The 288,358-nt window shown below is 36.9% G+C and overlaps 2 protein-coding genes across 9 annotated transcripts; one reads left to right on the forward strand and one right to left on the reverse strand.

Annotated features, from left to right (window-relative positions):
* Positions 1-38,180: 38,180 nt before the first annotated feature.
* CNOT6L (CCR4-NOT transcription complex subunit 6 like) lies at positions 38,181-158,466 on the reverse strand. 5 transcript variants are annotated; one of them, XM_082837602.1, is made up of 13 exons: positions 158,369-158,466; positions 110,502-110,623; positions 107,892-108,078; positions 106,477-106,562; positions 82,722-82,811; positions 71,897-71,965; positions 69,071-69,228; positions 67,358-67,512; positions 57,614-57,727; positions 56,854-57,005; positions 53,813-54,040; positions 51,415-51,617; positions 39,397-46,666 (listed from the first exon to the last, which is right to left on the reverse strand). In XM_082837602.1, exons 1-13 carry the CDS (start codon positions 158,371-158,373, stop codon positions 46,454-46,456), a joined length of 1,782 nt encoding a protein of 593 aa, XP_082693728.1. In that variant the 5' UTR covers positions 158,374-158,466; the 3' UTR covers positions 39,397-46,453. The 5 variants fall into 5 exon arrangements, with proteins under 5 accessions (XP_082693727.1, XP_082693728.1, XP_082693724.1 ...); XM_082837601.1 differs by lacking the exons at positions 39,397-46,666; positions 57,614-57,727 and adding an exon at positions 38,181-38,285; XM_082837598.1 differs by lacking the exon at positions 57,614-57,727.
* Positions 158,467-191,216: 32,750 nt separating this feature from the next.
* MRPL1 (mitochondrial ribosomal protein L1) lies at positions 191,217-260,412 on the forward strand. Of its 4 annotated transcripts, none has more exons than XM_082837802.1 (12): positions 192,992-193,410; positions 201,951-202,062; positions 208,894-209,152; positions 211,546-211,629; positions 212,985-213,056; positions 216,413-216,524; positions 222,543-222,649; positions 245,795-245,876; positions 247,285-247,329; positions 249,205-249,258; positions 252,411-252,453; positions 260,114-260,412. In XM_082837802.1, the coding sequence occupies exons 1-10, from the start codon at positions 193,371-193,373 to the stop codon at positions 249,255-249,257; spliced, it is 966 nt and encodes a 321-aa protein (XP_082693928.1). In that variant the 5' UTR covers positions 192,992-193,370; the 3' UTR covers position 249,258; positions 252,411-252,453; positions 260,114-260,412. The 4 variants fall into 4 exon arrangements, with proteins under 4 accessions (XP_082693926.1, XP_082693928.1, XP_082693927.1 ...); XM_082837801.1 differs by lacking the exon at positions 260,114-260,412 and adding an exon at positions 256,002-256,417; XM_082837800.1 differs by lacking the exons at positions 192,992-193,410; positions 249,205-249,258; positions 252,411-252,453; positions 260,114-260,412 and adding an exon at positions 191,217-191,317 and having other exon boundaries at positions 247,285-247,466.
* Positions 260,413-288,358: the final 27,946 nt, after the last annotated feature.

Below are 288,358 nucleotides of genomic sequence, written 5' to 3' on the forward strand. Positions count from 1 at the left end.
TCCATATAGTATTTCTCTTTCTCTGTCTGACTTATTTCACTAAGCATAATATTCTGTAGGTCCATCCATGTTGTTGCAAATGGTGAAATTTCATTCTTTTCTATGGCTAATATTCCATTGTATGTATGTGTGTGTGTATATGTGTGTGTGTATTTATATGTTGAATATTAACCCCTTGTTGGTCACACCATTTGAAAATACTTTCTCCCATTCCATAGGTTGTCTTTTTGTTTTGTCGATGGTTTCCTTTGGTGTGCAAAAGTTTTTAAGTTTACATAGGCCCTCAACCACGACTTTTGATCTCTGTTTTGCATTGATGGTAGAGACCACCTTTATGAACTCTCATCCTCCGATTTAAAAGTGCTCTGTATCTTAATCTATACCTGCATGTGTACCAATATGGTGGCCACAAGCTACTTGTGGTTACCGAGTACTTGAAAAATGTCTAGCTTAACTGAGGAGCTAAATTTTTAATTTTTATTTACTTTTAATTCATTTAAATGTAAAAACTAAAGCAGTGTAAGATATTTTCTGCTAAACACATGTATTTGTTTTAGTTGGACTGTTTCACTTTAACCACTGAAAATGTAGCATCTGAATTAAGATGTGCTGTAAGTGTAAAATACAGTTAATCCTTGAAGAACACGGGGCTAGGGGCGCCAGTTCTCCACACAGTCAAAAATCTGGATATAACTTATAATGGGCCCTCTGCATATGTAAGTTTCCTCCCTATGCACAGTTTGGCAACTGCAGATTCAACCAACCGTGATCATGCAGCACTATGGTATTTACTACTGAAAAAAAAATCCACGTATAAGTGACCCACACAGTTCAAACCCATGTTGTTCAAGGGTCAACTTACACTGAATTTCAAAGACTTAGAAAAAAACAATGTAAAATAATTCATTAACAGTTTTATATTGATTACCTTTTGAAATGATCATTTTTTGGATATTATTTCTATTGGACAGTGCTATGCTATACTCTTCTCAGTTCTTCCTGTATCAGAAGAATAAGTCACTTCATTTTTTTCCTTCAGGGCTATCCCCCACAAAATTTATGAATCCTGAATCCATTTGTCCTATAGAATGTCACATAGAATTCCTTTTCTCAATTATCATCAACTATTTGCTCTCTATTAGTTCATTTTTATCAACAAAATATCAAAATATCAAAAAATATCAAAAAAGAGGAAGGATGTCTCTCATTCTGCTGAGACTTCCAGGAGGCATGAAGAGACTTGGAATCAACTCAAAGAGCCCAAAGCTAAGGGCTGAAAGTCCAAATCAAATTTCTTTCCTTACCCAAGTGATTAGATATCAAAAACTGAAGGGCCCATTCCCAAAGACAAAATTGAAGAGACCCTCAGTACATGTGCACTACTACTGCATCTAGTTATACTGAGCTAAGTAATAAGGAGCTTGAATCAGAACTTAATCCAGAGTAGATTCTTAAAAGTGGACTAATATTGTCTGCTAATTGGAATTTGGGAAAGGTGGCTACAAAAGGACATAACTACCTCCATTTCAGTGAAGGCCAACAACTATTAGTGTTTTGGGGCAATTTTTCACTGCTATTTCTGTTTTAATTTAATTTATTTTTAAAATCTTTATTAGAGTATAATTGCATTACAATGGTGTGTCAATTTCTGCTTTACAACAAAGTGAATCAGTTATACATATATATATGTCCCCATATCTCTTCCCTCTTGCAACTCCCGCCATCCCACCCTCCCTATCCCACAGCTCAAGGTGGTCACAAAGCACCAAGCTGATCTCCCTGTGCTATGCTGCTGCTTCCCACTAGCTATCGATTTTACGTTTGGTAGTGTAGATATGTCCATGCCACTCTCTCACTTTGTTCCAGCTTACCCTTCCCCCTCCCCGTATCCTCAAGTCCATTCTCTAGTAGATCTGCATCTTTATTCCCGTCTTGCCCCTAAGTTCTTCTGACCATTTTTATTTTTATTTTAGATTCCATATATATGTGTCAGCAAATGGTATTTGTTTTCTCTTTCTGACTTACTTCACTCTGTATGACAGTCTCTAGATCCATCCACCTCACTACAAATAACTCAGTTTTGTTCCTTTGTATGGCTGAGTAATATTCCATTGTATATATGTGCCACATCTTCTTTATCCATTCATCTGTTGATGTACACTTAGGTTGCTTCCATGTCCTGGCTATTGTAAATAGAGCTACAATGAACATTTTGCTACATGACTCTTTTTGAATTATGGTTTTCTCAGGGTATATGCCCAGTAGTGGGATTGCTGGGTCATACGGTAGTTCTATTTTTAGTTTTTTAAGGAACCGCCATACTGTTCTCCTTAGTGGATGTATCAATTTACATTCCCACCAACAGTGCAAGAGGGTTCCCTTTTCTCCACACACTCTCCAGCATTTATTGTTTGTAGAATTTTTGATGATGGCCATTCTGACCAGTGTGAGATGATATCACAATGTAGTTTTGATTTGCATTCTCGAATGATTAATGATATTGAGCATTCTTTCATGTGTTTGTTGGCAATCTGTATATCTTCTTTGGGGAAAGGTCTATTTAGGTCTTCTGCCCATTTATGGATTGAGTTGTTTGTTTTTTTGATATTGAGCTGCATGTGTTGCTTGTATGCTTTGGAGATTAATCCTTTGTCAGTTGCTTCATTTGCAAATATTTTCTCCCATTCTGAGAGTTGTCTTTTCGTCTTGTTTATGGTTTCCTTTGCTGTGCAAAAGCTTTTAAGTTTCATTAGGTCCCATTTGTTTTTTTTTTGTTTTTATTTCCATTTCTCTTGGAGGTGGGTCAAAAAGGATCTTGCTGTGATTTATGTCACAGAACGTTCTGCCTATGTTTTCCTCTAAGAGTTTGAATGGTGTCTGGCCTTATATTTAGGTCTGTAATCCATTTTGAGTTTATTTTTGTGTATGGTATTAGGGAGTGTTTAATTTCATTCTTTTACATGTAGCTGTCCAGTTTTCCCAGCACCACGTATTGAAGAGGCTGTCTTTTCTCCCCTGTATATTCTTGCCTACTTTCTCAAAGATAAGGTGACCATATGTGCATGGGTTTATCTCTGGGCTTTCTATCCTGTTCCATTCATCTATATTTCTGCTTTTGTGCCAGTACCATACTGTCTTGATTAATGTAGCTTTGTAGTATAGTCTGAAGTCAGGGAGCCTCATTAGTCCAGCTCCATTTTTCTTTCTCAAGATTGCTTTGGCTATTCGGGGTCTTTTGTGTTTCCATACAAATTGTGAAATTTTTTTGTTCTAGTTCTGTGAAAAATGCCATTGGTAGTTTGATAGGGATTGCAATGAATCTGTAGATTGCTTTGCGTAGTAGAGTCATTTTCACAATGTTGATTCTTCCAATCCAAGAACATGGTATATCTTTCAATCTGTTTGTATCATCTTAATTTCTTTCATCAGTGTCTTATAATTTTCTGCATACAGGTCTTTTGTGTCCTTAGGTAGTTTTATTCCTAGATATTTTATTCTTTTTGTTGCAATGGTAAATGGGAGTGTTTCCTTAATTTCCCTTTCAGATTTTTCATCATTAGTGTATAGGAATGCAAGAGATTTCTGTGCATTAATTTTGTATCCTGCTACTTTACCAAATTAATTGATTAGCTCTAGTAGTTTTCTGGTAGCATCTTTAGGATTCTCTATGTATAGTATCATGTCATCTGCAAACAGTGACAGCTTTACTTCTTCTTTTCCAATTTCGATTCCTTTTATTTCTTTCTCTTCTCTGATTGCTGTGGCTAAAACTTCCAAATCTATGTTGAATGAGAGTGGTGAGATTGGCAACCTTGCCTTGTTCCTGATCTTAGTGGAAATGATTTCAGCTTTTCACCATTGAGGACGATGTTGGCTGTGGGTTTGTCATATATGGCCTTTATTATGTTGAGGAAAGTTCCCTCTATGCCTACTTTCTGGAGGGTTTCTATCATAAATGGGTGTTGAATTTTGTTGAAAGCTTTCTCTGCATCTATTGAGATGATCATATGATTTTTCTCCTTCAATTTGTTAATATGGTGTATCATGTTGATTGATTTGCGTATACTGAAGAATCGTTGCGTTCCTGGGATAAACCCCACTTGATCATAGTGTATGATCCTTTTAATGTGCTACTGGATTCTGTTTGCTATTATTTTGTTGAGGATTTTTGCATCTATGTTCACCAGTGGTATTGGTCTGTAGTTTTCTATTTTCATGACATCTTTGTCTGGTTTTGGTATCAGAATGATGGTGGCCTCGTAAAATGAGTTGGGGAGTGTTCCTCCTTCTGCTATAATTTGGAAGAGTTTGAGAAGGATAGGTGTTAGCTCGTCTCTAAATGTTTGATAGAATTTGCCTGTGAAGCCATCTGGTTGTGGGCTTTTATTTATTGGAAGATTTTTAATGACAGTTTCAATTTCTGTGCTTGGAATTGGTCTGTTCATATTTTCAATTTCTTCCTGGTTCAGTCTCAGAAGGTTGTGCTCTTCTAAGAATTTGTCCATTTCTTCCAGGTTGTCCATTTTATTGGAATATAGTTGCTTGTAGTAATCTCTCATGATCCTTGGTATTTCTGCAGTGTCAGTTTTTACTTCTCCCTATTCATTTCTGCTTCTATTGATTTGAGTCTTCCCCCTTTTTTTCCTGATGAGTCTGGCTAATGGTTTATCAATTTTGTTTATCTTCTCAAAGAACCAGCTTTTAGTTTTATTGATCTTTGCTATCATTTCCTTCATTTCTTTTTCATTTATTTCTGATCTGATCTTTATGATTTCTTTCCTTCTGCTAACTTTGGGGTTTTTTTGTTCTTCTTTCTCTAATTACTTTAGGTGTAAGGTTAGGTTGTTTATTTAAGATATTTCTTGTTTCTTAAGGTAGGCTTGTATAGCTATAAACTTCCCTCTTAGAACTGCTTTTGCTGCATCCCATAGGTTTTGGGTCGTTGTGTTTTCATTGTCATTTGTTTGTAGGTATTTTTTGATTTCCTCTTTGATTTCTTCAGTGATCTCTTGGTTATTAAGTAGTGTGTTGTTTAGCCTCCATGTGTTTGTATTTCTTACAGATTTTTTTTCCTGTAATTAATATCTAGTCTCATAGTATTGTGGTCGGAAAAGATACTTGATACAATTTCAATTTTCTTAAATTTACCAAGGCTTGATTTGTGACCCAAGATATGATCTATCCTGGAGAATGTTCCATATGCACTTGAGAGGAATGTGTATTCTGTTGTTTTTGGGTGGAATGTTCTATAAATATCAATTAAGTCCATCTTGTTTAATGTGTCATTTAAAGCTTGTGTTTCCTTATTTATTTTCATTTTGGATGATCTGTCCATTGGTGAAAGTGGGGTGTTAATGTCCCCTACTGTGATTGTGTTACTGTCGATTTCCTCTTTTAGAGCTGTTACAGTTGCCTTATGTATTGAGGTGCTCCTATGTTGGGTGCATAAATAGCTACAATTGTTATATCTTCTTGGATCAATCCCTTGATCATTATGTAGTGTTCTTCTTTGTCTCTTCTAATAGTCTTTGTTTTAAAGTCCATTTTGTCTGATATGAGAATTGCTACTCCAGCTTTCTTTTGATTTCCATTTGCATGGAATATCTTTTTCCATCCCCTCACTTTCAGTCCGTATGTGTCCCTAGGTCTGAAGTGGGTCTCTGGTAGACAGCATATATACAGGTCTTGTTTTTATACCCATTCTGCTAGTCTATGTCTTTTGGTTGGAGCATTTAATTCATTTACATTTAAGGTAATTATCGATATGTATGCTCCTATTACCATTTTCTTAATTGTTTTGCGTTTATTTTGCAGGTCTTTTCCTTCTCTTGTGTTTCCTGCCTAGAGAAGTTCCTTTAGCATTTGTTGTAAAGCTGGTTTGGTGGTGCTGAATTCTCTTAGCTCTTGCTTGTCTGTAATGTTTTTAATTTCTCCATAAAATCTGAATGAGATCCTTGCTGGGTAGAGTAATCTTGGTTGCAGGTTTTTCTCTTTCATCACTTTAAATATGTCCTGCCACTCTCTTCTGGCTTGCAGAGTTTCTGCTGAAAGATCAGCTGTTAACCTTATGGGGATTCCCTTGTGTGTTATTTGTTGTTTTTCCCTTGCTGCTTTTAATATTTGTTCTTTGTATTTAATTTTTGAGAGTTTTATTAATATGTGTCCCGGCCTGTTTCTCCTTGGATTTACCCTGTATAGGACTCTCTGTGCTTCCTGGACTTGATTAACTATTTCCTTTCCCATATTAGGGAAGTTTTCAACTATAATCTCTTCAAATATTTTCTCAGTCCCTTTTATTTTCTCTTCTTCTTCTGGGACCACTATACTTCAAATGTTAGTGTGTTTAATGTTGTCCCACAGGTCTCTGAGACTGTCCTCAATTCTTTTCATTCTTTTTTCTTTATTCTGCTCTGCAGTAGTTATTTCCATTATTTTATCTTCCAGGTCACTTATCCGTTCTTCTGCCTCAGTTATTCTGCTATTGATCCCTTCTAGAGAATTTTTAGTTTCATCTATTGTGTTGTTCATCTCTGTTCTTTGCTCTTTAGTTCTTCTAGGTCCTTGTTAAACATTTCTTGTATTTTCTCCATTCTATTTCCAAGATTTTGGATCATCTTTACTGTCATTATTCTAAATTCTTTTTCAGGTAGACTGCCTATTTCCTCTTCATTTGTTAGGTCTGGTGGATTTTTGACTTGCTTCTTCATCTGCTGTGTATTTCTCTGTCTTCTCATTTTGCTCAACTTACTGTGTTTGGGGTCTCCTTTTCGCAGGCTGCACGTTCGTAGTTTCCGTTGTTTTTGGTGTCTGTCCCCAGTGGCTAAGGTTGCTTCAGTGGGTTGTATAGGCTTCCTGATGGAGGGGATTAGTGCCTGTGTTCTGGTGGATGAGGGTGGATCTTGTCTTTCTGATGGGCAGGTCCATGTCTGGTGGTGTGTTTTGGGGTTTCTGTGGACTTATTATGATTTTAGGTAGCCTCTGTGCTAATGGATGGGGTTGTGTTCCTGTCCTGCTAGTTATTTTGCATAGGGTGTCCTCACTGTAGTTTGCTGGTCATTGAGTGAAGCTGGGTCTTGGTGTTGAGATGGAGATCTCTGGGAGATTTTTGCCATTTGATATTACGTGGAGCTGGGAGGTCTCTTGTGGATCAGTGTCCGGAAGTTGGCTCTCCCACCTCAATGGCACAGCCTTGATGTCTGGCTGGAGCACCAAGAGCCTGTCCTCCACATGGCTCAGAATAAAAGGGAGAAAAAAAAGAAAGAAAGAAGATGATAAAATAAAGTAAAATAAAATAAAGTTATTAAAATAAAAAATAATTATTGAGAAAAAAATTTTTAAGTAAAAAAACAAAACAGAAAGAAAAAAAGCCAGACAGACAGAACCCTAGGAAAAATGGTAAAAACAAAGCTCTACAGACAAAATCACACACAGAAGCATACACATACACACTCACAAGAAGAGAAAAAGGGGAAAAAAACATATATATCATTGCTCCCAAAGTCCACCTCAATTTGGGATGATTTGTTGTCTATTCATATATTCCACAGATGCAGGGTACATAAAGTTGATTGTGGAGATTTAATCCGCTGCTCCTGAGGCTGCTGGGAGAGATTTCCCTTTCTCTTCTTTGTTCGCACAGCTCCCGGGGCTCAGCTTTGGATTTGGACCCGCCTCTGCGTGTAGGTCGCCTGAAGGCATCTGTTCTTCCCTCAGACAGGACGGGGTTAAAGGAGCAGCTGATTCAGGGGCTCTGGCTCACTCAGGCTGGGGGGAGGGAGGGGAATGGATGCGGGGTGAGCCTGCAGCAGCAGAGGTCGACATGACGTTGCACCAGCCTGAGGCTCGCCATTCGTTCTCCCGGGGCAGTTGTCCCTGGATCACAGGACCCTGGCAGTGGCGGGCTGCACAGGCTCCCGGGAGGGTGTATGTGGATAGTGACCTGTGCTCGCACACAGGCTTCTTGGTGGCTGCAGTAGCAGCCTTAGCGTCTCATGCCAGTCTCTGGGGTCCACGCTGATAGCCGCGGCTCGCGCCCGTCTCTGGAGCTCCTTTAAACAACACTCTGAATCCCCCCCTCCTCGTGCACCAGGAAACAAAGAGGCAAGAAGCAGTCTCTTGCCTCTTCGGCAGTTCCAGACCTTTTCCCAGACTCCCTCCCGGCCAGCCGTGGCGCACCAGCCCCCTTCAGGCTGTGTTCAGTCCTCTCCCTGCGATCGACCGAAGCCCGAACCTCAGCTCGCAGCCCCGCCCGCCCCGGCGGGTGAGCAGACAAGCCTCTCGGGCTGGTGAGTGCCGGTCGGCACTGATCTTTTGTGCGGGAATCTCTCTGCTTTGCCCCCCGCACCCCTGTTGCTGTGCTCTCCTCCGTGGCTTCGAAGCTCCCCCCCTTCGCCACCATCAGTCTCCGCCAGCGAAAGGGCTTCCTAGTGTGTGGAAACCGTTCCTCCTTCACAGCTCCCTCCCACTGGTGCAGGTCCCGTCCCTATCCTTTTGTCTCTGTTTATTCTTTTTTCTTTTGCCCTACCCAGGTACGTGGGGACTTTCTTGCCTTTTGGGAGGTCTGAGGTCTTCTGCCAGCGTTCAGTAGGTATTCTGTAGGAGTTGTTCCACATGTAGATGTATTTGTGATGTATTTGTGGGGAGGAAGGTGATCTCCATGTCTTACTCCTCCGCCATCTTGAAGCTCCTCCCCCCACTGCTATTTCTTATTGTTAATACTATTATTTTTTATCCTCCTTTGAGGATGTACGATGGGAGGAAATTATTGATATATTTCTCTCCCCCTGAGACTGACTGGGAGCTTAACCCAGCTTCCAAATGGAAGTAGAGGCCAACAGGTCAAATACCTGGGGCTACCATAAAAAAGGAACTGCTAATCTTTACAGAGATCCAAGCTGAGCTCTTGCAGGTCCCTGATTCCTGTACAAAAAGGAGTACTGGATCCATATTTTGCTATCATCTTATCGAAAGTCTATCAAAAAAAGGGCTAATAAAAATTAAAAAATAAAGGGCTAGCAGATTGTTTCATCTCTGAGTTTCATCTTTGACTGTACCTGAATTTTAAACAATTTCTTTTCAAATCTATGGTTTCAATCTATAGTCCCTGATAAACTTCTGGTATAGAGAAAAGGTCTTGTTGTTGGCAGCCTGGATTTTGAATTTTGAGACCTCTTTGTGTAGACCTTTTTGGATTTCTTTATGTAGAAATAAGGGAGGAGGAGGGAATTTGTGTATTTACACATGTGCCTTCATGCATACCTATGTATGACACAGTACAGAAACTAATGCCAGAATAAAATTAAAATAGAACTGGCATTTCAGAGAAATTTGAGCTGCTCTCAAAAGTAGTTCATCTGACTTCCTTCCAAAGAGAACAGTATGGAAAGGGGGAGAAGGAGTGTCTTTACAGTAAAGAAACATGATAAACACTATCACCAAGCAGGTAGTCCAGTCAACATCAACAGTGATAAGCCATGTTGATAATATGTACCCTTGATATGATGTAATGAGAATGGCCCTTTATCTCTGGGGCCTTCTTCCCCAAAACACATAACTCCAGTCTAGCCATGATTAAAAAAAAAAAATCAGAAAAATCCCAAATGGGGGACATTCTGCAAAGTATCTGATGAATACTCCTCAGAAGTGTCAAGGTCATCAAAAACAAGGAGAGTTTGAGAAACTGTCACAGCCAAGAGAAGCCTAAGTAGAATGACAACTATATGTAATGTGGTGTCCTGAATGTCATCTTGGAAAAGAAAAAGGATATTAGGTAAAGAACTAAGGAAATCTGAGTCAATTACAGATTTAAGCTAGTAATAATGCATCAATATTGATTCATTCATTATAGCAAATGTACCATACTAATACAAGATATTAACAACAGGGAAACTGAGTGCGGGGTATATGGGAACTCTCTATACCCATATTGTTCTAAAATAAAGTTTATTAAAAATTAAAAAAGAGAAATGCTGCTTGTTTGTTCCAGTGTAAATGCTGCTTGTTTGTTCCAGCTGCTTGTTTGTTCCAGTGTAATTTTTTTTTAAAAATTAAAAAAGAGAATGCTGCTTGTTTGTTTCAGTGCAATGCTGCTTGTTTGTTCCAGTGTAAATTATTAAAAATTATTTAATAAATTATTTATTAATATTTATTAAATAAAATATTATTTATTTAATAATCCCTAGTAGATTATTAAATAAAATGAATATAAATGACTTGTTATGAACCTTGCTGTAATAATGTCCTTGAGTTCATGCCATAGAACTACCTTATAAATATGATCATTGTAGGACAAGCTTCTGTTAGTGCCTTAGTAATTAAAAGTCCCAAATAGTATTAGTCACCCCCAAGAAAAAGTGATGGATCCCTGGGTCACACAGGACTTAAACAGATAATAGCATCACCCTGGCCCATTGTATTGCCTATTCTGCCGCTGGCTGAAACCTACTGTTATTCATGACATTAATAATTGGATTTTCTTGGAAAAAATATTTCTCAGTGTAATAAAAATACCATGAAATTCAACTCTGTGTAGTAACTCTTAATAACCCAATCTGCTCTCCATTGCAAAGTGAGCAAATTTGGAAAGAAGCTTGTAGACATACAGAATAAAGTATTTGTTTAATTTGCTAACCACAATTTTCTGTTCAGTTTTTCTCAATTTAGCTAATAAATTAAAGTTGCAGATTGACTAATACTACTTTCCAACTAAAAAGCAGAATCTCTATAATTTTAACCATTTCTTTTTTTTTTTTTTTTTTTGCGGTATGCGGGCCTCTCACTGTTGTGGCCTCTCCCGTTGCGGAGCACAGGCTCCGGACGCGCAGGCTCAGCGGCCATGGCTCACGGACCCGGCCGCTCCGCGGCATGTGGGGTCTTCCCGGACCGGGGCACGAACCCGTGTCCCCTGCATCGGCAGGCAGACTCTCAACCACTGCGCCACCAGGGAAGCCCCTTAACCACTTCTTTGATTTTAGAAAACAAAGCTAGATTTTTTTCAAAAGATGTTGCAAATTGAATAATTTGGTATTATGCTTTCATGGAAGATTGCTTTCAGAAAGAGTTTAATTATCATTAGGAGTGTGTGCAGTTTTTTTTATTTAGAGCGCAAAAATATGGTAATGAGAAAAACAGATCATTCATGCTGCTTATTCAGCAAATACTGAAACAATATCTGCTATGTCCCAGGCCCTGTGCTGAGCACATGAACACAACGGGGGCCAAAACAGATGCAGGCCATGCCTCTTGGTGCAGGATGACATTAACCAAGTAATTTATGTCAGACTATGTAACTAATTTGACTGAGCAGTCTCAACAACTTGGGTATAAACACAGAACTGTTTTATTTTTCCAGTAAATGTTTTCAATTCTGCTCTGTTAATCCTCCTTTTTACTGGGTAGCAGGACCCCTAATATCATCCCAGTTCTGTCCCTTTCAGTTGTTAAAACAGGATGTCTTTGGTTATTAGGACTCAGTTCTCTTTCTTTTTAAATTTCAATCACGTTTGATAGAGGCTCCCCTTTCCTACCTTGCAAGCTGACTTACAGCTTAGGTGGGTAGAGGTGGAATGTGACTGGATCTTTCACACCACACCCCTCCTTCCTTGAAGTTTCCCTCCTTCCAAGCCCAGAGTGTTAAAAGAAAAAGACATCTGCTTATGGGACAGACCAGGTGATGCTGATGTTCCCTTTCTCCCGGTCATCTGTACTGATCATGCTTGCTGCCCATAGACATGGTATTGACAACCAGTGCCCAACAAGTTCACTGATGAGGAATTTATCCCGAGTAACCTGCCTAGGTTTAGTGGTCCCTTGGGAGATTCAGCCATATCTTCCAGCTGGTGGCCTCAAACTGTACTCCTCTGATGTGCATGCCCCTGGAACAGCAAGCCTGCCACTCCAACTCTGATCCATGGTCCCAATTCTGGAGTGTATAGGAATGGGCAAAATTCATTTTCTGTACCTATCTGGAAACACAAATTTTCTACCTGGCTTGACATTACCAAACCTTATTTCCTCTCAGACCTCTTTCCTGATCTTTACCCTTCTTGGGCAAGAACAGGTCAACAAGTCTAGTAGCGAGAGTACATCCAACTAGGAAAGGAAATGTCAGTCTCCAGATGCCCTTTTAATTACCAGCAATTCTCTTGCCCACCACTCCCCACTTCCTGAGTTTCAGTGGAAACTAATCAAGCTTACCCCTTCCCTACAGAGAGATGAAAGAAAGGAAATATTCCACACTGAGGCTTTCAATGGTCACTTAGTATATCAGCTAATTATGCAGTGGCCCATGCCCAGCCTGTGAGATGCCTGAAGCTTCTGGGCCTCCAGAGAGGAAATGTGGGAAATTACAGATGAAACGTATGTGAAATGTGCGCAGGAAACAGAGCCTGAGCAATCCAGATGCAAAGCATCTGTTTTTCAGTATCTATTAGAGCTGAACACATGCCCACCATATGACACAGTGATTTTACTCCTAGGTGTATACTCAACAAAAATGAGTACATAAGCACCCCAAAGGCACAACAGTGTTCATAAAAGCATTCTTCATAATAGCCAACACTGAAAATAAATAGTAGAAATTTATTAGAAAGGCTAAACAAATTGTGGCATTCTTTGAAGCAAAGAAAAGAGACAAACTCCTGCTATATGCAACATGGATAAATTTCACAAATTATAATACGGAGAGAAAGAAACCAGAAGCAAAAGAAAAATACATAATGTATGACACCATTTATATGAAGTTCAAAAGTAGACAACACTAAATGATAGTGCTAGGTGTCAGGATAATGATTACCCCTGGGGAGGAAAAGTGTATTAAAGTAGAAGAAAGGGTGCTTCAAATGCTCTATTTCTTTTTTTTTTTTCTTGTGGTACGTGGGCCTCTCACTGTCGTGGCCTCTGCCGTTGCGGAGCACAGGGTCTGGACGCGCAGGCTCAGTGACCATGGCTCACGGGCCCAGCTGCTCCACGTCATGTGGGATCCTCCCAGACCAGGGTACGAACCCGTGTCCCCTGCATCGGCAGGCGGACTCTCAACCACTGCGCCACCAGGGAAGCCCCAAATGTTCTATTTCTTGATCTAAAGTGTTCACTGAACTCTACACTTATAATCTGTGCAGGCTCTTGTGAAGTACATGAATTACACTTCAACAGAATGATTGTTAAAAAAAAAAAGACAATTTAATTCCTTCTCAAAAAAGTTAGTAGCTGCTATATAAAAACTGTGCCCAAAAAAGCTGATTTAACACAAACAGCCTCAGAAGTTAGTATTGATACTTATATATCTTCAGGTGAAGCATGACTTTTCATTTCATTTCATTTATGAGCAAACTCATAAATTATCTTGTTCTTTTTCAATTCTAAGTGTTCTTTGCATGTACCAAAGTGAAGTGAGAATGTGTTGACTCCAACAGGAGAAAAAGTGTTCAATTATGTCAGTTTTATATCAAAGACTCCAGATGCTTCAGAGAGAAAGTCAGTTAGGATAAGTCCAAGAATAGTTCATTGTTTTCCTCCACTGCAGGGGATCAAGGCTGGAAGTTCATTACAATAAGAGTGAAATGGCTCTCACAATTGTGAATGCTATTGTAAATTCAGTTTAAAATTTCAACATTGAAGATAAATTTACTTGGTTTCTACAGTTACAATATTTTGGTTTAATGCACATATATTTTTATTGTAAGTATTTTAAAGTAGGACAATTTTATAGGCCGATCAATATAACAAAACCAATATGTTACATGGTTAATAAATTCAAAAAAATTATATAATTTTAATGATTTTAACCATCCCCTCTCAATAGTGTACCAGTTATCTTATATGTTATATATAAAGTTCACTTTCAAAAGTGTCCCAAGGGCTTCCCTGGTGGCGCAGTGGTTGAGAGTCCACCTGCCGATGCAGGGGTCACGGGTTCATGCCCCAGTCCGGGAAGATCCCACATGCCGTGGAGTGGCTGGGCCCGTGAGCCATGGCCGCTGAGCCTGCGCATCTGGAGCCTGTGCTCCGCAACGGGAGAGGCCACAGCAGTGAGAGGCCTGCCTACAGCCAAAAAAAAAAAAAGTGTCCCAAATAAGGAGTGACATGAGCAAGATAACAGAATAAGAAGCCCCAAACCTCATTCCCCCACAGAGACAATTAACAACAACGTATGGTACAAAGGCTTTTTGAGAACTCCAGAAAATTGTTAAGAAGTAACAATACCCCAGGCAAGTGCAAAGCAAGAACAGCTGTATTGAAATGAGTGAAAAAAGCCATTGCTTTTCACCTAAGATAACCTTTCCTCCAAGCTAGCACACCTCAGTCTGATCAGGAGAAACTGCTCAGCTCATGGCTTCTCCCTCAGGAGGGAAAGACTAGTACATTCATCCAACATTCCAGCTTTTCAGGGGCTACCAAGGACTATTATCTGTCTAGCCTGATTTGGAACGCTGATGAAGAACTGACATACTTTGGGTGCCTGAGGGCCACTGAAAATGAAAGAGAGCTCAGTGGCTTGGTGCTGCACCAGAGAGCCTGAGGTCCAGAGAGACATCAGAGGGAGCAAGAGATTATGAGTGCCAGAAAAAGAAACAGGCGAACCTCTCTACCTGGGAAATTACATGTACAAGGCCAGAGAAGACATATCCTCAGAAAGTTTGAGAGGGCTCCAGAATCTCTACCCAGGCTGATTGGTGAAAGTCTTCCCCTGTACAAAGGCAGTCTGTAAAGAATGGGAGAGGTGGCTGTTCTTTCAAATACCCAAATCCCAGCAAAATATAACAAGGCATATGAAGCAACAGAGAAACATGACACAGTCAATGGAACCAAATAAATCTCCAGAAATTGACCCTAAGAAATGGAAATCAGTTAATTACGTGGTAAAGAATTTAAGATAACCATCTTAAAGAAGCTCAGTGGGCTACAAGATAACACAGACAACTAAAAAAAAAAAAAAAAGAAAAAATCAGGAAATGATATACGACCCAAAATCAGAATATCAACAAAGAGACAGAAACTATTAAAAAGAACCGAAGAGAAAGTCTGGAGCTGAAGAATACAATAATTGAATTGAACGATTCAGTAGAGGGTTTCAAAAGCAGACTTGATCAAGCAGAAGAAAGTATCAGTGAACTCAAAGAATCTATAGGAAAGGAAAAATTCCACTAGCAAAGGCAAACACATAATAAAAACTGTGGATTAACCACTTAAATAAGCTAGTACAAAGATTAAAAGACAAAAAAATTGTAAAATCAACTATAACTACAATAAATAGTGAAGGGATAAACATGAAGATGTAAAATATGACCTCAGAAACACAAAAGCGGGGACATCCCTGGTGGTCCAGTGGTTAAAACTTTGCCTTCCACTGCAGGGCGTGTGGGTTCGATCCCAGGTCGGGGAGCTAAGATCCCATATGCCTCATGGCCAATAAACCAAAACATAAAGCAGAAGCAATACTGTAACAAATTCAATAAAAGACTAAAACTGGTCCACATCAAAAAAAAGAAAAAGCTTAAAAAAACCCCACAAAAGTGGGGGAGGTGAGTAAAAAAATGTAAATCTTTTAGAATGTACTTGAACTTAAAGGACTACCAGTTTAAAACAAATAGATATAGTTATAGGTCAACACACATGAACCCCGTGGTAACCAAAAACCAAAAACCTACCATAGATACACAAAAACAAGACATAAAGGAACACAAGTATATCACTAAGGGATCCATCAAACCACAAGGGAAGAAACTAAGAGAAGAAGAAATGAACAGAAAAGAACTAAAAAAACACCCAGAAAATAAGTAACAAAATGGCAATAAGAACATACCTATCAATAATCACTTTAAATGTCAGTGGACTAAATGCTCCAATCAAAAGACATAGGGTGACTGACTGGATTAACAAACAAGACCCATCTATATGCTGCTTACAAGAGACTCCCTTCAGAGCTAAAACACAGACTGAAAGTGAGGGAATGGAAAAAGATACTTCATGCATATGGAAATGACAAGAAAGTTGGGGTAGCAGTTCTCTCATATCAGACAAAATTGACTTTAAAACAAAGTCTATAACAGAAGACAAAGAAGGGCATTATATAATGACAAAAGGATTAATACAAGAAGAGGATATAATGCTTGTTAACATATATGCACCTAATACAGGAGTACCTAAATATATAAAGCAAATACTAACAGACATAAAAGGAGGAATTGACAGTAATAAAGTAATAGTAGGGGACTTTACCACTCCACTTACCTCAATGAATAGTTCTTCCAGATAGAATCCAGACAAAAATCAATAAGGAAACAGTGAACATAAATGACACATTAGACCAGTTGGACTTAATAGATATGTACAGGACAGTCCATCCCAAAACAGCAGAATACACATTCTTTCAAATGAACATGGCATGATCTCTAGGGTAGATCACAAAAGAAGTCTCAACAAATTTAAGAGGATAGAAACTATATCAAGCATTTCTTCTGACCACAACAGCATAAAACTAGAAATCAATTACAGGAAGAAAAATGAGAAAAACACAAACACATGGAAACTAAAAAACATACTACTAAAAAAACCCACAATGGGTCAATGAAGAAATCAAAGAGGAAATCAGAAAATACCCTGGGATAAATAAAAATGAAAACCAAACTTTTCAGATCTATGGGATGCAACAAAAATAGTTCTAAGAAGGAAGAACATAGCAATACAGGCCTACCTGAAGAAACAAGAAAAATCTCAGATGAACAACCTAACCCACCAACTAAAGGAATTAGAAAAAAAAAAGAACAAACAAAGCCCAAAGTCAGCAGAAGGCAGGAAATAAAAAAGATCACAGAGGAAATAAATAAAATAGAGACCAATAAAACAATAGAAAAGGTCAATGAAACCAAGATCTAGTTTCTTGAAAAGATAAACAAAATTGGTAAGTCTCTAGCCAGGCTCATCAAGAAAAAAAGAGAGAGGATCCAAATAAAGAAAATAAAAAATGAAAGAGGAGACATAACAATCGATATTACAGAGATTCAAAAAATCATTAAAGAATACTACAAACAGTTACATGACAACAAACTGGACAACCTAGAAGAAATGGACAAATTTCTACAAACACACAACCTTCCAAAACTGAATCATGAAGAAATAGACAAACTGAAAAGACCGCTCACTAGCAGTAAAATTGAATTTTTAATAAAAAAAAAAAAAACCTCCCAGCACACAGAAGTACAGGACCAACAGCTTCACAGAGGAATTCTACCAAAAATATAAAGAAGAGGTAATACCTGCCCTTCTCAAACTATTCCAAAAAAAATTAAAGAGGACAGAACATTCCCAAATTCATTATATAAGACCTCCATTACCCTGATACCAAAAGCAGACAAAGATACTTTTAAAAAAAGAAAGAGGGTTTCCCTGGTGGTGCAGTGGTTGAGAGTCCGCCTGCCGATGCAGGGGACGCAGGTTCGTGCCCCGGTCCAGGAAGATCCCACATGCCGTGGAGCAGCTGGGCCCGTGAGCCATGGCCGCTGAGCCTGCACGTCTGGAGCCTGTTGCTCCACAACAGTGAAAGGCCCGTGTACCGCAAAAAAAAAAAAAAAAAAAAAAAAAAAAAAAATAGAAAAAGAAAAGAAAATTACAGGCCAATATCTCTGATGAGTAAAGATGCAAAATCCTCAACAAATTATTAGCAAACCAAATTCAACAATATATAAAAAGGGTCACACACCATAATCAAGTGGGATTTGTTTCAGAGATGTGACATTGGTTCAATATTCTCAAATCAATCAATGTGATACATCATAATAACAAAGGAAGGATAAAAATCACATGATCAACTCAGTAGATGCCAAAAAAGCATTTGACAAAATTCAACATCCATTCATTATAAAAACTCTCATCAATGTTTGTATAGAGGGAACATATTTCAACATAACAAAGGCCATTTATGACAAACCCACAGCTAACATCATACTCAAAAGTAAAAAAAGCTGAAAGCTTTTCCTCTAAAATCAGGAACAAGATAGGGATGCTCACTCTCACCACTTCTATTTAACATAGTATTGGCATTCCTAGCCACAGCAATCAGATAAGAAAAAGAAACAAAAGGCATCTAAATTGAAAGGGAAGTTAACTGTCACTATTTGCAGGTGACATGATTATATATATATATATATATATATATATATATATATAGAAAACCCTATAGTCTCACACACACAAAAAACTATTATAACTAATAAATTCAGTAAAGTTGCAGGATACAAGATTAATATACAGAATCTGTTGCTTTTCTATACAGTAATAATGAACCATCAGAAAGAGAATTCAAGAAAACAATCCCATGTATAATTGCATCAAAGAAAATAATATACCTAGGAATAAACTTAACCAAGGAGGTGAAAGACTTATACTCTGAAAACTATGAGACTGATAAATGGAACTGAAAATGGCAGAAATAAATGTAAAGATATGCCATGTTCATGGATTGGAAGGATTAATATTGTTAAAATGTCCATACTACCCAAATGCAAACCCACATAAAAATACCCATGATATTTTTCACAGAACTAGAACAAATAACCCTAAAATTTATATGGAACCACAAAAGACCCCAAATTGCCAAAGCAATCTTGAGAAAAAAGGACAAAGCTGAAGGTATCACACTCCCTGACTTCAGACTATACTCCAAAGCTCCAGTTATCAAAGCAATATGGTACTGGCACAAAAAACAGACGTAGAGATCAATGGAACAGGATAGAAAGCCCAGCAATAAACCTACACACCTACGCTCAACTAACCTACAACAAAGGAGGCAAGGATATACAATGGAGAAAAGACAGTCTCTTCAATAAGTGGTGCTGGGAAAACTGGACAGCTACATGTAAAAGAATGAAATTAGAACCTTTGCTCACACCATATACAAAAATAAAATCAAAATGGTTTAAAGACCAAGTGTAAGACCAGAAACTGCAAAACTCCTAGAAGAAAATATAGGCAGAACACTCTTTGATGTAAATCATAGCAATATTTTTTGCACCTGTTTCTTAAGGCAAAGGAAACAAAAGCAAAAATAAACAAATGGGACCTAACTAAATGTAAATGCTTTTGCACAGGAAAGGAAACCATCAACAAAACAAAAAGTCAAGCTACTCAATGAGAGGAAAAAGTTTGCAAATGATATGATTAATAAGGGTTTAATATCCAAAATATATAAACAGTTCATATAACTCAACATCAAAAACACAAACAATCTGATTTTTTTTAATGGGCAGAAGACCTGAATAGACATTTTTTCCAAAGAAGACACACAGCTGGCCAATAGGCACATGAAAAGATGTTCAACATCACTAATCATCAGAGAAATGCAAATCAAAGCCACAGTGAGATTATCACCTCACACTTGTCAGAACGGCTATCATCAAAAAGTCTACAAATAACAAATGTTGGTGAGGGTGTGGAGAAAAGGGAACACTTGTACACTGCTGGTGGGAATGTGAATTGGTACAGTCACCATGGAAAACAGCATGGGGTTTCCTCAAAATAATGAAAATAGAACTACCATATAACCCAGCAACTCCACCCCTGGGTATATATTCAAAGAAAACAACAACACTAATTCGAAAAGATACATGCACCCCGATGTTCATAGCAGTGTTATTTACAATAGCCAAGGTATGGTAGCAACATAAGTGCCCATCACCAGGTGAATGAATAAAGAAGACGTGGTATATATATACAATGAAATATTACTCAGTCTTAAAAAATAATGAAATTCTGCCATTTGCAACAATGTGGATGGACCTAGAGGGTATTTTGCTTTGTGAAATAAGTCAGAGAAGACAAATACTGTGTGTTATCTTATATGTGGAATCTAAAAAATAACACGAATGAATATAACAAAAGAGAAACAGACTCACAGATACAGAGAACAAACTTGTGGTTACCAGTAGGGAGAGGAAAGGGGGAAGGGGCTAGATAGTGGTAAGGGATTTAGAGGTACAAACTACTATGTACAGAATAAATAAGTTACAAGAACATATTGTACATTACAGGGAATATAGTATTTTAATTTTAAATATAATGTATAAAAATTTTGAATCACTATGTTGTACACCTGAAACTAATATAATATTATAAATCAACTATATTTCAATTTAAAAAATAGATTGTTATACTATAAAATGTTTCAGATAATCTCCATGGTAGGAAAATACCTAGAGAATGAGAACAGAATCACAGTCTGCACTGTAAAAAACCAACCAAACACAAAGGAAGACACTGAGAGAGAAATAAGACATAAAGAAAAAATTGACAAAATGGCAATAGTAAGTCCTTCCCTATCAGTACTTTACATATAAATGGATTAAACGTCCCAAATCAAAAGACATCAAATGACTAAAATGGATTTTAAAAAAAGATCCAACTATATGCTGTCTACAAGAGACTCACTTTAGATGTAAGGACACACATAGGCTGAAAGTGAAAGAAGAGAAAAAGATAGTCCATGCAAATGGTAACCAGAAGAGAGCCGGGGTGGTAATAATTATGTCAGCAGAGACTTTAAGTCAAAACCTGTCACAAGAGATAAAGAAGGACATTATGTAATTATAAAAGGTCAATTCATGAGGAAGATTTAATAATTATAAATATATATGCACTAACATCAGAGCACTCCAATATGTGAAGCAAACATTGACAGAAACGAAGGAAGAAATAGGCAGTAACACAATAATAATAGTAGATTCCACACCCCACTTTCAATAATGGATAGACCAACCAGACAGAAGATCAGTAAGGGGAAACAGAGGACTTACACAATACTAGAGACCAACTGGATCTAACAGATATACACAAAATTCTGTTCAATAGCAGAACACAAATTCTTCTCAAGGATACATGGAACATTCTACAGGATAGAGCACATGTTAGGCCACAAAAAAGTCTTAACAAATTTAAGAAGATTGAAATCATACTAAGTATCTTTTCCTTTCACAATGGAATAATATTAGAATTCAATAGCAAAATAAAAACTAGAAAATTCGCAAATATTTGGTAATTAAACAACACACTCTTGAACAACAAATGGGTTAAAGAAGAAGTCTCGAGGGAAATTAGAAAATATCATGTGATGACTGGAAATGATAATACAACATATCAAAACTTCCAGGATGCAGCAATAGCAGCACTAAGTTTATCGTTAGTAAATGCCTACATTAAAGAAGAAAGATCTCCACTCAATAACCTTACTTTATATTTCAAGGAAATAGAAAAAGTAGAACAAACTAAGCCCACACTTAGCAAAAGGAAGGAAATAATAAAGATTAGAGCCAAAATAAATGAAATAAAGAATAGAAAAAAGTCAATAAAACTAAGAGCTGGTTTTTGAAAATATAAACAAAATTGACAGACTCTTAGCTAGATTAAGAAAAAAGAGAGAAGGCAACACAATAAGAAATGGGAGAGGAGATGTTTCAACTGATGTCACAAAAATAAAAAGGATTATAAAAGACTACTATGAACAATTATATGTCAGCAAATTGAATAATCTAGGAAAAATGAATAAATTCCTAGAAACATACAACCTACTGAGACTGAATCAGGAAGAAATAAAAAATCTGAACAAACTTATAACTAGTAGGGAGACTGAATCATTAATCAAAAACCTCCCAACAAAGAAAAGCCCTGGACTTGACAGCTTTACTGGAGAAGTCTACCAAACATTTAAAGAGGAATTAAACTAATCCTTCTCAAATTCTTCTAAATATTAAAAAGAAGGGAGCACTTCTAAACACATCTTATGAGGCCAAGATACCAAGGCCAGACAAAGATACTATAAGAAAAGACAAATTCAGACCAATACCCCTGATGAATATTGATGTGAAAATCCTCAACAAAATACTAGCAAACTGAACTCAACAGCACATTAAAAGGATTATACACTACAACAGAATGAGATTTATTACGATCCTGGAATGAGATGAGATTTATTACTACAGTCCTGGAATGCAAGGATGTTTCAATATACAAAAGTCAATCAATGTAATATACTACATTAATAGAATGAAGAGGGAAAGGCCACATGATCATCTCAATTGAAGCAAAAAAGCACTTACAAAATGTAACACCCTTTCATGATAAAAACACTCAAAAAGTAGAAGGAAACTACCTCAACAGAATAAAAGCCATATATGAAAAACCCACAGGAAACCTCTTATTTTTCTTATTTTGTGAAATAAGCCAGTCATATGAAGACAGATATTACATAATTCCCTACGAGGTATGTAAAATAGTTGAACTTTTAGAAACAAAACAATAGAATTGTGGTTGTCAGGGACTAGGGGGAGGAAGAAAAGGGGAGTTTCTGTTCAGTGAGTACAGAGTTTTTGGTTTTGCATACAGTTTATACTATTGTACCGTACACTTAAAAATGGTTAAGAGAGTAAATTTTGTTATATTTTTTTTACCACAATTAAAAAAAAAAAGTGTCCCAGTTAAGTTATATGTTATACATCGGTTAAGTTATGTTATGTTATATGGTCTCCCTACCAATGACACGTAGCTGAGTCATTCAAGTAATCTGAAGCAAGCCATCTCCAACACTCCTCCCCAACTTACTCTAGAGAATGAATCACTCAGATCTGTGTTTTATGATAAATCTGCCTGAGGTGGGGGAAATATTCAAACTTCCATGACTTTCCGTGCTCTTTGCGTGTGCTCTTCCCCAGTTTGAAAAGGGCATGGCTTATCTGGGGAACTAGTCCATCTGCTGTGGCAGGGAAATAAGGGCTGAAGGGGTAGGAAGAAGGTGAGGTTGGAAAGGTCCAACGTTGTGCAAGTCCTTTCAAAATCTGACCCCATCCAAAAAGTGGGAAGTTTATCCTCTAGTCAATGGAAAAATCTCTAAAAAGTTTCCACAGCAGTGAGTGACAAGATCCCATTTGTGTTTTTAGAAAAATAATTCTGACAACTGCAAAGGATGGATTGGCAAGGGCAGAGTTGGTATGACTCAGCTGGTGTCATCTATACTTTTGCAAAAACTTCTTAAAGAAATTGTGGAAGGGATGAATTTACGAGATGTGTTTGAGGTAGGATTAAGAGGATATGGTGACTGACAGTAATGGAATGAACTGAAAAGCATTTGAAGGAATAAATGTAATTCACCTGGCATAGGGCCTGACACATAGTAGCAACTAATACATATTAATTTCCCCATTACTTAGAAGTACATATGCTTTACAAGTAGCATAATTGTTCTGTTACTTGGTTGCTGGAATAACTAGGATTCTTCTTTTAAAAATAAATACATGCATACCACATTTTATTGCATTTTGCTTTATTGTACTTGGCAGATATTGCATTTTTTAGAAATGGAAGGTTTGTGGCAACTTTGTGTTGTCAGATGACGGTCAGCATTTTTTATCAATAAACTATTTTTTAATTAAGGTATGTACATTGTTTCTTTTTTTTTAGATACAATGCTATTGCACACTTAATAGACTATAGTATAGTGTAAATATCACTTTTTATATGCACTGGTAAACCAAAAGACTTGGGTGCCTTGCATTATTGCGATATTTGTGGTATGGAATCAAACCTGAATTACCGCCGAGGTATGCCTGTAATATATTTTCATCTGGGAAAAAAATTTTAATACAATGGAAATAGAAACAACCAGTCAGGAAAACCTTTTGTAATCTTTGGCAAAATTGAGTCAAATTGAATATACTCATATCCTAAGACCATGCAACTCCACTTCTGTTTATAATCCCTGCAGAAAGTCTCATGTATGTGAAAACTGAGAACCAAGAACCAACCAAAATGTCCATAAAGAGGAAAATGGGTAATGAATTGTAGACTATTCAAATAATGGTATGCTATATAGTACTTATGAGCATGGATAAATCCCAAAAGTGTATTAGGCAAAACAAAAAAGTTGCAACGAGATATGTATGATACCACTTAAGGTTTAAAACCTGTTAAATAATACTATGTAATAAATAAGAGAAGAGGCTTGTATAAAGGAGGAGTGCATAGAAGGTCTTAATTACAATTATGACATTTAACGTCTTTGAAAGAAGGGCTTGCACGGATAGAGCATAATGTTAAGATTTGATAGAGGTACATACACTGGTGTTCATTACCAGATTCTCTATACTTTTTTTTTTAACATCTTTATTGGAGTATAATTGCTTTACAATGTTGTGTTAGCTTCTGCTGTATAACAAAGTGAATCAGCTTCACTGATGTATACATGTATCCCTATATCCCCTCCCTCTTGCATCTCCCTCCCATCCTGCCTATTTCACCCCTCTAGGTGATCAGAAAGCACCGAGCTGATCTGCCCGTGCAATGCAGCTGCTTCCCACTAGCTATCTATTTTACATTTGGTAGTGTATATATGTCAATGCTACTCTCTCACTTCGTCCCAGCTTACCCTTCCTCCTCCCCGTGTCCTCAAGTCCATTCTCTACATCTGCGTCTTTATTCCTGTCCTGCCCTTAGGTTCATCAGAACCATTTCTTTTTTTTTTTAATTCTATATATATATGTGTTAGCATACGGTATTTGTTTTTCTCTGACTTACTTCACTCTGTGTGACAGACTCTAGGTCCATCCACCTCACTACAAATAACTCAATTTCATTTCTTTATATGACTGAGTAATATTCCATTGTATATATGTGCCACATCTTCTTTATCCATTCATCTGTCAATGGACACTTAGGTTGCTTCCATGTCCTGGCTATTATAAATAGAGCTGCAATGAACATGGTGGTACATGACTCTTTTTGAATTATGGTTTTCTCAGGGTATATGCCCAGAAGTGGGATTGCTGGGTCGTATGGTAGTTCTATTTTTAGTTTTTTATGGAACCTCCATACTGTTCTCCATAGTGGCTGTATCAATTTACATTCCCACCAACAGTGCAAGAGGGTTCCCTTTTCTCCACACTCTCTCCAGCATTTACTGTTTGTGGATTTTTTGATGATGGCCATTCTGACCAGTGTGAGGTGATACCTCATTGTAGTTCTGATTTGCATTTCTCTAATGATTAGTGATATTGAGCATTCTTTCATGTGTTTGTTGGCAATCTATATATCTTCTTTGGAGAAATGTCTATTTAGGTCTTCTGCCCATTTTTGGATTGGGTTGTTTGTTTTTTTGATGTTGAGCTGCATGAGCTGCTTGTAAATTTTGGAGATTAATCCTTTGTCAGTTGCAAATATTTTCTCCCATTCTGAGGTTTGTCTTTTCGTCTTGTTTATGTTTTCCTTTGCTGTACAAAAGCTTTTAAGTTTTGTTAGGTCCCATTTGTTTATTTTTGTTTTTATTTCTATTTCTCTAAGAGGTGGGTCAAAAAGGATCTCGCTGTGATTTATGTCAAAGAGTGTTCTTCCTATGTTTTCCTCTACGAGTGTTTTATAGTGTCTGGCCTTATATTTAGGTCTTTAATCCATTCTGAGTTTATTTTTGTGTATGGTGTTGGGAAGTGTTCTAATTTCATTCTTTTACATGTAGCTGTCCAGTTTTCCCAGCACCACTTATTGAAGAGGCTGTCTTTTCTCCCCTGTATATTCTTGCTTCCTTTATCAAATATAAGGTGACCATATGTGCGTGGGTTTATCTCTGGGCTTTCTATCCTGTTCCATTCATCTATCTTTCTGTTTTTGTGCCAGTACCATACTGTCTTGATTACTGTAGCTTTGTAGTATAGTCTGAAGTCAGGGAGCCTCCAGCTCCGTTTTTCTTTCTCAAGATTGCTTTGGCTTTCGGGGTCTTTTGTGTTTCCATACACATTGTGAAATTTTTTGTTCTAGTTCTGTGAAAAATGCCATTGGTAGTTTGATAGGGATTGCACTGAATCTGTAGATTGCTTTGGGTAGTATAGTCATTTTCACAATGTTGATTCTTCCAATCCAAGAACATGGTATATCTGTGTTTGGATCATCTTTCTTTCATCAGTGTCTTACAGTTTTCTGCATACAGGTCTTTTGTCTCTCTAGGTAGGTTTTTTCCTAGGTAGTTCATTCTTTTTGTTGCAATGGTAAATGGAAGTGTTACCTTAATTTCTCTTTCAGATTTTTCATCATTAGTGTATAGGAATGCAAGAGATTTCTGTGCCTTAATTTTGTATCCTGCTACTTACCAAATTCATTGATTAGCTCTAGTAGTTTTCTGGTAGCATCTTTAGGATTCTGTATGTATAGTATCATATAGTGACAACTTAATGTCTTTTCTGATTTCTATTCATTTTATTTCTTTTTCTTCTCTGATTGCTGTGGCTAAAACTTCCAAAACTATGTTGAATAATAGTGGTGAGAGTGGGCATCTTTGTCTTGTTTCTGATTTTAGAGGAAATGGTTTCAGTTTTTCACCATTGAGAATGATGTTGGCTGTGGGTTTGTCATATATGGCCTTTATTATGTTGAGGTAAGTTCCCTCAATGCCTACTTTCTGGAGAGTTTTTATAGATTCTCTATTCTTATTCATATGTTTGAGACATTTGCAGTAAAAATTTTAAAATGAAGTACAGTAGTCAAATGTCTACTGTCCTCTAAGCTGCAGAATAATATTGTGTCCAGTATTTGCTAAAGCTGTAGGACAGAAACTAGGTCACATTTTTAACCTTGAATGGTCTCTGTAGAAACAGCAACCACCTTGGTGCACCGGACATGGAGTTCTGAGAAACTAGTGCTCATCTGGCTCTGATCTTGGGCAACTCAATAATTCTCTTGTGACCTTGAGCAATTCATTTAACTCTGGTCATCAATTTCCTCCTCTTCTTCAACCAGTACAGCTTAAATCCCCTTGAATTCAGAAGAGAGCCTGAATGTTACAGTGAATCTTAAAAATAATAACAAGGATAGCTTACCATTATTGCTACATGCCAGAGATTCTGGTAAGCACTTTAATTAGGAGGATTAAAAGGTACAATGCATTTGTGTCCTGTTATTATCTCTAATCTATACATCAGAAAACTGAGGCTTAGAAAGGTTAAATAACTTGCCAGTGACACACAGACAAAGCAGGAATTTTAACCCAGATATATCTGTCACTTTCTCACTCTAATGCCCATGCATGGCCTTAACCAGACCCGAGCATCTTTGCTTGGTCAGACCCACACTATTAGTAAGTACCCCTCCTAATATTCGGAGTAGGGTGGCCACGTAACTTATTTGCCAAAGTGCGACACTGAGAGTAAAGGGGGCACTATTAATAATTATGCCAGGCATAAACCAGGACTGTCCCAAGCAAACTAGAACACATGGTCAACACAGTTCTTACTCTCCAGCAAACAAGTTCCAGCAGGCTTTTTAGAGATTCCATACAAGCACAGTGGTTTTCTAGTAGCAATCAAACAGGTCATTTAGATGCCCAGTCTAAGCGTCTGCTGCTCTAGTAGCACCAGAAGTCCTCCCAACCCAGCTGACAGAAATAGATGCTGGAATGGTGCCTTCTGATGATGTCTTCATACACAGGTGTTGCCCACAGAGGGACCCAGCAGCTGTCCTTCCACAGTTTCTCTCTTACTGCCCTATTCATATTCTAGAACACAGTTTCTGCTTCCTCATTTGCTGAGGCATTTAGAAAAATCCTGTCTGCTGAGAAGGCTCTCACTCCTGGAAGCCTTGGATGGGATAATGTCGCCCTCTAGTGCAATCAAGGAGGCAGGGAGCACAGACCTGGTCAGGAGGAGGGTGCCTTACAGAAGTGAAGGCGAGGAAAGCAGTTCTTTTCAAGCAAATATATTAACAAGTATTCCTATTTAATTCTTACAACAACTTTGCAAAGTCCATTCTTATGTTATCCATTTTTAGAGATAATAGCAGTGCTCAGAGAGACTGAGTAACTTATTCCAGCTCACACTACTAGAAAATGGATAGAAATTTAAACTCCAGTCTCTCTAGTATTAAAGCCCATGGTCTTTCCTTGTAACATTCTGTAGGCCATATAAAAACTGGGCCTTCAAATATTCAAAATATATTTTGGAACACTATTTAATGTCAGAAATTGAAGTTGAGAATAGATTTATTTATTCCATAAAGAGACCTCAGAGTACTTTAAGATGAAGTATGTGTACCCATCCGTGTGTGTGTGTGGGGAGGACCGGGGTGGGGGAGGAAGTGGAAACAGTCCCTAGGTGCCTTTCTTTATGTGATTCTTTCACTTATAATGGCCTTCTACATCTTTGTTAATATTTTCCTCTATCATTCATAAAAATTCAGCGTTCCTTGCCAATCCTTGTCTCTCACTTCTGAAGCACCTACCACTTTCTCTGTACCAGTTTTCTTAGTGAACTCAGTATTACAATCATCATCACATCGAATTCCTCCATCCACCATCCCTGTATTACTTAGTAGACTACCTGAGAGCCGAGACTGTCTTACTTCTTTTCCACTTCAAACCCTTAAACTTCTATCACAGTGCTCCACAAAGAACAGACCCTCAAGGCATTTGCAGAATTTGGACTGCAATAGATGTCAGTCACTGTCCTTGATGAGATTTTAAGTCCAAGACATTAATAGCTTCTTTCAACTTGATAACATCCCACTGTGTCCTCTTACAGAGCAAATTAGCCAAGTTAAATGTCTAACAGCCTGGCAAGATCAAAACTCTGCTAACTCACATCCACATACTGGTGAAAATATAGGTCAATGAAACTTGGAGTTGGGAAATGGGCTGGAGCATGGAGGATGTGGGCCAGTGTTCCGCCATGCCTGTCTCGGTCTTCTTTCATTTCCTCGTCCTCCTCCCTCGGTATATGGTGATTCTGTTCTACCCTAGCACCATCTACCCTCTCATTCAATTGCTCCCTTAAATAGAACCCCTCTGCTTTTTCCTTTCCCTAAATTGCTTTCACTGATACTGACTGGTGTGTCCTCTATGTTTAGGGAAATGTGACTAACCTCCCGACCTCTAATTCTGCCACAGACCAGCTGTCTTCCATGTATTAACCCTGTTTAAGCAAGTATTTAAATTCCTGGGATGCTCAGTCAGCAGCATCAACATCAGCAGCACCATCTGCTGGGAGTTTTAACCCCTGGCTCCCTGGGTTGTAATGGTGGAGGTGGATTAGATACCGAAGTTTCACATGGGGCTAGGTCTGAGCCACATAATATCTTAATGCTCCTCTGCAATTCCAATCATTCTAAATGTTGGCAAAGTAAGTTTTGATATTGAAAATGTAAAATTTTAGTACATTTATGTTAGTCTCAGCGATATATATTAGCAAAATATTAGAAGCAATTTATATGTTCATTAAATATAAAATTCAACCCTATGAAAGCACAACCAAAACATTTTGAATGGCTTTATAATATTCTGTGGTATTGAAGTTATATTTATTAACCTGGAGAAATGCTTAAGTTATAATGTTAAGTGGAAAAGAAGTAGGATATAAAAATGAATTAAAATCTAGTAACCATTTTGATGTATTTTCATCCATTTTTTCCTGCATCAATATTCTTAAAAATATAAAAAGAGAACTTCTGTTAGTTTAAAAAGCACTTTTACATATTCATAGTAATAAATCAATGCAATATGATAGCTCTGCTATAGGTATAGCATGTTAACCAGCATAAACCCACAGCTAACAGGTGAGCTAAACCATTTTTATTGTTTCCTCCAGTTCCTAGAACTCTTTTTTCTACTACCAATTTTTCAACACTACCACCATAAAAAAAAAAAAAAAATCAACCCTTTCAATTCTCTTCTTTCTTCTTTTTCTTCCCAAAGTCATCCCAGGCCCTCTTTTTTGCACCTGAGTCTCAGATAAGGGGAATAGAAAAGCGGATCACAGCAAACATTTCTCCCATTTCATCTTTTCACCAAGACGCTCCTCCTTGCATCCCTGAAAATACACAGGGCACTGTCACTAGAGAAAAACTGGTGGCCCATGAGTTCACAATTCCACTAGAGATGACAGTCCCACCACTGCAGTTTCAGACAAGATCAGAATTTTGTATAGTAATTGTGTAATTGCCTAATTCTGGCAAAAAGACAAATATTATACATGCTTTTAACAACTGTACTATAATAAGGCACTCTCAGACCTTTGGCATGTATGCTGAAAGGATTTCTTATTCCTTTCTCCTGTGTTTGTTTTCAGGATAGGAAGAGACACTGAGAGCTCATATGACATAACACTTGTCCCTCCAGACAGCTGAGTATTTTCCACAGATAGACAACGACATTTACTTGGAGAAGCTTCTTTAATATGCATTTAGACAGCAGATGTTTAAAACACAGTTCAGCCCTGTCAAACAAAGAGCCATTTCCAGTTGTTTCACTTGTATTCAGAATGTAATCAGGTCAGAGGAATACCCCTAGATAACATTAGAGTAAAAAAGACGTTCCATATAGGCCAGTAACAAAGCCCACCCAATGTGGCTTGGATTTGAGGAGGAAGTATGCAGAGAAGAGGGACAAGGAGGTATAGATGTAATCAATTCTTTGATAAGTTTTCCATTTTTATGAAACCCCACACTTGATTATTTTTTCATTGCTCATAATCTATTACAGCACGCACACATATACACCACCTCCCAACTGTGGAGATTAAGTTCCCAAATATCTACAAAATGGGAGCAGTTGAATTTGAGAAACTTAAAAGCCTAAAGCACTAAGAGTTGGCAGACCAAGTTTAGTATTGAACTTTTAGAAGTCCTTTACAAATAAAACTATAAAACAGCACAGTAAAAAAAGACTATCAATGACTTTTTGTACAATTTAAATTAGTAATAATAGATTTGTACTTAATAAAATAGAGAAGAGAAAGATAGTACTTATCAAGTCCTACTGGTCTTACATCTGTAATGTTTCTGACTGACCTCTTGCTTTCCATGGCTCCCCAAACCTTGGCCTACTCCTGACTGGAATCGTTTACTCACCCTACCTAAGAAACCAAGAGGAGGAACAGGACAAGTGATGGAAAGATTCATTTAATTTGGAATATAGTGAAATTCGTGTGCCCAAGAATTTCACAGAGGCAGTCAGAAATAGAGGACTAAAAATAAAGAAAGAGGGCTTCCCTGGTGGCGCAGTGGTTGGGAGTCTGCCTGCCGATGCAGGGGACACAGGTTCGTGCCCCGGTCTGGGAGGATCCCACATGCCGTGTAACAGCTGGGCCCGTGAGCCATGGCTGCTGGGTCTGCGCGTCCGGAGCCTGTGCTCCGCAACGGGAGAGGCCACAGCAGTGAGAGGCCCGCGTACCGCAAAAAAAAAAAAAAAAACAAAAAAAAAACAAAAAACAAAAAGAAAAAGAAAGAAGAGATTGGGGTAGAGTTAGACGTTAGGGAGTCATCTATGGATGGAATAATGAAAAGGAAAGGAAGCACTAGGGCTGATGCTTGGAATAAGTCGAAGGTAGTGGAGAGAGAAAGAAAAGGAACAAACAGGGAAGAAATAATTTTTCCTGAGTCTTTTTCAACTCTTCTGAAGGTTCACAAAGGCCAAGAGAATGGAATTTTTAAGAAGTAATGGATGCTTATCATGAGTGAATGTGACACAAAGGTTGAGGGAAATAAGGACCAGGGTCATTGATTTGATGTCTGGGAGTTGGCCGACCACCTCTGGGTTTCTGGACCCACTACTCCACTAAGCTGCTTCTCTCCAGGTCCAGAGGGTCTAAAGAGTGAGTGAGAGAGGAGGGAAACAACAAGAATTTTCCTTTCCTTCACTGTCAAATTTGTTATTTCCCTTTCTTTTGTCTTCTCTTTCAAGATGAGAAGGTAATGGAATCAAATGAACATTCTACAGAATGAAAGAGGCTTAATTACGTCCAGTTAAGAGTTGAACTACTTATTCAATTACTCATATACATAAATAAATTGGCCATTACATTTCCTTCAGTCCCAGTTATATTTTAATTCTTTGCATACTTCAAAGACATTTTTATTAATGACTATGAACATAACTATCTGAATGATAATGAAAATTGAAGATTCTATGAGTCTAAATGCCAGAGTTGGGAGGCCAATTAGTGGTCATCTAGACTTACTGTCTACAGAAACCATATTTTCTTCTATGGTGTTTTCAGAAGTAGTAGCAAGGAAATCTCTATGTGGTCTGTTTTTAAATACTTCTAATAATTTTAAAACACCCCCATTTATTGTTCTGTGTGTCTTTAAAGGGAGGAAAACTAAGAACAGAGGGTGGCTATTAAAGAGAGGCTCAATAATTCCTCTCCCATATGATAACAGTTTTCAAACATTTGAAGGGCTGTCATATTTCTAAGTCTTCTTGAATGAATTCATTCAATAAACATTTTATTGAGGGCACTGTGCAAAGATGATAAAAGCTGCTCCACCCTTTAAAAATGGGAAGTTGCAAAAGGAACCTAATTTTTTGTATCCTCTCACATCCCTCACTTAGCCTACACATTTCCTAATGGCTCCATGCCTTTTTTTTTTTTTTTTACCCCAGAAGTATGCCTACAAGCTGGCCTGCATCAGGACAGGAGAGGAAACATTTGTCTTTTGCCATCTTCACATTGAATCCAGTATTCAGTGTCATGTAGTTTGTACACGGTGAGTTTGTCAAGTCAGATGTTTGTGGTGATGGCCAAAGATATCCCCTTGATTCTAATGGAAGGCATTACTATATACAACTGAAAACCTGGTCATGTGGAGAGCATCCAAGACTGTTCAGAAACAACTGCTTGGCCAGTTGTGTTGAGGAGAAACCCAATCTGGAGGGTTAAAAGAAGTAGCACATTCTCATGCTGTCAGCCTCTCTAGCAAATCTTTCCTCCCTCCTATGGGGGAAAAAAATGGAAGCTGTTACATGGATCATTGGGTCAATGCCTGAATCTAACTTCCTGATCACAGCGTAGAGAATTCACATAGTCAAAACATAAAGTCTTTCTTTTTTAAACCTGGTATAGAATGTAAACTTTCCAAACTTATCTGATTTTTGGTAGATACAGTGGACAAACCATCAAGGGTATAAGCAAAAAGTTTGGCAAGAGTATTTTTGGCTTAGAATAAGACTCTTAAAACAAAAGAGTTCCCCTTTTTCCCCTCATAGAATATTTCATAGATGTGGAAATAATAAAGATTAAAGTTTCCACAGAAATAAATATCTCACAGCAGGATTCTCCATACTATTACCTCTCCATATGTTTAGTACCTCATTTTGACACATCATTTGTGGTCTACTAAATTTAGACAAATCACCTTGGCTATGTAGTTGCAAATTACTAAAGAAAGCCAAGCTCATGGAAGGGAAGGTGTGTGTTGTTCTTTGGGTTTTCTTAATTTTCTCTATTAACAGGTAAAATATTGAATAAAGTTGTCAAAATAAGGAAAGTACTTAGAATCATATTTAAAAGCTTGCTACTTCAAGTAATTTCATGCCTCTCATAAGATGCTATTTATGGTGATTTCTTCTATATATAAAAAATATGTAGGTAGCCCTACCAGAAAATTAATGCTAGGATGACATAAGATTCATCTGGCATTCATGCTGTTACTACTAATGACATACAAATATAGCCATATGTTTGCAAGCTTTTCTGAAGCAAAGTCTGTACTGTATCCTCTCTATGACTCCACCTACAGCACCAAGCGTGTACATAATTACAAAAAAGGGATATACTTCTTGTGTTGGTCATTTGCCTGCTTGCTCTCAGATTCATTCCCATTCTTCCTTAGTTCTGCCTGCATCTCAGGATCTACATTTCCCAGAGTCCCTTCACAAGTGGTTTCTCAGTAGGTTTGGCAAATGGGAAGCCTTGCTGGATTACTCAGGGGTAGGAGAGAGAAGTAGTCAGGGTATTTTACCCTCTCCTTCTCTGCTTTGGTGGCATCTCTGGCATTGGCTATGTTCCCTCCATAACACCAGTTCTCATGGGATAATCATTCCAATATATTTCAGATCTCACAAGATAGCCACTGAGAGGTTCCGGCTCTCAGCAGATGGCTCAGCTTCTGAGCCCTGGTAGCACTCTGTCCTCCCTACATTCCATCCACCCGAGTGGTGGTAGCAGTATCCTGCTTCTCCAAATTTTTTAGGATTGTCTCAATACCTTCTTATTTGGCTTCCCAGTTCTTCCATTTCCTGTAACCAGTCCCCTGCACGAAATTTCTTCTGTTTGCAAGGCCCAAAGTGGTTTCTGTTTTTCTGAATGGCTCCTTACTGATACAGCTCTTGGTATCAGGAATGGTTGCAGGAAACTGATATTCAACACGGAACCCTGAGATTGGGCTGTTATCTGTTTGACCAGGAATACAGTGAAGACCTCTTTATAGGCAATAAATGAACACCAGTAAGTTGTGGCGTGCAGTAGCATCATGATTACTTAATAAGCTGTGGTTTCTTGAGACTAGTACAGGGTTAAGACAACGCTTTGGCCAAGTAACTGATGCACTTGACCATTATGATAATAATCATGATTAACAAGAATTATTAGATGGTCTGGATGCTTCTGATTGCTCTGAAGAATATACACAAAGAAAAAGATAAACCTAACACCTTAAAGTTTTAACATAAAACCTTAGGCTTCGTAGCCACATTCCATTGCTCTGGAGTCACAGGGCAGACATGGCTGATAATATAGATTGAAAAAGTTGTAACATTACTTAAATGTATAGTCCTATTAGTTATTTTATGCTAAGATAAGGGCTCTGGATGCAAAGGAGCATTTCACTGAGACTTTGGATGGTAACATTTGCACAGAGATGAGGCTGCAAACTCTGAACTTTCCAACTTCCTGAATCTTCCTAGCTAGCAGAAATAGTTCTCCCCTTGTCAATTTGTCAACTTAACATCCCACCAAGGCAACCAACCTTCACTTGCATTAAACCTTTGCATGACTTCACTTGTGGCATTTGCCAGAGAAGAGGTTGCTTATTCCCCACAGAACCCATTCTAACCACCCGTCATTGTCTCTAGCCTCATAACAAAAGTTCTATCCCAACATAGCCCAGATGGAAAAGCTGGTACAGGACCTGCTCCAGTGAAAGACAGCAAATACACCAAAGGAGTTGCAGAATTTTGTCAGTTTGTATTGAAAGAAGTCTTGAAAACATGTATAGGAATATGTCTTAATCCATTCAGGCTGGTATAACAAAATACCACAGACTGGCAGCTTATAAACTACAGAAATTTCTGACAGTTCTGGAGACTGGAAATCCAACATCAAGGCACCAGGGACTTTCCCTGGTCGTCCAGTGGTTGGGCCTCCGTGCTTCCACTGCAGGAAACACGAGTTCGACCCCTGGTCAGGGAACTAACATCCTGCAAGCCACGTGGCGTGGCCTAAAAAGACAAACAAAACCAAGATCAAGGCGCCAGCGTGGTCACCCTCTGGTGAGGGCCCTCTTCCTAGTTCACAGATGGCACCTTCTTGCTGTGTTGTCACATGGTGAAGAGACAAAGGATCTCTCTGGAGCCTCTTTTATAACCCACTAATCCCATTCATGAGGCATCCAACCTCATGGCTTAAGCCCCTTCCAAAGGCGCCACCTCCTAATATCACGAACCTTGCGGGTTAAGATTCAAACGTATGAGTTCTAGGTGACACGATCATTCAGACCACAGCAGGATATATTCTAAGACTATTCAGAAGAATGAAATTCAGAAGACTGAATCAGTGTGAACGTATATGACATGGGTACACCTGCCTGGGATTCAGGATTAGATGTGTTGATTGAAGCACCAGGGGGTGGGACTAACCCTGTTAGGTTAGTAAAATAATGCCAAAAACATGTGAGGCAAAGATGGCAGAACGTGTTTGGCACATTGAAGAACTATCAGACAGAAATATGAGCCACATATGTAATTCCTAGCTTTCTAGGATCCATATTTTAATCTAATATATTTTTTAAACTATCATTTCAAGTGCTCAACAACCACATGAGGCTACCTCAGTGGGTAGCACAGGCACAGGCAAAGGCATCTGGAGAATCCTAGAGATGAGACTCTGGAACGGGTTCAAAATGTACAAACTGCTTAGCCGCTCCCAACCATACCCTCACCTTGAAGGGCCCAGAAGACATTCTTTTGCCAAAATATTAAGAAATACATCTGTGACAGGAGCATATTCGTGTAAAGGACACTGGCGTCCTGTTACATAGCAGCATTAGGTTGTGGTTGTATTGACACTAAAAATGGTTAGACATGAAGGAGGGTTCTAGGAAGATGGCAGAGTAGAAAGCACCAGGAATCTGCCTCCCCACCTAGACAACAATTACACTGGCACAATCTATCTGAGAACTCTGGAGTCTACTGAAGACTTGAAACTTCCAGGGGAAGGCTTGGAAGGTAAATCGGGGTTAATTTTGGTCAGTGTCAGCTCTTAGCATAGTAGCAGCTACCCCACCCCCAGCCTCATGGCAGGCAGCTGTGCACCTGTTCCTGGAGCAGCCAGCACACAGCTTGCAGGAGGCAGGGTGAGCAAACAGAACCCAGTTCTCCAAATATTGGGGCTCTGTGCTCTGAATGCCAACTGCTGCCTCTGAGCACAAAGGTGCAAACACAGGGAGATCAGCTGGGTGCTTTGTGACCACCTAGAAGGGTGGGATAGGGAGGGTGGGAGGGAGACGCAAAAGGGAGGAGACATGGGGATATGTGTACACATATAGCTGATTCACTTTGTTATACAGCAGAAACACAACACTGTAAAGCAATTACACTCCAATAAAGATGTTAAAAAAAAAAAAAAAACAAAGGTGCAAACAAAGTAAGAGGCAGCCAGTGCTGTTGCACCTCCCCTCATTGTTGCAAGCCCCTCCCCCTCGGGCTGAAGTGACTTCCAGAAAATGTAAAGGGTTGGTGCCCTTCCCCCTGGAAACATCACAGCACAGCCTGTGCAGAGGAATACACCAGAAGAAAACCACTTTCCCAATGAATTATAAGACCTGGGCTAACATTATGACCAGGAACTGGAGAAACATGTGGAAGTGGATTTTGAAAGCGCTGGGCCAGAGAGACCTCAGTAAGAGTACATAAGAAACAATTTATTGACACAGTGGCACTCTCTAATGATTCAAAATTTAAAGTCTTAGCAGGGAGTCCTGGAGGCAGTCCTAATATGCTTCTGGAATGATTCCTTAAAACTTAGTGTGGCAGGTCCTGTCCCTTGGGACGCATACTCTGAGACGGAGATTAGTGTTCAGGAAACTTATTACTTTAGAAAGTGCTCTCAGAATCACACCCCGTGAAAGGAATTAGAACTGGACCAAGGGAGAAGTTGGGTTACAGTGAAGTCTCAACAGAGGCACCATGGGGAACTCTGAACATCTGGTGGGTTGGCCCTTCAGAGTTGCTGAGGTGTGGACTGAGACCAGGCCCTCATGCCCACACTGCCCAGGCACTGGATGTAGGTTGCCCCCAGGAAGGGGCCATGTGGGGCTCACCATGCCAGTGTTAAACTGCCATGAGAAAATACGGGTGCTACTACTACAAAATGGGAGGCAGGAAGAAGCATGTCTGGAATCCACGGGATTCACTGGGCAGCTCTTGGTAATTTCATGCCCAGGTATGGGTTAGCAGACTGTTTACCAATGGCCCAACAAGCAAAATACATCTTGTTGGGATGAAGGTCTGGGTCACCCAACGTTAGGGAAGCAACCTAGACTACTGATGTGGTGGTGCAAAGCTAGATGTGGAAGGCGTGATGGAAGAGGGAGGATGACATTAATCATATATTAATTGTAACCTCAGCTCCACCAAATGTTTCTCGCTTTCTGCACCATCTCCCACCCCATTTCTCTACTATTATTGTATGGGATACCTGCAAGAACCTGCTTAGCGGATTTGATAGATGTACAAACATGGATAGGAAAAGGAATGAACACCCATGGAGCAACCCTTGCCTCATGGGAGATGAGACTCCAAAACACATCCTCTCCTCTCCTACCCCTCATGAGGACAATTTTGAGGTGCATTCCATTCAGCTCTTCAGAAGGTCAGTGGCAGGTTTACGCCCCAGTTGCCCAGAGGATTAGCTCAACAGTGCATCCTTGACTTGGCTTTCCCTCCTTCCCTGTTTCATTCTTCCTAGTGCCCTACTCTGTTTTCTTGGGATCCCTTCTTCAAATAGAAACCCTGCCTGCAAGCCCTCGTCTTGGTGTCTGCTTTTTGAGAGAACCATTTCATGGGATTTAGTTTCTTATATTCATTTTACCAATGAGGATGTGTTTTGCCCAAGATCACATGGTGGAATGCAAGGTCACCTGGTGAATGTCTTGATTGCCCTGTATGTCTTCTTAGTAAGGCAGTATCCTGAAACCTGGTCCCTTCAAGATCCACTTCAGAGGTGAGTGATTCTACTTTTGGAGGACTTCCAAAATGCTGGCCAACATCAAGGCCTCTGTAAAGAGATGGTCCTCAGGGTCAGTGACAGGCTCACAATGGGTCCTTAGTAGAAAAGACAAATCAGTAGGCACTGAGCTTTCAGCCTAGAGATTTGATGTTCTTAGCAATCTGTTCCAAAATAATCTGTCAGGATCTTCCCTAAACACTTGTTAAACTGGGCAGTTCAGTTTTTTATTATGTTTCACTCAATAATAATATTGAATTATTCATTTAAAAATAATCTGGTCCCAATCACACCATGTGTTAATATCATTTTTCTACTGAATATCCTTAAACATAGTTTTCAGAATTCCTAATTATTTCACTGTGTGCCTTTCCCGCTCCTCTTCCAAGATTCTAAGATTTAAGATACCTTTAACAAAAACACTTCATTATTTTCTCCTTAATCGTAAATAGAAGAGGATTTGGAAAGTGAATTCTTGGAGGATGGGGAACCTGTCCATCTTGTTCACAGCAGATACTTAAATGTCTGTTGAATGAATTTACTCTAAGTCTTGGCAGGTTCACCTGCTGAGATTGGTCAATACTGGTAACTCGGCAGATCTGTCTGATAGTTGTCTATCAGTCAGGACCGGCTAGATTATGCTGTAATAACAAACGTTTATTGAATTAAGACACTGAGATTTGGCGGTTGTTTTTCACTCACACTACATGTCCTATGTAGTTCAGCAGGGGAGCTCTGTTCATCATTACTCAAGGATCTAGGATGAGAGGTTTGATCTCAACATAGGTTTCTATGATCATCAAGGCAAGAAAAGGGAATATGACAAATTGCACACTGGCTCTTAGAGCCCCACTCAGAAGTGACACATGGCCCTCTGCTCAGACTTCTTCAGCCAAAGCAAGTCTCATAACTACGACTATCTTCCAAATCTATTCTAAACAAAGTGTCACTTAAGTAGTAATGTAGTTTTCACCAGGAAAAAAAAAATGTAGTATGAATTTGAAATTTTTGCCTGACCTTGACTCCCAACTTCACTTTAGAAGAGATATGCTGACCTTAAAGCAGACCCTTAAACTGCACACATAAAGAGTAAAAAACCAAGACAAAGGTATGCAGTTGCAAAATGGCCATTTATTGCCTACAGGGGAAGGAACGGGAGGGAGAGAAGGGGAAGTACACAGGTGCGAGGAAACAAGCATATATTTAGCCCTATACATCATGTGTGAGCAGTACCCAATCTCCAAAATGGAAAAAAGTATTTTGTCATCTGACATAGTAGTTAAGGTTCTTAAGCACCTCCCTCCTGAGCTGCCACAAGATTTAAAAGGCAGGACTGCTTTGTTTAGTCAATGTTCACATTAATGAAAAAATACTACCACCCAACTGTGTCCTTTTGCACGCATATTTTGTACAGTGTCTATTGTGAAAAACATCTCAGCTGAGCAGTTTGGTCAAGATACAGACCTCATCAACTGTTTAACCGTAATAAATAGAAAAATAAAGCAGCTGGTGATTTTGTCAGAGAGAATGTGTTCCGTAAGAATAGAACCACTTTCTCCGGGGATGACAGAGTGTTAAATGATTAGGACACCACAGAACCAGGCTATCAAACATTAAACACTAGTAACCCACGATTACATGGCACTTCATTAAATCTTCTGATTAAAAGAGAAGGAAGAAAATCTCAGATTTTAAATTGATTATTAGAACACGTTAACAAATTGATTTAGGGCTTGGCTTTTTCTTAGGACAAAAGCAAAGTAAATACACAACCTAAAACAGTAGAATCTGTCTTGGAATAGCATCAATAGAAACTACCAAGTGTGCAAGGAAACTTACCAAAACTTCTTGCTCAGTTTTACACTCATGTGCTTTGCTTTCCAACCATGAAATTAGTTACAAAAACACTTTAGAGGCCACAGAATGACTCAAATGTATGCAAAACAATGGAGATTCATTTAATGCCAAGAAATTAAAATAAATGAGCCCTTCCCTATTCAAATGGTAAACTGAGTGGAAGAGTCAGTCATCTCACGGACAATTAGTTGGCACTTGTTTTATGGTTGAAAGAAATCACAATAGAAAAAAATATATAAATTAATCCACGGTGAATTTGACCAACACCCTGGCCCTTTCAGAGAGAAAAGGTACATACACACTCTCCAAAAAACCCCAAACAAAACCCACCTCCCTCCATGCCGCCCCACTCCACTCAGACAACAAAACCCAAAGGTGAAACATTCATCCCTCTCAAAATATACTAAGTACTCCAACGAATCCTACCCTTCAGCTTCTCCTAGATGAAAGAATTGCTTGCATGTGGACAACTGTACGAATGCCCATAGTGCACTTCTCAGTGCTGCTGGTGTTTAAGAAATTTGCCACTCACAACACTGAACAATTCCACACCCAGTGTGCAGCAACACAGCCATCCAAGCCACACCCCCAAAACCTGGCAGAGCACCGCTCAAGAATTTCAAAGGTAAGGAAATATATTTTAAGCAAATTAAGCACAGAGAAAGGACAGTACAGTTTCTGAATAAATACACACCCAGACTACCGCATCACTTACTGCGCCAAGATTTAAACAAGTAGCGGGAAACTAAGCCTGTTCGGTGAGAAGCAAAGCCATTGTTTGACACATCAACGCTGAGCCAATTGTGTGAGTTAACGAATTAAACAAATGTGGTACATATAACCATTGATAACTTGAAAGGAAACAGTCATATATCAGTAATTAGGAATTAACACAAAACTGAAATGAGCAAGAAAGAACCACTTCTGAGAGGGCTACCATGATTCTTATGCTTTCGAGTTAAAAGTGACAGACATACAAATAGGGAAATTATCTAAATTTGGGGAGACTGTTGTAACAAAAACAACAACTAGTAGGCGCCAAACTATGCCTTCTGAAGGTTTCTGGAAGCTGAATACACCCAATGCTACTGTGCCAAAAGACTCATATCACTTGGCATTTGCAAACACTCTTCATAATGTGATTTATTTCTGATGACACAATTTCTCGTGTCAGTACAATGCTACTAAATTTTATACCACTGCCATAGAAAATTAACATTTAATATGCAGAAATGTCCTTATTTCACATGCTTTGAAAGTGAAAATTATTTTACTTAAAATTCCATTACTTCGATGTCATAATGTTTGTTGAATAAAACCTCAACATGCTTGTTTTCCTTTGGTTCCAAGAATAACCAAGTCTAACCAAACAAACTTATGCCAAAAGAAATTACTAACTAGGCTAATAAAGCTTGCTTTTCCTGGTATTTCCCTATTTCTTATAGAACTTGTGATTTAACAGAGAAACTTACACAAGGCATCTGGTTAAAAACAAGAAACATGCACGTTCTCCCTTACCACCTTCCTGAAAAGAACTACCTTTTTCTTTCTGTGGATCTTGTTCAGAACACCCTGCAGTATAGGTATAAGAACTTTCTTTTTCCTTTTAAGCTTTAAGGTGACACACAATGAAGATGTATCATGTTGTAAAACACAAGATGTTCTTGGCATCCTGTTCTTAAACAGATTACAACTTTGGTAAGTAAACCAGGTTAAGATGAACTAATTTACTTAGGTTTGAATTCAAATTTAGTAATCATGATGCTGTTAAAAAATTACAATCACTCAAAGCAACCGTAAGTATAAAAGTTCTCATCTGTCTACAAATTCAAAACTTTAAAGCTCCTAGCTTAGAAAAATATTCTAATTTCCCTAGTTAATTTGTGTACCAATAATTCACAGAGTTCTACAAACAGGATACAGTTCAGAAGGAAAAGGTTAAACAAATCTACACATTAGAAAGGTGTTTTTTTTTTTTTTAAGGGGGAGGACAGGTAGAAGAGAAAGACTACCTTACAAGTGTGAGAACTCACATTTCTGTTGAGTGCTATTTTGAAAATGTGCACTAAAGTCTTTGCTTGCTAGGAAACCATTATTCTCAGGGCCTGCCAAATTTATCAGAAACTGCTGACGTTTTCTGTGACTGAAGCAAATGATCAGTCAGTGCATTTTACAAAGCTATTAAAATCCCTCAGAAACTTAGAATACAAGACCTTAGAAACAAAGAAGTAAGTACTGGGGACACAGTCCATTTTTATTGCTAGAAAATCTAGCCTTGGATTGGGAATGAAGAACCATATGCCTCTGGTTCCATCGAAGAACACATTTAACCTTTTTTTTTTCTTGTGCTTTCTCTATTCTTTGCTATTTGATTTGAAATTATACATGGCACTAGCGATTTTTAGAAACTCTTGGAAATGCAAATCCAAACTTAATCTTTCACCCATTTAATGGTATATACTTAGGAGATACAATTTTAAAATGGAACACCATATGATTGCCCGTGTTCCAGTTTTAATGTGTCACATCCTCAATTCTAATACAACCCACCGTAGAATCAAGTGATATGAGCCTTCAGGATCTTTCAACTTTCTCCCTTGCTTCTCTGTGATTTAATAAGTAACTTTAAAACACCAAATAGGGACAGATAAGAAATGAAGCTTTATATTTCTGCAAACTACAACACTAAAACACAGTGGCTTCTGTAATACATTCACACAGGATGCTTATTAGTAAAATTAAATATTTGCCTATGAATAGCAGAAAAGTAATTTGAAAAGAAAGAGCTTGGAACAAGGCAAATGGGAGGGAGGAAAAGCTGGTCTCAGAACCCATTGTGCCATACCTGACTTTAACATGTGATATTCAAACGAACGTTCACACGCCTTACATCAAAGAAATGAAACAAAAATATTCAGCTACGTTGTACAAAAATTTTTTTACATAAAACATCATAAATCTTGAACAGATTTACTATATTTGAATTCTAAAAAGTTGCCTATAGAATGGTGCTGGGATTCTGTTCTCTGCTTGCTTTTAGGCAGTGCTGTTGCTTAAAAGTTGACACCAGGCACAATATTTTAAAACAAAGTCAACAAGCAAGGAGCAGTACGTGGATTTGAGCCTTTCCCAGATGTCAGTCCTGAGGATGCTGCAAGACTCCCCATCAAAATGTGTAAAGCTATGAGGCGGATACTGATGCCTGAGAGAGTGAGTGACGACATGCACTGTATGACTGCTGTAATGCCAAACAGTGCAGTTTTCCCCTCCTCAAACAGCACGGTTTCAATAAATTTAAAGAACACTCCAGTTCTTAGAAAAATATCAGAAATCATATTTAACAGTTAAAAAAAACATTATCACAATCTAAAAATGCCCAAATTTTCTCTTATCTTCAGATAAAATATGCAGCAGCCCCATGGCATAAAGCTTATTAACTTATTCTGAGAACCAGAAAGTATATGAGCATAAATATTTTACTTTCACTGAATATATACCATATGTCATTCACCTCTTCCTTTTGGCTTTTCATGCCAAAGGTCCAAATGGCATGTGTTTTTAACAAGACAATACTGAGGAGAGCAGCATTTCTGATCATCTGAATTGGCAGCTCAAAACAGATACCACTCCTTTTACAAAGGGAACAAAGGGTGAAGGGTGTGTGAAATTTGGGCAGTGGGCTGAAGGGAAACCGTGCACATGAAATTTGGGTTACCATGCCCCAAGTGTGTTTGCCACCCAAAACAGAACACAATTACCTACTTTAACAGAGCTACTACCAACATTTACTAAAACCACATTAAAAATACACAGGATAATGAATGGTTTGAAAGAGTGCATTTGGAAGCAGAGAGAACCCAATTACACACCTTCCTGCAACAGAGTGCCTCAATCATACACAAAATAAACTTAAGCTGTTTACAATGTTTCCCAATTTTTTTTATTTTTCCCTCTACATTTAACTATTAAAAAAGTTTTTTTTATTAATAAATGGGCTCCTCTGTGGTTCATATACAATCATAAGTGAACTTTAAATTCCATTTTATACAAACATCTCAAAAAATATTGGGAGTGAAGTATGGTAAGAAATATTGCTCACATTGCTAATTAACATGCGTAGATGAAAGGAGGAAAATGTTTTGTTAGTGCATATACCTCCAGAGCAGAAAACCCACCCAAAACAAAAGATTTAAAATAAAACATACAGTAGCTGATTACAAAAAAAGGTAATGTCCACAAAATTAAGTTTTTCATGCTATTCTACTTTCCAGTACTATGTAATCAATTTGCATGGCTAGATGTTGAATGCTTGAGGTATATAAGAAGGGATACCTGCACATTGAGGAAAATCTGTCATCTTAAGGGTTGTTTCTTTGTTTATTTTGGTTATTCTGATATCTTGACATTTTTAAAAGAATATTTTATTTACATCAAACTTCACTCAACTACAATGACATTCCAATTATAATAGATGACAAACAACGCCTCTATCACTAGGCACTTTTAAAAGGGAGTTTAGGCTTTACAGAACCCTTCTGATGCAATCCCATATATGACATTACATCAACCCACCTCCCTCGTCGCACTAAAATTACCCTTCAGGGGAAATATCATATTATGTAGCCTGATTAATTTACTATGGAAGAAATTAGTATAAAATGACCACAGGAAATGCATCATTTAAGACTAATAAAACAGCCTAAGATGTCAGGTTTGAAAGAGGAGACAAATTGTATATATTTAAAACTAATTAAATAATTTAAATTTGACCTGTACTTTATATATTAGTGAAACACAAATATAGGTCTATTTTCTTTTAAAATTTCATTCACATAATGGAAAGTTTCTTGTTTATTAAAAATATCACATTTTGAGACTAGAAACAGTAAAGTGCATGAAAAGTTTAAAATATAAATTTCAGAAAACTCTTATAGCAGCAAAAAAGCAGAATAAAGAAAAACTTAAAAACACAGACACAACCTTTTCCTGTTACTGTGCCATAATTAACATCAAGTAGCCAACCAATTTTTCCCCCATTAAATGGTATTTCAACCACTGCCTCTTGAGTCACAGATTTTCAACTGGCCCCTCCTGGGCGAAAAAAGGATTCTAACATATCTAAAGAGCATCAACAGTTGGGAATAAACCAGTAGCTTCTTAATTCAACCCTGACAGACAACGGAAACAAAGATTAAAAGCATATAATGGCCATTTGGCAACTAGAGTCAGGAAAAATGATCCAAGGTTTTCAACTACTCCCTGTTCTCTCTCCCAAATCCTTTCCACTGTCACCTCAAAAAGCCAAAACCAACAGCCACTTGACCTACTCTGGGAAACACATGGAATATTTGTAGCTTTCTTCTTCTAAAACTTTGATCAGGGCCTTTTCATTCGGTAGTTATTTTTTAAACATTTGACCATAACAGCAAAAATGATACAGATCATGTAATATCTGTTTTTTCCAGCACAACCAGGCAGAAAAGGGGCGGATGGAAACAATAAAAAATACTGGACACTAATTTTGTGGGCATCCTAAATAGACCAAATTCTATTTTCAAGATGTGTGGCAGTAGAAATTACCCGTTGTTTTCCTATAAAGAAACTGAACAGACAGGCTTAGAATTAACACTTCTAGTAAGGTTATAACTAATAGGGGAACAAAATACAGAACGATTCCTCAAAAAACAAAACTAACAAATAAAAAAAACCAACCAGCACTTCCCCAACAAATTGTTGTGTGCTGTTAAATGCTTGATTTTGAAACCATATTGTGCAATCACCTTTCATTTCTCAGTTTTTCTCATTATGGCTAGTTTATGTACAGATCTAGCAAATTTAAGTGCTTTGTTAATGTGCAAATGACTGGGAAGCCAAAAATCAGTTTTTTATCATGGAAAACAGAAATTCAAGGCAGTTTCCTGCAAGGCATGCCATCATTCAGTTTAAAATCTTTTATTTATAGTTTTTAAAAACTGCCTTTCACAAAAATGAAAAATGGTTGGCTCACTTGAAACCATTCAAAAGAAAGTATTTGTTCTGGAAAAACAAATACCCTGTTGTTGGGCCTTGGATTGGTGATTTATCAATTATGAATGCTGACTCCTAATATAATATGAAGAAGGTCCAACTTAAAAACATGTTAAATTAAAAATTTGGAAAGAGAGTGATAATACTTTGGTTCCAGCCCTAGTGCCAAATGATACCAATATGCACAAAATTGTACAAAATCTTATAGCAAACACATAATGAAAGGAACCTGAAGAAGCAGCTTAAGGATGGCCATACTTCACTCCTACATACTTTGATTTACAACTGTACAGGTCCATAGTAACAGATCCCCGTCTTTGCGGGGCAGTACTCCACTACCTCCGATTAGGCAAGTGAACACCATTGACAAGAGGCAGGAGTGGAGGGTGGAGTTCAAGTTGTGTTAACAGTGAGAAGTGGTCTGAAGGGATGTGAGGGTGTGGACACCCAGTGATGTTGTTCTCAACCAGCCATTGAGGATCTAAAGGCCCCAGGACACCAAGCACGTTCATATGAGTCTTGGAATAGAAAATGTAGTCAATCACGCCCTGAAAAGAGATTGGGAGTTGGGAAAAAAAGAAAAATATATGCTTAGATAAAAGAAAAACTTAAGATATATAAAAGAACAATTCATAATTTGTAAAAGCCAAATACCTGAGTAACCTGTATTTCTGGTACACCTGCTTCTTCACAATGGGTCAAATAGAGCTCAAATCTTGAATGGGTATTACATGAAATAAAGGTGGCTGGACAGGGAAACACAGTACCCTAGTGGAATCATAAAGCCTTGCACATGTGCATAAGTGGTAAGCAAACTGAGAAGCTAAGCACACCAAATCATGTCTAGGCATCTTTAGAACTGGCTTGCTTGGGTCAGTGAAATCTAATTTATCAGTATAAACAATATGGAAACTGCACTGACTCTGTTACAATAAACAGAAAATCAGAATATTTATACAAACATATACAAAGTTAATGAAAAGTTCTGACAAGAATAATTCTTGTAATGATAACTGGTATGATATTCAGTTATTTGTACATCAATCAAACACATCTGAATGAAGCCACTGTAAAGCATGTTTTCAGATTTGCTAATCCTAGTTCAGCTTTCCCAAATTTTATACATATATACAAAATACTGCACACATTTAATCATTCTAATCTGTTCTTAAGTTTAGAATATTCATTTTCACAAATCCTGGTGTACTATAAATTCTGGATTCCTTGCTGCACAACAGTACCTCAGCAAAAAACATTCAGTAAAGACCTATCTATGTATTCAGTTGTATCTCTCAGAGCTAGATGATTCGGTTTATCTGATCAGTAAGTTTCAAAACTAGTGTGCTTTTTTTTGCCCCAGGCTATGTATGCAAGAGTGTGAAGTCAGATTTCTTCCTTCCCACATCAAGAGAGCCTGAGCCCAAGTATGAAGAAAGAGTTCCACACCTGGAAATACCTATTCATAAATACTATACACAGGGAGTTCTAGCTAATATTTTTAAATGGTATCACAGTGAAATGGGCTACTTTATTAAAAGAAAAAAAAAAAGAATTCAATGAAAAAAATTATACTGTGAAATTTCGGAAACAATTACCTTAGTTTGCTGATTTTGACATGACCAAGACCAAAACAACAAAACAGTTCTTTTGAGGGAGAGGGCCTTATTCAACATTAGATACTTTAACCTTACTTTACCACAGATTAAGGAACCTACGTGAATCCAGGGGAGTACTTTCTGCCATTAATGCTCCAAATCCAAATAGTCAAGAAATATTAGCGCAATGTATTTTTATCCCTTCATTTTGGCTAATGCCTAGTTTTGCAGTGACATTTTAGGAAAAGGTTTGACAAGAGTTTCAGTGGTTTTACTTTCTTTTATGAGACCACCCTTTGCTTCAGCAAACACATTTAAAACATTTGTGTTTTAAACAAAACACAAACAAAACATTTTCAGTTAGTTGTGTTGAATAAAACCTCTTATATCTTATCACTTTATTATAAAGTAGCATTATGCACATTAGCTACTAGAGTTAGAGAATCCTTTGCAAACACAGGCCCCAATAAAGATGTTAAACATTCCAGAAAGTAAGAACTGGAGATATCACTTGTAACTGTTTTCTTGGTTTGAAACATCCAGAGTAAAAGCTCTTATCCAAATCCTTAGCAAGTTCATGTCTGAACTCGCCCCAGTATTTATACAAATATACACCTTGTACACTGTATCATATTCACAAAGAAGGTTATAGACTAACGATTCTTAACCTTTTCTGATTCAAACTGTTTCTTTTTTTAAAAGATCATAAAAAGGTGGGAAAAGTCTTTATATTAGTAAAGTCTATAGGTAAGTCTATAGAAGTGTATATGAGAAAAAAGTAAAAACAATGAAAATAGTTTGAGGTAACATTATGCTAAGTTTTGTTTTGTAAAAGAATGCGAGAAAATTATACACTATAAATTTCACAATGTGTAACAGAAAGATTTACTACTTGACATAATAGGAAAACTGTCCTTCCTCTTTTCATTAAATGGTTCAGACACACCCTTAGATTGGCGCGGGGCAGGAGGGGGGGCAGGTGATGGTGAAAGCAGCGGCAAGTTTGAATTAGGCTGTTTATTCAACTTATCTGATGTTACGAACTGAATGTCTGTGTTCCCCCCAAATTTCTATGTTGAAATCCTAACCCCTAACCTGATGGTATAAGACGGTGGGGCTTTTGGAAGGTGATTAGGTCATAAAGATGGAACCCTCATGAATGGGATTAGTGCTCTATAAAAAGAGACCCCAGAGAGCTCTCACTCCGCCATGTGAGGATGCAATGAGAAAACAGCTGTCTGCAACCCAGAAGAGGACCCTCATTAGAACGTGACCATGCTGGCACCTGATCTTACACTTCAAGCCTCCAGAACTGTGAGAAATAAATTTCTGTTGTTTTATAAGCCACACAGTTTATGGTATTCTGTTATGGCAACCTAAACTCACTAAGATACCTTGTGTACAAGTAATTCTCCTAATTGCTTACCCTTCAAGTCATTCCAAATCAGTTCTAGATTAAATGACTCTGAGTTCTAAATACCACGTTTCTACATTTCTAATTTATTTGAGAACCAAGTAAGTAAAAAATGCTACGCCAAGTAAACAAAGTTTAACAGTACTCCATTGATGCAATGGCAGAATACTATACTTCGATCTGTATTTAATGCTAATCACATGACATTTTTACATTTGATGTTATCTATCCTTTTTTACCAACTGCCTTCAATATTGGCACAGCACTAATTACATAAAATGCTTTGTAAGCAATTGAAAAGTTTATTGTCTGCTACTTGGACCAAAAGCTTAATTCTCTCTAGTCAGGTATGCCCTTAGTTTGTTCTCTGATCATCCTTCTTTTCCATCCTATTCCACCCTCCCATCCATCTACCCAGCCAGCCAGCGTTATTTATCCTCCCCATTCATGCCTCTCTAGCACGGATTTATAGTTCTGCCATTTCTCATCCTATCCTACATATGCTAACATCAATCACTCTCTGAACCATGCACTTTTGGTTCTTTAACTGTACTTCTTTAGACAACATAAATGTTTCAATAAGATTCTTTTATTCACTTATTAATACATGTAAGTTCTTTTGAAGAAACATCAACAAAAGATTTGAAAACAACTCAGATGATCGAGGAAGATGGCTTAGATTAATATTCTAAACATTATTTCCCTAATTTTTACTTTGTGGATAAGGTAAAAGTAACCTTTATAAAAGCCTAGTTAAGGTAGAAATGATTTGGTCTTTTTACCTATACACAAACCAAAAGAACAATAAGAGTTGTAGAATTACTGAACACTTATTTTAAGGAACTTTATTTTAGGTTTTCTGGGTTGTGCTGTGCTGGCAGAGCTGTATTATATACCACTGTATAGGATTTAACCTACAGTAATCTGTGTATCATTAAGTCCCGAGGTTTTCCTTTAAGCTTACACAAGAAGCCGTGGTGTGATAGAGTCAGCTAGTACTTGCTTTCTTAGCACTTCATCCCAACTCTGTGTTCAATGGTATGACGTTGGGAGCTTGAAATCTACTACAATGGGAGTGCATGTACCGCAGAAATCAGCAAACACTACAAATTCGGGCTTCTTTTTTTCCTCAGAAAACTGATTATTAAATATTTACCAGCACATTACTGCATATGAGTGATCTGAACAAAATCAATTACTTCTGAATAGTATTTTCTACTCTAACAGCAAAAATACTAAAATTAGATTCAACTTCTAAACAATTCTTTTCCACTTCTTGATTACAAAAACTGACCAATAACATTAGCACACAAATTTCCTTTCTTCCTACTATCTGTTTCTTGGAAAGGGGCTAACAAGCACTGAAAATGGAAAAAGGTTATCGGAGATGTGTAAGAGCCCAATTCATAAATTTCCTTTGGTATTTTATTAAATTCCCCATCTAGGGTTCTTACTCCTAACCACTTCCTAACATCTACATTTTTTCAGGATAGTATAAGACTTTAGGATAGATGCCTGAAATGCCAGAACACAGGTACAATAGAAGAGCTACAGGCAGAGTGATTAGAAAACTGGCAAAGGGAAAGGGACTGACTACAGAAAATCACTACCAATCAATGTTTCAAAAGAACAACTGGTTTTGTACAACTGGCCCTCTAATCTTTTTTTTCTTATTTTGCAAAAAAAAAAAAAAAAATCTTTCTTGTCCTTTTACTAAGCTGGAATGGTCTACTGCCTGGGCATTGATTAGTATGACAACATGGATATAAAACAGACCCTAAGCACAACTTTCTCTAACCCATCTCACCAAGAAACCTGGAAAATTTAAAGATAAATAAGATATCAATGGAAAGTACTAAGAAAATTTTGAGGGAATATTCCACAAATTCATTCAAGATGAATGTAGCTATATCAGGTTGCTTATTATTTGGATCCTTACTGAAAGTTAGGGATGGTATGGACAAGTGAAGATTAACTATATTAATAAATATAAAGTGCTTTTGAACAGTGCCTGGCATACACAAAGTAAAGTATTTCGGAATTTTTTTCTATTATCATGGTTATTTGAAATTCGAACAAATAAGGGTTCAAAGAGAATTCTCAAGTCAACAATAACCACCACAAAACCTAAGAAACCTCCTTACATTACGTGCACATGTAGCCAAGACATTTTGAGAACATAAAAAATCCTGAAGATTACACTGTTAAGCATAAATAACACGTATCTTTCTTGTCACATGTTTGCATTTGACATAATTTCTATGCCAACCCAGAGGCTGTCACTTACTTTGAAATCAAAGGTGTAATTGGTGTAAGGCATCAAGTTATTTTCATAGGCGCTCTTCAGTTGGAAGCCATGTGTGATTCTCCCTTCTGAGCTTCCATTCTTTCCATTGCAGCTGAAGTTCATAAGACACTCATTGTACCTTAGTTCCTTGAAGTCTTTATGGTTGTCAGCTACCCCTCCATTGCTTAAATATTCCACGACACCTAGTAGAATAAAGAAGGAAGAAACACTACCATTTAGCACTTAGACCTTACAGAAGACTTCATGGCCAAAATCTGTTGCCAGGTGCATGCACCAAGTTCAGAGTGGCTTTATTATACTGAATATTTACTTTTACATATGAAACTGCCTTTTTGTGGTTGATGCTAAAAAAATCAAATACCAACAATTTCATATGGTTCCATCAAACTGAGGTGTATTTGCCTACTCCAGAGCAAATTATCCTGATCACCCAGAAATATCTTCAGTTCTCTTAATGGTTCTTCAAGCTGAAGATGATTCCCAGGGTCTAGGATGGCATTCACCAGGAGGGTCTTGACCCTAAATATTTTTAGAATGTTATTGCAAAGCACTATCTCTTTAGCATTTCAACATTCTATGCAGTCCATCAACAACTTCTGGAATATGTAAAATATAGCATACGTAATAAAAAATTTTAAATCATTGACAATAAAAATAGATTTTGCATCTTCAACACTGCAATGTCTAGCTTCAGCTAGGCCACATCATTCTTTGTTTTGAGCTGCAGTGACACTAAACAGTACATTATACGCTGGAGGTATACCACTCGGTCAAAAATATTAGATGTGTCTAAAAAGCTGAAGAGAGCAGAGGCATTCAGAAAAAGCTCACCACTTCCACTGAATAAGTAAACATGAAAAAAGTACCACAACCCTTCTTATGACGATGATGATTACTAAAGTCTGTCAGTCATCGCTTTCTATTTGTGATCAGGAATGACAGCAACATATATAATGAATAAACGATGAGCACAACATCAGTATTGTGAAGAGCTGAAAAGGAGCTATCATTTATCTAGCAGTTACTACATGCCAGGCACTGTTGTAAGAGCCTTACACACTTAAACCTTACAAACAACTCTATGAAGTGGACAAAATGATTATCCCTTTATTTAAAAATGAGGAACTTAGCTATAGATTGCATAGCTCCTAAGTGGCAGAACCAGGATCCAGCCCTGACAGTCTGGCTTGAGTCAACTCGGCATGCTGTGATGCCAAATGATAGCTCATTGGCTTAACCAAATCAAATGAGATGGGGGAAACCTGTGCTTGAGAGTAATTTACTCAAAAAAAGAAAAGGATTAAAAAAGGAGGACATAGTTAAGGTGTCAATGAGCCTAGGGGCTGAATACAAACATTTGTGAAAGGATGATTTCGACATTTATTTGCTAAGGAGAAAAAGCAAAGGTGTTTTCTAGATTTGAGACTTTTATTAATATTACAGTTGTAGGCATTTGGGTTATGTTATATTTATTCTTGAGTGGTTATTTTAAACAATTTAAAGTAGCTTATTGAAAATATACAAAATTTAGAATATGCCTCAGTAATAGCAAAACTAGGATACTATAGTGTTTTACATTTGAATTTTAATATCTAAGTGCAGAACTGATTTTTTACAAAGATCTAAAATAATTTAAGTTAGGACATGAAGTAGTTAAGTGGAGCTCAAGAAGTAATGTGAAATCCTAAGATAATTTTGATTACTCTTCTGCACCTAATATCAGAATTCAAGCATCATTTAATGAATTCACTTAAAGGTTGCCAACATTATTAAACTAGATAGCTACCTGTGCTGAATATTTTCTGGTTGCTTCTTCAGGTCACCCTTCTCCACTGCATTCTGTGCGGCAGGAGGCTGACCTTTACTTGCATCAACTGCAAACCCCTCCCCGCTCTAGCTTCTAGTTGGATTTGGGCAATGGACAGCAGTGGCGAGAGATCAGAGGACAGTAGCAGAGTGAGGCAGGGATATATATTCCCCTGGCTTGTCGGTTTGCAAGGGATTGATCGCATCCCAATTCAAATCCATCACTCCCATTACATGGCCCTCTCCTCGTAACTATTTTTTCCAAGTTCTGATAACAACTCCCACCACTTTTCCCCCTTAGGTGTACAGGTGGTGAAGGGTCCCTATCTCCCCTAGTAACAGGGTACTGCATCACTCATTGTTTTGTGTCCCTAACCCTGCACACATCTTTGGAAATAGCTTAACTAAATAAACTCTCCTCAATTACTCCATGTCCCATTCCTGGGATTCTTACTGATACACTCTCTAATTTAGAAGAGAAAGTCTCTACTCAAAAGTTAAGAGCTAACTGACCTTTCAACTAGAAGTAAAAACAAAACTGAAAGCGAAGAGGAAATGATGTTATAAATACCTGAATCTGGCAATGAGTTAAGATCTGCACATAGCACCAGCGGGATGGAATTAGGATCTGCAGTTGGGCTGCCAGGCCTACTTGAGGCTTTCTCCAGAATGTTTTTAACCTCTGAGACAAACATCATGGTCTGAATGAGTTTCACATCAGAATACTCTGGGTCCCAATGCATGTGGGCATTTGCCACTATAAGCAGCTGTTTGTCTGCAGCATGAATAGGCTTCATACCTAAATTTAAGCATTAGGGAAACAAAAGTTAAGAGTATACTTTATGTATCAAAAAAGCAGTATCTTAAGGTTTTCTCCCCCAAACCCATAACCACTTCTTTATTCTTTTCCATTCATTTATATTTTCCCCTTTATCTCATAAAGTAGTTCTTAGAAGCTAAAGTGCTGAGATTCTGGTAATCCCAACATGGGGGTCGACAAACTGCAGCCCATGGGCTAAGTCTGGCCAACCACCTGTTTTTGTACAACCTGCATGAGCTAAGGCTGGTTTTACATTTTTAAAGATTCTACCAAACAGTTTTTAGAAGATTGTGATAGAGGCCATATGTGGCCCTCAGAGCCTAAACTATTAACAACCTGGCCCTTTACAGAAAAAGTTTGCCAACTCCTGCTCTCTACCCAAGTTAGGAACTATACTGTGATGTAACCAACAATTAGAGTACCTTGATTTGCTGAGCTTAGTGTGAACAAGCAGCTTAAATATCTCTGTCATTTAAACATCACAATAACCTAGTGACGTAGGTTTTCAGTTACTTGAATCACCTAAACCTTAATTTAAGTTCTTCCTACTGCCCAGTACGTATTCACCTTGCATTTCCTGAGCACACCAGTGACAGGGTCAGCAGTAAGAGGCAGTAACATTATATTAACCTATACAAAATAAAGTAAGGCAGTGAATTTGCTATGAATCTGCTACCAAAACAAATTCATACCACACACCCAAAAGAAGTAATTTAAAAATTGAGAATTAGGGAGTAGTGTGCTCTCAAAGTCTGGACATGGGTTTCAGACTTGGCTTTATTACTAATTACTAACCTTTATTTCTAATCACTTAGCCATTCTGGTGTTCAGCTGAATACCTCATTTGGACAATGAGGTATTCAACTATAAAATCTCTAAGGTTATTTTTTCCCCTAAAATACTGTTTTATAATTCTGTCAAAATAAATATTAACATGGTGGATGAGGATAACACATTAAAAAACTTGCCCTTTCAAAGAGGCCATAAGCACCTCTGAAGGGGCAAACTGTGAAAACTGTGTACTGACAGAGAAAAAAAATGTCCATAAAGTTTTTAAGGCTCAAAACTCAATATGCATGGTACAATGCCATTTAAATAAAACTATACACATATACGTTAGTAATGTGTAAAGAATGAATAAGAGTTACGCCGAGAGGGTATGAATAAGATGAAGGGACTCTCACGTTTTACTCTATATACTTTTGTACTGCTGGAATATTAGATACATACAAAATTATTTTTTCTATAGAATTTCTATAAGTATCTCTTAACATTTTCTATTAAAAATATAAACTCTGCAGAAAGACCTGATTTTCTTAGCCTACTATTTTGGTAAAGTTTCCGTCTTACCAAGCTATAATTATCTTTAATGTTGAGTAAACAAATAACTGAAGTATCTTTCATATGTGACAGAAATGGTCATTTTTAAAGCAATCTGATCGTTCTCTAAGCTCTCCTCTTTCCCTAGGAGTTTTACAGTGTCACTTTTGGCTGTAGATTAAATGTTCACTATACTAAATATTAAAAACTTGCCCCTTCAAAAAGGCCATAAGCACCTTCTATAATATTAAATTACTCTTCCAGGAGTATAAGAGAGAGGTATTTCAGAATGTGAAAGTTTTAACTATATAATTTGTAATTACTCTTCTGCAAATTAAAAGGAGAGTAAAACTAAAAGAAATTCAATGTTCGCATTACCAGAAAAAAAGGTACCAAACTTTTGAGAAGAATGAGACTGGAAAGGACATAAAAGTCAGTAAAAATGGAGAGGCTACAAAAGAAGAAGGAATTTAAAATCTCACATCAAAGACTGATTGTCTTTGATGATGGATAAACTGAAGAACAGTGAGAAAAGGAGGTTGGACAGATATACATGGTCTGAATAATTCAATCAGTACTTAAGGCAAAAATCTTTTCTTCTACAGGTAGGAAAAAAACCATGGACATATATACACTACCAAATGTAAGGTAGATAGCTAGTGGGAAGCAGCTGCATAGCACAGGGAGATCAGCTCCGTGCTTTGTGATGACCTGGAGGGGTGGGTTAGGGAGGGTGGGAGGGAGGGAGACGCAAGAGGGAAGAGATATGGGAACATATGTATATGTATAACTGATTCACTTTGTTATAAAGCAGAAACTAACACACCATTGTAAAGCAATTATACTCTAATAAAGATGTTAAAAAAAAAAAAAAAAGCCCTGATGTGGTCTTGACACCTTCTCCTTGCTCTTACCTAAAATATAGTTAAGTAAACAATGAAATACTGAAAGGCAGGCAGTAGAGAGGAGGAAAAAAAGGTCTGGATATGCACAGTACATAATGAGTTTCTTACTTTGAAGGAAGCTATAAATATCTAAAGTGGAAAACAAAAGTACCAGGTAGATAAAAGATGCCGCTCTTACCCTGACAATGACTGAGATATAACAAAGAAATTAGAGAAAATGTGCCAAGTACTTAACCTTAAAGACAAAAGATTTCAGTCAAGAAGCTAAAAATATGGCTGAAAGGAGAACCAAATCATCATAATTTCCAAATTCAGCTTAAAACTATTCTTATTTCGAATAACCTTTTGGAATTAATGGCATAGTAAAGACTTTTCTTTTTACAGATTACCTGGCAAGTAATATTCCAAGATATAGATGACGTTTTACACAATTAGTGCTATTTTCCAGCCTGTTTCCCTTAACTTTCCTCAAAAGACAAGAAAATAACTACGCAATAAATATCAACAAGACTCACTGCACTTCAGATGGTGTTTATTTTTTGTAAGAATATTTTAAACTGCACTCACCTGCTCCAAATAGTTCTTTGTGGACCTCTAATACCACAGCGACACCAATATTATCTTTTGTCATCACTCTGTTCAGCATAGCTTCGGATCCATCTGAATTAGCCATTGCCACTTGGTTAAATTCCACTGTATGCTTCTGCACCAATGTAAATCTAAAAGGTACAATGCGTTAGTATTATGTTATTAGATAACTGGACTATCATGCTAAAAGCCATTAAATGAAGGGAGCACAAGCTATAGATGCTACTCATTGTCTCCCTAGTCACTTTCTAGCTGCAAGAGGCCTTGTGATATAGTTCTGGCCAATGAGAGGAAAAAGGTCTGATTACTGTAGAAACCTTCTTGGAAGTGCCACCTAGCAAAGATGGTGTGTGTGCATGTATGTGTATGTGTGTATTCCTTTACCCTTTTATATCTCTGCCCCTGTGGTGAGAAACAGGAGGGTAAAAGACAGCCCAACTCTGAATGGAGGAGCAGCTGAACCAGTTCTGGACTGCCATTTTTGGATTTCTTGTGTGAGAAAATTACTCTCCTCCTACTTCTTTAAGCTACTGCTGGGATTTTCTGGTATTCGAAGGTGAACACAACCTTAACTAAGCCAGCAGATTAATAAGAAAGAACAGCAAGAGGGAGGGGATATGGGGATATATGCATACGTGTAGCTGATTCACTTTGTTATACAGAAGAAACTAACACAACATTGTAAAGCAATTATACTTCAATAAAGATGTTAAAAAAAATAAGAATAAAATCTACCTACCCTGTTTGCAGTTTTATTCTCACCACATCAAGAAATCTGTCAAGAAAATGCAGGGACACACCCTTATCTCGGCTAAGTCGAAGCCGATTTTTCCATCTGGCTTTTACTAGAAAGCTGGAATTAGGTGAATGTAAGTGAACAGAAAGAAAGATTCTATAAGATGAGGAATGGCTCTCGCTGTGATTACAGCTTCTGCATCTGCACTAATATTTCCTTTCCTTAGTGCCAAAGTAGGTATTGTAGGATTTAATAGAATTGAGTCTAGCACTGTCATTTAATAGCAGTATGACATTGGTCAAGCCATTTAACCTCTGTCAGCCTAGTTTTATTAAGTTTGTGAAGTATTTATAAACAACCAAAACCTACTAAATATACTGTCTACGTTTCACTAGGTTTTAAGTGGAGAAAAGACATCTTTGCTCTTATAAAAGGTCCCCACCCCATCTTCCTCCTAGCTTTGAAAGAGAAGCCTGCACACATTCCTTCAAAAATACTAACATCTTACTATGTTGCAGGGCACTGCTAGACGAAATAATACTCCTCTCCTTGCTCCAATTCTGAATGTCTCAGATGCGCTGAGAAGAATAAAAGGTCGGGTCAGGTGCCTACTCCTAAGCCAGAGTGATTAAAGGGAGTGTAGTTTGCACCCTCTACCTTAAAGAGGGGATATTTAAACTGAAACATGAAGGATGAGGAACTACCAAGGTGAAGAATGGAATCAAGAGCATTCCAGACAGAGAAAGAAGTGAGAGGTCCTGGGTCAGCAAACAACTTTGTATGTTTATAGGTTAGAAAGGAATGGAAGGGTAGAAATGGTGTTGGAGATTAGGAGGAAGAAGACTGACTGAACAGGTTCTAAGCAGGGAAATGTTATTATTTGATTTATATTTTTTAAGATCACTGCAGCTGCATTGTAGAGAATGAATTACAGGAGCCAAAGTTCAGGAATTATGAGAACAATTAGAAAGTTTCTGAGGTTGTTTGGATGACAGATGATGGTGGCTTAGGCTAAGGCAAGAGAAATAAAGAGAAGTAGGCAGATTCAAACTAAGTTCTACAGACAGAATTGATCATCCTCCATATCAGACTTTTAAAAATGTCTTTAAGCAGTGGAATACCTTTTTCAAACAATTTCTGGTAAGATTCTTATATATAAAACAGATAAAGGCAGTATTAGGTTTAAATAAATCAATCACTGAAAATGATGAATCTGTTTTGATGATTATAAAAATTTGAAATCAGAGGGTATAGATGATAATTATAGTCATATCAGTCTCAGTACCCAGTTTATTTCTCTATTCTGTTTTGGTTACACAGCATTAATAATAAACATCCTGATTGATTCACACAGACACACAGATACAAGTGGTAAATAACTGACTTTGAACTCAGAAAAAGAAAGCAGGCAAAAACTCAATTCAGAGGTCTGCAACAAGTCAACTAAGCAGCATATCAGGAACATGTTATCAATTTCCAAAGTGTTAAAATCTGATATTTGAAACATCTGAGTGAACATGTTATTTTTAAATTAGTTTAATTATTTGTATTTAATTTTTGAAATATCTTGTAAATATTAACTCTTAAGGCTTATTTATAGGAACCTAGGGTTCTGCAGGAAAGTTTGAAAATCCTATTTAATAGTTATATTTTTAATATTGGAATATTTTTCTTCTACCAAAGTCAGGCTATTATTTGGTAGGGGTTCTAATAATTAGATATTCTCCCCCCCACATCTAATATCTAATTACTAGAACTAATATATCTAATTATTAGAATTGTCTAATTATTAGAACTGTCTTCCCTCACTAAAATTTGTTTCCCTGTATCTTTCTTCCATCAAAACTAGATCTATATCATTTCTTTACAGGAATATGGAATTTCTTTTCCATTTGACACTACTTTAAATATCATCCCCAAGTCTTCTCAAGAAAAGAAATCATCAATTCTTTATATGATATATGGTGTAAAACAGTTGTTCATTTGAAAAACTCAAGTTCACCCAAAGGTGCAGTACCTAGAGCTGGGCAAAAATGAACTACTGCCTTCCTCATTTTGGACTGTATTTTTGTATTAACAAAAATATAAACAAAGACTGAAATTGCACTTGGGGACAGCCATGCTATTTATAAGCCAAATAAGTACTAATATATATCTAAAACTTTCTGGTTCTTTTAGCTCTTAAACCAGGTCTCTTCAGTTCTGCATTTATAGATGCTTAAAAACAAACAAGTGAAAAAATGATTTTAGTAAGTTACATGTTTATTATAGAGATTTGGGGATGAGTTAAAAATATAAAGAAAATTTCAAGTCACTTGCAATCTAACACCCCCATCAACAAGTCAATATATTTCCCCAGACTTTTCTCCATGCACGTGCACACAAACATTTTTTATACAATTAGAATAATACTCTAGGTCTATATTAATGAACATTCTACCATGGATGTTTCCCTATAAAATACTATATGTTTCAAAAATCAATTTTTATGATTGCATTATAGTCCACTATACAGATTCACCATAATTGAACTATTCTGTGTTGGACATTTACTTCTGATATGAGCTATTATAACTAATGCCGTTAGTTATAGTAATTAACATTTAGTTTAGTAATGAACTTTTTTGCATATAAATATTCTTCTGTGCTCTCAAATAATTTTACCTCTTCCTCTTTCCTTTCCTTTAATAATCTAAGAGTAGCAGAATTTATTTCTGTTGAGTATCATTTCATGAGCTTCTGCCCATTAGTTCACCCATTCAGATATTAAGGGTACTTGGAAACTACATTCTGTTTTTCCAAAAGATTAAATATCCCTGCCAGCTTTTCAGTTTTTATAAATCTTATATGTATATATATGTCTTCTCTTAAATAATCAAAGTTCTCAATAGGACACTACAAATAATAATAATAAAAAAAATAAGGGGTCCGTTACTGAGGATCCACTTTGTATCAAGACCTGTGATAGGTACTTCATACATATTAGTCCTAAAATTTGTTAAAACTTTGCAAAGGGGTGGACATGAAGAGATGCTGCCCAGATTCCTCATCAATCCTTCAGGAATTGCTCCAGTTGCAGAGAGCTGCCTCACCAAGGTCAAGTACTTCTGGGAGTGGCACGTATCCAATTACAGATCAAAAGCAAAAGATAAAGGTCTGGGGATTTTGGTCCCTCCTGGGTTAACTCTCACAGGCCATTTCAGCTCTAAAGCTACAGGGTGGGGTCAGCTGAGGCTGTCCCAGGTCTGCAACACAGCTCTACTCTCTATGCTAATTTCTGCTTTTTCCCCTTCCTTTCCACAGCTGTTGATCCTTAATAAACTCCTAAACACCAAAGTAACTTGGAGTCTTCTTTCTGGAGAACTCAAATTGCAATAGACAGTATTACTATTACCATTACGAAGATGAGGAAAACTGAGGCTCACCAATTTTTTGAAAAATGAAGTGGTTTACTTGTCCTCAATATATTAGGACTTTTCCTATACACCAATATTTATGCCATCTATTGGGTTGGCCACAAAGTCCGTTCGAGTTTTTCTGTAACATTTTATGGAAAAAACCCGAACGAACTTTGTGGCCAACACAATACTCCTCTAATCATACTTTGGCAAGATATTTTAATACTATGGGGACATGGGATATAATTATATTGATATGGAAACCTAACTAGTTAAGGCACTTTAGTGACTCTCTTGGCTTACCAATCTCTTCTTGGTTTGCCAATCTCCTCCTTACCTGGTCTTAGTCTTTCCACTTTGAAAATAATTCTCCTCAACAGAGACCATGAAAGCAAAATAGAAGTTGCACACCTCTGGTTTTTTCTTGATCGTCAATTAGTGATGGCACAAGCCACATAGGTATACGCCTTTACAGTGCACATGTTATTTAAAATATCCTCCTCGTTGCCTTAACACTTTCACCCAATTTTCCCTTTTTCTTAATTTTCATGGCAAAGAACATAGGTTCATAAACTCTTTTTTTTCAACACATACTTGGTTATTGACTTTTTTAATCAAAAACAACAACAACAAAAAACCCAAAACAAAAAACACTCCTTTTAAAACGAATCCTGAACAATTACCCGGTTCATTAGATGCCTCCAACTACCCTCAACTTTCTTCCTCATTGTTAGTATAATTTATAATTGTATTGCCCTAGTTTTGACTTTTGAAACTTCCCAATCTTCTTGAGGTATCTGCTTTATAATGTCTTTGGTTTCAAAAAGTTCAGAAAAATAAAACCAGTTTTCCTAAATAGAGCACATGTCATTATAACTTACACCTCCCTCCTTGGGGCTTAGAGATTCTAAAAGGGTCAGAGTTATACGCTCAATTTTATTATTTCAGCTTCACCAGTAGTTGAAGAACCAAAGAGATAGTTGAGAACTAAGGAAAAGAAAATTCCTTCTTTCCAGTGAGAATTAAATAAGAGCATAGATACACTCCTTGAACCATAAGAACTTTTCAGGGACTCTGCCTTTAGAAAATGAGATTTCTAGCACCAGTATAGGGAGTTATAATCTCCTATAACTTATCTTGTGTTTGTGTTTATTTTATTCTATATTTATAATACATTTATAAAACAGTAAGAAATAGTTATCCATATTCTATCCATACTACTTTAGAACAATACTACTTCTTACTTTCTCCCCTCCTACCTACAACCAAATAACCTTCACTCTGCTTCTACTTTCTGTTAACTACGGCCCCTTCTGATCACGTTAAACTCACTCTTAAACCTAAACCAAATAGAAGTTTTTATTGTATATTCAGCATAAGATGCTATAAAATGTGTTCTTAGGTCCTTTCAAGTAATCATGGGAGTGCCAGAAAACAATTTGCTAGAAAAGGTAAGCTTAGAGAGTGAGATAAATAGGGAAGAAAAGAGGATATTCACCATCCTACCTATATTTGTACAACTCTTTTAACCACTAAAAGCATTTTCACATTCTTGATCATTTTAGCCCCATAAGAAACCTCTGAAGTTAGGCAGAACAGTTATTATTATCCATACTGGAAAGGTAAAGGAAACTGGCATAAAGCAATAATTTTATGTTTCAGATTAAATTAATGGGAAAGCTAACACTGGAAACCAGAAACCACAATCTCAGATTTTAAAATTCGAAACACAACCACCACCTATGACAGAAAAAATTAGTAACTGAGAAACTAGTAAGACAGGATTATCACAATAGGTCATTTTGGGACAACACTATAACCTCTGAATGACCTCTTCTCAACCACAAAACCACCTGTCATAATATAGAAGGAGAAACAAGGACTTGGCCTTACCTGGTACCTCTGAGACAGACAGCAGAGGCAATACAGTAAGGACTAAGCACCATGACAACCTAGTTCCCAGTCCTATTGGAAGAGACTGCCTCTTCACAGTGTAATGGTCACACTGTTCTAAAACTGCTGTTTTCATCTTTCCCTTTCTCACTGATTTGAAACAAAGCATGATCAGATCAGAAATGCTAACCTCAGGAAAAGCAAGTAAGTCTAGATCTGGTTTCAGCTCCATTTTTCAACATTTTGGATTTCTTCAAATTGCGTATCGGGCTCCAAGACTCCATTTCTACTAACTGTTTAGTCTATAGGATAAAACATGGGAAAGAGAAACTTTCTGACTCTAAAAAACTTATCTATAATAACAGTCTCTTCTTATACACACACACAAAATACAGACCTATATGTATATGTCTCTTTTATAAAATATTTTGCACTGAAGAAAACACTTATTAAGATAAAGGACAAAGAAAAGGTGATTTCTGGCATCTTATCAACCCAAATTTCTATTTTCTGGTATCTTTATGCACCTAATTACCCAAAAAATGATGTTCATAATGACCAAAAGGTGCTACCAAATCTTGAAGTGCCTTCTGAATCCCCAAAGATTAAACTAGAATGTATATAATATAAAGTATAATGTATACAATATAAAATATAGGGGTTGGGCTTCCCTGGTGGCGCAGTGGTTGAGAGTCCACCTGCCGATGCAGGGGACATGGGTTCGTGCCCCGGTCCGGGAAGATCCCACATGCCGCGGAGCGGCTGGGCCCGTGAGCCATGGCCGCTGAGCCTGCGTGTCTGGAGCCTGTGCTCCGCAACGGGAGAGGCCACAACAGTGAGAGGCCCGCATACAGCAAAAACAAAAACAAAAAAACAATATAAAATATAATGTATCCTAATTCTCTGAATAATGGTCTGTGTCCCAGCCATTACTAAGCAATATACTATCCTTCCATCATGATGGATAAGAGATTTTTATTATAATATTTTGCTAAAAATAGTGATTATTATAGTTTCCATTTATTGTTACCCATTCTGTACCACTGTTTTCCATGAAGGGAAAAAAATTTCATCAATGAAGATGAGAAGTTATCTGATACTCTGGTTTTAGAAGATTAAGACCTTGAGAATGAGTACAGAGAATTGAAGCACTCTTCTACAGCTATCTTTTAACTGTTAGTCTTGTAAATCATATAAATTCTCTTACAAGGTAATACACAAATATGTACAAATGAGAAAATAAGCCCAGAAAGGGTAAGTGACTCATTCAAGATTATACAGCTACATAAGCAGGAAAACCACCTGGCTTCCAAACAGTCTTTTCTTTGCACTGCATCATTTCTCCAGTCTGAAGAAGGAGTAGAAGAAATGCAGCATAGTATACTTTGTGTTAAATTCCAAATAGTTTGGCATTGGACATATAACATGACATCAGCAAGTTATTTGGCACTGTTCAAAACAGGTGGAATTTAACAACATATCACACTCAAGGTCTTCATCTGTTGCTGGATCCATGTTACTATTTAGGCAAAAAGTTGAATAAGGAAAGAAATGCAAATGATGCATCGAAGTATTTCCTATGTATTTATCTCTTAAATAATTTACAGCATTTTTAATAATTCAAGCATCAGTTTTCAAATACTTGGTTGTTTAAAGTTTCCTAGACAATTGTTAGTTCAAAATCTTAATTACCTCTAGTAAATTATCAAGGCATTTTAGATTTTCCTCTCAAAACTGTAAAGGGAATGAAAAAAATTTTATGTATTATCATCTTTCAGAAAGAAACAATGGCAAATGGAAAAACAGATTGATGTTACATGTCTCAATGTTATCAGTAATTCTTTTTTTAATTGTTTCAAGGAAATTTGTGCGTGAATACTGGTAACAAATATCAAATTCAAGGCAGTATTTCCCAAATGAGGTAACCTTTTAATAGGTACAAGTGATATCGGAAGCTGAAACAGTAAGTCTAAAGATAAACAACAAGGACATACTATATAGCACAGGGAGCTATACTCAATATTTTGTAATAACCTATATAAGAATCTGGAAAAATATATATATATGTAAAACGGAATCACTTTGCTGCACACCTGAAACTAACACAACATTGTAAATCAACTATACTTCAATTAAAAAAAGTAATAAATATTAAAAAAAAAAGAAATCTAAAGATGCAGTTTAGTACAGTGGTTAAAAGCATTGACTGTGAAGCCAGATAATCTCTATGTCTTGGTTTCCTCATCTATAAAAATGAGGAAATAGCTCTATTCCTACCTCTGAGGATTGCTTTAAAAATTAAATAAGATAATCAGTATAAATAAAAGAAAGTGGCGGACATGTAAACACTATGAAAGTAATAGCTATTGTTATTCTAAAATTTGTTAAAAAAAAAAATCAGCAACCCACTAGAAGAATTTAGCATATCCTGACCTCAAATACTTCAGGGCCCTGTACTAATTATTAAACAAATGAAAAATCTCTATTAAAAAGTCACAGAAAAGATATGAAAGTAGGTACAAATAAGTGAGAAGAAGGGGCTCAAATATCTTTCAAATTCACTTAATTCATTTACTTAAAATAATATGCCATGCTGTTAATAAATAGGCTTGTATCAATAAAAACATTGAAATGATTTGTTGTAATAGGCACCAAACAGGAAAATATAGGAAAATAGTCACAGGCGTTTGGTAGATGATTCCCTTTCTAATGTATCAAACCTAAGTTATTAACTACAGGATACAATCTCTATGAGAATCCATGTATTTCAGTCTTCTATTGGAGGTTCCTTCAAATTTTCCACTGTAAAACTGGCAGCCTTTATGAGGCAAAAACATACTTCTCTCTTTTCCTCAGGATGATAACCAAAGGAATCTGCCTCTAACCATCTAGTCACTCAGCCAGCGTTCAAGAGATAGCCTTCTATGAAATAATGCCATTTGCAGCAACATGGATGGACTTAAAGGTTATCATACTAAGTGAAGTAAGTCAAAAAGAGAAAGACAAATACCATATGATATCACTTATATGTGGAATCTAAAATATGACACAAATGAACCTATCTATGAACAGAAATAGACTTACAGACATAGAGAACAGACTTGTGGTTGCCCAGGGGGAACGGAAAGGGGGAGGGGCAGTGGGGGAGAGATGGATTTGGAGTTTGGGGTTAGTAGATGCAAACTGTTATATATATAGAATGGATAAACAAGGTCCTACTGTACAGCACAGAGAACTATATTCAATATCCTGTGATAAACCATAATGAAAAAGAATATAAAAAAGAATGTATGTATGTATAACTGACTCACTTTATTTTAACTCAACTATACTTCAATAAAAATAAATAAAAATAAATAGATAAATAAAAGAATGAAATAAACAGTCACAAAATAAACTCTTCACAACTCCAAACCAAAAAAAAAAAAAAAAGGGGAGAGATAGCCTTCTAAGTGTGTTACGGCTCTGCACCCTCAAGTAGGAAATGCAGTTCCTAAATCCAATGCGCACAATATCATAAACCCAGTAAGAGAGAAATACTAATATTGCAAAGGATTACGGAAACAGAGAAATATGACAATAATATAAATATTTCCAGGACACTTAATGATTTATGAAGTACCTATCCATTCATTATCTTCTTTAATTCTTGTCGCTAACTCTGAACAGATAATCTTTTCCATTTTAAACTCAAGAATACTAAAAGCACAGAGGTCTCTACAAGATTGTTCATGTATTTTAATAAGCAGTCATCATCTTATCTTTGACTGTATTTTCATCAACTATATTACAGCCCTGAAAAAACAAAGGTCATGTTTTCTGTTTTCCATTTCAGGTCATGACCGCTTTCCATTGTCCTGTCTCAGTCAATCCTTTAACTCCCTACCTCCATAAGCTCTGTGCGTGTCCTCCCTTATCTATCCTTGCATATCTCCACCTCATATATACCATATTAGATTGTGATTTTCCTACTAGAGCTCTGAGTGGGATAGAAACTGTATGTCTTTGAGACTATTGTGACTAGCACAGCATTTGTCACAAAGCAAATGCTCAGTAAACATTTAGTGAATGAATGACTAAATAAACATATAGAATGTTAATTTAAAAAGATGAAAAGTTCATAAAATGAATGATTCTGAAAAAGGTCAACTAGCAAAAAAATATCTACTTTCTTTTTTACACAAAAACTAATATTTTACTTCATGAAAATATATAAATACAGTATCATATTCAAGTATATACTCTTTAATATTTTTAATGTAATTTGGCAAAAGAAGCATAAAGAATAATACAGTAAACATTCTTATTTTCAATACACAGCCTAAGAAATAAAACATTACCAGTAGTTTTAAACTTTTATATTACCTGTCTATTTCAGGGTCAAACCAAAGACAATTTCAAATGTGTGGGAATTAAAGAAATAAGTACACTATTATGCTTCATTTCCTTAACTCACTTTTCTGTTTTGAAGAATATTGCACAACCATCCACATGCTTTCTCTCCTGCTCAGACATGATTTTGGCACGTGACTTTGGAGAAAAAAATCCATCATATCCACGCTCCTTCAATGCTGGCAGAAAGAGAGTGAAGTATTGCTCTGTTTCCACTTCCTGAGATGACAAAGAAACATTATCATTGACATGACAGAGGAAAACTAAGATATAAAAACGTGCAGCATTGTGAGTAAGGTGTGACTAAGTTAAAATACTTCACTTAAAAAATATTATCTAAGTACCTTACCTTATTGATAGCAGCCACCATTTGACAATGGCAGCTTTTTAAAACCTAAGAGAACCAGAAAATAACGTGATTTTCTCATGCTCACACAGGTAGTTGTTCCCAAGTCTCTTGACTCCCAATTTAGAATTCATTCCACTATACTTCACTTCCTCAACTGGTAAATGAACAATTGAAAGTTGGTCATATTATAGATTAGGTGGTATGGAATAGCAAATTTTATATTATAAAGAGGTAATTTTAAAAATTATTTCAAATTTCTCAACTGTGGTAGAAAGAAATGATACTCAAGAGTGAAAAGCTTAAGATCTACCAACAAAAAATTCTACTTAAGGAATTTTTAGGTACCTGAATACCAATAATCCAATGGTCTGTGTTAAAGTAGTAATTATTAAGTTAGACCCATAACATATTTTTTTTTTTTGCGGTACGCGGGCCTCTCACTGTTATGGCATGTCCCGTTGCGGAGCACAGGCTCCAGATGCACAGGCTCAGCAGCCATGGCTCACGGGCCCAGCCGCTCCGCGGCATGTGGGATCCTCCTGGACTGGGGCATGAACCCGTGTCCTCTGCATCGGCAGGCGGACTCTCAACCACTGCGCCACCAGGGAAGTCCCCCATAACATATTTTTAACAAATCTTTCCAAATGAAATAATCAAGTGTGAAGATAATGATTTATGTATGCTAATGCTCATAACAACATGATTTTGTAACAGTCAAAACATAAACAGCCTGAATGTCCAACAGTAGGGAAAATGCTAAATCAATTAACATATATTCATATAATTGGCTTTGAGGAATTTTAGTAACATGGGAAGTGTATTAAGTGCAATAAACAAGGTACAAAATACATCAATGGTGTGATCTCTATTTTGAAAACATATCTGTACATATCTGTAAATAAATAGGCAAGTGAATTTTTTTTAAAGTGTACAAGAAATACTTCAGAACTTTTAACCCAGCAACTATATTTGGGATATGGGATTAGGTGTTTTCCTCCATTATTCTTTTTTTTTTTTTTGCGGTACGCGGGCCTCTCACTGTTGTGGCCTCTCCCGTTGCGGACCACAGGCTCCGGACGCGCAGGCTCACTGGCCATGGCTCATGGACCCAGCCGCTCGGCGGCATGTGGGATCTCCCGGACCGGGGCACGAACCCGTGGTCCCCTGCATCAGCAGGCAGACTCTCAACCACTGCGCCACCAGGGAAGCCCCCTCCATTATTCTTTATATTTTTTCAAAATTTCCAACTTCTCTAGAAGTTGTAGAAATATCTGAGGTGCTTATTAAAATTGTCCTTTTTTTTTAAGAGGAGAGAAAATAATTGCTTTGGGTTTTCCTTCGAACACAGGAACTCTCCCAAAAGTAAGATCTTCTATAATTTTTAGGTTCACCTTTAAGTTAAAGACAATTTAATTTCTATAGTGTTACCTGAAGACTAATGATATCTGCGTCACAGTTAACAATTTCTTCCATAATTCCCTTTTTCCTGTATTCCCAGTTTAATGCCCAGGATGGGCAATAGCCATATAGCTGCCGGGTGGCGTATTTATCACATAACACATTGTAACACATAACCGTGAATGATGCTAAGAAGTGGGAGAAAAAAACAACAGACAAAAGGGAGAAAATTAGACAATGTTTTCTAAAGCAATATCACATATACACCTACACAAGCACACATGCCACACAAACATACCCCAAATATCATCATCGTGAAATGCCTTGGGCAAGATTCCATTAAACTACACCTATAAAACTTCACTGGAATCCATCACATCAAAGTCCTTTTACCAGAATTAGACTAATACTTCATATTTGTGATTTTTTAGAATATTTTAATAAAAGTTCAACTTTTAAATCAGAATGCCATTTTTTTGCACATAATTTACTGAGCAAAACTTTTCTCTATAAATGGAATAAAAGTAAATTTTAATTTTTCTCGTTAAAAGGCTCTAATTTCATTAACTTGTATTAACAAAATATCCATACTTAATACTTTTTTGGGTCTCTTAATGCTCTCACTGCTCTAAGCCAGAAGAATATGGACTAACAAAGTTCAGTCATAAGAGAATCCTTTTTTACCAAATCAAATGTTCATTTTTAAAACTAAATTCTCATTTTAAAATGCCTATAAAAGGACTACAAGCAAACTAATAGGAAAACGCAGCTTGTATCCCTGCTACTCAAAAATGTGCTCTAAGTACCAGCAGCATCAGTTATCACCTAGGAACTCAGTACTGAAGAATTTCTGCCTTCACAAAGACTTAATGAATTGGAACCTGCAATTTAACAAACTCCCCAGGTGATTCATATGCACATGCACACCAGTTTGAAAAGCCCTGATTTTTATCATTAATTCTCTATCCTGGCTGTCCATTAGAATCAGTTTGTAGAACTTTTTTAAAAAAATGCTGATACTCAGCACCCTACTCCAGACTAATTAAGTTAGTATATTAGGATTTGGGTATTAATATTTTTAAACAGCTTCCCAGGTGATTATAATGGGCAGACACAGTTGAGAATCAAGTACTTAATAAAAGGTGAGGAATCCAAGAACGAAGTAACACTTGACTGAAGTTGATTCAAAGTCAGATGATGGGAAAGGTATTAAGAGAAACTTAGTTCAACGGTCCCCTGGAAATCTGACTGGTGGCCATTTTGTATACTGGTACCTCTTTTCACTATCTGGGATTAATTCTTACATAGTTTAATTACCATTATAGTTTTGTGGCTATAAATCACCCTTAACCATTGTTAGTTATTATACACATCTCCCTATGCATCAGAAGTAAAAGGCATTTTTAATATCTTTTTTTTTGTTTTTTGTAGCACTGATTCTACTCACGGAAGTCAGACAACCCAAGAAAAATCCATAGTGGTTTTTCAAAAAGGAAAACCCAAGAACACATTACTTGAGAATTCAACAACTAATGAAAACTTGTTTCTGTTGTTCCTCTTCTTAATGGAAATGAAGGTATGTGATATTAGGAAAGATCTTCTTCAAGATTATGTTAACTCGTGCTCAGAAAGGGATTACTTTGAAGAACTAGAAAATGGTGTTTTTAATATCATTTTAATACCAGAAAGGGAACAATTAATTACACATTAAGGAAGGCTAAACACAAAATAAATCTGCCTAACTTAAGGCTTTGTAGAAAAACTGAGGTATTCGTTTTACTCAGACCATCAATGTGAATCCTGATAACAGAAGTGTTATTCTTGATAACACTGATACAGTACCTCTTAGAACAGGCTGATACTATGGCTCGAGTGTGGTGGTTTTAAAATTATTACCTCTAGAAGATACAGAAATGTACTAATATGATAATATTTCTCAGTGTTATTAAAATATAAATACAACCATGAACACATTACACTTCGCACATCTCCCGATACCTAAGCAAATGATTTTTTCTGAATCCTTCCACTTCTTAGCTTAAATTAAAAAAAAAAAAAAAAAAAGACGGGCTTTATATTGTTGTAAAAGTACATAATAAATTCTGTGGTTTACTCTTTAAAATTAAGTATCAGTATTCAGTGATTGGTTTGCCTTCATATTAAAACAGTAAAATTTTCATTTTTAAAACAAAATTAGGTATCATGAAAACTATCACTTGTGATTAAGAAGAATATTAATTCATAACAACTTATTTTAAGCAGAATTCCCAATCATAAAATGTCTAATGAGCAGTAAGAAGCCCTATAAATGTCAAATCATCATTGGTCTGCACCAGAAGATAAAGGTTTCTATTTCCTACATGACTGCAGTTCTAGAAATGCTAAATCATATAATTAAACTGCTCAAATCTTCACCCTATATCATTTCTATACCCTTGGCCTGGTATCGTATTTTGTTTCCAATACAGTAAATTGAACTCAGTCTAAATTATCCTTCTACAAAGCATTATCAGCCTACCCACTCAAGAAAGATAAAGTATCTAAGTAGTTTAAAATTTTTCAGAAGAAAATTCATTACTACTCATTTTTCTTAAATCACCAAACCCTATGTGAAGATGCCACTTGGAAAGCTCTATTACAAGAACTAATTTTAAAACCAAGAGCTGCATCATTGTGAAAGGTATGAGATCCCTGTACATAGGCCTTAGGGTAGACTTTTAAGTCTATTGATCAGTATTTTAAAACACATCTACTCAGGGGAGGTAAAATGAAGGCCTGTCAATTTTATCACAAAGCCCAAATGGCATTTCAAGTATATCTGAAAAAAGTCAAGGAAGAATAAGAAAAACTATTTACCTGATGGCAGAATTTGGTCTCGTTCTTTTAATGTAATCCATGGCCTCGGAGGAAGCTGCTCTGGATGAACTGGAAAAAATGTATATTCTTTTAAACATATGTTCATGTCTTTCTAAAATCAGTATCATTTGCTTTGTAAGGTCAAATCAGCTTCTGTTTTCTCTTCAGCTATAATGCCTCACAAACTGACTTAAAAATATAGTACTGAAATATAACGAAGATTTAGAAGCTGAAGGAAGTTGACAAAGAGTTCTGCATAAAACACGTAACTAATATCCAAAAAGAACATGAGGAAATTCAGTAGTGGCATTTATACTTACACAGTATTTATAAAAAAGTACCTATTTAAAACCTTAAGTAAGGTTGCTTCCATGTCCTGACTATTGTAAATAGTGCACAGTGAACATTTTGGTACATGACTCTTTGAATTATGGTTTTCTCAGGGTATATGCCCAGTAGTGGGATTGCTGGGATTCTGTTTTTAGTTTTTTAAGGAACCTCCATACTGTTCTCCATAGCGGCTGTATCAATTTACATCCACCAACAGTGCAAGAGGGTTCCCTTTTCTCCACACCCTCTCCAGCATTGATTGATTGTAGATTTTCTGATGACGGCCATTCTGACTGGTGTGAGGTGATACCTCATTGTAGTTTTGATTTGCATTTCTCTAATGACTAGTGATGTTGAGCATCCTTTCATGTGTTCGTTGGCAATCTGTGTATCTTCTTTGGAGAAATGTCTATTTAGGTCTTCTGCCCATTTTTGGATTGGGTTGTTCGTTTTTCTGATATTGAGCTGCATGAGCTACTTGTATATTTTGGAGATTAATCCTTTGTCAGTTGCTTGTTTGCAAATATTTTCTCCCATTCTGAGGGTTTTCTTTTGGTCTTGTTTATGGCTTCCTTTGCTACGCAAAAGCTTTTAAGTTTCATTAGGTCCCATTTGTTTATTTTTATTTTTATTTCCATTTCCCCAGGAGGTGGGTCAAAAAGGATCTTGCTGTGATTTATGTCACAGAGTGTTCTGCCTATGTTTTCCTCTAAGAGTTTTATAGTGTCTAAAGGCAGGACAGGAATAAAGACGCAGACACAGAGAATGCAGTTGAGGACACGGGGAGGGGGAAGGGTAAACTGGGACGAAATGAGAGAGTAGCACTGACATGTATACACTACCAAATGTAAAACAGATAGCTAGTGGGAAGCAGCTGCATCGCACAGGGAGATCAGCTGGGTGCTTTGTGACCACCTAGAGGGGTGGGATAAAGAGGGTGGGAGGGAGACGCAAAAGGGAGGGGACGTGGGGATATATGTACACATATAGCTGATTCACTTTGTTATACAGCAGAAACTAACACAACATTGTAAAGCAATTATACTCCAATAAAGATGTTAAAAAAACAAAAACAAAAACATAAGTAAGGTGTTATGTCTTAATTACACATATAAATTGTGTTGACCCAGCTTTGTTCCCAGCTGGTAAATCAAAGCTATGTGAAGTTTCAACACACTGACGAACAAAATATTCAAATATTTTTAAAATAAAAAAAAAAAATATGCATGCATAATAAAAATTACTGAATTTTCTAACAGGGCTTTCATTTCCTAATTTTACTCTTTCTTTCATAATGTCAATGCAAAGCAAGAGATTAGAGCTACATTATACAGAAAAAAGGAAGGCACTGGTTAAACATTAACTGCTCAGATATGATTGTCAGTACTATGGAACTAAATGTTACCAAACTATCAGATGAAAGAAAATTCCTAAATTAAGATTTAACTTCCTCTTTTTCTTCTCCCTTTTAAACACATTTGCAGTTACAGAACAATTTGATTAGAGTTTACAGATTTACCCAGGGAATCAGTGGATAAGAAATGTATTCCTTTAAAACAAAAACACTCCATCATCATCCAGCCATAGAAATTTTGACCACGGTATCCAAGACCTTTAAAAAAGTTTCACTTTACTAATCATTTTGATGTTCTGAAGTCTACCTAAAGGATGCCTGTTTTAGCAGCCATGCTTTTCACAAAGTGAAATGAACGTTATTTTGCACAGTCCATATGAAGGTCATCATAAGATGACAAACAAACCATCCAGCTGGTTCAACACACTGAATCCTGGAAAATAATCATGCCTGCTAGGAGTGCCATGCCAGAATCTTGGCAACTATCTCAAAAAATGGAAAGCTCATTATGTAAATATAATGAAGAGTAAACAAGGAACTTTTTAGCTGCTGGGATCCTTATTAGCAAATAGTTAAACATTCAGAAAGCACAAAAGATATCAAAATAAGACAAGTAAGGTGATGTCAACATTCTGACGCTTCCCATATCTTAACTGATACAGCACAATATATCAGTGTAAGTAAAACGTATAATATTCCTCAACAACAACCAAAGAACAAAAACATAGGAAAAAATACTCTATCTCACCAGTAACCAGGAAACATTAAAAAATGAGATAGCATGTCTTTATCTAAATTGACAAAAAAAAATTTTAAGTTTACTAACATCAGGGTTGGTGGAGGGCATAAGAAACAGATACTTGCATGTACAACTGGTGGGAAGTGTACAAATTGGTACAGCTCTCTGGGAGGACAAACTGGCATCATCTTTTAAAATTTAAAACATTCATGTCCCTGTGACCCAGCAATTCTATTTCTTGGTATCAGCCCTATCTGCTTAAAGCAGCATTCAAATAGATATTCATTATGCCACTGTTTGTAACAGCAAAAGCAATGGCAAATGGTTATTATCCATTTCACAGAAGTCTATGCTACAGTTTAAAAGAAAAAAGATACATGTGTGCTAAAGTGGAAAGGTATATAAGAAATACTGTTGAGTGAGAAAAAAGTAGAAAAATATATATGATACATTTTAATTAAATAATAAGATACATTATAATAATAGGATATATTTTATTAGAAAAAAATTTAAAACACACATGCAAAGTAATACCATAAAACTTCTACTGGTATAATTTTTATATGTAATGTCTATAGACATGCCTACAAGGATACACACCCAACTTACAAGTGTGTTTACTTACACGGAGGGGACGGGAATTAAAGGTAGTGGTCAAAGGAAAATCTAGTCTTAACCGGAATTTAAGTATTTCTTACAAGGAGAATAATATATTCATGTATGGCACATACTTAAAATTGACTTTTTTCAAAGATAAAATTGCATAGCCGATGATATGACAAAGGAGAGGAATACAGAGTTATATGGGCCAACTATCAAATCAGATAAAGACTGTTTAATAGATAAATCTATATGGTCCTAGACATAGCACAAGGATTCGGATCAAAATTGAAGATAAGTCTATTCTCATTATGAAGAGAACAACAGCAGGTGACATCTTAATACGTCTTTCAGCATCATACCTATAATGTGATAAAAACAATTCTCCCATTTTTATCTCCCACACATGCCACACTAAGTGCGAGACAGCCCTGAAGTCACCAGGAATAGACCCAGGGTGGCGAGGCATGCAAGGAAAGTTCTGATTTCCCACACCTCCCAGTGGCTGGCAGCACTGGGCCTGGTCTCCCCACAGAGAGGGTGCCAGCTGAGCCTGGGAGGACCAACAGAACCCACATGCTAAACCTAAATTGGCTGCCTGCTATTGAGGTTTTTAAAAGGTCATGAATCCCCTAACAGAATATTCAAACTATCCAGGGCACAACTGAAAATCACTGGTCATACCAAAGAACAGGAAAATCACAACTTAAGTGAGAAAAGACTACCAACAGACAACAACACAGAGATGATTCAGATGTTGAAATTATCTGACAGAAATTTTAGAGCAGCTATCATAGAGCTGCTATGAAGAGTAATTACAAATTCTCTTGAAAACTGAAAAAACAGAAAACCCAAGGAAAGAAGTAGAAGGGCACAATAATAATGATAACCAAAGATAAAATGATTGAATTTGAGAACACATCAAGAGAATTTACTCAATAGGAACAATAAAAAGAAAACTGAAAAAAAAAATGAACAGAGCTTGAGAAACCTGTGGGACTATAACAGAAGATCTAAGATTCATATCATCAGAGTTCAGAAAGAGAATGCAGACTTAAAAGTATTCTAAGAGATAATGACTAAAAACTCTCAAATTTAATAAAAACATAAATCTACAAGTTTAAGAAGATGTGCAAACTTCAAACAATAAAACCAAAGTAAGCCACACCAAACTACATCATAATGAAACTGCTAAAAATTAAAGACAAAAACCTCAGAGAAATGACACATTACCTAAAGGGGAACAATAAGTTTCTTTTCTAAAACCATGGTGCCAGAGGAAGTGATAATGTGCTAAAAGAAAAGAACTGTCAACCTCAAATTCTGTATCCAGCAGAACTTTCCTTCATAAATCAAGGAAAAATAAAGATGTTATCAAAGGAAAACTACAAGACTTTTTTGCTAGCAGACCAGCCCTTATAGAATGACTAGAGGAAGCTCTCTAAACAGAAAGAACGTAACAGAAGAAATGGAACATCAAAATGGAAGGAACAGAGAATGACTAATATTAAGGATAAATATAACAGATTAACCTTCTCCGCATAAGCTTCTTAAATCGTATCTGACGGCTGAAACAAAAATTGTAACGCCTGTGTGGTACCTAGTACAGGTAGAGGAAATACTAGGGACAATAATATTTTTAAAGTGGGGAGGGTGGGGGGCTTCCCTGGTGGCGCAGTGGTTGACAATATGCCTGCCAATGCAGGGGACACGGGTTCGAGCCCTGGTCTGGGAGGATCCCACATGCTGCGGAGCAACTGGGCCCGTGAGCCACAATTACTGAGCCTGTGTGTCTGGAGCCTGTGCTCCGCAACAACAGAGGCCGCGATAGTGAGAGGCCCGCACACTGCAATGAAGAGTGGACCCCGCTTGCCACAACTAGAGAAAGCCCATGCACAGAAACGAAGACCCAACACAGCCATAAATAAATAAATAAATAAAAATTAAAAAAATAAAAAAGTGGGGAGGGTGAAGGGACACAAATGGAAGTAGGGCATCAATAATTCACTTAAAGTGATAAGACACCATTATCAATAGACTGTGCTACGTATGTATATTGTGATATCTAAAGTTACGACTAAGAAAACTATACGAGACAATATACTCTAAAACAGCATAAATAAAATAATATGGAATCCTAAAAAAATGTTTAAGTAACCCACAAGAAACCAAGAAAAGATAAATGAAGGAGAAACAAAGGAAACAAACAGAATACAAGTATCAAAATGGCTGATTCAAGTTCTACATATCAATAATTATTTTAAATGTACATGGTCTAATAAATACACAAATTAAATGAGTGGAATCTTGGCAGAGTAGATAAAAATCATGACATATAAGTCAACTGTACACTAATACAAGAAATTCACTTCACATACACATAGTGAAGCTGAATCTAAGAGTACGTAAACATTAAACAAACCAAAAAAAAGCAGAGTGGTTATGTTAACATCAGATAAAGTAGACTTAAGAGCAAAAAAGATACTAGGAACAAGGGAGGTTATTACACAATGATAAAAAGATCAATTCATCAAGAAGATGTAGCAATCCTCAATATGTATACATAAACAACACCACTTCAAAATACATGAAGCAAAGACTGACTAAGCTGAAAGGAGAAACAGACAAATCCACAACTATGGTTGGCAATTTTAGCACTATAACATCTGGTAAGACTACTAGACAGAAAGTTACAAAAAATATAGAGGAATTAAATACCACCAGCCACCGGCATGATCTAATTTGCATGTGAAGAATACTCCACCCAACCAACCACAAAATATATACTTTTTTCAAGCACTCAGGGAACATTCACCAAGATAGACAATAAAACAAACCTCAAGAAATTTAAAAGAATTGAAATAACACAGAAGGTTTCCCAACTGGTCCCAAACTGGAATCAAACAAAAAGTTAGTAACAGACAACAGGAAATTAAGTAACATATTTCTAAATAATCCATGAGTCAAAGAGGAAGACTCAGAGGAAATTTTTTTTTAAATACACTGGACAGAATGAAAATGAAAATACAACATATCAAAATGTATGGAATACAGCTAAAGTAGTTCTGAGAGGGAAATTATAGTGTATAGTGCTACATTCTTACATTGAAAATGAGAAAAGATTTCAAATCGACAATCTAAGTTGTTACTTCAAACAAGAAAAAGAACAAAATAAACCCGAAGTAAGAAGACAGAAGAAACTACTAAGATATAGGGATACAAAAAAGTTTAACATAGAAAAAACAGAAAAAAGATATACAGTGCAAATTCTAACCAAAGTAGAACTCACGCAGCTATATTTTTTCATGTAGCTATATTAATATGAAAGTAATAAGAATAGCATAATGATAAAAGCTTCAAATAACCAGAAAGATGAAACACATGAAAATATATCCTCAATATATATAATTAAAAGTTGCAAGAACTACAAGAAGAAATAAATCTGTAATCAAAGTGGGATATTTTAACATAGCTCTATTAGTAATGAATAAAAACAAAGTAATCACTAAGTATATATAACACATTCAAATTAGCAAACTTTAATATACATACGATGCTGTACCAAACAACTACAGAATTCACATTCTTTTAAAGTACATATTTAACATTTATAAAAAGTAATTAAGCATGAGCTGGCTAATATATAACACATTTTTAGAATTTAAATCAGAGTACGTTCCTTGACCACAATGGAATTAAGCTAGGAATCAATGACAAAGAAAACTAGAAAAACTCCCCTAAAAATAAAAAAATAAACTTCTAAATGACTCATCAGTCAAAGAAGAAATGAGTGCTTGGAGAAATATGCTGAACTGAATGATAATGAAAATTATACAAATTAAAACTTGAAGGATACAGCTAAAAGTCATGTTTAGAGGGAGATTTAATAATGAATACATCAGAGGAAAAAAATGTCTAAAAGTGAAAGATTTAAGTGTTATAAGAAGTTAGAAAGAAAACAGCAAATGAAACCCAAAGAAAGCAGAAAGAAAAAATAAAGATAAGAAATTACTGATAGTGGGAAAAAAAGTATGATAGAGATGACCAAAAAAGCTAAAAATTGGTTCTTTTCTTCAAAGAAAATATTGATAAATCCCTGGACAAGACTATTCAAGAAATAAATAGAGGCAACACAAACAACTAGTATCTGGAATGGAAAAGAGACATCACAATACATTAAATGGACATTAAAACCTCATAAAAAGATATTCTGAACAACTGTATGCCAATAAATTTGAAAAATTAGATAAAATATTCAAATTACCAAAAAAAACTTTCAGAAACTGATAAAAAGAGAAATGGAAAATCAGACAAGTATTATAGTTATTAAAGAAATTAAATCAGTAATTGAAACTGCCTACAAAGGAACCCCAGGCTCAGATGTATTCTACCAAATATTTATGAAAGAAAGAATACCAGTCTTAAATAAACTCTGCTAAATAACAGAAAATGATAAAATAATCCCCCAAAACTTTAATGAGGCCAACATAACCTTTATATTAAAACTTGACAAGAAAAATGACTGGCCAGTCTCGCTCAAACACACATGCAAAAAAATCCTAAGTAAAAGATCAGCAAATAGAAACAGGGATATATAAAAAGAATAATAATATATTACAAGTTACTTGGGCTTATTCCAGGAATACAAAGGTGGTAATATGAAAAACCATCGATGCAATTACCAAATTAACAGAATAAAGGACAAAAATTTTATACTCATCTTAATAGAAAAAAAGCATCTGATAAAACTCAACATTTATTCATATTAAAAAATAACAGGGCTTCCCTGGTGGCGCAGTGGTTGAGAGTCCGCCTGCCGATGCAGGGGACACGGGTTTGTGCCCCGGTCCAGGAAGATCCCACATGCCGTGGAGCGGCTGGGCCCGTGAGCCATGGCCGCTGAGCCTGTGCGTCTGGAGCCTGTGCTCCACAACGGGAGAGGCCACAGCAGTGAGAGGCCCGCGTACCGCAAAAAAATAAAAAAACAATAGACTCTCTTAGCAAACTAGGAATAGAAGAAAATCCTTAATCTGATTAAACTATCAATATAAAAACTACAGTGAATGGGCTTCCTTGGTGGCGCAGTGGTTGAGAGTCTGCCTGCCGTTGCAGGGGACACGGGTTTGTGCGCCGTTCTGCAAGGATCCCACATGCCGTGGAGCGGCTGGGCCCATGAGCCATGGCCGCTCAGCCTGCATGTCCGGAGCCTGTGCTCCGCAACGGGAGAAGCCACAACAGTGAGAGGCCCGTGTACCGCAAAAAAAAAGAAACAAAAACTACAGTGAACGTCCTACTTAATCATAAATTATTAAAAGCTAATAAATTATGAAATTAAATGATACCCATTATGACCACTTTTAGTTAGCAGTTTACTGGTAGTCTTAGCAAGTGCAATAAAGAAAAAGAATAAAGGATATAAGAATTAGAAAAATAATATTAAAAGTAGAATTTACAGATGATATGCTTGCGTAAATTGACATTAAAATGCATCAGGATTAAAATGAATTGAGCAAAGTGGTTGAATACATATTTAGCAAGTGTTCAGCAAGGTGGGAATACCACGAAGTATACAAAACTCAATTGCACTCCACAAATCAGCAATATCCATTAAGATACTATTTATTTTCAAAAAGACTATAAAAGCATCAAAAAAAGTCAATACCTAGAATAAATGTAATAAAAACGCACAAGACCAATACACAGAAACCTAAAACTAAATAATGAGATAAATTAGAGAAGGCACAATAAATAAAAGAATATTCTACACTGTTAGATTAGAAAACCCAGTGTTGCAAACATGTCAATTCTTTCCAAAGCAATCTACAGTTGACCCTTGAACAATACAGGGGTTAGGGGCCCTGACTCCTGTACAGTCAAAAATTTGCATATAACCTTACAGTCAGCCCTTCATATCCACGGTTCCACATCCACAGATTCAACCAAACGTGGATCCTATAGATCCTATTATTGAAAAAAAAATCTGCATATAAGTGGACCCGTGCAGTTCAAACCTGTGTTGTTCAAGAGTCAACTGTATCCCCAATCAAAATCCCTACACTTGGGTGAGGGGAGAAATTTGAAAAGCTGTTTCTAGCAATTTTAATAAAAATACAAGGCAAAAGAAGCATGGGGCCAAAACTAGCCAAGACTTTATAATCAAATCAAGAGGGAAGACTTACTCTACTGTATCTCAAAACATTTTACAAAACTGCCATAATTAAGAACAATGTTATACTGCCATAAAGACTAGAGGAAGAGAACAAAAAATAGAGAATCTAGAAATATCATAAAAACACTGATGATTCATGACAAAGATGGCACAAAAAAACAGTAATGAAAGGACAGTCTTTTCAATAAATGGCTAAGGTTTAATACACACATGGAAAAACTGACTCCTGTGTTACACAAACTCAATTCTGGGAAGACTATAGCTCTAAGTGTTGCAAGTAAAAAATGGAGTTTTTAGATACTAGCATAGGAGAATACATTCATGAGCTTGAGGTAGAGAAAAATTCTTAAAGAGAACACAAAAGCAGTACCACACTAGAAAGATCAATAAAGAGAGTATGTTAAATTTTTTCTGTTCATCAAGAGACAAATTAAGAGAGTGGAAAATCAACAAGAGCACCAGAAAAGGTATTTGCGACATATGTTATCAACAAACAGCTTATATCTAAAACACATGAAAAACTCCTTAAAAATTACACACACACACCACACATGCCATATGGCTGGGTCAACAGGCTATATCCATAGAGACAAGAGATACTTAATTTTTAAACAAGAAGGAAATAACATACACATGCTTTGTATACAACTTAACAGCCACATATTCTTACTTTCTTACTAAAAGGACTTCTCTAATAAGTTTGTTATCTCTCTCTCATCAATCAACCAAAAAACTTTTAAATTACATTAATTTGATTTCACCTTATTGTAAATCTTACGATTTTTTTAAATTTTGTATGTAGGTGGGTGTCTTCTATAATACAATTAAAAAGAGTACAGCCAAAATATTGTGATGATGGCCTCTATTGGGATCTAGATTTCTCTAGCTCTGTTTTAAGATTCTGTATTTCAGAAAGGTATTATTCCAAGAAAAATATCTGAATTTAGTAGCATCTCCATTCTTTTAAATATATTTTGAGTGTTTAAACAAACAAGTTTTAAGTCAAATACTTAATAGCTTTCTTACATTAAAAATTTTTCATTTGGAATACCACTATTTTGATCAGATAAATCTGGTGCTCTTAATTAAAATCTTGCTTTCAAAATTTCCACAGATGTGTAGTGAATCCAACAAGTCATTTCATTCTTGAAAAATGTGCACAATATGTGGGTTCCAAACATTCTGCATCAAATTCAAACAATTGATAACTATGCATCTTTGTGATTAAGAGCAAGACAATCTTGAGTTCACAGCTCTGGCATTAATCAGCTGTGTACTTAGGTAAATTACTTTATTCTCCGAATCTCAGAATTTGCATCTGTATAATGCCAGTAAAAATTCCTACCTCCTAGATTCCTAAAAAGATTCAATAAGATAATGTAACTAACGATCCTAACATAAAGCACTCAGTACGTGAAAAGAAGAATGTCCCACTACCATGGAATATACTAATGCCAGGAACTTCAATCCTACAAGCAGTTATAAAACAATGGTCAGATGCCTCCAATAAAAAAATTTTAAAAATAATAATAACAACAACTAAAATAAAATGGTCAGAAGCTCTTAAGCAACATGTGATCTATTAGCTAACGGTAATATCTGTAGAGTTTACTGCTTTGTCATTAATATTTACCTGCAAGATTGTCAAGCATGAAGTTCAGTAGCTTTCGGGTTCCATCTGGGTCCTGGTATAAATTGAGAATATCCTGTGATAAAGGATTGCCTAAAGACAAAGAGAAAAATAAAATCTGTAAGAGTTACAATTGGAAGACAAAACAAATATACACTATAAAACAAAATACTAATTTTCTAAAGTGAATTTTACTGTACTTAATCTGTTACATAAATTTAAAGAAATCATAGGAACTAAATACTCTGTTGAGCAAGTCATAAAGAAAAACTTCAGAAGAAATATTTCTCTCCAGATTTCAGTTTATACTGTACACCTGTAATTTGGGTGTGTCAAATCACATATATACATACATACATACATACACACACACATACACATATTAATCTTGGTCAGTTCTGAAGTAATATCAAAACTTGGCACCCTTAAGTAACCCATAGTTTCTACATTTATCTTTGAAGATAATACTCTAACTGAAAGAAAAACAGCCTTGTATGAGAAAGAACAAGTGATATAAACGAGGGTCTTCCTAGTTAGAATATTTATACTACACATGGAGAAAAGGAAGGTATTTCAAGTGAAAAGAAAACCTATCATTACCAAGATGAGTTAATGAAATGTAGAGGGAAATAAGAATTTTTTTTATGACAGTGATCGGGGTATCTGAATACTGAGAATACAGATTTATCAAATTTCAAAAAACAAACTACTGTTAACAGTCTATATATTCTCTTAAGAAATAAAGGCGGTATTTATTAAGACAAGCATGCAAAAATAGTCTAGCAAACAGATTTGAAAAAACAAAAATTGAAGACCTTTCAGAAATGAAGTTTATAACTATTAAAAAAAATCTTCGGAGGAAGACGGGAAGATGGCGGAAGAGTAAGACCTGGAGATCACCTTCCTCCCCACAGATACACCAGAAATACATCTACACGTGGAACAACTCCTACAGAACACCTACTGAACGCTGGCAGAAGTCCTCAGACCTCCCAAAAGGCAAGAAACCCCCCCACATACCTGGGTAGGGCAAAAGAAAAAAGAATAAACAGAGACAAAAGGATAGGGACGGGACCTGCACCAGTGGGAGGGAGCCATGAAGGAGGAAAGGTTTCCACACAGAAGGCCCTTCGCGGGCGGAGACTGCAGGTGGCGGAGGGGGGAAGCACAAAAAAAGAGGTGCAGAGGGCAAAGCAGACAGATTCCCGCACAGAGTATCGGTGCCGACCGGAACTCACCAGCCCAGAGAGGCTTGTCTGCTCACCCGCCGTGGCGGGCGGAGATGCGAGCTGAGGCTCAGGCTTCGGTCGGAGCGCAGGGACAGGACTAGGGTTGGCGGCGTGAACATAGTCAGAAGGGGGTTAGTACGCAACAGCTGGCCGGGAAGGAGTGTGGGAAAAGTCTGGACCTGCCAAAGAGGCAAGAGACTTTCTCTTCCCTCTCTGTTTCCTGGTGCACGAGGAGAGGGGATTAAGAGCACTGCTTAAAGGAGCTCCAGAGATGGGCGCAAGCCGCGGCTAACAGCGCGGACCCCAGAGACGGGCATGAGATGCTAAGGCTGCTGCTGCTGCCACCAAGAAGCCTGTGTGCGAGCACAGGTCACTGTCCACACCCCCCTTCCCGGAAGCCTGTGCAGCCCGCCACTGCCAGGGTCCCGTGATCCAGGGACAACTTCCCGGGGAGAATGCACAGCGCGCCTCAGGCTGGTGCAACGTCATGCTGGCTTCTGCCGCCGCAGGCTCGCACCGCACTAAGTGCCCCTCCCTCCACCCCCACCTCTGGCCTGAGTGAGCCAGAACCCCCGAAGCAGCTGCTCCTTTAACCCCGTCCTGTCTGAGCGAAGAACAGACGCCCTCTGGCAACCTACATGTAGAGGCGGGTCCAAATCCAAAGCTGAGACCCTGGGAGCTGTGAGAACAAAGAAGAGAAAGGGAAATCTCTCCCAGCAACCTCAGAAGCAGCGGATTAAAGCTCCACAATCAACTTGATGTACCCTGCATCTGTGGAATGCGTGAATAGACAACAAATCATCCCAAATTGAGGAGGTGGACTTTGAGAGCAAGATTTATGATTTTTTCCCCTTTTCCTCTTTTTGTGAGTGTGTATGTGTATGCTTCTGCGTGAGATTTTGTCTCTATAGCTTTGCTCCCACCATTTGTCATAGGGTTCTATCCATCCGTTTTTTCTTTTTTAATTTTTTTCTTAATAATTATTTTTTATTTTACTAACTTTATTATATTTTATCTTACTTTATTTTATTTTACTTTATCTTTTCTTTCTTTCTTTTCTTTTCTTTCTTTCTTCTACTAATTCTATCTTTCTACTTTTTCTCCCTTTTATTCTGAGCCGTGTGGATGAAAGGCTCTTGGTGCTACAGCCAGGAGTCAGTGCTGTGCCTCTGAGGTGAGGTGGGAGAGCCAACTTCAGGACACTGCTCCACAAGAGACCTCCCTGATTCACATAATATGAAACGACAAAAATCTCCCAGAGATCTCCATCTCAACACCAGCACCCAGCTTCACTCAACGACCAGCAAGCTACAGTGCTGAACACCCTATGCCAAACAACTAGCAAGACAGGAACACAACCCCACCCATTAGCAGAGAGGCTGCCTAAAATCATAATAAGGCCACAGACACCCCAAAACACACTACCAGACGTGGACCTGCCCACCAGAAAGACAAGATCCAGCCTCACCCACCAGAACACAGGCACTAGTCCCCTACACCAGGAAGCCTACACAACCCACTGAACCAACTTTAACCACTGGGGACAGACACCAAAAACACCGGGAACTACGAACCTGCAGCCTGCAAAATGGAGACCCCAAACACAGTAAGATAGGCAAAATGAGAAGACAGAAAAACACTCAGCAGATAAAGGAGCAAGGTAAAAACCCACCAGACCTAACAAATGAAGAGGAAATAGGCAGTCTACCTGAAAAAGAATTCAGAATAATGATAGTAAAGATGATCCAAGATCTTGGAAATAGAATAGAGAAAATGCAAGAAACATTCACCAAGGAACTAGAAGAACTAAACATGAAACAAGCAATGATGAACAATACAATAAATGAAATGAAAAATACTCTAGATGGGATCAATAGCAGAATAACTGAGGCAGAAGAACGGATAAGTGACCTGGAAGATAAAATAGTGGAAATAACTACTGCAGAGCAGAATAAAGAAAAAAGAATGAAAAGAACTGAGGACAGTCTCAGAGACCTGTGGGACAACATTAAACGCACCAACATTCGAATTATAGGGCGTCCAGAAGAAAAAGAGAAAAAGAAAGTGACTGAGAAAATATTTGAAGAGATTATAGTTGAAAACTTCCCTAATATGGGAAAGGAAATAGTTCATCAAGTCCAGGAAGCACAGAGAGTTCCATACAGGATAAATCCAAGGAGAAATACGCCAAGACACATATTAATCAAACTGTCAAAAATTAAATACAAAGAAAACATATTAAAAGCAGCAAGGGGAAAACAACAAATAACACATAAGGGAATCCCCATAAGGTTAACAGCTGAACTTTCAGCAGAAACTATGCAAGGCAGAAGGGACTGGAAGGACATATTTAAAGTGATGAAGGAGAAAAACCTGCAATCAAGATTACTCTACCCAGCAAGGATCTCATTCAGATTTGATGGAGACATTAAAACCTTTACAGACAAGCAAAAGGTGAGAGAGTTCAGCACCACCAAACCAGCTTTACAACAAATGCTACAGGAACTTCTCTAGGCAAGAAACACAAGAGAAGGAAAAGACCTACAATAACGAACCCAAAACAATTAAGAAAATGGGAATAGGAACATACATATCGATAATTACCTTAAATGTAAATGGACTAAACGCTCCCACCAAAAGACACAGATTGGCTGAATGGATACAAAAACAAGACCCATATATATGCTGTCTAAAAGAGACCAACTTCAGACCTAGAGACACATACAGACTGAAAGTAAGGGGATGGAAAAAGATATTCCATGCAAATGGAAACCAAAAGAAAGCTGGAGTAGCAATTCTCATATCAGACAAATAGACTTTAAAATAAAGACTATTAGAAGAGACAAAGAAGGACACTACATAATGATCAAGGGATCGATCCAAGAAGAAGATATAACAATTGTAAATATTTATGCATCCAACATAGGAGCACCTCAATACATAAGGCAAATACTAACAGCCATAAAAGGAGAAATCGACAGTAACACATTCATAGTAGGGGACTGTAAAATCCCACTTTCACCAATGGACAGATCATCCAAATGAAAATAAATAAGGAAACACAAGCTTTACATGATACATTAAACAAGATGGACTTAATTGATATTTATAGGACATTCCATCCAAAAACAACAGAATACACTTTTTTCTCAGGTGCTCATGGAACATTCTCCAGGATACATCATATCTTGGGTCACAAATCAAGCCTTGGGAAATTTAAGAACATTGAAATTGTATCAAGTATCTTTTCTGACCACAACGCTATGAGACTAGATATCAATTACAGGAAAATATCTGTAAAAAATACAAACACATGGAGGCTAAACAATACACTACTTAATAACGAAGTGATCACTGAAGAAATCAAAGAGGAAATCAAAAAATACCTAGAAACAAATGACAATGCAGACACGACAACCCAAAATCTATGGGATGCAGCAAAAGCAGTTCTAAGAGGGAAGTTTATGGCAATACAATCCTACCTTAAGAAACAGGAAACATCTCGAAAAAACAACCTAACCTTGCACCTAAAGCAACTAGAGAAAGAAGAACAAAAAACCCCAAAGTTAGCAGAAGGAAAGAAATCATAAAAATCAGATCAGAAATAAATGAAAAAGAAATGAAGGAAACGATAGCAAAGATCAAAAAAACTAAAAGCTGGTTCTTTGAGAAGATAAACAAAATTGATAAACCATTAGCCAGACTCATCATGAAAAAAAGGGAGAAGACTCAAATCAATAGAATTAGAAATGAAAAAGGAGAAGTAACAACTGACACTATAGAAATACAAAAGATCATGAGAGATTACTACAAGCAACTCTTTGAAAATAAAATGGACAACCTGGAAGAAATGGACAAATTCTTAGAAATGCACAACCTGCCAACACTGAATCAGGAAGAAATAGAAAATATGAACAGACCAATCACAAGCACTGAAATTGAAACTATGATTAAAAATCTTCCAACAAACAAAAGCCCAGGACCAGATGGCTTCACAGGCGAATTGCATCAAACATTTAGAGAAGAGCTAACACCTATCCTTCTCAAACTCTTCCAAAATATAGCAGAGGGAGGAACACTCCCAAATTCATTCTACGAAGCCACCATCACCTTGATTCCAAAACCAGGCAAGGATGTCACAAAGAAAGAAAACTACAGGCCAATATCACTGATGAACATAGATGCAAAAATCCTCAACAAAATACTAGCAAACAGAATCCAACATCACATTAAAAGTTTCATACACCATGATCAAGTGGGGTTTATTCCAGGAATGCAAGGATTCTTCAATATACGCAAATCAGTCAACGAGATACACCATATTAACAAATTGAAGGAGAAAAACCATATGATCATCTCAATAGATGCAGAGAAAGCTTTCAACAAAATTCAACACCCATTTATGATAAAAACCCTGCAGAAAATAGGCATAGAGGGAACTTTCCTCAACATAATAAAGGCCATATATGACAAACCCACAGCCAACATCATCCTCAATGGTGAAAAACTGAAACCATCTCCACTAAGATCAGGAACAAGACAAGGTTGCCCACTCTCACCACTATTATTCAACATAGTTTTGGAAGTTTTAGCCACAGCAATCACAGAAGAAAAGGAAATAAAAGGAATCCAAATCAGAAAAGAAGAAGTAAAGCTGTCACTGTTTGCAGATGACATGATACTATACATAGAGAATCCTAAAGATGCTATCAGAAAACTACTAGAGCTAATCAATGAATTTGGTAAAGTTGCAGGATACAAAATTAATGCACAGAAATCTCCTGCCTTCCTATACACTAATGATGAAAAATCTGACAGTGAAATTAAGGAAACACTCCCATTTACTATTGCAACAAAAAGAATAAAATACCTACAAATAAACCTACCTAGAGAGGCAAAAGACGTGTGTGTATGCAGAAAACTATAAGACAGTGATGAAAGAAATTAAAGGTGATAACGAACAGTTGGAGAGATATACCATGTTCTTGGATTGGAACCATCAACATTGTGAAAACGACTATACTACCCAAAGCAATCTACAGATTCAGTGCAATCCCTGTCAAACTACCAATGGCATTTTTCACAGAACTAGAACAAAAAATTTCACAATTTGTATGGAAACACAAAAGATCCCGAATAGCCAAAGCAATCTTGAGAAAGAAAAACGGAGTTGGAGGAATCAGGCTCCTGGCTTCAGACTATACTACAAAGCTACAGTAATCAGGACAGTATGGTACTGGCACAAAAACAGAAACATAGATCAATGGAAAAGGATAGAAAGCCCAGAGATAAACCCATGCACATATGGTCACCTTATTTTTGATAAAGGAGGCAAGAATATACAATGGAAAAAAGACAGCCTCTTCCGTATGTGGTGCTGGGAAAACTGGACAGCTACATGTAAAAGAATGAAATTAGAACACTCCCTAACACCATATACAAAAATAAACTCAAAATGGATTAAAGACCTAAATGTAAGGCCAGATACTATAGAACTCTTAGTGGAAAACATAGGCAGAATACTCTATGACATAAGTCACAGCAAGATCCTTTTTGACCCACCTCCTAGAGAGATGGAAATAAAAACAAAACTAAACAAATGGGACCTAATGAAACTTAAAAGCTTTTGCACAGCAAAGGAAACCATAAACAAGACCAAAAGTAAACCGTCAGAATGGGAGAAAATACTTGTAAATGAAGCAACTGAGAAAGGATTAATTTCCAAAATTTACAAGCAGCTCATGCAGCTCAGTAACAAAAAAACAAACAACGCAATCCAAAAATGGGCAGAAGACCTAAATAGACATTTCTCCAAAGAAGATATACAGACTGCCAACAAACACATGAAAGAATGCTCAACATCATTAATCATTAGAGAAATGCAGATCAAAACTACAATGAGATATCATCTCACACCAGTCAGAATGGCCATCATCAAAAAATCTAGAAACAATAAATGCTGGAGAGGGTGTGGAGAAAAGGGATCACTCTTGCACTGCTGGTGGGAATGTGAATTAGTACAGCCACTATGGAGAACACTATGGAGGTTCCTTAAAAAACTACAAGTAGAACTACCATACGACCCAGCAATCCCACTACTGGGCATATACCCTGAGAAAACCATAATTCAAAAAGAGTCATGTACCAAAATGTTCACTGCAGCTCTATTTACAATAGCCCGGAGATGGAAACAACCTAAGAGCCCATCATCAGATGAATGGATAAAGAAGATGTGGCACATATATACAATGGACTATTACTCAGCCATAAAAAGAAACGAAATTGAGCTATTTGTAATGAGGTGGATAGACCTAGAGTCTGTCATACAGAGTGAAGTAAGTCAGAAAGAGAAAGACAAATACCGTATACTAACACATATATATGGAATTTAAGAAAAAAATGTCATGAAGAACCTAGGGGTAAGACAGGAATAAAGACACAGACCTACTAGAGAATGGACTTGAGGATATGGGGAGGGGGAAGGGTAATCTGTGACAAAGTGAGAGAGAGGCATGGATATATATACACTACCAAACGTAAGGTAGATAGCTAGTGGGAAGCAGCCGCATAGCACAGGGAGATCAGCTCGGTGCTTTGTGACCGCCTGGACGGTTGGGAAAGGGAGGGTGGGAGGGAGGGAGACGCAAGAGGGAAGAGATAATGGGGACATATGTATATGTATAACTGATTCACTTTGTTATAAAGCAGAAACTAACACACCATTGTAAAGCAACTGTACTCCAATAGATGTGAAAAAAAAGCTTTAATGCAACACACACCAATCAGAATAGCTAAAATTAAAATGCAATGACCAACGAAGTGGTTAGAAAGAATGTGAAGTACCTGGAACTCTCAGAAGTTGCTGATGAAAGTGTAAAATAGTACAACTATGGTGAAAATCTGGTTAGTAGCTTCCAACTGACTTGAAAGTGGGAAAAAGAAACTTCCTGGGTTGATGGAAATATTCTACATCTTGAGTTAGGCAGTTACTTTTGTCAAAATTAGTCAAGCAGCATACTTAAGTATTTGGGTTTTTTACTGTATGTAATTATAATTCAATAAAGTACTAGGGGAAAAAAACATGAGTGAGTTAGGCAGTAGATGACGTACAGCTGAAAATAAAATAAGTGAACAGGAAAACTATATTCAAAGAAATTACCCAGAATGCATCACTGAGCATCAAGAAAATGTAAAATATGAGACAATAAAAATATGGGAGTTAGAACAAGAAATCTTAATATACATTGAATTGGAGCTCTAGAAAGAGAGAACAGTACTTTGGTTTCTGGTCTGACGTGTAAAGAGACTGGAAGTTGTCACTCCCACCTCCACAACTGAGGTCACAGGGCAAACTGCTGTCCTGAACACAAGCAGGGCCCCACACTTCGGTGCGTTTTACTCCCCAGGGTCCTACTGGGTTCTCACTATAAATACTGGAGAAAAATCCCCCTGTGCTTCTGTTAGGGGAGAGGGAAAGTAATGTTCTCCTTAACCAATTCTGCCCACAAGGGAAACCATTTTACCAGAGTACAACCAAGTGGGGTTTTACCAAAGCCTAACCAACCCAATATTTCTCTTATCCCACTCCAGCCCCCTCTAGTGTGTGGGGAGGGAGGATACCCAACTCAGACTCACCAAAAGACTGAGACCTAATCATAGGACTAGAGGACTCTTCTTCTCCTTCACACTTCATCACATCAATAGAGCTCCTATATAACAAAGGGTTAGAGGTCAAGAACTGCAAGCCTCAGACCCTAGCTAAAGAGTCTCTGGGAAAACCCAAGGATAACAGAGGCGACAAAAACAAGGATATGAAAGGAAATTTTAGACTCTGACACACAGATGGAATAAACAGTAAACACATTCCGACTCCTAGCCAGAAGGAGATTAGAGAGAGAGAAGAAATGAGAGAGGCAATATTCAAAAAGAAAAAGGCTGCAAACTTTCAAAAGCTAACTTTTTAAAAATTGAATAAACTGATACAAGAAGCACAACATATACAAAGAAGTTTACGAAAACTTTCATTTTACATTGTACTGCAAACTAGCGAATGCTAATGGCAAATACAAGACTTTAAAACCAGACAGGGAAAAAGGATCAATTACTTCTAAAGAAAAAAATATGAGAATGCCAACAAAATTCATTAACAACAGAATACAGTACAGTAACAATACAGTAGAATAATATCTCTAAAGAGTTGCAAGATGGTATTTGAGACTTTAATACTCCTCTACCAGGCACCAATATAAAAAGTAGACAGAAAATCAACAAAGATCAAGAAGACCCTGACAACACTGTTAAACAACTAACTGATATCTACATAATACTCTACTGAAAAACAGGAAGATATACATTCTTTTCAAATACACATGAATATTCACCAAGAGAGACCATACTTTGGGCCAGGAAACAAACTATAGCATATTTAAATGAAATGAAATCACACAAAGCATCCTATCTGACCATAACAAAACTAGAAATTGACAACAGACAGACGTCTGGAAAATCCCCAAGTACTTTGATACAACTAAATCAGTGTTTAGAGGAAAATTTATAGTATCAAACGCTTATATTAGAAAAATCTAAAATCAGTGACCTAACCTCCATATTAAGAATCTAAAAAATAGAAGAGCAAATACACCCCCAAAGAAACCAAAAGGAAGGAACTAATAAAGAGCCCAAATCTATAAAATCTAAAATAGGAAAACAACAGATTACTACTGAACCCAAAAGATGGTACTTTGAAAGAGGCAATAAAATTGACAAACCTCTCTTTGACCAGGACAAAAAGACACAAACTATAAACATAAAAAACGAAAGATGGAACAGCCCTTGATACATTAAAAGGATAGAGAATATTAAAAAATATTTATGTGCATAAATTCAACAACTTAGAAGAAATGAATAAGTTCCTTCTAAGACAGAAACTACCACACCTCAAAAAGAAATGGAGAACAGCAAAAATGGCAGAGAAGAACTCCAAAATTTTGCCCCTCCACAAAAGCAGTAACAAAACCCAAAAAAGCTAGCAAAAATTGCAGACTCAACTATGTCAGAACTCTGGAAATTAACTAAATGATTACGGCAACCCAGGGGGTATTTATTCAAGAAAAAAAGGACAGTGATTTGTGGAGTTTTAAACCTTCTCCTGGTCCCTCATTGCCAGGGCAGCTTGGCAACCACTGGAGCAACCAAAACTGAGCTGGAGCACTCTCAAAGCCTCATTCACAAACACTAGTCATTATCTGACCTGTGTGGTGGTTCCTCTACTCTTGCATAGCGTTAAAAGACTTCTTCCTGGAGGGGAAGGAGGAAACTATTACTGGAAAATGTTTTAAATTTGTAGGTGTCCAAGGTCATGGAAACAGCTGGGGCAAACAACTGACTAACCAAAAAGCTTAAAAGGAAAAACTTGGGAATGAGATGTCAGTACGTGGTCCAAAAAGCTCTGACATACTCCTGGGACTCTAGAAGGTCATATGGACATGGAGGCCTATGCACATGCTTAGGAAAGACCTAAAAATAGCCTAAGCTCTCACCTCTGTCTGACCTTGAGGCTTTGCAATGAAGGAAGTGAAGGACAAGGCGGAGTTATAAACTTCTTGACTGAGTAATGAAGGTGAGCCCCAAAACACACACCAAGCCACTTGGCCAGGAGTGGGAGACTTACTGGTTACAGGCAGTTAAGGAAATCTCTGTCCAACCATTAGCTGACCATAAACTGAATAAAAAGGCTTCAATGGCCACACATGACAAAGCATACAAAATTTACAGAATTAGTTCTGAAAAGTCACTAAAGCAACAAGCAACAAATAAAACAAGCAGCAACAACAGACAACCCTGGGAAGGGGAGAGAGTCTAATTCCAAAGTTGCTGCATTATTTTAAATGTCCAGTTCTTAACAAAAAAAACCCTATGAAACATACAAAGAAACAAGAGAGTATGTCCCATACAAACGGAGAAGAGCCATCAATAAAAACTGTCCCTAAGAACAATAAAAATTGTACCCAAGGACTTAATAGAAAACACTTTGAAAATCCAGTATTTTAATATGCTTAAAGAGCTGAAGAAAACCATGTCTAAAGAATTAAAATGAAGTATGAGAATGATATCTCACCAAACAGAGAATATCAAAAAAGAAACCGAAATTATAAAAAGGAGCCAAATAGAAATTATAAAACAAAACGAAACAAAATCACTAGAAGGGCTCAAGAGCAGTATTGAACAGGTAGAAGAAAAGATCTGTGACCCTGAAGAGAGGTTAGTTGAAGTTACACAGCCTGAAGAAAAGAAAAAAGAATGAAGAAAAATTAACAGAGCTCAGAGATCTATCAGACAACAAGTGTACCAACATATGCAAAATGGGAGTCCCAGAAGAGGAGAGAAAAAAGAACAAGAAAAAAATGTAAAGAAAAAATGGTCAAAAGAGCCCAAATTTAATGGAAAGCATTAATAGAAGAAGCTCAATAAACTCCAAGTAAAATAAAATGTAAGTGAGATCCACTCTTGGACAAATTATAATAAAACTGTGCAAAGTCAAAGACAGAAAGAGAATCTTGAAAGCTCTAAGACAGAAGTGACTCATGGTATACAGACTCTCAAAATAAGATTAACAGCTGGTTTCTCATCAGAAACCATGGAGGCCAAAAGGCAGTAGAATAACATATTCAAAGTACTGAAAGGGGAAAAAGAAACAAAAAACAAAAACTATCAATCAAGAATTCTATATCCAGCAAAAATATCCTTCCAAAATAAAGGGGATACTAAGACATTACCAAATAAACAAACAGAGTTTCTCACTAGCAGACCAACCCTGCAGGAAATACTAAAGAGATTCCTCTAGCTGAAATGAAAGGACACAGAACAGTAACTTGAATCCATATGAAAAATCAAGAGTACCAGTAAAGGTACTCTACATAGCACATATAAAAGACAGTATAAATGTAATTTTTGTTTTTAATTTTTTTCTCCTGATATGAGATAACTGCACACAGCAATAATTATAAATCTATGTCGATGGGCACACAATGTAAAAAGATGATATTTGTAAAGATAACAGCATAAAAGAGAAGTGAATGGAGTTACAGGTGCAAAGTTCTTTTATATTATTGAAACTAAATTGCCATTGATCCAAATTAGATTGCTGTAAACTAAGATGTTGATTATAATCCTCAGGGTAACCACTAAGAAAATAACTCAAAATAACATAGTAAAAGAAACAAGGGAATTAAACTGTACACTGGAAAATATCCATTTAGCACAAGAGAAGGCATTAATTGAGGAACAGTGGAACAAAAAGGACATAACACATACAGAAAACAAATAGCAAAATGACTGACGTGAATCCTACTTTATCAGCAAATACATTAAATGTAAGTGGATTAAACTCTGATTAAAAAAGCAGAGATTAGCAGAATGAATAATTAAACATGATTCATTATATGCTATCCAGAAGAGAGACACTATAGATCAAAGACATAAATAGATAGAAAGTAAAAGCACAGAAAAAGGTATGACATGCAAACAGTAACCAAAAGAGAGTTGAAGTAGCTACACTAAGACAGGGATAACCTCAATGTCTTATATCAATGAAAGAAACTGAATTAGTAGTTAAAAACTTTCAACAAAGAAAATTTCAGGCCCATATAGTTTTACTGGAAAATACTACCAATAATATAAGAAAGAAATAATACAAATGGAAATGCTTCAAGAAAATAGAACTGTTAGTAACACTTTCCAACTCATTTTACGAAGTCAGTAGTATCCTTATCAAGCTAGACAAAAACACTGTAAAAAAATACTACAGAATGCCTTACAATCATAAATGTATAAATCCTCAACAAAATACTAGCAAATCCAGTAATATATTAAAAACAAAATACATTATGGCTAAGTGGTATTTAAAATGGGAATAGAAGGTGAGTTCTACCTCTTGATAGAAGTCTGATTATTAATGAAAAACCACCAATGTAAATCAGCATATAAACAAAGTAAAGAAGAAAAGTTATCATTTCAACAGTTGCAGAGAAAGTATCTGACCAAATTCAACTTGCATCAATGACAAAAATCCTCAGCAAAAGTGAAGAAATAGAAGGAAAATTTATTTAACCTGAAAAAGCACCAAAAAACTTGCAGTTGATATAATTCATGGTGAAAGACTGAACACTTTCTCCCTAAAGTTAAGAACAGGGCAAGGACATGCACTGTCATCACTTCTATTTAATATTGTCCTTGCCAGTGTGATAAGGCAAAAAATAAGGAAAGGAAGAAATGAAAAGGTCTCTATTCACAGATTAAAAGGTTGTAAAAGTTCCTAGAAGTAATAAGTTTACAAATGTTGCAAGGGACAAGGTCAATATACTTTTAAATGAATTGTGTTTTAGTTCTATAAAATATCAATGAATAACTGGAAATTTTAAAAGTAGTATCATTTACAATAGCATCAAATATCAAATAAGTAGCAAATCCAGCAACAATATATAAATCTAGCAAAATATTTGCAAGATCTGCATGCTGAAAACTACAAAACATCAAAAAAAATAAAGAAGACCTGCATAAATAGAGAGGTACACTGTATTCACAGATTGGAAGACTCAGTATTAAGTCTCAAGATTAACAAACTGATTCTTCCTCCAAACTGATCTACATATTCAATACAATTCAAATAAAAAATCTAGCAGGATATTTTGCAAAAATCATAATCTGATTCTAAAACTTATATGGAAATGCAAAGCATTTAGAGGTGTCAACACAATTTTGAAAAATAACTACAGAGTTGGAGAACACATACTATATAATCTCAGGGCTTACCACAAAACTGCAACAATCAAACATTTTGGTATTGGCATAGATCAGCGGACAGTTTATGTATCTAGCAGTAGACCCACCCACGTAAATTTGGGTCTAATGAATTTTGACAAAGTTGCAAGAAAATCCACGTGGAAAGCATCATCTTTTCAACAAATAGTGCTTGGAATGACTGGATGTACATATGCAAAAGAACTAACTTTGTACCATATTTACAAAAATTAACTTAAAACAGACCACAGACCTATATGAAAAACCTAATTATAAAATTTCTAGAAGAAAACCTTCATGTACTTGGGTGAGGTAGATATATCTTAGATGTACTTGGGTGAGGTAAATACATCTTCGGTGTATTTGGTAAATACACCAAAGACATAATCCACAGATGAAAACAAGTGATAAATGGGACCGCATCAAAATGGAAAATTGCTCTTTAAAAGGCCCTGTAAAGAAAATAAACATACAAGCCACAGACTGGGAGAAAATATCTGCAAAACATACTTTAAAAAGGACTTGAGGGCTTCCCTGGTGGCACAGTGGTTGAGAGCCCGCCTGCCGATGCAGGAGACACGGGTTCGTGCCCCGGTCCGGGAAGATCCCACATGCCGTGGAACGGCTGGGCCCATGAGCCATGGCCGCTGAGCCTGCGCGTCTGGAGCCTGTGCTCCGCAACGGGAGAGGCCACAACAGTGAGAGGCCCGCGTACCGCAAAAAAAAAAAAAAAAAAAAAAAGGACTTGAATCCAAAACATATAATAAACTCTCAAAATCTCAGTAATTAGAAAAAAAGCAACTCAATAATAAAACTAGGCAAAAGATGTGAATAAATACTTCCTTCACCAACGAAGACATACAGATGGCAAATAAACACATGAAAAGTATAATTACTCATTAGAGAAATGACAAGCTAAACCACAATGATATTACATCCTACTAGAATGAAAAATTTTTTAAAAAAAATTGATAATACCAAGAAGTACTGACAAGGATGCAGAGCCAACTAAAACTCTCTCATATTTTTGGCAGGAATACAAAATGATAAATCCACTATGTTGGATTATTAGACAAACAGTCTGGCAGTTTCTTATGAAGTCCAACATACACTTACCATACCACCTGGCAGTTCCAGTCCTAGGCATTTACCCAAGTAAAATAAAACTTACTTCACACAGAAATCTATACAAATGTTTACAGTGCCTTTATTCTTAATCACTCATAACTGGAAACAACCCAAATGTCCTTCAACTTGTGAATAGATAAAAATCGGTGGTATATCCACACAATCGGATACTACTCGGCAACAGAAATGACCTACTGAAATACACAAGATGGATGAACCTCAAATACATTATGTTAAATGAAAGAATCCAGACTCAAAAGGCTACATACTATGTTTCTATATATGACATTCTGGAAAAGTAGTTGCCAAGGGCTAAGAGTGGGACAAGGTGTTGACTTCAATGAACACAAATGAATTCTGGAGGGTGACAGAACAGTTCTATTTCTCAATTGTAGTGGTGGTTATGCAACTGCATGCATCTGTCAACATTCACCAAATGTGAATGTCCTGTCAACAAAGAGGTCAATTTTACTACATACATATAGTTCAGTAAAAAAGTTGCTAAAAATTTAATTTTTCAAAAATATATTCAAAGTATAATTTCAAGAGTGACCACTGAGAGTCCAGAAATAGAATGTACAAATCCCACACCAACAGAAGTATAGAGATCAAGAAACAAACAAGGGGGGGGAAATCTGTTTTTAGAAAGGCAAAAAGAAAACAAAAAATCACACAAAGAATGGAATCAAAAAGTAGGATGGCAACCAGACAAAAATATCAATAATTGCAATAGAGGTAAGGCAATTGGTCTGAACCCACACATTAAAATAAAGTCAGACTGGATTAAAAACAAAGACCAGTTATATACTTTTTGTAAGAGACACACCTAAGCATAAGTACACAGAAAGGTTGAAAGTAAACAAAGGAGAAAAGATGTATTATACAAACATTAACCAAAAGAAAACTTGCATAGCTATATGAGACAAAAAAGATCGTAAGATGAAAACCCTAACAGGAGGCTCATGACCTAATATCAGGTTCAATTTACCAGAAGGTATAGCAATATATAGGCATAGTTGGTATACCTAATAAAATAAACTCAAAGGCTATAAGCAAAAGCTGACTGAACTACATGGGGAAATGAACAAATTCAGCATTTAAATGGAAATTTTAGCATATATACCTTAATTATTAAAAGAGCAAACAGTCAAAATTTATAAAGATACAGAAAATATGAGGAACACAGCTAACAAATTTGATCTAATGGAGAAACATATAGATCTGTACCTAACAATTAGAGAAACAATACTCTTTTCAGATGCAGTAAAACATTTATAAAAATTGATCACATACCAGCCCATAAAGCAGGAATCAACAAATGTAAAAGAACTTGTTCATACAGGTTACCCTAACAGCCTATAATGCAATTAAGTTTAAATTTAACAATAAAGAAAGGTAAATTTAAAATCACACGTGCATGGAAATTTTAAATAACTGATGAGTCAAAGAAGATATGATAACCTATATTAATAATACTTAGGCAAAAATGATGAGAATATTTCATATCAAAATCATGGGATGCCAAATAAATTTATAGTCTTGCCAAAAAAATTTATGGCCTTAACTGCTTATATTTATTTAAAAATAAGGAAATCTAAATATGAATAAGCCATATATCCAACTTAAAAAGAGAAAAAAGGAAAAAAACTATAATAAATCCAAACAAAACAGAATAAAGAAAAACAGAAACAAACCAGTTTTTTAAAAATAAAAGCCAATACTGACTCACTGAAAAGAACATAACTGACAAATCTCTGGGGAGACTAAATCAGAAAAAAAGATAGAAAGCACAAATAATCTTACTAATGAAGAAGGGGGTAATATAAACAAGAGTCTAAAAATATATCAAGAGAATATTATGAACATTTTTATGCAAATTTGAAAACTTTAAAAAGCTGAAAAATTCCAATATTACAGATACAGTCCAAAAAAACTGACTCATCAGCAATTAGAAAGACTCAATGATTCTTATAACTACAAATACATTGAGGTGATAGTTCCACCAGGCAATGGTAGTTTTATAGTCTTGTTCCACCAAAATTTCAAGGAACAGATTAATTCAATATTGTACAAACTCTTTGAGAAAACTGAGTAAGAACAGTAAGAACACATGTCTATCTTATTCATGAACATACATGAAAAATTCCTTTAAGAAGTTATTGTGAAAGGCAGTCCATCAGGGTCCCTGTGCTTCCACCCTTCATTCTTTGTGAGTGCAACAGATTCTGAGACTTATCTGTCTCTTGATACTGAGCAGTTTCTATAGCTAGTTAAATAGGGAACTAAACAGGTCAAGGCAACCAGAGCAATACTTCCATATAACTCTTTGTACCCCTGGAGAATCAGGATTAGTTGTTTTGTTTTGTTTTTTTTGCAGCTAGCTACAATATTTGCTGCTTGCTTGAAAAGTGCTGCACCTTTGGACTTAGATTACTCAATTGCAATGCAAATTCTTTGTGTATACAGCATGTGTCTGGGTCCACCTTGTTGCTTGAGTGATAACGTTCTTTGTCTCTGACCCAAGAGTCTCATGTCTTCTACCATTATCCATGAAGCAATAATTGGCTAACTTATTAGCTTGTAATAGGGTAAAATCTCAGAGCCTTAACAGTTCTTGACAAACACTATCAAAATAAATCCAGCAGTGTATAAAAGCACCAAGTTGGGTTTACCTCAGGAATACAAGTGTGGTTTAAAGGGGCAGGTTGGGGGGACGCTTACATATAATTTACCACTTCAATATATGAAATGAGAAAATAATGTAATCATCTCAATAGATGAAGAAAAGCATTTAATAAAATTCAGCACCCAAATAAGGATTAGCAAGGTAGAAATAGAAGGAAACTTCTAGAACCTAAAAACTTTTTACCAAAAATATAGAGCAAATATTCTTAATGGAAAAATATTGGAAACATTTCCTTTAAAATTGTGATTAGAAGCATGCCCAGTATTAATGCTTCTATTCAATATTGTATTAAACATGCCAGTACATTACAATAAGGAAAAGAAATTATAAGAATTTGAAAGGAACAAAGTCTTTATCAGCAGATGAAATCATTATCTGCATACAATACCTAAAGAATTTGTAAACAAACTTTTAGGAAGAATGAGAATTTAGCCAAGAAGGCTTACTATAAGATCTTTTTTCTGGGCTTCCCTGGTGGCGCAGTGGTTGAGAGTCCGCCTGCCGATGCAGGGGACACGGGTTCGTGCCCCGGTCCAGGAGGATCCCACATGCTGCGGAGCGGCTGGGCCCGTGAGCCATGGCCACTGAGCCTGCGCGTCTGGAGCCTGTGCTCCGCAACGGGAGAGGCCACAACAGTGAGAGGCCCGCGTACCGCAAAAAAAAAAAAAGGATCTTTTTTCTTTTTAATGGTAATTCGTATACCCCAACAGCAAACAGGCAGAAAAAGCAACTTAAAAAAGACATGGTTTATAAGAGGAACAAAAAAACTTATAAAGTATCTAGAAACAAATCTACAAAAGATATGCCTGAACAGTGTGCAGAAAGTTATAAAATTTTATTCAAAGACATTAAATAAGATCTAAACAAATGGGGAGAATGCACAAATTCATGGATAGGAAGACTCAATGTAATTAACATGTCAATTTTTCTTAAATTGATCCAGACATTCAATGCAGTTCCAAAGTCCCAACAGCATTTTTTGTGAAACTTAACAAGCTGTTTCTTATGTATGAGGAAGATTCAAGGCACCCAAACTGCCAAAACATTGCAAAAGTAAAATATAAAGGGACTTCCCAAAAGAGATATCAAATCTTAATATAAAGCCATAGTAACAATTATGACAATGTAGTAATCAGTGCAAGGTGAGACAAACTGACTGCTGGGTATAGGGAATGGAGATCCCAAAACAAGCCTACTACACACTGCTGATATATGAGAGAGGTGACTTTGCTGATCAGTGGGAAAAGGGAAAACTAGTCATTAAATGATGTTGAGACAACTGGTTATTCACAAGGAAAAGACAAAATGAGATCCCTCCCAAAATCAGACCTCTCATACCATATTAAAAAATCAACTCCAAATGAATGAAAGAATTAACTATGAAAAGCAAAACTTTACAACAACTTTTAAGAGATAATATAGAAAAACTATTTATGACTGGGGTAGGGCAGGATTTCTTTAATAAAACATAAGATGCACTAGTCACAAAAGAAAAGAATTTTAAATTCAACTACAATAAAAAAAAATCAAGGGCTTCCCTGGTGGCGCAGTTGTTGAGAGTCCACCTGCCATTGCAGGGGACACGGGTTCGTGCCCCGGTCCGGGAAGATCCCACATGCCGTGGAGCAGCTGGGCCCATAAGCCACGGCTGCTAAGCCTGCGCGTCCGGAGCCTGTGCTCCGCAACGGGAGAGGCCACAACAGTGAGAGGCCCGCGTACCGCAAAAAAAAAATAAATAAAATCTATTCATTAAACAATACCAACAAAGAAAACAGAAAGAAAAGCCAGAGTGGAAGAAGACATTTACAATACAAAATAGACAAAAGTTAAAAATTCCAAGTGAAAATAAGCAAAAGATATCAATAGCAATTTCAGAGAATAAACATGGCCAATACATATATGAAAAGATTCTCAGTTTTATTATCAATTAGGAAAATGTAAATTAAGAGTAGGACTAGAAACTGTTTCACACTTAATAACTGGCAAAACTTTAAAAATCTGACAATACTAAGTAAGTGTTGGGAAGAAGACAGAAAAATGGCACCTGTATTACTTTCGGGAGTATATTTTAGAACAGCTACTTTGTAAAATATTATGGCATTACCTAATAAACCTAAGAATGTATAAGCTTCTTTCTATAACCCAACAATTCCATTCCTAGGAACTCTATCAGGAGACATGTACAAGAATGTTCATGGCTACATTGCTTATAGTAGTCAAAAAAAGGTGGAAACAATCTAAATATCTATAGTAGAATGAATTACAGCATATTCATATAACAGAATACAACACAGCAATGAAACAGATTAACTACAATTACACGAATGCATAAATGTATGAATCGTAAATACATAAAGTCAAATAAAACCAAGTCACAGAAAATTACATTCAGTAGGATTCCATTTATATAAAGGTTAAAACACCCTTAACAGATACATATATAAGCTCAGTATCTGGCACATAGTATGTGCTCATCAATACCTGTTGGATGACCGAAAGAAAACTAACAGAATTTAGGACAGTAATAACCTCTGGGAGAAGTGATGAAGATGTAATCAAGAAAAGGCACACAGGAAACTTAAAAGATACAGGGGATCTACACCAACAAGGTTTGATTGTGCCTATTTCCCAATAATCTCACCAACAGTTAGTTTATCAAATTTTTGGAATTCATCCAATCTGATAGGTAAAAATTGAGTATAGTCTCAATTTGCATTGTTATTATTATATAATGTTGATCAACTTTCTAATTTTACAGCCATTTGTAAATCCTCTTATATGAATTATTAATATGCTCTCTAATAGACTGTCTTTTATTTACTGATTTCCAGAAACTCATTATATAATACAGAAGAAAGTACTTTGCCTCCTATATGAGTGGCAATCGGATTTTTAAATGCATTTTTTAAAAAGGTACTGAGAACGTTAGATAATGGGTGTGTAGTTACTTATTGTATTATTTTCTTTAAAATGTTACTCTTTGTATATTATGATATATTTCATGAATTAAAAAGTTTACATAGTAAAAGAATCTTCAACTGCCATGGTCCATTTTATTTTAAGGGAGATAAGTAATTCTTAGAAGGAAGCTAGAAATCTTCACAATTACTGAAGTTCTAAAGTTTTTATTATTTGGGGACATCAATGTTTAATGCCTGAGGACAACTGTTTGGCCCATATGTCAGAGAAAGTATTGCTTTATACCTTAGGACATGAATTCTAAACTATTTAAAAATAACTATATGAGAATTGCTTTCACTTACACCTTTTCTTCCATAAAACTAATACAGTTTGGATTTTTCTTTTAAGTGACTTAAAAGAACATTTCCAACTTCCTGGACTGGCCATGTTTGTAGTTTTTAAATTGGCCTTCTTATTCTAACTCTTCAAATACCCTACCCAACACACATATTCCTCAAGTCTCAAAATAGCATTTCTAAAAATTAACTTGTTGAGCCAGGATGATCAAATTCATTATCAAAATTTCAGTATCTATGTTTCAGAGGAAGACAGGAAATGGAAGAAAGGCACTCCTTTTTCTGGTTTCAAGACAAAATGGAATCTTAGAGGCAATCCATTTTCATTGTTTCTTTTAAATATATCACAGTGCTATTTTAAGTGCTCCACTCTACTCCCTCCCCCTTTTTTTGGGCACAAAGTACCACTATGTGGTTATTAAAACTGATTAAGAAATTATTTCAAGTTTTACCTTCCTAAGAATATAAAGCAACCATTCATTAGGATCATTTTATTCCTTCAACTCCTTCATAAAATCAATCCTGTTTTTACCACCTTAAAGTTTTGAAAGATGGCAGGGAGGGCTCTGGCTTTCTTTCATTTCTAAAAGGTCTCTGCTCTTCTGTACTGATCACCTGAACATAAAATAGCACTGCCAGAAAAACAAATTCTCACAGAAGAGGAAAGCCTGCAGATAGGTATTTATATTGAATTTAAATTGAAGTTTAATGAAAAGGAATTTATCCATAGGCATGGACAAAGCTAAGTTACAGCTGGTAAAGCAGAGCTGGTGCCTGATTTGAAAGTCTAAAGTGAGATTTTAACAAATGTGAATCATCAGTAGACAAGGGACACTAGAATCAATGTCCAACCAAAGACAGTAGTTTGGAAGGCTAACATTTTAACTAGTAAAACAAAATGAAGAACCCAGGAGATAAAGGATATTCAGAAAGATTCATTCAGTTGATACTAAGCTAAATTTTCTGAGAACATGTCTCTTTTTTCTATTTTTTTTTTTGCGGTATGCAGGCCTCTCACTGTTGTGGCCTCTCCCATTGCGGAGCACAGGCTCCGGACGTGCAGGCTCAGCGGCCATGGCTCATGGGCCCAGCCGCTCCGTGGCATGTGGGATCTTCCTGGACCAGGGCACGAACCTGTGTCCCCTGCATCGGCAAGCGGACTCTCAACCACTGCACCACCAGGGAAGCCCAGAGAACATGTCTCTATATGAGATAACATGGAATAGAGTTATCAAACAGTAAGATATATAATATTTGCTTTTCCAGGAATGTTATGTGGTATGAAGGGTAAGTCCAACTGGGTTCAATACCAAGGTATTCATTTGTCATTGACATGCTCTCCATCAAGATTAGGAGGAGGAAAACAGCTGTTCTGATTGATGTTGAAAGTAAGAAACAATGGTTATCCTTGGAGACAAAAAATATACAATTTATTATAATCAGTATGAAAAGTGTGAATTCTGAAATCTAAGATTATAAAAATGACAACCATTCCATACTTTTTAATAGGCATGAACAGACCTGCCCCCATTCCAACTCTAGCTGGATGGCTGTTTCAGCTACATTTACAAGAATAAGATTTAGCACACAGAGAAAAAGGCGAAATGTCCCAACAGTTAAATTTCAAATGCCGTGGGTTAATCCTCAAGAAAATACTTTAGATAAAAAGTATTCCCCATATGTCTAATTCATACATGATAAAAAGCATCAGTAAATTCCTACAAAGAACCTAAAATCACAAGAGTTAGACCATTCATGTAATTATCCAACTTACGAAGGGTTAACTGTATAAGGAAGCCTAACACCACTTTTGTCATTTCAACAAATAATGTCAGCAATCTTACCACTCTTATTCAAGCTTCTTTCTTAATGCGCCACTATATGATTTAAGCAAACGCAAACAACACGTTCATGAGACTCAGTAGTCTTTGAAGAAGGAAAATAAAACATATGAAAGTGTATACTTTATAAGGCTTTAATGTTCCCTCCTCATTAGCACGGAAAATGTTTAACCAATAGAGTAAATCTGTATTTAGTCCTCTGCATTCAAAATAAACCCTTCTTCTTATGCTATGCTATAAGAGAAAAATATACAAATCTCAGTATTTATGTGATTTGAGTATGACTTTCATTCCAAACTGAGATGATATCATCAGAGGAACATGCATTTTGGATTAATACACTATTTACAATAACTACACTTATTAGACATAGCTCATTTTTACTGTAATGTTTTCCCTCTTATAAACCTAATATGCCAATGCTATCTACTCTATCAAAACCAGACATTCTGGCTGAGGTTAAAATTCATTATGTTACATCACTGTTTTCAATTTTTTTAAAAAATGGGAAAAAAAACTACAGTGCTAAATGTTAATTTAAACTATCTCCTCTAAGAAATTTCAGTAAAATATAAAAACAAAACAAAACAAAAAATTCCGAAATTTCCCCCATACAAGTTTGTTAAAATGATGGCAGCTTGTTGAAATCGTGAAGTTCAATTTGATAGAGAAGAACCACTTTTCTTTCAAGAGTAATGTATAGTTACATTCTCGAAATTATACTAAAACCTGGCCTAATTGTAACCAAAATGGTCTTTAAAAGGCTAAGAAAACCTCAATGCTGAGTGCTAATGCTATCATTTTTAAAAAATCACTCACCTTTCAAACCTAGAGTTTGTAGCTGGAAGAGCCGACCAAGTTCATAAGGCAAAACCCGTAACAGATTGTTATTTAAAAGCAATTCCCTGTTTTTTTAAAAAAAAAAAACACAAAAACTGTTTTAGTTTAATATATCAAACTTTATTAATATCTACAGTCGTTGTTCTTAACCTGCCTTCTAACATAACATGAGTGATGTCTACATTCAGGGTATATTTCTCTACATTCATCCAAAAATGTTGTAACTGCCACAATTATTAACAGTGTTTCTATGATTTACTCATTCTCTAGCACAGATTAAAGTTAAAGGTATAGGAACTGTATGTCATTCTCAGACTAAATATGCTCCCTTTTCTCTCTCACCCAAAATGCCTCTCAGATGCAAATCAGAGTGACACATATTTTATGTACCCAAAGACAGCAGATATCCTTGAACCTAGTCTCATTCATAGAAAAAAGTAATCTTTTTAAAATAAACTTCAGGATTTAACTATAGTAGCCAATTCCCTGTATCAATTTTTATAACAATACAACTATTATCACTTCAAGATACAACAATCATTGACACAGAATATAAACATTAAAAATAAAGCATAGGATAGTATAAATAGGATAGCACAGGTAAGATCTGATTTATGATTGTGAAATTTTGGGCAGACTACAGAAAAAATAAACAGCCCTTGTAATTAATTAATGACCAAAATGTATAAAATAAATGACTAAAAAGTATAAAAAACACACAGTAAGGGGATGGCAAAGGACAAGATTTTTAAATGATATTAAATATTTAATTTTAAACATGTGATGGCAATTTTTTAACATTACTATTCAGCAGATAAGGTAGAAAAGCGATCCTTGTTTTCATTGGGAACATTTATACAAGGTCTCAAGATTCCTATACAATTTTCTCCTATGAAGAAATTTCTTAAAGAATCCTGAAAGACTAGAAATAAATCCATTTATTATCAGGTTTTAAGATTTCCTTAAGGAGTTGTAATATATAAGCATAACTTGCCTTATAAAATAGATGTTTCTAAAACCTTTACTTATAAACAAATCATTTTCCCAATTATTTCTCATTAGTCTAGACTAGTCTAGCCCCAATTAATTCTGATGAGATTTGTCACTTGAGTGTAAAGCGAGACTTAGGTATTTTATAGCCCTATCCCACCTCAAGTCTGTCAAAAGAAATTGGTCATACAAGCACATTTCTAGCCAGAAACCTCCAAATTTAAAGGAAGAAAGGAAAAGAAGAGTTCAATGGAGCCCAACTCAAGCACTCTGCTTAGACAATTTATATCATTTAACTTTCACATACATATGGAAATCCTACTGTAAGATGAGTAACCTTCCATAATATTCTTATTTGGTAAATTTAGAATTTTATACAGTGAGCCACATTTATATTTCCTCACCTGAGAGACACCATGTTTCCTAGTTCTGCTGGTAAACTTCTGAGTTTATTGGATGACAGATCCAGGTAAACCAGATTATGAAGCTTGGCAATATCAGGTGGAATGCGACTAAGGTAATTGTCATTTAGGTGCAGTGCTGTCAAGTGTGTCAATGACCAAAGTGATGTACTTAAGCTCCGCACTCTACCTAAAAGGCAAAATATTGATGCATTAAACTTCTAGGCCCAAGACAAAGACTGAACTACAAGGACTAAAAAGTGGGAGAAGAGCCCACAAATACATACAGATATTGTGACTCTGGCATTTTAATTTTATATTTAATGCTACTTGATTGCTTCCAAACACACCTGGTCCTTCTTTAATTTCATGCCACTTTTTTCCGACAACTATTCTTTCTCATGAATCTTCCATGTATTAAATAAGATGTGGCATAATGAGGAGACCCTTGGAGTCAGGGTGATCACATGGTCTCAAGGAGAAAGCATGGGGCTGAATTGAGCTTTTGTAGTAGAACAGTCCTGAATTTTTTTTCTCTAAGTTATGATCCTCACAAAAGCACTTCTCACATACTTCGTGAAAATTAATAGTGCAAGGTTTATCTATATCTAGGGCCTGAATTAGTCCACAAACTTTAAATAGACAGGAGTAATTGCTATGATTTAGAACCAACCTTAGATTAGCCGCCGGGAAAACCATTTTACTCCCAAAGGAGACATCTTCCCCAGCCTTCTCATATTTCAATTATACATTAATAACTCTGGTTTAAGATTTTGCATTTAAGTGCAACACACTCAAGGAAATAGTCACTCATTAAGCTTTACCTATCAGTCAGCATCTGACAGCTATGTTAGAACATGTACTGGAAAAAGAAGACTTGATTCACAGTCCTGATTTTTACCATTTGTTAGCCATATAAGCCTAAACAAATCACATAGCTTCAGCTTCTGTAAAATGTGATGTTATCTTAACAATAAACTTAAATGAAGAGACTTCGAAAACTTTACCAAAGTAAAATGCTAACAGATATTGATTAAAAGAGCAGTGGAAGGTAGAGACGGCAAAAAGTCTCAATAGGGAAATGTTATTTTTCATATGGCTATCAAGCAGTAGACTCGAACTTAGATCTTCTGTTCAGGGTTCACAGGTTCCTTCATGCTGTCTATAATCAGGCTTTAAGTGCCAATTAGGATTTTGCATTTTAATAGGAAACAAAGGTTTCAAGTGAAAAGAGGCTCTAGTAAAAAAGAAACTTATTTTAGTTTTACCCAGGGTTTAACCGAATGGTTCTCAACCAGGGGCAATACTGCTCCCCAAGGGACTTTAGCAATCTGGAGACATTTTTGGTTGTCAAAACTAGAGGGGTGCTACTGGCATCTAGTGGGTAGTGGCCAGGAATGCTGCTAAACATCCGACATGCACACAACCACTCCCAACCACAAAGAACTGTCCAGCCCTAAGTGTCAATAGTGCCAAGTTGAGAATCCCTGGGTTAACCTAATAGGATTTGCTCATATTCATTTTTTTTAAATTATCAATCACCTAACCACCACCTTTTAGCTAAAGATACAGGTATTTCTTGCTATTGACACCATAATATGCGTTTAACTCTTCCAAACGAAAGCTTACTGGGGAAAAAATTACATTCTAAATATAATCTGTATTGTATCAATTCATAAAAGAAAAACTGTACTTATATTTTATTTTTAATAAACTTTTAAGTTTGTGATAATTTTAGATCTACAGAAAAGCTACCAAGATAATACAGTTCCTATATCCCCCTCGTCCAGTTGCCCCTAGTACCAGCATCTTATATTACCATGGTACATTTGTCAAAACTAGGAAACCAAGATTGGTACGTAGTGTCAATATTAACTAATTTATAGACTTTATTTGATTTCACCAGTTTTTACACCCTTTTGTTCGAAGATAACTAATTTATAGACTTTATTTGAATTTCACCAGTTTTTACACCTTTTTGTTCGAGGATCTGGAAGATCATATTTTTTGCATTTAGTCATCATGTCTCCTTAGTCTTCTCTCATCTGTGACAGTTTCACAGTCTTTCCTTGTTTTTCATGACCTTGACAATTTTGAGGATTACTAGCTAGGAATTTTGTGGAATGTCCTTCAGTTTGTCTGATGTTTTGCTCACTATTAGACTGGTTATGAGTGTTTAGGAATCAGATTCTGTTTTAACAACTCCTAAACATGTAATTTATAGAATAAACAGCTTCTAGGTTTCCCATTCTACCAACAATGGGATGATAGGAGGACGACAAAGATATCAATTTGCAAAAATGATTACTCTGCAATAGCCAAAACAAAATCTATTATATCAAAGAACCTAGTTTTACTTAGAAACTGAACTCCCAATGCCTTCAATTTTAGATGCCAACTGTGGCCCACAGTATTAATCTCAAAAGAAAGAATGGGAACAAAGATATTTAGTCACAGATAAATCAATAAGTTAAACACTAGTGCCTCAGCATCTTGTATTTTCTCAATTAATTCATCTAATTAAAAATGTACAGCAAAGAAATAAGTATAACACTCAACTCTTGTTCATCATTGCTATTATAGCCCAGATTAAATATTTCAGATTCCACTCACCCGAGATTTCTAATTCTGCCCAGTGAGATTTTTTCCCATTGGCTACCTCCTCTGCTGACATGATGGTATAAATTCTGCGAGGATCTGGAGGGTCATATTTTTCCTTTGGCATCCCTATTAGTCTGCAAGGGAAAAAAAATCAACAATTATAATCTAATAGAAAAAAAAGAGAGAAAGAAAAATGAGATGGTAAATTTTCTTCTTCTCCCCCCTTGCCAGGCTACTACTAAATTCTCACTAGAAGGAAAACACATCTGAAGTATGCTAGGCTATTGCAGGTACTCAGTAAGAGATGTCTCAGGAAAAATGCAAAGAAGCAGGGACACTGGACTTCACAGAAAACATGGTGATTGCTTCCCAAACATCCATTGCACCCCTTCCCCTTCATTTAGCTGCCTTGCTTCCCAAGACAGACTGACCCTATGCAAGTTTCCTGAATGGACTCTGACTGGTCTAAGAGAATCAGAGTAATCCTATCCTCCTCGTCTCAGTGATATTCAGATATTCCATATCTAAGACAATTAGCACATGACATTCCCCTTGTCACAGAGATTAGTTCAGAAATATTTAATAATCACTAGGCTTAAGACTCATTTTATGTTTATGGGAGGAGCAGGCTTCTCTCTCCTGCTGGTCATAAATGAAAAAGAATACAGCCCCAGCTATTGTTGGCAAGCATCCAACTATAAGGAAAGCCAGCCGTAGCAGTCAAAGATGAGAAAATAGAGAAACAAAGCCAGAGTCCTCACCAAACCACGCCTGTAGCACTCTCAAATACTGGGCTTTTTGGATATACAAGTCAATCTATTTTACTTATTGTTTAAACTACTAGTTTATGTTTTGTTGCTTGCAATCAAAAGCATCTAATTAAGATTATCATGTATCTTGGTTTGCAAGGACCAGTCTTGGTTTATATCTGTTATTCTTAGGTAATTATTGATAACACTTCTTCACTCCCAAAAGTGTCCAATTTGGATCATGAGTTACATGGCCACCCTAATTGAAACTAATATTAAACAGTTTTCTTCAGTTAACTGCCAAAATAATCACTGAACAATCATCAGTGATGACCAGCTAGACATAAACTCCTCAAGAATGCAATGTATGAATCAGATGACAAATGGCCATAAAAGTAATCATTCAAGAGGTCTAATACAAGAGTTACTGCTCGGTAATTGGCAGAAAATGAAATCCCGTTCAGATCTAACAAGAATAGCAAATTACAAAATCCTGAACCTAATTAAACTCCTGCATGCTATCAGTAAATACCCTCATAGTATTTATAGTTGGTTCTTTGCTCATATTTTAACACAGAGACATACAGACACACACGAAAACCAACTGCCTAAAACTGGGAGTGTTTCTAAGTAGTTTAGAAGTTCTATCTCAATGTAAGAGTTACTTTCAGATGGTCTGAAATTTGTTACATAAAGAGAACAAAGAAAAATAGGAAGTATTCTATCATGTATCAAGGAATCAAAGCTAGAAAAGAATACAATCAAAATTTCCCATACCATAATTTGTCCTCATATTGCGGAAGGGAAAACAGTCATTCCTTCCTATTTACTAAAAGGGGCAAAGAGAAAGTTTTCCAGATTTTTTCATCTGTTAACAGTAATTAGCTTCCAAATTTCCAGGTTAAGCTCTTCTGCTCTAACCTTATCACACAACTGGGTGATACTGAAACATATTTTATTTTCCATAAATGTCCCGGATCTTCACACAGCACAAAGAGTATGATCATTTTCCTCAGGAAAAGCTTGATTTTTACCACTTTTGGCCTATGTAAATTATTTCTGAATATAAAATTTTTAGGTAACAAGGTTTTCAGAATTTCTACTATGCACCATAAGGTACACGTGTCTCTGTGGGTACTCCTGCACACTAATATAAGATTCTACAAAAACACAAGTTAAAGCAAAACCAAATGAAACAGATTCAGATCCAAAGACATGCTACAAATCCATCATCTACAATGAGAATGAATAAAAAACTAAGACTGTGACATTTGCAAAAACTATGTTTCATTAATTTTAAATCACTCTTATAAAATATAGTGCACAGGTCAACTTAATTTGACAGTTTTAATCATGGCTCCCACTAGATGGTGTGTTATTTAAGGGGACAATAAGTTGTTTCTGTGTGGAGGTATATCCTTTTTATAACTCTATACAGTTCCTACCACATAGTAGGCACTGAATATGTATTTGTGGAATGATCATATATGCTTTATAATCCTAAAAACTACCATCTTCCTCTCACCTTTCCCAATTAACAGTCAATGCTCTTCTAAAAATTAATCTCATGAAATGGTCATTAATCCACATGTTCAATTTCCCTAAATATTTACAAAATCTAGATAGGAGATTAATCATCATCATCTCTTCTGGCCCACTAATGCTAATCTCTAAAACAGCTACTATATAAGAACTATATTTCTTTTTCTTTAATTTTTCATAAGTCTCCATCTTTGTAGGTCCAATAAAATTTATAAAATCTGTTCCTGCAAAACATATCCATAAAATGTTTACCAGTGTCTATAATATGTAAAAACCAAAGTAATACTAATACTGCTATATTAGGGGTCAAAGGTCTCCTTTGGATTTGATTAGGAAGTCAATAAAAATACAAGTCACTTAATCCTTCAAAATGAAACTAAATTTGGATAGTCTAACTGAAGTTAAAACACTTTTCATTTGCATTAACTAAGTAATTTAGTAGAGTCTATAGATCTGGTGATCACTACTGTCCCAAACATCAGGTTTTCAAGCATGCTACTAAAAACTTAGCTCAAATTTAGGAAACTGGTATTATTGAATACTCCTATTCAGCTTTATCTTCCCTCTCAGTTCCTCAGCATCAACCTTCCATCCTGGAGACATACCATAAAAACCTAATTTAAAATAAATATATAAAATAATAATTCAAACGTAATTTACACTGTTAATGTGCTTTCTCAACAGTCTAAGATATAGGTCAGTCCAAGGCTTAAATACTGGATTGACACTTTTCATCCAAGAAAGAGAAATGTTTTATTTTGTAAAGCCTAGCAGCTAATTTCCTTTTCCTATCTTCTTTATCAAATTGATGAAGAGGGAGGTTTTTTAATTGTTTTTTCCAAGAGTTTCTAATTTCTGCAATATCTTACATCAGTTCCTGCTATACACCAAAGATCCTCCCATTATATCAACCTAATTTATATTGGGGATCCTGATCACATAACAAAGTAAACTAAAAGCCCCTTCACAACACAGCCTTTTTAACTTCCAGTCTTCAAACCCCATTTTGACACTATGAAAAATACTCCACATAGCTCCCCAAATACTGACTACATAAGCTTCTTTGAACCTACCATCCTCTCCACTCCATTCCTTGAATCTCATTTTATCACCAACGCAGCCCCCTCAGATTCTAGGGCAAAATTTCTGAGAGCAACCGTCAGTCCTGGAAAAACAACCTGATTATCTCCTACTTCTTAGTTTCTATGAACTATCCTGAAAGTAAACAAGTCTTAATCTCTGTAACTGAAGGATGATTAATTACTACTTACAGTGAAGATTTTCGTTAATTTAGTTCTCAGTCTTCTGTATAATTAAGCAAAAACTTCACGTAAACCTGTAAAATACTGACTTCATGGAAAATGTATTCCAATCTTTTTTTAGCTGCAAAGCAACACTGTATGTAACACTAGGGCTACTTTGCCTTAAAAAATTTACCTTGGAGTTTCCAAAACTGTAAATAAAATACAAGATACCTACATAGCATCGTGTTCAGTGAATAGCATGTTACAATATATATATATGAGTTACGCCCAAATACACTATTGCCAAGGATTCCCAAATATCAGGTTTTATATCTGGGGCTAGGAAAATAATGTAAAATAACTCCTCCCTGCCCCATCCCCGAATAATAATAATCTGAGCCAAATCAGAGCAAACTGTTAAAGGCCAGAACTAAACTTCTGCTAATTTTGGTCATCTGAAGCATCTTATTAAAAAAAACAGCGGGCTCTATAGTACATATAAAGATGTTAAGTCCTTATGGTGTTAAACCACAGCTTTCCTCCCACCACCTTCTCTAAATTTAAGATCATTTTCTCTCAGTCTATAGTTCAACACAATTAATACTATTTCATTTAGAACTCAGAATAAGAAAGAGAATGCTACAACCACCAAATAGTGCTTCATAACGAACCAGACTTCTAACTCAATGAATCCAAACCTAAAGTACAAGCCAGTAGATATGCACTTATATCCATAGAAATATTAAGTGATCGTCTCAACAGTAGTTTGCAAAGCAATCTTAGGCAGAGATGCAGAGTTCCCAAAGTTGAAAGAAGACAAAATTAAGCCTACATTAGATATTTCTGCTTCCATTTTGGAGCAAGATGTAATGACTTATTACACTTTACATATTCTCAGATAAATCTGTCTTCTATCAGCATTTATTTCCAAAGGTTATGAACACATTGTTTGTTATTTATTGAATACCCACCTTGACTAACATCCATCCTTCCCAACTGCTCTTAAACATTAAGACCATTTTCCCTTCTGAGAAAATATGTCTAAGTTTACCTTTTTTAATAAAGCAAACTAACCCTTGCACTACAGCATTTCTGAAGTTTCTATTTCCTCATCAACATCTATTTTTAGCTATACACAAGTATTAATCATTACAACTGTCATACAAAATCTATACCTTCCCTAAATGAGCTCAAGAGCTGATACTAAAAAACAGCACCTAGCAAATCACACTGCATATAGTAGAATCATACTGATAAAGATTAATGGCAATCACAAGAGCTGAGAAGACATCCTGAGATAAATAACAATTTCATCCACATTTCCACTCCTCTTCTATACCAAGGGCCTCTGGATGGCATTTGTCTTCAATGACATATTCAACTCAAGTCCGTAGATGATGACAATGCAAACGTTCAGAAAGAATCCATTCAAAGTTTTCATGATATCTCCCAATCTGTCACCATTCTAAACAAAAACAAAGCAAAATAAAATCCGTGTTTTACAATGGTAAAGCCACCCATCATTATGGAAAAAATAACCTTCAGACTTCTGGAATTCCATGTTTCTGATCAGTTTAACATTTATTCAAACATTTACTGCAGGAGTACTGATTATAATGTATTATACCATGCACTAAGACTCCGACAGTGAACAAGCTGAACAGCATCATTGCCCTCAGGTAGCTTACATCATTTTAATGGCACTACTTGAAAAATAAAGTAATAAAATATTCTACTTTCAAATACTTCTACGAAGAATTTGGCATTTCTTCTTGTTACTACTCTTTTTCCCTTTATCAGGTAATTGCCACTGCATAGACATATATAACAATAAATCCCCTGAATGAAAATGAGATAACTGTAATGATTGTTATACTCCTTTATAAAGGTAATCTGAAGAAAACTTTAGAGTAATCCAGAAAGATAACTTCTGACTCTGTAAAAGGGGAACTGTTAGGGTTAGTCTAACTTGTCAGTTAAAGTACTATCATGAGGAAGAAAAAAGGCAGAAAGAATAAGAATGTAACTCCTTTTCTGCATATCTAGAAATTTTTTTCCCATATGTGGGATACCAGAAAACAAGAGCAGCAGCAACATAAAACATAAATAAATACTAAAAGGAAAAATGAAGACCTGGAATTACAAATCTACCAAGCACTTCAAAGTTCCAAAATAATGCTATTATTGGACAAGTTTCATCTTATTTCACTAGCAATCAATTTAGACAACCAAAGCTTATGATTCTATCATAATGTCCTACCATTCCAAATTAGGTCTTAGTCTCTATCTAACAACGACGATGCTTTAATGTTTCTTGTATTTAATGCCTCCCACTTACCTAAAAACAGTGAATACAATGTATCTATCTTACAGAAAACAGGAGGTAATTAGACTAGATTAAAAATTTCAACATCAATTTTCTCAGGACTATGACTTCTTCCCCAAATCTCTATCTTTCCATTTTTTTCGTGTAGCCTGTGTTTTCTACTTCCTCTGGTATACACATTCTCATCTGTTTCAATGATGTCAAATTCCTATCCATCCTTCATGGTTTAAGTCATCTTCCATCTCTTTTTTAGAATATTTCCCAACCTAAAAATCAACAAGCTGATTCTAAAATTTATGTGGAAGGACCTAGAAGAGCCAAAACACTTTTGAGAAAGAAATATAAACTTGGATGTGCCCACTATCTGATGTCAAGCCTTACTAGAAAGCAATGATAATCCAGACAGTTTGGTACTAATGAAAAGACAGACACATATAGTTGAAAAAAATATAACTGAGAAACTAGAAATAGACCCACGTATATACAGTCAATAGACTTTCCATGAAGGTACAAAGGTAATTCAATAGAGAAAGGATAGATTTTTCAACAAATGGTGCTGGAACAACTGGACATCCATATGCAAAAATAAAGAAATAAGCATCAATCCACACCTTGCAACATACACAAAATTAACTTGCAAGGATCATAAGTTTATATGCAAAAGCAAAACCTATAAAACTTATAAAAGAAAACATAAGAGAAAAATCTTTGTGACTGTGGATTAGGCAAATATTTCTTCAATAAAACACAAAAGCATGATCCATAAAAGAAAAATACTGATAAACTAGATTTCTTGAAAATTTAAAACATCTACTCTTGAAACGTGAATGAAAAGACATGCCCAGAGATTGAGAATAAATACATGCAAAACACTTATATGAAAAAGCACTCTGGAATATACAAAGAATTCTCAAAACAAAATCATAACAAAGTCTAATTTTTAAAAAGTGGCAAAAGATTTTTAACAGATACTTCACCAAAGATACACAGATAGAAAATAAGCACATGAAAAGATGGTCAACATTAGGCATTAGGGAAATGCAACTTAAAATCACAATGAGATACCACTACACAGCTATTAGAATGATTACACTGAAAACTTACAATAGGACTGACAAGGAAAACACACGCGCACGCGCACACACACACCCCATATCCTTGTGTGTACGCTTACAAATATATACATATTTGTACATAAATACACACACACTCACAACCTCATATTTTACCAATGGGAAAGTACAATGGTACTGTCACTTCAGAAAACAGTTTTGTAATTCCTCATAAAATTAAACATACACTTATAGAACCCAGCAATCCCATTCCTAGGTATTTACCTAAGCAAAATTAAAACTTATGTTCATACAAAAGCCCATACATAACTGTTTTCAGCAAGTTTATTTATAGTCACCCCAAACTGGAAACAATACAAATATCCTTCAACTGATGAATAAACTGTGGAATAGCCATACACTGAAATACTACTCAGCAATAAAAATGATTGAATTACTGACACACACAACATGGATGAATGTCAAATGCATTATGCTAAATTAAAGACGCCATACTTAAAATGCTATATACAGTAAACTTCAACATAATAAAGGCCACGTATGACAAGCTCACAACAGACACCCATACTCAAAGGTGAAAACCTGAAAGCTTTTCCACTGAGATCAGGAACAAGGCAAGGATGCCCACTCTTGCCACTTTCATTCAACATGGTACTGGAAGTCCTAGCCAGAGCAATTAGGTAAGAAAATGAAATAAAAAGGGATCCAAATCAGAAAGGAAGTAAAACTGTTTGCAGATGACATATTATATGTAGAAAACCCAAAAGACATTAGAATAAATGAATTCAGTAAAGTTACTGGATACGAAATCAATACATAAAAATCTGTTGTGTTTCTATACACTAATAACAAGCTATCAGGGAAATCAGGGAAACAATCCCATTAACATTTGCATCAAAAACAATAAAATACTTAGAAATTTAACCATGATAAAAGACCTGTACCCTGCAAACTGTAAGACACTGATGAAAGAAAATAAAGACACAAAAAGACAGAAAGACATCCCATCCTCATGGACTAGAAGAATTCAATGCAATCCCTATCAAAATTCCAATGCCATTTTTCACAGAAATAGAACAAATAATCCTAAAATGTACATGGAACCACAAAAGATCAGAAGAGCCAAAGAAATCTGGAGAAAGAACAAAGCTGGAGGCATCTCTGTGAAATCACTTCCTGATTTCACAGTATATTACAAAGCTACAGTAGTCAATATAGCATGTTTTGGGCATAAAAACAGACACATAGATTAACGGAACCAAGTAGAAGGCCCCAACATAAACCCAAAAATGTATGATCAGTTAATTTATAACAAAGGAGCCAAGAATATACAATGAGAAAGGACAGTCTCTTCAATAAACAGTGTTGAGAAAACTGAACAGCCACATGCAAAAAAAGCAAATGGACCCCTATCTTACACAATTAACAAAAACCAACTCAAAATTAATTAAAGATTTGAATGTAGACCTGAAACCATAAAACTAGAAGAAAACATAGGGGGTCAGCTCCTTGACATTGGTCTCAGTAATGATTTTTTGGATTTGACACAAAAGTAAAGACTACAAAAGCAAAAATAAACATATTGGACTATATCAAACTAAAACACTTCTGCTCGGTAAAGGAAACCATCAACAAAATGAAAAGGCAACCTACAGAATGGGAGAAAATATTTGCAAATCATGTATCTAATTAGGGGTTAATATCCAAAATAAAAAAGAACTCACACAACTCAATAGCAAAAAAAAAAAATCCATAATGGGCAAAGCATCTGAACAGACATTTTCCCAAAGAGATATATAGATGGCCAACAGATACATTAAAAGGGGCTCAACATCACTAACCATCAGGGAAATGCAAATCAAACTAACAATGGGATATCAACTCACACCTGTTAAAACAGCCATTATCAAAACGATAAGAGATAAATGGTGAGGATGTGGAGAAAAGGGAACCCTTGTGTACTGTCAGTAGGAGTGTAAATTGGTGCAGCCACTATGGAAAACAGTAAGGAGGTTCCTCAAAAAATTAAAAACGTAACTACCATACGATCTAGCAACTCCACTTCTGGGTATTTATCCAAAAAAAAACCAAAATCACTACCTAGAAAAGATATCTGCACCCATGTTCACTACAGCATTATTTACAATAGCCAAGACACAGCAACAACTTATGTACCCATCAATAGATAAATGAATAAAGAATATGTGATACACACACACACAAAACACACAATGAAATATTATTCAGCCATAAAAAAATAAGGAAATCCTATCATTTGCAAATGGACCTTGAAGACATTATGCTAAGTCAGTCAGACAGAGAAAGACAAATACTGTATGCTCTCACCTGCATGTGGAATCCAAAATAAAGAAAAATAGTCATAGATACGGAGAACAGATTGGTGGCTGCCAGAAGTGGGGGTGGGGGCGTAGGCAAAATGGGTGGAGTCAAAAGTTAGAAACTCCCAGTTACAAAACAAGTAAGTCCTGAGGATGTAATGTATAACATAGTAACTACAGTTAACAATACTGTATATTTGAAAGTTGCTAAGAGAAATCTTAAAAGTTCTCATCACACACACAAAAAAATGTAACTGCATGGTGATGGATGTTAACTACACCTTTCTCAGTGCAATCATGTCACAATATACACATATAACAAATCGTTAACGTTGTACACCTAAAACTAATACAATGCTATGTGTCAATTATGTCATTTTTTTATAAAAAGCTATGTAGCATACAAATCCATTTATATGACATTCCACAATAATCAAAACTATGGGAACAGAAAACTGGTTAAGTGGTTGCCAGGGGTTAGGGGTGGAGGGAGGGATAGACTATAATAAGCATAAGGGAATTTTTTTTTGTGATGATGTGAACTACATATACTGGTTAATCTATAATTACTCACAATATCATCATCAGAAAGACTCTTAGGAAACAAAATAATTTAATCATTCATGTCTCTTGGTAAAGCAAAACAACTTGAGGAAAATTGCTTTCCCATCTGAAACACCACTTAAGTGAATAAAAAAGGAAAATAAACAGAATATGATTCCATATCTCTAGCTTTACCACAAGGCATTTATAAATGTTAGCCTAAAAAGAGCATAAATTGACTTTAGCAAATCAAATCACAAAAGTTAAATCCATAGCATTTTGCAAGCTCTTAGTAACAATGCCAAAGAGTTGTAATAAGCCAACTTTATCATTGAGTAATAAATGCTAACAGAGTTTATATGACCCAGGCCATCTGAAGAGAAGATCCCTCCCCCAGTACTCACCCACCCAATCCTCACACACACACACACACACACACACACACACACACACACATGCGTGTGCTTGCAGGACAAGGGGATTACAAGCAGTTCAGGGTTGCTAAAAATATCACTGGAGGCATGGAGAGATGGTGCTGTATAGGTGGACAGAGAAAAGATCATGGAAAGTTCAAAAATCTGTTTATGCTTTCCTACAGAACATTTTCCTAACATGAAAAACTGCCAGCCATAGAGACTCTAATAATAAACATGATACTATAATCCTGGTTGCCTCCTTCATTCATTTCCTTTTACTTTCTTGCTCAACAGCATTTCTTCTAGTCACACTTCCAAGAGGTCCTATATCCTCTACTGATTCAGCTGTCACATTCTTAAATTACAAATTTATTAAAAAATAAAAATGAATAATAAAAATGCATAAATCATCTGAAAAAATTATAAATGCATTTAAAACCCTGTACTTATATGAAATATAAAATATTCTTATCACTTCCCATCATAAAAGCAAGACTATATAGCACGGTATTTGACTGTTATCACATTTAACCCAAGTTTTTCAGCATGCACAATTATAATGACTAGTGTAGTAAATAGATCCAGTTAGCCTAAGACCCAATTCTAAAATATGTACTCATACTCTTCTTTGAAATTGAGAGAATACACTTAGAGCAGACTAGCTCTAAATTCAGGATTCTTTAGAGTCAGCAACTAGCCTATATTCTAGTTCTAAAATACTGTAAATCCTTTCTTTCAGGTTTTGAAAACAAATGTAAGGTAGAAATCCAGATTTAGATTATTCCATCTAAAATCATGATTTTACGCCACAGAAGAAATGAAACAAAACCTCAAGCTTATGTCCCCAAGGTTTAATTTAAAATTCCCACTTAGTGACAGTTGGCTGTAATTTTAGAAAGTTTCATTTATTAGGCTATCCCAGCAAATTTCTCTTCAGAAATTTCTGAATTAACACATATTTAATGAAAAACACTATTATTTAATGACTACATTAAAAATATCATAAAATTTCTAAACTAATATTTAATGAAAGACACCGTAATTTAATTTTTATACGTAGATACATCAAATACAGGACTAAAAAGAGCTACAGCAATCCAAGTCCATAAAACTGAACTAGACAAATAAATTGTTTCGGGGGAAAGTTTCTTCTACAGTTCAGTTTCCTCATGATTCTCTTTGAACAGGGAAAGTTATAATATACCAAATAATAAACTTCCTTGTTCTCAGGAATCAATTCCAAAGTGAATAAATGAAAAGGAACTCTCCCTTTGATGGTTAGGAAGTGATGCTAGTCATTCCAAAATGGTGACCAAAGATATGTATAATAGTAACTAAAAGATCATATATTCTATACAGTCTTAGTAAAATTAACTTTAATCAACATACATTGTTGTTTGTTATCTGTGCTTTTAGGAAGTAGCCTCCAATAAAACTAGTAGCTCTTTTACACTGATAACAGCCTAATATAAGTTTCCTTTAATAACTACCTTAAAATCCCATGATTTACTTTAAAAAACACACGGTATTCAAATAATGACAGTTTTTCAAAGATGCACAAAATATAAATACTACGGAAATTGGTTTAGCCAGAATTCTATTATTTGATCCTCTCTAATACCCAACATTTGTGCCAGTCTACAATTCTACAATAAATAATCCTCAAGAATAATATTTATAATCAGTATAGAGTGGATGTTTATTTTTTTGTAGCCCAACCTGAAAGATGGTAATCTATATTTAGCAAAAAGCACCTTTAAAAATCAGAACAGTCCATTCTCCAATTGTGAAAGGGCACTAACTCATATTTTTTTACTTTTTTGAAGATTTAAATCTGTGGGAAAGTATTCAAGATGTACTGCTAACTAAAAACAAAAACTGATTTAATATATAATAATCCCATCTTTGTAACAAAACAATGTGTATATGAAATCTGTACCAATGTGCATGAAAAAGTCTAAAAGAATAATAGGATTATGAGTAATTTTTATTTTTCTTATTTAGTTATATTCTCTAACTTTTCAATATTGACAATATATTGTTCTTGTAATATGACAATAGAACTTTTTTATTATTAATAAACTTTAATTTTAGGGCAATTTTAGGTTCACAGTAAAACTGAGCAGAAAGCACTGAGCTCCCGTTTACTTCCTGTTTCCACACAGCACAACCACCCCCACCAGTTATTATAATCAAAGAACCTACACTGACACGTTATCAACCGAAGTTCATAGCTTACAACAGGGTTCACTCTTGCTGTTTTACATTGTTACATTCTGGCTATTTGACATGTGTATGATGACAATTAACTACCCATGTAGCACGGTAGAGAATACTTTCACTGCCATAAAAATCCTCTGTGCCCTGCTTATTTATCCCTCCCTCTCCTCTAACCCCTGGCAACCAATGATCTTTTTACTGTCTCCACGGTGTTGCCTTTTCCAGAATGTCTATAGTTGGAACCATATAGTATGCAGCCTTTTCAGACTTGCTTCTTTCACTCATTAATATGCATCTAAGGTTCCTTCATATCTTTTCATGGCTTGATAGCTCAGCACTTTTTAGCACTGAATAATATTTCCATTGTCTGGATGTGCTACAGTTTATTTATCCACTCACCTACTGAAGGACATCTTGGTTGCTTTCGAGTTCTGGCGATCATGAATAAAGGCTACTATAAACATCCATGTACGAGTTTTTAGGTAGACGTAAGTTTTCAATTCATTTGGGTAAATACCAAAGAGCATGACTGCTGACTGGATCATATGATAAGAATATATTTAGTTTTATAAGAAACTACCAAATAGCCTTCCTTCCAAAACGGCTGTACCAATTTGCATTCCCAACAGCAATGAAGAGTTCCTGTTGCTCCAAATCCTCGCCAACATTTGGTGTTGTCAATGTTTTGGATTTTGGCCACTCTTACAGGTGGTGTAGCATTCACCATTATTTTACAAAGGGTTTTTTTAATTAAAAATTTCAAAGGCACCTGACATATATTTGAAGATATATGCAAAACTTTCACATTTTAAAAAATAATTTCTTTCATAATTCAGATAATAACCTAGCACATTATCAATGCTGATAAAGTTATATCCTACAGACATCTGCGAAAATATTAAGATAAATAACAAGCTCATACTGTAAAATACAAAGACTAATAAAACAAAAAACAAAATTCTGCCAAATAAGAGAGATAATTTAAGAATACCTAGATTCACATAATTAATGAGTCTTGTAAAGAGATCATTGCCCATTTAAACATCCATATTTTCTTTGATGAACAGCAGTAAATTCAAGCATTTTTATGCTTAATTGTTTAGTTATTATAAGCCTAACACTATAGAAGTATACCATGTCATATAATTTATCTAAGGTTTATTCATCTGTTGCACCAATACTTTCCTAAATTTTTTTCCATATTCTGGTTAAGGAAATTAACCTGTTTTGCTTAGTATTATTTAAACTATAAATATAGGATATTTTTAAAATCATTTGGTATTATGAAAAATATTCTGATAAGGCAAACCACAACTAAAAGAAACAACACTAGCTGGGGACTTCCCTGGTGGCGCAGTGGTTAAGACTCCACCTGCCAATGCAGGGGACACAGGTTTGAGCCCTGGTCCAGAAAGATCCCACATGTGCGGAGCAACTAAGCCCACTGCCACAACTACTGAGCCTGCGAGACACAACTACTGAGCCCGCGTGCCACAGCTACTGAAGCCTGCGTGCCTAGAGCCCGTGGCTCTGCAACAAGAGAAGCCACCACAATGAGAAGCCCACGACCCACAACAAAGAGTAGCCCCCGTTCGCCGCAACTAGAGGAAGTCCGCGCACAGCAACAGACCCAATGCAGCCAAAAACAAAATTAAAATAAATTTAAAAAAAACACAAGCTGTTTTTAATTTATAGATTCAAAACCACATTCTTCCCAGAAAATGTACATAAACACACACATATCTGAAGCATAAAGATCATATTCAAAAGCATGTTTAAAAACTTACTGCCAATAACACTTTTCACTGTATTTACTCTTAAGTTGTTCAGTAATTTTAATTCGAACAGAATACCTTGCATTATTATTTCTTTTTCTTTTTCTTTTTAAGATCCTGTTTAAAGGTCACTTATGAATGCCTAAGGACAATAGACTACCTCCAAGCAAAAGTTTCCTTTTTGGGGGTAGGATATACTTGTTTTCCCAGCCACCTCTGAACACAGCATAAGAAGTGGAATCATAAGACAGGTGACTTCCTATCTCTTTTTTTGAAAACAAAATGCAATAACATACAAAAAAGTTTAGACCTGGGTGCTGTTATCCATTGAAAAATTCCCTAGATGCCTAAATCCATTGCACCTTCATGGGCAAGAAAAGATTTTTTCAAGCCATCAGTTTGAGCAGTCACCAAAAAAAGAGAGATACCCTACTGACCAATCCCAGTAGCAGCAACTAATCAAGCAGCTACGCTAAAGTGAAAATATGAGAAAGATCTATTGAATAAAATTAGTGGCAATCTTGAAAAATAAATACTGATTAATAAAACCGTCATGGCTCTCTCCAAGAAATACTAAAACAAATCACAGTCTCATATCACAGCACACACCTGAAGTCCCCTCTAAAAAAGTAGTTCTCAACCAGGTGTGATTTTGCCCCTCGGGAGACATTTGGCGATGTATAGACTTATCTTTGGTTGTCACGACTTGGGGGGTATGCTGCTAATGAGTAGAGGTCATGGATACTGCTAAACATCCTACTCAGGACAGGCCCTCACACAAGAAATATCTGACTCAAAAGGTCAATAGTGCCAAGATTGAGAATCCTGCACAAAAACTGAGTCCAGAGTATAGTGTATGTTAAACAAGTGTTTAGAGAAATCAAGTACTACTGCAAAAAAATCTCATGATAGAAAGGAAAAAGTCGAAGGTTATGAGTTAAATTATGAGTTACATTTATTCCTAAATTCTTGGCTAAGGACATCCTAGCCAATTAAAGTTGTCTCCAGGTGCTAAGACAAGCAGATAGTTATTGCACCAAAGGCTGAGCATCTCAGCAATTTCCACGTAGAGACAAATATCAGGCTATAGCTACTACTCAATGAGCACCAACCATCTGAAAACATTATCCACAGTGTTTTACATATATTAATTCACTTAGTAATCACAAATACTCTAAGTTGTAGGTGCTTTAATTATTTCTATTTTGGAGAGGCAAGACAAACTTGCCTCTGGTTACATGGCTAGTGGGCAGCAGAGCTGGGATTTAACCCAGGCAGTCTGGTCCTACAGTCTCAGTCTTATCCAACACACCATTACTGCTTCATATGCTGGACCTGGGAAAGTCTGAGAACAGAGCAAGAGGGCAAAGAGAAACTTCACAATAACTAGAGTCTTCTCTTGAGTATTAAAGAGTAGCCATCAATTGCTGAGTGTTGGACAGGGAAGCTGAGAAAGACACAGCCAATATAACTAACTACAGGAATTGCTCCACTTCAGATGACAGATAAGCTCTCTTGGTGGGGAAGAGTGTGTGGTGTGAGGATGTGTATGTGGGGGGGGGTGTGTGCAATTTGTTATGAATTTCACTAAATTAAAATGTGCCACAAAATTAACAAATAATCAAAAAATATACAATACTCATTATTGTAAATTTCATGTAACCAATTGACTCACACAATGTTTCAGTTCATTTGTTACTGAATTCTTGTTTCTGTAACTAACATATGGTAGCAAATGACAAATGAATGCAGTTCCAACATGAATTATGGTTAACAATTTCATTTACATTAAAAAGATAAACAATAAATATCAGAACTTTACTTATTTGTCAATAACATAAAAAATTTCTTTGCTGATAATGGTTGTCTAATACTGCAAAAATATTTCCTTAATTTTTTTGTGCTACTCACAACAGACTCAGAACATTAAAGTTTAATCTGGATTAATAATATTTGCTCCATCATTTCCTAACAGTACACAATTAACAAATTGAGCTCTATTTGTAGCATTTGCTTATCTGTAAATCTCCCATATGAATAGCAAATTTCAAGTTATCAATAGGATACCCAGTAAACACAGCATTAGGTTGTATTTCAGAAGTAAATAATCTCAAGAGTATAGATACAATAGCAAAATAATTAGTAATTGATGAGTTTTGAGTATTATCTTTGTTTCTAATATGATTTAATTGTTACATAATTTAATTTTCAATAGGTTGTATTTAATAACTGGCTTGCAAAATACCTTAAAAATGAACAACTGGCCATCTCAAACAAGCACAAGCCAACTCCAGCACAGCACTGCAGCACACCACTGCCTTTCCCTCTCTTACAGATCCTCTGTTCCTTGGACTCAATTCTGCTTCACTGAAAAATCCAAATCAAATCCAAATCCAAATCCAAATTAGTTTTCCTGTACCTAGCAAAACTAATTTACTTCTCCCACTCCACCTCCAAAGAACTTCATTCATTAAATAATAAAACACAGGAACTGCTCTTTATTTATAAGAATGTATGCATCCTATTATATGAAAAGAACAAAAATAAATTTTAGCAATAGAAGGAAACAGAGATCATATGTAGTCCAGTACTTCTCAACCACAGTTAGTCTTTAAGGAAGAAACAATACAAATTCTACCCAAACTCTTCCACAAAGTTGAGATGAACATTACCCTAGTACCAAAACCAGACAGTACATGAAATGTTTTTAAAATTTTTAGCAAACTGAATCCAGTAATATATCAAAAGGATGATATATCATAGCAAGTGGTGATTATCCCAGAAATGCAAGGTTGTTTAACAGTAAAAAAAAAAAAAATCTATATAATCCACCTATATCCAGACTAGTATATACAACACACACACACACACACACACACAAAATCCTCAACAAAGGCACAAAATGCATTTTAAAAAATCTAACAACCATTCCTATTTGAAAAGAAAAAAACTCTCATTTCAAAAATAAAAAGAAACATACTCAGCCTGATAAATGGCATCTATGAAAAACATACTTAATAGTGAAACTCTGAATGCTTTCCTGCTAAGATCAGGAACAAGGCAATGTTTCACTTCTTTTCAACTTTGTACGGATGGTCCTAGCCCATGCAATCAGGCAAGAAAAAGACATAAAAGGCATTGTGACTAGAAGGAGGAGTAAAAACCCATCTTTATTCTCAGACAACACAATTGTTTATATGTAGACAATCTCACAGATTCTACAAAAAAAGCTACTAGACCTAATAAGTTTAGCAAGGTGGCAGGATATGATACAAATATATCCCCCCTCCAAAACTGCATTTTTAAAATACCATTTATAGTAGCACCAAAAATTATACAATACTTAGAGATTAATATGAAAAAAGAGATGTGCAAAACCTGTAAACTGAAAACAACAACACTGCTGAGAAAACTTAGAGCTAAAGTAAATGAAGATATACAGCATGTTCATAGAACATAAGACTCAACACTGTTGCGATGTTAATTCTCCTCATATTCACCTACAGATTTACTATAATCCCAATCAAATCCCAGCAGGTAGTTTTTATAAAAATTGACAAGCTTATGCTAAAATTTATATAGAAATCTTAAGGACCTGGAACAGCCAAAATAACTTAGAAAAGGAAAAATAAAATAGAAGACTTATACTATCTGATTTCAAGAGTTATTATAAAGGTACAGTAATCATGGTGACGCGGTATTAGCATAAAGATAAACAAATAGATGAAGAGAACTGAATAGAGAGTCCAGAAGTAAATTCACATATATATGGTCAATTAATTTAAAACACAAACGCCAAGGCAATTCAATAGGGAAAGGATAATATTTAACAAGTAGTGCTGGAGCAATTAGATTGCCATACTCAAACTAATGAATCTCAAACTTTACTTCACACCATATACAAGAATTAACTCAAATTCGCTAACAAGTATTAATTTACATGTATTATTAATTCACTTAGTAATCACAACTACTCCAAGTTGTAGGTGTTTTCATTATCTCTATTTTAGATAGGCACAGAGAACTATAAACATAAAAGCTATGGGCTTCCCTGGTGGCGCAGTGGTTGAGAGTCTGCCTGCCGATGCAGGGGACATGGGTTCGTGCCCTGGTCTGGGAAGATCCCACATGCCGCAGAGCGGCTAGGCCTGTGAGCCATGGCCACTGACCCTGCGCGTCCAGAGCCTGTGCTCCGCAACGGGAGAGGCCACAACAGTGAGAGGCCTGCATATCACAAAAAAAAAAAAAAAGCTAAAATTACAAAATATCTAGAAGAAAACACAGGAGAAAATTCATAATCATGAGTTTAGCAAAGATTCTTAAGCAAAAGAATAAGAACATGATCCATCAAGCAAAAAACTGGTAAGTTGACCTTGATAAAAATCAAGAACTTTCATTCTTTGAAAATCATTAGTAGGAAACTGAGAAATCAATCCACAGACTGGGGAAAATATTTGCAAATCATATGTGTAATAAAAAAATGTACTATCCAGCATAAACAAAGCATTCTCAAAAATCAATAATAAGAAAATTTTCTTAACGGACAAATCATCTTAATATATACTTCACCAAAGAAGATATGTGGATAGCAAACAAGCACATGATAAATACTCAATGTCATTAGAGAAATTAAAATTAAACCACAATGAGATACCATCTACTAGAATGGCTAAAATTTAAAGACTGACCAGGTGAGAATGTGGAGCAATGAGAACTGTCAAACAATGCAGGTAAAATGAAAAATAGTACCACATTGGAAAACAGTTTCACAGTTTCTTAAAAAGTTACATGTTAAATACATACCTATCAAATGACACAAACATTTCACTGCTAGATATTTACTCAAGAAAAATTAAAACACATGTACTCTCAAAGACTTAACTGAAACCAAATGTTCTTGACAGTTTTATCTGTAATAGCCAAAAACTGGAAATAACCTAAATGTCTATCAACAGCCTAATAAATAGAATGTGGTAAACACAAAAAATGAAGTACTACTCAGCAATAAAAAAGGAATGACCTATACTATTAATACATAATGATCAAAGGATCAATCCAAGAAGAACACATAACAATTGTAAATATATATGCACCCAACAGAGGAGCACCTCAATATATAAGGCAAATATAAACAGACATAAAAGGAGAAAATGACCATAACACAATACTAGTGGATGACTTTAACAACCCACTCACATCAATGGATAGATTAGCCAGACAGAAAATCAACAAGGAAACACAGGCCTTAAATGACACGTAAGACCAGATAGACTTAACTGATACTTATAGAGCATTCCATCCAAAACCAACAGAATACATTTAGTGCACATGGAACATTCTCAGGATAGATCACAGGCTCGGCAACAAAGCAAGCCTTGGTAAATTTAAGAAAACTGAAATCATATCAAGCATCTTTTCCAACCACAATGCTATGAGGCTAGAAATCAACTACACACACACATAAACACAACCTGCAAAAAACACAAACAAGTGGAGGCTAAACAATATGCTACTAAACAACCACAAATCACTGAAAACATCAAAGACAAAATAAGAAAATACCTAAAGACAAATGAAAACAAAAACATGACGATCCAAAACCTATGGGACACAGCAAAAGCAGTTTTAACGGGAAGTTTATAGTTATACAAGCTTACCACAGGAAACAAGAAAAACCTCAAAAAAACAACCTAACCTTGTATCTAAAGCAACTAGAGAAAGAAGAAAGGAAACCCAAAGTTAGTAGAAGGAAAGATATCATAAAAATTAGTGCAGAAATAAATGAAATTGAGACTAAAACAACAATAGGAAAACACCAATGAAACTAAAAGCTGGTTCTTTGAAAAGATAAACAAAACTGATAAACCTTTAGCCAGACTCATCTAGAAAAAAGGGAGAGGGGCCAAATCAGTAAAATAAGAAATGAAAAAGGAGAAGTTACAACCGACACCACAGAAATACAAAGAATCATAAGAGACTACTATGAGCAACTACTATGCTAATAAAATGGACAACCTAGAAGAAATGGACAAATTCTTAGAAAGGTACAGGCTCCCAAGAATGAACCAAGAAGAAATAGAAAATACAAACAGAACAATTGCCAGTACTGAGATTGAATCAGTAATTTTAAAACTCTCAACAAACAGAAGTTCAGGACCATATGGCTTCAGGAGAATTCTATAAAACATTTATACAAGATTTAACACCTATTCTTCTGAAACTATCTCAAAATTCCAGAAGAAGGTTCTATGAGGCCACTATCACCCTGATACCAAAACCAGAAAGCTATCACACACACACACACACACACACACACACACACACACACATCACAGGCCAATATCACTGATGAACATAAATGCAAAAATCCTCACCTAGCAGTCTTCCCTGGTGGCGCAGTGGTTGGGAGTCCGCCTGCCGATGCAGGGGACACGGGTTTGTGCCCCGGTCCGGGAGGATCCCATATGCCGCTGAGTGGCTGGGCCAGTGAGCCATGGTCGCTGGGCCTGCGCGTCCGGAGCCTGTGCTCCACAACGGGAGAGGCCACAACAGTGAGAGGCCCGTGTACCGCAAAAAAAAAAAAAAAAAAAGAAAAAAAAATCCTCACCTAGCAAGCTAAATCCAACAATACATTAAAAGGATCATACACCATAATCAAGTGGGATTTATTCCAGGGATGCAAGGATTTTCAATATGTGCAAACCAATCAGCGTGATACACCATATTAACAAAGAACAAAAAAAATATGATCAACAATATATGCAGAAAAAGTTTTTGATGAAATTCAACATCAATTTATGATAAACACTCTCAGAAAGTGGGCATAGAGGGAACATACCTCAACATAATAAAGGCCATATATGACAAACCCACAGCTAACATCATACTCGAGTGAAAAGCTTAAAGCATTTCCTCTAAGATTAGGAAGAAAACAACGATGGACACACTCACCACTTTTATTCAACATAGGTTTGGAAGTCCTAGCCACAGCAATCAGACAAGACAAAGAAATAAAAGGAACCCAAGCTGGAAAAGAAAAAGTAAAACTGTCACTGTTTGCAGATGACACAACGCTATACATAGAAAATCCTAAAGATGCTACCAGAAAACTACTACAGCTCATCAATGACTTTGGTAACGCTGATGAATAGAAAAATAATACACAGAAATCTGCTGCACTTCTATACACAAACAACAAAATACCAGAGAGAAACTAACGAAACAATCCCATTTACCACTGCATCAAAAAGAATAAAATACCTAGGAATAAACCTACCTAAGAAGGCAAAAGACCTGTACTCCAAAACCTATAAGACACTGATGAAAGAAATTAGAGGACACAATAGATGGAAAGACACATCATGTTCTTGGATTGGAAGAATCAATATTGTTAAAATGACCATACTATCCAAGGCAATCTACAGGTTCAATGCAATCCTTATCAAATTACCAAGTGCATTTTTTATGGAACTAGAAAAAAATTAAATTTGTATGGAAACACAAAAGACTCTGAATAGCCAAAACAATAGTGAGAAAGAAAAACAGAGCTGAAGGAATCACACTTTCTGACTTCAAACTATATTACAAAGCTACAGTAATGGCATGGTCCTGGCACAAAAACAGAAATATAGATCAATGGAACAGGACAGAAAGCACAGAAGTAAAGCAAAGCATCTATGGTCAACTAATCTACGATAAAGAATGCAAGAATATACAATGGAGAAAAGACAATCTCTTCAATAAGTGGTACATGTGAAAGAATGAAATTAGAACACTCTCTAACACCGTACACAAAAATAAACTCAAAATGGATTAAAGACCTAAATGTAAGACCAATACTACAAAACTCCTAGAGGAAAACATAGGTAGAACACTCTGACATAAATCACAGCAATATTTTTTTGGATCCACCTCTTAGAATAATGAAAATAAAAACAAAAATAAAGAAATGAAACCTAATTAAACTTAAAAAGATTTTGCAAAGCAATGGAAACCATAAACAAAATAAAAGGACAACCTATGGACTGTGAGAAAATATGTACAAACACTGCAACCGACAAGGGCTTAGTTTCCAAAATATGCAAACAGCTCATACAGCTTAATATTAAAAAAACAACCCAAGCAAAAAATTGGCAGAAGACCTAGACATTTTGGCAAAGAAGACATATAGATGGCAAGCAGGCACGTGAAACGATGCTCAACATTGCTAATTATTAGAGAAAGGAAAATCAAAATTACAATTAGGTTATCACCTCACAGCAGTCAGAATGGCCATCACCAAAAAGTCTATGAATAATAAATGCTGGAGAGGGTGTGGAGAAAAAGGAACCCTCCTATGCTGGTGGTAGGAATGTAAATTGGTACAACCACTATGTAGAACACTATGGATGTTCCTTAAAAAACTAAACATAGACTACCATATGACCCAGCAATCCCACTCCTGGACATATATCCAGAGACAACTCTAATGTGAAACTCTAGTGTGCACATCAGGACCCAGAGGAAGGAGCAGTGACCCCATAGGAGACTGAACCAGACCTACCTGATAGTGCTGGAGGGTCTCCTGCAGAGGTGGGGGGTGGCTGTAGTGAGGCTCACTGTGAGGACAAGGACACTGGAAGCAGAAGTTCTGGGAAGTACTCTTTGGCGTGAGCCCTCCCAGAGTCTGCCATTTGCCCCACCAAAGCGCAGGGTAGGCTCCAGTGTTCCCTCACCTCAGGCCAAACAACCAACAGGGAGGGAACCCAGGCCCACCCATCAGCAGACAAACGGATTAAAGTTTTATTGAGCTCTGCCCACCACAGCAACACCAAGCTCTACCCACCACCAGTCCTTCCCATCAGGAAGCTTGCACAATCCTCTTAGATAGCCTCATCCACCAGAGGGCAGACAGCAGAAGCAAAAAGAACTACAATCCTGCCTGTGGAACAAAAACCACTTTCACAGAAAGACAAACAAGATGAAAAGGCAGAGGGCTATGTACCAGATGAAGGAACAAGATAAAACCCCAGAAAAAAAACTAAGTGAAGTGGAAACAGGCAACCTTCCAGAAAAAGAATTCAGAATAATAAGAGTGACAATGATACAGGACCTCGGGGAAAAAAATGGAGGCAAAGATCAAGAAGATGCAAGAAATGTTTAACAAAGACCTAAAAATTTTAAAAAACAGAGATGGACAATACAATAACTGAAAAGAAAACTACACTAGAAGGAATAAATAGCAGAATAACTGAGGCAGAAGAACAGATAAGTGACCTGGAAGACAGAATGGTGGAATTCACTACCACAGAACAAAATAAAAAAAAGAGAATGAAAAGAAATAAAGACAGCCTACAACAACTCTGGGACAACATTAAATGCAACGTTCGCATTATAGGGGTCCCAGAAAGAGAAGACAGAGAGAAAGGACCTGAGAAAATATTTGAAGAGATTATAATTGAAAAGTTCCCTAACATGGGAAAGGAAAGAGCCACCCAAGTCCAGGAAGCACAGAGAGTCCCAGGCAGGACAAATCCAAGGAGAAACAGGTCGAGACACATAATAACCAAACTGAAAAAAATTAAAGAGAAACAAAAATTATTGAAAGCAACAAGGGAAAAATGACAAATAACATACAAGGGAACTCCCATAAGATTAACAGCTGATTTCTCAGCAGAAACTCTACAAGCCAGAAAGGAGTGGCATGATATATTTAAAGTGATGAAAGGGAAACACCTACAACCAAGATTACTCTACCCAGCAAGGATCTCATTCAGATTCAATGGAGAAATCAAAAGCTTTATAGACAAGAAAAACAAAGAGAATTCAGCACCACCAAACCAGCTCTACAGCAAATGCTAAAGGAACTTCTCTAAGTGGAAAACACAAGAGAAGAAAAGGACCTGCAAAAACAAACCCAATAACAATTAAGAAAATGGTAACAGTAACATACATATCAATAATTACCTTAGGGCTTCCCTGGTGGAGCAGTGGTTGAGAGTGCACCTGCCAATGCAGGGGACACGGGTTCCTGCCCCGGTCTGGGAAGATCCCACATGCTGCAGAGTGGCTGGGCCTGTGAGCCATGGCCACTGAGCCTACGCATCTGGAGCCTGTGCTCCACAACGGGAGAGGCCACAACAGTGAGAGGCCCGAGTATCACAAAAAAAAATAAAAATAAAAAAATAATTACCTTAAACATGAATGGATTAAATGCTCCAACTAAAAGACATAGGCTCGCTAAATGGGTTCAAAAACCCATTATGCTGTCTACAACAGACCCACTTCAGACCTAGGGACACATACACACTGAAAGTGAGGGGATGGAAAAAGATATTCCATGCAAATGGAAATCCAAAGAAAGCTGGAATAGCAGTACTCATATCAGATAAAACAGTATTTAAAATAAAGAACATTACAACAGACAAGGAAGGACACTACATAATGATCAAGGGATCAATCCAAGAAGATATAACAAATATAGATATATATGCACCCAACATAGGAGCATCTCAATACATAAGGCAACTGCTAACATCTATAAGAGAGGAAATCGACAGTAACACAGTAATACTGGGGGACTTTAACACCTCACTTACACCAATGGACAGATCACCCAAACAGAAAATTAATAAGAAAGACAAGCTTTAAATGACACAATAGACCAGATAGATTTAATTGATATTTATAGGATGTTCCATCCAAAAAAAGCGGATTACCCTTTCTTTTCAAGTGCGCACAGAACATTCTCCAGGATAGATCACATCTTGGGTCACAAATCAAGCCTCAGTAAAGTTAAGACAATTGAAATTATATCAAGCATCTTTTCTGACCACAACGCTATGAGATTAGAAAACAATTACAGGGAAAAAAACATAAAAAACACAAACATTGGAGGCTAAACAATACATTACTAAATAACCAAGAGATCACTGAAGAAATCAAAGAGGAAAGCAAAAAATACCTAGAGACAAATGACAATGAAAACACGACGATCCAAAACCTATAGGATGCAGCAAATGCAGTTCTAAAAGGAAAGTTTATAGCAATACAAGCCTACCTCAAGAAACATCTCAAATAACAATCTAACCTGACACCACAAGGAACTAGAGAAAGAAGAACAAACAAAACCCAAAGTTAGTAGAAGGAAAGAAATCATAAAGATCAGAGTGGAAATAAATGAAATAAAAACAAAGAAAACCATAGCAAAGATCAATAAAACAAAAAGCAGGTTCTTTGAGAAGATAAACAAAATTGTTACACCATCAGCCAGACTCATCAAGAAAAAGAGGGAGAGGACTCAAATCAATAAAATAAGAAATGAAAAAGGAGAAGTTACAACAGACACTGCAGAAATACAAAGCATCCTAAGAGACTACTAAAAGAAATTCTATGCCAATAAAATGGACAACCTAGAAGAAATGGACAAATTCTTAGAAAGGTATAAACTTCTGAGACTGAACCAAGAAGAAATAGAAAATATGAACAAACCAATCACAAGTAATGAAATTGAAGCTGCGATTAAAAATCTTCCAACAAACAAAAGTCGAAGACCAGATGGCTTCATAGGTGAATTCTACCAAACATTTAGAGAAGAGCTAACACCTATCCATCTCAAGCCCTTCCAAAACTTGCAGAGGAAGGAACACTCCCAAACTCATTCTATGAGGTCACCATCACCCTGATACCAAAACCAGACAAAGATACTACAAAAAAAGAAAATTACAGACCAATATCACTGATGAACACTGATGCAAAAATCCTCAACAAAATACTAGCAAACAGAATCCAACAACACATTAAAAGGATCATACACCATGATCAAGTGGGATTTATCCCAGGGAAGCAAGGATTCTTCAATATAGGGAAATCAATGCGATACACCATTTTAACTAACTGAATAAAAACCATATGAGCATCCCAATAGATGCAGAAAAAGCTTTTGACAAAATTCAACACCCATTTACGATAAAAACTCCAGACAGTGGGCATAGAGGGAACCTACCTCAACATAATAAAATCCATATATGACAAACCCACAGCAAACATCTTCTCAATGGTGAAAACCTGAAAGCATTTCCTCTAAGTTCAGGAAAAAGATAAGGATGTCCACTCTCGCCACTATTATTCAACATAGTTTTCGAAGTCCTAGCCACAGCAATCAGAGAAGTAAAGAAATAAAAGGAATACAAACTGGAAAAGAAGAAGTAAAACTGTCCCTGTTTGCAGATGACATGATACTATAAAAAGAGAATCCTAAACATGCCACCAGAGAACTACTAGAGTGAATCAACGAATTTGGTAAAGTTGCAGGATACAAAATTAATGCACAGAAATGTCTTGCATTCCTATATATTAATGACAAAAAATCTGAACAGAAATTAAGGAAACACTCCCATTTACCATTGCAACAAAAAGAATAAAATACCTAGGAATAAATCTACCTAGAGAGACAAGACCTGTATGCAGAAAACTGTAAGACACTGATGAAAGAAATTTAAGATGATACAAACAGATGGAGAGAGATACCATATTCTTGGATTGGAAGAATCAATATTGTGAAAATGACTATACTACCCAAACAATCTACAGATTCAGTGCAATCCCTGTCAAATTACCAATGGCATTTTTTACAGAACTAGAACAAAAAATCTTAAAATTTGTATGGAGACACAAAAGACCCCGAAGAGCCAAAGCAGTCTTGAGAAAAAAAAAAAACGGAGCTGGAGGAAACAGGCTCCCTGACCTCAGACTATACTACAAAGCTACAGTAATCAAGACAGTATGGTACTGGCACCAAAACAGAAATATAGATTAATGGAACAGGATAGAAAGCCCAGAGATAAACCCACACACATATGGTCACCTTATCTTTTATAAAAAAGGCAAGAATACACAATGGAGAAAAGACAACCTCTTCAATAAGTGGTGCTGGGAAAACTGGATAGCTACATGTAAAAGAATGAAATTAGAACACTCCCTAACACCATACACAAAAATAAACTCAAAATGGATTAAAGACCTAAATGTAAGGGCAGACACTATAAAACTCTTAGAGGAAAACACAGGAAGAACATTCCATGACATAAATCACAGCAAGATCCTTTTTGACCCACCTCCTAGAGAAATGTAAATAAAAACAAAAATAAACAAATGGGACCTAATGAAACTTAAAAGTTTTGCACAGCAAAGGAAACCATAAACAAGACCAAAAGACAACCCTCAGAATGGGAGAAAATATTTGCAACTGACAAAGGATTAATCTCTAAAATTTACAAGCACCTCATGCAGCTCAATATCAAAAAAACTAACAACCCAATCCAAAAATGGAGAGAGGACCTAAATAGACATTTCTCCAAAGAAGATATACAAATGTCCAAGAGGCACATGAACAGCTGCTCAACATCACTAACTATTAGAGAAATGTAAATCAAAACTACAATGACGTATCACCTCACACCACTTAGAATGGGCACCATCAGAAAATATACAAACAACAAATGCTGGAGAGGGTGTGGAGAAAAGGGAACCCTCTTGCACTGTTGGTGAGTAAATTGATACAGCCATTATAGAGAACAGCATGGAGGTTCCGTAAAAAACTAAAAATAGAACTACCATATGACCCAGCAAACCCACTACTGGGCATATACCCAGAGAAAACCATAACTCAAAAAGACACATGCACCCCAATGTTCACTGCAGCACTATTTATAATAGTCAGGTCATGGAAGCAACCTAAATGCCCATCTAAAGATGAATGGATAAAGAAAATGTGACACAGATATACAATGGAATATTACTCAGCCATAAAAAGGAATGAAATTGGGTCATTTGTAGAGATGTGGATGGATCTAGAGACTGTCATCCAGAGTGAAGTAAGTCAGAAAGAGAAAAACAAATATTGTATATTAACACATATATGTGGAACCTAGAAAAATTGTACAGATGAACCGGTTTGCAGGGCAGAAATAGAGACAAAGACGTAGAGAACAAACGTATGGACACCAAGGGGGGAAGTGTCGGGGGTGGTGGTGTGATGAATTGGGGGATTGGGATTGACATGTATACACTAATATGTATAAAATGGATAACTAATAAGAACCTGCTGTATAAAAAAATAAATAAAATTCAAAAATTAAAAAAAAGGAAGATATGGTACATATATACAATGGAATATTACTCAGCCATAAGAAAGCATGAAATAAATGGGAAGGAAATCTGAAAAAGAGTGGATATATGTTTACGTATAACTGATTCACTTTGCTGTAGAGAAGAAACTAACACAACACTGTAAAGCAACTATAATCCAATAAAAAAAATAAAGAATGAAATAATGTCATTTGCAGCAACATGGATGGACCTAGAAATTATCATATTAAGTGAAGTTAAGTCAGACAGAGAAAGACAAGTATCATATGATATCACTTATATGTGGAATCTAAAAAAATGATACAAATGAACTTATTTACAAAACAGAAATATACTCACAAACATAGAAAACAAAGGGGATAAAAAAGGGAGCAGGGAGATAAATTAGGAGTTTGGGATCAACATATACACACCACTATATATAAAACAAATAACAACAAAGACCCCCTATATATATAGCACAGGGAACTATATTCAGTATCGCGTAATAACCTATAATGAAAAAGAATTTATATATATAAATCACTTTGCTGTATATAAATCACTTTGCTGTACACCTGAAACATATACAACACTGGAAATTAACTATACTTCAAATTTTTTTTGAAAAAAAGGTTAAAAGAATAAAAACTAAAATAAAAGAACTTTATGGAATATGAAAAAAAGACAGACCTATTGATACACATGGCAACATAAATTTCAAAATAATTTTGCTGAGTGAAAGAAATTAATTTTTCTAATCTCAGCAAACTCATTCTTAGGCAAATTGATTTTCAAAAAGTTGATCTAGAAACAGAAGAGATGAGGAGTAGGAGGTCCACACAGGCCTTAATTTTAAACCAGCCCAGCACAAGGCCTATATATTAATGAATTGCTAATTCAATTCCCATTTTTCTTCATATATACAGTCCCCGCAGAAACCCCAAGGACAGAGGAATGGATAAAGCAGATGTCCCCAAGGACAGAACAATGGATAACGATTTATGGTTGGAATATTACTCAGCCATAAAAAAGAATGAAATAATGCCATTTGCAGCAACATGGATGGACCTAGAGATTACCATACTAACTGAAGTAAGTCATATCTGGAATCTAATTTAAAAATAAAGGTACAAATGAACTTATTTACAAAACAGAAACAGACTTACAGATATATAGAGAACTTATGGTTACCAAAGGGGAAACGTGGGGGGGTTGGTAGAAATCAGGAGCTTGGGTTGAATACACACACACTACTATGTATAAGATAACCAAGAAGGACCTACTGTATAGCACAGGGAGCTCTACTCAATATTCTGTGATAACCTATATGAGAAAAGAATCTAAAAAAGAATGAATATATGTATACGTATACCTAAATCACTTTGCAGTACACCTGAAACTAACACAACATTGTAAAATCAACTCTACCCAGGAATACCCAAATCCTATTACAATCGTAACCCTAACATGCTGAATCCAAGTAACCTGAATGGAGTACATACTGACTCAGAAACAGTTCAATTTTCTGATACAGGCACAACAAATGTAACATCCATTACAGTGCGGCTTACTATTCAATAAACTTTGAGATAACACAGGGAAACAATGTTCCCATTTGTCTAATGAATTCTCACACTAGCAGTTCCTCTCTTTCATTTCCTACTTTAATCACAAATACAGACACTGACAATATAAATAAGAAAAATGGTTTGTGATTTTTAAAATTTGTACGCTTGTCCTCTAAATTCTCTATCAGCCTAACTCCAATATACCTCACATCCCTCTTTGAAGGGCAGTTGTAAGATATCCAGGATAAGCAGGAAAATTGCCACAGGATGACAACGAGGTTTCCACCCTGTTGTGTACTCAAGATGCTATTATGAAGTCAAGAGGGAACTATCCAATACATCTGGCACGTGTTCAAGGATAAACACGCAAAGTCTATTCTCCAGCATTCTCCTTAACATACTAATCATCAAAGGTCACTCTATCTGAATGCTGGAAATTCTCCTTCGAAATCCTCTTCTCCACCATGGTTAACCTACTAAAGTTAAGTGGGAAGGGAAAAAACAGAAGCAAGAGTACTCTATTCACAAAGATGTCTACAATTTAAGATCAGAAAGTTTACTGCAAGCATTCTCCTAAATCTCCTAATCAATAATAAGTAGTACCCAAAGAAAAGTATTCTCCTAAATCAGTTGTCTGTGCAATCTAAACGAAGAGTAAACAAGAATCCACAGCAAAGTCTGTTGCTTCAAACCTACCAGAAATGAAAAGATCTTTGCTGCTGTAAAGAAAGAGTAAATATGTTCAGACCCAAACTAAGACAGGCTGCAAGGGCAGTTTTAAGAGGATCACAGATCATCTAAATAAGGCACACTTTTAAAAGTAAGCATATCAAGGGAATTCCCATGGTCCAGTGGTTAGGACTCCCTGCTTCCACTGCAGGGGCCATGGGTTCAATCGCTGGTCAGGGAACTAAGATCCTGCAAGCCGTGTGGTACAGCCAAAAAAAAAAGTAAGCATGTCAAGAGTATGAGAGTTCCTATGACTCAAAATAACAAATCCACTAGAAAAACTGGACTCAGTACAATGTGTTAAATGTGAAAAAAACTGAAGTAACATGCTAACACTTCATAACAAAATAAAATACTTCATCTTTTCTTTCTCCTACCTTCTAATTTCAGGCTCTGCCTCTCTAGCAGTATGTAAAATCAAATAATTCACTAATATTTCACAAATATAATGCCTTAAGTCTATTTACATAAGCAAAAAAAATCATCTGTGTATAAATTATGAATGTTGTATTGCATCAAGAAAATTTAAACACTAATTCAAAAACTCATTTGGGGGGCTTCCCTGGTGGCACAGTAGTTAAGTATCCACCTGCCAATGCAGGGGACACGGATTCGATCCCCGGTCCGGGAAGATCTCACATGCCACGGAGCAACTAAGCCCGTGCACCACAACTACTGATCCCGTGTGCCACAACTAGTGAAGCCCATGCACATAGAGCCCATGCTCCCCATCAAGAGAAGCCACCACAATGAGAAGCCCGCGCACCGCAATGAAGAGTAGCCCCTCGTCGCCGCAACTAGAGAAAGCCCCCGCGCAGCAATGAAGACCCAATGCAGCCACAAATAAATAATTTATTTTTAAAAAATCATTTGGTTTTTATTACTAGAAAACTGAACATGATAGTAGTATCAAAAACTAAGGATTTGGGCTTCCCTGGTGGTGCAGTGGTTGAGAGTCCGCCTGCCGATGCAGGGGACACAGGTTCATGCCCTGGTCTGGGAAGATCCCACATGCCGCGGAGCGGCTGGGCCCGTGAGCCATGGCCACTGAGCCTGCGCATCTGGAGCCTGTGCTCCGCAACGGGAGAGGCCACAACAGTGAGAGGCCCACGTACCGCAAAAAAAAAACACAAAAAACAAAAAAAACCTAAGGATTTAACTAAAGAACACTTTTCATAATGAACAGCTTTTCTAATTGTTTTAGCTTTTCTATTTCTTTGGGAAAACAATTTAATTAAATCTTGAATACAACGTTTTATTGACTAACATTAAAGTCTGACAGTAATCATAATAGTTGTCCCATACTTTTTGACCTGAACCAAATTGCACAATGTTCCAACGTTAGATATACATAGCAAAATATACATAAAGAGGTGTTAAACCTAGTTTTACTTATCTGAGAACCAGGGTTTAGAATTTAGAAAAACCATATCTAAATCTACAAATCTCCATTAAAAAGAGAAATAAAACAGAAAAGCCTTAGTAACTAAACTCTGTCTGGGATAAAACTCGATAAGGCACAAAGAAAAGCTCCATCCAGGAAAGGGTTCCTAGGTGCCAGCGTCTTAATTATGAAAGAATTTAAAAGGAAAGGCCAATGCAGACTCAGGCTGATCCAAAACAGATAGCATTAAACAACAGAGCTAATCCTTAACTTTTTGACATGAATAAATGCCTAAGGAGAGTACCCACTCTACTCATACAAATGACTGCCAATAAGGTGGTGCTTTGTGCTGAATGGAAAAGGTTTGAAGGGAAGGGGTGTCAGCTTTAAAACAGCTCCTAAAATAGTTGCTTAAAAGGATAAAGAAAAAGAGAACTTACAAAGGCTTTGAGTCACGCTTGGTTCCAGGAAAAGGATACTTTGGCTCTATGTGAAAGCAAAAACCAGTCATTGTAAAATACAGATACCCAGATTTTGTCAGCAAAAGGAAGAGTATTGTCCATTATTTCCCACAAAGGCAGCAGAGCCTTTAACTTGGATTCCTATTTTTTCTTGGCAGGTAGATATTCTGCAAAAGCAACAAAGCAAACTAAATATAAAACTCTTCTGAAATTCAACCCCGCAGTCAAAATGCCAAATTCACAAACTCATCAAAGGTCACAGAGGAACAAATTTCCTGTTTTTTTACTTAAACTCATTACCTTCCTCCTGAGCTAACCAATACAGAATTTCCTTCTTGTTCTGAGGCTGATAAAATGAGGACAGCATACTTACAACATACTAGGAACAATAGGCAGTTACCCAGAATCACAGAATCAAGGAATAAAATTTGCTATTTTCTAAAACCCAGTTGCACATAATGCATGTCTATTATTTCTCCATTTGAGAAGAGTGAATTGTTTTATTAACGATTTTTAAAAATTTTATTTCGAAGTTGTTTTACAAAAAGACTAAAAGAAAATGTAATGCTTTATAAACATTTATCAAAAATCCATTACTTTTAATTATTAGAACTATGTTCCTTGCCCTAAACACCTTATAGTATAGGAAAGATGAGCAAAAGGTAAACAATGATTATTATATTGTAAACATTTATGTATTTCCCATCTCTTTCTAAAATGTATTTAAAGTTGCTTTCCACAAAGAATATTTAACAGTGCTCACAAATAACTGTAGTTCAATGAAGAAATGTGTGTAAATTCAATAAAAGAGCTGCGAAGAATAAAATTTGAATGGAGCAATAGTTCTTGACCAAGTTGATGATTAATCGTGAAATGTGCTACAAGTACTGTAACTTGTAAACTAATAAAAGTAAAAATGACCTAAGTTTGTGTACAATTTATACACACAATATATACTATATGTGTATTAGTACTGCTAATCCTATCCTTTTTTTTTTTTTTTTTTGCGGTACGCGGGCCTCTCACTGCTGTGGCCTCTCCCATTGCGGAGCACAGGCTCCAGACGCGCAGGCTCAGCGGCCATGGCTCACGGGCCCAGCTGTTAGGCGGCATGTGGGATCTTCCCGGACCGGGGCACGAACCTGTGTCGCCTGCAGCGGCAGACGGACTCTCAACCACTGCGCCACCAGGGAAGCCCAACACATTCCTTTTTAATCTTATTTATTTCATTCACTAAAAATCATTATTCCAAAAATGCTCCACAGACTTCTGCAGACTGCCAAAGAGTCCATACAACCAAACATCCACCCATATCCAAACATAACACCCATGCATTAGAGGGAGGAAGGGGAAAACCAATCCTGAGGGTATTCAGGCATAACGTAAGTAGGGCCTAAATTCAGGCAAAAATAGAAATAATTCCAATTTTAATCAATTTGTCTAATACAAAATTCATAATTATCTTCCCCAAATTGTATCCTCCTTCTGATTTTTCAGTTATCTTTGACTTCTTCCTTCATATTCAACCACTGATGTCACTTAAAAGCTTTCTTTTCTATCCCAATTGACACATCTCTCTCCTGACTTACCACTTCATATTTTAATTTTAATTCTTTAAAAAAGAGCCTCCCTCCTCCCACACTGATCTCCGCAACTGATTCTGCATACCTCAACCAGATTAAACTTCTTAAATAATTATTTCCAAACTGCCACCAGCCTCTCAAAATCACTCAATGCTCCCAAAGTCTTTAATAGTAGTATTGATAATTACTTGATTCTAGAGCCATATCTGCAATAACTATCAATAACTATTAATCAAAACAATTATACAGCCATGTCCTATAAAATATCATCTAAACGATATTATGACATAAAATTCAGGTATTACTAAGAGAACCCCAATTTACAGATGTAAAAAACACACTTGGTGCTCTAGAATTAAACCTAGAATAAGACTTAAATTCCTCATTCAAACCCCTCCATAATAATCATGCTCCAATTTGCCTTATCACCTCCTTGTTCCCACTGAAGCTCTGGAAGTTAACCAGATATTAACTCAATGTCCCACTCCTCCTTGAATCTGGACTCATACCTTTTATTTTTCTTTTTAAAACATCTTTATTGAGGTATAATTGCTTTACAATGGTGTGTTAGTTTCTGCTTTATAACAAAGTGAATCAGCTATACATATACATATGTTCCCATATCTCCTCCCTCTTGCGTCTCCCTCCCTCCCACCCTATCCCACCCCTCTAGGTGGTCACAAAGCACCGAGCTAATCTCCCTGTGCTATGTGGCTGCTTCCCACTAGCTATCTATTTTACATTTGGCAGTGTATATATGTCCATGCCACTCTCTCACGTCATCCCAGCTTACCCTTCCCCATCCCCGTGTCCTCAAGTCCATTCTCTACATCAGTGTCTTTATTCCTGTCCTGCCCTTAGGTTCATCAGAAGCTTTTTTTTTTAGATTGCACATATATGTGTTAGCATACGGTATTTTTCTCTTTCTGACTTACTTCACTCAGTATGGCTCTAGGTCCATCCACCTCACTACAAATAACTCAATTTCATTTCTTTTTATGGCTGAGTAATATTCCACTGTATATATTGTGCCACATCTTCTTTATCCATTCATCTGTCAATGGACACTTAGGTTGCTTCCATGTCCTGGCTAATGTAAATACAGCTGCAATGAACATTGTGGTACATGACTCTTTTTGAATTATGGTTTTCTTAGGGTATATGCCCAGTAGTAGGATTGTTGTGTCGTATGGTAGTTCTATTTTTAGTTTTTTAAGGAAACTCCATACTGTTCCCTATAGTGGCTGTATCAATTCACATTCCCACCAAAGGTGCAAGAAGGTTCCCTTTTCTCCACACCCTCTCCAGCATTTGTTTGTAGATTTTTTTTTTTTTTGCGGTACGCGGGCCTGTCACTCTTGTGGCCTCCCCCGTTGCAGAGCACAGGCTCCGGATGCACAGGCTCAGCGGCCATGGCTCACGGGCCCAGCCGCTCCGCGGCATGTGGGATCTTCCCGGACCGGGGCACGAATCCGTGTCCCGTGCATCGGCAGGCGGACTCTCAACCACTGCGCCACCAGGGAAGCCCTGTTTGTAGATTTTTGATGATGGCCATTCTCACTGGTGTGAGATGATACCTCACTGTACTTTTGATTTGCATTTCTCTAATGATTAGTGATGTTTAGCATCCTTTCATGTGTCTGGTGGCAATCGGTATATCTTCTTTGGGGAAATGTCTACTTAAGTCTTCTGCCCTTTTTTTTATTTTTTTTTTTAAGCATCTTTACTGGAGTACAACTGCTTCACAATGGTGTGTTAGTTTCTGCTTTATAACAAAGTGAATCGGCTATACATATACATACATCCCCGTATCTCCTCCCTCTTGCATCTCCCTCCCACCCTCCCTATCCCACCCCTCTAGGTGGTCACAAAACACTGAGATGATCTCCCTGTGCTATGTGGCTGCTTCCCACTAGCTATCTATCTTACATTTGGTAGTATATATAAGTCCACCCACTCAATTCGTCCCAGCTTACCCTTCCCCCTCCCCCTCCCCGAGTCCTCAAGTCCATTCTCTACATCTGCGTCTTTATTCCTGTGCTTTCTGCCTATTTTTGGATTGGGTTGCCTGTTTCTTTGATATTGAGCTGCATGAGCTGCTTGTAAATTTTAGAGATTAATCCTTTGTCAGTTGCTTCAGTTGCAAGTATTTTCTCCCATTCTGAGAGTTGTCTTTTCATCTTGTTTACGGTTTCCTTTGCTGTGCAAAAGATTTTGTTTCATTAGGTCCCATTTGTTTAGTTTTGTTTTTATTTCTATTTCTCTAGGAGGTGGGTCAAAAAGGATGTTGCTGTGACTTATATCATAGAGTATTCTGCCTATGTTCTCCTCTAAGAGTTCTATAGTATCTGGCCTTACATTTAGGTCTTTAATCCATTTTGAGTTTATTTTTGTATATGGTATTAGGGAGTGTTCTAATTTCATTCTTTTACATGTAGCTGTCCAGTTTTCCCAGCACCACTTACTGAAGAGGCTGTCTTTTTTCCATTGTATATTCTTGCCTCCTTTATCAAAAATAAGGTGACCATATGTGCATGGGTTTATCTCTGGGCTTTCTATCCTTTTCCATTGATCTATATTTCTATTTTTGTGCCAGTACCATACTGGCTTGATTACTGTAGATTTGTAGGATAGTCTGAAGTCAGAGAGCCTGATTCCTCCAGCTCCGTTTTTCTTTCTCAAGATTGCTTTGGCTACTTGGGATCTTTTGTGTTTCCATACAAATTTTGAAATTTTTTGTTCTAGTTCTGTGAAAAATGACATTGGTAGTTTGACAGGGATTGCACTGAATCTGTAGATTGCTTTGGGTAGTATAGTCATTTTCACAAGTTGATGGTTCCAATCCAAGAACATGGTATATCTCTCCATCTGTTTGTTATCACCTTTAATTTCTTTCATCACTGTCTTATAGTTTTCTGCATACACACACGTCTTTTGCCTCTCTAGGTAGGTTTATTCGTAGGTATTTTATTCTTTTTGTGGCAATAGTAAATGGGAGTGTTTCCTTAATTTCACTGTCAGATATTTCATTATTAGTGTATAGGAATGCAAGAGATTTCTGTGCATTAATTTTGTATCCTGCTACTTTACCAAATTCATTGATTAGCTCTAGTAGTTTTCTGATAGCATCTTTAGGATTCTCTATGTATAGTATCATGTCATCTACAAACAGTGACAGCTTTATTTCTTCTTTTCCGATTTGGATTCCTTTTATTTCTTTTTCTTCTCTGATTGCTGTGGCTAAAACTTCCAAAACTATGTTGAATAATAGTAGTGAGAGTGGAGAACCTTACCTTGTTCTTGATCTTAGAGGAAATGGTTTCAGTTTTTCACCACCGAGAACCATGGCAGCTGTGGGTTTGTCATATATGGCCTTCATTATGTTGAGGAAAGTTCCCTTTATGCCTACTTTCTGGAGGATTTTTATCATAAATGGATGTTGAAGTTTGTCAAAAGCTTTTTCTGTATCTATTGAGATGATCATATGGTTTTTCTCCTTCAATTTGTTAATAAAGTGTATCACGTTGATTGATTTGCGTATATTGAAGAATCCTTGCATTCCTGGAATAAATCCCACTTGATCATGGTGTATGATCCTTTTAATGTGCTGTTCGATTCTGTTTGCTAGTATTTCGTTGAGGATTTTTGCATCTATGTTCATTAGTGATATTGGCCTGTAGTTTTCTTTCATTGTGACATCTTTGTCTGGTTTTGGTATCAGGGTGATGGTGGCCTCGTAGAATGAGTTGAGGAGTGTTCCTCCCTCTACTATATTTTGGAAGAGTTTGAGAAGGATAGGTGTTAGCTCTTCTCTAAAAGTTTGATAGAATTTGCCTGTGAAGCCATCTGGTCCTGAGCTTTTGTTTGCTGGAAGATTTTTAATCACAGTCTCAATTTCAGTGCTTGTGATTGGTTTATATTTTCTATTTCTTCCTGGTTCAGTCTCGGAAGGTTGTGCTTTTCTAAGAATTTGTCCATTTCTTCCAGGTTGTCCATTTTATTGGCATATAGTTGTCTGTAGTAATCTCTAATGATCCTTTGTATTTCTGCAGTGTCAGTTTTTATTTCTCCTTTTTCATTTCTAATTCTATTGATTTGGACTCATACCTTTCTGCTACTACATATCTGCTGATGTAATTTCTACCATCTGCAATGCCATTTGATTCATTCATTCATTCATTTAATAAACAGTTACTAAGCCCCTAAAATATACTAAACATTTAGTATATCTCTGCCCTTAAAAATCTCAGTCTAACGAGAAAGCAGAGACATAAACCAGGTAAACAAAATACAGTCTGATAAATGTCATAAAAGGGGAATGCACAGGATGCTAGGGGAGCACAGAGAAAAAGCATAAAGCAAAGACTGGAAGTGTGAGGCAAGGTTTCCTGGAGTAGGGAGCATCTAAGGTGAGTTATTAAGAAAGTCAGTGAGGTCGTAGAGTATAAGGTATTGTAGGCATGTATAAAGCACAAACTAGGCTATATCTAAGTCACTCAGTTGGCTAGGCTAGAGAATATGTTTGAAGGAGGAGGAGTAATAAATGATAAAACTGGAAAGGTACAAGAGGCCAGTAACATGATGGACCTTACATACAACGCTATGAAAGCGCCATTTTATTCTAAAAGCAATAAGCAGCAGCAGGATACACTGGGAAGTATACAAGTTGAGGAATTCCCATGACCTAAATCTGAATTCAATCTCTTGTGTCATTTACTTGCTATGTGACTTTCATCAAATTTGCCTCTCTAACCTTCAGTTTCCTCAACTATAAAATAGGAATTAATAATATCAACTTTGCCAGGATTCTAACAAGAAGTTAATTCATGTAAATCTCCTAGCACAAGGGTCAGCAAACTATAGCTTGGTTTGCCTAAATGGTTTTACATTTTTTTTACATTTACATTTTTTTTTTTACATTTACATTTTTTTAAAATGGTTTTACATTTTTAAAGGATTGTTTATTTAACAAACAACAACAACAACAATATAGAACAGAAATCTTCCATGACCCACAAGGCCAAAACGTTTACTATACGGCCCTTTACATAAAAATCTTACCAACTCCCACCCTTAAGCTCATAATAGGCAACCAAAAAACAGTAATATTATTAAGGATTTTAAGTAGGGAATTTCAGCAATATTGAAAGAATTTTAAAAGGATTTCTCTGGTGACAATGCCTACAAAGAAACAGAAGTTAAAGCAGCAATAATGGATGTTGGGAAACAAGCAAGGAGAATGCTGCAGTAATCCATTAACTTTTCCTTTCCTCCTCCTAACTATAAAAGGTGAGATCAACTTCCACCTCCTCTCTTTATCGCTGTAGGCTACAACCCCATATGTACTCTGCTATACGGTACAGCACTTAATGTTCTTTGTCACTTAGCATATTCTGCCTTCACTTGCTTGCTATTTATCCAGGCTTAAATCCCCTATAAGTGTAAGTTGTATAAGAGTAAATATTTTGGAGTCAAACAGATCATTTTAAATATTAGTTTTATCAATATTTAAGATTTGTCATTTAACTCGTATGGCTCCTAACAATAAGAAACAGTACAGCTAACATATACTGCGTTTTTTAGTTTTGTTTTGCTTTTTCACTTCAGACGTGCCGCATACTGTTTTAAGCACTTTACAGGCATTACTTCATTTAACCCTCCCAACAACCCTGTAGGATAAGGATTATTAATTACTATCTCCTTATTACAGATGAGGAAACTGAAGCATGGAGAAGTTAAATGAGTTTCCCAAGAGCTAGAAAGTGAAGGATCAAAGACTCACATTCTTAACCAGCTAGAGAATGAGAATCATACTGTCTAATTCACAGGACTTTTGTGAACACTAATTTTGATTACATATTTAAAAGGGAAGGTGATGGCTTTCACAGTCCTTAGTACTCAGTAGTCTGATAAATATTAGTTCTACTTCCTGGTATAAAAGACTATATTCTGAACTTCTTTTTATTCCCCAGAACCCTGAATTTAACAGTTTATAGCCAGTAGAAGCTTAATAAATATTCATTAATAGGTTAGATATACTTTTGGTGATTCAAATTCTTATTATTTCAAGGTTATCATCCTGTACATAATTCACAATATATTATTTCATGAATTTATATGTAGATTTTGCAGCAGTTTGCACTACATATGAACCTGTAGCAGAACATACCTTGTCAGTTTTTTGGTTTTGTTTAAATATAAACATTATGATCAAAGAGCTATGGATATATATGTAAAGATCCCAGCAAAGTCTGTGTATAGAAAGACATTAAGGTTGGTATATCCTAAATTTAGTTCTATTCTCTTATCAGTATTTGTAACTGGTATTATATAACTGAACTATTTTACTCATTTAGGGAATCTAAGTAATTTGGGGAGAGAAAAATAAAAAGATTCTAAACTATGAGATTACAGAGAGAGGTTCTCTCTACAAAAGATGACTATTAAGAAAGATAAAGTGTCGTAACTTCTATTTTGTATCACCAATTTCTACTGTTAATAAAGGAAAACAATATGAAAGACCACAATTACCAGGCGTCTGTCTATTCAGCATGAATGATGAGTCTCTCACACAGCAAAGTGAACTACTTATTTCTTCAAAAAATTAGAAATAAATTTTTACCTATAATGAGATTTTAAAGTAGACTGAAAAAAAATTAATGAAAAGTAATAATCCTGCTACAAAAGAGGATACAAAACAAAAATTCTGTTACTACTCATCAATTTTTGCCTGTGAACAGAAAGATTCTTGGCTAAACCCAAAGTTATTTGATTTCTGCGACATAACGTGAAACACAGAAATTTTTTCTTTTTTTCTTTTTTTTTGCGGTACGCGGGCCTCTCACTGTTGTGGCCTCTCCTGTTGCGGAGCACAGGCTCCAGACACGCAGGCTCAGTGGCCATGGCTCACAGGCCCAGCTGCTCCATGGCATGTGGGATCTTCCGGGACCAGGGCTCGAACCCGTGTCCCCTGCATCGGCAGGCGGACTCTCAACCACTGCGCCACCAAGGAAGCCCAGAAATATATTTTTTTTAACATTACCTAATCATGGGGCTTCCCTGGTAGCGCAGTGGTTAAGAATCCGCCTGCCGATGCAGGGGACACGGGTTTGAGCCCCGGTCCCGGAAGATCCCACATGCCACGGAGCAACTAAGCCTGTGCGCCATAACTACTGAGCCTGCACTCTGAGCCCGTGAGCCACAACTACTGAAGCCTGCACACCTAGAGCCCGTGCTCCCCAGCAAGAGAAGCCATCGCAATGATAAGCCCGTGCACTGCAACGAAGAGTAGCCCCTACTCGCCGCAACTAGAGAAAGCCCAAACACAGCAACAAAGACCCAACTCTACCAAAAATAAATGATTAATTTTTTTTAAATTACCTAATCAGAATGCAGCTGCATGCAATTGTGTAATTAAAATTTCAAAAAGTAAATGAAGGATAATCACCACATCAAGTGCATCATAACCTTACCTTGCAGAGCAAAATTTCCTAAGAAATCTATTAAACTTTTTAGAAAACTATGCAGAAAACTTACAAAAGTGAAACCATTGATGCTGAAATGTTTTCGGAAAAAGGTCAGGTGACAGCCAGGTTCAAAGTAAACATGGAATTCTTCATTAACCATACATTTTTTATCACAAAGGTTTGTTCCCTGTTTTTTAACTCTATGTTTAGTATTTCATTTATGATTTAGTTTCTCTCTGCTTCCTGTGTCCCGCTCCAACCTAGCTATCAAACTAAAAAAAAAAAAAAAAAAAATTCTCCACACTGTTTTTAATTAATGTTTTTCAAAAGAAACAATATTCTCCACTGATCAAAAAACCCAAATTATTCAGAAAATCTTCAGTAAAGGATTAAGGGCCCTCCAAATGTATATAGGGATTAATGGGAAGACAATGAGAGATCATGAAAGGGGTAGGGAAGAGAGAAAAGAAGGGAGAGGGAAAAAGAGAGGGGGAAAGCTAGCCCCTCTTCCCAAACAAGTTAAGCATCATTATCTGCCATGTATCACTGGACTTAACATCTTCACTTTTCTAACTCATATTTCATATTTCCCTCAAAACTCAACCTTAACACCCCTTCACGATAAAAACACTCAACAAACTAGGAAGGGAACTTCCTCAACCTGATAAACAGCATCTATGAAAACCCCATTAGCTAATATCAAATAGTGGAAGACTGAATGCTTTCCCCCCCAAGATCAGGAATAAGACAAGAATATCTGCTCTTGACACTGCTTTTCAACAATGTTTAGCCAGGGCAATTAGGCAAGAAAATGAAATAAAATGCATCCAGATTGGAAAAGAAGAAAAACTATACTTATTTACAGGTAACATGATCCTTGTTATACAGAAAAGCAGATAGAATTCATTTAAAAAACTATTAGAACTAATAAACAAGTTCAGCAAGGTTGCAGAATACAAGATCAATACATGAAAGTCAGTTGTATTTTTTCATACTTGCAATGAACAGCCCAAAAATGAAATTAAGAAAACAGTTCTATTTACAACAGCATCTAAAAGAATAAAATATTTAAGAGTAAATGCAACAAAAAAAGTGTAAAACTTTGAAGACTACAAAACACTGTCAAAAGAAATTAAAAATCTAAATATATGGGAAGATCCCACGTTCATAAATAGGAAGACTCATTTAATACTGTCAAGATGGTGACGCTCCCCAAATTATCTACAGACTTAACACAATTCCTATCAAAATTCTAGCTGGCTTCTTTGCAGAAATTGATAAGCTAACCCTAAAATTCATATGGAAATACAAGTAGATCAGTGATTGCCTAGAATTAGAGGTAGGGGAGAATGAGTGATAACTCAAAAGAATACAGGATTTATATTTCAGGTGACTAAAATATTCTATAAATTTTGGTGAAGGCTGCACAAATGTGAATATACTAAACACTACTGAGATATTTTTTAAATGGGCTACTTCTATAAGTGAATTATATCTCAAAAAAGCTGTTACCAAAACAAATCTCTCAACTTTGAGTAGTCCCTGGCCCACCCACCATTCCATTTTATGTTACTCCCTCACAGAATGTCTGCAAACAGTTTATATTGTAGTGACTCGCACTTGTTCATTTATTGTTTTGAAACAACTAAATTATATGCTTTATTTACCTTATTCATAAGCTATAAGCTTCACAAGGGTCTCTTCTACTTTCTTTTTAGAACAAAGTATAATAATGGGTACAGAAGAGGCTCAAAATGCAAAACATTAGAAATGCTTAACATGGAGAAGTTAGCCAGACTACTCAAAAATCTTTCTTTTGGAGAATACAGACATATATAAAACTCCCCAGATTCCTAACCAAACTGTTCAGAATAAAGACAAATAAAAGTATACCCGGAGCTGAGGTTTCACTTTACAATAATCCTAGGCAGTAAAAGAGTAAGCTGCAATTCAATTAAAATTAAAGTCCAGAAATAAAATTAATGTATTATGGTTCAGTATTAGTGCAGGTGGTCAAAGAAAGTTGTAGTATTTTCATTATGAAACATGAACACAAGTTAATAATTGAGCCTTTGTTGTTTACTTGATGATTTTATTGTTCTTTCTGGGTTAAGCCTCACAAATATTAATTATAATGACTTTAGAATTACAAAAAACAGCAACAGAAAACACTAGAACACAGTAAGGTCCATCTAAATGATATTTTAAAACAATAATAATAGTAATGCTGTATCCCAACAGAAAAAAGAAAATTTAAAAATATGTTTCCCGTGAAACTATACCTCAGAAACTGAAATTCAAAGTCAACTGATTTCAAAGTACAAAGAGAAATAACTCAAACAGCCAGAACCCAGTAGACCACAACGGCAAGCAATAACTGGATGGCAAAGGAGAGACCCACTAAAGGTTATAAAATCCAATTGTAATGGTCTTTGTAAAATCTGTATCTTTAAGTAGCTGCTGACGTTTACTTGTCATTCAAACCTACCTTGGAAGAAATGTCCTTCTTCTCCTCCTGTGGCTCTTATTCCTTCCCTTCTCTTCCCACTACTCCCCACCCCTTCACACAATTTTACGCTTTGAAGATGGAAAGCAATTTTTAGTATTATAATTTACCTTTCAGACATAATTTCACAAATATATGCTACCATCTAAAATAACATCATGAAATGCCCCAAGTTGTCCACCACCCAGGGACTACATTCCCATCCCCCTTGCATTCAAATAAGGCTCTGTGACAAATTATCACCAATGAAATGTGGGCAGATGTTTGTCTTTGGGGGTTCTTAAGAAATGTCCTGTGGGTAACAGGCAGGGCTCCAAGGCTCCAGGGAATGGTGGAGACATAAGATGTAAGGCGCCTGGGTTCCTCAATTACCACATGGAGGTAAGCCACAAGCCTGTTAACAAGGAGCACCTGCACTGGACTGTTATGTGAGCAAAATACAAACTTACATGTGTTAAGCCACTGAAATTCTGGGGTATATTTATTACCCTAATTAGCATTACCCAAAGTAAAACATGCATAAATCTTAAGTATTTCAATTCCCCCTAATTAAAGACATTTATAAGGGATATTTTGGAAAGACTGTTTAAAAGGCCACTTAAGTAACATTAAATTTTAAAACCTAAACAATTTTCCACCTTGATTTTACTGTAATTACTTTAAAATGATAGCAAGAAGAGTCCACTGTTAGTAATAAATTTCACTCTTCACATATCTTAACATATTATTTCAGTACCAACTGTTTTCATGATTATTACAGAAAAATGTCCTCCTCAATTCTCCCAATTTAAAAAAAATTACAAAGTGTTTTAAAATACCATAATTCATAATGTCTAATGAAAATTACCAAATACCTAGTTAAGGGCAAAATTCACTTCCATTTTATTGTTTTTAAAGTATTAAAAATTATCACATAGTTTTTAAATTAAGAATTCTTCCTTTCAATATAACCATATGGCAGATAATTCTGTTCACTGTAAATGCACATACACCCATAACAGATACACTTTAACAAAACCATGACATTTTGCATTCTAATAAAGTTCTCCCGCCTATCCTTCACAAAAATACTTCAAAAATGTGTTGAAATTTTAGTGTTTTACTAGGGTTTTTTTTTAAGCTTAACATTGCTGATATAAATAATAATGATATAAGGCCTAAGGAAACCTGGTGTTAGTAAACAGAGACATTACAAACTTAAACCAATGAAACTCCTCCCACATCATCTTCACCCTGCCATCACCAAAAAAAAAAAAAAAAAAAGAGAAAAAGAAAAAACGCTTTATTTAACCTTTCTGTTGTCTTTACCTTAAACTCCATACCATTATTTTTTCCAGCACAATACAATTAAAATTAAATGAACAGCCCACTTACCACTCCACACAGAAAAATAAAAATGGAAAATTACTGAAAGTTGATAGAAGATTTTTGCTTCCACTCAGGAAAATATTCCAAAAGTTTTTGTTTTGTTTTCTCCAGAATCAGTCAACATGAACTAAAACAATTACATAGCAATTCTGTGGCACTTATAGTTTGTGGATCTATATAAATAAACTCCAGGTCCTTGATCCTTTTTGATGTTTGATTGTATTGGAACATATATGTGCTATATATAGCTTAAACAATTTTTTCCAGGGCTACATAGCAAGAACTCACAAAACCAGTAATGAAACTGAAAGATGGCCTATTGGAAAATATGAAAACAAATCAAGTATGACTAGATAGTCTCTATAAACTGGTACACTAGGCTATTTTAATGACAGTTCAAGGAAAAAGGACTTCTAAAATACATTTAACATTGTTTATATATACTTTATGCATATCAAAGGACTCAAATGTTCTGTTGTCTTGATTTTTAACTTAAGGTGACATAATATTTCTCTCAGTAATCCAGTAAGTATTTGTACTTATACATGTTTTTCAATGCCTACAGTCAGGGCTGCAAGAGGAAGAACTAGTATTTAACTAAGCAGCTATTATGTGCCAAACATATGTTTTTTCAATTTATCCTCAGGACAACCTTACTATAAACGTCTTATCCCCTTGTTACCTATGAGAAAACAGACTTATAGACATTAGGTACCTTGCCTAAGGTAAAACAGCCAAGAAAAGTGGCATAGCCAGAGTTTTGAGGTCCCTAAAACAAGTCCTTTTTCCACTGAACAACATGTGTTGTTTTTCCAGTAGTGTTCATAGAAAACAGCTCTCCACCCCTCCTGCTCTTCTGCTCACTTCCCAGTGAACAGCAGGAAACATTTGTTTGTGAGACCAGGTTCAGAAAGGAGCAATCTCTGACCATTACACAGAGCATGGCCTGCAAGGATGGAATCTGTATGACGACTTCATCCATAGGGTTTTAGCTAGATGAGCTAACTAGACGCAAATAGAGGGTGGAGTAGATAAAGTAAAGAGCAAATAATCATTCAAATACCATTTATATTTGGTTCTGAAATGCACTGTATGCCTACTGACAGCAGATTTACCTCTACAGTTGCATTCTGCTTAAACTACTCTCAAAATAGCCTTCGAAGAGCACACACTTGGAGTAAACCATACGGGCTGCCTGATCTAGGTTTCGGATACTGTGAGGGAAAACTTGTTTATACGTGACTATCTTGACTGACAACTAAGATAACTAGAGGCAATAAGGTAGTATCTCCTAAAATATAGTACTGTGCTTCCCATGTGTACAAAAGGCTCAGCTAAACTCCCTGAACACAATGCATCTAAACAGCCTAAGCTGAAGAGTCGGCTGTGCTAAGGAGGATGACAGCTCCAGTAACTTCCTCTTCCTCACCGACCTCCTGAGCTCGGCGTGTACACCCCTTTCCCCCTAGGAGGCAGGATAAAACAATTTCAAATGCACGAAATCCATCCAATCCTACCAACACCATAGGGCAGGGAAGCCAGCTTCCATTTCTTCCCCCGCCCCTCCGAGAAAAATTTTATCTTAAAAAAAAATGCGTAAGTATTATCAACGAAAAAGTATTTGCAACGAAAAAAGAGCTGAAAATATGTACTCAGTCCCTCCACACAGCCTTAAGGAAAGGATGAAAAGAAGGGATCTCGACACCGCGTCTTCTCGAGATTTACTGCTTTGATTCACTTTCCCTCGGGTCCCACCGCCGGCCAGAGGGTAGAGCTTGCGGTCGGAACGCCGAAATATGCCTTCGCCTCTCCTCAGGAGACGTGGGGGCGGCCAAGGCGACGGCGATCGGTGCGTCCCGCCTCCGACCCTCACCTGCCCAGGCCCTAGGCAGCGCCCTGGGCCCGCGCGGGCCCGGCGCCCCGGGAGGCGTCCGGGGAGGCTGGTGAGAGGCAGGCAGGCGGGCGGGCGGACGCCGAGGCGGTTAGGCCGCGCTGCAGGCCGGCGCGCTTCCTGCCGCGGCCCCGGGAACGGCGGCGCGGCCCCGACCCACAGCTCCCGGGCCCCGCTGCTGTGTGTGTGCGGAACACACACTCACCCTCTCCGGACACCGCGGAGCAGCTCTCACCTGCGAGGCTCCTGAGCCTCGGCCACAAAGGGGGAGGGACACGCCACTCTGGGGTCCCAAACACACGGAACCCGCCCCCAGAGTCCCGGGCCCTGGGCGCGGACCACCCCCCCCCCAAACACACACACGCACGCACACCCCGGAACCTTCACCGCTTCAGACAGAGACGCGGGTCATCCCCGCACCCGACACACACCCACTCGCTGTGGGTCCTCAGGCCGCCTCCCCGGCCGCCGAAGTCCCAACTCGCACACCCCCAGGCACATCTGTCCTTCTCCCACCTCATTTCCCCGGGGACGCGCTCCTCTTCCCAACACTCTCGATCCTACTCGGAGGCACAAAAACACTCTACCTCATTCTCTTCCTCTGGCCCAGAAGGAGCAACAGCAGCCATTTCCCCGCGGCAGGGGAAACACACACACACAAACACGCGCGCGCGCGCGCGCGCCAGGCCCCCACAGATGCTTCCCCTCCGGAGCCGCGGCCGCAGACGCAAACACAAACACCCACTGGCGGGCCTCGCTACCGCCCGCCCCGAAGGGAATCCGCGGCGGCGGCGGCGGCGGCGGCGGCGGCGGGCAGGGCCCGGATCCCGGCTCGCGGGCGGGCGCGCAGGGCGCCCGGGCCTGGGGTCGCCGAGGGCCTGCGCCCCCTCCTCACCTGCATTCAGCGCGCCGGGGTCCGGGCGGCGACGGCGGCGGCGGCGGCGGGGCGGCTGCTGCTGGTGCTGGTGCTGCGGCGGCGGGGGAGGCGGCGGCGGCGGTGGCGGCGGGGCTGAGGGCAGCAAAGACATGCAGGCAGCCCGCCGGGGGAAGAGGCACCGGCCGGAGGGGACGCGGGGCGGGCAGGCCGGGCCGGGCCGCCGAGAAACGGCAGAGGCGGCGGCGAGGAGGACTGCTGAGGGGAGCGAGAAGGAGACGGATGGGGGGCTGGGAGGGGGCCGCGCCGCCGGGCTTCGGGGACGGTGACCCTGGGCGCGCAGGAGAGGCCCCGCGGCCGCGGCCGCCGACGCGAAGGGCCCTGCTGGAGGAAGCTGCGCCCCCGCAGCCGCCGGAGCCGCGGCTATTACTCGGAGAGCCGCACAGAGCCTGGCCTTGGCCTTGGCCTCCTGGCGCCGGGGCTGCCGCCGCTGCGGGGGTTGCTGCTGCGCCTGCTGCTGCTGGAGCCGAGGCTGCTGCACAGAGACGCCAGCTTTTGGTGCCTCCGCTCTCGCTCACACACGTTCACACCCCCGAGGGCCGGGGGAGAGGCGTCCGCGCGCTGTCGGTATTGAGATTAATAAGAAGGTGCAGAGAGTGCGAGAAGGAGGAGGGTTGATTGACGTGGAGAGGCTGGCGAGAGTCAGTCACTCCCAGGCGCGGAGGGGTGGGGTGAGGGGGAGGAGGCGGAGCTCCAGCGCCGCGCCTTGGCCCCACCCCCGGGGCGCCGCGTTGGGTCGTGGTGCGCGTGCGCGCGCGGCTGCCAGCTCTCTTACCCATTTTCTCCTTTACCCTTGCTGTTTCCTTACTCGCTTTTCTTGGCTTGAGTGACGAGCAGAGCCGGAGAGGCTGGTAGGTTATCAAAAAGCCACAGCCGCAAAGCTATGGGGGGTGGCGGGAAGACACTGGTGATCCCGCCTCCGCCGGTGTTCGTGCCCGGACTTGGCGCTGTTTACTGCCCGCTCACCGGAGGCGGCCTGACCGCGAAGCCCAGCGCTGGTCTCAGTGGCGAATGGGACGCCAGGTGAGGTGAAGGAAGTGACCTGAAGGAAGAAAATGTTTCCTGACACCTTCAGTGGTTTAATTTTTTTTTTTTAACGTGTAACGCCTGTAAGTTACATAGCGAGGGGTACATAAAAGAACCTGTGACGCTCTACGATAATCCCGTCCTGTTTATTTTCTGAGACTCCCCTCTCACTGTAGAAGTACATTTGTTTGGCCGTGCCAGTTACAGAATGAAAACGGCAAAATGTAAACTAGGAATAGTAATGTTTACTTGGTGAATGTGGCCTTGACATCTGAAGTTTATGGGGTTTAATTTTGTTTTCGTGGGTCAGCTTCGGCTTTTACCACGAGCAGTCCAAAAAAAAACAAATTATACCAGCTCTAGAGGCGGAATACTGCTGTTGCAGTTTTGCATAATCTCTTTCCCAACGCATGCCCCGGGCTTGCGTGCTTACCAGTGTTGGTCAAGGGTATATTAGCAGTGTTCAGGATTTCCACCCCCTCCCCACAGGGGTGTTGTTTCGCACACCAAGCACGTGGTGTTGGTTGCAGTTAATCTTAGGCCCTATTATTGAACGTGAAAGGCCTTCATCTCTTGGGGGGGAAAGTTGCGGTAAAAATGCAAATCATCATTTAGCCAGAACGGATAAGTTATTGAAAGAGTCCACCAGAAGAACAGTTGCATCATTTTCATCTTTGTCACCCGGAAGTGTGAGTGAGTAATTGGAGAAGCCCCTCAAGACATAGAAGACCGCAGGCTACTTTGTTTCCCCGCCCCCCCTCCGTTAAGTTTCCATTTCCCTCCCTAGCAATATCTCCCCCTTACCAGCTTCTGCAATGGATCTGAAAATGGCCATAATCCTAGAAGAAGTCCCACTTATTCCTAACTATCTTGATTCTAGGCTCACATATAATGAATAATCACCTTTGGCTTTGTAAGCAACAAAGCCAAACAAGTCACTGCAGGAGCCCAGAATAGGAAACCTGCCCCAGTGGCATCTTGCCACGGCATTTCTCCTTGGCGCAGAAACACTTGCCCCACGGAGAAATACTACCAAATGTTGAAGAAAAGAGGAAAATAAACACCTGAAATATATAAATCAGATGATGGGATATCCTCACAGATTTAAGCTTCTTCAAATACCTGTAGGTATATAGATTCCTAGCTATTCATCCATATACCATAAACAAACATCTCTGGAGGGTGTATTATATTCCATACATTGTATTTAGCATCAGAGACACAAAAATAAGCATATGTAGTCCCTATTCTTAAGTAGCTCACAGCCGTTGTAGGGGAAACAGACCCATAAACAGGAAATTCTCAGAGAACAAACCAGAAACGAAAGTATGAAAGGTAACAAAATTAATAGTCACAATGATGCCCAGGAGGATAAAGCTGATGGCACTAGCAATTTCACTTGAGCCATGTGATACCTGCCAATCTCACAGGCCGAGTAGCTGTAGTGACTGGGGTGAGGAAGGAGGAGAGAGCCTCTGTGGATGTTAAAGAAGCACAAATAAACGGTGCGGTTTGCTGGTCCTGAAGCTCATGTTTATATAGGCCATGTTCATTGTTGGCCTTTAAATTTTAAGTACTAAATGCGTCACAATCCATTGAATAATTATAATTGTGACATTCAGAGTTAAGAATAGTGGATTTTATTATAAAAAGGTCAGTTGAATGCAGGTTAAGTTTAAATAATCTCTACTCTCTGGGTTGTTCTCTTTACACCATAGAAAATAGATTGACTCACTAAAAACAGGAAAGGAATATTTTCATATATTAATGAGTATAACCGTATCATCAAAAAATAGCTTGTTATTTTTCTCATTTGCAAGGAGATTGACGTTAAAGAAATAATAATTTTTAAATAGTTGGCCCTGTACAAATGCTGAGAAATTAAGTCTTTGCTGATATTTTTTAAACTCCTTCATAAGACTCCAATTCAAAGACATTCCAACAACAAAAGAGTAGCACTTAAGTAGTTTTTAAAAAGTAGTTTTATAGTAGATCAAAGTTTGCAACAGAATAGTAACTTGATTTTGATAGCTTATTTCATGGGACTTTTTCATGTTTGACAGATATTGCAATGTTTAAATTAAGAGTAAAAAAGGAAACAATTCTATGAAAGAGAAAGTATAGAAAAAAAGTAAAGAGCTGATTTTGAACATTGCATTTTTAGGGAACTGAAAGAGAGAGGCATATACTGAAAAAAATTTTTTAAATAAAATAACTCAATAAGAAAATATCTCTTTAAAGAAGCGATTTGTCCAAGTAAAAACTTCTGGCTTACATAAGTTCTTTTTGAACAAAATGGTTTAATAGCAGCACTGTGTAGGTACAACTTGTTCTGAAAACACTTATGTTTATTTGCATCATTACAGAATTGTTTCATTACTTCTCAAAAAAAAAAAAGTACTTGATGTTCTAGTGACCACCTGCGTCTTTTCCAAATTAGCAATTAATATTTTATCTGAGTAAATCTGATCTCTCCATGTTTTTTCTGTTGGTAGCACAGGTAGCTAGACTTATAAGATCCCTTGTAACTATGTTCCTTTGTCTGTTTTCTGAAATTCTGTTGAGCAGCTTGCTCAAAAGGCAAAGGTTTAAATTTTGTAATTTAAGAACTTTATTACTATTTTATAGAGAAACAAATTTGATTTTACTGATTTTAGTACACACTTATACTAATAGCTACAAAGCTTCTCAGAAAAAGTGTTACATTTAAATTATTTAGTAATGTATAATTAATAAAATAATTAAGGGCTTCTCTGGTGGCGCAGTGGTTGAGAGTCCGCCTGCCAATGCAGGGGACACGAGTTCGTGCCCCGGTCCGGGAAGATCCCACATGCCGCAGAGCGGCTGGGCCCGTGAGCCATGGCCGCTGAGCCTGCGCGTCCGGAGCACAGGCTCCGCAACGGGAGAGGCCGCAACAGTGAGAGGCCCACGTACCGCAAAAAGTAATAATAATAATAATTAAGTGTAATTTACCTGATATTCATTAGTACAACTTTTAAATAGGTATTAATCAATATGATCTTGAATTTTTACTTCCCAGACCTCCTGACAGGGTCTCCAAACTATATTCCAATGACATATTCTACCTTTTACTGAACTACATTCCTCTCCAGCTTCCCATCTTTACTCATCTTATTCCTCTTCCTCTCTGCCCCTCTATCCCCATTTCTAATATTTTTTGAGGTACCAATATACCATGGGTATATTCATCCGAGAAAGGTGCCTTTACTCATTGCCTCCACCCCTCTTCCGGTCTATCAACTCTCTGCTTCCATCAACGTCCCATTTGTTCCTTTCTCTAGAATGACTGTGGATGACACCAAGGACAATTCCACTCTCTTGGCCAAAGATAAACATTTTCCACCATTTTTAATAGTGTGCCATATGATATGCTTATCCTAGATAAAATGACAAAGTAGGCAAAGTTCATTTTGGTGTCCTCCTGCCTCTTCTTTCTACACTTCCAGTCTCCAGTCCCTTGAGAACATTCAGAATCTCCACTCCAACCCCATCTACATCAGCACCATTCTTTCCAGTACTTCCCTACATTCCAAAAATGTTCTAGAAGGTAAGTACCACCACCACAAATAAATATCTAGCGCTACAATTTTTCAAGGATTTGGAGGCACCTGGCGTACTAGCCAATAATAAAATCAATTATTTTAATGTTGTACTCCAGTGATCTTCATGGGGCCTTCAGAGTTATGCTTCAGAAGCCACCTAGGGTACACAGAGAGGACCAGATAGGTGGATCTCAACTAGAAAGCCTCTGTTTTACATATTGACCATCTAAATTGACTGCATTAGAATTTTCCTTTTTTCATTTTCATGGTTCCATGAACCATGCTCCTTTTCTTTGGGGAAACTATTCCTTTCTGTACTATAAACAGGTGATTCTAGTGGCAGTTGCAGCTCAAGAGAGTCCCCCAACTTCTTGACTACAGGGTGGACATATGACTCAAGCAAAAGCAAGCAGACTTCTTCCCCAGAATGTTTTCAGATAGAACTAAGGGAAGAAGGGCTAGTTCACCATAGTGGTAGTCTGAGGCAAGAAAGAAGGAAAGAAAAAGGAAGCCTTGAGAGTAGCCAGCAGCTACATTCTGCCTTGTGTAGAGTGAATCCATCACACAGAGATGAGAAGTGTAGAGAGTGAGTCCTGGTGGTGCACCAGTGTCCGGTTCCAGTCGTCCTTGGGGTCCAACTGCACGTAGTGTAGTTAAATTAACTAGTAACTTCTCTTCAGATAAGTAACTTGAGTTATACCTCTGCAACCAAACATCCTGACTAATACGTTGTGTTTCTGCATGAAAGGTCTTTCAAAGAAGGCTAACTGCTGCTAAATAAGTCTGAAAATTACTGAACTACAACAGGACAGTATTATTGTTTGAATTGTAGTCTTCAAGCGTTGAAGGTCACCTGGTCTTACTTCCTCATTTTCCACATGAGGAACCTAAAGCAAAGTGACTTGCTGAATATCACCCAGGCAGTCAATGGCAAGTCATTGGGTGATATTTCTAGATATCTAGTTCAGTTGTTCTCTTCATTATACTACCCTGTCATCTTAGTCTAATTCTCCCCAGTGGTATTTTTAAGAGGCAGTTACTCAGAGATACAACTGTAACTTAAAAGTATAAATCACAACAATGGCAATTTCAGACACTGCTTAGTGAGAAGATAGTTGGTGGCATAAGATGAGGCCATAATAGACCCGTTTTCCTCTTTGAGACTTCCATATATTTTTCTTATTGGAGCCAAGCACACTCTTGGAGTCTTAGATAGTCATATTTCCAGGTTTTAACTACCATCTTTATGATTGTAACTCCCAGATCTACATCTCCAACTTAGGGTTCTTGCCACACATTCATATATATATTGTCAATTTCCTCCTAGGTATTTCCATTTGGGCAGTCTTCATATGTCAAGATTAGAATGTCTAAAACTGAGCTCATTGTCTTTCCTCCAAAATCTATTCCTGGCCTTGTGTGACCCTCTCTCATTAAAAATGGTACCACCATGCTAATGGCCCTGTAATCATGTACATAGTCACCCAATGCAGAATCCTAGAAAGCATCCTTAACTTTTCTTCCCATCCTCCCCATGATCTACCAATGGACCTACTAAATACTTTCATTACTCTAGTCCCTCCATCCCAATGCACTGCTAATGTCTTAAGTTAGCCTGTCATCTCTTACCTGAGCTTTTGCATTTTGTCTATTAATGTACCCCTACTAAGTATAATCCCAGCATCCTCCAAGAATATATGCTATTCATGTGACTCTGCTCTTTAAAATCTTTCAGTGACTTCCTGTAATGGATAAACTAAAACCTAATTTCACAAGCATATCGGTCCCTTAATGATCTGCCTCTCACTTACCATCTCCATCTGCAGCCACTTGACCATCTCTCTCACCCCTGGCCTTTAGTGAACTATTGCCATTTCTGAAACAGGACATGATCTCTTACGTATCTTTTTTTAATTAATTAATTTAATTAATTTATTTTTGGCTGCATTGCATCTTTGTTGCTGCATGCAGGCTTTCTCTAGTTGCAGCGAGCAGGGGCTACTCTTCGTTGCGGTCCGCGGGCTCCTCATTGCAGTGGCTTCTCTTGTTGCAGAGCACGGGCTCTAGGCGCGCAGGCTTCAGTAGTTGCAGCACGCACGCTCAGTAGTTGTGGCTTGCGGGGCTCTAGAGCACAGGCTCAGTAGTTTTGGTGCACAGGCCTAGCTGCTCTGGGCATGTGGGATCTTCCCAGACCAGGGCTCAAACCTGTGTCCCCTGCATTGGCAGGTGGACTCCCAACCACTGTGCCACCAGGGAAGCCCTCTCTTAGGTATCTTTGCACATGATATTTCCTCAGTGTGGTGTGCTCTTTCCTATTTTGTCCTCCTCTTGAAATCACCCTTCATGATTTAGCTCAAGCATCCCTTCCTTTGTAAATCCTTCTCTAAAAGCCCCAGTGTGTACTTCCTTAGCACACTATGCTCACCTCTATTACAATAAGTGTGATTAAATTAAGTAGTAAATTCTCTTCTACATCTAAACTAATTTGAGTTAGACCTCTACAACCAAAACATCTGAACGAATACATGGTGTTTCTGCATGAAAGTTCTTTCAAAGAAGGCTAACTACTGTTAAAATAAAATTGGAAATCACTGTACTAAACGACAATAAGGCATTATTATTGGTTGAATTATAATCTTTTAAAAAAAGCATCCCATTTGTGGAGGTCAACTAGAAAACCTCCCCCCTCTGGGTGAATGCAGTCTGTCAGAGCACAGCCCCCACTCGACTCTTGGCCAGATGTTTTATGCAATATGCAAACTGAACAACACTATCACAGTGTACTGCAATTATCCATGTAAGTACACATCTGTCGTTCACATCCTAGACTGCAAGCTCTGTCTTTATCCCTAGTACATCACAGCATCACAGAGTGTCTGACATATAATGCTCAAGGAACATTTGTTTAATTCATTAATTAATAGTAGCACTTCTCAAATCATACCATGTGTCTTAATTTACTAGCAATTAGCTGCTAGTAAAAGAAATCAGAAATAATAGTCACAAACAAACTAAATTTTATTTTTCTCTCACATAAAAGAAGTCTGGAAATAGTCAATTCAGGGCTGATATGGCACATCCATTGTCAGCAGGAACCCATCTCCTTCTCTCTTTGGCTTTGCTGTCTTTAGAACATGCCTTTCTTTCCTGCCTAATCGTCCAATATGGCTGCCAGGGCCACCTGATATGGTTGTGCAGTTTGTTTACTGCAAAGGCACCCAACCAAGAAGTGAGTGGTGCATCTATGCAGAGGAGGAACTTTTTCTAATTCATCTGCTAGGATGGGTGCTTCTTTCTATCAGAGATATTATGGCCGTTGGGATCCCAACTATCCTATCCCTTTTCCTGGCAGGGCAAAAATTATCCCCACTCCTAAGCACTGTCCTGGAAGGCCCACCCAAAAAATATTTGGTTCGACTTCATTGGCCAAAACTTAATGACAGGACACAAATAGCTGAAAGGGAAGCTGGGAAATAGTGTTTTAGTTAAACACACTGACACCAGAAATAAACTACTGGGCAGCCTCAGTACAGGTACAGCATATATACAATCCATCACCTCAACATTGACTGGATTGTGGATGAGTGCAAAGAAATAGAGTTAAAGCATTGTATTGAGTTTCATAACTAGTTTTAACTCTAGCAAACTTCTAATTATGTTTATCTAAATTAAAGCAAGATACTTTCACCAAAACTTTCATGCTCTGTTTTTAGAAACCAATAATTAATCTCTCTCTCTCTCTCTCTCTCTCTCAAAGGTCAGTAAACATGATCTATATTTAAATTCTCAGTCGTCAAGTAGAAGGACGCCATTACTCTTTGCAAACCAAACAAACAAAAAACTCCTCTTAAGAGAGTCATTCTCCTAACCCAGATACCACTGAAATTTTAGGACTCTTTGTTTTATATTCATACCCATATTTGTAAGCCACTGGTAGTAAAGACTCTCTACTGCCTTTTTTTCAAGGATCTTTATAACCTCAAACACCTTTCCAGATTTAGCACATTTACACTTCACTCACTTTAGGTTCCATGCAAACTTGTTCTCTACATACGCTCTGACTTTCCCACTCTATAACTTTGTTCACATTGTTCCTGGCTTACACTTCTCAACCTTTCATTTGCACACGATCAAAAGAATCACTTCTTTCAAGCACCAGCTCCAATGCTCCTTCATTCATAAAGCCTTCTGGATCCCTCTCCACCTCTACCCTCGCCCAACCAGATATACCTTCCTCCCCATCTGAACACGCACAGCACTTTGAGAGAGGAGACTCTGGCATGTTAACTTGGTGTAGTAGAAGTCTTGCAGCTTTTGGAGTAATACCATTCTGGGTACAAATTCTGGCTCTGCCATTTACTATATGATTCCAGGCAAATTGCTCAACTTCATCTGAAACGTAAGTATAATATGTACTTGCAGGGTTGGCATGAAAACAAGTAAAATAGTAAATGTTAATCTTGACAAGAGTAGACAATATTTCTTGACGAAATTAATAAATATAGTATACAGGTTTGTGCTGACTTGTGTTAACACTGAATTTTTCAAAGGTATTTTCAAGGAGCAACTACCGTGCTTTCTTTCGTAAGTTTTTATCTAAAGTAAAAAAAGAAAAAAAAATCATAAAAACAAAACACTGACATAATTAAAAGACATAACCACAAGTTGAAAATACTTAAAGCATGTGTTTAATTCATAAATCTCTTCACAAATAATCTCCAGGTAACCATAGCCTGAAAACTTGTAGAAATACACGTATCTGTTTGCACTGGGTTGGGAGGCAGGCATGATGTGTTCTGCTTCCAATTCTGTCATTACATAGTTTTACTACCTTTGGCAATTTGCCAGGATTTTCATTTCACAGCTTCTTTGTCTATCAAAAACAGGGGAACAAAAACAGGATATTACATACCCTAAACAACTTGAAGATGAAGATAGCCAAGTGAAAATATTATGAGAAATAAAAATAACAAAAAATTCTATATATTAAGTCTTGAAATTATGTTATTATAATAAGACAAATACGTGGTTTTTAAAAGTATGTCTCTTTTGGCTCTCTTCCTGCGATGAATTTCTTTATTATCAGCTAAAATGACTTGCTTGCTGACAGCACACCCTAAGCAGTTCCCCAGAACCAACCTACCCACCTACCTTACTTTTTTCTTCCTCCTTCCTTCCTTCCTTTAATAGCACAGGATTTACAATTGCCTGATAAATTAATGTTTTTACCTGACCAACCCTTTTGGTGGATGGAAGAAGATTACATGCTAATGCCTGGGTTGACCCACATAACTGCTTTACCAAAAATACCAAATGTCACCGTGTTCTCTGGCTAAAAGCACTGAGGAAGGACATGCTTTTCTGTTTTCCTTGTTCTTGTTTTTTAGGGCAACCTGCAGTTCTGTGTGGCAAGCATGAGTTAGGGATTGAAATCCGAGAATGATTATATGACATCAACCCAGGCTTTACACTGTTATGTGAATCTGTTGATAAAGTTATAGTCAGTTGCTATAGGGATGATTTTTCAGATGAGAAATTTCCATGAAATTTCAAATTTCCAAAAGAATAAAGATATTCAACCTTTGGATTTATTTTCGTTGGTATTTTTATTGCGTACTTTTAAATTAAAATATCAGCCCATTCAATAGAGAAGTAGAAGTGCCTCAAGAAACCAAGAAGTGGGAAGACAGTGTACATTTATCAAGATTTCACTGTCTGCCACATTACTCTGAAAGCATGCATGGTACCATAATTTCCCTGAAGGATTGTTAAGAATTGATATTTCGTGTTCTCTAAACATTCCATTTGAAGTTTTTTTTTTTGACTGCACTCCGAGGCTTGTGGGATCTTGGGATCGAACAGGGTGCCCTCTGCAATGAAAGCAGGGAGTCTTAACCACCGGGCAGCCGGGGAATTCTGTGAAGCATTTTTGTATTTCTTTCAGAAACCAAGGACATTTTGGGGGGATTTTTCCCTGTCAACGAAGGACATTTATCATATAGCCTCTAAATATATGTCCCATACTGTGCTACAGAGACTGTTGAACTAGCTACACTATTTGGGCTGAGGCCCAAGTCAGGGATTCTTTCCCACAGAAATGAAAATGGCCAGTTGGCTGACTTACCCTGCGGCACGTGAGAAGCTGGATCAGCAAGATAGAGAACGGTGGACAGGCAGGGACAGGTGGGACAGAGAGAGGATGGCAGTCCCCGTCCTCACGATGAGAGACACTGAGGAAGCTCTGCCCAGATGTCCAGCTAACATCTCGGAGCTAGAAATACAGTCTTCTCCATCTGATGTGAGAAAGAATGTGCGGAGCTGCACTTTAGATCCCAGCAGCCCTTCGCATCTTGTTAATATGGCTAAGTTCTCTCCTTATTTAACACTGTCAATTTTTTATGACCCTGACTTTTTGAAGGAGCCAGGACAATTGTTCTGGTTTGTCTAAAGCTTCCTTGTGTTCTCATTGAGTTGGTTCCACTATCCCCTGTGTTTTCTGTAAACCGAATGTTACATACAAAAGTTTATTGGATTGAAATTAAACATTTTTGGCTCGACTACAGCACAGGTACATTCGGTGTGTCTTGTTACCTCCCATCGGAAGACACATACTACCTGGTTGACTCACAAGAAATGACAATGAATCTGGACTCTGGACTAGAGTGATTACAGTTTTCTCCCCCAGAAATCTAGCTCAATGACATTTTGCCTGTAGAGACCTAATAACTATTTGGTAAAATATAGACTTCTGTATTTTTTTGCCCTTAAGGACTTTCTACATTAGTTAAGCCTTAAGTTGGTTTTAGAACCCATTATCTGAGTGTTTTGTTTTTATTTTGATGGTAGACTTACCTTCACGATTAAGTTTTACTTGGTATGTTATTAAGATTGGTTTTCATAAACCATCTTGTGCAGTAAACTGTGGCCCAGAAGCACACTGTATGGCAGGGCCAATAAACTAGATGTTAAAATTTTTCAACAGATATTCCACTCATTAAATAATTTGCAGTTTGAAATTTAAAACATGTAATCTAAAATAACTCTTGAAATGTCAAACACCGGGTTTTTTTTAACTGCTGACATACCTACACAAAACAAATTCAGTGAACTTCCACCAGCTGACCTTTAAAATAATCATCAGTTAAAAGAATAATGCTCTTCTGCGTCAGTGATAATCTTGTTATTTGTGTTTTTTCTAGAATTATTCTCCACTTTTGAATTTAGGTTGTCTATATTGGTGGCCTAATCCCCCAAAATAACCAAGAAAGCACAGTATTTCTAATATTTCAAATAATCTAATTTCTTCCTATCTACTTTCCATATATAATATTACATTCCTTCTGTATCTACACTGTGCAGTTTTTCTATAAACAACTTTCAGACTTAACTATTTTGACTGAATGGACACACCAAATCTGGTTTGTTTTGTGTTTTTCTTGGACAGATTTTTGTTTTTGAAATAGATCAATCTTTTTTTTTTTTTTTGCGGTACGCGGGCCTCTCACTGCTGTGGCCTCTCCCGTTGCGGAGCACAGGCTCCGGACGCGCAGGCTCAGCGGCCATGGCTCACGGGCCCAGCCGCTCCGCGGCATGTGGGATCTTCCCGGACCAGGGCACGAACCCGCGTCCCCTGCATCGGCAGGCGGACTCTCAACCACTGTGCCACCAGGGAAGCCCTAGATCAATCGTTTGATGTGTAGAGAGCCTCTATGTCACCTTTCAGCTCTAAAATGACTCATGCTCATCTCACATTACAATTTGTGTTCTTTTGTTAACCTTTTCGGTTCCTTCCTTCTATTAACCTGAACTTAAAAGTTCTAATTTTGACATATTTAAGACAATCACTACACAAAGCTTTTTCCTATTGCTTGTTATAATTTCTGAAAATTAACCATGGGGAGTCAGTCTTTTGAAAATAAAAACTTCTGTAAAATATATTAAAATATATATCATCCTAAATTAGTGTGTCCCAACACCTGCTATGCAGAACACTATTTCCTTGAGATTCTCAGGGTATAGGGACCAAGGAGATTCTGTGGTCAAATATATACAGGAAATGCTACACACTGTACTTTTCTTGAAAACTCACAATATTCTTAAGCTTAACAAAAAAATTGAAAAGTCCTACCAACAGAAACATGTTTTACTTCATTTACCCCAGTGTTTTCTCTGATATATTGACCACAGAACTCTATTTACTTAACATCCATAAATGTCTCCAAGTAGAGCATAGCTGGGGAAACACTATCTAAACCTACAATCAGCAAACATTTGCTTTAGAATCATTGAACCAGAAAGCTGGAAATCTTGTGTTATTGATCATGTATCTTAAAGTTTTTCGGATTAAAAAATAGACCTTTAAGAGTTAAATGACTTGGCTTAAAAAATAAAGCCAAGATCAGAATCCGTATTTCGTTCCCATCTGATTCCTGGGAACTCAAAACAATACAATTCTATAATTCCCTAATTGAAATTAAAAAATTATTTGGTCAAAGTTCTGTAGAACTATAGAGCACATAGAAGAGACCTCTTCAGTTGGGTTGCTGTGATCCCATAAGATGTTACGGGAAAGGGAGTGTGAGTTTTTGTAAATTTTGTTTGTTTTTTGTGTATAAAAATGGGGTCAATCCATAGGTAATGCTTTGAATCTACTTTTTTCACTTGATTCTATATTGTTAATATATTTTCATGACATTAAATATAATTCTAGAGCACAGTTCTCAACCCCATCAAACCCAACACTCCACTTTCATAGCAAATATTTTGTAATACTTTATTATCCTTAGATGAAATGCATAGATAATATATTGTATATACATAAACAATTTATAAGAAAGATAATGCCTTAGCTGTGATGTATAGGATAATTAAAAGCAAAGCAATTTATAATGAAATAATATATGAGATGCTCAGGCATGACTTCATTCGAAGGCAGAGTGAAAAAGTTAGATGTTTGTACCTATAAGTAGCTTTGTTTTTTTTAATTTATTTTTTATTTCGGTAACACTAGTTTATAATACTGTATAAGTTTCATGTATACAAAGTTATATTTCTGCTTGTGTATACACTACAGTGTACTCACCACCAAAAATATAGTTTCTGTCTGTCACCATACGGTTGATCCCTTTTATCCATTTCACCTTCCCTTCCCCCCGCTTCCCCTCTCGTATCCATTACTCTGTTCTCTGTATCTGCATGTTTGTTGTTGTTTGGTTTTAACTTGTTTCATTTTTGGTTTTGTTTATTTGTTTTCTATTCCACATAAGAGTGAAATCATATGGTATTTGTCTTTCTCCTGTAGTTTGAATGCAAATGTCGTGACTACAAAAGCAGACCGATAGAGGTGGTGATTTGTCATAGGAGTGACACTGGCAGGAGTCACATGATTTTACCAAGATGGTGAACTGCTCTGGGTAAAATTCCAAGCAAAACAAAATACGTTCTTTCTGTTATTTACATAATAACTGCAGTCCTAGAAAAGTTATATTAAAAACCATGAAAAAAACCATTTATGCTTTAGGTAAAATGGAGTTGAGGTCTCGGTTCAGATCATATACATGGATTTTTTACCTACATGAATGTCTAGAGGGACATATGAAAATCACATAGGATGCAAGGGCATGCATCCTTTAAAGTGCAGAACTTTCCCGAGGATTTCAGAACATCTAGCATCTCCAGCCCCTGTCCACTAATCCAAAGTATCACTTCCCACTGCTACTCATGTGATTATGATGTCCAAAATCCTTCCCTATAAATTCTCAAAATGCCCTCACCCATGAGGGGGTACATACTAATTAAGGATTGCTATTGTAGAATGTGTTTTAAAGATTGCTTAACATTCCATTGAGTGGATTACCAACTCTTCACTAAATTCAAAGACACAGTCTGCTTAAATTACCAAATAATCATAATTATTATTCTACCAACTGAGAGCACACGATGTCCCAGACATTTTATTTGCATTTGGTTATTTAACCTTTACAATTGCCATATTAAGAGGTATTATTTTCCCCATTTTACAGATGAGAAACCTGAGGCTCAAAGATATCAAGTAACTTTCTTCAAGGGAGCCAGGATCCAAATCCAGGTCTTTTTGATGTATAAGTGCATATACTTAGCCACAACAATATACTGTCAGATGTAGTTTGTATTACTTCTTAGAGCAGCCATTCTCTTTCTGTTCAATTCTTTTCTTACCTTCTGATTCAGCTTCTCTTCATAATTGCCTTTCCTTCCTGATCTTTCTGGAACAATTCTTTTCTGGAAACAAGAGGCTGTTCTGCAGTCCCTCCTTCCCCTGCCTTTTAAAGTGGAGATCTGTGTTAGATTTGGATCCGCTACAATTGGTTCTAATTAATGTCCCTACCTTCAGGCTGTCTCTGAATAAATGACTCAATGTAACTGAGCAAATTCAATTTTTAAAGGAACTTGAGGATTTTTAACCTGAACTAACACATCCAGGGAGTATTCTATTACATGTTCATTGCTTATTTTTCCTCACCAGCCATTCATTTTTTAAATGACTAGATGGTTGCTTTCACTCCCCGACTATTGTCATATGAAATACTATTTCAGTGGCTATGAATGACCTCCTCATTAGTGGAGTGTTTTTTTCCTCCATTACTAGAGTGGAAGTAATTTGAGGACAGAGAACGTATGCAACTATGTTTCTACTATGCTATATTGTAATGCTTGTACCTAATAAATTCACAGTAAATATCTATTGAGTGATGACATGAAGCTCAATTCAGTCTAATTTAGCACAATAATTATAAGCCAAGCATGAATAGACTTTTGGTATTTTGTTTTCCACACCTATAAAACGAGCTAAATTCCTAGAACTGTTACTAAGACACATGAGGTATTTGTGTGTTGCTGGAACTATGCTAGCACTAGGGGGAATTTGAGAAGAGTAGCTTCCTTTCCCCCTCTATCTTTTCCCTACAGTCCCCTTCCCTTCACAGAGTACTTTGAGCCAAAGTGTTCAGGATTCAAATTTTGGACTTGCGAACATACAGAGTATGTTTTCTTTGTGTGTGACATGCGTATGGAATTTGGTGGGATATATGGACACAATTAACAAACTTTTAGCTTTCTATTGTTATTATTTTAAAAGATATAGAGCACATTTCCCTAATTAGGAATGAAAGAAGACTCTAGAGCATATAGTACCCTCACTGTATGGACTAACTTTCTCATTATACTGCACTGTATGTATCTCTTGAGAGAATATTCAGCTTATTATGTTGTGGTACAGTCTGAAGGGCCAGGCTTTTCTTGTTGATAATTGTCAAGGCAAGAAGCTAGGTCTCAGACAGGAAAGTTTGATTGAGTGGGTGCGCCCAAAACAGATATAAAATGAAATTTGATCTCCAAAGATCAGGGAGTCAGAATGTTTGGAAATGTACTCTTCATAATTAATATTAAAGATGGCACCCTGGGCTTCCCTGGTGGCGCAGTGGTTGAGATGCAGGGGATACAGTGGATGCCGATGCAGGGGACACGGGTTCGTGCTCCGGTCCGGGAAGATCCCACATGCCACGGAGCGGCTGGGCCCGTAAGCCATGGCCGCTGAGCCTGCGCGTCCAGAGCCTGTGCTCCACAACGGGAGAGGCCACAACAGTGAGAGGCCCGCGTACCGCAAAAAAAAAAAAAAACAAACAAATGGCTCCCTGATCCCCCATACGGGAAACAAGAAGGACGGACACAGATAAGACCTGTTTGTGTTTTTTGTCTTTTTTCCACTCCAGGTTAACACATGAGCTTTGGAGGCAAGGTATAACTTCAACCTAGATTTTCCAAACTCATGCTATTATTTAGCTTTATTTACCTTTTGTTATCCTCCAATCTTTAATAAACTGTTTTAGCTGGATTACAGAAAATGAAGGGGTCATTTGTCCTTGCTTGGACCAGACTGCCAAAAGGAGACTCTTCACCCCATCCTCCACCCTCAGCATGGCTGTCTCAATGGCAGTCAGTTTAAAGACTCCAATGGCCATGGAAAGGCAGGGGAAACAGGCAGGGCCATGCGGTCCAACCGTCTCCTGATCATCTGGAAATTCTTCTAATGCTGAACTTGGAAGATCGAGGTTATATTTTTGTAAAGCAAAACAGAATCCAAGTACATATGACTCATTGCTCTATCCTCAGAGCCTTCCTAGTACATGGTGCTCACTAAGAATTTGTATAATAAATAATGAGCCAGCATATACTTACTGAGCTTTGTCTTTCTATGTGCCTATCACTGTGTTTCATAGCCAGCATCTAAACGGCAGTGCAGGCAACTTTTACTCCGGTTCAATTCAGTACCCTTTGAGTACCTTCTATGAGCAAGGAACTGAGTTAGCTGCTCTGGGAGACACAAGTATGAATAAAGTATGTCATCTTGCTTTAAGGAGCTAAGAATCTAATGGTGGAGATAGACAGAGACATAAATAACTCTTTCTTTAACGTGTAACCTCAGGGAGGTCTCAAGTTCCCTAACTCATTACCTTTCTCTCTTTTTGTAAGCATTTTTCAACTTCTCTTTCCCTTAAGAACACTCGTGCTTTTGTGCTTCATCTTCCTTGCCTTTTTCACTCCCTTGGCACCATTCTTATGTTCTTTCCTATCAACAATTCTTATTGTTCTAATAGCTCCCTCCTCCCTTTACTTAAGCAAGCTTTGAGCATATCCTTCTTGACTGGAGAAAAGACTTCCCTGGAGGCTTTCTTTGATTATCTTTCAAGTTTTGTTTCTTTTCATTTTTGTTTTTAAAGTTTTTCTGTACTGCAAGTTGGCAATTCTTAACTTCCGGTAGAATAGCCTTCTGTATATTTTCTTTTTTTTTTTTTTTTTTTTGCGGTACGCGGGCCTCTCACTGTTGTGGCCTCTCCCGTGGTGGAGCACAGGCTCTGGACGCACAGGCTTAGCGGCCATGGCTCATGGGCCCAGCCACTCCGCGGCATGTGGGATCTTCCTGGGCCGGGGCACGAACCCGTGTCCCCTGCATCGGCAGGCGGACTCTCAACCACTACACCACCTGGGAAGCCCACCTTCTGTATATTTTCTCCAGAAGATATTTAGGAAATGTTTTATTAGTAAAGTGAAAAATCTGTACCTAGTGTGTTTCTCTCCCCCATCCTCCCTTAACACATAATATATTACAGAAGCTGGTTAAAATTCTTCATGGTGAATGTATGCATGCTGTCTATTATAAACAATGTTGCCTCATTAAAATCGGATGAGACAATAAAAATCATTATCTGACTTGTGTAGCAAAGATCCAACAAGATGAATTAAGGCAAAAAATATGATGCCATTCTAAACCAGTTTTTCTAATTTTAGTGAAAGAAGAAAAATGAAATACTACTTTGCATTTTTAAACAAATATTTTATTACTATAGTTCTGATTTTGTAGAGCAGTTTACAATTTACAAAACTTTTTGATGTACTAGCAGCTCATTTAATCTTTAAAACCACATTGTTTTGAAAAAATCAGAGTTATGTCACAACTGTCATTTTTAGTAGATAAGAAAACTCAGAGATGCCAAATGACATCTTTAAACTCACAAGATCTGCTTATATGCGGCAGATCTAGATCTCAAATACAAGCATTCTAACCTTTAGAACATGATTCTTCTACATCTTCATGCTATACATTATTTCATAAGGCTATTTATATTTACATTTAAATGAGATTTTAATTATGTCGAAATTTCTGAATCACAACCTCTATTGTAGAAATATTTTTCACTAAACACTTGTGTAGCAAATTAATATAGATTGTGTGGTTATCTAGTAGGACAAAACATTTCATCCTTTGGAATCCAGACTTTAGCAACTACTAACGCAGAGAGTGCTTCCTGAAGCACAGGAGCTGGAGGAACCCAGGAGACAGACTCTATAGGTCTAAATAATTGCCCTGAATCCAAAGAGAGTTCTCTAATGAGCTATATTTTGAAGACTGCATGAGAGTGAGAACACTTACCCAATTGTCTATGTCAATGAATTAGCACCAGTTATCAAAATTTTGGAGGGTTAGGGGGCTATTATAGTATTAAATGAATAGAACAATGATCTGACTTTTCATTCAAATGAAGTTTTGTGGAATACGATTTATATCAGTGAAACAAATGGGGCAGCTACAATTACTTGAAATCAAGGTAAATGAATAGAAATCTTCAGAGAGTTTTTAATTGAGATATAATTGACATAAAACATTAGTTTCAGGTGTACAACATAATGATTTTATATACACACACACATATATATATATAGCTAGATAATCACCACAATAAGTCTAGTTAGCATCCATCATCACACATAGTTACAAATTTTTCTTTTTTCTTGTGATGAGAACTTTTAAGATCTCCTCTTTTAGCACTTTCAAATATACAATACAGTATTATTAACTATAGTCACCATATTACACATTACAAACCCAGGACTTATTTATGTTATAACTGGAAATTTGTACATTTTGACTACCTTCACCCATTTTGCCTCACCCCTTACTCCCCACCTCTGGAAACCAATCTGTTCTTTGTGTCTCTGAATTTGGGGGTTTTATTTTTTCTTCTTAGATTCCACATATAAGTGAGATCGTATGGTGTTTGTCTTTCTCTGTCTAACTTATTTCACTTAACATAATGTTGTCCTAAATGGCTGGATTTCCTTTTTCTTTATGGGTAATAGTATTCCATTTTGTGTATATGTATATTCTCACATCTTCCTTAACCATTGATCCATCTAGGGACACTTACATTCTTTCCATGTCCTGACTACTCTAAATAATGCTGCAATGAACATGGGTGCAGATATCTTTTTGAGTGTGTATTTTTATTTCCTTCAAATAAATACCCAGAGGTGGAATTGCTGGATCGTATAGTAGTCCTATTTTCAGTTTTTTGGAGGAACTTCCATACTGTTTCCCGCAGTGGCTGCACCAACTTACATTCCCATCAGTCGTGCACAAGGGTTCCTTTTTCTCCATATCCTCGCCAACACTTGTCATTTCTTGTCTTTTTGATAGTAGACATTCTAACAAGTATGAAAGTGGTTTTGATTTTCATTTTCCTGATGATTAGTGATGTTGAGCACCTTTTCATATACCTGTTGTTCATCTATATGTCTTCTTTGGAAAAATGTCTATTCAGATGCCCTGCCCATTTTTTAATCAGAGGTTGTTTGTTTCGCTATTGAGTTGTACAAGTTCTTTAGATATTTTGGACATTAACCCCTTATATGAGAGAGTTTTCTAATAGAAGGATTAGATGGGAATGACAAACTAAAAGTGAAGTAAATATGAAAGATCTTAAAATGTATTACCTTCAAAAGTCTTCAGTAGTCTTGTATATGTCTAAGTCACATAAGACTAAGTCTTATAAGTCTCACAAGTACATAAGTCTCATGTACTTAGCTGCTTGTCATTCTGAAAGACAAACTGCAAATCAGCCAATGATAAACACATTTTTAAAATCTCTTTCTTTTCCGTATGTCTCACCTAAGACCAGCTCCCAACTAACAAAAAAATTTCTTTCCAAAAATTTATTTTTAAGGTAGTTGTCTGGGACTTCCCTGGTGGCGCAGTGGTTAAAAATCCACCTGCCAACGTAGGGGACACGGGTTCAAGCCCTCGTCTGGGAAGATCCCACATGCCGTGGAGCAACTAAGCCCGTGTGCCACAACTACTGAGTCTGCGAGCCAAAAGTACTGAAGCCTGCACACCTAGAGCCTGTGCTGTGCAAGAAAGGGAAACCACCGCAATGAGAAGCCCGCTGGCCACAACTAGACAAAGCCCGCATGCATCAATGAAGACCCAACGCAGCCAATAAATAAATAAATAAATAAACTAAAAAGAAAAGAAAAGAAGTGGCAACAAAGGCACCATATTAAAAAAAAAAAAAAAAGATGGTTGTCTAACAGCCTGTGTTTACATCCTGAGTGTTTGTGAATTGGATGTGTGTCACTCAGGGAGTACAACAATATCAAAATCAGGTAAGTAAATTCAGTAAGGTCATTCAAGATGTGTATTAAAATCTCTATCAGCTCTTATTTCTATTATACTTTTATTTCTATGATTATACATTTGCAGACTAAGCTGTGGCATAAAGCAAAGAAAGCATTAGAACAGAAATATATCGGCATCAGTTTTTCATATAATTGAGAAAAGAGCCTGATCCGTGACGCTTAAAAAATGCAACAGGCTCTGCATATACTCCTAGAATTTAATACTGGGTTTTGTTCTGGCTGCTGGAAAGTCTTTTGATTGAAAACATCTTATGAGCAGTTCACATGGGGCATATAGAATGTCTTACTCAGAAAGAAGACTAATTTGTTAATCTTGCCTTTGATGTCTCTTGTACATTGCTTTGTTTTTCCTGCTCTCAGTAGTAATTTCTTGGTAGTCATAAAGGATTGTTAAGCAACTAATCATGTTGTATTTTGTATATTTATCTTAAAATTTTATCTGTTTTTTCAAATTTCATTTTGCTTTCTTTGGGAGTTAATGTCTCCTGGAAGTTTCTTTCCCTGCTATAGTACCCTAACCTGGGTACAGACCCAGGTCCTGAGTTGACTGCTTAACCAGCCAGATAATTTTGGAAGAATCTTTTCACCTCTTGGACCTCATTTTTTTACCTATAAAATGAGAAGTTTGGCCTTGATATCCTCTCAGGGTATTCCTTCTTAAATATTCACTGACCTAAAGCAGGGGTTCAAAAAAACTCATTGAAGGAATAAACATTAGCCTGTTTTTCATATGCATGTTTGGCCAGAATTATGAGAGTCTCTCAGATCCAAATGAGAGTATAAACTGGGAAAGGGGATATACTAAAGGCCTCCTTGCTGGAAATATCCAATATGTGGTATCATGAAGTTCAAGTCTAGCAATCACTAACAGGACAAGCTAAAGCCCTGTGAAGAGTGAAGACAAAATTTTGATACTGTGATTGTTTTGAAGTTTTCAACTCTTACTTTTATGGACATCAATAGGACTGTGGAGGGGTTGGAGAGAGAGATATGTTCCTGTACCCTGCTACTTAAACACTAGAGTGAGAAGGAAATTCAACAGACCACTGATCAACTGGGAGAGGCACACAGTGTTGGCAGTCTTTGGGTAACAAGATTCTCTTGGGCTTTCACCAATTATAGAGGAGGTTTAACTCTCAAATTTCCCAGTACTTTGGAAATTTCTACTCTCTTGGGTCACCTACTATAATTTAGTGCATAGGAAAAAAAGTGCTGGATGAATAAACATGCTAACAGTGGTTATTCCTAGGGAGTGGGATTACTGGAGAGAGCCTTCCATTTTTACTTTACACACCTTAGAATTATTATATTACTTTTGTTATAAAAGTAATCCAGACATCCAGATACTTCAGGCAATGGGTATGATTCTCAGGCTGAAAAAAAAATACTTTCTTTTTTAAATTTTATTTATTTATTTATTTTTGTGGTACGCGGGCCTCTCACTGTTGTGACCTCTCCCATTGCGGAGCACAGGCTCCGGACGCGCAGGCTTAGCGGCCATGGCTCATGGGCACAGCCGCTCCGCGGCAAGTGGGATCTTCGCGGACCAGGGTACGAACCCGTGTCCCATGCATCGGCAGGCGGACTCTCAACCACTGCGCCACCAGAGAATCCCTTTTACTTTCTTTTTTTAAAATAAATTTATTTATTTTTGGCTGCGTTGGTTCTTCGTTGTTGCGCAAGGGCTTTCTCTAGTTGTGGCGAGCCGGGGCTACTCTTCATTGCGGTGCGCAGGCTTCTCATCGTGGTGGCTTCTCTTGTTGCGGAGCACAGGCTCTAGGCGCCCGGGCTTCAGTAGTTGTGGCTTGCGGGCTCTAGAGCACAGGCTCAGTAGTTGTGGCGCACAGGCTTTGTTACTCCACGGCACGTGGAATCTTCCAGGACCAGGGCTCGAACCTGTGTCCTGTGCATTGGCAGGTGGATTCTTAACCACTGCGCCACCAGGGAGGTCCCTCCATTATGGTTTATCACAGGATATTGGATATATTTCCCTGTGCTATACAGTAGGACCTTGTTGTTTATCCATTCTATATATAATGGTTTGCATCTAGTATTTCAATTTCTAAAAGAATTATTAAATAAGCATTTTATGTTGACAAAACTCTTTGATATTATTTAATTAGGTTTTCCTCACGACTACTATTCTGGTGCTATTACCTGAGTTTTAAAAAAGTTATTAAATGAATGACTGGATGGATGAATAAATACTTTGCTTAAGATCCCGAAGGTAAGAAATGGCAAAGACAGGTTAAAGTTCATTGACTCTGTCTCCCCAGACTACTGTTTGGCCCCCTGAGCCCTGTTGTCTCCCCAGAACAAAGAGGTAGTACTGCAATGCTTCTTTTCCCATGGCAGTAAATAAGTGGGTCATTTGCTGTAGTAAATGCTTGACAGGAAAATATAAAAGAGTAAGCCAAATAAGAAATATCTACTTACTGCAGGTACAGCTTAGCATCTTGGTTATAACTTATCTATAAGAAATGTTATGGTCATCATTAGCAAGTCTTTACAGTCTTTAAATATACAAACTCACGTCTTCTTCAGTGCCAAAAAATAATTTCTCTGTGTTCTATGCCTGGGAAGAGAGAGAGAGAGGGATAGAATGAATAAAGTTAAAATGGATCTGAAATACTGAGATTTCTTTGCTATATTTTATTGAATTTCACATTTTAAAATTGAGTTGGAATTGTTCTTACTAAAAAAAATGGTATTGATGGATACACTTTGAAAAAAGAAAGGGAAATTAAGGTTTTGGCAGTAGGTCAGTTTTTACTAAATCTATTTTCCTTTCTTTTTTTCCCTTATTACATTTTTATTGAGTCTTTTCCTGTAGTTTTTTGGGACTAAGCTAGTAGCTATAGAGGGAAACTTGTTTGTATGCACAAATGAGTTTTTTCCCCTACTTCCTTTGATGTTCATATGAATTTTTATTAAATTTCTTTGGCTTTAGATATTTACCTCTCTAGATCTTTTGTGTTCTGAACAGCATTTTCCTTTCCATCTATTGTTCATGCGAATTAGGCATTCACAGTTGCATTTACAAACTGTTGTGGAAATAAAAATTTTTCTTTGTGGCATGCAACTCTTAGAGCACAGTCCACTCTTGGTGGGTGCCAGTTATGCCTGGTACCTATCCCAGTCTAAGCACTAACACAGGTGGTTGGCTGACACCAATGTTGAATTACAGCCTTCGACTAATAGATACAAAATCCCTATTGTTTCATAGTTCTATTTGGAAACACAAATGTTCTTTAAATGATTTGTTTTTGTTTTTTTTCTATTCCAAACTCTTTTTCTTAGCTTTATCTGCCTCTGAAATATTTGCCAGTGTTATGTCTCAGTATAATCACTGATAAATGTATATTATTATTGTGCTGACTTTACTTCCTTACTAAAATTTAAATATATTTGAGATATTATTAATACCCACTTACAATATTCTTTTGATTCTTAATATGGAACAAATCCTGCTGGATAACATTATACAAAACAGTGATTTGATTTACTAAAAGTAAACCTTAGTAATGAAAATTCCTACCCTTTGGGCTTATGAATTATTTTAAATGTCAAAATCTGCCGAGAAAAATCAACTGTATTCCCCTCCTAGGCAATTAGTTATGACCAGAAGCGAAGAAAAAAATGAAGTGCTTTTTAAAAAATATTGTTACAGCATTAAAAATTTATCTTGAGTTTCTAATACAGAATGTCTAATAGAAATCCCCCTGTACCAAAGATGCAACCCACTTGTAGACTTTTGTTTGGGAAAAGATCATTTAGAAATAATTGCTCTTTAGTACTGCTACATTAAGTTCTATTCTCATTTTTAATGGAATGTGGCAGATATCACTCACTTTCACGAGTGTCAAAGGAGTTTTGTGATGAAATTATATTACAGTTTCTCCCCTGTCTTTATTAAAATCCTCAATCCCCAAGGATTACAGTGATAAACCAACTCAGTTTAGCAGGCCAGAGCTGCTCTTTCTGGTGGGTCTCCCACAAGTCTTCCCTGGTTTCCAAACTTCCTAAGCCACTTCCTTTCCCAGAATTCTCTCTGACAGTCTCGGCTCCTGGCAATGCCAAGCCCCACGCAGAATCCCCTGTTGACCTTCCATTACAAACCCAGCGGTGAAATCCTCCCAAATACCAACCTTCTTTCCAGTTAGTTTGAGATTCCTCTAGGGCAGTGGCTTTCTAGTGTTTTCCCCTACAGGCAGCAGCAGTATCTCATCACCTAGGAACTTGTGAACAATGGAAATTCTCCTGTCACATGCTAGACCTACTGAATTTGAAAGGGGTGGGGCCTATGGTGTATTTTAACCAGCACTTCTGGAGATGCTGACCCACAGCCCTAGGGCAGAGATCCACTAATATCCATCTCACCCTCAGACTCTCCCTTGTTTTCAGGGTAAGTGCTCAAGGAGGCTTTCATATGAAACCAATCCATCTAAACAAACAAAAACAAAAACAGTTGCCTAAACTTGGTTAACTGAAATACATTAATCTGAAGCTAATTTTCCCAAAGCTTATTACTTAATGATGACAGCTGTTAATGACCAATTTACCTAAAATTCAGCCTCCTTTGAGTATTTTTTACCACCTTGTCAGTTTCCACACCTACACATTCTTCAAGTTAATAATGAAAGTTCTACTTTCATTCCAAACCTGGGATTCTCCCCACCTGGGCTTAGTCTTTTTCTCTTATTTGTTCCCATAGTGAGTTAGCAGTAGGTTTCTCCCTTGTATAATGTTATACGTATTTCTTGTGAGCAAAACGCTCTTAGCTTTCTGGTTATGTCTCATACAATGCATTATGCATATTAGACATTTGACACGTGCTTGCAATGGCAGTACAGTATAATAGCTGAGAGTATAGCCTGGAGCCAAACCTTGTGTTCAGTTGCCACCCCCTTTACTTACTAGCTTTGTGACTTTGGGTATGTTTTTAAATACCACTCTATGCCTCAATCTCCTTACCTACAAAATGGGCATAATATACTAGTACTCAACTCATAGGCTGTCATAGAATAAAATGCTTTTATATGTAAAGCACCTAGAACAGGGCCAGCCATGAAGTATTATATAAGGGTTAGTTATTATTTCCTTAGTTTCCAAATTCTATTTCTGTTTTTATTCAACTATCTGTTTATGTCTTCATTTCCTTTTCAATGACCCTTCTTAATTTACACCCTCTGCCTCATTTGGATTTAATAGAATAACTTTGTCACAAAAAATAAAATGTTACCACTTTTAAAAAGTTAAGATGTATGCTTTAAATAGTTCCTATTCTCTGGTATAGTAATTGTTTTTCTAGAACTCTATTTTTTTAATAATAAAAATACTTAGCAAAATTTATGAATGAAAATATTCATTTTAACATTATTAATAATAATAGAGGGCTTCCCTGGTGGCGCAGTGGTTGAGAGTCTGCCTGCCGATGCACGGGACACGGATTCGTGCCCCGGTCCGGGAAGACCCCACATACCGCGGAGCGGCTGGGCCCGTGAGCCATGGCCGCTGAGCCTGCGCGTCCGGAGCCTGTGCTCCGCAACGGGAGAGGCCACAACAGTGAGAGGCCCGCGGAACACAAAAACAAAATAACCAAAAAATAAAAAAATAAAAGAGTCGGTCACCAAGGATACACTTAGCAGGGTGGACAGAATAAAGAAAGGATAATTGGTAGCAAATAGAGTATAACCAGTGCAGTATTCTTTTAAAATAAGAAATTATCAATAATTAGCAGATTATAGCAAGGAGAAACAATGTCAGGAAACATGAATATAAGATAATGAAGCATTTTTGTAGCAGGTGGATTTTTGGCAACATGATAAGGGCAGAATAGTTTTGTAAAAATAAAGCTTCCCTCTAATCTACTAAATTATTTGAAAGAGGCAACATAAATGACAAAGGAGGATTAGCCAGTGAGCATAATTTATTCAGATTTTGCCATGAATTGTGATAATGCTTTCTTACTGTAGACTATGAAGGATACTTAATTCTCATAGAATAAGAGATATGATAAATAGTCATAGGTAACTTGATAAGATTTAGGAAATTAGACCAGGATTTCGTATTAATTCAGTTAATAGTAAGTTAAGATATATGGTCCAGTGTGTCATATTTTATTTTGTAAATTTTATTATATACTTTATAGAAAGGTACAAGGGAAAAAACCCTGCTAATCTTTGGCCAAAGAAAATTTAGGAGAATTAAACATTAAATGAAACCTAGTAAATAATTGTGCAACCTTATTGTAAAAAAATATAATCATACTTGCTTGTCTTACTCTCAGAGCATTTTCTGCACGCAGCTGGTGTTTTCCAGACTGAGGGTGAACTAGAATTTCAGCATTTCTCTGCCTTTAGGACATGGCCAATAGTTATTGGTTCTATATTTCACCCTAAAATGCTCGCAAGCTCTCCCAAGTTCTGGATGGATGTAAGGATCGTAACAAGGGAGCTTCTCACTGGGTGTTCCCAAACATATTTGCTACTGCCTGGCATCAGCACTTTTTGTTCTTTTCTGCTGCTTTTGGTTACTGTCTGTAAGAAAGGCGCCAAAGCCACCAAAGCTGTCCTGAGTGTGTCAATGCACATGGCATTGAAGAGTTTCTCTGATGTCCTCCCTGTTACCTGGTTCCCATAGACAAGAAGTTCTGTGCTCACAGGTCCCCCAGAGGTCTCAGTGCAATGTCTCTTATATATTTTTCTTTTGCCTCCCTGCCCAGATTCTAATGCTCGTCCTTGGAAGGCAGCATGTAGAAACAGGGCCCTGAAGAACACATCCAGAATTGCCTTCCCTTCACACTGGTCCTGTGCCCTTCAGATGCTCTCACCTCCCTTAGGAAGAACTGCTCCTCAGAGCCATGCAAAACACACTGCAGGTCTTTTGTCCGTCCAACACGTGTCTGGATCTTAGGGTGCACACCACTTGGGTTAAGTGGAACCCTCCCGTAACATAGCCACTACTTCCTGAATCCGTTATGTGTGCTGTGTAAATGGTGAATTGTGGTAACCCTGCGGAAATCCCAACCCTCACCGTCAGCCATGGAAGGGGTTGGGCCTTTTCCTATAGTGGAGCCTTGAGCACTAGGGTGTCTTACTCTCCCTAATCTTCTGTAGCCCTCCCCCGGAGAGAGTTCAGGAGAGCAATGCATTCTTGTATCTTCTTAAAGAATCACATGTTTTCTGCCAGTTATAATGGTTCAAACTAATGAAAGATAAGCAATTACCAGTACATATTTTAGAACCTAAATTATGACAGTTGAAAAGAAATTTTATTCAGTATAAAATTTCCATTCTTATCTCTATGCCCAGCCATTATTATTTTCCTTTGATTTTTGGAGAAATCTATTTATTTTTCTAAATACAATCTATTTTCCCTGATGGGTCAGAGATGCTAATTACTCCCACCCCTTGGGTCCCCGCATATCCCTTTGACCTGTTGTGTTTTTGTTTTTGTTTTTTGCTTGGGTTAGAGCTCTGTCATCTGTCCCAGAGGAGCCAGAAAAGCATCTATTATTTATCCATTAAAAATTAACCCTTATCAATTATCCATAGTTATTTAGCATACATTCACAAGGTGTCACTGAAGCTGAGGAACTGCAGTGGAGAATCAAGTGCCACAAAAATGTTGTCATTCCTATTTTCAGATGGAAAAACTGAGGCACTGGGTGGGGACACAGCTTGCTGGGGTTGGCCATGCCACGGAAACCTGAACTGAACCTCTGGCTTCTTGATTGTTAAAGCCCGCTCCACTCTGAGCCTCTTTTCTTCCCATGCCATCCCCTATTCCCTCCAACACCACCACTGTTCTACCTCTTCCACCTGATAACCATGGGAAGAAGAAAAAGGCTAACCCAGTAGCAACAACAGCAAAACTGTTAGACGGAATAAAATAATTTAGACCAAGATGAGATGCTGCTGTACATGGGTGAATACTGGAGTATTTGATTCAATATTTTTCAGATAAAAATAACTAAGAAATAATTACTTAATCTTAATACGAAGATTATTAACTCCTTATTAGTCCCTAATCAGACCTTGGAAAGGAACTCAGCCTCTGTCTGACCTAATTTCAAAGAAAGGACCTGAAAGGAGTGCAACAACAAAATGTCAAGTTCACTGCTAAGTCAACAAAACAATAAAGCCACACAGCACAGAAGGGAGGACGAGAGTCACATCCTTTTAATCCTTACTGCTTCCTCTCATGAGTTTGCACACTCTTCTATAAAAATAAAACCTCTTCCTGAGAATTGCTTTGTTGCTATTGTTACTTTTCTCAGATTTATAACATTAAAAAATGCATTGCCATGTTTTAGATAAATATTTCAAACAAGTTTTATCTCTGCGTGCATTAGAGATAAAAAAAAACTAACTCCAATTAGTGTTTTGTTGGTGCTTGTGATTTCCACCCTTGGCTTTGAAGAAAAAAAATAATGTATAGGTGCTTACATGTTATTTACTTTCTTCCACACACTCTGATATTACCTGGCCATTTTCTAATGTAAAACATTGGCATGAAAAATATTGAGTCAGGGCTTCCCTGGTGGCGCAGTGGTTGGGAATCCACCTGCCGATGCAGGGGATGCGGGTTCGTGCCCCGGTCCGGGAGAATCCCACGTGCCGTGGAGCGGCTGGGCCCATGAGCCATGGCCACTGAGCCTGCGCGTCCGGAGCCTGTGTTCCACAACGGGAGAGGCCGCAACAGTGAGAGGCCCGCGTACCGAAAAAAAAGAAAACTGAGTCATAGGTGTATGTATGTATAAACACCAGAGTTTCAGGGTGGCAGTGAAGCAGGAGGCAGGCGGTGGGGGGGGCTGATGGTCAAATGCACTGACTGGGTTGTTAGGCTCGAACACTACTTGTGTGGCCTTGGGCAACTCACTAAGTTTTCGGAGCCTCAGTTTCTTTATCTTTAATTAAGCAAGCTACTACATGCTTAGCACAATGTCCGGCAAGAAATATGTGTGTGATACATGTATACTGCTGGTTACAAACATAGACTCTGGAGTCAGGCATCCTGGATTCAAATCCCAACTCAACTATGCACTAATTGGGCAAGTTACTGAACTTCTCAGTACCTCTGTTCCTTCATCTGTAACCAGAAATTTGAGTATCACTGAGAGGGCTTATACATCTAACTTTTCAAACTCTGAGATTCCATGATTAAGGCTTTGCTACTAATTCTGGCAGAGAGCTGCCAATTCATGCATCTTCACTAGAAAAACTAGAGTCCCATGATTTTAATTAGGTCTTTGTTGGTTTAGAAAATAAAGACATTCACTGGTGATAGCTCAAGAAAACAGGAGTTGTTGTAGGGATATATATGGTAGATACGGATCTCACAAGAAGGAAGGGAGAGGAACAGTGATACTGCAGGCTTGACAGAAATAGGAACTGAGGCAGCATTTGCTATCTTCCTCTCAGAGGCGGGTAGCTCTCTTTCTTCTTCATGATATTTCTGCTTTCCAAGGCATCCTCACTCCATTCTATTCTTGAAACTGACTGGCTTCATGTGACTCTACTCAGGCATCATTTCTGCTTGCTAATAACCCCAGCTTGCCTTTCAAGGCTTCTCTAGCCTTGAATCTATGCCATGACCTTACAGCTTGAGTTCTCCCACCTAAATGTTTCAGCCCTTCATTTTCCCAATTCCAGTTCTGTGAGAAGGATGACTGGCCCAGCTTCTCTTTTCAAGCCAGATCACTGGCTACAGTATGAACAGATTTTCCTTGAGTCAGATGGTTTCCACTGATCCAAATAGCTGGGGCTTGTGGAATTTTATTTATGTGGGAGAGGAAAGTTTCCAACAGCAGCAGATGTAGGCAGGGCAGGAAGTTAGTGATATTTCTAGTATCTCCACTGAGTGATGGAGGTCATGGAGTTTGTACCTAGAAATTTGGGAATCCACTTAAGTTTATACTCTGTATTAGGAAGAGACCTATTCAGAAGGTTCTGGTTTGGGACTAACGATGGAAATATGAATTTTGCTCCAGGATGTGTTCTAGGGCCTTGCTACTCAAAGTGTGGTCCACGGACTAGCAGCCTCAGTATCACTTAGGAGCCAACAGATTTCTAACAAGAAATCAGAACCTCGGGCTCTACCTCAGACCTACTAAATTAGAATCTAAATATTAATAAGATTCTCAGATGATTTGTATTCACATTAAAGTTTGAGAAGTGTGGCTCTAGGATGAATTGGTTTAGTGTAGGCCTTCTAAAAGTAACCAAAGGCTTTTACTAAGAAACTTCCAGTAGTGCTGTAGTCATGTGAGAACCAAGTGCTATGTTGTCAGAATTTTGTGAGTTGGTTGATTTGATGTGTGACAGCTTGAAATCATCTATTCTGGGAATGTTTACACCATGGAGATTGGCAAATACTATAAATTTGTGTCTTTTGTACTGGAAGGCTGGTTGTCAAACATTTACCAGCATTCCACTGGACAGTTCTAAACCTCCTAATTCAATCTGGAATTAAAACAATCTCCTAGGGTTTGTTGGACAGAGAAACTCCCATATATGGAAAGGACAAGACAAAATGAGTTTCAATTCTTCACCAAACTTTCAATCTTCTAAGAAATTATTATTCTAGATGGTGATTTCTTTATTAAAACAATAATCTGAGTATAAAGTAAGCACAAGGAGGGAAGGGAACCTAGGAGCTGGTAATACTTAAAATCCAGATAGGTAGACAGGCAGACATTGAAAATTCTCCCAGCTGACAGCTGGACAGTTTTGGAGCTGAAATCCAGATGTGGAATAGCAGTTTCTGTATAAAGGAGAAGATAAGAGTGGGTAGAGTCTGGTCCTAGAGACATATCCCATGGGGAAATTCATGCTTTTATTGCTTATATTATATCGAGTATAAAATTGTTAAATAAAACGACTCCTCCCCAAGTTAATGATAGGTATGGATGTAAATGTTTTGTGATATTACATAGGAAGTGGATTTTAAAGTGTGGTCTCTAGACTAGTATATAAGCATCACCCAGGAACCTATTATAAATGCAAATTAATGAGCCCTGCCCCAGGCCCACTGGATCAGAAACTCTGGGGGGTAGAGCACAGCAATCTGAGTTTTAACAAGCCTTCTGGGTGATTCTGTTGCACACTAATGAAGTAGGAAATGTCACAGTTCCATTTTTTCTCCAGAGTACTCATTTTCAACTTGAACTACAAATGGGAAGAGACTCTTCTTGCAAAGGAGTTTCCAGCTCAATTGGAAGACAGTTGAGAAAGGCAGAGAACACAGATCAAGAGAACTATAAGGTTGGGCAAATATTGAGAAACTTTTCCCAAGGAAATTAGCCAAGCAGGCAGCTGGCGTGATGCCAAGACTCCTGGAGAGTAAAAACCTTCCTAGAAATCAATTGGGAAAAGTTGCTTTAAAGTGAACTTTGCGGAAGTACATAAGCACAGCCTAAAGACTTTCTGAAAATACTAATGAGTTCTCATATAAAGAAGGTGACATCCTAGCACATATAGGAACAAGAATAGCATGTATCATATTAAGAATTAAGCAGATATTGGAAGAAAGGTTACTAGAACAGCGTATTCATTTTACCTCTCTGGTTAAGAGCTCTCCCTGGTTCCTTAGTAATGACAACATTTAACATTTAATGAGTGTTTACTCTGTGCCAGGTATGGTAGTAAGTACCTCAGTAAATTATCTCACAGGTGAGGAAACTAAGGCCCAGAAAGGTATAGTAACTTGCCCCAAGTCACACAACTAGTAAGTGATGATACTGGGATTCAAACCTGGGAAGTTTTGCTCCAGAGCACCACTGTTTAACTAAAACGCTCTATTGCTTCTCTTTAATGAGAACCTCATTGTGTGTTAAATATTTAGAGGCTTGGAGTTCCCATCTCAGAGTGTGCATTTTTGTGGTTTTCACAAGTCTCAAGCTAAATAACCTCTTTATATATTATTATATATAGATAACTGGACTCTGGACCCCACCTGACTAATGCTATCAAGTTCTGGTGCCCAAAGTGGACAATCAGGTAAGCTGCACCTCTACAGGACATTGCTTCAATAAAGCTACTACTACAAGCACATTAAATGTTACTCTAAATCCTAATATCAGATGTTTAAATTCTCTTATTATAACAGGAGACATAAAGAAGCACACACATGGGGGCCAACTGATCCCAACCACGAAAAGGAAGGGATGTAGAGTCTAAGGACCAGAATCCCTAATCCGGATGTTTGGTTTTTGTCTGAGATAAATTAAGTGAAGTTGCTCTAATTCTGGCATTTACCCTTACATGAAATTCATTTTTAAGTATCATGAGAGCAACGGCTCTTTTATTCACCATATCTGTGCATAGCCAAGCACACTGCTTGACACATGGCAGGCACTCATGTATTTGTGAAAGGAAGGGAGGAAGGGTAAGGAGGGAGACAGGAAAGAAAGTTATAAAGGTAGATTCCGTTTTTTCTAATTTTTTTTTGTATAACGGCCATAAATGGGTGTGGAACTTTTGAAGTAACTGCTTAGGTGTTGGCAAGGCAGGCAAATAAATTAGAAATCTTATACTTCATGTAGATGAGTACAGTATACAAATACAAAATAAAGCATTTATGAAAATCCTACTTTGATCCAGTCCTATGGGCAGCTTCATAGAAGCAAATTTGCAAGCTTGCCATTCTAATCGAGTCAATAATTCATGTGTGCATATAATATTCACTTATTCAACAAATATTTGTTGAGAGCCTCCTATGTGCCAGGCAGGTAGTATGTGCTGAGTTTACAAAAATGAGTAAGACATGATTTCTGTTCCCAAGAGCTCAGATGATTAGTTGAGAAAAACAGATAACGTGGTGATGGTCACACAACTCTATAAATATACTAAAACCCATTGAACTGTACAATTTAGACTGGTGAATTGTATGGTATGTGAATTATAACTCAATAAAATTGTATAAAACAAACAGATAAACAAAAACAGGTGTAAGCCTTGTACAAAACCGGGAAGAGGTGGCCATAAATTAGCCTGGGAAAGGAAGAGGGAGGCTTCATTAGTGAATAAACCCTGAGTTGAAGTCTTAAATTAAAAAAATAAAAAAAAAAGTTACCGAGGTGATACGGTACAGGACGTTCCAGAGGGGACAGAGTGAACAAAGGCCTGAAGGTGAGAAACCGTGTGTGTGAATGGGGTTGAATGGGGGTGGGCTGCGGGCAGAGGGTTGAGGCCAGGGAGGTAGGCGGAGGCCAGAAGCGAGCTCGAGGTAGACACGCGAGGGTTTTATATTAAACTGGGAAGTGATATAATTCGTGATCAGATTTGTTTTAGATAAACTACACTGACAGTTGTGACGTAATGGAAAGGATGCTGATTTTTTCCCCCCCCGGTCAGAATAACCTGTGCGTAGGTCTTAGATCTGCCATTTTAAAACTAGAAGTGTTATATAAGTTTGTCAAGTTTTATTATTCAGTTGATCTAATGGCACAGTTTGTCAGCAGCGGGAAAATGTAGAACTGCTTAATGTTCAGATTAACTGAAAACCACGCTGATCTTGCGATGAGTTCAAAAGAGTTTGTTAGTGAGTGGGACACGTCCCTTGGGTGGTAGTGGACAGCCTGGTTAATTTTTAAAAGTCTTTACGAGGCTGGAAACGTGGCGGTGGAAGCTGGTGAGATTATTCAGATTTTCTGTTTTTCATGCTCTCCTGGGTACTCTCACAATTTAAAATGATCGTTCTGAGTACACTTGCAGAATCAAAAAGAAAAAAATAAAAAGGAATAAAATAGTTGGAGCATCGCCAACAGGACCGTACTTTCCAGGAAGGGCACGTTTCCCTGAAGATGGTTGAACTGTCGAACCGGAACCAGGAAACACTGGGCTCTGCACAGCACGCAGGACTAACGGGAACACAGCCACGGGGCACCCGCGCGGCGCGCCCTCCCGCGCCAGCTCGAAGGCTTACTTTGGTCCCACCTCCTTTCCTCTTGTTCCTTCGAATCCCTTCCCCCTCCGCCGTTTCCGGATAGGAACACTTTGTAAATTCTTTCCAAGTTGAAGCGTGGGACCAATTTCGTCAACACAATCCGGAATGGTCAACATGGCGGCGGCTGTAAGATGCCTCGGTAGAGGTAAAGCGAGGGGTCGTCTGGGCTTGCGGGGAAAATAGCTCTGGCGCCGGGTCTTCTGTGGCTGCACAGTGCAAGCCGGACTCTCCTAGGTGCGGGTCTGCACTGGGGGCTCGATAAGCCTCTACTCTTTCTGGACTCTTCAGTTCTCTAGAGGGTCGTTGCTACTTAAAAACGACCTTATCAGAGGTTTCACTCCTTTCTGGAGCTGTCCACCCTAGGACGGGAGTGGGAGGGGGTATACATTGACACCCTTCCAGCCACCCGTAGGAACCGAGGCAGAGACTTGGCTCTGTCTCCGATGCTGGGGATGTGGGCTGCGGGGGGAAAGGAGTTTGATACGTGAAGAGAGATCTGGAATGGAAAAGGTGGTATATTTTAGTGGCTTACAACCATAAACTTAGAATACTTGGTGCTTTCGGAGCACATCGTTGCAGGCAGTTCCAATTCTTAAACTTCCAGATGTTGTCCAGTTTGGATTAACATTTATCATTTGGAGGCTAGTTCTGTGATATTTCTTGCTAGCAACCCTTCTCAGCAGTTAATAAGGTCTAATTTGTTGGCTAGGATGACAACCCTTTTTGGGTACAGTACTTAAAATTTTTTTATTTTGTGTTTTTGAAGTACAGTGATACGTATTGTTATTTAACTATGGTGGATTTTTGGGTGGAGGCAGCAGCCAGGAACACCCCCATTTTACAGAGGAAGAAACTGATTCTCTTAAGTATGTCGCCAAGTTCATATAACCAAGTGGCAGAGGAAGACTGAAGCTTAACTCCTAGACCAGTGATTAATTGATTTTTTTTTTTTTTAACAGCATCATAGTCTTCTCTTTGAGCTTCGTAACAGGAAAGCTCAGTGTAAAGACCAGCATTCCCTATTTGGGATAGTTGTTGCTTAAAAGATAGGGGTGACAAGAGATCACAACAGACCTTGATAAATGCTAAGTGAGCAAACTAAAAAGTATATCTTTACTGAAAAGAGATTAATGGCACTATCTTCATGTATGACAGAAATAACATTATGTTAGACAAACTAAAGGAACCAAAAGGAGAATCAAAGGTTATCATTCTCTCCTTGCCACATTTTCTTCTCATGGCTCTCAGGATGTCTCACTCTCTTAATTTTCTTTTTATCTCACTTGTCACTTCTCACATTACATTGCTGGTTCCTCCTCTTCTTCCCAATTTCTTACCTTGGAATGTCTCAGAAGCAAGGATTCCATCCTTCATCCTCATGTCTGCTGTATCTAAATTCACTCTTTTAGTGATCTCATCCAAGTTTTGTGGCTTTGACTATTGTCTGTATCTTAATGGTTCTCAAAATTATCTACAATCAGGACCTCTCTCCTGAACTTTAGATTCTTAAACTCATCTCTCTATTCTAGATCTCCACTTGTATATCTAATCAGCAACCTAACACTTGTCTAAAATCAAACTGATGGTCATCGCCTGGAGTCTTCCCCATCTCATTTGACGGTTACTGCATCCTTTCAATTGCTCAGACCAGAACCTCAGAATATCTTTGACTCCCCCTCTTTTTCTCACACATCACATTAAATGGTTGACAAATCCTTTCTGCTTTACCCTCAAAATAAATCCAGAATCTGACTTCTTCTCACTACTTCACTGCAACTACCTTCCAAGCCACTACCATCCCTCACCTAGATTTCTCTACAGTGTACTCTGGTCCTTTAAGAATTTAAATCATGTTACTCCTATGCTCAAAACTCTGCAAAACCTCCCCATTTTTCTAAATCTAAAGTCCTTAGAATGGCCTACAGCTGTGCTGTCCATTTTGTTATCCACAATTGAACACTTCAAATGTGGCTAATCCAACCTGAGTGTATTAAATACACATTAGATTTTGAGGACTTAGTACCAGAAAAAGTAAAATATCTCAATTTTTTTACATTGATAACACGTTGGAATGATATATTTGGGGGTATTAGCTGTAATAAAATATGTTAATTTTTATTATTAATTAATTTCCCTGATTTCTGTTTCACCTTTTTTTTTTATGTGGCTATTAGAAAATTTAAAGTTGTGCATGTGGCTTATATTATACTTCCATTGGACAGCACTGGCCTAGGGTCTTCCATATCATTTTGTGCCTACCTTCTTCCACCTCCATTCACCCAGCTTACCACTCTGAGTTCTTCTCCAGCTGCCCTCCTTCTCACTCACTGGGCTATAGTACATTGGCTTCTTTGTTCCTGAAACACACCAAGAACACTCCTTTGTTGGGAGGACTTTTTCTCCCAAGTGGAGTGGGCCTGGAACACTTTCTCTAGATATTTGCATGACCGACTTTCTCATTTCTTTCAAGCCTTTGCTCAAATGTCACTTTTTTTTTTCCTTTTGCGGTATGCGGGCCTCTCACTGTTGTGGCCTCGCACAGGCTCCGGATGCGCAGGCTCAGCGGCCATGGCTCACGGGCCCAGCTGCTCCGTGGCATGTGGGATCTTCCCAGACCGGGGCACGAACCCGTGTCCCCTGCATCGGCAGGCAGACTCTCAACCACTGCGCCACCAGGGAAGCCCCAAATGTCACCTTTTTAAAAGGGCCTACCTTAACCTTCCTATTTAAAACTGCAACCCACTTTCCCCTTGATTCTCAATTCCTTTTACCCAGTGGGTTTCCTCTTACCAGTACCATTTTATGTTTGTTAGTATTGTCCATCCCTAGTAGGATGTAAGCTCCGTGAGGACAGGGATTTTATTTGTTTTGTTCACTAAATACTTAAAGCAGTGCTAGCACATGTTTGTTTGGCATAATCGTTGTTTAATAAATAAATGAGTGAATGAATACATGGATCTTCAACAAAATGCCACCCCTCTTCCATGTGTTGTAATGAATATTAAAGTAATTTGAATCCAGTTTTTGCTCTCATTAGTTGACATTTCCTTCTTTCATTCAACAGATGTTTATCATGTCTTCATTTGCCAAACACTGTGTTTTGTGTTAGGAACAGAATAGTGAACAAGTTATATACACTCCTTGGCCATGCATGGTACTTATCATCTATTGAAGAGCGGTCATTCATTGTATAATTACTTTTTTAATTACAGTTGTCCTGAGTGCTGTGAAGGAAAAGTACAGGTTGTTATAAGAGTGTATATGAGAGACCTTAATCTATTCTGAGTCTTCAGGGAAGTCTTTTCTGAAGGAGTAGCTTAAGCAGAGTCCCTGAAAGATCATTGGATAATTACGGATTAGCTATTGGACGGGGGAGTGGGAAGTAGTAGGGGAGAATGTCACAGATGCAGGGAAGATTATATTTGAAAAATCTGAAGGTTGTAAAAACCACGGTGTGTTCAAGAAACTGAAAGGATGCCAGTGTATTTGAAGTGTGGCAAGCATGAGAGAGAATGGTGTTAGATGAAGCCCGCTAAATAGGTTAGAAGCAGCTCATGGAGGACCTTTTTAAGAATTTACTTTATTCAGAGAGCAAGGTGAAGCCATCCAAGTGTTGTAAGGGTATGACGAGATTTCGTTTTTAAATCATCCCTCTTATTAGCAGGTGGAAAAGAAATGGAAAGGGCCAAGAGTAGAAGAATAGACTGTTGCAGCATTCCATGTAGTAGATGATGGTGGCCTGGACTACAGTGCTTATGGTGGGAAGGCAAAGACTACATAGATAAGATCTCCTGGGGAAATTGAGGATTATAGAGTTAGGTTGAGAAACCCTGGGGAACTCTAACCTTTCAGTATCATGTTTAAGAGAATCAGCTAGCAAAGGAGATGGAGTTATTTCCATCTCATTGCCACAGGGTAGGGTTGAGGATAACTTTTGAGAATGAGTGGAGATTCAGTTACGTTCCTAAGTAGTGGAGGAAGTTCTGAGGGCTTCTGTTTTCTCTGAAGTAGCGAGTGAGGTTATTTGCTAAGAGTTAGAGGAGAAGAAATATATTAAAGGAATATAATAAAATACTACAGATAGATAAATTGACTACAGAAGGATTGAAAATACAGATATCATGGCCTAGCAGTGCTATTTAAGTAGTGGTATTTTTGTAGTTTATTTTTTCTTAGTCTATAGCAGTTTGATTTCTGTTGAAAATTTTAATTTCTGGTTGTCATGACTGGGGATTCTAAAAGTAGTGGTTGAGTATTTTATAGCAGGTTGCAATTGATGTATTCAAGAGAATTATTATTTTAAGTATCCTGCCAGGGTTGTGGGGTTCTTGTTTAGTACAATTAGAATTATTTTTTGGAAGTGTTTTCCAAATCTTGAGTGGATAATTGCTCTTCCATCATTTACCATATGTGATTTTTCAAGGTAGCTGGCTTCTTTAAAAATGTGGAGAATCTCCTCTTAGACTGTTGCATACCAGCATAGCCACTAAATTTCAGACTCTGGAGGTCAGGAACTGGATCTCATTAGTCTATTTCTCTTCTTTTTCCTAGCCGTTAAAGCCCCGGTTGTGGCTTTTGTGCCGCAGTAATAAACAGGTTTCCTATACTGTCCCAAATGTCGGACCCATATGTTCACAGAATTCACAGTCTTGGTGGTTGTCTTGTACTTCAACTTTGTTTTGGAAGATTAGAATTAGAGATGAAATTGAGTTGTTAGGCATGTGGCTTTGATGACGTTTGAGCTGATGATAAGGAGTAGACCAGGGGAAGATAACGGGGCTGGTGCATCCCTTTCAGATGTAACATTAACTGTAAAGGCCCTGAGTGAGGAATTAACTTGAGGGACTCTAGGGATTCAAGGATCTGAAAGAAGGTTCATAGTGAGCAAGTAAGAGAGTGATATGGAGTGACAGGCAGGGGCCGGCTCACATAGGGCCTGTAGACCACAGTGAGGACTCGGTAGCTCTTCTGCGTGTGCAGTGCCCTGCACTTGGAAGCTTAACTCATGAAATGAATTCATTTGATGTGTAGACAAGTCTTACAGCTTACATGCTATTGGTCTATATAATGAGTGGATTTTAAGATATTAGATTTTAACAGTAATTTTACATGAAAACCTAGTTGTAGAGCGCTAATTTAAAAAGTTGAGTTTAGAGAGTTCCCTGGTTGCCTAGTGGTTAGGATTCTGGGCTTTCACTGCCATGGCCCAGGTTCAGTCCCTGGTCGGGGAACTGACGTCCTGCAAACCACATGGCACAGCCAAAAAAAAAAAAAAAAAGAAAGAAAACAAAATTGAGTTTAAGCCCAGTTAAACAGAAAAGAAAATATAGATGACCAAACATGATAACATATTCAGCCTAATTCATAAGGAAATTTAAATTAAAACAACTCTGCATACCATCTTTCATCTACTAGGTTGACGAACATCAACGTGTTTGGTAACATACTATGTTGGCATGAGTGTATGGAAACAGGCAACCTTTTCATTGCTGGTTGAAATGTATATGGCACTGTTATTGTAGAGAGCAGTATTTATCAAAATTACAAACGTTCATATCCTTTGACCCAGCAAATTCCCTTCTTGAATTTATCCTATGAATATACTTGTATGTGTGCAGAATGATGTTTGTACAAGGTCATTCACTGCAGCACTGTTTATAATAGCAAAATATTATAAATGAACTAATGGCTGGTCACTGATTATGATACAACCACACAGTGTAGTACTTTCGCAGCTCTGAAGAGATGAAGTCTTTATGAACTGATATGAAATTATTGCTGTAATACATATGTATAAACGTATCTTTGTGAAAGGCATACATGAGATTATATATACACATCTCTTATAAATAATGTGTGTACATCTATATCTAATATATGTGTGAAAATGGGCTCTAATACCTTTACATGAAAAATAAAGGTATAGAACAGTGAGTAGAGTGTGCTACCATTTAATAAAAGAGTAGGGAAATAATATTTCTAGAGAGATGCATAAGAAATTACTAACGTGGGAGGGAAGCTGGGTTTTAGGGGTTGGAGGAAGACTTTACTTTTGTATATTCTTTTGTAACCCTTAAATAAAAACATTTTCCTAGTATTTCTACATACAAAAGATATTTATAACATATAAAGAATAATAACTTAAAATTCTGGATACTTACTAGTAAGCTTAAAAAAATAAAGAACATTATCAATACCTTCAAAGGCCTAAGTGCTTTTGTCTTATTTGATCTGTTTCTTCCCCAGAGGTAAGGCACTTTTCCTGAATTTCTATTTTATCACTCCATTGTTTTTCTGTATAGTTTTTTTTGGCTGCATTGGGTCTTCGTTGCTGTGTGCAGGCTTTCTCTAGTTGTGGTGAGCAGGGGCTACTCTTTGTTGCAGTGTGTGGGCTTCTCATTGTGGTGGCTTTCTTGTTGCGGAGCATGGGCTCTAGGGGCATGGGCTTCAGTAGTTGTGGTGCGTGGGCTCAGTAGTTGTGCGTGGGCTCAGTAGTTGTGGTGCATGGGCTTAGTTGCTCCACAGCATGTGGGATCTTCCCAGACCAGGGCTCGAACCCATGTCCCTGTGTTGGCAGGAGGATTCTTAACCACTGTGCCACCAGGGGAGTCCCCTTCTGTATAGTTTTAACACACGCACACACACACACACGCGCACACACATACACACACACACACACACACACACACACACTCCTAAATACAATATTGATTACTTATGCATGTTTTTGAATTGAAATAATACCAAATGAATTCTTTTGCCAGTGACATTTTTGCTCAAATTATGTTTGAAAGATCCATCTATATATATGGCATATAGTTTATTCATTTTTACAGTCCTGTAGCTTTCCATTATAGGAATATACCACAAATTATTTATCCATCCTACTGTAGATACACACTTGGGTTCTTTTCTTCAGTTTTGCCATTTCAACGATGTGATGATCATTCTTGTCTCTTAGTACACGTGTGCAGGAGTTCCTCTAGGGTACATGCCCAGGAGTAGAGTTCCTGCATCATTGAGGTGTGCATGCCCATCCTCTTTGGGTAATGCTGTATTGTTTTCCAAAATGGTATTCCAATTCATACTCTTAACTGCTATGTGTAAAATTTATCCTTATGTGATATTTTCAGCTATACAGGACTTTTAAAAAAGTTTTGCCAATTTGCTACATGTAAAACAGTGCTACTTAAATTATCTCATCTACAAACTGTTACCTGTCCAAAATAAGATCAAAGCACTCTTCATTGAGAAAGTCTTGTGGAAAAAAATTTTGTCAGCTGCACTAAATAATATACTTACTTAGTGATGTGTTTGATTTACATGCTGGGTTAATTCTAATTTGGTAACAGATAGGCTGTAACAGGCTCACAGACCACTCTTTAAGTAGCACCGTAAAATGATATGTTACTGTGGTTGAAATTAACATTTACCTGATTACTAATGAGACTGTACTTTTTTTTTTTTTTTTTTTGCGGTACGCGGGCCTCTCACTGTTGTGGCCTCTCCCGTTGCAGAGCACAGGCTCCAGACGCGCAGGCTCAGCGGCCATGGCTCATGGGCCCAGCCACTCCGCAGCATGTAGGATCTTCCCGGACCGGGGCACAAACCCATGTCCCCTGCATCGGCAGGCGGACTCTCAACCACTGTGCCACCAGGGAAGCCCAAGACTGTACATTTTTTATATGTTTATGCATCATTTGTATTTCATTTTCAGTTAGACGTCTATTCATCTCTTTTGTTTATTTTTCAATTGGGTTGATCTTATATATTCTGGATATTAATCCTTAGTCCAGTATGTATGTTACTATTATAATCTCCCAGTTTTTGGGCTTGTCTTTTCACTTTCTTTAAAGTATCTTTTGATAAACAGGTGTTCTTAACACTAATGTAGTCACTTTTCGGTTACTGCTTTTGGATTTTGTTTGTGAAATTGTTCCCTTCTCAGAGGTCATAAAGATATTTTCCTATATTCTGAAATCCTTTAAGTTTTGCCATTCACATGTAAGTCCTTAGTCCGTCTAGATTTGATTGATTGCATATATGTGTGTGTGTGTGTGTGTGTGTGTGTGTGTGTGTGTGTGTGGTGTGAAATAGGGATCTAAATATACTCTTTTCCCTGTTGATAATCACTTGTCTTAGCACCACTTATTGAATTCTTTGCACAGTGATTTGCAATAACATCTCTGTCATATTTCAGTATCCATATGTACATGGGCTTGTTGCTGGGCTGTTTATTGTTTCATTAGTCTATTTTTCTTGTGCCAATACCAAAGTGTCTTAATCACCATAGCTTTATAACAAGTCTTGACCTCTGGTAAGACAGTACCCTCCACTTTCTTATCCTTCAGAAGTACCTTGGGCAACTTGAATGTATTATCTATACAAGAAAAAAAAAGACTAAAATTTAAATTAAAAATTCAGGATATGTATTTGTAATCTATAATAATAGAGCTAACATACTTTGAGCCTGAACTAGACTAAGTTAAAAATAAATTAGGACAGAATTCTTCAATTAGCTATGTCTACTTGACTTTAGTTTCAAGAAGTACAGTTTCCATTTTTACAGTTTTTAAAGATTGTGGTTAACTCACAAATATTGAATATTTTCGTTTTAGAAAACACTGAGAATGTAAAAACTATGTATGTAGTGATTAATATTTTACATGTTTGTTTTCTTTCAAGTCTTGATACATCAGCAAAGGCATAGTCTTTCCAAGATGGCTTCTCAGACATCTCTTTATCCTTGTTCTGTGTACGTTCTGGTGCCCAACAGACATTTTGCTGCTGCTACAAGGTAAGTTTTTTGGTTTTGTTTTTATTTTTTTAGTTATTTCATCTGCTATCATTTAAATCTTTGATTAAAAAACAATATGCTTGGGGGGCTTTCCTGGTGGCACAGTGTTTGAGGGTCCGCCTGCCAGTGCAGGGGACACGGGTTCGAGCCCTGGTCCAGGGAGATCCCACATGCTGCAGAGCAGCTGAGCCTGTGTGCCACAACTACTGAGCCTGAGCTCTAGAGCCCACATGCCACAACTACTGAAGCCTGCGTGCCTAGAGCCCATGCATCGAGGCGGGAGCAGTGGGAGGCCCGCGCACCGTAGCGGGGGGTAGCCCCTGCTCTCTGCAGCTGGAGAGGGCCCGCGAGGCGCCAGGAACCCAACACAGCCAAAAATAAAATAAATAAATTTAAAAAAAAAAGAAATATGCATGTTTTTAAAAAACTGTGAAAATTTATTAGCAGATAATTTTTTCCATGTCTAACAATGAGTTATTCAGTAGCTTGATGAGAATCATAGTATTCGCAATTTTAATTGTGGTTTTAATATTTTAACGTATTGACTTTATGATATACTAAAAAAATAGTTTTTTCATGGCTGATTTTCTGTCAGGACCTGAGACAGGGTAGAGGGGCTTGTGCTTGCCTCTCTTCACTCTTGTCACTCTGAGTCTCCTCTCCTCTGCGTGTATGTGCATATACTCATGGTTTGCTAGTGGCATCTCTGACTCTGGTTTTGCTTCTCTCTTGACAATAGGTTCTTTTTCTTGCTTCTTTGTATATCTCAGAATATTTTATTGACTGCTAGATATTTTGTTCGAACAGTTGAGACTAAAGCACATACTATTTATGCCTGGAAATGGGCATGCCTCTTCTGTCACAGTGTTAAGTCAATCCAGTCAAAAGTTGAGCTGGGGTTTGGTTTTGTTACTGCTATGGTTACCACCACCAGCTTCAGATTTCTGTACTGTTACCTTGTGCTTAGGGTGGGGGCTGGGTTGCTGGAAGGTTTTTTTTCTCAGTGTTGCTGTTCCGTGCTCAGTTTTCAACCTTGCCTGTGCAGCTGTGCCTCAGAAGGGGGTCACTCTCCATACTCTTGCTCCTCCCCAAGTAGAAGACTGCTATTGCTTATTACTCAGTGCTTGTCAGGCTGGTGATGGGTGCAGAAGGGATTCTGTGTTTTCTAAGTTCAGCCATTGTCTTAAGTTGGCCCACTGTTGCTGGTCCTTGGGCATGAGGTTTTCTCAGTATTTCTCTCCCTCCCCCCATGGTATGTATCTATTGCAGGTCTTGTGCTGTAGTGCCTGGACCCTTCCATAGCTTTATTGGTAGATGATACTGCACTCAGGACTATTTCCCGCCCCACCCCCGAGGATAAAAGTTTTAGTGTTTTTTCTTCTTTCTAGTGTTTTTTTCTTCTTTTATTTCCGTACATACAGTGGGTGTTTACCTGTGCCCTAGAGGGCTTCAGGGTTACTTGCCTTTCCGGCTGTAGTAGCTGATCTTCTCCATACTGCACCCTTGAAGGAGGCTCCCTAGTCCCCTGGCCTGCTCCCGTCTTTCCCGGGAGCATCTGATGGAGGTCTGTGGAAAAGGCCCACGCAGTAAGTGTGAACTCCCCTTGTGTCTGGATCTCTCAGGGGGTTTATACGTTAGTGCTAAAAGTTTAGCTGATTTTTTTTCCTGCCTGCTTGCCTTCCTCTTATTCTCTGCTACAGGTGAGACCCTCCTGGCTGTATGCATATGGAGTGGGGTTGTGGGGAGATTTCAGACCTGTTTGGTTGCCCTACGATCTCAGCTCTGTGATGCGTTCAAGAAAAGTTGTGATTTTATCTGACTCTGTCATTGTTAATGCTCTTTCCAGCTTTTATTTGTATCACTATTGACTAGGCTTTATTCTGTCAGTTTTTACATTTTAGGTATAAGCAGAACTTCTGCATTTAGTTTATTTTTTAAATTATTTATTTATTTATTTATTTGGTTGCTTGGGGTCTTAGTTGTGGCAGGTGGGCTCATTAGTTGTGGCACGCGAACTTTTAGTTGCAGCATGTGTGTGGGATCTAGTTCCCTGATCAGGGGTTAAACCTGGGCCCCCTGCATTGGGAGCGCGGAGTCCTATTCACTGCGCCACCAGGAAGTCCCTGCATTTAAGTTTAATGAATAAACCAGCATCAAAGGTGGGTGTTTGTGATTTTATTTATGTGATTACACTGAGAAGTAAGAATTCCAAACATTGGCATTCCATTAATAGTTATATGCCCTAGGCATTTTCTCTTTAGTTCTGTTCAGTTCAGTTTAGTTTGACTGAGGTTGTGTACCCTCCTACCTCCACCCCAATTCCTCAAAGTAAAGGCTTCTTCAGCCTTAAAAGGACTTGGATCTCTGGGGTCACAGATCTTCAAGGATCTTGAAGTGAGCTTTATTATAGCACTGATTTTTTTCTTATCTTGTTTTATTTGGGTATGACCGTGGAATTATTTTTCCCTTTCATTCTCTTGGAGGTAGGAGACAGGTGAAGCAGGGAGAAAGTTATTACCTGAAAACAGTCTCTTATTACTCATTTAATCTGTGTGGTTTAGTTACCCAGGTAACTACAGCTAAATTCTGTTCTCTCTAATTCAGACTGCCAGGTGTTTCTCCCTCACCTTCCCCAAAACCTTTCTAATATGATTATTTTATTCTCCGAGAATCATAGTATTTAAGTTCTCCTGATAGGGCCTTACATAATTGCATGAACAACAGAGTTCTTCTGGATGTGATTCTTATGAATAAAGGCAGACAATTTTTGGAGTGTCATGGAAAACAACAGGTGGTGGGTTTATAAAATTACTATTGACAGATTTTATTCAATTGCAGTTTTTTATTAATTTTGGAAGACAGTATTTTCCTTAAAGTCCTATTTGCTCTGTGTTATAATGATGTACTTTATTTTTCTTTTTACTAAAATAGTGTTCTGTTTGTAACTTAATATTTTCACTGAACCGTCTCAAATATTTTGTGAAACAAGGTCTAAAGTATAAATAAGTAAACTGCTGTATATCCCAACTCAGTCTCATTATGTATCAGACTTATATTGGGTTTTGCAAATATTTATTACTTTAAAAATCATATTTTAGCCTCTGGGGACTTCATATTACTAATTGCAAATTAAATGGACAGGTTCAGTCATGGTTAAAAATATAGTGGTGAAATCAGCATTTACATAAAGTAAATCTGTAGGTTATAGTTACAATATTTATTCCTTTGTTAATCTTAGAGAGTTTATTACTAAAACAGGCTCTCTAGGCTCCTTCTTCTATTGGCCTTACTGCTCTTTTACTAAATATAAAATGTGATTTCTCCAGTTTGGAAGGTTTCAGGATTTTGTGGTGTACTCCCAAATACCATTGCATGTCGCATCATCCACCCAGGCACCTACTTAGACTTGTCAGCAGTCCAGTGGTAGGACACCTGTGTCCCATTAAAAATGAGCACTGTAATTATCTGCTATTTGGTCAAATTGCTTATTAGTTGGGAGGATACTCTTATTAGCTATGGTAATAAGGATTCATCCAGTGCTATAAGTGTGAATGGAATTATATGTTGGATTGGTTTTTGAGGTTCTTTTTTAAAATATCATTTTACTGTCATCCATTTCTTTTGCATAAATTTTCTAGGACTCCATATTGGTTTTCTGTTGCTGCTGTAACAAATTACCACAGACCTCGTGGCTTAAAACAACTCAAGTTTATTATCTTGCAGTTCCGTAGGTCAGAATTCTGACATGGATCTCACTGGACTAAAATCAAGGAGTCATCAGAGCTTCGTTCCTTTCTGGAGGCTCTAGGGCAGAATCTGTTTCCTTGCATTCCCAGCTCGAGAGGCTACCCATATTCCTTGGCTCATGGCTCCCCCTTCCTCCGTCTTCAAAGTTAGGAATGGCATATTGAGTCCCTTTCATGCTCAGATTTCTCCTGTCTCTTCCCATCTCTTATCAGATGCGGATGAGAAAGGGGAAAGTTTCTCTGCTTTCAAGGACTGTGTGATTTGGGCCCACCTGGGTAGTCCAGGATAAGCTCCCCATCTCAAGTTCTTTAACCTTAATCCCATCTGCAGAGTCCTTTTTGCCAGGTAGAGACGGACATCTTTGGGAAGCCATTATTGTGTCTACCTTAGAACCCAGACATCTTTCTAAAATATTATTTCACTAATTTAAAACTTTTATGGTTAAAAGATTAAATGTGTGACTTGAATTAATGCTGAGAAAATAAATCATCTCTAGCTCTGACTTCTTAACTTCAAACTCTGACCTGTAATTTTCTGTTGAACATATTTTCTTAGTTTGTAAGCATCTTGTTAGCATTTGCTATGTAACGAACTCCCTTATAATTAATTATCATTGCCCACACATCTCTGGGTGAGCTGAGCTAAGCTAGGTTTGGGTGGGTGTCTCTGATGACCTTGGCTGGGCTTGCTGTGTCTCCATGAGTCCGCTGCAGGTCAGCTGAGAATTGTCCAATCTAAGGGCTCTGTGGGGCAGCTGTGTTTCACACTTCTCGCCTCCTCCCACCTTGGGCTACCCCGGTCCTGTTCTTATGAAAATGGCAGAAATACAAACTTACAAGTGGAAACAGATGAAGCCTCTTATGCCTTAAGCTTAGAGCATAGAAACTGTCACTTTTGCTTTATTCTATTGGTCTACTAGTCACATGACCAAATCAAGGCCCTGAGAAATATACTCCACCCTTTTAATTGGGAGGAACTGCAGAGTCACTTAGCAGAGGGACTTGAATAGAGAGAGGGGGTAAGGAATTGGGGCCAGTGATGCAACTAACCCCACACTCAAACTCTGTTTACCCAAACTGAACTCATCTCTGTGACTACCTTCCTCATAAGAAAACTGTTTTGCTTTCTTTATTTCTGGTTTTAGTTAATGATAGTACTCTAGTCACCCAAGCCAGAACCCTACGAAGTATTCTAGAGTCTTCTCTCTCCCCTTTCCCTAGCTTCAATATTTACCTTGTAAAATATCTCTGTAATCTGTCCAGCCTATTACCATCACTGCTCTGGTTCAGGCTGTCATACCTCCTTAAGAAGAGAGGGAGCGAGTTGTCTCTTAATTGTCTCCAATCTAGCTTCCGTCAAATCCATCCCTTATATTGCAGCCAGAATACTCTACCTGAAATACAGATCCCACTCCTGTTCAGTGGCTTCTCATTGCTTCTAGAGGAGGGTTTCTGTGATCTAGATCTGCCAGCCTCATGTGCTGCTGTTTCATGCCTTTTGCTTTACCTTTAGTTCAGGAGTCAGCAAAATATGGCCAGTGGGCCAAAAAATCTGGCCTGCCATCTATTTTTGTACAGTTCATGAGCTGAGAATGTTTTTCACATTTTTAAGTGATTAGGGAAAAAAAGGAACAGTATTTTGTGACACATGAAAATTATAAAATTTAAACCAGTGTTCATAAATAAAGTTTTATTGGAACGGAGATTCACTCATTCATTTTTGAATTGGCTGTGGCTGCTTTCACATTACAATGGCAGAGTTGAGTCATTGAGACAAGAGACCGTAAAATATTTGCTCTCTGATCCCTTACAGAAAAAGTTTACCAACCCCTGCTCTAGTCAGCTAGAACTTATAATAGCTCCCCTTATGTACCATTCTGTTTATCATGCCTCAGTACTTTTATTACATTGTTTCTTTGCCTGGATAATTCTATAGCTTTATTGCTATATAATTTACGTACCACACAATTCACCTATATAAAGTGTACAATTCAGTGGTTTTTAGTATATTCACAGCATTGTGCAACCATCACCACAGTCAGTTTTAGAACATTTTCATTATCTTCCCGCAAAACCTCAGGCCCATTAGCAGTCGCTCCCCATTTCCTTAACCCTCTCCCCTGGCCCTAGTCAACCACCAAATCTACTTTCAGTTTCTATAGATGTGCCCATTCTTGATATTTACTATAAATGGAACCATACAACATGTGGTGCTTTTGTGACTGGCTTCTTTCACTTAGCATAATGTGTTTAAGGTTTATACAAATTATAGCATGTATCAGTGCTTCATTTCCTTTCATTGCCTATTAATATTCTGCTGTATGAATATACCACATTTTGTGTATCCATTCATCAGTTGATGGACATCTGGGTTGTTTTACTTTTTGACTCTTTTGAATAATGCTGCTATGAATATTTGTGTACAAGTGTTTGTGTGGTCATATATTTTCATTTCTCTTGGGTATATATCTGGGCTAATTCTTCCTTATCCTTCAGGAATTGATTTTGGGGTCATCTCTTTCAGAACTCTTCCCGTCCTCCTAGGCAGGGTTAATGTCTTTTCCCTATGGCCCTGATAACATTCTCAAAGTATTTACCACATCATATTGAAATTATCTCTTTGCATGTCTGTCTCCTCTAAGTTTCTGGAGAGCAACATCAATGCCTTATCCAACTTTGTATCAATTGCAAACAGTTCAAAAGTTCACTTAATATTTGTTGCACTAGAAAAACTATAAAATAATCTATGCTTTTGAATTAAAATAAACTTTATCTTTTGTCTTTTTTTGGTCTAATGTACATTGCCTTTTTTTTTTTTTTTTTTTGCGGTATGCGGAGTTCTCACTGTTGTGGCCTCTCCCATTGCGGAGCACAGGCTCCGGACGCGCAGGCTCAGCGGCCATGGCTCACGGGCCCAGCCGCTCCGCGGCATGTGAGATCTTCACAGACCGGGTTACGAACCCCTGTCCCCTGCATCGGCAGGTGGACTCTCAACCACTGCGCCACCAGGGAAGCCCCATTGCCTTTTTTTTTAAGTCTCTTGGACTACATATTGAGATAACTGATCTTGAATTTTTTTTTTAAGGCCTGCAAAGAAAACAAAAAAAGGTGCCAAAGAAAAAGCATCGGATGAGAAAAAAGATGAGATAGAAAAAATAAAGTCATATCCCTTTATGGAAGGTGAACCTGAAGATGATGTCTACCTAAAACGCTTATATCCAAGGCAGATATACGAGGTGGAGAAAGCTATTCACTTACTTAAGAAATTTCAAGTTCTGGACTTTACTAATCCAAAGCAAGGTGTCTATCTTGATTTGACACTGGATATGACACTGGGGAAGAAGGTATGTAGACTCAATTAAAATTTATTTGTGAACAGTGGTTGAAAGAATTGCCGTTTCTTCATTTAAACAATTTTTGTCTCCTGTAATAATTTTTAGGAAATCTTGTGCTCTTTCTGAACTTTAGGTTGAAAAATATGTTTGTTTGTCTTAATTTTCCAAATATAAGATAAAATGTTGAATGTACTCTGCAGAGTTGATGAACATATATCTCCTCTTCATCTGAAAGTCACTGGTATAAATTTCAATAAAAGTAGTGTTAAAATTAATTGAGGTATTGCTGTAACTTTGAAAAATGACTTAGGCTGCCTGGGTATGTTGTTCCTTCTCTGTAAATGAGGACTTTGGATTAGCTTAGTAGCCTTCTGATGTGTTCCTTAGAATCCTAAAGTTGAGAGTAAGTTTGGGTGGAGTTCCAAGCCCCTTACTCTCATCTCAGTCAGAACCTTTCTACTTTGTCTGTTTATATATTGCAGTTCCATGGAAGACTTGTTTATAAAATTCTAAAAGTGGGAAAAACACTAGATTAGATTTGAGGTCCATTACAGCTCTAAATTTTATAAGCTTCTCACTTAAGTCTGAGTTTTTTGGAGATGATATTTTAATTTTTACTCCGAGAATGTCTTTTTTGGGTCAAACTAGAAGGTATATAGTTTTGAATACAATTTAACAACCTCAACGACAACAATTCATTGAGCACGTAGAAGGAGGCAGTACAGCATAGTGCTTAAGAGCATAGGCTCTGGAGTCGGGTTACAGTACAGGCCAGAATCCTGGCATCACCAGTTACCTGCTCTTTAAGCTTCTGGTTTAACCTCTCTAAATCTCAGTTTTTTCCTCTCTTTATAAAGGGGGTTAAAATGCTTATTAGTTCATTTGGTTATAGTGAGGATTAAATGAGATGATAGTGAAGGATTTGGTAAGAGTTTAATAATAACGATCAACATTGACTGGAAACTTTCTGTGTACCAGCCACAGTACTAAATGCTTTGCATGCATTTGCTCATTTAATTCTATAATAATCTCAGAAGAGGAAGCTGAGACACAGAAAGTGAAGTAACTTGCTCAAGGTCACAGAGTAGGGGGTGGAGTTAGGATTTGGACCAAGGTCTGTCTCATTTCTTAGTTCTTATTAATTATAGTTCATACCAGCCCTGTTGTAATTTTATTTTATACCATAGTGTTACTGTTCTTTTATTTTAAATTGTTGTGCTGTCCAAAATAATCACTTTCTCAGTCAACCATTAATGTAGTTTATAACGAAGTCTTATATGACCACAGGTTTCATTTCATAAATGGAAGCCACTTGTAAACTAATAACATTGGAAGGGTACAGTTGTTTTCCTGAGACATTTTTTGTTATTGATAGAGTGCTTGTAAAACAAGCCAGCATTCCCCCAGGGGATGCTATTGTGATTGCTTGCCATTGAAAAATTTACTGAAGTCAGTTGTGACATGTTAATGGCAAAGGAATGCCAGTCAGTAAAACTGAGTTGCATGTCTGATATAAAGTGTGCTTAAGAGTTTGTGCCTTCTTGTCTGAAAAGAAATTCTCAGGAGGTTATCTCTATGCAAAGCTTTTCTAAAAATATAATCTTTCAATCAGTTTAATTAGGGAGCAACTCCTTTTCTCTTTCTTCCAGACCTTAAGGCCGCACCAAAACTATGGGCCTAGAACTTGTTTCCCTGCGATGTCTCCCTAAGAGATCTGAGCCATAGGCCTAGACAGGTCCTTGACCCAATGACTGAACATATTAGTTCTGAGGCCCTGTAGAAACTCCACCTGTATTAGGGCGCCTCACATGCATTCCATTATTTATTTGGGATTTTCCAACTGGCTTCCCAAATATATCTGAAAGTGGTGGGTGGTCCAGGTAATTTCAAAATAGACCCACTCAGAAGAGCCTTTCAGGTTTGGCAATCAATCTTGGATTTAAAGTTAATATCATCTGATTTACCTGATTGTTTAGAGCCAGTGATGGAAATTAGGGGTGACCTACTGAACAGATCAGCTGGATATTGTTCAATATGCATAGCTATATACATGTCCTGCTTGATGCTATTAAAAAAATTACATGTTCTTTTGAATTTAATTCAGGGCAGCAAACATTTATTGGCATCCATCATGTGGAAAGCATTGTACTAGGTGCTGGGGAAGATATGGATTGTGCAAACTTATCTGTTATTAATATGTGAGAGACTGTGATGAACGATGTAGAGATAGAAGCCAAGTGCCGTGGAAGTATGGAGCTGGGGAGAGAGATTTAGATTTTTATTAGGATTTCTTACAAAAGAAATATAATCTCTTATGCCTTAAAGTGTAACCAGTGAATATTTCAGATATAGAAAAGCTGAATGAATTTTTCATAATTGATTTTCCATTGTTGTGTATTTAGAAAAAAGTGGAGCCGTTTGCCAGTGTTCTTAGTTTGCCATACCCATTTGTTTCAGAGACCAGTAAAGTTGCTGTATTTACAGGGGTGAGTAACCTTTGTCAGCTTTTTATATCGTTTAATTTTTTTTACATATCACATTAGTCAATGATTAGAATAACTGAATGAGGGCTTCCCTGGTGGCACAGTGGTTGAGAGTCCGCCTGCCGATGCAGGGGACACGGGTTCGTGCCCCGGTCTGGGAAGATCCCACATGCCGCGGAGCGGCTGGGCCCGTGAGCCATGGCCGCTGAGCCTGTGCATCCGGAGCCTGTGCTCCGTAATGGGAGAGGCCACAACAGTGAGAGGCCCGCGTACCGCAAAAAAAAAAAAAAAAAAGAATAACTGAATGAGTAGAGTTAGAGGAAACCTTAGCATTCCTCTAGACTTATTTTCCCCACATGAAGCTCAAAGCAATTAGATGACTTATTTGAGGTTGGTCCTTCTGATTAGCTTGAGAAAGAGCTAAGCCATAATGTTAACTTCATCATTATTCATCTACCATATTATGTTTCTCACAAGAAACTGAAGAGAAGTATAGAATTTATCCTACTAGCTGCTGCTTCCTACTGAAGCTCTTCAAACAAGAATAACATTGACATTAAAGCAGTGGGCCCATTTAGTGCTATGAAGACATAGAAACCACACTTTTAAAATGGTCTAGTCTGGAAAGTCAAGAAAGTCAAGGCGATAACAAGTGTAGTAATACAGCTCTTTGTCATTCTTTTTGTATTATAAACATTTGTTTATAACGTGTTCATGAATTTGTTTTATAAGGTGTTTTGATTCCTCTCTATCTGTCTCACTTTCAATGAAGAAATTCTTTACTCTTTTCCTAGGAAAGTAGAGAATATAGCTCTTGGAATGCCACAAAACTTGAGTAAATAAGGGAGTGATATGTTTTCACAGTAAAACCAAATGGCATGAATGGAACATATAGAAAAAAAAACCCCTAATACTGTGCATTTTTCTTTTGAATTTTCAGACAATAGGCTAAATTTTGGTTCTCGTTTCTTAAATTAAAAAAATTTTACTCTTGTATATTGGTTTGATAAAATGTCTCCATTTAAATTAGCAAAACTAAATACATTTTGATCTTTTACTTTTGGAAGATGATGTATTGATAGCATTGGAGACTAAGGACCACTTGGTGGGTTCCTAATATGCCATTTTGATGTGTTTCCTCATATGTTAAGTCAGGAAACACTTTAATCACCTCTAAACTAAACTTGTTCTGGATGTAATATCTCTGATGCATCTAGTTGAAAATTGATGCACATTCAATTAAAAGTAAAAAAAAAAACCCAGTTTTTATTTTGAACTGTGGTATTATTTCTGACAAATACTTGAAAGCAGACTGAATTTGCTTAAAGATTGATGTTCATACTATTGTGTTTTGGTAGAATGCATCAGAGATAAAAATAGCAGAAGAAAATGGAGCTGCATTTGCAGGAGGAACTAATCTGATTCAGAAGGTACAGTATTGTTTTCATGTTCATTAGTTATAGAAATTGTTCTGTTATCTTTGCCATCTGTTGATTTATTACATGTGGAACATAACCACTCTGTTCATATCTTTTGATCAATGGTTAGTAGAGCTTTACAGAACAGGGGAAAATTTTCCTACTCTTCTGAGTCTCAAAGTCAAGCTAAGAAAAAACTATCCAGACTTTCTTATATTAACTATGCTTGATTTATATTGTGATTTATTTTGCTTTGCTTCCTATATGTTTGTGAGAGTTCTGTGGGTAGACTGGAAAGGGCAGTATGACTCTTTCTGGTTTTGAATGTGAGATTTGAGATGAAGTGCAAAAGGTAGCACACATGGATATCTCTATTCACGTTTTGAAGGTCAGATATTTGTTTTGCTTTCTTGGAGTGAAAAGTGTGATTTGCTTTAGTAGATCACAAAGGATAGTATCTGACCTCTATAGTATGGTACTTTTAGTTACTCTTAACTTTTACCTCCCCAACTTCATCAGTTCAAGTAATGTAGGCTTAGCATGGAGGCAAAAAAATGATTATATAGCCTGCCTTGGGAAAATAACAAAATTTGTGGAGCCCATTTGAAACAAAGACAACATTTTTTTTTTTTTTAAAGAGGTGGGGAGGGGAATTTTCTGGTGGTCCAGTGGTTAGGACTCCTCACTTTCACTGACGAAGGAACTAAGATCCCATGTGGCCAAAAAAAAAAAAAAAAGACGTGAGGAGAAGAGGCACATTTGTTGAATTTTGGGAGTTATTTCTGAAATACAAAAGAGTTCCCTAACATTCTCTAAAATCTTCTCTTCTAAATTTAATCCTTTAGACTGTGGAATACTTATTGTTTTGTTTTTAGAACTGGAGAAAGTGATATGAAAATTTATCTTTTGTCCTGTATCCAGATTTTGATTTGGGGGAAGTTTTAACTGGACCATTAACTGGACCAAGCACAACAGTGCTTGTAGTGTGTTTTTTTCTACCCCAGTAGTTCTCTAAATTTGGTGTGGATTCTGGATTTTTAAGGAGAATCTCTAGAATTATTTTGGGGAGCAGAACTAATGGAAAATATGAAGAGATTGTACTTTCATACAGCTTCTAGGTCAAAGTTAGAGGGTGGTACCCAATTCTCTCTCATGTATCATAAATTTTAAATTAGTAAGATTATTAAAATTCTTTTAATATTAAAAAATAAACAATACCACATATTCTTTGGAATTTGAGAGTGTAGCTTGGACCCCGGAGTCAGAGAATGAACTATTCTTATTAAACTTGTGTACTGCCTTCCATCTGTTTTCTTCCGCAAGCATAAGAGTATCTTATAGAACAGGCATAGCAACAGTGAAGTTTGAATAGATATCTCCACTTCTTAAATGTTAAGTAAGAAGTTACTTCTCAAGAAAGAAATGGTATGGGAGCAGAAAGTATTCTGTATCATTAAGTTCATTAAATAAAATATTTTGAAAAAAGTAACCCAAATAAGGAAACCAGGTACATTTTGAAATTATTTGGTAAGTAAAATTTTACAGGTACAGAATTTCTCTTTAGGTGCCCCACTGATGATCTATTATTAGAGGGAAAAATGCCACCTATATAAGGCATAAAAACCAATATATTCTTGCAGATTACCCCCTGGTATCTTTTAAAACTCATCCATTTTATTTTCAAAAGGTATTCAGGTTGTGAAGTAAATTCAGTACAGTTTTGTAAATAGTATCATGGCTGCAATTTTTTTTTTTACACATTCTTGTATTTTTTAATTAAATATCAATACTGTTTTACTTAGTGCTTATAATAGGTAAATGTAGGATGAATTTACTGAACTTTTAGTCATTTCTTAGGTAAGACTTTATTTACTAAATTCATTTTGCTTTAATTACAATACTTGTGAAATATCACAAGTATGCTTGGTTCTGAGGGATTTTAAAATAGTTTCATTTTTACTTGTCTCTAAAGCATGCATGCTTTTCATCCATATAGTTTTATATTATTCAATGATATGATCTTAAGGTTAACTATCGCATAACTTTCAAACATAATTTTAAATTTAATTCAAAGGAACATGTTTTAGAATCAGTATTAGAAGATGTTGGAGTAGAAATGTCACATACAGTTCTTTTACATTTCAAAGTTGCCTCTGCTTTCATGTTTCTAGTGATGAGAGCCCTGGTTCTGGAACCACACTGCCTGTGTTTCAGTTCTGGGTCTGCCTCTTAAAAGTGCACAGATTGACTCGTCCTCCTTAAGCCCTCCATTTCCTTATCTGGAATGTGTGGTCAATAGTACTGTCTTTGTAGATTTATTGTAAAGACTTGATGAACTAAACCATGTATGATGCTTAGCAGAATGCTTGGCATGTTATAAGTTCTCTTTTAAAGTAAGTTGTTATTGTTGAGGGGAGCACAGTATGTTGTTTAGGGAGTAAAGAATTTGTAAAAAGAAGAAATAGTAACAGGAAGATAAAATTCCAGAATCACACTTAATTTTGCCAGGGTCCAGGTTTTTACAGTTCAGTGTGTAACCCCAAACCAAGGCTTTGAATGACATACTGTGATAAGACTTTATGCAAAAAAATCATTGGTAAAATATTTGTTGTCCAGGCAGTATTGTTCTAAAAAGTTGCTTCATTTTATAATCAACTGAATTTTTAAATGGAGTATACTGTAGGAGTAAAACAATTATTTTGGGTGCCTGCCTGAATTAATTTAAAATGTCTTTTAAAAATTGAAATTATTTTCTTTGCTCTTAGAATAGAAATAGAGTATGGATAATAAACTATAAGTAAACTTGTCTTTGACCATTCCACTCCTCTTTCATTTTTTGGAGGCAAAAAGAATTTTGGTTTCAATTCTTTGTGAAAATAATTATAGACTCAGTTCTCCTGATGCTCCAAATTTAGGGAAACAGTGTAGTTGCTAATGATTTGGCAGCTAGTGGTTATTAATTTTACATGTGATCTATTACAAATTTTCAACATACTCCTTCAGTTTTGATGGACATATGAATTCAACTTTGTGGGACTGTATGAGCCGTGTACACATCAGTGATATGTTCTAGCTTGTAACACTTTGCCACACATAACGCCATGGAAGAATTAAGCCCATTAAATGTTTGTTTATTTGTTTGTTTTTAATGGATGTAGCTATTTTTAAAAGAAAACATCAGAAAATGTTTTACTTCTGATGGTTTTCATAATTGATAAATGTGTTCAAATGATCCTTGTGTTTAAAGAATTGTGCTTAATAGCTGTTTTCTAAATTATAAGGGAAATTATTGCTACATTAGACTTTATTTTTAGAAGGATAAAGCTTTTTATACAATCTAAGGATATCTTTTCCCCCCTGATTTTTAGATTTTGGATGATGAAATTCAACCAGACTTTTATGTAGCTGTTCCAGAAATAATGCCGGAGCTTAATCCATTAAGGAAGAAACTGAAAAACAGATTTCCTAAGCTTACTCGAAGTAAGGGAGAATTCTTTTACTATTTCAATATGCTATCAACAACTTTCTATATATATGTTTAGTTAGAAAACAAAATTGCTAATATATGTGTAGAATAAATAATATGTTCTGGTGTTTGAGTTTTGTGTTATATAGGAACATATGGATTTAATATTTTTTTTCCTTTGGCATTAATATTGGTGATTTAATGTAATTTGAAGACCTAGTGACTTTATAATACCAGATCTTTAAATTTAGGCCATATTCTAGTTTTAAATTAGTGGAACATATTACCCACTACGTATGTTATCATCATACTATTTTATACCTCTTTATCAATATAACATGTATTCTCAGTTATGTTAGCATTCAACATATATGTATGAATGCTTACTGTGTATGGTTCTGCAGTTATTTCCCTTGAGCAACTTTTCCCTTGTGGATATTTCCCCCTTATGAAACCTAGTAAGAGAAGTAAGGGTGCTACATAAATAGCCTTGTTATAAAGTATGAAGTATTATATGATAAATTCACAAGGTGCTGTAGGTGTTCAGTAGAGGAGGAATTTATACATAGGTGGGAAAATCAGAGAAGGCACCCTGAAGGGGGTGACATTTAAACTGTACCTTGAATAATTTGGTGATCAGATTAAGGGGGATTTTATTTTAAGTGGAAAGAATATGTTAATCATAGACACTGAAGTAAGTTAGAAATTATAGGCTACATCCCAGAAATATCAATTAGTTCTCTTTGGGTGTAGTGAATGGTACCCCTATGAAATGAAAGAGAATATGTTGGACAGGTAGATTGATGCCATGTTGAGCAGAATCTTGAATAAGATCCTAATAAATTTGGACTTCTATTCTGTATTCAGCAGGAATCTCTTAGAAGTTTTTAAGGTGGGGGATTCTCCAGAGCTTTAATTTAGCAAGAGTTTGTAAGATGTATTGGCATGAATCAAAAGTAGATGCAGGGAGACCAGTTCAGGTGCAATTGCCAGAGATTAATAAAGGTAATGTTTAAACTAAAGTCTTCATAATGAGACTGGAGTGAAGAGGACAGATGTCAAAGATAATAGGACTTTGCACTAAGTAGTTAGGAATGGACATGTTGAGAGAGAGAAAGGGAAGAGTCAAATGATGCTGAGATTTAAACCTTGGAATCTCTCCTAATAAGTTGATGTCATTAATGGAAACAGGGAGTAGATTTGGGAAGAAAAGTAAGTTCATTTGCAGACATTGTTTCTTTTAGATGGTGCTGGATATCTGCTATAGATAGATGTTATTTCAAATAAAATTTTATGAGGTAAAAGAGCAAGTATTTTAAAATCATTTTAGTAGATTGGTCTTCAAATTTTAACTCTAGTTGAGCTAAAAAAAATTCTTCATACATGATAGCCACTAATGCTCATCTGAATTATAGATCATGTTCTATGCTGTAAGCAAATTTAAATGTACTCTTCAGTTTTGTTGTACTAGTGTTTTGTTTATTCTTGATAGCCTGCATTGAATAACACATCCTTTTGAGATATTGGACTGAGGTTTGACACTTTTTATTAGGGATTTCCAATACAGTAGTGTGTGTTTTCATGGAAGCACACTTACATTCTTTCCTAAGTAGGACCTGAAATTGAACATTATTTTAAAAATTAAACCAGAGTTGCAGTTGAATTTGAAAATAATTCTCATATTTTTTCTAATTAAATTCAAGCTCAACAAAGCCAAACAATATTAAATATAGTCAATTAAAACTGAAACTGAAACTGAATATATCTGTATTCAGCTTGCTCCTCGCTTTGCACGGTTAACTGGTTTTTCACAGAAATTAATTTTGTTACCTTTGCTGCTTTATCCATTCTTTGAATAACTCTTTTGGCCTCAATTCTCTTTAGCGTTGAGGTTTCTTATTACCATTTTCATTGCAAAATTTGGGACTGAAAGGTTTTCAGATAACTTATTTCTTTATTTCAAATAAGAAAAGTTTCTTTTGAAAATGTTTATTTTTACTAGTGGGCTTTGTTTCTGCTTTCATAATGAATCATAGCTTGTGTATACCATGGTCAAGTTACCTAGGTATGTTCTCTCCGCCCAGCCTCCCCAATTTGCTTAACAAATCATCTTGGAAAACCAGGCAGACCTTTCTCCTTCCCTAACTTTTTCTTTTTAGCCCCACACGATCTGCTTAACAGCACTGGCAAAACATTTGTGTTCTTTAAACATGAAGACAAATGATTAACCTGTCAAAAATGTGAAAGCAGAATACACCAGATGTGCATTAGAACAAATGAAGCTTGTATTATGCATTTTTAGAGCTTATTCAGAATCTTGTTTAGGAACATTTGATTCCCCTTACATCCAACAAAAGACGTAGGGTAAAATAGAAATTACGTTTTGAGCAAATGGATGGAATTAAAAAACAAACAAACAAGCCCCTGCAGCTGAGCTCATTAGTTTCCCATTTTATCTTACATTTTGTTTTTCTAGTGGGAGTGGGTGTAACCAACTTGGCTGGATTGAATGTGCACATTTTGCAGCATGTTTAATGCTGCAGTTTTATTTGTTTTATTTTAATTGCTTACATAACTATAGGCAAGTTCTCTATTTTTCCAGTGCACATTTGGCTTGTTTTCTGAGTATTTCTTTTTTATCTTATTAAAAAAACGACATTTAAAACTTGCTTTTTAAAATTTCTTGGAAGAAATTGGCCTTCATTTTGCATGTCAACTTAGCTTTTTTTTCTCCACAATACAAATGCCCTCTGAAATTCTTTCATATCTAATATAGATACATCTTATTGATATTTTTTGACTTTCTTTATTCCTAATCTTATTTTTTAGCATTTACTAAACAAAAAATACTAGTATGAAAAATATCTTGACTTAATGGAATCAGTTATCTATTACGCATATTAAGCCATAGTAGGTACTATGGCATATGTGGAAATAGTTGAATTCTTTTAAAGCATGCTAAGTTGTTGGCAGGTAAGGGATATAATTAGAAAACTGGACCCACTACTGTGTGTTCCTCTTAACACATAGTTCTTAGGATTGAACATCAGTGCTCCAGCTGGAGTCTTGTCAAAAGGATATTCCCGCAGACTTGTCCAAAGAGTATTCACATCTACTGAGTAGGACACTGCTTTCTGTATGGAAGTTGGTATTGTATCATATTTGAGAGTAATGGATATAAAATTATTGAAATTTAATGTAAATTATTTTTAACTGATAGATTGACATGCTGTACTTCAGAGTATTGCTTGCATTATTGAAACAATTTGATTATATAAAGAAAAATGCTAAAACACAGGGAATTTTTGCAGGGTAACCAATTTGAAATTTTTCTAAATTTCCCTCTCTCATGTGCTAGTTTAAAAACTATGTGTAAAAGACTCCAATGATGATTAGGTATGATTATAATTATTATAGATGAATTATTGATATATTACAGCTGGTTCTGTTGCTCTCCTTCATTTCCCTTACTCCAGCCATAGTGGCCTCTTTGCCCTTCTTTATATGCACTAAGTGTTCTTCCTTCTCAGGTCTTTGGACTCATTGTCCCATCTGTCTGTAATGCTCTTTGCTAATTTGCCTGGCTCACATTCTTATTCAAATATCACATTAAACAGAGAGCCCTTCTGTAACCATCCTATATAAAATATTAATCTCCACTTCCCATTATCATCGGATTTCTCATTATTGTGGTTTTTTTTGGCTGCGTTGGGTCTTCGTTGCTGTGCGCAGGCTTTCTCTAGTTGCGGCGAGCGGGGGCTAGTCTTCATTGAGGCGTGCAGGCTTCTCACTGTGGTGGCTTCTCTTGTTGCAGAGCACGGGCTCTAGGGCATGCGGGCTTCAGTAGTTGTGGCGCACAGGCTTAGTTGCTCTGCAGCATGTGGGATCTTCCTGGACCAGGGCTTGAACCTGTGTCCCCTGCATTGGGAGGCAGATTCTTAACCACTGTGCCACCAGGGAAGTCCCCATGTATTTTTTTGAATTATAGTTTTGTCTGGATATATGCCCAGGAGTGGGATTGCTGGATCATATGGTAATTCTATTTTTAGTTTTTTGAGGAACCTCCATACTGTTTTCCATAGTGGCTGTATATAATGAGATTTTCATATTGACTTATCATGGGAAGAGCTGCTGGAGACACACTGAGAGTGGTGTGTCTCTAGTGGTATGTTCCTTATTGTATTTCTTACCCTTCAAATAAATCACATTTTCTAGGTACAAAATTGAAACTTTTTCAGGTTAAGTTTTGGTATTGTGGAATATTAGACGTATGTGTGCAACTAGAGATTATCATACTAAGTGAAGTAAGTCAGAAAGAGAAAGACAAATACCATATGATATCACTTATTTGTGGAATCTAAAATATGACACAAATGAACCTATCTGTGAAACAGAAACAGAATCAGGGACATAGAGAGTAGACTGGTGGTTGCCAAGGGGGAGAGGGATGGGAGAGGGTTGGATTGGAAGTTTGGAATTAGCAGATGCAAACTGGTATATATATATAATGGATAAACAACAAGGTCCTACTGTACAGCACAGGGAACTATATTCAATATCCGGTGATAAACCATAACAGAAAAGAATATATATATGTATAACTGAGTCACTTTGCTGTAGAGCAGTAGTTAACACAACATTGTAATTCAACTATACTTCAATAAAAAACAAATTTAAAAAAAGTTTAAAGTAAAACTAAAAAATATATATTATTTTATGTGTTGAATTTGAGTTAAAATGTTAATGATTAAAGATTAGGAAGGTATAGTTTATGTTTGGAGTCTCCTCCATGGTCCTTTGAAAATTCTTAGTTTTTACCTTGATTCCTTTTTTCTCCTTTCTTTATTCAGTTGCATCTTTTTTTCCACCCTAATGGAGGACAAAGTGACATTTGAATCCAATAAAGTCTCAATTCTTAACTCTTTCTTCCTGCCAGCTTCTGTAACCATTTGTGCAGCAATGAGCTGCTTCCAGATTATACCACTCACTGAGGTATTATTTCTACTGCTAGATCTTGCTACTTTTCTGGTTCCTTCCCTTCTTTATGGTAAGGCAGGTCAGACAAATTTCACACAAAGGTAAGTAAAAAGTTCTTCAAAGATTTCAAGACTCCACTGTCAGCTTTTATCATGTGTTATTTTATAGGTTTTATTTTAATTTGTCATCAGTGTTTCTTAAAGTATAAGCATCATCATTGTATATACTTATTTATTAGCTGTTTATTACTGTACAACAATAATATCACAAATTTACTGGCTTAAAACAACACACGTTTACTATGTCAGCTTCTGTGTGTCAGGAATATGTATACAGCTAAGCTAGGTTCTCTGCTTCAGGGTCTCATAAAGCTACAATCAAGGTGTCAGCTGGGGCTGTGATTTTATCTGAGACTTGACTGGGGAAAGTTCCCTTCCAGATTCATGTGGCTTTTTGGCAGAATCCAGTTCCTTGCAGGTTTCTAGACTGAGGATCTCAGTTTCTTGACCCATGGCTCTCCATATGCCCTCACGACATTGTAGCTTGCTTCTTCAAAGCCAGTAGGAAGAGAGACTCCCCTAAGATAGGCATTGCAGTTTTATGTAATGTAATCAGGTATGCATAATCATACTGTCTCTTGCTTAGAAGCACGTTGCAACTCTCATCCATATGCAAGGGGAAGGGATAACACAAAGGCATGAATACCAGGAAATGGGCCACCCTAAAGGCTCTCTGCCACAAATCATTTTTTATACCTTAACTTGGTTGAATGTTTCTCTCTTTTTTTTTTTCTTTTTTTTTTTTTGCGGTACGCGGGCCTCTCACTGTTGTGGCCTCTCCCGTTGCGGAGCACAGGCTCCGGATGCGTAGGCTCAGCAGTCATGGCTCACGGGCCATTCTCCCAGACCGGGGCACGAACCCGTGTCCCCCGCATCGGCAGGCGGACTCCCAACCACTGCGCCACCAGGGAAGCCCTGAATGTTTCTCTTACTCAGTAATTTTTGCTACTTGTTTAGATGTAATGGTAACTTTGGATTTTCTCCTTTTCTAACCAGATTCCATTGGCCGAGACATCCCCAAAATGCTTGAATTATTTAAAACTGGACATGAAATTAAGGTAGATGAAGAAAGGGAGAACTTTCTGGAGACCAAAATAGGAACAGTAAGTTATAGTGAAAATTATTCAGTAACCCCTTTTATTTTTTGCTTAAGTGATTCATTAATAATTTATAACATACCAGCCCTTTGAACTTGTCCTTGTCAGTAGCATTAGAAGTGGCACTAAATATATACATAGATAATTTTTTTTATGAGTTGAATTCATAAATTTTAGTGGTGCTTTAGAATTCCTTCTTTTCTAGAGTTATGTGCCACTCTCTGACATTCACTTGTACTTTGCCTTATTAGTCTATTCTATGTTATTTTTGCTAATATTTTAAGCATTTTGGGAGTTGGATCTAGATCTTACATGTACCTTATAGAGTATTGCATAATGCTGAGTCCATAGTAAGTATTTAATGCTACTTTAATGGAATTGAGTAATTTGCTTTATTTTAATGAATTGTTTCTGATTATCCCTGCTTGTGTTTTAAAAGCTGTTTGCCCACTTATAGAAGATGCTGGAAATTAATTTCCAAAGCCATTTTGGGGACACTAATATAGCTAAATCAGATTTTTATAGGACTGTGTTTCAAAAGATATAGTTTTTTGCCAATATTTCTTAATCCTACAGAATTTCTAACGTGCCTATTTAATGTATGTAATTTTTTCCTGTGCAGTAACTATAGGAATAATAATAATATTGTTAGCCAAATTTAAACAGTGCCTACCAAGTGCTAGGTACTATTCCAGACATTTTTCATATATTCTGTCTTTTAATCCTGAACCCTATAAGAGGTAAATTATCATCTGTAATTTATAGGTGAAGGGATGGAAGCCCAAAGAGGTTAAGTAATTTTTCCAGTGTCTCACAGCTAGTATGAGGCATACTTGGTATTTACACCTTGGGAGTCTCCTCAAGAGTCCAGGCTCTTCAGCCTGTCTTGCCTCATGACTGGAGTTATTTGAAGAGCTATTATTCCTCCTCCCATCCTACTCCTGAGAGCAATTCTGCATTATAGCCCACCACTGGTAGTCCAAACTCATTGAGCTGTACCTATTGTAAATCATCAGAAATATATAAAAGGAACTTATCTAGTTTTATGGAAGGAAAACTTGCTTTAGAAAGGGGGCAAAGCAAGTTTAATCCAGTCAGGGATTGGGAAACCCCTCTTCGCCTTCATTATCATCAAAGCTTAGCTCTAATTCAGTTGGCGTTGAGCTCTGCTTGAATCTGATGCTGGAATTTCCTTGTTCCCAAAAGGCCCTTGGCAGTGTGTCTTGTTTCTCAGGGATGGCAACATTGCAATGTGAAACACAAACAGAAAACCAAATACAAATTTTAAGAGACTATTCTAGAGCTGTAGAGACTTGGGCTTGAATACCTGTTCTGCTACTTAAGGGATGGCAGATTTTAGACAAGTTTCTTTTCTTCTTTTTTTTAAATGTTTCTTTAATTGAAGTATGGTTGATGTACAATATTGTATAAGTTACAGGTGTACAATATAGTGACTCACAATTTTTAGAAGTTATAATCCATTTATAGTTATTATAAAATGTTGTTTATATTCCCCATGTTGTACAATATATCCTGGTAGCTTATTTTATATGTAATAGTTTGTACCTCTTAACCCCTTACTCCTATATTGCCCCTCCTCCCAAACAAGTTTCTTAATGTTGTTGTGTCTCAAATTCCCTCATCTATAAAATTTATATAGTAATATCTATTTCACAATGTGGTATCAAAGATTAAATAAAATTTTAGAATGATAACACCTATTGTTACTGTTTTAGTTGGTCTGTTTAGGTCTGTAAAGTATCTTTATAAGACTCTTTCTTCCTAGATGTATCTTTTTTCTTAAGTAATGTTTTCAGTATATTGAGTAGTGTTAATAGTTTATATAGATCCTAACTCAGTGTATAAGAAACAATGGCATCTCATTCATTCATTTAAACAAATACCACAGTGATTAAGACATGGGCTCCAGACCAGACTACCTGGATCTTTTAGAGATATAATGCTTTTTCTTAATGAAAAAGAAATTAATCTGTGTGTCTCAAGAGAATCTTTTCTGAGTACTATTTAAATAGTATAGTATAGTAGGAGGTTAAGAGAATGGGTTTTAGATTCATACATGTGGATTCAAATCCTAGTTGCAGATTAGAACTGTGTTACCTTGCTCTCTGAGCCTCAGTTTTCCCCCATTCCCCATTTTCCCTATATGTAAAATGATGTTGATAATGATATATACTTTCTAGATTAGGAAGGAGTAGATGAGATAATGACCTAATAACTATTAAACAGAATTCTACTTCTGGCTAAGATGGAGTAACAGGGACCTGAGTTACTCTCCCACCTAAAGCAATTAGCATTACCTTGATACCAAAACCAGACAAAGGAAATGACAGTCCAGCATCAGTCATGAATGCAGATATTAAAATTATAAACTAAACTTTAGCACATAGAATCCAGCAATGTGTAAAAAGAATAGCATATCATGATGAGTAGGGCTTATCCTAGGAATTCAAGGTTAGTTTAACATTCAACAATCAATCATTATAATTTACCACATCAACACACTAAAAATCAAAAGTCATGTGATCATCTCTGTAGATACAGAGAAAACATTTGACAGAATCCAACACTTGTTCCTGACTAAAATGTCTCAGAAAACTAGGAATAGAAGTTAATGTCCTCAACCAGAATAAAGGCATCTAAGAAAAAGCAACAGCTGATATCATAGTGATGAAAGGCTGAATGCTTTCCTCCTAAGATCAGGAACAAGATAAGGATATCCACTCTCACCACTTCTGTTCAGCATTAATCTAGGGATTCTAACTGGTGTAGTCAGGCAAAAAAAAGAGGCAGCAGATAAGAAAGGAAGAAGTAAAACTCATTTTTCAAAGGATGACATGATCTAGATACTAGAACAAGGAAGTAAGTTAAGTAAGTTGAAGGATACAAGATCAATATACAGAAATCAGTTTGCTTCTATATAACAGCAATGAACATTTACAAATTTAAAACTAAGGAATACCATTTATAGTGGTATTAAAACATATGAAATACTTAGGGATAAATCTGACAAAATATGTGAAAGATCCATACACTGGAAACTTCAAAACATAGTGGAGAGAAATTAAATAAAGAATATCTAAATAAATGATGGAATGAATCATGTTCAGGGATTAGTAAACCTAATATTGTTAAGGTGTCAATTATCCCCAAAGTAATGTATAGATTCAGTACATTCTCAGTCAAAATCCCATTAAGGTTTTTTGTAGAATTGACATGATTCTAAAATTCATGTGAAAATACAAAGGATCTAGACTAGCCAAAACATCTTCAACAAAGGACAAAGTTGGAGGTCTATCCGATTTCAAGATTTATAAAGCTACAGGAATTAAGACAATGTGATGTTGATGTCAAAAGAGACAAAACAATCAATGGAGCAGAATAGAGAGTCCAAAAAAAAAAAGGACAAAACACATATGGACAACTGATTTAAAACAAGATGCAAAAGCATTTTTAATGGCGAAACAAGTCTTTTCAACAAACGACACTGGAACAATTAGATATCTGTATCTGATAAAATGAACTTTGATCCACACTTCATACCATATATAATTACCTCAAAATGTGTCAAAGACCTAAATGTAAAGCTTAAAATTATAAAACTTCTGGAAGAAAATGTTGGGTCAGGGAATAATTTCTTAGATATGACACCAACAGCATGATCCACAAAAGAACAAATTGATAAATTGTACTTTTTAAAAATTAAAAGTTTTTTCTCTTCAAAAGATACTGTTAAGAAAATGAAAAGGTAAATTGCAGATTGGGATAAAATATTTGTAAATCATCTGTCTGATAAATCCACGATATATAAAGAACTCTTAAAACTCAACAATAAAACAATCCAGTTTTAAAAATCAAAAGATTTGAACACAACTCACTAAGGGGTGACAAACACATGGCAGACAAATGACAAACATATTGAAAGATGCTCAACATTATTGTTGTTAAGGAAATACAAATTAAAATCACAATGAGATATCATTACACATGTATTGGAATGACTAAAATTAAAAAGACTGATCATACCAACGTTGGTGAGCATGTGGAGCGACTGGAATGTTCATATGCTGCTGTGGGAACGTAAAATGATGCAACCTCTTTGGCAAACAGTTTGGTAGATTAAGAAGTTTAATACCCACCTACTATATGACCCTACTACTTCACATTTAGATATTTACTCAGGAGAAGTGGAAACATATGGTTATGCAAAGATTTGTAAACAAATGCTTATATCAGATTTATTTGTAATAGCCAAAACCCAGAAACATTTCACGTGTCCATTGACAGGTGAATGTATAAACAAACTTTGTTATGTCTATACAATTGAATATTCTTTAATACAGTAATAAAAAGAAACAATTGATGCATGCTTTAACATGAATGAATTTTTTAAAAATCATGCTGAATGAAAGAAGCCAGACAAGAAAGAGTACATACTGTGTGATTCCATTTATGTAAAATTCTGGCAAATGCAAAGTAATGTATAGTGACAGAAACTAGACTGGTAGTTGCCTTGGGGACAAGGTGGCTGGGATGGGGTGGGGGAGGAGGGATTACAAAGGAGCGCAAGGAATTTGGGGGATGATTGACATGTTTGTTATCCTGACTGGTGATGGTTTGAGTGTATACATATGTCAAAACTTAATAAATTGACACTTTAAAAATGTGCAACATATCCCTTGGAATACTGTTTAGCAATAAGAAGGAACAAACTATGGATACATGCTATGATGTGGACGAACCTCAAAAACATGCTTAGTGAAAGAAAGCAGATGCAGAAACCACATTTATGTGAAATGTCCAAAAAAAGGGTGAAACAGTAAAGACAAAAAGTAGATTAGTGGTTGCCTGGGGCGAGGGGTTGGGAGGAAACAGGCATTAACAGTAAATGTGCCTCAGGGATCATCAGTTTTAAAACTGATTTATGGTGTTGGTTGATAAACGTACTAAAAAATCATTGAATTATAAATTAGAAAATGGTGAATAACGTAATATGCAAAATATGCCTCTATAAAGTTATCAAGTATACCTCAATAAAGTTGTTGAAAAAGGAATAAAAATCTGTCTACAATTGTATCTAATACAATATAACTATTCCATAAAAATATTTATTTTTATAATTATCAGAGGTAACAGATTTTTTAAAAAGATTTCAAAGAAAGTAATATATCTTCCTTAAAAGTTGGCGATTTCCACGAGTGATGTTATTCTTATTACATAGTTGGAAATACTAAAGGTTTATTTTTGTTGTTGCTTTGTTTCTGTTGTTGCCACCTGTATGATACAAGGATTTGATTTAGAATGAGTGTGCAGATGAAGGGGCACTGACAGCATTACATGCCCATTCAGGGTCCGCCTCATTTTGGATAAAAGGGGGCTATCCAGAGCAGGGTCAACAAACGATGTTCGGCCATGGGCCAAATCCAGTTGTGGCCTGTTTTTTTTTTTATGACCTGTGAACTAAGAATGTCTTTACAGTTTTAAATGGTTTTAAAAAACAAGCAAAACAAAGAATTTGCAGAGATTATATGTGGCCTACGAAGCTTAAAATATTTACTGTCTGGACCTTTAGAGAAAAGTTTTGCTGACTCCTAATCTAGAAAGATGTTTTGAGGGAGAGTGAAATGTATTAGTTTTGTGTTTTTATTTGCCTGTATGGGAGAGACTATCTTACTTTAGTTAAATCACCTAGAATTCCCTTGTTATAATTCTGTACTGCCACATTGCTTCAGGATCCAGTTCTAATACTGCTGTAATGTGAAATTGCTCTTGAGTAGTTTAAGCTGGTTTTTCTTCTGTATCAAAGTGATAAATACAATCAGTTGAATGATCTTTCTTAATGATCTGACTTGAGGATTAGCATCTTGGATATTAGAACTCAACCAATAATGCCTTTGTATATCAGAACTCAACCACTAATGCCTTTGTATGTCAGAACTTTACTAATGCTCTTATAGCCAGCCAGTATCTAACATTTGTCCGCATTACTTGCAGGTAAATTAGTTTCCTTCTTAATCTTTCCTACCATTTGTACCTATAGTTTACATATTCATGAAATTGTTTATGTCTGCACGCACTATCAGATAAAATACTCATATCAGTGAAAATGTCATTCAGATGCTATATTGAACATCATGCTGACAGAACAGACTATTGTTGGAATATTTTATTTTTCAGTCTCTTATATTGCTGTTATGTAATCATCATTTATTTTCTCTCTTGGCATGAAGAATAAGTTGGTTGGGATAAAAGTGAGTTGCTAGGTGATCAGATTCAAGGGAAATGTCTTAAAGCATAAAACTAAAAATAAAGTTTACAGGGGAGAAAAAGCACATTTCTTCAACTGGGCCTTAAGTTTTTTAAAAATTTAAATTATGACTCTTTCCACGAAATAGAAATGAAACTAAGGCAGATTCTCAAAATTGAAATTGAGACATAATATGTCTCAGTATATATATTCTAAATGGCAGTTTAATTTCAGGTAGTAATTAGATAATTTACAAATGATTAATCTGAGTTTAATATTTAGAAAACAATATCATAGTAATAATTCTGCTGCCCAGATAAACCTGTTGACATTTTAAAATTTTCAAATTAAAGTATTCACTTGGTTAAATTAAAGCGGTTTACAAAACTGTATAAGGGAACACTAAATCCCATCTGTCTGCAATTGTTTTCTTATGGAACTCCTATTAATAGTTTTATCTTGTGCTTCCAGAAATGTTACAGCCTATAAACACCCTTGTAAAAATATATATTATATATGGTGAATCAGTATTTTATTTTATAAAAATTTAATTTACACTAAACTTTTCAAACAGTCCTTAAAAGTAATATTGAAAGCGAAAATTTTCATTCCTGGGATTTCACAAATGAGAGTCAGAGTTAAAAATCTTGTCCTTTATTCATTATAAGAATGTTTAGTCAGGTGTATATTTTGACATTACACAAAAAAACTAAACAGTGTCCAGATATTATAGCAGAAACCTGCCAGAATAGCCTTTGAAGTAATTTTCAAAGGGTGTCTGTTAGTATTTTATAACATACCACAAATCCATTTTATGTCAGCTATGAGGCTCTCAGAAACATGCTTTGTTTTTTCTCAGCTTGTTTGATTTAAGAATCTTGGCCTCCAGCCTACTTTTCCAGATCACTTGTAAGTGTAATTGTAAGCCAGTAAGATTGGTTTTCTTAACTTGTCCTTTATTATAAGGTAAAAGTTCTTTCCAAGTTTCTATTAATGTTGACTTTCCCATTTTACAGAGGCACACATAATATCATTATATTTGTCAAAAACTAAAATGTTCTCTCTCTCTCTCCCTTCTTTCACTTTTGTTAATATTGACTACTTCACATATTTTTGTTTTGTTTTGCGGTACGCGAGCCTCTCACTGTTGTGGCCTCTACCGTTGTGGAGCACAGGCTCTGGACGTGCAGGCTCAGCGGCCATGGCTCATGGGCCCAGCCGCTCCGCGGCATGTGGTATCTTCCTGGACCAGGGCACGAACTCGTGTCCCCTGCATCGGCAGACGGACTCTTAACCACTGTGCCACCAGGGAAGCCCTGCTTCACATGTTTTAAAATCGAAGGTGATAGTGTTGTTAGGTTTCATTTGCTGAGAGTGGTGGAGATCAAGAGATAGAACTTTTCACTAGGAAAAAAAATTCTACAGCTGTAAAATACGGTACATTAGGACTTGTAGTAGGGAGCATTTATCAGGAAGAAAGGACATGAACTGTAGTTTAAAGGAAGATTTGGAATGTGCCTATTTGATGTATTTAACCTATCATAGTGTTTCTTACCATAATAAATTATGACTCTCATGGCCTATTATATATACTCCTAAAAGAGCCTGTAAAATTTGACCCATGTTTCTGTATATATGTTTTCAAGCAGCAGCTAACTGTTATGTCTGAATCCAGTTCAATAGAATCTCACATATGTAGAAATAGTTACTGTAGTTTTCATGGGTTTTAGACTTTGATTTTCAAATCAAGTCTAACCTAGAAATCTTCTGGGATTAATAAAGTTAGATAAAGTTTGAGGATAAAAATGTAGATTTGTGTTATAATGCACAATGGACCTTTTAAAGGGTGCAGTGTACTATAAAATCTACTCAGTTTCAGATCATTTTTTGTAGTTTTGGCCCCTTTATAAGTGCTTTGGTGTCAGCACAGAAACTTAGTGGGATTTTCCACACTTTCAAAAGAATGTTTAGTGAGGACCTGCTATATTTCCAATCAACCTTTTTTTTTAATTGAAGCTGATATTTATGCAGATATTTGAGTTAGAATATGATTGAAATCCACATAAAGCCATTTATCTAGGGAAATATTACTTCACATTTCACTTTATAGAACATTAAAAATGAGTAAGTACAAAGAAGAATGACTTCTGCATACCAGCTTTTATATTTACACAATTAAAACATCTACATATTTTTATTCTTAAATGCTTACAAAATCTCTATAGGATCATGTCCAATCAACTTTTTCTGTTTAATTGTTCACTTCAAAGTAATTCAAGTATACATGTACATGTATACTTTTAAAGTATACATGTATACTTTATACTTTTTAAAGCTTACATGTAAGCTTTTAAAAATGACTTTTCACTGTAATATTTTCTGAAACACCATAAAATCAGGAATCTTGATGATCTATCTTCATTTTACCTTAGCGCATTGGGGACTCCTTGGTTCATAGCACTTTAGAAAAGAAAATCTAAAGAGAAATTAAATCATATTCATAACATTTTAGGTAAGAAAATAATGAAACATTACATATTTTCTTGGAATTTATTGGAATTTAATAAAGCTTAGTTAAGCTCTTACTTGAAAGAGCTTAAGCTCTTATTTTTAAATACCCTCAATGTCAGCATCTTTTTCCTCAGTTTTTTATTTTGCAAAATTTTAAATGAATGGAAAGGTTGAAAGAATAGTATAACAAACACCTATATACTCATCACCTAGATTCACCAGTTTTGTCACATTTGCTTAGAAAAACTAGGATAAGTAGTTTGCTTAGAGAAAATAGTAGATATTCTTTTATATTTTCTAAACCACTTAAAATTAAGTTGCAGGCATCATAACACTTCATTCATCATAACACTTTTATTTGCATATAAAATACGCAAATATTTTATATGCATAATTTATATGTATAGCCTAAGAATAGGACATTCTTCTGTATATATTTTTTTAAATTTTTTTTATTGAAGAATAGTTGATTTACAATGTGTTAATTTCTACTGTACAGCAAAGTGAGTCCATTATACATATATATACATTCTTTTTTCTATTCTTTTCCATTATGGTTTATTGCAGGATATTGAATATAGTTCCCTGTGCTATCCTGTGTATGTTTTTTTAAAGTACTTTTGTTTTTTAGTGTAGTTTGTAGAATTTATTGCTATTTTTTTCTATTTATAAATTATTGATTTGCTTTTTCTTTATTATATTATCTTGAGATTTGTTTTGTTTTACAATTTTCTAAGTTTTATATGAGGTTTGTGAGGTTTTTTTTTCTTAATAAGAGTTTAAATTTGTGAATTTGCCTCTAATTACATGTTTGGTATTTAGTTTTCTTGTCATTATTTTCTAAATAATCTGCCATGGGACTTTTTATTCTTATTTGGGAGAGTATTTTAAAATTTTGGAACCTTTCTTGACTTTTAAAATTTTTACTATATTCTAGTTTGACTGCCTTATGGTTGAAGACTGAATCCTTTTTAGTTTCTACTTTTAAAAAATTCCTCGAGACTTTCCTTGTGGCCCATAGTATAAGATTAATATTCTTTTTCCAAGTATCACATGGACACTTGAGAATAACATGTGCTCTGAGGCTTCCAGGTAAAGATGGATTGAATGCATACCACAGTAGTAACTGATTAGAAAATGTCAAATCTTAAGTCAGGAATGGAGAAAGCCAAAATATTAATATAATTTAAATTTCAGGATCTTTAAAAAGGCTAGGATCTGGCTCTAGATATCTCTGGAACTGAGTGTTAATGGTATGTGTGGGGATGGGGCAAGAACCTTCTGAAATAGGATTAGTTGAAAACCCTTGAAGAGTTTTACATATTTCATGACCCTGGGTAACTGCCCTTTCCCATGCTAGCAGATGGTGGGAAAGATTAAAACAAAGGTCTCTTACTGGGGGAGATCAGGAGTTGAGAAAATTGAAAGCAGGGAGATTAAGTGAATATATGTATATGGAATGTTGAGAAATCCTTCCCTCCTCCCCACCCAGTCCTCTTCCCTTACCTTGCTCTCAGAATTCTGGCCACCAATCTAGGCAGGAGATTAGATGAGGATTAATTCAAGAATAATTATAATAGGCTTTTGAGCAGCTTTGTGATATTTTCCTTCCCATTTGAACATTCATGGTGGTTTTACTTTTTCAGTCTCTGGATGAAGAAGTAGTTCATTTCTGGTACTTTGATGAAACTTGACATGATTTAAAAATAATTGTTATTATTTGTAGGGTTTTTTTTTAATGTAGTTTTTTTTTTTTTCCCGGTACGCGGGCCTCTCACTGTTGTGGCCTCTTCCGTTGCGGAGCACAGGCTCCGGACGCGCAGGCTCAGCGGCCATGGCTCACGGGCCCAGCCGCTCCACAGCATGTGGGATCTTCCCGGACCGGAGCACAAACCCGTGTCCCCTGCATCGGCAGGTGGACTCTCAACCACTGCGCCACCAGGGAAGCCCTATTTTTTTCCTTCTTTTAATAGCTCTCTGAAGTTTTTCTTTTCTATTTTCTTTTTCCATATCTCTTTTTTTTTTCTCTTCTCTACTCTTCCCTACCTCCTTGTTCATCCACCTACATGTTGGAAAGACATGAAAAATAGAATTAAATTTATGGGAAAATTAATGTGAATTAGTTGAAAGTGAATACCACAGACTAGTTTTTCAATGAAATACAACTAACTTTGATAACATAGAGTATCTAATCCAAAAATGTTGCTTGATAGATGCTGCCTCAAGCATATATATGCTATATAATTAACAAATCAGTGGTTTATATTAAACAGTGTTTTTAATGTAAATGTTCTCTAAAGATGTTTAAATATTTTCCCGTAATCTCAATTCACATTCATTATATCACATTCATTACATCATATTCATTACATTCACATTCATTACATCATAAAACTTTTAAAACATATTTGACAGTCTTTGAATTATTACTAATTCCAAATTAGTGGCGTCAGTAAGTTTATTTGGAAACATTGATTCCTCCTGTGAGTGGAGTCCTACTTTTCCTATTTATTTTCTTATGTCACAAGACAGATTCCTACTAGTATCCTGTGAAATCAACTTAAGTAAATAAAAGAGTAAAGTATTCTAAAGAAACTATACTTTCAAAGTATGTATGCCACTTGTTCTGTTTTAATTTAGAAACTATTGCTATTTCTTTTAATTTATTAATATTGAATTAGAACATAAATTCTTAAATAATTTGGATTGAGGAAGACTTCTAAAAACTTCATTAAATATAATTGAAATTTTGAAGAACATCTTTTAAATGTAATATAATATCCTAGCTTTGACATGAATGGTTATCATAGCATTAAAGGAAAAACAGCTGGAACCCTTTTACAATCATGTAAATATCCAGATTTTGAAGACTTGTAAATAATAATGCTATTGGCAAATCAAACCATTTTCTTAAAAGAAAAAAAAAAACAGGATAGGACATCTCAGATTTCTGTTTATAATAAATCATGCCAAGACCTGATTTAATTAGTGTTTCTTGTCTGGGTTTCAAATATACTTGGATCTTTGACATACTTAATATAAAGGCAGTGTCTTTGATGTGCTTTTCCCCCCTCTTTTTAAAGTTGTAGACATGGTCCATTCATAGGTGTGTATCACTATGTTTTGCTTGTGTAATAGTGAATTGTTTTGTGGCAAGAATATTGTCAACTTGCCAGCTGATAAAAGATGATGTATATGGTAACAAAAATAAACAAGTTCAGGGCAAGGGAATATAAACATAGTAAAATCTTTTGTTGAAATCAGAGCCTTCAGTTTTAGCGAACATGTTAGAACAGGAAAAGTGAACGTGTCGGAGTTCAGTTAAACAAGATGTGAGTAGTGTAGAGCGTGGAAAATGAAGCCTTATTTTGAAGCATCTAGATCCACAAGCTGAGAAAGTGGCAAGCAAGGAGTATTGCTTAAATCAATTAGATACAAACAATAGTTGGATACAAGGAGGCAGCTCATTGGTTCATGGCTCATTGCCACTTCCCCTCCTTTTTCCTCCATTTCTTCCAGTTGATGATTAACTTTTCTTTCGTTGCATTATTTTTGGTATATTGCAGTGTACTGTGTCATAGCTAAGGAGATTTAAAGGTGGAAAATAAACTGTAGAATATAAAAGTCAAATTCTGTACTTTTTAGTTCTCAATAAAAATAAAGGAGGTAGACTGGCAGTAGATCTTAGATTTCTAAAAGTATGGGGCTAAGAAAGAGGAGAAAATAATGTTTATCCTGGACCCAGTATGTGCCAGCATTTTGCTTGATGCTTTATTGTGAGAGATGTATATTTATTTAACTGGGATGAATAGTCTTTGTAGTATTTTAGGGTATATCCATTGTATGGATTTTTATCAGTGTTCTTACCAGTAGTCATATTAGAATTAAAAATAGTTTATTATCATTTTTAGTTTGCTTATCTATACTGTCATGAAATCAGATGATAATTTCCCAGAACTTTTGGGATGGGAAGTGTGACTCTCCCCTTCAATCAGATATAAATAATAGCGTAAGAAAAACCATACCATTTGAGAGAAACAGCTAACTTTGCTTTTTAATTCATTGCAGTAACTCAACAATGTAGTGATCATTGATCAATAGAATAACACATGATGAAAAATATGTGACATAACATGCAGTAGGGAAGTAAACTGACTTGCTTTCCTTTGTTTGCCAACCCATTTGTTAATAAGTAATTGTCAGTACACTGCACACACAGCTTTCTTTTGTTAGCTTTATTTCAAAAAGCAGTGAAAAGTATGATAGCTTTTACTGAATTCTGTCTTTATCCAAATCCTTGTAGAAGAAATTGAATGGATCTGAAAGATAATTCCCTGCGATTTTCATTAGTGTTACTTCTAAACAAATAATAGCATTTAGTAATATAGTATTTACAGTAAACAATAAAACATCTATAAGGTCCTATTATGAATTATTAAATATATTAAATGTAACACAAAATTACGGATTTTTCAGACAACTTTATCATGAGCAATGATGAAGGCTGCTTTTGCCTTACAGCACCCATAGATTTTGGTAAAGATATTGATTTGTTAAAGTGATGTAAAGCATTAATCATACTACAACTTGTCTTTGCATGAATTTTTGTATACTTGGGGATAAATAATGTATTCTAATACAGGAGTTGGAAAACAGTGGCTCTGTGGTCTGTTTTTGTACCACCTGTGAGCTTAGAATGGTCTTTTAAGAGGTTGTATAAAAAAAGAATATGCAGCAGAAATCATATGTGACCCTCCAAGCCTAAAATATTTACTCTTTGGTCCTTTACAGAAAAAGTTTGCCAACCCTAAAATATAAACATATAAAACATAAGCCTGGGAAGTTCTGGTTCCAAGTGAGATGGTGTAATAATCACATGACACCCTATCTCTCTCAGTGAGTGCACCTATTATAAAACCTGGACAGAATGCATGGAGCAGCTATTTGAAGACTCTGAAAAGTCAATAGTAGCAGGTGAATTAGGGAAGACCAGAATTTGAAGTACCACCAAACTGGCGGTGAGTTTGCCATTTTTCCTTTTGTGTTGTCACATGGCCTGGTCTCAACATAGCCTGAAACCGGGAAGCAGACATCAATGCAGGCAGAGAGCCCCAGGAGAGCTCTAGGAAAAGCCCTCTACCTCAGGCTTGGGAAATAGAGATCATGGCTCCTAACAGTGACAGTGGGTGCAGAGGAAGACACAGGTATCTAAAATTGAGAAATGGGGTTGCCTCACTTTCTGATTGGAGGATCTATGGTCTCAAGAGGTAGGGGCATGCACCCTTTTCTTATCTTCTCTGTCTTCCTGCCAGTTGGACCCCACTGCCAAAACAGTTGGAGGAAGTAAGAGGCAAAATGTAAATAAAACCTCAGCTTTCTGGGCAGAGTGCTGAAAAGGAGAGCCTCAGGGAACCAGAAAGTACTGGGGATATCAAGGGGCGGGGTACTTAGGAAAGGGATCTCATAAAAATTATGTGTTAACTTCTGGAGCTGAAATTAATGGAGGTGACAGAGGAAAGAGTCAAAGAACTTGAAGGTAGATCATAAAAATTATTCAATCTAAAAAACAGAGATGAAAGATAGGAAAAAAAAAAAAGACCATCAAGGCCCTATGGGACGATAACAAAGATCTAACTTTCATATCGGTGTCTCAAAAGGAAAGGAGGAAATATTGTGCAGAAAATTACTTTTTTAAAAAATGGCAAGATTATGGAGAAACTCTCATACATTGATGGTTGGAATACAAAATAATACAGCCACTCTAGAAAACAGTTTGATAGTGTCTTGTAAAGCTAAATATACGTTTACTGTAAGGTCCACCGGTTCCATTCCCATAGAGTTGAAACATTTGTGGTGAAATCAAAACTTAACGTTCACACAAGTATCTGAACACAAATATTTATAGGAACTGTAGTGATAATCATCAAAAGATGGAAAAATCTCAGTTATCCTTCTATGTGTGAATGGATTAAAAAAAAAACATGTGGTACATCTGTATAATGGAGTATGACTCAGTGATAAAAAAAGGTATGAACTATTGATAGACACAACAATTTAGGTCAGTCCCAAAAGGTTACATACTGTAACCTGAGTGAAAGTAGTCTCAAAAGGTTACATACTGACACCAAAAGCACAGGTAACAAAAGAGATAAATTGTATTTTATCAAAACAAGACTTTTGTGCGTCAGAGGACTCTATCAACAGAATGATATGGCAAGCCACTGAATGGCAGAAAATATCTGCAAACTATATATATACCTGATAAGAGACTTGTATCTAAAATATATAAAGTACTCTTATAACTCAATAATAAAAAGATAAAGTGAGCAAAGTATCTGAACACACATTTCTCCAAATAAGATATACAAATAGCCAGTAAACACATGAAAAGATGCTCAGCATCATTAGCCATCAAGAAAACGCAAATTAAAACCAAATGAGATACTGCACTACACCTACTGAAATGGCTGTTACCAAAAGAACACAAATTAGTGTTGGCGAGAATGGGGAGCATTGCTGGTGGGGATGTGAAGTGGTGCAGCTGCTGTGGAAGATGGTGTGGCGGTTCCTCAAAAAGTTAAACAGAATTACCATAAGATCCATCAATTCCACTTATAGATATATACCCCAAAGAATTGAAAGCAGGGACTCAGAGCGGTGTATGTATACCCATGTTCATAGCAGCATTGTTCACAATAGCCAAAAGGTGGAAGCAACCCAAGTGTCCATCTAAGGCTGGACGGATAAACAAAATGCATATGTACACACAGTAGAATATTATTCAGCCTTAAAAAGGCAGGAAGTTCTGACACTTGCTACAACATGAATGAGACTTAGAGACATCATGCTAAATGAAATAAGCCAGTTACAAAAGGACAAATATATGATTCCACCAAATATTTGTCCCAAAGGACAAATATTATATGATTCCAAATGTGATATGAGGTACCTAGAGCAGTTAAATTCATAGAAACAGAAAGTAGAATGGTAGTTGTCAGGGGCTGGGGGTTGAAGGGAATGAGGAGTTAGTGTTTAATGGGTACAGACTTTTAGATGCAGGAGATAGGGTTCTAGAGATAGATGGTGGTCAGAGTTGTACAACAATGTGAATTATGGAGGAAAGAAAATGAAGGTTACATGTAATTATTCCATCTGTATGACTTTTTTTTTTTTTTTTTTTACGGTACGCGGGCGTCTCACTGTTGTGGCCTCTCCCGTTGCGGAGCACAGGCTCCACACGCGCAGGCTCAGCGGCCATGGCTCACGGGCCCAGCCGCTCTGTGGCATGTGGGATCTTCCCGGACCGGGGCACGAGCCTGCGTCCCCTGCATCGGCAGGCGGACTCTCAACCACTGCGCCACCAGGGAAGCCCCATTTATAGCATCTTAAAGGACTGGTTTTATAGTTTAAAATGCTAAACTAAAACTAGTTTTTTTTTTTTTAATCAACAGGTGATAACATGCACATAATAATAATATTTGAAAAATACTGAATAGCATAAATAAGAATATAAACGTTATTTTTAAATTGCAATTGGTAACATTTTAGTGCTTTTCACTACTGCTCTTTCTCTATGCATGCATTTGTGTGTGTGTGTAGCAGAGCAGAAACCTTATTCAGAAACCTTGATGAAGGAATGGAAAAGGGAAGCCTCGAGCCCTAAAAACACCTTCTCCTTGAGGGGAGGGGAGTAAATGAATTTTAAGGGGTAGGAGGCAGGCATATCATCAGGGCTCTAGGAAAGGGGAGGAGATTTCCAAGGCACTATGCATTTATTTTTTATGTAATTGCTGTCATACTATATATTGAGTTTTCTATTTTCTTTTCCTTAAATACTCTATCTTGAATATTCTCCAAAATCATTAAAATTCTTACAGAGTATTAGTTTCATAGCTGTATTGTGGATATATCTTAATTTATTCAATTTTACTCCTTTTCTTGGGCATTTAGGTTGTTTCCAGTATCACTCATTATTATAACCATGATTCCTTTGAACATAAATTCACATAAATTCTCATGTGCACAGAATGCAGTCTATGTGTAAATGTACAGCTCTATTGAAAAGTCTGAATTTAATGGAGTACAAACATGAAATAGTCTTCTCCACCCCCCGATTCCAAGTGTGCCATGTACAATTTTTCTTCTCTGTTATGCACAGGCATGTTAGGTGACAGGCATAATTCTAGTGGCTCTCAGTAATTAAAAGTGCAGTGAGATTCAGTTCAAAAATGTGATCTGCTATCCAGAGATTTTCCTTGTTCAATTTGGAACCAGGCTTTTATAGCTCGTGATCTGAAGCAGGGAGGGCTTAGTAAAATTTCACTCACACCTTCTCCCACTCTAGACTGTAGAGTGCTGCAGTGACTTGGTTCAGTTCTAAATACCTCACCCTACTCCCTGTTCCAGGCCTAACTCTTCTGTGGTAGAGGCTTAACAAAGGGAATAAAGGAGAAGTGGCAACTTCCCCGTCTTATCTGCCTGTATTTGTGGTCCCTACTTTGGTTGTTGCCACTTCTCTGGCCAGTGACCAGCTCTTACTTATTTGATGTCCTTCAAGCATATGTTCAGCAAACTAGTATATTCTTCTGGCAGTGCCCCCAGTCTCTACACAAGAGCCTCTTGGAGCCTTGCCTCTTGGCCTGCTTCTCCTTAGCGTGGTTGTTGATTGTGGTGAGAACTTTTCAGCCTTAATTGTTGGTATCTTTCTTTAAAATATAGGGCATGCACTACATGCCTTTTTTGCTTTCAGATTTAGGCCCTGGTCATCAGTCCTGAAGAAACTTCCAGAAAGGCCCTATGCAACGTCTTGTTTCAAGTGCATATATAGAATTACGGCAGTTGTTGAAACAGTTGCTAAGCATTTTTCCTACTTTTATTTTAAATGGCAATGCAATTCTTAGCTTGACAAAACATTTTTTTGCCTCGTCTGCATAATAGATGCATTGTACGATACCAAAAGTCTATCAGCACCCAACAAAGCTTTCTGTTAAACACAACAAAACAAAAATCTTTTCTGCTTTAGCAAAAAGTAATGGTTTCTTTTGCCCATTCATTTTCTCAGACATCCTTTGGTCTATCTTCCACACCAGAGGTCTGCAAACTGTGGCCTGTGGGCCACTTCCAGCTCTCCAGCTGTTTTTGTAAGTAAAGTTTTCTTGAAGCACAGCTGTGGTCATTTGTTTATGTATTGTCTGTGATGACTTTTGCACCACAACAGCAGAACTGAGTATTTGCGACAGAAACCGTTAGGCCTGCAAAGCCCAAAATATTTACTGTCTGACCATTTACAGAGAAAGTTTGCCAACTCCTGTTTTACACCCTTCCTCTAAAATTCTTTCCAAAACATAAACCAGAAGTACCATTTGTCTGCTTAAAAACATTAAGTAGCTTCTCACTGTTGACAGAATATATTCTAAAATCTTTAGCTTTACATTCAAATCTTTTTATAATTTAGTGTCAAATCACTATGTCAAGTTCAAATTCAGGATTTCCTGTTATTTTCAGTGATGCAGCTTGAAGTCTAGAGTTACAAATTGGCAGCTTACAGGCTGAGTTTGGCCCCCAGACTTGTTTTGTTTTATTGATTCAGCATTTAAAAACTAGATAATGTCACATAGAAATCCAGATTTCTAGTTGTTCTTCACCAGTCAAGGGTTCTGATAAACCGGCCTCAGAGCCCTCAGTGTAACATTCTGTTAGCACTCAGTGGCTGCTGCCTCTTCCCTATGGAGCAGTGCTCTCCACCTATGCACAGCCTGTGCCCCGTGGGTCCTGTATGCATATGCACTCAAACCCAGTCCTCTTCAATCATGCATGTTACCTGCTGTGGCCACTGTAGCCATTTGAGTTTGCAACCCTGGGCCTAGATATAGTGAGCTGCCTTCTGGTCACCTGATCCACCTGTTCTCACATTACCTCTTGCTGCTCCATCTGCCTAGAAGATCCTCTTTGTCCTTCAGAATTCTTCATCCTTTAATACTCAATTTAAATATAACCTTTGTGAAGCCTTCTCTGCCAAAGGCAGTCACTTCTTCCTCTCTACCCTTGTGGCACTTTGTTCATTTGATTAGAGTAGCACCTGTCATGTTGTATTTTAGTGACCAGATGGTGAGCTCCTTGACGTTAAGGTTTGTATCTTACTCATCTTTCTGTTCCTAGTCCCCAGCATGTTGCCCAACAAAGAGTGAAGGCCAAGTAAATGTTGCTGAATTGTATGCCGTTAACATCTAAAAACTGGGAAGGTAGGAAAGGATTCATTAGGTGCAAAGAAAAATTCATATTTTTCCCACTTAAATGTATATTCTTTCCCTTTCAGTATTTCACTTAGTTTCCTCTTTTTCTCCCCTTAGTTTATAACCAACTCATTTCTGTTTCCCAGACAACTGACACTTTAATTTTCATTAAGGATTACCAACACTTACTAGCTGTGTCCAGGGTTACAAGCTAATAAATGGTGGAAATGGGGTTCAAAGTCACATTTCTCTGCCTTTAGAGCTCATGCACATAGCTGCTGAGCCACTCCTTATCATGTGCGTGCTTTTGAATAAGTTACAAAGTTTTCTAAGTCTCAGTTTCTAATTGTAAAAGAGGAATGATAGGGCTTCCCTGGTTGCGCAGTGGTTGTGAGTCCGCCTGCCGATGCAGGGGACACGGGTTCATTCCCTGGTCTGGGAAGATCCCGCATGCTGTGGAGCAGTTAGGCCCGTGAGCCATGGCCGCTGAGCCTGCGCGTCTGGAGCCTGTGCTCCGCAACGGGAGAGGCCACAACAGTGAGAGGCCCGCGTGCCGCAAAAAAAAAAAAAGAGGAATGATAATGGTTCCCATCTTTTAGGATACGTGGGAGAAATGAATGAAAATATCTATGTAATGCTTAGAACAGAGTTTGTCTTAGAGTAAGCACCCAATAAATAGAGCTGCTCTAGTATTATTATTACTATTATTATTACTGCTGCCACTGCTGCTGCTACTACTTCTACTACTACTGTTACTTAATGTTGTATAGGAGATACACAGACTGTCTTGTCTTCCTTTTCTTGGTTTAGACTTTCAGGAGTCAAGGGAATTGAGTATTGGCCCACCTGCAGAAACCATTGCCAGGCTACCCTATTTGTAACCCTAGAACATTGCACTTGGAAGGTTTTGGAGGTCAGGTGTTCTAACAAGTGCTTATCCAAAGCAGCAGTCCTCTCTGCAGTTCCCAGCTAGAGATGATCAGTCATCTAGAGGCTGTTACAACATTTACAGTGACAGAAGCTGGCCACTTTAGGTGGAAAATATGATTGTTTAAAAACTGTGCACACACACTTTGCTTTTTCTTTTTCTTTTTGTCCTCTGTAAAATGTAGAAAATTAAGTTGAATCCTTTTTCCATACTGTTGTCCTTAGTCCTTCAAAGTATTTGAGCCAAATTAAACAGTGACACTGGTGGTTCTCAGAGTGTAGCCCTTTTAACTTGAGCCCCTTTGCTCAGGAGCCTTTCTTCTCTCTTCCCCTTTCTTTTATTCAAAGAATCCTCGAAGACCCTAAATGCATAGGCTAAAATTTTTGTGTGCCTGTGCGCATTTTTCTGGTGCAAGTTTTGATAACCCGAAAAAAGTTTAAAAATCACTGTCTTAGACACTCTCATGACTATAGTTTATCCTGCATATGTCTGCATCTCAAAGGGACAAACAATGGTTAAGGACCACAGTTTTTTAGTTTTCTCATAATGGTAGAGAGTGATTGAAAACAAAGGTTAGGAATTGCATAGAAAGAGGAAAATCTGAGAGTTAAAGCAAAGAGGTATAGTTCAGCTGTATCGATTGAGCCACCTCCCTGACATCTTTGGGCAGTCTTCCGTCTAGTCTGCTTAGGGAATTATTTCTGATATAATAAGGATGTTAAGCAGAAGGTAGGATTCAGTAAATCAGTCTTTTCTTAAAAACATTTATGCTACAGAACAAGGAATAACTATTTTCCCTGTAGTGGACAATCACTTTAGCTAAACATAGGTACTGTTGTGACTATTATATATTCAAATACACACATATGTACACACACAAATACAGTGCTTAACATAGTTCAATATCGCCTTCAAGGTCAACCCCTTCCACTCCCCCAGCCCCCACTTTTTTCCTGCTTTGCCAAGTCTAATGCTCTGCTATTGAGAATCTAACAGATAATATATCCTCAAAATGGTCCTCCTTACCTTTGTCAGGCCACAGAATGTTACGGTGTGGAAAAGCACTACTGGAAGAACAGAGCAACTGAGATATAGATGGAGAAGCTTGTAAATGTTGCTTTCCTGAGTTATCTCTAGATCATTGTCGGCCCAAATAAATTTCCTATGCAAGTTTTGATAAAATGCATGCATGCATACATTTTTTTTACATAGCTCTTTGTCATCAGTAGTCAATTGTGTAATCCAAGTTATGCCCATAAAATATATCTTTTTCATAATTTTACAAAATATCTAAAAGAAAAAGTAAAGTGAGGTATTATGGCTAAAAATATATTTTAAGATTCAGTAGAGGACATAGTACTGATAATTAGAGGTGCTAAAATTTGGACAAAAGTGTAAACTATATTTTTGGGTTTTTTTGTTTTTGTTTTTGTTTTTTGCGGTACGCGGGCCTCTCACTGTTGTGGCCTCTCCCACTGCGGAGCACAGGCTCCGGACGCGCAGGCTCAGCGGCCATGGCTCACGGGCCCAGCCGCTCTGCAGCATGTGGGATCTTCCCGGACCGGGGCACGAACCCGTGTCCCCTGAAACGACAGGCGGACTCTCAACCACTGCGCCACCTGGGAAGCCCTAAACTATATTTTAAAACAATTTGTATATTTTAAAAGTTAATGAAACCGTTGAAGTCATCTGTTTTGCATTTCCTTTTTGTTCTTGTTGTTGTTTGGGTTTTTTTGTTTTGCATTTCTAAAGCCTATGTTATTAGGTTATTGTAAGAATGGCAATATAAGTCTGCAGACAGTATAGTTACAAAAATCTGAGAAGTTTAGTATATACAGTCCAACAGTATAGCTTGTAACTATCAAGGAAGATATACTGGAACTCTTGCTTTTTCTTGTATCTATTGCTTTCCCAAATCTAAGGTAGGTATAGGTCTTTACAAAGGGTAAAGGAACTCCTTAGAGCTGTGTTGGTTACTTAAGTTGATAATAGAAAGGAGGACATTTTGAGGGAAAGTGGAGAATTAAGAGAGGAATGAAAGGACACATGTTGATACTCTTGGTGTTTTGTTTTGTTTTCTTTTTTTTTACCATAGCAAATGTAAAGTGCCCTGTCTGTCAGTGAACTACGTACTTCAATACAACTTAAAGTCTATAAGTTCTATGGATTTAATAAGGAGAACTAAGCATTGCTTGATTTTTTTCCCTCTCCAAACTCCCACTTGTGGATTGGCATAAAGTGAAAATTCCTCCAGTAATGCCCAAGCCTTCTCATTTAGTGTTTGGCATCATGCCTAAGTGAATGTCGAATAAATGTTGTCTGATGATGATGAGAATAATTTGTTTCAGGAGGAATTCTCTTTATGCTTATGTACTACATTTCTTACAATGGTCTCAAGAGTCATTGGAAAATAGAATTCTTGTTTGAACTCTTACTGTCTAATTTTTGCCAATTACACTATTATAAGTTTTATATGAATTTTAAAAACTGGATTCATTTGGCAAAGTGCAAAATCCTCTAAACATAGGAATGCAATAGAACTGATTTTAACTGGTATATTTAAGAAGAATAACATGCACTGAATTTGAATGGTAAACTCAAGGACTTTCCAAAGATGTGTGCTGGGTTTAATGAATAGGGCTCATTCACTATATATTTACTTACTGTAGCTTTTACTAAGTAGCAGGATAATTGTTATTACAGAGTTAGAGTGTTAGCATAGCATCTTGAAAATGTCTCTGTGTGGGATATGTTATGTGAATGTGCGTTGTCAAGTAGTTTCATTTTGGACTTTTGAAAGCATTAACTTCTAAATATTTTCTTAGTTTATTTTAAAAAATAAACAACTTGAAAAAAAAATATCACTAATTCCTTGGTGGTAGGGAAAGGGTGGGGGGAATGGTGTATTCTGCCCCAGGATATGCTTTGGGGAAATTACTTGGAATTCAAGGAATCGCAAGTGGAGCAACTTTAAAACACTTTGCTATAATGTGTTCTAAAAGGTAATTAAGTCTTGACATGTAAAGACATGTTAATGTAGTATTCTGAAAAAAGTTATGGAAGTTTTTTTCTTTCACAGTAGGGTCTCCTAATACATAATTTGCACTAGTTGAATATTTGAAAAAACTGTCTGGAACAACTACTGATACAGTTACCAAAAATTGTATTATCATCTCACTTTCACATCATTAACGTTATATATCCTTTTCTTTCAGCTGGATATGTCAAGTGACCAGATAGCTGCCAATCTGCAAGCAGTTATCAGTGAAGTTTGTAGGCAAAGACCGCTGAATTTGGGTAAGTGGTTCCCTGGGGTAGATTTCCTTGTAGCTCTGTGATACTTTAAAAATGTAAAATATTAAGAAAACAATCCAGTTAATATGCAACTGCAATAGCAATAATATTTCCAGGGATTAAAGAAATACAACTTAATTCTCCAAAGGATTCCTAATGACCTTATTAAGAAGTTGTAGTTGTTTGGAGAGGAGACCTCTTTAACATTAATAAGGAATACATTGTGAAACCTTTATAAATTCCCACATTATTTCTACCATTAAATGTAATAAAGTTTGAAAGAAAACTGTAACGGATTGCCTTAAACTTACAATAGTGTTTAAGCAGAAACTAAAGTCATTTATGAGATAGATGATATTTTGAAGCCAGACCATTCACTTTGTCACTGGTACTAGCAGTTGGCTTTCTTAATCTTATTTATTTTAGAAAAGAAACAAGGTTTTTAATCATGTCACAAGAATCACTATTTATAAATGGGGTGATTCGTGGAGAACAGTGAAACTTGATGTGGAAGCTGTGTCATAGGCTAGGAACACGTGTAGTACCCACTGCATTACCTGCCATTCACAGTCCTTCCTCAGGCAAACGTGTTCTCTTTCCGCTGGTTGAAAGCAAGAGTCTGTAACCCTCATTTGACCATGCACTTACAGGCTTACTATTATAGGATTCTGTCATGTTTCATTTTATAAACCAAGTGTATAATTAAAACACAATCTCACGTTATGTTTAACCTTCTTTGGGAGTTAAACACACTGATGAATAAATACCTCATTTGTTAATTCTATTGTGCTAGATATGACCATAGTACTTAGTGATTGTATGTGTATAGATTCTTCTCTTTCATGGAGAACTTTGTTTTGAGTATAGGAGCCTCTGAACCTATATCAGGAGTAGAATGATGAACAGTAAATCTCTAAAAGCAATGTAGTTATCTTCTCTTTGCCATTTTAACTGAGGGTCCCTTAACATTGTTCTTATGAAACGCTTTTTAATTTTTAAGGAATTTTACTAAATGTTTGGTAACACAGAGTTAGCATCTGTGCTGTTTTAAATAAATATTTAGAATCTTGCCATCAAATGTAAATATCATCACCTGTTCCCTTTACTGTTGACTTTGCAATGAAATAAATTCTAGGTGATCACCTTCTGAAAGAGAGAAATGAATTATTAGTGAATATGTGTAGTTCCATCTGTAAATCTCTAATATACTATGGTACAGCTAGTTTGTCTTCTACTCTAGAAATGAAGCGATCTTCCCTTTGTTATAATTCAAAATAATAGTTCAGTAATATCAGTACTTTTCAAGTGAAAATATAACACGAGTCCTATAAAGTTTCTTGTTGTATGTTTGTATTTGCTCATTAGGTATCTATGGAATAAAATGAAAATTGATTCTTGTTTTTGTTTTCAGGACCCTTTGTGGTACGTGCTTTCCTTCGAAGTTCAACAAGTGAAGGTTTGTTACTAAAGATCGAGTCATTATTGCCTAAAGAAGTAGAACCCGAAGAAAGTGACAAAAAAGCTGCCTAAATGTGTTACATTGAGAAATTATTTTCAGTGGATCAAGAAACAACAGAGAAAATTAAAAACCGTTTAATTTCTAAGTTTGGTGTCTTGTTATTTCTTGATCATCATACTTGAAAGTAAATTTTAACACTGAAAAATCTTATAATACTTTCAAAACTAAGAAAATAAAATTTGCTCTGTGTCTGAACCTAACTTTTAGATCATGTTAAATTTTCTTCCTTAGTATTCAGATTCTACAATCTGATAATTATAGCAGCAATTTCTAGCTTAATAACTTTCCCTTGAGAGTCATACCATCTGAGGGAAAAGTAACATCCTCAGTTCCCATAAGACAGAGAATGGCAGAGTCATGAGCTACATCACAAATATGACTATTTTCTGAAGAAAAAATATGGAAAATCTTCATTCTAATAATTCCTTAATGTCTTTTGTGATAGCATGAATATAGAAAATGATTAAGCCCTTAAAACAAGTGGGTGGAAAACTTTTTTTTCTCTTAGGAATCAATTTATAGTATTTGTATTTTTTTGTAATAAGAATATTGTATATTTTATTTATTTATTTTTTAAAATATATTTTAATGGTGCTTTGTAATATACAAGGCACTGTGTATGGTGTTTTTATATACTTTATTTGATCCTGAATTCCTCTGCTTAATAGCAAGTTGTTAGTGTTTGTTGAATGAATATCCCATGAGGTAGATAAAACAACTTAATTTATGGTTGAAGGATCAGGCTGCCAGTTTGCATACTGGTGTTGGTCCTTAAGTGTTTACTGGTATGTGACAAAACAAAAAAAATAAGGATAATTTTGTCATGCAGTTGCTAACTGTCCTTTCTTGGGAACGATTTCTTTTACTCTGAGACTGTCTTCCACTCTTTTTAGGGGATGTTCAAGGGCTTTTTCTTATATGAAAAAATAGTCCTGATAAATTTGTTGGTGGGTTTTAATAACACTCACTTTGTAAAGAATGTTTTGACGGCTCCATATAGGTCTCCCAATTGTTTTTGAAATTTTAGTGGTCTGACAAGTCCAAAAGACTGTGAACAACCATTGTACTCCACTAAGCCTTTTTTCCCACAGGAAAATTAAAATTTAAGGGCTGTTTACCAAAAGCAACTGTAGCATTAACTACAAAACAGTAACAGCAGTTACCTTTTATTGAGTGCCTACTACTATCTTATGCTTTTTATGCATTCTCTCATTTCATCCTCGCAGGAGTTTAGTAAGAAGGACGGTACTCTCACTTTACAGTTAAGGAAATTGAAACTTGTGTGAGGTCCTCTAAGTGGCAAACTAAGATTCAAACCTACATTTGTCTGATTTTGAAGCCTGTTCTCTTAACCATTAGGCTATTTTACCTCCTTTTTATGTGTTCTAAGATAAATTAAACTATTTAACCAATTTTAAATGTTTAAAATGTTGAATAATTACGCTTCAGTTTCTCGGTATGTCTAGCTATGGGGTTATGGCACAGTGATGTGAAGAAAGTTGAAATAGAAGGGTTGGAGGAGTGGGCTGAGAACAAAGCAGCGCAGGATGGAGAGAAAAAAGATATCTACTTGTTTCCCACATTTATGGTCTTCTGAAAGCATACTGATTGTTTTTTAAAGACCCTAGATCACAGAGTAGAAACTCTATTACTGTATTTGTGGGTTTTCTGATTAATAGAGTAAGTATACTCTTATTATAGAGAACTTTAGAAACACTAATAAATATAAAAAAATAAATCACTCAGAGTCCTACTACTCAGATAACCAGTATTAATATTTTGGTGCTTCCCATTATCTTTTTCAATTGACAGAGAATGAGAGACAGAGAAACAGAGGGAACATGTACGCACATGATGTTATATAAAGTAAGCATTTCCCCATATTATTTAAAATCTTATATGAAAAGCATTTTAATGATTGAGCAATATTTCATCCTATTGATGCTCTAATTTATGGAGTCAGTTCTTAGTTTTGGGGCATTTAACTTGCTTTCAGGTCCCCCTTAACCTTATTATTTACAATACTTTGGAGAAAATCTTTGAGCATAATTTAGTTTCCTCTATATTTCTAGAACTGACCTTCCTGAGTTAAAAGGTATGATATGGCTAAAGGTCTTAATTATGTCTTAGAAAGATACCTTTCTGAGCAGAACAAAGGAACAAGGAAATATGGTTGGAAAACTTGCTCTGGGCAAGAGCATTCCAGGGTCTTATTAACTGGCCTATGACTAAATTATTCCCTAACCTTCCATTAGAGCGTTTTTCATATTGGCTAACTAGAACTAATGTTGAGTGTTCATAATGGTATATGCTTCTGGAAAAATAGTAGAATTGCACTAGATTACTCTTCACATAAACCTCTCTCTTTTGTGTTATTAATGTATTTTCTTCTTAGAAAACAGTAAATTAAAATCTTACATTTAAAAAGAGTAAAAAGTTTTAAATAATTATGGTAAATATCAATACTAGTAATTCTCAAACATTAGCCTGCAGCCAAATTACCTGGAGGGCTTGCAGGCACAAATTGCTTGGCACCAGTCAGCATCTGGGGTGGGCCTTGAAAATTTACATTTCTAGTAAGTTCCTGTTGCCAAACCCAATTCGTGCACCTGGTGCACAGTGAGGCCAAACAAACCAAAATGTTGGAGTTTGGAGCAGAGAAAGGTTTATTTCACGGGCCGAACAATGAGAATGGGCTGCTGGTGCTCAAAAAGCCTGAACTCTCCCAAGGTTTTTAGGGAAGAGTTTTTATAGGCAAAATGTGGGGGGAGGACTGAAAGGTGAGTGACCGTCCCCTGATTGGTTGGTGATGAGGTAACGGGATGATGTTCCACAAAACTCAATCATTAGCCTTCAGGTTCCAACGTGTCTGGGATCCAGAGCTTGTGCTCTGACTGAAGTTACCATCCATCCTCTACCTGGGTGGTTTAGTTCCTGGAGAACTATCAGGTTATGTATAGCCCTTGAGGAGGAACCGGGACCCTGCCCCATCACTGCACTGTTTCTTGACTGCCTTTCCTTTATTTCTGCATTCCTTCACTCTTCTGTTTGCATTTGCCCTCTGGAACTCAGGGAACATCTAGGAGGCTAAACCTTGTTCCTACAAGCAAGGAAGTGGAGGACAAGGAAAGGCTTTTGTCCACAGGGTCCTGCTCAGTTTCATTCGCAGGTGATGATGTTGCTGGTTCAAAGACTGTATTTTGAGAACCACTGATACTTACTAATGGATCTTTAAACCCTGGATAAAATCTCTGGCTTTGGTATCAGCATTAGTTTATTTTCAAATTTGACAGGTAATTCTTGTGCAGCAAGGTTGAGAATCACTGGTGTATGCAATTAACCAAGTTATAAGAGGTGAAAATTTTTTAATAAAAGTCAAGATTTTAAAAGACTGAGATGAAAAAAAAGATAATGCACTGAATTTAAGAGCCAGGACTAGTTTCTAGCTTCCTGGTCTATCCCTATGTGTAAACAATTTGAATTCCTATGGGAAAACAATTCAAAATCTGGGATCTTCTGTAAAACAAGGACATCATAAGGTGATCATCAATGTACTTTCTAACAAAAATTTTATGACACAGCTTTTGTAGTTGGCATTTCATGTTGTTAGAAATGATGTGATAAAACATTATTAATTAAAATTACTAATATAAACACACGTAAACATAAGTTTAATGGTATTACTTATCATCTTGTTAAAGACCAGAGGCTTGTGGTGGGATGGGGAGACCTACTCAATAGTGACTTTTTTTAATAGCAAGCAGTAATCGCAGTGTCCAGTAGGTGGCAATAGTAACCTTTCATACAACTTTTAAATAGTTGTGTACTTATTGGTAAATATTTGTTTTCTCATTTGACTATACAACTAAAATAGCAAAAATACTTTATAGACCCCTGGAGCTTTGTTTATTTATTTATTTTTTGTTCTGTTTTGGGCATGTTACAGAGGTTGCTTTAGTTGTCACTCTGCAATAATGCATTTTTAGAATTTAAAGAATTCGTTTCTGTTTTAACTTTTATTATAGAATTTTTTCAGATATACAGAAAAAAAGAACACCCATTTACTTACCACCCAGCCTCAGCAATTATCAACATTATGCTCTTGTTCTAGGTACATCTATCCCTTCCATCTACTTACCACTCCCTAACTCGTCCTCATCCTTGCTAGAGTAATTAAAAGCAAATCCCTACAAAGAGTTTTAAGAATAATCAAGATATAATTACAAGAAAATTTTAGGTCCATTTTTCAGAACCCAATGTTTTTGTGTTCTACTCTGGCCATTGAGGGCATTTAGGTTCTTTGGATTGTATTTTTCATGTAATAATGGGCAAAACACCTATTTCTAGTGCTTTGAGAACTTAAGAGTACATAGTAACAGAACTAGCCACAAAAGGTTGTATATAAATATCAATACTTTAAAAAATAAGAAGGAAGAAATTGGTATCTTCACTTAAATTTTTGTTTTTGAATCAAAATATGAAATTAGAAATGTAACTATTATAAGGGATAGGTTGAAATAATAGTTTTCATTCTGAAGGTATTGAAAGGAACAGAAAGTTTTACTATATTGCTTTATTTTTAAAAATAGAAGGACATTAAATAAATTGGGCAAGTAGAGAAAGGAAGAACACAATCAAAAATTTAAAGAAAACAATGACCCATAATTCCTTAAGTAACTGCTTAACATTTTGTATACTTCCTTTTTTTCCTCTTCCCATGGGGAGGTCTCCTTTTTCTCCCTGAAATAACATGGTTGTGATCATGTTGGGTATAGGGTAGGAAGGGAGATGTCTTGGCTTTGGCAGTTTCCCACATCTCCAGCTCTTTAGTCACTTTTATTTGAAAAAAGCCAACCAAAAGCAATTTTCAAGTATTTGCTAAATGAAAGGTTTAACACTTCCTATATCTTGTCATATGTTGCATAAAACTTTATAGTATTGTTTCCTAAGTTGGTAATTACTTTAATGAAAATTAATTTATGTAAATTTTAAGTTGAATAACCCAGTGTTTCCCAAAGGGCAATAAGTGTACCAAGGAAGACAAAGAAATGAATTTTGATGGTAAGTGAGCCACATCTTTAAGGGTTTAGTATGTTTTACTATATTATAGGAAAATATAACTTGCACCTAAATGACCATGACTTCATGGGCATTGTTGCCTAGGATGACATTGCCTAGATGATTATTTGTAAAGTCTATTTAAAAATATTGTGTAAATTATGTAAATATATAACTATATAAATGCTTTCCAAAGTGGTTATACAATTTTACATTCCCTCCAGTAGTGCATAAGGGTTCCAGTCTCTCCACATCCTTGTCAACACTTGGAATTGTCTGTCTTTTTTATTATAGCCATTCTAGTGAGTGTGTAGTAGTCATATATGTTTTAATTTGAAAATAAATTATTTTGCTGAGAAAGTGTTTGGGGATAAATGATAAAGTTTTAAATGTGTGCCATTTAGAAGATGGAGTATATTTATACTATGAAGCTCCAGAAGTAGAGGTAGGACTAATGTAGACTTTATAGGGAAACAAATTCTGGCAAAAAGTTAAGCAAAAGTTAAATACTATGGACTTTCTTGCAAAGTTGTAGTAACCTTTTTATTGAATATATTTACATCCAACTGTTTCAGTGTTTCCTCAGTTACAGTCAACAGAAATTAACCAGAGAAGAAATGTAATGTAAGGATATGTCGTGATTCACAGAATCTAAGGAAAAGTTAAACAACTGGTACTTGGAAAGGATAGGAAGCAGTGCAGCTTAAGGCATCTAAGTAGCAGGAACCAATGGACAGCTTCTTCAGAGAGCTACTGTCAAGGTGAATTTGTTTTCTGACCTTGTGTCACTCTACTCAAGATTTAAATTTTAAGGAGAAAGAGTCTGTTTGGCCTAGTTTAGTTTACACGCCCACTCCTTGGTCAGGAGAAGGCAGAATTGATAATCTCACCAAAACTGCATGCAGTAGGGTAGAAGAAATTGCCCAGGGGGAATATTGAAATGCCTTTACCAAAAGAAGGGGCTCCCTGGGTGCTGGGCAGGCAAGACCAATAGATGCCCACTATACCACATCACTATCTCTGATGAATGACTAGGAGGAATTAATAGCAATGATAGGAGGGTCAACGAATCTCTAAGCGTCATTCATTCCTTGAATATTTATTAAATGTCTCTTCCTATGATTTCTATGAAATCAATGTATTTCTGTGAACTAAAAACATTTACTTTGTTACTCAAAGTATTTTTATATACACAGCAAATATTCTTTGAATGCAAAAAAAATGTTGCCCATTTATTTTTTGGAGGGGAGAAATGTCAATTTCATTTTATTAAACATAAATAGGAACACATGAACAGATGCCCATGGTAAAAAGTTTAAATCAGATACAGCAAAACATCTATGATTCTCCCAATCAGCCTCCCTTATGGCTCCATGTGGATCTTCTATATTTGTACAAATTATGTTCCTACATTTACAGTTAATTGCCTGTTGATATATGTAGGTTTTTCATATTTAGAAATAGATAGTATTAGCAAGTACTTCTTTAAGGTAGATTGCTAAAATAGTATAGTGGTTAAGAGCACAGACCCTAGGGACAAACTATAAGGATTCAAGTTCTAGCTCTCCTATGTAGCTGTATATTGTTGGTATTGCCCAGTAATTTTAAGGAAACTTTTTATTGACTTACAGCACAAATTCATAACTATGAACAACTTGATGAATTTTCCTAAAGTAAACATGTACCTAGCATATAGGTCAAGAAGTAGATAATACCAGTACCCCAGAAACCCCTTTGTTCCCTCCTTGAAAAATACTCCTCTTCAAGGTAACCACTATCATGACTTCTAAAAACATGTATTTGTTATTCCTCTTTTTGAACTTTATGTAAATGGAATAATAATTACCATATACATTTTTGGGGGGAGGCCCAGGTCCACTCAGTATGTTTATGAAACTCATCCATGTTGTATGTATTTATATTTTATTAATTCTCATTGCTGTTTTAATATTCCATTGTGTGAATATATCACAATTTATCCATTCTACTGTTGATGGACGTGTGGATTCTTTACAGTTTGAGGTATTACAAATAATGCTATTCTGAACATTCTTATACAGTTTTTGGGGGGAGATTTTAGGGATTTTACAAATAATGCTGTTTATTAACATTCTTGTTCACTTCTTTTGGTGAACATATGTATGCATTTCCCTTAGATATATACCTAAGAGCAGAATTGCTGGATCATAAGTTAGGTATATGTTCATTTATAGCAGATAATGCTTCACAGTCTTCCAAAGTAGTTGTACCAATATAACTTCCAACGGTGTGTGAGAGTTCCCACTGATCTATATCCTTGCCGATAATTGGTTTATCTTTTTCATTTTAACCATTTTGCTGAACGTGACGTGGTCCAGTAATTTTTGAAGAATGTAAAAATCCCATTAGTGGGGAAGACAGAATGTAGGGTGTCACTCCCCAGTGACTGAAGTTGGCTCTGAGGTCGGGCAAGGCCCAGGCTGGGCAGACCTGCCCTAGGGGTGAGGGGTTGCTGGCATGTCAGCACTCCTGCCCTTCTTCATTACCCTCTCTCTGTATTGGGGCCCACATGCCCTTTGGAAAAAGGGATCACCTGAGAAGCACAATACAAGGGCTTGTCCCTTGCATCTGGGCTGGTGATCTGGGCAGAGGCTGGGACAGGAGCCACAAGAGTCAGATAGTTTTCCCAGGAGAGGCCCAGTGCCTCCCTCCTTCCAAGGGTCACCACCTTCCTGGCTCCTCCTGCCTTGTGCCCCCTCAGGCCTTCCAGCCCCTTGTACCTTTACTGCTGTTTGGTTAAAGCCTCTATTTTGTTCCCCCCCCAAAAAAATTATCAGGTGATCTAGAGTTTTATGGGATTTATAAAATAACTTTTTCTTTAAAAAATTAAAAGAGATGGAAGAAATCTGTTATTCTCTGACTCCAACAAGTTCCTATCTTCTGGGGAAACGATTAATTTGGTTTGGATTATCCTATGTAATAAAGGGCCCTCCATCACTCTAGAACCTGGTTTTGAACATTACCCCTTCTTTATATCTAAATCCCATGTTTGGTAAAATTAGGTGTTTAAGGTTTTAAAATTATTGTTCCTGGTATATTATGCAATTTCAAATATTAGTACTCTTACCCTAGACTGGAGACTGCAAATACCTGGCTCACATTTTGTCATCCCTTGTTTCCAACCAGGCAGACTGTGACAGATGACGTGACTCACAGTATGTTCTCCCACTGATTTCTATGTGGTCTCAGATTTTTTTTTCTCAGTACAGTGCTCCACGTAGTCACACTGTTGAATAGAAGTGTGATGGAAGATTAAAACACTCTTTTCATCTTGTACCTCAAGGTACAAGGTGATCAGCTGAGTCTTAAAATTTTCTTAAGTATTGCCATTGTTGGTTGGCCCTATATTATACTGAGAGAAATGTGACTCATTCTTAGAAAGCTGTCATTTAAATCTATTACTTAGTCATGCTAACTGAGGAGCTGGCTTACTTTTATTTTATTCTTGTTTAAAATTTTTTGTTTTCCTTTCTATTTTAATATTTAATTGATTTTTTTTTCTTTTGGACTAGGAAAAATTCTGAGAAGTTTGCTGCAGCTTCATAGGTCAAAGTAAGTTAGGGGAAATGACTTGAAAGAGGAGGAAAGATGATGCAGATACAGGGTTACACGTGAATACTGACAGTTTGGGGGTTAGGGAGACCTTTAGAGGCCTCTGTGGTTTGGGAGTATATTGGTTATGGTGTGATATATATTGATTATAGCTTGCCACTTGAAATTAAAATTAAAAATAATTTATGGTAGTGAATTACAAAGTAGCATTTTTCAAAGCGATATGTTAGAGAATAACTTGCTTCTTTAAAAATTTTGACTATGCTAAAATGATAAAGCTGATGATTAAAACCTAAGATGAAAGATAATTAAAACCTGAAGGGAATCAAGACAGTATAGTACTGGCACAAAAACAGAAAGGTAGATCAATGGAACAGGATAGAAAGCCCAGAGATAAACCCACGCACATATGGTCACCTTATCTTTGATAAAGGAGGCAGGAATGTACAGTGGAGAAAGGACAGCCTCTTCAATAAGTGGTGCTGGGAAAACTGGACAGGTACTGAGAGTAGAGATTAGATCACTCCCTAACACCATAAAAGTATGAGATTAGATCACTCCCTAACACCATACACAAAAATAAGCTCAAAATGGATTAAAGACCTAAATGTAAGGCCAGAAACTATCAAACTCTTAGAGGAAAACATAGGCAGAACATTCTATGACATAAATCACAGCAAGATCCTTTTTGACCCACCTCCTAGAGAAATGGAAATAAAAACAAAAATAAACAAATGGGACCTAAGGAAACTTCAAAGCTTTTGCACAGCAAAGGAAACCATAAACAAGACCGAAGGACAACCCTCAGAATGGGAGAAAATATTTACAAATGAAGCAACTGACAAAGGATTAATTTACAAGCAGCTCATGCAGCTCAATAACAAAAAAACAAACAACCCAATCCAAAAATGGGCAGAAGACCTAAATAGACATTTCTCCAAAGAAGATATACAGACTGCCAACAAACATATGAAAGAATGCTCAACATCATTAATCATTAGAGAAATGCAAATCAAAACTACAATGAAATATCATCTCACACCAGTCAGAATGGCCATCATCAAAAAATCTAGAAACAATAAATGCTGGAGAGGGTGTGGAGAAAAGGGAACACTCTTGCACTGCTGGTGGGAATGTGAATTGGTTCAGGCACTATGGAGAATAGTATGGAGGTTCCTTAAAAAACTACACATAGAACTACCATATGACCCAGCAATCCCACTACTGGGCATATACCCTGAGAAAACCAAAATTCAAAAAGAGTCATGTACCAAAATATTCATTGCAGCTCTATTTACAATAGCCTGGAGATGGAAACAACCTAACAGCCCATCATCAGATGAATGGATAAAGAAGATGTGGCACATATATACAATGGACTATTACTCAGCCATAAAAAGAAACGAAATTGAGCTATTTGTAATGAGGTGGATAGACCTAGAGTCTGTCATACAGAGTGAAGTAAGTCAGAAAGAGAAAGACAAATACCGTATGCTAACACATATATATGGAATTTAAGAAAATAAATGTCATGAAGAACCTAGGGGTAAGACAGGAATAAAGACACAGACCTACTGGAGAACGGACTTGAGGTTATGGGGAGGGGGAAGGGTAAGCTGTGACAAAGTGAGAGAGAGGCATGGACATATATACACTACCAAACGTAAGGTAGATAGCTAGTGGGAAGCAGCCGCATAGCACAGGGAGATCAGCTCGGTGCTTTGTGACCGCCTGGAGGGGTGGGATAGGGAGGGTGGGAGGGAGATGCAAGAGGGAAGAGATATGGGAACATATGTATATGTATAACTGATTCACTTTGTTATAAAGCAGAAACTAACACACCATTGTAAAGCAATTATACCCCAATAAAGATGTTAAAAAAAATTAAAAAAAAAAAAACCTGAAGGGGATAAAGAAGGAAGGAAGGATGGATGAAAAATAAAAGAGTTTGGTGATATAGATGAAACCAGGAGATAAGTTTTAGCAGTAGTAGTTTATGCTAATGTCATATTCCCGGCTCCAACCCTTACTAAGTATGTTACCTTGAGCATTCACTTGCCTTGTGAGCCTCAATCGTTTTGACTATAACACAATCATAAGAAAGGTCACCTTTATTAACTCAAAGTGTTGTGAAAACTACTCAGGTAATGTAAATGAAATTATTTTATAAAACGAAGGTACAATCAACTGCTGTCATCATAAATACTAGGATAATATGTGAGCCTCAACATGTAAATAGCTCAAACTAGGTTAAAAAAACAATTCTAGCTTTCCTTTTCTGCCCATAATGGAATAACGTATACCAGACTTGCCCTCTACCTGTGAACAGCTAGAAAACTGGACAGAAATATTTGAAGCTACTGTTTGCTGACCTTTGAAAACATGCAGTATGGGTGTGTGTTCTCTGAATGGATGGAAACAAGTTGTACAAAAGCCTCAGCATTCTGCCTGATGTCACTTTCCAGACCCTGCACAGGAAGAGGGAAACCAAGGAAAGCGTGGTGGTCTCTTTATAGAAGTCACTGAGATCAGATTTGGGGGAGGCTGTGGCAGCTTCAGTTTGTGAGGCATGACACCAGAGATGTAGGCGCTATGCAGGGAAGCTCCAGGACACTGCAGGAGGGTTCATTGAGACTTCTGCTCTGTGCTAAGATGGGCCTGCATAGATTGAAATGCCACAAGGCTAGACTAAATGCAATTATTGGGGAGCTTTAAGTTGAACAATTCCCAGAACTTATATGTGGCTGAGAGACATTTGAGTTTTGACCACCAGAGTGGCAAGACATTATTGAAAATCCTGGGCATTCAGTAGATACCCCAGAATTGTGCCTTCAAATAGGGCTAAAAGAGCTCTAGAGTAGAGGCTACTCTGGACCACCAATAACACTTTAAAAACAACCTCAGAAGGATCAAATTGACTGGCAAGGAAGTTAACTGCCTGCCAAATTCAACACTCTCTAAATGCAGAAAACAAAATCCAAAATTTTAAAAACATAACTTTTATGGTGTCTGGTACCCAATAAAAATTATGACATGCAAAAAGGAAGGAATATGTAAGGAAGAAAATCAGTCAATAGAAACTCAGAAATTATGGAGATGAATTAAGTAGCTGAGAGGGCTTTAAAACAACTATAGTAAATATGTACACGTATATAATGAAAAACACGAGCATAATGAGGAGAGAAATGGAAGACATTAAAGAAGGCAAAGGGAGCTTTAGAGGTGCAATGCAATTTGGAAATGCAGTATCTGAACGGAAAATTCACCAATGGATTAACACCTGTAGCCACTGCAGAAGAAACATGACTTAAAGATACTGCAATAGGAACTATACAAATTGAGGTACAGAATGAAAATAGTAATAAAAGGCCAGATCCTCAGTGATCTGAGGAATATTCAAAGTGATCTAATGTACGTGTAATTGGAGTATCTGAAAAGGGCAGGGGAGTGGAGCCAGAAAATATATATTTGAAGTAATAATGGTTTAATTTTTAACAAACAGGATGAAAACTATGATTTCTAAATCTAAGTAGACGAACTTCAAGCAGGATAATTGAAAGGAAAACCATTCTAAGGCATATCATATTCAATTTGTTGAGAACCAGTGGTAACATAAAACTCAAAAGCAGACAGAGAGAAAAAGAAACATTAAATACAGGGGTACCAAGATAAGAATTACTGATTTCTTGTCAGAAATAATGCAAGCCAAATAGGGAATGGAATGATAACTTTAACATGCTTAAAAAAAAGTTAATGTAGGGCTTCCCTGGTGGCGCAGTGGTTGAGAGTCCGCCTGCCGATGCAGGGGACATGGATGGGTTCGTGCCCTGGTCCGGGAAGATCCCACATGCCGCGGAGCGGCTAGGCCTGTGAGCCATGACCACTGAGCCTGCGCGTCTGGAGCCTGTGCTCTGCAACAGGAGAGGCCAGAACAGTGAGAGGCCCATGTACCGCCAAAAAAAAAAAAAAAAAAAGTTAATGTAGAATTCTATGTCAAGTGAAAATATCCTTCAAAAATGAGAGAAGCATAAAGACTTTTTTGACAAATGAAACACAGAAAATTTATTTCCAGCAGACCTGAATTACAAGAAGTGTTAAAGGAAGTCCTTCTAGAGGAAGAAAACTGATACCAGTATAAACCCAGTTCCATACAAATGAATGAAGAATGCCAGAAATGGAAAATTTGTGGGAAACTATGAAAAATGCTTTTCTGATTTTTATCCTTTCTTTTAAAAAAATTACCTTTTAAAAGCAAATGTAATAACAGTGTATGGTGGGGTTTATAACAGTTTGAAGTAAAATGAAGGAAAATAGCACAAAGGTTGGCCTGGTATATACTTATACTTGGCTTATTTCAGTTGTGTGCAGCTTTCTGTGTTCATCTCGTATTTTTAGTGGATGAAATCACATGTAAAATCAAAAGTCAAGTTAATACTAAAAATTTTTGTTATCGTGTTAAAACAAGTTTGCATTTTTGAAAACATTGTAGTAGAACTGATTGTATAGTTCACCTAGTATGACAAAAGTTTGCATCCATGTTACCATGGTGAAAATCAAGATACAGAAAATTTCCATCACCCCCAAAAGTTTACTTATACACTTTGTACTGATTCTTGCCTTCAGCTCCAAGCAACAGTAGATTTGTGTTCTGTCAGTATAGTTTCGCTTGCTGTAGAATTTCATATGGATGGATCATACACTGTTATGTATATGTTTTAATATTTTAAAATTCATCCACATTGCTGCATGTATCAAATAGATCATTCTTTTCTATTGCTGAAATATATTCCATTGTATAGATACGCCAAATGTATTTATCCATTCATTCACCTGTTGATGGGTATTTGTGTTGTTTCCAGTTTGTGGTTATTATGAATAAAACTTCTCTGAACATTAAAGTACAAGCTTTTTTTTGGTGGACATTTGCTTTCTTCTCCCTTGGATTAATAATGGAACTGCTAGGTCATATGGTAACAGCTTTCATAAGAAACAACCAAATAGGTCTCCAAAGTGTTTGTACTATTTTATACCCCCAACAGCAATGTCTGAAAGTTGAAATTGCTTCATATCCTTGGGAAAAGTTGGATTTTTAATGTTTAATTTTAGCTATTCTAGCGGGTGTGTAGTGATATCTCATTGTGATTTTAACTTGCATTTCCTAGTGACTAATGATGCTAAGCATCTTTTTATGTGCTCATTAACTGTTCTTCTATCTCCTTTGGTAATTAGTACAAAGTGTCTATTCAAATCTTCCGATCTTTTGAAAAGTTGGATTGTTTGTCTTCTTATTGAATTGTAAGGTTACTTTATATTATCTGGTTTCAAGCCCTTTGTCAAATATATGTATTGCAAATATCTTCTTCCAGCTGAGGGCTGACTTCATTTTCTTAGTTGTGTCTTTCAAAGAGCAGAATTTTATAATTTTCATAAAGACTATTTAATTAATATTTATTGTATGGTTAGAGCTTTCTGTGTCCTAATATATCTTTTCCCTCACAAAAGTTGCAAAATTTTTCTTCTGTATTTTCCTCTATTACATGTCTTTTATAAGGTTAATAAGTTTTAGCCTTTACTTTTAGGTTTATGATTTATTTCAAATAAATTTTTTGCATGATGTCATGAAGGGAGTATATTTGTTCCATACTGATATCCAGTTGCCCCAGCACCATTTGTTGAAAAGACTGTTTCCCTAGACTTTGCACCTTGGTCAAAAATTTATTAACCATATATGTGTAGGTTTATTTTTGAACTCTCTATTTTGTTCCACTGGTCTATTTGTCTATCATCATACTACTACCACATTGTCCTAATAACTGTAATTTATGGTAAGTCTTGAAGTCAGAAAATATAAGCACGCCAACTTTGTTCTTTTTTTTAAATATTTGTTCTGGCTGTTTTATATCATTTGTATTTCTACCTACATTTTAGAATCAGGGAATTCCCTGGTGGTCCAGTGGTTAGGATTTGACGCTTTCACTGCAGTGGCCCATGTTCGGTCCCTAGTTGGGGAACTAAGATCCCGCAAGCTGTGCAGCGCAGCCAAGAAAAGAAAAATTTTTTTAGAATCAACTTGTCAATTTCTACCACAAGGTCTTCTGGGATTTTGATTAAGATTTCATTGAATCTACTATATTCTAATTTAGAGAGAACTGGTACCTTAACAATACTGAGTCTTCTAATCCATGACTGGTATATCTCTCAACTTATTTAAATCTCCTTCAATGGCTCTCAGCAAGAAAAAGTTTGAGGAAATTCCTTTCTATGCCTAATTTGATGAGAGTTTTTGGTTGTCGTTGTTGTTCCTGAGTAGGTGTTAAATTTTATCAAGTGCTTTTTCTGAATCTATTTAGAAAACCACGTGGATTTCCTTTTTTAGTTTGTTAACATGGTGAATTTCGTTGATTATTTTTAAAAGGTTAGACCAACTTTCTGTTACTGGGGTAAATCCCACTTGGTCATGATGCATTATCCTTTTTATATGTTGCTAAGTTAGATGTGATAATTTTTTTTAGGAGCTTTTCCAACTAGGCTCAGAAGAGAGATTGGTTTTTAATTTTCTTTTCTTGTGATAGCTTTACTTTTGGTGTCAGAGTAGTGGTGGACTCATAATAAGTTGAGAAGTATTCCCTCTATTTTCTGAAACTTTCTCTAAGACAACTATTATATCTTCCTCAAATGTTGGATAAAATTCACCAGTGAATGCATATGGAATTAGGGTATTTTTTGTTGGAAGATTTTAAGTTATTTCATTTATTCAGATGATATAGGGCTATTCAGGTATTTAATTTTTTTTTTTTGCCAGTTTTGGTTTTGTAAATTTTGGCTATCAAGGACTTGGTCTGTTTCTTATAAGTTGTCAAATTTATTGCAATAAATATGTTTAAAACATTTCTCTTTGACTCTTTTAATATATATGGAATCTATGGTGATATCCCTCTTTCATTTTTATACTGGTAATTCATGTCTTTATTTTTTTCTTGATTCTTCTAAGCTAGTTTATTATTTTATTGATCTTTTTAAAAAACTCAGCTTGAATTTCACTGGTTTTTCTCTGTTGTTTGTGCATTTTATTTTTAATTGGAATTTTCACATACCATGTAATTCACCCATCTAAAGCATACACTCAGGGTTGTTTGTTTTGTTTAATTTAGTATATTCAGAGTTGTACAACCATCACCATAATGAATTTGAGAATAGTTTCATAACCCCAAAAAGGAATCTATCCAGTCACTCTTCATTTTCCCCACATACCCTTCCCTAGTACCAGGCATCAACTAAACTACTTCATATCTCTATAAATTTGCCAATTCTGGACATTTCATATAAATGGAATCATGTAATTTGTGGTCTTTGGTGACTGGCTTCTTTCACTTAGCATGTTTTCAAGGTTCATCTATGTAGCATGTATCAATGCTTCATTTATTTTTATTGTTGAATAATATTCTATTGTATGGCTACATCACACTTTGTTTATCCATTCATCAATTGGTGGACATTTGGATTATTTCCATTGCTTGGCTATTGTGAACAATGGTGCTATGTTATTTGGGTACAAGTTCTGTGCAGACATATGTTTTCATTTTGCCTAGTATATATACTGAGCAGTGGAATTCTGGGTCAAATGTTAACTCTGTGTTTAATCTTTGGAGGACATACCAGGTTGTTTTCCAAAGTGGCTGCATCAAATTATATTCCCATCAGCAGTGTGTGAGGGCTCCAATTTCTCCACATCCTTACCAACACTTGTTATTATCTGTCTTCTTGATTGTAGCCATCCTAGTGGATGTGAATTGGTATCTCATTGTGGTTTTGATTTGCATTTCCCTGATGGCTAAAGATGTCCTTTTTCTCCTCAGCTGGAGTTCTGCTAGAGATTGTGTTGAATTTTTAGATCAATTTGAGGAGTATTGCTATCTTGATAATATTAAGTTTTTCTATCCATGAACACAGGATACCTTTCCATTTGTTTAGGTCTTCTTTATTTTCTTCAGTGATATGTTGTAGTTTTAGCATACAAGTCTTTCACTTTTGCTAAATTTATTCATAAGTATTTTCTTCTTTTTGATGTTGTTATAAATGGAATTATTTTCTCAATTTCATTTTGGATTGTTCATTGGTATTGTATAGACCTTCAGTTGACTTCTGTGTATTGTTCTTGTATCCAGCAACCTTGTTGAACTCAATTATTACTCTTAATTGTGTGTGTGTGTGCATGTGTGTGTATTCCTCAGGATTTTCTGTATTCAAGATTATGTCATCTGTGAATAAATATAGTTTTGCTTCTTTTTTTCCAATCTGGATGCCTTTTATTTCATTTTTTCCCCATAATCTGTCTGGCTAGAAACTCCAGTGCAATATTGAATAGAAATGTCAAGAAAGGACATCCTTGCCTTGTTTCTGATATTAAAAGGAAAGCACTCAAGTTTTCATCATTAAGTTTGATTACCTGAGGGATTTTGTAGATGCCCTTTATCATGTTGAGGAAGTTTCCTTCTATTCTTAGTTTGTTGAATATTTTTATCATGAAATGTTGAATTTTTAAAAATGTTTGTTTTGCATCTATTTGGAAGATTCTGTGGGAATTGTCCTTTGTTCTATTGACATGATATATTAATTGATTTTTGGATGTTAAATCAACCTTGCATTTTTGAGATAAACCCTTGGTTATATTGTATGATCCTTTTTGTATATTGCTGGATTAAGTTTGCTAGTATTGTGTTGAGCAATTTTGCTTCTATATTCGTAAGAAATATTGCTGTATAGTTTTCTTTCTTGTGAAATCTTTGTGTGGTTTTGGTATTGGGGTAATACTGTCCTCATAGGATGAGTTGGGAAATGCTCACTCTTCTATTTTTACAATAGTTTGTGAAGAGTTGTTTTTTTAAAAAATATTTGAATTAACCAGTGAAGCTATCTGAGTCTCAGCTTTTCTTATGGGTGATTTTTTATTTCTAATTTAATATCTTCACTTTTTCTAGGTCTATTTGGATTTTCTTTTTCTTCTTAAGTTAGTTTTCGTAGTTTGTGTCCTTCTAGGAAGTTGTCTATCTACGTTACCTAATTTGTTGCCATACATTTGTTCATAGTGTTTCCTTACTATCCTTTTCTGTATGGTCAGAAATTATGTCTCCCCCTTCATTCCTGATTTTAGTAATTTGAGTCTTCTCTTTTCTTTGCTTGGAGAATCTAGTTTAAAGTTTGTCAATTTTGTCGACTTTTTCAGAGAACCAATGTTTGGTTTTATTAGTTGTATCTATTGTTTTTCTATTCTCTATTTGATTTATTACTACTCTAATCTATCATTTCCTTCCTTCTGCTTGCTTTAGATTTAATTTACTCTTCTTCTTCTAGTGTCTTAAGGTGTAAGTTTAGGTTATTGATTTGATATCCTTTTTATTTTTTAGTGTAGCCATTTAAAACTAAAATTTTGCTTTAGCTGCATTCCATAAGTTTTAGTATGCTATGTTTTCATTTTCATTCATCTCAAAGTATTTTTTTGAATTTCCATTGTGATTTCTTCTTTGACCCATTGGTTATTTAGTAGTGTGTTATTTAATTTCTATATCTTTGTTAATTTCCCATATTTGTTTGTTATTAATTTATAATTTCACTCAATTGTGGTAGTTGGAGAACATATTTGGTATGATTTCAATCCTTTTACATTTATTGAGGTTTGTTTTATGGCCCAGCATACGGTCTATCCTAGAGAATGTTCTACGTGCACTTGAGAAGAATGTGTATTCTCCAATTGTTGAATAGAGTGTTCTGTAAATGTCTTTTTTTTAAAAAAAAGTATCTATTTATTAGGCTGTGCCAGGTCTTTAGTTGTGACATGTGGGATCTTCGTTGCCATGTGCGGGATCTTCCTTGCATCCTGTGGGATCTTTGGTTGCGGCATGCAGGCTCTTAGATGTGGCATGCGGGATCTGGTTCCCTGAACAGGGATCGAACCTTGGCCCCCTGCATTGGGAGTGCAGAGTCTTAACTGCTGGACCACCAGGGAAGTCCTTGTAAATGTCTTTTAGTTCTAGTTGGTTTAAAGTTGTTGAAGTGTGCTACATTTTTATTAGGTAATATCTTTGTTTTTCTCCTCCTCCTCCTCCCCCGCTTACCCCTCCCTCTCCCCTCCCCCTTTCTCTCCTCCTCTTCTTGTGTGTGTGTGTGTGTGTGTGTGTGTGTGTGTGTGTGTGTGTGAATAACATAGTTTTCATTATTCTTCTAACCCCATTTCCCCCCGGGTCCTTTATTTTTTATTGAGGGGATTTTTATAGCACTATGATTTTTAGGAATACTTGGGCTGAGTTATAGAAGAACTGACTGTATACTTTAAATGGGTACTTTTTAAAATATAAATTATACCTCAGTAAAGTTGATTTTAAAAGAAATTAATAATTCTGGGTAAAAGTTATTTAAGATTGTAAATTATAGTTTCTTAGAGTAACAAATAATTGTATTGAACAGAAAGATTTTGAAAACTTACTCCCTTTAAAGAGATTTTTAAAAATCTATCCACCCTTTTTTAATGGGTATTTAAGTCTATTTTTCTACTTCCACTAAACTTGTCATATAAACCCAATTTTTCCCCACAAAGTTTGAATTATTCTTTTGTCTTAAATTGTTTAGTAAAATGCTTCTACCTTTATTATTATTATTTAAAGTTTAAAAAAGTTACTGATGATTGGCAATATCTGACCTTAAAATTCTAGCTGTGAACCATGTCAGGCTAAGAGAGCATATTTACCAGCAATTGTTCTTTTATTCAAAATACAATGTTCCCTTTATGTTCATTTAAAAAGGAAGAGTTGGTTCCAACTCTTACTCTTCTCCCAATATTGCCTGCAAAGTAGAAAGCAATTTTGCATAGATTAAAAGCCTAAATTAACCATTTACAAAAGCATGTGGACTTGTCAAGTCATCTCAATGGATTCATTGAGAATTCAAAGGAATAAGAAACAGAGCCTTCATTACATGTCTTTAGCTTGGCTAATCATTTAGCTTTAGCTAATCATTTAACAAACATTTGTTCCCATGGGAAAATGATGTTTCGGTATACTAATGATAACCTTCAACATTGTAAAAGAATAAAATGCAACACAGCAAAACCTGTCGAGTGCTTACTAAAAGTAAGGTATGTTATGAATTTGGTTTAATGATAGTTTATAATTTTGAAAGCATGTTTTGAGACTCATAGCCAAGTTTTAATATTAAGGTCAATAGACATCATTGGGCTTCTAGTTGTGAGAACTAAAGTGATAGAGGTAAGTGAATAATGCTGTCATTGTTTTCTCCAAGTGTCTATTTTCATAGATCTGTCTCGGTTGGTTAATTCTTGATGATATTGATAAACTTCTGACTTGGTGATAGTTTGAAATAATGATATGTGTAAAAATGAATGAACATTCTCTAAAAATACACATCTTCTCAAAAGAGTGACCTGGTTTTGTTAATAAATTTTAGCTTAAACATATAGTCTAGCTGTAAATTAGGGAAACTTCCCTCCCTGTTGTTTTCTCATTAGATGCTGTTCTTCCTTTATAGTGCTTACTACAATTTATTTGTGTGTTCATTTATTCAGTCTATGTCCCATGTCTGACTTTCATGTATATATTTTTTACCACTATATATCCAGTACCTAGAACCATGCCTGGCATGTAGTATACACTCTAAAAAAACTGTTGAATAGCCAAATAAATAAAATGTCAGGAGACCTACCTTGAATCCAGTCTTAACTCCATTCTGACTTAAGAAATAACTTGAGCAAGTGGCTTGCTCTTACACTCTTTGTGCCTTTTTTCCTTTCTGTAGTTTAGTGATAATAGTACCTTACATATAATACATTATATCTCTATAATATTCACAACATTTTCACAACATTCACTGAATGATTACTATGTGCCAGGTATACTTCTAGGTATTAAGGATACAGCAGTAAACCAAAAAAGACAAAAATCTGAGCTTCATTGAGCTTATATTCTGTTGTTTTGTTTTGGTCCTCACAACACCCCTGTGAGGTTACCGACAGGGGTGTTGATACTGATACTGATACTATTAATTTACTGATGTGGAAGTAGAGACTTGAGGTTAAGCATTTACTCCAGATCAATCAGCTGGTGAGTTCAAGAACCAGATATTTTATATCCGGTGCTTTTCCTTCCTCCCCTAACTCCCCATCTATCGTATAGGAATTTTTTGAGGAAAAGTAAGATCCAATTTATGTATCTTCTGTAAATATGTTGCATAAATACAAAGTGATGGCATGATTCCGGTTTTAAAGTAGCTTTAAAAACTATGGCATTTCAAGATACCTTAAATCCAAAGGAAATTTAAAATTTAAGTATGAACTTCTTTGTTTGGATATGGCCTGCTGTTATTTATGTAGCACCTCTTATACCTAGACCCTTGGCTGTCGGGGTTGGGGCTTCCTGTTGTTAAATGATCTAATACTGTACATTAGTACGGAAATCTAGACGGTGCCCATAGTGGATAACATATTAGTTGCTAAGCAAGGGAAATTATTATGCCATCTGCTGCCTCTTATAAGGTGTGTTATTACCCGACTCATTTTCTGAATCAACACACCAAAGACACCATAAGTAATGTAAATTATAGTGGCTTGCACATTTTTTAACTAAATAAGCAGGTTATAAGAAAAAAAAATTTGTGCCTCTTCTCAATTTTAATGGATGCCGTGGAAAATTATTTTTGTCCTTCAAACTCTGTTTTTATGGGATAATCTTTTATTAGACCATCAGATATCCCATATTCAAACTTAAGCAAGAATTTTTTCTTTGTAATGAACTTACAGCAGTTCTTTAGCATTGATAGTATGCTACTCATGGAAAATCTGGTATTTATTTTAATTTGATCACTTTAAATTTTAAAAAGCATAAAATTCTCCCACATATGCTTAGGCTTGCATAGAGGAACCTGGAAAAAATATATGTATTTGGCAGAAGTGATAAAGTAACTTCTTTATAAATATGCCCTAAAAGCCATACATTTGATATAATTCTCTTTGACCTTTTATCCTACTAAAGGATTAGATTTCCATAGAAAAACACTTCTCAAAGTGTGTTCCTTGAGTGTGTTTCTTAAGATGTTAACAAGTATTATTGGGAGAGAAGGAAGGTTTCTGTAGTCAAATATGATGAAAATGCTAAGTTAAATAGTTTTCTTCACTATCAGTCTTCTCAGAGCCTTTAGTATGTTAATACATTAGTGTGTATAATAATCTCTAGTGGGCAGTACTTTTCCCAACATTTTGCCACAGGATGTTCTTTTTCTTAGGAGTATCTTATGGGACTAATGTTCTGCAAAACACAGTTTGGGGAACACTGCCTTAGAGTATATGTTGGCATTTGCGTAATAGCCTATGAAGTCTATACTTGTTACAGGTTGCTCATTAGTCCTCTTCTTGCTCTGGGCACTCTCAATGGTACCAAACACTTTAAATGCCACATGTAATCAAGGATCCTCAAATATGTAAATTCACCAGCTCTGTTTTTTGAGCTCTACATCCATGTATCTATCTGCATAACCAACTTACACAACTGGGTATTGAGGCTTTCAAATTTAACTATCCAAAACTGAACTCAGTATCTTCCTCTTAAATCTGCTTCTCTCCTATCTCATTGAAGATCACTAGTATCCATCTAGCTTGTATCCAAGCTAGATGCATGGGAGCCATCCTTAACTCTTGCCACTCATTGTCCTTTCTCATCCGGCCATCAGCATGACCTAACTATCCTAATTCTTTATATCTCTTAAGTAAGTCCACTTCACTTAAATTGTATCTAACTTAGTTTAAGCCTTCATCATCTTATACAGATTGCTAAAGTAACCCTTTAACTCAGCATTGTTCAATAGAAATACAATGCAAGCCACAAACCCAAGTCACATACATAATTTAAAATTTTCTAATAGCCACATTAAAAAATGTAAGACCAAACAGGAGAAATTAATTTTTATAATACATTTTATTTAGCTCAGTGTATCCATATTATTATCATTTCAACATATAATCACTTCAAAATTACTGCTATACATATATATATAGACATATTTTAAGTTATTATTTGTTGCACTGTTTGAAGTCCAGTGTGTATTTTATACTTTCAGCCATCTCAATTTGTGCTAGCTGTATTGAAGAGCTCAGTAGCCATATGTGGCTATAATAATAGGGCAGTACACCTTTAAGTGGTTTTCCTTTCTGCAGCTTCTCTGCTTCCTATCCATTCTTCCCATTCAGCCAACATGGTATGTCTATATCTGATGGTATCATTCCATTGTTTAAGATCCTTGGTTGATTCCTTGTTGCTTCAGGCCTCAAGATCCATGATAATCTGTATTTACCTCTCCAGCCTCATCTCAACCCCACTTTAAATTCCTTACATACTGATCTATTTGTGGTTGTTTTCCAAAGATATCATGCCTTTCTCCTCTAGCCTTTGTACACATGACTCCTGTTTGGAATAATCCTTCCCAACCACGTTTCCAGGTAAACTCCTGTTCAGGTCTCAGCCTAGATTTCATTTCTTCAAGGAAATCTTTCCTAAATGCACAAGTCTGAATTAGGTGCTACTCCTATGAACTCTCACTATACCATCTGCTTACCTAATATTAGTTGTTATTGCACTGTATTTTATTGTACTGTAATAACTTACCTCTAAGAGCTTGGGATTATGTTTGCTCTTAATTCCATGATTTAACTAACTAGACTGGAAGCTTCTTGAAAATCTTGTATATGCTTACTAAATAATTTTTAAATGAAAGAGTGGGAGGAATAGAATAATGTAACAGCCAAAAGACCTCTGCCCCGCCTCTAATGATGACATTTTCAGTCTCTAATTCCCCACACCTGGAAGTATACATTCAGCAAGAATTTATTGGTGTGTTATATGTCAGGCAGTGAGTTAGGTATTTCCTGGCATAGTGGGAAATAGCCTGACTTATTGATCAACAATAATACATATTCCTTTTATGTTACTTTATAGTATGAAAACCCTAAATTATCATGCATCGAAAAAGCACCATCAGTTAAAATTCTGTGACTACAAGAAACAGAACCAATTCTTTTTTAACAACAAAAGGATATTTATTGGAAGGACACTGGAGGTAGGCCACAGAATAGAAGTACAGAACCAAACTTTAGAAAGTTTGGGGAAGGACAAGAACCAAGATAGCTTCAGATTTCTCAGCCTTAGAAATTCACAGGTATGGTTATCAAGTACGTTTCCATCAGCTGACTCAGGTAAGTCCTAGAGGTGTCTGCTTAAGAGTCAAATTCTTGAAAGAGAAAAACTGGCCCACAAGGAAAAAAAGAAAGAAAAGCTGGTCCAGGATCACATATTTGCCTCACTGGTCAAGATCAGGAAGTAATTCTAGAAGAAGGACGGGTAGTAGGAAAGCATTCCAGGAAGACAAAAACAATATCTGCTACAGTTATGAAAATATCTCTCAGGGACTAAGGCTCTGGAGAAGGCATCTGAATGGCCTAGTCAATGTATTAATGGTTATTATTTTAATTAGCTATCATGTAGAAGAACCAATAATCCAAGTAAGATTTCAGTCTTTGCATTTGATTCATTCGTTTATGATTTGCATTTATTCAAACATAGAGGACCTATCATGTCAGATACTGCTAAGAAACAGGGTTATAAAAATGAATTAAACATAGTCCCTGTTTTCAAAGAACTTGGTCTTGTATGAAAAAAGTCATATATGGATACCATGGAGAAATTGGAGTAAGCTTTATAGCTTTGGGCTAGGATGAACATTCATTTACCCATTGGACAAGCTGTGGGAAAGAGGTCTACAGTTCCAACAGAGGGAGTTGCAGATGAGCGATCACCAAAACAGAAGAGAGGTACATATGTTTAAGAACTACATGTAATTCAGAATTTCAAGAATGTAATGTATCCCTATATTGTGTGTTGGAAGAGATGGGGCAGAGAGAATGGTTAGTGATGAGACTGGATAGGCAAGTAGGAGTGAGATCTTGAAGGACTTTGCATACCAGGATCAAGGATTTAGATTTCATCTTGTGCACAGTGGGAATGCATGCGAAGAGTCCTGGGGAAGGAACTGTGATGATCGGATTTCTGTATTAAAATGAGTATCCGATGGCTATGTAATCAACAGAGTGAATGGAAGAGAAATGAAAGTCAAAGAAACTTGCTAAGTATTAGATGGTAAAATTAAGGAGAAAGGTGATAAGGCTTAAACATAGGCAATGACAAATGAGGAAGGAGAGAAGGCGGTAGATAAAGAACATATTTAGGTTGTACTATAAAAACCCCTTATGATGTGGAGTTTTTCCTTTAAAATTTTTTTGGTGTCCAGTAACAGAAAATTGAATTCAAGTAATAAAGAAGTTCATTGCCTCACATATCTGGAAAATTCAGAAGAGGGCAGGTGTTAGGCTTAATAGTGTCACTTAAAAAGTTTATTATCAGGAATTCCCTGGTGGTCCAGTGGTTAGGACTCTGTGCTTCTACTGCAGGGGGCATGGGTTTGATCCCTGGTAAGGGAACTAAGATCCTACAAGCTGTGGGGTGCAGCAAAGTTCGTAAAGTACATGGAAATTTGTTTAAAATAAAGTTTATTATCATCTTGTATTTCTGCTTTCCATAGTGTCAGATTATTTCAGGTCTGGTTTTCTTTCTGGTGACAAAATGACTGCAGCAGTTTCACGCCTCTCCTCAGAAAAACACAAGATCCAGAAAGAGAAAGTGTGGGTAACCTTTTGGAGGCTTTCCTAGAAGAGAAAGAAAACCAAGTTATTTTGGCCAATTCATGACCTAATCCCCATGGCCAGGAAAATTTCAAATTGGCCTAAACCAGTTTATCTGAACCAATTACTTTAGCAAGGAGGATGAGTCCATGTCTGGGAATAGGGTCAACTTCCCACAAGCACAGGACTCTCAGGAAAGGAGTGGATCCCAAACAGGAAGCTTAGGCAGGAGGAGATGAATGCTGGGTAAGTCTACTCAGGGAGGATGTCTACTCTTTCCAGAATATTGACGGAGAGAAGAGGAAGATATATATAAAGAGACACAGGATGAAGGGAAGAATATTTTCTTTTTTTTTCTATTTTCTTCCATTCTCTCTTTCTTCCTTTCTTTCTTTCATTGAAGATAATTAAGCATGTTAATGGTTCACACTTCCATTTGGATTTCATTGGCCAGCATTGTGTCACATGGCCACATTCAGCTTCCAGCGAGGCTGAAGAAGTAGTGGCTATGTAGTAGAAAGCAGCAAGGGAAAAAGGAAATGGGAGCAGCTGGTGAGTGAGCAAAACATAAAAATTTGCTTTAAGGACTTCTTTTGAAGTCTTTCTCTCCCCAACCCCCAAGATTTTGGGAGTGCTGTTTTGTTTGTGTGTTTGAGACATTGGAATCATGTGACAATGCTGTAGGCCTGTTATGAAGTCTGAGTTTGACAATGTGGGGGGAAAGGAAATGTGTTCCTTTCCTTTCTAAGATTACAAAGTGAATGAAGTGGGAACTGTAGGCATACACTCCAGATTTACTTCGCAAGACAATGCTGAGGCAGGAATTTAGTTTTCTTGGGTGGACCTCCAACTCACATGACGTGAATGGCTCCATGGGGTAGAGATGAACCTTTGAGTCATAGTACATTAAGTTCTAGCAATGAATGTGTGAGACACAGTAACTCACTCTTTGATTAAGCACAATAAGAACCATTCCCTTGAAGAAATAAAGTGTCCGCTTATATATATGAAACTCTCATACCTGTATTGTGACAGCTGATTCAGATGGCTAGGTGATCCCAAATTGCTGAGCCTTGTTTCTTCAACCAGAGATAGCATCAGAAATGAAGATGAATAAAAATTGATCTATAATATAAAATAGAGGATCCATCCAGAGCAGACTGCCTTCTCACCGGCAGGAGTGCTGCTGTCACCGTGGTTCTGCTTTCTAAGCCAGCCTTCTTGATAGCAGCCATCCAGTAAGAGTATGATGCAAAAGCATCTGTGGATCCTGCCAGCATCTATTGACCTAACAGGATTCTTTCTTTATCACTCATTTCCTGATACATAGAAACAAAGTCAGAATGATTGAGTGCTTTGAAAGGGTCAGTATTTCTAGTCCTGTAAATACACACTGCTTTGCTTCCCCATTTATTTCTCATCAGTGGATTTGCTTCAGCAGTTATCCAGCAGCCGGGAGACCATTATTGCATGAAAATGTTCCATGACAGTGACATTCACTCAATTTTATTTTTTTTAATTTGGTAATATTTTATTTGGAAAATTTTATACAAATGCAGTATTTAATATGTTCTTTAATTACTTTATATTTTATTTTTATAATTCTTTAATATAAAGAAAACATAATTACTTTTTCTATCAAGCCCCGTACAGATGTCCTCAAATCCCCTCCAGTTTACTTGAGCATGCCATAAAAATGTGAATGCTTCTTGTGAGTGTGATGACATGAAATAATTTAAGAGAAGGTATTTTTGAACATCTTTCAGGTTTGGAAAAGGCATTTTGAGCATCTCACCATGCCCGGAGCCGTGCTGGATTCTTACACAGAGCTGTACATATGGTATATTTTATAGTATACACAGGGACAGTTATTCACGGGAAATCTTTGTTGTTCCACTAAGGAAAGAACACCTGGCAAGAAGTTCTCAGCAATTTGCTCTGTTGGCCACAGAATTCATGAGCATCTTATTGAGGACAGGACCAGCCACAGAGCAGCGGGCCAGGAGGACTCAGTCTGAACAGAGTGATAAGGAGTCACTCAATTTTTTAAAGCTTAGCATGGGCCCTGGACTTGTGAATCCCTCTAAAAATATGACAAGCAACTTACATTTGAATAGTGATTAGACACTTAAAAAATTTGGAAAACTCAAGCTTATTCATATTTTGTGACAGCAATAGCTTATTTTCCATTCTGCAGGTAAAAAGGCCTGGAAGTGTCAAAGATAATTAAAATTCTCTGATAATTTCTAAACTTTATTTAATACTATTGTGTATACTTCCGTATTATCTTCTATCAAACCCTTTCATTAGAACTTCTATGGAGTTGCAACACTGATGTTTGACCTCACCTTTCTGCCGCTCTACAAGCCCAGTTGAAAGTAGTAAATAGCAAATGGGAAAGGTCAAGCAGCCTGAGGGAGAGAAGAGGGAAGAGGAAAACAAAAGTGTCTAGATAATACATAAACTCTAGTCTACCATTGAATTAGCTAGAATTGACTGTTTCCCTAAGGCATTTGTATATACAGATCTGCCCATTTCAATCTGTCCTTCTCATACCAGCATGTTATACGATGGCATTATCCTGTTACATGAACAAAGGCACTGATTTTAATTACATGGAAATTGATGTTTACTGCAAGCTTTTATGAAGAGTAATTATTACATTGAAAAAGGATCCAAAAAGTAGTTATCTTTACAGACTTTGATTTGGGTGTAAATGCATCTGATTTCCAGGGTACAATAGTGAGACTGAATTTGTGTGTTAGATCCACATTTATTTATTTTTTCAGGTATCATATTCCTGGTGCATTTGTAGTTTTTGCCTACCCACAAATGTTGATGCCAAGGCTTTGTTTAACTTACTTCCTTCTCAACATACTGCTGCTTCTGTTTTTCCCTAAGTACGCTTGGACACATTATCAGAATTTTTGCTTTCATGACTAGACTTTGCCTTCCTCAAGTCAGAGATCCTGTGTTAATCAGCTTTGCAAATCTCCCAACAAGGCTCATAGGAGGTATTCATATAAAAGTTGAAGGAAATGAATCTAGGTCAGATAGATGATGTGGGACAAATGAAATAATCTGTTTGCATGCATTGCCTTATCTGAAAGAGGTAAATAGTCTGATTTACATTGAAGCGTATGTATTTTGAGAATCAATATATGGTGGTAATCACTCAGAAGATGATTGTCATACAAAATTCAAGGGAGAAAAATCACTGGTTGTTCTCTGGTTCTCTGCTTTGATGTGTCTGCATAAAATCCTACTCTCCTTGTTTTGCTGATGTGGCAAGTACTTGAGCAGTTTGCTGTTTGCACCCATCCCTGGATCTATATGGTATTAATGCTTTACAGGTTTCTCGTTGCTATTGAATAGCTGCTCTTCAGAATTAGTATAATCTCAGGATTTAATTAGGAATCAGAACAAAGGTGAATTGCTGTCTCGCTTTGTGGGCTGAGAGAGGGGGGTTCAAAGACGATTACCGTTTTGCCTGATGCCCATTGCTCACTTTAAAAGAGAACTTGAAGCCAGCAATGGTGTGAGGCGAGGTGTGTTTATCCATCTGCTATCCCTGAGAGCTGAAGCTACTTCATCAACATTGATTAATATGCTCTAGCAGGTGCAGGTCTTCAGAAATCAGTTTAAATAATTAAAAGCTTTACTTACCTAGGGGTTCCTAGAATGCCCCCCAAACTTCACTTCCTGCCCAAGGTCAAGGGACTCTGAGGGGATTGGACAATGCTCTGTGACTCTGTTCACTCCCATTTGAATTTGGAGTCTTCATTTAGAGAGTCTCAGCCTGCCTTAAATATTCTTTTAGCCCGTGACTCAGTGATGTAATAGAATGAAGTTGTCAGCGAACCATTCAGATATTTATATATAGATCACTTGTTTTAGCATGTTTATAACATCAAAAGCTTGGAAACAATCAGAATGCTTAAGTAGGAAATTGACTAAATAATGATACAATCACAGAGTGGAATCCAATGCAGCCACTAAAAATTATTTCTTTAAATGGATGAGGAACTGCTTATTATATAACTTGAAGCGAACAAAACAGAATACAAATATTGATATACATAACATATTGTAATTTTGTAAAACAAACCATATATATATAACATTTTGGAAAATGTATTTATACTTGGTTAGTGGGATTATAGATGTTTGCAAGTATTTTTCCCATTTAAGCCTATCTGTATTTTCCAGGTTTTCTACAATTTTATCAAAAAGAGTTAATTTTTTTAAAATATTTTTATTGGAGTATAATTGCTTTACAATGTTGGGTTAGTTTCTGCTGTATAACAAATCAGCTGTATGTGTACATATATCGCCATATCCCCTGCCTCTTGCGTCTCACTCCCACCCTCCCTATCCCACCCCTTTAGGTGGTCACAAAGCACCTAGCTGATCTCCCTGTGCTATGCGGCTGCTTTCCACTAGCTATCTATTTTACATTTGGTAGTGTATATATGTCCATGCCACTCTCACTTCGTCCCAGCTTAGCCTTCCCCTTCCCTCTTTCCTCAAGTCCATTCTGTACGTCTGTGTCTTTATTCCTGTCCTGCCCCTAGGTTCGTCAGAAGCCTTTTTTTTTAATTTTTAGTTTCCATATATATTTGCTGGCATACGGTATTTGTTTTTCTCTTTCTGATGTACTTCACTCTGTATGACAGACTCTAGGTCCGTCCACCTCACTACAAATAACTCAATTTCGTTTCTTTTTATGGCCGAGAAATATTGCATTGTATACATGTGCCACATCTTCTTTATCCATTCATCTGTTGATGGACACTTAGGTTGCTTCCATGTCCTGGCAATTGTAAATAGAGCTGCAATGAACATTGTGGTGCATGACTCTTTTTGAATTATGGTTTTCTCTGGGTATATGCTCAGGAGTGGGATTGCTGGGTCGTATGTAGTTCTATTTTTAGTATTTTAAGAAACCTCCATACTGTTCTCCATAGTGGCTGTATCAATTTACATTCCCACCAAGAGTGCAAGAGGGTACCTTTTTCTCCACACCCTCTCCAGCATTTATTGTTTCTAGATTTTTTTGTGATGGCTATTCTGACTGGTGTGAGGTGATACCTCATTGTAGTTTTGATTTGCATTTCTCTAATGATTAGTGATGTTGAGCATCCTTTCATATGTTTGTTGGCAATCTGTATATCTTCCTTGGAGAAATGTCTGTTTAGGTCTTCTGCCCATTTTTGGATTGGGTTGTTTGTTTTTTTGATATTGAGCTGCGTGAGCTGCTTGCATATTTTGGAGATTAATCCTTTGTCAGTTGCTTCATTTGCAAACATTTTCTCCCATTTTGAAGGTTGTCTTTTCGTCTTGTTTATGGTTTCCTTTGCTGTGCAAAAGCTTTTAAGTTTCATTAGGTCCCATTTGTTTATTTTTGTTTTTATTTCCATTTCTCTAGGAGGTGGGTCAAAAAGGATCTTGCTGTGCTTTATGTCATAGAGTGTTCTGCCTATGTTTTCCTCTAAGAGTTTGATAGTATCAGGCCTTACATTTAGGTCTTTAATCCATTTTGAGTTTATTTTTGTGTATGGTGTTAGGGAGTGTTCTAATTTCATTCTTTTACAGGAAGTTGTCCAGTTTTCCCAGCACCACTTATTGAAGAGGCTGTCTTTTCTCCATTGTATATTCTTGCCTCCTTTATCAAAGATAAGGGGACCATATGTGCATGGGTTTATCTCTGGGCCTTCTACCCTGTTCCATTGATCTATATTCTGTTTTTGTGCCAGTACCATACTGTCTTGATTACTGTAGCTTTGTAGTATAGTCTGAAGTCAGGGAGCCTGATTCCTCCAGCTCTGTTTTTCTTTCTCAAGATTGCTTTGGCTATTCAGGGTCTTTTGTGTTTCCATACAAATTGTGAAATTTTTTGTTCTAGTTCTGTGAAAAATGCCAGTGGTAGTTTGATAGGGATTGCATTGAATCTGTAGATTGCTTTCAGTAGTATAGTCATTTTCACAATGTTGATTTTTCCAATCCAAGAACATGGTATATCTCTCTGTCTGTTTGTATCATCTTTAATTTCTTTCATCAGTGTCCTATAGTTCTGCATACAGGTCTTTTGTCTCCGTAGGTGGGTATATTCCTAGGTATTTTTTTCTTTTTGTTGCAATGGTAAATGGGAGTTTTTCCATAATTTCTCTTTCAGATTTTTCATCATTAGTGTATAGGAATGCAAGAGATTTCTGTGCATTAATTTTGTATCCTGCTACTTTTCCAGATTCATTGGTTAACTCTAGCAGTTTCCCGGTAGCATCTGTAGGATTCTCCATGTATAGTATCATGTCATCTGCAAACAGTGACAGCTTTACTTCTTTTCCGATTTGGATTCCTTTTATTTCTTTTTGTTCTCTGATTGCTGTGGCTAAAGCTTCCAAAATTATGTTGAATAATAGTGGTGAGAGTGGGCAACCTTGTCTTGTTCCTTATCTTAGAGGAAATGCTTTCAGTTTTTCACCATTGCAAACTATGTTGGCTGTGGGTTTGTCATATATGGCCTTTATTATGTTGAGGTAGATTCCCTCTATGCCTACTTTCTGGAGAATTTTTATCATAAATGAGTGTTGAATTTTGTTGAAAGTTTTTCTGCATCTATTGAGATGACCATATGGTTTTTCTCCTTCAATTTGTTAATATGGTGTATCACCTTGATTAATTTGCATATATTGGAGAATCCTTGCATTCCTGGGATAAACCGCACTTGATCATGGTGTATGATCCTTTTAATGTGCTGTTGGAATCTGTTTGCTAGTATTTTGTTGAGGATTTTCGCATCTGTGTTCATCAGTGATACTGGCCTGTAGTTTTCTTTCTTTGTGACATCTTTGTCTGGTTTTGGTATCAGGGTGATGGTGTCCTTGTAGAATGAGTTTGGGAGGGTTCCTCCCTCTACTATATTTTGGAAAAGTTTGAGAAGGATAGTTGTTAGCTCTTCTCGAAAAGTTTCATAGAATTTGCCTGTGAAGCCCTCTGGTCCTGGGCTTTTGTTTGTTGGAAGATTTAAAATCACAGTTTCAATTTCAGTGCTTGTGATTGGTCTGTTCATATTTTCTATTTCTTCCTGGTTCAGTCTCAGAAGGTTGTGGTTGTCTAAGAATTTGTCCTTTTCTTCCAGATTGTCCAGTTTATTGACGTATAGTTGCTTGTAGTATCTCTCATGATCCTTTGTATTTCTGCATTGTCAGTTGTTACTTTTCCTTTTTCATTTCTAATTCTGTTGATTTGAGTCTTCTCCCTTTTTTTCTTGATGAGTCTGGATAATGGTTTATCAATTTTGTTTATCTTCTCAAGGAACCAGCTTTTAGTTTTACTGATCTTTGCTATCGTTTCCTTCATTTCTTTTTCATTTACTTCTGATCTGATCTTTATGATTTCTTTCCTTCTGCTAACTTTGGGGTTTTTTTGTTCCTCTTTCTCTAATTGCTTTAGGTGTAAGGTTAGGTTGTTTATTTGAGATGTTTCTTGTTTCTTCAGGTAGAATTGTACTGCTATAAACTTCCCTCCTAGAACTGCTTTTGCTGCATCCCATAGGTTTTAGGTCATCGTGTTTTCATTGTCATTTGTTTGTAGGTATTTTTTGATTTCCTCTTTGATTTCTTCAGTGATCTCTTGGTTATTTGTAACATATTATTTAGCCTCCATGTGTTTGTATTTTTTACAGTTTTTTTTTCCATAATTGATATCTAGTCCCATAGCGCTGTGGTCGGAAACGGTTTCAGTTTTCTTAAATTTACCAGGGCTTGATTTGTGACCCAAGTTATGATCTATCCTGGAGAATGTTCCATGAGCACTTGAGAAGAATGTGTATTCTGTTGTTTCTGGATGGAATGTCCTATAAATATCAGTTAAGTCCATCTTGTTTAATGTGTCATTTAAAGCTTGTGTTTCCTTATTTATTTTCATTTTGGATGATCTGTCCGTTGGTGAAAGTGGGATGTTAAAGTTGCGTACTATTACTGTGTTACTGTCGATTTCCCCTTTTATGGCTGTTAGCATTTGCCTTATGTTTGAGGTGCTCCTATGTTGGGTGCATAAATATTTACAATTGTTATATCTTCTTCATGGATCGATCCCTTGATCATTATGTAGTGTCCTTCTTTTTCTCTTGTAATAGTCTTTATTTTAAAGTCTATTTTGTCTGATATGAGAATTGCTACTCCAGCTTTCTTTTGAGTTCCATTTGCATGGAATATCTTTTCCCATCTCCTCACTTTCAGTCTCTATGTGTCCCTAGGTCTGAAGTGGGTCTCTTGTAGACAGCATATATACAGGTCTTGTTTTTGTATCCATTCAGCCAGTGTACATCTTTTGGTTTGAGTATTTAATCCATTTACACTTAAGGTAATTATCGATATGTATGTTCCTATTCCCATTTTCTTAATTGTTTTGGGTTTGTTTTTGTAGGTCTTTTCCTACTCTTGTGTTTCCTGCCTAGAGAAGTTCCTTTAGCATTTGTTGTAAAGCTGGTTTGGTGGTGCTGAACTCTCTTAACTTTTGCTTGTCTGTAAAGGTTTTAATGTCTCCATCAAATCTGAATGAGATCCTTGCTGGGTAGAGTAATCTTGGTTGTAGCTTTTTCCCTTTCATCACTTTAAATATGTCCTGTCACTTCCTTCTGGCTTGCAGAGTTTCTGCTGAAAGATCAGCTGTTAACCTTATGGGGATTCCCTTGTATGTTATTTGTTGCTTTTCCCTTGCTACTTTTAATATTTTTTCTTTATATTTAATTTTTGATAGTTTCATTAATATGTGTCTTGGTGTGTTTCTTCTTAGATTTATCCTGTATGGGACTCTCTGTGCTTCCTGGACTTGATTGACTCTCTCTTTTCCCATGTTAGGGAACTTTTCAACTATAATCTCTTCAAATATTTTCTCAGACCCTTACTTTTTCTCTTCTTTTTCTGGGACCCCTATAGTTCAAATGTTGGTGCATTTAATGTTTTCCCAGAGGTCCCTGAAACTGTCCTCAATTCTTTTCATTCGTTTTTCTTTATTCTGCTCTGTGGTAGTTATTTCCACTATTTTATCTTCCAGGTCACTTATCTGTTCTTCTGCCTCAGTTATTTTGCTATTCCTTCTCTCTAGAGAATTTTTTATTTCATTTATTGTGTTGTTTATCGTAGTTTCTGGTATTTTCTCCATTCTGTTTCCAAGATTTTGAATCATCTTTACTATCATTACTCTGAATTCTTTTTCAGGTAGACTGCCTATTTCCTCTTCATTTGTTTGGTCTGGTGGGTTTTTACCTTGCTCTTTCATCTGCTGCGTCTTTCTCCATCTTCTCATTTTGCTTAACTTACAGTGTTTGGAGTCTCCTTTTCATAGGCTGCACGTTTGTAGTTCCCATTGTTTTTGGTGTCTGCCACCAGTGGGTGAGGTTGGTTCAGTAGCTTGTGTAGGCTTCCTGGTGGAGGGGACTGGTGCCTGTGTTCTGGTGGGTGGGGCTGGATCTTTTCTTTCTGGTGGGCAGGGCTGTGTCCAGTGGTGTGTTTTGGGGTGTCTGTGAACTTAGCATGATTTTAGGCAGCCTCTATGCTAATGGGTGGGGTTGTGTTCCTGTCTTCTTAGTGTTTGGCATGGGGCATCCAGCAGTGGAGCTTGCTGGCCGTTGGGTGGAGCTGGGTCTTAGCCTTGAGACGGAGATCTCTCGGAGAGCTCTCGCCGACTGATACTATGTGGGGTCGGGAGGTCTCTGGTGGACCAATGTCCTGAACTTGGCTCTCCCCACTCCAGCACACCAGGCCGGAGCACCAAGACCCTGTCAGCCACATGGCTTATCCTGGTGTGGTTCTTTGAACTTTTACTCCTGGATACTCCAAGAAAAACAACATGACAGCCAACCCCAAGAAAAAGTTTCCCTATGGGGCATTTCACCGTTTTACTGCACGAAACCTGCGTGATGCATTCAAATCCCTCAGCCTTTGGGATGAAACACTCAGAATAAGAATGCCAAAGTGACCAAGATGAAAAACAAGGTGATGCTGATCTGCTGACTCGAGGAGGGCGACCCTTGGAGTACACAAGGGACTCGAGGTCTTCAACTCCACCGCCAGGTGTGTGTATGCCCAGCCTCGAGCTAAATGTTTCTAATTGATAACCAAAAGGCAGTGATTCACATACAGTAAAGTGTTGGCATGTCCTTACGAAGCAGACTGTAAAGGTGAGAAGCGGGGCAACAAGCTGAGCAGAGTCAAGGTACCCATGTGGGAGGGGGACCACTGACAGATGTGGGTCACCCTGACCTGGGGCATCTCTGAGAAAATAGTGAAACTTCTATGCAAAGTCAAACACATACAGAAGGCAATACTGCTTTCAGATGATAAACTCTTACATTGTTGATGTTAGTAAGGAGATGGCCTGGCTCTGTTGGCTGCCACGGAGGGGCCAAGAAAAGAGAAATTGGGGTCAGCGGGTAGAGAGCCCACCTGGCTAAGGAAGAGTCTGGGAGCAGAGCTGGATGGACAGAGCTTGTTGTAAATGGTGAGGGAGAGGAAGCGAACCCAGCAGGCAGAGCAAGAATAAGGTTTCCCCCCAGACTGGCAGAACACAGCAGTGGGAAATACAGGGATGAGTAACATTTGGAGATCCAAATCCAGCAGAAGAAGCCTGGGAAAGTTCAGTCTCCTTTACCATTCCTCTGCTCAGAACCCTACAGTAGCCACTCAGGTCACTCAGAGTAAAAGTCATCATCGTAAAAATCTAAATTTTAAAAGCATCCCCTTGGATATTGGCTTGAAGTTTCATGTTACCCTCTTTTCCATGGTTCTTGAACTGCATAAGGATGACAGGCTCTCCTGAACCCTCAAAGTGCCCAACTACTAAACCTGGAACCTTAGAACGTACAGCAGATTTAATCCAGAAGATGGCCCGGAAGGGGAAACCTTGATAAAGAGATGCAAATTGGCATCTAAGTCAGGGGGTGCTGTAGGAAATGCAATGAAACTGAGAATTTGAGTCTGGAGCATAAGGTATCCTCATGCTTTGGGGATAATTGCCTCTGTGTAGAAATTGAGTCCTCTGGTTCAAACAAAGAATCTCACCAACGTGCTCAGCTGCTTCAAGCAGGTTTAAGTAATGAGACTGTGTATTTGAGACTTACCTGCTTGAATTTCATTAATTTGTATCCCCAAGATCTGAAATTATACCACAGTCATCCTTGCTATTAACCGGTTGGCTGAGTGGGTATGTAATAAGCAACCATTGTGGGAAATTAGGGTGGGGAGAGAAAGGGATGCAGAGGAGAAGAAAAGAGGAAAAGGTGAGTCTCTTGGGTAGTGATGTCAGAAAGCCCTAGAAAGCCTAGGGGATGGGTCAGGATGGTAGGTGGCTGTACCCTGCCCTGTTTCATCAAATCAGAATCAAAAGTGCTGCTATTAGAGTTTTGAGTGAACATTCTGATGTGCACCCTGGAGCCCTTAGCCTAAATCTACATCAGCTTTTCTGAGATCAGAGACTGAGGCAGTGAGAGGGCTGAGAATAGAACCCGTGAGCATCTGCTGCCCACTGTGACCTCTGTTAACCACACAGAGCAAGGTGTATGCACACAAAGTATTTTTTTTATTATTAGTGATGGGAAACAGGCCTTGCCAAGTTTAGAAACTTCTTTGAAACCAGAGGTTCGGTCTTTGCAACCTGAACACTGATACCTACACAAAATATAGATTCCTTTTTCTTCTTAGGAAAAAGGAATTTTTCTAATAATAAAGGATTCAAAGATGTTTTCCTAGACATGAATGGTTGTTTTAAAGCAGCACTGTTTTCTTATCTAACTGTAAATGCATTTGAAAGGGCTGGATTTAAACTGCCACATTTGTTTCTCAGTCACATCCTCCTCTACCTGTCTAAGCCAACACAAGGAATTCCAGCAGGAAGGTCTGTGCTCAAAGCTCATCATAAGCACAAGCAAGGTAACCACACAAGCGTCTTGCTTCCATCTGCCTGTTTTTGCTGGGTTTTGACTTTGTGTCAAGTAAACGAAAAACCTTGTACAGTGCCTGGCATGGAGCTGACTCAAGCCATGTGGGTTTCCCAAAGTGACTAATAATTTTGTGCATCCATGAACCGTTACTAAATAAATACTTCCTCGGTTGAGTGTGGCCAGGAGTAAGAGGACTTTTGTGGCTATACGTGACGTTTCCTGTCCTGTGCTTTCCAATAGGGTAGCTGTTGGACACATATAGCTATTTAAATTTAAATGAAAATTCATTTAAATTAAATAACTAAAGTTAATAATGCTGTATTGCATATTTGAAAGCTGCTAAAAGAGTAAATCTTAAGAGCCTTCATCACAAGAGAAAACTTTTTTATAGCTATATATGGTGATGGAGAGTAACTAGATTTATTGTGGTGATCACTTTGCAATGTATACAAAGTGAATCATTATGTTGTACACCTGAAACTACTGTAATGTTATATGTCAATTATACCTCAATAAAATAAGATTAAATTAAAATGTAAAATTTAGCTGTTTACTCACATTAGCCACTTTTCAAGTGCTCGATAGCTTCATGTGGGTAGTAGCTATTGTATTGGACAGCACTGATGTAGCCTTTCCATCACCGCAGAACGTTCTACTGTTATGTCCCATGTAGTTCAGGTTCTAAACATGTATGCCCCTCGTGGCATGGCAAGAGCCTTGCAGTTTTTCTACTGACAAGGCAGTTTAATAGCAATCTATTATACTCATTCAACATTTACTCCTTCAACAAATATTTATTGAGTAACTCTTACATTTCCTGGCTTTGCTTGACTATGGGCCAACTAGGTGCTGTAGTGTAAGATTTCAGAGAAGGCCCTGAGATATAAAATGGAAAGACGTGATGGGATTTGAGGTGAGACTGTCAATTGCCACTGGAGATCAGAAGTGGGCTTAGGAGGGGTGACCAGGGACACCATATGTGTCTGCTGGTGTCTGCTCCAAATACTTGGTAACTGTAACTATTTTGCCTCTATTTTAACGTTCACCGTTGTTATGATTTAAAGTATTTTTAGTATCCGATAGCTATGACTTCTAAGCATTCATTTGAATGTGGTCCAAATAATAGTGCTGAAGAAGTGAGCCTGAAAACCAACATTTTTGGAATAGAAGTTAGATGTGCTAATATAAGGCCAAACACCCTAACACACTGTGCTGTTACTTTAGGAGAAAGCATGCTATGAAATATTAGAGATAACCTTGAGGGAAAAAAAAAGACAAAATTAGGCAACAATTTGTAGTAGATGGATATGTTGTTAGAATTCATCTCTCCCTAGTTTCCATGTTTTCCTATGGGAAAATTAGCCTGGCATTATGTGAGGCTTAACGACCCTCACATGGGAAGGCCCTGAACAGCTTTCTCCATCTAGGTACATTTCCTGTGAGGGCTTCAAGTACGTTGGTACCCTATGCAACTGCCCAGATAGCCCATCCTGTTGGTTAGCTTCAATCTGGCACATGGTAGTAAAAAACATAATTGTTGCCTCCATAATATGCATTTCACACTGTTGCTTTGGGTAGAAATCATGTGGCTTGGTGGGTTCAACTTCTTCCTAGCTCTGAAGTTGGGTTCTCATTAGTCTAGCCCTGTCTGTGTTACTGGTTCAGGTATAGGCTCATTTTCCAGGTCTGAAATCACTATAGTGATAACTGATCTGGCCACAGTAATATTTTTCAGCAGTGGGAAAATCCCAGTGTGAAGCATAATAATTTGGTTTTATGCTGGGAAGGAAGGGAAGCCCCTTTTGCCACCAGGGTAAATGAGAAAGCATTTGGTCCTGGGAGCTGCTGGTAGTCACTTTGCTACCATAAGGAAAGCCAGCCTAACTAAAAACTCAATAAAAGAAGGATGGTACAGTCAAGGGAATGGCCAAAAAATGGGAAGCAATGGTCCTGATGGTATTACAAACCGTTTGCTCAAACTGACCCTAACGTTTGCTCTCTAGTATTTCTGGTTATCTGAGTCAATAGATTCCCTTATTCTCTAAGGCATTTTAAATTGTGTCTGTGCTACAGAAAGCTTCCTAACTGACAACAGACATTTAGAAATAAATATTCCTTTCCCTTACCTTCCATTAGTGGTATCTTCAGAGCATTCAGGGCTTAAGACAGAAAGTCATAAATGAATCCATAGAAGACTATGACTTTTTTTCATGGCCCAAATCAAATGTTCTGGTCTTTTTCCACTCAAACTTTTTTGTATAACCTTATTATTTTGTTATTAGTCTCTAGTCATTGGCAATTCACTTCTAAATTGATTTACATTGCTTATAAAGTGAAACCTCATCTACTACTCAGTTTAATTACTGGATTTTGATTGCTTACATAAATAAACAACTCTCTGCATGTGACAGTCTGAGCATTGCTGACCTCAGATTGGTCAGATTTACTTGTGGTCCCAGTGGGTGGTCAATGATATGCCTGTGCAGGAGTTCTGATTGTAATAATGCTCTGGTGCAACAAAGTAATGTTGCATAATTTCGTATTTTACAAAGTACATAATTGCTTCCATTTGTCCTAGATATATGTCCAACAATGTCTATTTCAACAGATTCTGCAAATTATCTCCCAGTAGAAATGGCTGAAATTATGAATGCATTTATATGTTATAGTTTACACAAGGACATTTGTGTAAATGAAACGTATATCAGTTTGGACTCTTTCTGTTGCTGGTGATGAAGGACCTAACTTAAACTGGTTTAACAGAGAAGGGGAATTTATCGGTCTGTGTAACTGAGAAATTCAGGGGCGTTAGGTAGGGCAGGATCTGAGGTTCAAACAATGCCATGGGAACTCAGCTTCTGTCTGTTTCCATGTCTGTCTGAGCTCTACTCTGCTGCATTGATTCCATCCTCAGGCTCCACAAGGGTCCACTTCGCAGCTCCAGTTTCCCTCACATCTCTTAGTCCAACAGAAGGGATAGTCTCCCCAAAAAAGATCTCAAAGAGAGGTCCCAGAATTTAGGGTAGTTGGCACAGATTGACCTGAACCAATTATTGTGACCAGGAAATAGAACACAGATCAGCTCAGAAAAGGTTATATTCCCAACCGCTACATTTGGTGGAAGGGGTAGTTCCCTGGAACCATATCCACACCTACTGAACGTAAGGAGAATCCTAAATATGCATGCATTGTACATTCTTCTCTCAAAAAAGGGGGCATGGGTGATGGGAAGTGAAACGACTACAAACTATCAGAAAGCGAGGCCATATACCATTCTTATCTTTGGGCTCCAGGGAACTCATGGTGGTCTAGCCGAGCAAAGCCTTTACCACTTACTACGTGTTTTCACATTCAGGTTCCTAGGAAGTAACCAGGTTCCTTTTGGCGGGGCTTCTTTCCCTTTTCTTCTGGCCATATTTGGGTCCTATCTGAGTGCTGACTTCTCTATGAGCTCAATGCTTGTCAGCCAAAGTTCATGGTTGCACAAGGAACTGTTAAATCTATTGGCTGTTTGCTTTTTTTTTTTTAAGCCAGTTTCATTAGCCTCACCGTATGATTTATGAAAACCAGCAGAGACTAGAAGAGAAGGAATATTCTGCTTGACAGGTTCTGAGGCAGCTGGCTGAGTAATTTGATAAACA

Source organism: Leucopleurus acutus, assembly GCF_964270905.1.
Source record: "Leucopleurus acutus genome assembly, chromosome: 4".
Classification (NCBI taxonomy): Eukaryota; Metazoa; Chordata; class Mammalia; order Artiodactyla; family Delphinidae; genus Leucopleurus; species Leucopleurus acutus.

What these genes read in the sequence shown, in the direction of transcription:
- MRPL1 (XM_082837799.1), top strand. Translation starts at nt 193,371, where the DNA reads ATGGTCAACATGGCGGCGGCTGTAAGATGCCTCGGTAGAG. An exon ending in TGTAAGATGCCTCGGTAGAG is followed by an intron (nt 193,411 to 201,950) that starts GTAAAGCGAGGG and finishes TTTTCTTTCAAG; the next exon opens with TCTTGATACATCAGCAAAGG. An exon ending in CATTTTGCTGCTGCTACAAG is followed by an intron (nt 202,063 to 208,893) that starts GTAAGTTTTTTG and finishes TTTTTTTTTAAG; the next exon opens with GCCTGCAAAGAAAACAAAAA.
- CNOT6L (XM_082837602.1), bottom strand. An exon ending in GGAAACATGGTGTCTCTCAG is followed by an intron (nt 106,563 to 107,891) that starts GTGAGGAAATAT and finishes TTAAAAAAACAG; the next exon opens with GGAATTGCTTTTAAATAACA. An exon ending in ACAAACTCTAGGTTTGAAAG is followed by an intron (nt 82,812 to 106,476) that starts GTGAGTGATTTT and finishes CTTTGTCTTTAG; the next exon opens with GCAATCCTTTATCACAGGAT.